The following is a 226942-nucleotide window of genomic DNA, read 5'->3' as shown; positions in this document are numbered from 1 at the left end:
AACCGGTAAGCAATGTTTGTTGACATGTTTATTGATTGATGGATTGATTCCATCCATTAATTTTCTTCCGTGTATCTAATTCAGGGTCGTGGGGGGCTGGAGGTTATCCCATCTATCGTTATAGGGCGAAAGGTGGGGTACAACTTGGACAGATCGAAACAGTTCAGTTCATTTTTAAATATGAAACTCACATTTATACCCACAACCAATTTAGAATCGCCTCCTAACCTAACCCCACTAACTGCATGTCTTCAAACTGTGGCAGAGTACCCGGAAACAACACAGAAAGACACGGGGAGAACACGCAAATTCAGGACCTTTTTGCTGTGAAGCAACAGTTCTAGCCACCACGCTAATTTTATTTTATTTTATTTCAAGTGTGTATGTAATTAAAAAAACAAAAAAAACCAAAAAAAAAACTAAAACGCCGCTATCAAACTGTTGGAACTGTAGAGGTCATGTGGTATGTGTTCCCCCCCGGACAAAAATAACAGACGTGCGGTATAGTAACTTAGCGAACTCACGTGCACAACATGAAAAACTTTAAAAACAAAGGCTCCAAAAAGGCTAAGTTCAAGCCAGGATCGAAGAAGAGGGAGAACAAATGCATCGTAACGTTTGACGAGAAAAACAGACAGTGAGTTTGAAAGCGCGTCGCTGAAAACACTGTTTCAACATGTTAGCTAGCATCATAGCACTAGCGCTGATTAGCATGGACTAGTACCAGCTTTTAGTAAATGTTTTTATTTGGGAAGCTTGTTGGAAATAAATGTGTGTAATTTGTGTAAGATTTTAACCAAATAAGTGGAGGCTTTCCCATCTTCCCACTCTCCTCGTCATATTTAAAAATGCTGATGGTGTATGGTGTTCAAACTATCATATACCTGCATTTATAAATATTGTTAATTTCTAGAAATGTTATTATTTGACTAAAGTTTTTTGTTAGGTAATGTAAACCTCATAAATTAACTGTAGCCAGTCTTCCAGTTTGAGTTATAAAGGTTCTCCTTAATAAAGTACACCTTTCTAAGTCTGGCTTAATAAATCTTGGTTTTGGACTTTAATCTGCTTCTCTCTCAGGGAATATCTTACCGGCTTTCACAAGCGTAAGGTGGAGAGGAGGAAAGCGGCAGTAGAAGAAATTCGAAAGAAAATCAAGGAAGAGCAGATAAGAGTCAGAGAAGACGTGAGTCCTCATGGAAAAGAGCCCCGATTTAAAGCCTGTTTTTGCTAAACGCCTGAGCATGTTGAGAAAATAGGCAATGTATTAAATGTGTTTGTCTCCTTACAGAGACACAAGGAATACATAAAGATGCTGAAGGAGAGGACAGAAGCTCTCGGTGAGTTTACAGGAAAACTTGCGCTCTGGTTATTTTACTGATGTCTCATAATCTGTGCATGTAGCTTCATTGCCCTTTATGTGATCCTGTATTGCAGAGGAAGGCGAAGATGATCTGGAAGATGCAATAACCAGCACAACAGAGTCTATGCAGTACGATCATCCCAACCACACAGTAACCGTGACAACCATCAGTGATCTTGACCTCACAGGAGCTCGCCTTCTCAAAGCTGCAGCAAACCAGGTAAATATTAAGGTCTGTAATCATCTGAATAGGCTATATGTGTGTGTTCTTCTAAGTTTGAAGATAACACTGAAGGTAATAATACTGCATTAACACTGAGTATGCTTGTTTTGAAGGCTAATGAGGAGCGTGACGATGAGGTGGAGGGGGAGAAAGAGGAAGAGAAAATGGTTGGAATGCCAAAAAAAGCTGGGAATCCAATACTTAACAAAAAGTAAGCAGTTTGTTAATCACATCTCTAATTGAGAGCAGCTTGTGATCAGTTGTGTCCTGCTTTTAAGATTAAAACGTTGGACTTTGTGTCCAGTGTTGGACGGTTTTTCGTTTGAGCTGATTTCATTTGCTCAGCTAATGTCATGTCAGGATGATGCTGGTGGATGAGATGAGTTGTTCTGTTTGTAGTATTCTCAGAGTATAATGTATTTAATAAAACATTGATATTTGGTGTCCCTGTATCAATACAATATCTACACGTGAAATATCTTAATACTATGCTGCATTGCATTTAGGGATGGGTATTGATAAGATTTTCACGAGTCCGATTCCATTTTCGATTCTGTTTAACGATTCGATTCTTTTTTTTTTTAAAAAGGAGAACACTGAGGTCGATTTGCTTAGAACTTTGTTTTATATCTTCTCTTTGAACAAGATAGAAATTTAGGAGTAACATGGCCTTACAAACCCAACTGTGAGATCTTAAGAGATCCAGCCTACGGCTCTTCAATGGGGTGTCACAGGGTCCCCAGGAAAAAAAATTGTAAATGTAAAATAATAAAATAAATATTCATCTGTAGCAATAACAAAGTATAACATAAATTATTCAGTAGCAATTACACAAGAATATCCAGTAATGTCCCTGCCTACAATTAAACACATTCACTTACTGAAAATCGGGGGCATCTGCTGTGGCAAATGGGTTCAAGCCTTTGACCACAAACTCAGTCACTGCTCAGTGACATTCGTCTATTCTGGCCTGAAAGGAGACGCTACCAGTAGACTGCAGCGAGAACTGCCAGCATCTGAGCCAGCCAGACTCTGTCTCTCTCATCATGGTCACCTAAATGCACAGTAATGGCAGGTTTTGTAATAAGGCAGATCGCGCTAACATAATATGCACTGTTAGTTGACTATTTACCTGCCGCATTAACGGGAGAGGACGCGCAAACGTCACCGCTGCTGCTGGGTTGAGATTCACGAGTCCGGAGCGGAATTAAAAACACGACATTCATTTAAGGTCATCGCGTGTTTTGTGAGCAAATGCTTTTGCATATTCGTAGTGTTTCCTCCCTTAAATGAAATATCTACTTTGCAAGTATTGCAAGTTGCCCTGTTGTCATCTGTTCTCGTAAAGTATAATCAAACTTTTGAGCGTTTGAGCCGCTAAGGCGCCGTGTTTCCTGCCAGGTAAATGACGCTCCGCAACGTGGTGACGTCATTCGGGGCGACTGGAATCAATAAGGGAATCGTTTGCAAAAATGGCAAACAATTCCAAGGAATTGAAACAGTGGGAACCGGTTCTCAACAAGAACCGGTTTTCGATACCCATCCCTAATTGCATTCCTCTACCTCCAGAGTACACACAGCTACCTTACCTGGCCCCTCTAACTCCAGCTGATTGGTTTATTTATTTTTCTCTCTCGCTCTTTCATCACTCCAGGATCCGCTCCCTTACAACGCAGCTCAGCACTTACACCAGCAAGCGGAAGAGGAAAGGGAAGCAGGAAGGCCGAGGCGGACGGGGGCGTCTGACAGAGAAGAGACCTGGTGTCACAGAGGGTAGAAACAAAGGCGGCAGGACCAGCAAGCGTCAGAGACGTAGACAGACCGGGAAGAAAGTGCATCATCAGGACTGAAGGAGTGCATAAAGGGAGGAAGAAACTCCTGACAATGGACTTCTGCTCTTGTTAGGCCAGCTCAACAAACTGGACTTGGTTGTGTTTATGCTCACGTGTCGAACAGAATACGTGTATGCATAAAGATGATGTTGGAGTTACCTGCCCTGTGAAATCTTGTGCTCAGTTTTGTACATTTTCCAACTTTTTTTGTTTCTTCCCATTATTTGTTAATTGTGTACTGAGTGTGCTGTATTTACCTCAAATTTGATTAAAGTAAATTTGAATAATTTCTGATGATCTCATGTTGCGGTCATATGTCACATTATGTCAGCGTGCCCTGTGAGGAATTTTGTCCCACTGTGCTCTATTGTTTAATAGGAAACCTGATGCTGTTGTCAACATCCTCTGGAGAACATCAGGAAACCAACCCTTAGCTCTGTATTTCCTCCTAGCTGAGTATCACCTGTGTTTGTGTGATCTAAAGGAGAACCAAGCAGTTTCATGTAGAACGATAAACAGCCAGCGGCTTTAATATATGTTAAACACCCCCACCTCGCCGGTGTTTATTTATTTACGTTAACCTGAGCCAGCGTGTGCCAGCTGTCGCTAGCATGAGCGTTTCATTTCGCTTTCTAAAGCCCATGATATTTAATACAGCTGCTCAATAGGAGAACCAATAAGCCACTGGCTCCATCTTGGTCCTGGGGTTTGTGTGCGCTTCAGGGTCTCAGCCGTGTCGGCTAAGAGCCGCCATGGATGGCACAGATGCTGCAGTTTCACTCATTGTCAGAGCAGCCAATCAGATTGATTCAAGTGTCTGGCAGGCCGGGAGGACAGAGAGCATGGGGAAGAGGAGGCATGTGCCTGATGGGGGTCTGATGGGCAGTTCATCCTTAATGATGACACGCTGAAGGCTGGAGTCCCTCTTGTCAGGTAATTTTAAATCTTTTTCATAACAAAACCATTTTTATATATTTCTACCATCCTCAGTTTTACACTATTAAAGGCTTAATTGACATGTTGACTATTACCAGAGGCGCTGGTGCTTGTAGAAGTTGCTTGGTTACAGTGCATGTGTCTTGTGGTGTGTAGTACTGTGGAACTGCTCTGACTGGACTGTATTTCATCAGCTGCGAGTGCGGTTAGTTATCAGTGATCTTAACAGTTCTCACGTCCTGAAACAAAAACCCCTTTTTTAGTTTGCAGCTGCTCTGCTTACACCACCTTACAGTAATGTGTCACAATCACGCATTAGTGGCTCATGCTTGCTCTGTACATTACCAAATTAGATTAAATGTGCAGAAACACTTCTGTAATTTGACAGTCTTTTTTTAATGTCTTCCTCAAGTGTTAGATAAATATTTCTGCATATTTCCTGCTGTGGTTTCCCAGTTTTCTCTGTTGGAGGCAATGAACATCCAGGTTCTCCCTCTGCGTTCACCATGGCCCTCTCCGGCGATGAGCCCATCTGCCCCAAGTTCCAGCCCAATATCTTCGACCCCTCCCGCTGCCACGACTGCCTGCGCCAGAGGCACCTGCACGCCGGTGCAGGGGAGAGCACTGAGGTCACGCAGCAACAGATATCTGCTGCCGAGTCCGGAGCCGGGGCTAAAACCGGGATTGGGTCAAGAAAGGGAGAAGCGTTAACACCGATTTCTTCCCAAGCGGAGGAAAGAGACACCAGCAGCAAGGTGAGACAAGCAGGACGGTGATGTGCACAGCAACAGCAGCAAGGTAACCAGGAAGAGATAATGAGAACTCAATGTGCGCTGAGTGATGGGATTAGCTGGATGTGAAGAGCAGCAGGAAGATGCATTAGAGGTCACAGGTCTAAGCAGTAAGGCAGCGCAGCACTGAGATCAGATGTTCTGGTGCAGGAATCAATAAGGCACTGCTGTACTGCTTTAACTTTAATTTAATAATCTACTGATTACTCTTAAACTTAAGTACACCTGACTTAACCCTAGAGTTCGATTCTCTGGTTAAAGAAAGGACCAATTAAGAATTTCCCATTCAACTTTACATGTAAACAAAGTAAATGCCATCATGTCTGAAACTTTACTACTTGTGAGGAAATGAAAGAGAGATCAGAGACGGAGAATAAGAGCCAATGGTGTGGAGCAGGGTAGCAGTAGTGGCTTCTATTAAAAATGAATGAAGCTGGATCATTTACTGCCCTCTTGGGAATGACTTGTAATATTAGACGGGGGTTCAGAGAGGATGGGCATGTTTCTGGACAGTTTCGAAACGGCAGAAACCTGTGCCCCAGCTTCTGTTTGATATGCCTCTATGAAACGTTTGCAATAATCTGTTTATGTGCATATTTTACACCTGATTGTGCTTCTTTTAGATCCCGTAGTATATTACCTGTAGATTCCTAGGAGGTGTTGGGGATTGTCATTCTCTGGCATTTGCAGACAGTTTTCAATCATTCCTTGAGACGGCAAAGTTTATGCAGAGGACGAGTTAAAAAAAAAGTGATGAAATATTAATGAGGAAAGCCACGAGACAGGTCAGGTTACAGAGGTGTAACCCTAATCGAACAGCAGCACATGTGAGCGTCTGTCAGGGAGGACAGAGGGGACAGACGCTATTATCAAAACTGCTGTTCCAGGAGCCGGAGCCAGACGAAGAGGGTTTGTCATGTATGCACTCTGATGTGTACTTTCAGTGAACCTTCACGTGCCGGTGGAGGCGCATCACTTCCTCTCCTCTTTTTGTGACTTGGAGAGATAGAGGGATGGAGTTTGCCGCAAAATTGTGATTTGTCCATGTCTTTCCCTCTCATCCTATCAGGAGGATTCTGATGGTCTGTCAGTGGTGAGCAGCTACTGCGATGTCAATGGAGTTCATCTGGGTTATGGGGAGCCCTCTTTGTGCATCCTGAGCCCCGACTGCGAGCTTTATATCTGCGAGGCTGACGACGACAGCACAGACAGGTAAGAAAGAAGGCATCGTGATGATAAAAGGAGCTGCAATGGCAATTCAATGACTCTAAAGTGTAGTGTGAGAGTTTGTGGAGTTAGATTTAAAACGTACTGTAGTTTATATTGATCTTCCTGCATTCACCATGCTCTCTGACCTGAAAAATGGCTTAAGTTTTATGACGTGTCTATTAAACTGATCAAATTTTCTCCTTTTCTCTGACTTCTTCTCTTGCTTTTCACTCCCCACTCCCGATCTCTCACCTCGTTCATCTCTGCTCTCGTCATTCTTCTTCCATCTCCTCTTCCACGTAGCTGCCGTGAGCAGAGCGACTACCAGGAGTTCAGTGGCTCAGCCAGTGCAGAGGACGAATACCCACCGATCCGTCGCCACCTGGTCAAACTCGATATGACCCGGCTTGACCCGCCACCCCACCGGCCCAACCCAAGGGCTTGGATGGATGACTCTCGGAGCAGAGACAGCTTCAGTAGACATTCGGGTACTTGTAGGCTGACATTGTGTGTTGCTGAATCAATTTCTTAGAACATTAGACTCATAAACCAAAGAAAAATTATAAGAAAGAGAGAAACAGAGGTAGCAGAATCGCCAAAGATATTTACAAATACTCCGTACAGCGGTCGACTGAGTCTTTAGTAAACTTGTGACTTGCTGCAATTGACCAATCTATATCCAGTTACAGCCAGAGGTGTTATTTACTTGGCAATACTATTTGCTGTCATCAGGTGAAGTGTCCAAGAGCAATTATCAGTAATACAATATAGCTCGGTTTGTGTCAGGAAACCTCTGGTAGTTGCTCAGAGGTTGAACTTTGACCTTTGCTTCTCCTATTTCTGTTACCATTGCGTCTTTCTATTTCATCCTATTTAAAAAATATTTTCTTCTCTTCCAGGGTTGAAAGAAGAGCGAGAGAAGCGCGAAAGTGGCTATTTCTCGCTGGGGAGGGCAGCAGGTGCCCGTTCGCTCCATGACAGCCCGTTCCGCCACTTCGAGCGAGGCCATCCCATCTTCAGCAACAGGAACGTCGAGCCAAAAGACATCGTTCCCTTCAGAAATCCTAATCTTGGTGTGGCTTCTCAAAGGCCGATACCAGAGGCTGTGGATGAGGACGTGGATGTGGAAATCCCTCCTCCTGACCCATATGAAATTGCAGTTGAAGTCGAGGCACAAGTTGGCCCTCGCTCTCCGAGCCCTACTCCCTTTAAAATAGCGGAGTCGCTGGCCTCTAGCAGACGAAAGGGTTTCGGCAGTTCATACGGCCGTGTAAGCCCTTCTTCTCCCGTCTCTTCCTATCAGCAGTCGGGGTCGTACAACTCCCCGAGGCAAAGCTCGGCTCTGCAGTCTCGCTCGTCTTCTCCCTCACGTGGAAACCCGACATTCCGACGCAGCGAATCCTTCGCTTCCCTCAGCAGGACTAACTTTGACGGTGGGGGGAGGTCTTCAGGGAGGGAGCCGGGGTCTAGAAGCTCCTTGCAAGGCACACATGGGCGACGTATTGAGTCGGGAACCCTGCCAAGAAACTTCAAATCGTTTGCCAGTTCAGTCAAATCCCAATCCAGCATGATTTCTGATTTTAGGAGTACCTTGCGAAAGACGGAAGCAAATGGGTCTTTAAGTGGTCGGGGTGGCGACTCCAGGAGCTCATCTCCGCAGAGGAAGGACTTTAACAGTTCAAGCCAAATGCCTCTTCACAAAACTGAAACCAGCACTAGTTTATCACATGGACGTGTGTATAACAGAAGGACTTCATCTCCATCAAGAAGGACTTCTGACAGTCGCAGCTCCTCACCGCCAAGGAGGACCTACAGTTCATCTAGCCAATCACTACTTCATAAATCTGAGTCCGTTATGTCTCTAAATGGACGCAGTCACCACGCACGCTGTGGGTCCCCGATAAGAGAAGGTTATGATATTGAGAGCCAGGCTCTGTTGCGTAACCCATCTGTTAGAAATGGGCAGAAAGATCAAGAACAAGAAGTCCCCATCCATCCGTCTCCATCTAAAAGAGGTCATGATACACCAAGTCATTCCATACTGCGGAAGACTGAATCAAGCCCTGCCAGGAGCAGTCGAGGTCGGGATAGCCGTTCTTCCTCTCCTGGAAGGAGGGGTTATGACACCCCCAGCAGGTATCAGCTGAAGAAAACAGACACCGGTAGCTTATTACATGGCCGTAGTCGTGAAAGTCATAAATCTCCCCCTTTGAGGAAAAGCTACGAGACTCCTACTCAGCCTTTGCTGCACAAGTCTGAATTTAACAGCTCAGTCAGAAGTCATGATAGATACAGCTCGTCATCTTTAAGGAGAACTTTTGATGCTTCTGACCAACGTTTGGCACACAAAACAGAAACTAGCAGTTCCTTCAACAGCAGGACTCAAAACAGCCGCAACTCCTCCCCCTCTAGGAAAGACAGCAGTCATCCACCGGGGTACTCAGTCCTCAGAAGTGCCATTAATGGAGACTCTGGTAATTTCTTTCAGAGAAAAAACACCCACGCTGACACAAAATCCAACTCTGATCGCTCACCACGCTCATGGCGAGATTCAACTCATTCCCTCCGCAGCTCCTCGTTATCTCGGGCTGCTTCGCCCTCTAGACATGGTGGAAGTGGCAACAGATCCACTGCTGTCACCTTGGAACGACCAAGGAGCCCAAGCAGCAACAGATCCAGTGTCGGTAGAAACATCCGCGAAGACCGCTGCCCTTCTCCTAATGACAAGAGGACCTCCCGTCATCCTGAGAGCCCTTCACTTCCCATTCAAATGCAGAGGCACACCTCCTCGCAAAGCTCCATGGAGTCCTCTGAGTCAGGCCGGCTCTCTGTGGGATCTACAGGGCGGAACAGGGAGGCGTATGCCATGATAGCTGATGTACCGAAGGTCAAAATGATCCATCACAGCGAGGCCTCGAGCCACGCGGGGAGGCTGCAGAACCAGCAGTCCGTCCGAAGACAGGAGCTCTTCAAGCCAGCCAGGTCAGACTCATGTTACACCTGCATATGTTAAACTGAGCATTTGTTGAGTGGTATGATTACTCGCCAACATTTTCTTGGAGGATCTATAATCTCTTGCCAGCTTTGCTTCTTCTACTCCATTCAACTGGATTAATTAGAGACACTAATAACCTGTCTGCTGTTTCAGCCACTCCTTGAGCAAGCTTCCCTCCAGAGAGTGGGAAGATACAGGAGACACTGAGAGAGAATGGCACAGTGGGTATCTATCTCGAGCTCACTCCTCCACCTCATTACAGGTAGGCCGGCTCAGGCCCATGCCAGTTAATTAAAGGATGTAAGAAACCCACGTTTTTTTTTTAGCTTCTTGATTTAGGTATCTGAAAGTAAGCAGTAGGGCAGACTGGGAACAGAGAGTGCAAATGGTATAGAAGGGTGTAGGAACTGATAAAACCTTGCAATGGCATTTATTGTTATATTATATTATTAATATATTATATTACCTTATATGTTAATGCCTAACTTCATCTACCACATACCACACATCAGGTTTAAAAACAAAACACCTCTATGGATGGGACATGTTTGCTCAGTCCCGTATTGATTTGGTTAATAACTACAAGCTGTTCTTTTCCAGAGATCGGGCAGTCCCACAGCGGATGAGGGCAGTTCTTGGAAAGGTTATTATCACAGATCCGAACAAATGCAGGTATGTTTACACAGCAAAAATATTTAGTCTTGCTTACTTGCACGCCTTGCATGTGCCACATGTATTTTGCGATTCACCATAATAAAACCGCTGTTTTAATTTTACTGCAGTCCCGCCTATTTAAATATCCCTTTTTGTCACATATTTACCAGTGTTTGCACAGCTCCTGTCTGTAACTGCAAAAGCTTTTTAGGTGCTTAAGGTTAAGGTTGCTGGTGTGTCTGTTCCTACACTCTTTAAATTCTCCTTTTAACAGCTGACAGTCGCGTGTCTATCTTTTTTACCTACACCCTGCAGTCATTTCACAACACTGACTGAACTCTGTCAATTGTGGTCTGCTGGGGCATGTGTTGAAATTCCTGAACTGAAACCAATAGCTACAAGAGAGGCTTTTGGTAGAGGGTGGGGGTGCCACTTTATGTGCAAGAGATTTTCAGACGGGAAAATGTGGCAAGTCTTTTTTGAGAGTTTAGAAGAGAAAGCTTGTCTAAGCCAGGGAATGTCAGGATTTTGTATTTGCAGACTAGGACTTTAGATTGACAGACTTTTTTTCCCCCTCCATATCTTATCTTGTTGGGAATACCTGTGTGGCTTCAGTCAATAAGGAGGGTAAAATTTTCCATGGGAGATTCCAGGGAGACTCAGATTGATCCCCACTTTCTCCCCCGCAGGAGCTCCCCGGACCCCTTTTCATAGCCAGGCAGTTTTTTGGGGGTGGTGGGGGCGACGGAGTAGGTGGTAGGCTTGTTTTCTGAACAGATCTTCGCGGACCCGCCCAGGAAGTGACAGACAGACAGAGAGCGAGAGCAGCGAGCAAACAGGCAGCAGGGCTGAAGCGCTACATTAGCTCCGCTCCACTTGTCACAAAGTTGAAAAATTGTTTTTGCTGTTGTTTTTAAAACGCGAAAAACTCGTCCGCGTGCAGCGACATGGACGCACTCTCCCCTTAACGAGGCGGGGTACGTGCTCGGGACGCTGGCGGTTCGCTTGATTGGGTTAACATGGGTATGAATGGCGGGGTTTCATCTTAACTTTTCCTGCGATAAAGTAAGGTGATTTTTTTTAAAAATAGCTAATTAAGCTTGTGCGGTAACAGTACTTTTGTCTTTATCTCACCCTCCCCGGATCCTGTTATCATGACGGTAAGCGGCACCCTCCTTCACTGTACGGCTGTACTTTGAAAACACTTTGTTTTTCCTGCTTGTCACGTCTTCCTGAACCTCTACATTTCAAACGAAGCCTCTCGGCTAGCCGTTCACTCGGCTCGGTTGGGTTAAAGTGTTTAGCTAGTTTATCATAGATGTTAACGTATATTAGCTTTACAAAGCTAGCTAGTTTTAATGTGGCGAGCGTTTGTTTGACTTCGAGGGGTGTGTACATGAAGTTACCGCTAGCTTAGAAGTGACTTTTATTCGTTTAGTTTTATTTGTGGTTCGTATGGAGAAAAACAAGTAAAGTAACTGCTGTCGAAACGAAATACTTGACACTGGTTTCAAAGCGTGGTGTAGTTTCCTCCCCTTTTACCCTACTGCTACTGTTTACAGTAACTGGCACTAGCTTGTAGCTTGAACTGTGTGTGCCTTTTTTTTATAGCCAGCTGTGACACATGTCCTCTGGTTGCAAACAGGCAGACACTGCCAGGCAAAGCTGGCAGGTGTTTTTTAATAACCTAGAAGTACTGGCTGTCCAAACAATAGTAATTTAGGAGTTGGCCTTAGAATGAGTGTACTGTATACCGGGACACTCTCATTAACAATAAGAAAAAAAGGTGAAACCTGTTTAACCTTAAGGACAAAGCTCACCAGACAATACGTCTTTATAGTGACAGGAAACGGGAGATGAAAAGAAGTGATGTTGTCTGTTCATTTGACTGTTTTCCCTTCTTCAGTTTATGACCTTTTCAAGCAAGGTCACGGTTCTGATAGTATAAGGGTTTACTGCTTAACAGGTGTCCGTTTTTCTACGTCAACCATCTGCTTCCTGTTTCTGCTCATGGGCATGTTTTGACATGATGTGAATAATTTGTAATAAGGTTTGACAGATAACTTTCTGTTGTATTTTAGACTTGTCTTTTTTGTTTTTTCAAGGCATACAATCAGTGTTCATTATGGATTTAAAGCCATGTTTAGTTCGATTGTTTTTCTTAAACAAAACCTATAACAACAGAGCTTAAATACAGTAGCTCAATAAAATAAACAGAGAAAATAGCACAGTAAGGTGCAATTACACCTAAATGAGGAACAGAATTTAAAAAAACAAAATGCTCTCTGTGGGGAAAAAATAAGTCTGGGGGAAAAAAAGTAAAATACATTAAAAGAGCTCAGTGAACAAAGGTCTAAATATGATGCTCGACTGTGTGTGTGTCTACACCCAACAATGCTTCTCAGTTAAAGAGCTCAACTTAATTAAATTAAGAATAAAAGGAAACCTGGGGTTTCTCCCTACATTATTCCTGTTATACTCTGTTGTTGGGAGTCATCAGACTGTATCATTGTTAGATTAAAGGAGATCAGTGGCATATATTAACTGGCTCAAACAGAGAGAAAGTGGGCGGTACCATGGCTTGCAAGAATGCAAGTACATAATGGAACATAAATACAGAAAAGGGGTAGTTAAAGATGACAGGACAGACGAGAGAAATTATATTAAGCGTACAGACTTGCAAACAGATGGGAGAAGAACAAAGTAAAAAAAGAGTGGAAAGTCGTGGGGAGCGAGATGCCAGTTGGAGATGAGCTGACAAATGCAGACAGATTTAAAAAGCGAGGAATGTACTTGTTGATGAGTGAGAGATAAGCCAAGTGAGGAGTGTATTGCTTGGAAAAAGGAAGAAAAAAGAAGCTGCTGGCTAATCTTCTAATCTGGGATCACCTCATCTTGAGGTACCTAGCACATGTTTTCCTCTTCCTGTCATCGTGTTTGAAGCTAAAGCAGACCTGCTGCAGTGCAATAGAGCAGCACCCTGTTACGTAAACACAGTGCTGTTGATGTATATAGATTGTTGAGTGAGCTCAATACTGTCTGCTTTACCATCTTGTTAAATGTAAAGCAGTAGAGGATGTAATATAATATAAACTGCTTTAACTGATTTGGCCTATCACTTCTTCACACTGGAAACCAAATTATGGCCTCTGTGGCAAAATAAGGCAGGAGTCTCTGGTCTTTATGTACAATGATAACATAAACCTGTAGTGATGTAGCTGCTGCTCATAACATAAATGTTGTTGTAATTATACTACGCTACCCGCTCTTTAATATGGGGTTGTGTGGTTTGTCCACCCTAGTTCGTTCTTTCTGTTTCTGTTCACTTTCACTTTTTCTTCCTTCGTTAAAAAGCGTTGAACTTTTGTTGCATTTTCTTTGGCGACTTTGACTTTGTTCTGCTTCACAGCCCGACCTCCTGAACTTCAAAAAGGGATGGATGTCAAAACTGGACGAGAGGGGGGAGGTAAAGTGCAGCCAAGTCATATCCTCCTGTCACTCCTTCTCCTTTCCTAGCCTCTTCCCAGCATCACTCGTTCCTAATGAGAGAGGCTGTTTGTAAGGCGATAGCAGCAGATTATCTTTGTTATCATGTTAATAGCTTGGTGGCTTGAGGCATAACAGGTGTGTCCTCTGTTTGAATGAAACGCTTGGGTGGGTGAGAGAGCTTCTCGCTTCACACATGCAGGCTTCCTGTTCCGCTCGTGTTTGTCTCAGCTTTTACAGACCAGGCTCGCGCAAAAAAAAATAGAACATAATAATAATTCTGATACAGTCTTAGATGGCGTGTTATGTTGTTGTGTTTTCAAACCATGTGAAAAAGACTTTTCAAAGGAATATGCAGTCATGTGAAAAACTAAGTACACCCTGATTGCTTCCATTCAAATGTTTGCCTTGATTTATTGATCATCAGCAAGTGTGAGCGTATCTAAAAAATAGAAGTTTTGGTAATTTTCTGCTCTAGACGTAGGTTTACAAAGTTGGATCTGAACAAACTACAAGACGTCTGGAGCAATGTCCTTTGGACAGTCGAGACCAAAGTGGAGATGTTTAGGCCTAATATACACCGACATGTTTGAAGAAAACCAAACTCAGCGCATCAGCGCAAACACCTCAGACCAACTGTTAAGCACGATGGTGGAGGTGTGATGATTTGGTCATATTTTACAGCCACAGGACCTGGCCACCTGCGTCAGTCATGAATTCTTATGCATACCAAAGTATTCTACAGTCACTTATGAGACCACCTGTCTGACAGCTAAAGCTTGGATGTAATTGGGTCGTGCAACAGTGCAACGATCCCAAGCACAGCAGCAAATGTACTACAGAGTGGCTGAAAAAGAAGGAATCAAGGTGCTGATATTGCCCAGTCAAGGTTCAGAGCTAAGCCAGGACCTTCAGAAAGTTATGCATAAAAAAATGTGCACAAACCTTAGTGCACGGAAGCAATGTTGTAAAGAAGAGTGGGCCAAATTCCTCCACAAAGACGTAAGAGACTGATAAAGTGAAACAAAAAATTATTCGAATTGTTCCTGCTAAAGGTGGTTCTACAAGCTATCGAATAGGAAGTACTTAATTTTCAACTGGACTGCATAGAGGACTGAAAATCTTCTTTTTTACTTGTCTACATATTTGGCCTTTTAGAGTTGCTGCTTCCAGTAATTCAGTCTTTGTTTCTTTAGTGGAAGAAGCATTGGTTTGTTCTGACTGATGCAGGACTCAAGTATTACAGGGACTCCACTGCAGAGGAGGTATGTATTGAAGCAAACTTGCATTATTTATGCAGACTGTATAAAAGATGGACAAAGCTTAGTCAGAAAAGAAGAGCTAATGTTAGAATTGCTTTAATCTTGCATTCTGCAGCAGTTGGGCGATCATATGGCTGGAAATAGAAGTCTATAGAAATGACACTACTGCTCACTTGATTTATGACCTCATTAAATGTTTTTCTAAAGGGTTAATGGTCCTGCTCACTTGTTTTAAGTGTCATTAAATACAGTATAATGTCCTCTTTCTAAAATATGGTTCCATTAGACTCAAAAAGTGATGCATGGTGGTCAACATGTCACTGCCATATGGGTGGGCTGTGGTTTTTCAGTCAGGTTCACCCCTGTAAGGTTGTGAAAATGCTCAGCTTGAGGCCTAAAAGTGGACTTGGTCAACCAGTGCATGACATTATAGTGATTATGTCCATCTTTTATATGCAGTCTAGTTTTTGTTTTTTGTTTTTTTATAATGAGAATATGAAATTGTAAGAGAAGTATGCAAACCATGTTCCTGTGGTTTATGTACAGAAAGATGACTTGGATGGAGAGATTGACCTAAAATCCTGTGTCAATGTGTCAGAGTTTGATGTGGAGAAGAACTATGGGTTTCAGATACAGGTGACTGTTTTTGGCACCTTTTGTAGACTGTGACTGTTTTTCATCTTTATATCCACCCATTCTCATCTTCCTTATCAGTTCCATACCCGCTCAACAGTTCCTGCTGTGTTTTCTTACTAATCACGTCTTACATCTCTGTCAGTATCTCTTCCACCTCTCTCTCTGTATATCTCTTTCAGTTTTTCCTCATCCCAACCCTATTACATAATTTTTCTTTTTCTTTTTTGTTTCCATAACCTATATTTCTTTTGTGTTTCAGACACGGGAGGCTGCATTCATGCTGTCTGCCATGACAGCTGGGATCAGGCGGAACTGGATAGAGGTTTTAAAGAAGTGTATTCGGCCCAGCAGCTCTCCTGACATCACACAGTAATTATGAGCAGACATGTTAACATTAACATTAAAATAAAAAGAGTGTTTATTATCAGGTAAAAACATGCCATACAGTCTGGACAATAATGTTTTGAACTATAAGTTTGTGTGTAATTATGGCAAAATGTAGTTATGATTAGACACACAGGGGTGGCTCCTAGAATCAGAATAGTTAGATAGTTTCAAAAAAGAGAATCTCTTTCTTCCACTCGTTTTTACAGAGGTGGTATTCTGGGGAATACATATGGCCAAACCACAGGAATGCATATATCTTGTAACTTGTCACTGTTCTGCCTGATCACAGGCAGATAGACTTACAAAGAAACTCCATAAAGACCCAAAATGTCTCCCACACACTGTCCAACATGAAGTATTTTGACATTTCAAAAAGTACTTTGTTCTTGAGCAACTTGTGGGAGGTGTTTGTCATAGTAACCATATAAAAATGGATTTATTTAAAAGCTAAACATCTAATAAACTCTTAGTGTTGCTTACAACCTCTTGCCTTGAAGGGCAACATCTAAGAAGGCTGGGCTGAAGTGCTAGCTTACACTAAATTCAAGAGTTGCTTGCATCACATTCTTGGACATTTTCTGTTGACCACACAAGAGTCTGTACATGTACCAGCAACCTGACAAGTCACTTTCTGCTGTGATGGTTCAAAATGAGTCAAAGCGTAATTATTTGGATTATTAATGTTCTGCTTGTGTAATGACTCACCAGCAGCTGTGTTCATGTGAGTGTTCATGCTGTAGAGCAATGTTCAGTCCTGATTAATCTCTGCTGATTTAAATTTGATTTATTGATTTTCTTTTTCCATTATGTATAATTTTTTTTTTTTAATTTTCTTTTAAACTTCTCTAGATTACCCGACAGCGACAAGGAAAACTCCCACGATCGCGTTTTGCTGTCCTCTCGTCGACCGACATCACGCCATGGTGAAGCTCAGTCAGAAGTCCCGGCCTCCACCCCATCTTCTCATCGTAGGTTTGACTACGTTGAGCTATCCCCTGTTCCCGCCTCTTCTAGCCTTCGTCTTGCCAGTCAGAGAGAAGCAGGAGAGGGGCAGGGGAGAGAGCACAGCCAAAGGCAGGAGGAGAAGAACACAAGCAGCCAGTGGGATGCCGTGCTGTCCAGGAAGGGCACCGGATCAAACCAAAAGCTACGCATGGAGGAGGAAATCGAGAAGAAGTGGACAGAGTTTGAACAGATGCCCTTAAAGGAGATGAGCTCCTTACCATCAGTGGGATCACGTGCTTCCGGCCAGACAGCCAATGAGGCGCTGCAGAGGGAGGTAGTGCGTGGAGATGATTTTCCAATTTGCACATGACATAAAATGCAAATTAACTCTTCATCGCTATGGATGAAGTAAACACTTCTTATCGTTTTCCACTGCTTTCGGATGCTTTTCAGCAGTGTTTTCCATCTTAAATAAGATGAAGCACATGATTCAAACGGACGGTGTGGGATTGAGAAGGACCCAGATAGTAAACTGGAAAAATACTGCTGAAACTCATGCCTGCTTTTGGTCTGTGTGTGATGTGGACTTTGTTTTGAATCGTTTGCATTTCCAAATCCTAAGGCTGTCTATACCTGACACACCTTACTATGATTTATAAGCACAGAGAATCCCAGCATATTTAATCTTGAATTACAGTTTTGTTTATATATAAAGAGAGTTGAATGGTTTTTCTTAAACTTAAACCCTGTTAGACCAACTTCATAAATTCAGCAGTGAATAGGGTTAAAGGTCAAGCCCAAGGTAGCTCTGGAGTAAGTGTTGGTGTCATTGGACTGCCTGTAGGAAAGAAATGACTCAAATGTGTGTTGCAGTAAAATGGCACATTGATCAGCTTTCTCCACCAGCTTTCAGTAGGCTTTACCTCCGCCTTTTTCTTCTCTCAGGTGGCGTCACTGAGGCAGCAGGTCGAGCAACTACAGCGGAAGGGAGGGGAAGGCGGCGGAGGTGGTGTGCGGGGTGGCTGTGGCCCTGAGGCACCCTGCAGCCGCAGCCTGTTGGCCATGGAGCGTGCTCATCGGCAGGCCCTGGAAGAGCTGCAGAAGCAACACGACCGCCAAGTCAAGGAGCTGGAGGCCCAGAAGGACAGGCTGCTGCTGCAGGAGGCCCAGGACACAGCGCGAGGTCAGTCAAAAAGCACATCAGCCACATATTAACTGCTAAATTCTGAAGCAATAGCCGCTGTTAAACTAAACTTTTACAGGTTTAATTTAAACTTTTACTGACATTACTATAAATGACCATGATTTTTTGTAGTAAAAGACATAATGTGCAGTGCCTGCCTGTGAATGTTCTTAGTAGAATTGATTTCTACTGTATTATGCCACGTCTACCTGTATACATCCTTCTGTTTTAATGCAGTTGAAGGCTGTGAAACATGTTTTCACCGTGCTTTCAACATGCTTTCAGTCTTTCTTGATAACTTTCCCCTTCTCAGTAAAGTTATGGTGTGATAATGTCACTTACAACAGAAAACATTGTGTAACACTCGAGTTTGTGTTTCAGTGATGGAGGCTTTGAAGAAGAAACACAAAGAGGAGCTGGAAAGAGAAGTTGAGAAAGTGAAGAGGCTGAGCAGCGGCGCGGTGGACTCACAGACTCTGCGAGCTCTGCATCAGTACGTAACTTTAGATCAGATTTTGCCAGTGACTTAAAGATGTACTGGGGTCACACTGATACTTATGGAGACAATGATGATGTGACGGATGATTACATAACCTGTTTACTTGTTAAACGATCAGAAAGCGGCTTAAACTTCCACTGCACCCTTCCTTTTAGCTCGGCCTTCATTGGTAATTTATGTGAACATGTCCTTTTGCTTTTGAGTGGGAGCTACGTGGCCATAAAAGGGTATTCTGTTAAATAAAAGTTTGAATTTGCAGACTCGTTGAAGTAAGGCCATTACCACAGCCGCCTCTTGGTCCTGTCAGGCGCTTAAGGAATGCGGAAGAATTTGGTCATGGATTAGTTTTCTTTTGTAAGCGTCGCAGGCCTTTGACACAGACTGTCTCAGTGGCTGCAGCTGGAACCTGCATTTTAGGGCTTAACTATGTTGCCTACACTGCATTTTTTACCTCTGCATGCTCTTCCTTATTTTTGTGGTCATTGGTTATAAGTAGCAAAGAGGTTTTAAAACCACAGGAGGAAATACTCAAGTCATGAAGAAAAAAAGAGCACCACGAAGGAATCCTACTATACTCTAGTTATATTTTCATAATGTGAAAAAAGGGGTTGTCCAACTCTTTTTTTTTTTTTAATTTTTTTTATATGAAATATATATTGTTTTGTGTAACTGCTGCTGATGTGTAATAGAGTAAAGAGAAACTTGATGTGAAACGGCAGCATTGAAGTTGTTGTATCAGTGGTTTGGTTCACCGAAGCCCCGACGTGAACACAGTTTTCTTTGTGTTGCTGCAGGGCAGAAGCTCAGGCCTCGCAGAGAGAGCTGGCCGGACTGTCTGAGCGCTACTCTCAGAAGTGTCTGGAGCTAAACAGAGCTGAACAGAACAACGCAGAGAGGGAACGGGAAATCAGCCGCAAGGAGAGAGACATGGAGCAACTGAGGAAAGAGAACCAGGTGGGTCAGCTGCAGTAGACTCAGCTGGGAAGAATGATGCATTCACTTTACAGCCCCCAACTAAATATGTGTATGCAGATTTCTACAAACAAACGGCCATTACTTGAAATCACACAGGCCAAATTTTTTCCTTTAGGACTTAAAGGCCCGTTTGACAGAGGAGATGAAACGAATACAATCTGCCATCAGAGATCACGGCTCAGAGGACAAAAACAGGATGCCCTGCGAGCTAGAGGTAACAACTCTTTAATGTATACCTGAAACTGAAAGCATACCAGGCACTTCTGTATCTGCTAGGACTTTTTTTTTTTTTTTTAAGCAATACCAGCGTGAAACGGTTGTGAAAATCTGCAAGTTGCACCGAGAGCTGCAGCATTAGTTTAGAAGAACAACAATAACTGACAGCAAGCCTAAGAAATGGCCTGCTTTATGGGTGTGTTGTGCTCAGCTACATAAAGATACCTGTTTGTAGTCAATCTGATGCCATAGATGAGGCATTCAAATGAGTACCTGTTATACTTATTATTTTCTCTCATATCTATACTGTTGAAATTGTGGATGCTTACAATGAACATTGCCAAAGATTAGACTTTGCAAAAACTACTTTAGTAAAGTCCAGCGAGCTGTAAATTCCACTACAATCTATTTCTCTGTCGTCAGTACATTCGGCCTTGGGTGAAAAATAAATCTCTGCGAATATAGTTCACTGTAACAGCTGCAGATTATCTAGCATGATTTATGCATTTGGGTCACAGCAAACATGTCAGCAGTACAAACCTCTCCAAATTCAACTGGAGAATGCAGAGTTTGAGTTGGACTCTACGGTAATCTGTCAATGTTTGCAGAAATATTCAAGAATATGCTTCAGCCTGACCGTTTTGGCCTCTCAAGTAAATGACAGTGGTGTTCCGGCCCTTATCTACAACTACATAAATTACAGTGCAGGCTGTTTTGTCATTTAAAGGAAACGCCCACAATATGTGTTTTTTATTTTTTTGTTTTTTTCCCAGGTTCTACTCAGGATGAAAGACAACGAGATACAGTACTTGCAGAAAGAGATCAGCTGTCTAAGAAATGAGCTGCAGTTCCTTAACATGGTAGAGTGTGTGTGTGTGTGTGTGTGTGTGTGTGTGTGTTTGAGGGGTGGATTTTTTTTTCATGAATTTACCAATAGGCTGTAAATAAAAGATGCAAGTAGTTATTGTGACCTCCCATTGTGTTGGATTTTCGCTGTTGCCTTTTTGGTGTTTTGAAACAAGGTGTGTTCAGATGAGACGGTAGAGCTTTTAATCAAATGCTAGCTGGGTTAGCAGGGCGCATCTCCGCCCTGCTGCTCCGTGACTTGTCTACAAATACAAGTTAGTTTTTGGCTTGTCATTTTTGGCAACTGCGGCAGTCTGCTGTCATTCAGAACAATCTCAGTGAGGTTTTTGGCAGCACCCTCTTTGTGACCAGTTTCACCTAGCAACAGCTACCAACCACTTTGGTTGGTTTTCTGGGGAGTACAAATCTTTCCCCCTCATCGAGAGGTTTCCAACCATTAGTACCTACTCAGATCGACTTGTACCAAGGTGGTTTTTTTTTTTTTTTCTTTACTCAAATGAGGACCAAAATTTACTAAATGAATCGCCATGCTCTGTAGAAGACATATTGACTTTTTAGGTCTGAAGAGCACTGTCATCTTTGATGTACAGTCTATAGGTGAATGCCAACATTGTCATAGAAAATGCAGATCATGAGTAATTTAGCTAGTTTAAAACATGCATGCAAGATGTTTTTTTGTTTTTTTCCCTTCACAGTGGATGTGATGTCACTGAGATAGCCTGAGAGATTTTCTGTCACTCTGCTCCACAGGAAAAACAGCTGGCCTGTAAGCGATATGGAGAGTTGCAAGAGGAACTGAGTGGGATGAAGGGCCGAAATGAGCGAGAGATTCAGAGTCTAAAGGAGCACTTGAAGCTGGCTATGGCTGCTCTGCAGGAGGGGCAAAAGCTGGGGAACAGCCTGGACCACTGAGAGAATACTTCTGGTACTAAAGCTCTGTCAGACATGGTGACCAGTGCGGACTGATATGGAACAGATGTTTTCTCGTTTGTTTGTTGTTTAGGAGAACGAAAGGATGGTTACTGTTTTTGCTGGACAGTCCCTGCTGTGTGGAGACTTTGATAATGCCTTAAATTTTAATCACTCTGCCAATAAGAGCACAGGAGAGAAGTTTGCCTTCGTTGCTTTCTATTGTGTGGTTATAGTTGTGAAAGAGCGTATTTAAACCTGAAGTATGACCTTTTTCCAAGTAGTTTTGTTCCTTGATATAACCAAGTACTTTCAATGCATAAAACTGTGACTCAAATCTGAAAACAATATTTAAAAACTAAACAAAATCTGCAGTAAAATCACATCTGGCTTTGAAGCCCAGTCTCCTGGGGAAAAACAGTGTTTCATCTATCAGTTTAGTACAACCTGCTACCTCTTTGGACGTTGTTACTGCTTAAACCATGTCACCAGGCTTCATAAAGGTCAGAAAGCTTTGAAGGCAACCTTCTCTCTCTAGCTTAATGAGCAGCATAGAGTAGCCATTAGCTGGTTACGTTACACTGGGCCATATATAATGTACAAAATTGCACTTTTAATTTTTTTTTTTTTTTAAGTTTGGCTTTTGTTGGTTTTGAGTGGAAGCGGTGTGTATGAGTGCACACTTGGTCTGAAAACTGGAAAGCTTTATTGAGTATCTTTTTTGTTGTTGTTTTTAAATGTGGTATTGTAGATAAAGACTTCATACTGTATCAGCTTTTTCTTTTTTAATTTTTGGATGAATAAACTTCTCATTGGCCCTATGTGCTGCCTGAGACGGCAAAGGTCGGAAGAGCTGCTGTCATCTCAGTTTTCTGTATTACAGCTTTTGAGGCATGTTTACTTTGTGAAAATGGCACACAGTACTTAAGAAACGTATTTGCTGTATTTTTTTTTTCTTTTGAACTGGGAAACTTGCTGATGTTCTGTCGGGTTTGAGAATATAAAATTCAAAAATCTCTATTGGGATGAAAACAGGACAAAACAGCAAAAAATGTTTAATTCCTTGGCGGTTTAAGGGGGTGGGGCTGGATTGGAAGTTGATCTGTGATCGTACAGAAGCAGATTCAGCTCAGCTTTCTTTGGTTGCTTTTAAAGGCTGTTGAATGAATGTTGTCCCGTATCACAGATGTCCTCAGTTTTAAGCCATGGCTGAGAACTCTCAAGCCTCCAGTCTCTCCTGATCATTATTGGCATACTGTGTGCCACCATCACAGCAAATGACAGGTGTTGCATCAATGAGCCAGTTTTTTTGTATTGACGGTATGTATTGCGATAAAAAGAATTATCTAACTTTTAAAAATGTGTTCATATTTAATGTACAGTAGAGCCTTTGTCATCTTTGTAAATAAACATTTTTGCAATCAATAAAAGACGTTCAACAGCACATAATGTACGTTTCATTTCTGCAAGATTGTATCCGCCCAAAACCTGCAGACGTTTGTGTTTTTCAGTTCTGTGCTTAATCTAATGTAAGGATACGTTTCATAAAGAAAAAAAAAAACCCTGCATGGTGTTGGAGATGTGAGTACAGGTCCCACTAAAGGCTGTCAGGCCTTCATGCCACCCTCACAGAATCTATTTCTCACAATTTGGTCAGAAATATGGACACAAGTTGTCAGCTGTAGGTCACTTTATAGAGCAGTGGTAGTCGTCCTGATGCTGGTGTGATGCCCTTCTTTGAGCATCACACCAGTAGCAGGCCTGGTCCTGGTTCTTGGGCCTAATATCTCGCATGAGAACTGAACAAGCTTCTCGGATGAGAGGTGAAATGTCTTCAAGCAACTTAAAGAAGTCCAGACGCTTTTCTTTCCAAGCTCCTTAGACTAACTAATATCTCCTTCATGTCCCATCCTGAATGAAATGGACTCTCTGGACTGCAGGTCTCATATCATAATGCTAGCATGAGAAAAATCAGTTGGGTTTTTTTTTTTCTGGGGGGGGCACACAGCAAGAGTCTCTGGGAATGACCTGTAAAACCATCTTTTAGGAGGTTGTCCAGTTTGACCTGTTGTTACTTTTCTTTCCACCAGAGCAAGTGAAACGGATCCACAGTGGTTTCTGCTTCTTAACTGGACAGGTTGATATCCCTGAAGTTTAACAAATTTTGTGTTATTCTGTAATGAAGCGTTCCCTTCATTTTGTGAGCGGTGTCTTGAACCAGCCGTACCTCTAGGTGGCAGCAGAGCGCTTTCAGCACTAATTTAATGAAACCGGAAAATAGCAACAGTAGCAGTTATGGCGTCCACAGCGGCGACCCGGACGGCAGCTGGTGCTGCTAAAGTCGTTAAACCGATTTTTAGCCGTGATTTGGACGAGGCTAAGCGCCGAGTCCGGGAGTTATACCGAGCATGGTACCGGGAGGTCCCCAACACAGGTACGTGTGCTCCCTTTAGCGGGTAAACTGTGTGGAAGAAGCGAGGCGAGCGTCAAGGTCGCGTCTATGGAGCGGTGCAGAATAATTAACATTAGCTGCTAGCACAGAGGATCCTGAATATGACAATGTTTTAAAGACTCTCTCCTCTCTTGTGTCAGATAGAGATGGTGATGTTTCCGTTTAATCTAAACTGTAAAGGGAAGTTCATGACTTCAAAGCAACCTTTAGATACTGACTCTAGCTAGCGTTCATTTTGGCTCCAGGCAGATGAGGCTGCATCGAGGATTATGTACTCTGTACTTTATGTCCACACATTTTAACTTAAAATCATACAAACAAATACAGAATCGATTAAAAAAGAAAAGAGGTGCATATATTACGTTACGTTGTTGTGTGGGTTCATGCTTACAGAAGACCTGTTACTTTATTGAATATAATATGTAAAGCAGCTTCGTAACACCCGTAGTTAGCAAGAATTCCATGTTCAGCATTCACTTTGTTTTGGCTCCTAGCAGGTGGTTACTTACACGGTTACCCATCAGATCCTTTAAGAGGTTTATTTAAGGTGTACATCTAAGGGGTACATTAAATCTTCGGATTTTTAAAAGAACAATTTTCCTATATCCATATGCGGTGTAAAAATGTGGAACAGTACAAGTTTGGAATTAAATATATATATTGTTTTATGTGCAGACTAGTACATAGTTAATTATGTATATTGTCTGATTACATGTTATATCGAGGAACACTGATGAGTAAATTATTAAATAGCATTAAGGGAGTAGGATTAAATAAATGTGTACTTTAGACCTTTTCGAACATGTAAATTGTTCGCTGTATAGATTTATTCCTTGCAACGTGATTTTTTTTCTATTTTGCTTTCTGTTCAGTGCATTTTGTTATTACGATATTATTACTATTTACCTCTTCAAAATCAATCAATTACAAACAGAGTGATTTCCTTATGTTTAACACCCAAATGCTGATGATCATCTGATCTGATGTAGCAAAACAAATATGGCATAATGATGATGATGAGTGGCAACTTTGCAAAAACAAAGACAGTAGGACAATTTTATTTCAAATAGCCGCTGTAGATTGATTTAATTCATGCAGCTGTAATAGTAACATTTAGGAATGATGTCCTAGATAAAGTGTGTGTAGCAGAACCAAAATGGCTCTCCGTTTGTGTCTGTTCCTCTGCAGTCGCAATGTTTCAGCTGGACATCACAACACGCCAAGGAAGAGACAAAGTTAGGGAGATGTTTGACAAGAACAAGCACATCACCGACCCCCGTGTGATCGACATGTTGGTCATTAAGGTAAAAGCAGCACCTGTGACAAGAAACAGTAAATATGATTTTTCTCAAGGCGGTGTCTCTTAGGGCTCTGATTGCTGGTTAAATCTAACTTAGAGCCACACTGAGTTGTTTACTTCACGGTGTGTTGTGGTGTTCTCCGTTTTTTGTGTGTGTGTGCTATTTAAAGGGGAAAATGGAACTTCAGGAAACGATCCACGTCTGGAAGCAGAAGACCCACATAATGCGCTATTTCTACGAGTCTGAAGAACCTCGCCCCACCGACTTCCTGTCCAAATTCTACCGGGGACACGACCAATGAACTGTACAGCTCTCGGCCTGCCCTGTGACCTGTTTTTTGGTTGTGTCCAATTTGACAGCTGTTTCTCTTTATTGTAAATATACACTTAACAATCACCTATCTATAGTTCAGTCTCTTTTTATTATTGATATTGTCAGTTGGATCAATTAAAGCCATCAGCACACCATGACTGAACGTGCAGATGCTGTTGTGAGCGGGTTGTTTCAAACAACATAAAGCTTTTTCACTGCAGACAGTAGGAAAAGCATGTGAGAGCTGAATCTTCATTATTATTATTGATTTCATCAGTTTTATTATTATTTTTTTCCTGCTGCTATGAAAAGCTTTAATCTTGTATTTGGAAAATTGACATTTCCAGACCAAAACTGAGCCGAAAGCTCTAACAGTAAGAGGGACAAATAACATTTTACAGTCTGGATTTTGTCCTCCTTAAGAAGGTATAATCCATAAAACTGGACATGAAACAGCTCCTGGGAATAACTTAACAGCTTTGTTCCAAACAAGTTTCATATTTCATGCAATGAAGTGTTTTAAACAGTTGATAGAAAATTTAATTTTATTGAAATCATTGTGTTCTGGTATCGATGTGTAAGATGTGAGTAGTGAATGACAAATACAGTACAATACGATCAGCCCGGGGCAGCAAAAACCCTGAATCTAGTGCACAAAGACGCAACTCCGGCAAGGTGTTAATCTGCTGAGATGCTCACTGACGCTGGGCGGTGGTCATCGTCACACAATACACAATCTGTGAGGGGCAGAAAAAGTGTGTTGATTTATTTTTACACTATAAAGGCCTGTAAACGGTTACATCTTAATATGAGATGTTTAAGAACTGCTGCAAAAGCCTGAAGAAAAATAAAGCAGACAGAAGCATTCAAGCTGCTAATGTGAGCGTAATGTTTTTATTACAGAGCTGACGCTCTGAGCAGCAATCTTAAAGCCTGGTCGGCAACAGCAAAGGGGACCTATTGTACTGATTGGTGACCCCTCACAAAGATTGTAAAATGACTATGTATTGATTTTCCTTCTTTTTGACTCGCATGGATTACTCAGTGTTTTTCATAAAAGCATCCATCACTATTATAGTACACATATATATGATAGAAAACAAAGAATCTTAATAGGTACCTTTTAATGAAGCATGTTATTTTTTTTTAATTGCAATGGTAACTCCCACATTTCAGTCTGTACTGAACAACACTGTACAACACAGACGGAGCAGGGAGCGTGCACTCTGCCACACCCACAGCGACAGCCAGCGATACCTGCTAACCTGAAGCTTTCCAGACCCCCTCAATCATCATCGTCGTCGTCCTCGGGGACGAAGATGTCGTGCTCCTCCAGGAGGGCGGCAAAGTTCTTGCTGATCTGCGTCCCCACATACAAGAAGGGTACCACTATCAGGGCGATCCGGATAAGGCCGAAGGGGGTCTGCTCCCCGGTGTCACACACCCCACCACAGAAACAACAACGTTATTTAACGGCGCTCGTGAGACTACACCTTCCGAGGATCTGATTTCGTAACACTTTGTGCAAATGAGACTCACCTTTCTGGGTTTGGGGAGCATAGCACCGGACGACGAGCACACGGCCGTCCGGCACGCTGTCACGGTGTTCCCCGGTACACTGGAGGGGGTCAGCGGGGATCTGCGGGGGGCTCTGAGGATAGACAGCCTGACGAGGCGACTGAGGGCCGACGCCATGTTTACAGCGTTTGACGATGCAGCGGCAATGCGGAAAACGAACCGGAGATGAATTGTGATGTGCAAGAAGAGGGCGGAAACAGCGCCCCCCTGTGGTGACTCAACAGCACCGCGTTTTTGTTTTTATTTTCCCGACTGCATTTCCCAAAGTTGAAATAAAACACGGAGGCTATACATTGCGCTTTACTTTGTCTTGCAGCTTACATTTAAATATCATAATCCTTAGCAAACAGCGGTTCATTCATCTTAAAAAGTTCAGACGGCAAAAAGGCAAATCAATAAATTACTGTACAGCATTAAATATTTACAGAATTCTTATACTAACTAAAACATCAAGGAGCAGAAGAACAGTAATCATGACAAAATGCATTGAAATAGTGGACCGTACCACACAGTAGATACTGGAATTACGAGAGATGCATGCTAGACATGCACTGTTCAAGTGTTAAGTTACTCCGCTGTTGTCAAGTGAAGAAACAACCAGGTAAAGATCAGACTTCCTAAATGTGACTTAAATTATTTAAAGAAAGTTTCAATTTAAAAAAACAAAACAAAAACAGATGTCTTTCTCAAGTACCAGAAATGAAATTTGACTTTTGTTTGAATCAAACGTGATGTAAACAGCTTCGTGGATGAACTGCCATCATCGCCCCGGTGCAGAGTCATCCGCAGCTTTTCGTCCCTTTCATCCTTACTCAAGTCCTTGTGGCTGTACCGCGTACTTGTGAGGCAGGGTCGTGGTAGCAGAGCTGGCTCCTCGCTACAGAGTTGAGAGAGATTCACTCATCAAAATTAGCGACACTCCAGATCTGACTGTCCGCACCCTGCGATTCCCTTTCTCACCTGATGTCTGAAGGTCAGATGTCTGAAGAACTTGCTGACCTCACCGGGTTTAAGGGCTCCCGCGGTCTTGCTGCCATCTCCTATCCACACAGTTTGCCCTTTGGTGATAGCAGCTCTGAGGCTCACACACTTGACTATGTAAGTGCTGGGGACAGAGTTGGGCATGGTACTGGAGGACACTGTGATGTAGGATGCGTCTTTCTGATGGTTTTGGTAGCGCACTATCAGTGAGGAAGAGTGGTCATTCATTAAAAAAAGTACAGAGTACAGTACAGAGAGAGGCTCTGTTCTATGTTTCTTTTTAAAGGCACGGTGGCGATTACCTGCAGATGTGACTGCTGTGTCTGTGGTACTGGCGAGCTCCAGCAGAACTGTGGGATATGTAGGATGGAGCAGGTAGAGCTTTCGAATGAGAGGCTCTGCCACGGCAACACCCGGCGACACCTATAAACAGCCGGAGAGCACATTTAGCACAAAAGACTCCTTAACAGAGTCGAGCACAATGGAGTAAAATGATCACAGAGGGCTCCTCTTCCTGGGTTCTCATTAACCTAGCAATTCTATCTGAGGAAGACTTACGGTTGTCTTGGTAACATTCTTCTGTGCTTTGATTGGATCGCTGGCCCAGAACAGGAAAGCGGATTGGCCCGTGGACGTGGAGATTGCAGAAGTTTCTATACGAAGATGGGGACACACGAACTCGGCGGCCCACAAACGGGTCCCATTCGCCCCATCGATGATTAATGTCTGAAAGACAAAGAAGAGGAGGAAAAACCACCAGTAAGATCGGAGCAGATGTTACATGTCAGCAAAGTAATTTCAGCCCTGAGGGGGAAAAAAGCATGAAAGAACCTTTGGTTTGTTTGTTTTACCTTCATGACTCCGTTTGATGAATGCTGAATGAAAAGATCGAGGATTCCATCGCTATTGAAGTGTCCTGCCACTGGTTGACTGTGACATACAAATAAGTATTTTAGGAACGCATATTTTTCTAGTTTTCCAAAGGATGGGACAGATGTTTTGGTGGAATGTGATTTTTTTTAAAAAACAACAACAAAGATCGGGGCATGCAGCTAAAATGAAGTCAGGGAAACCATATCTGACTGAGTGCTCTTCTCTCTAATGATTTTGCATTAATCACACGATTACCACACAGAAAGTTGCTAAAACAACAGTTACATGAACTATTGAAAACTTCAGACCACCTCATGGCAATAGTAAGGCGCCCCTCGCCAAAATATAATTTTCAAGCACATCAGTTTGTTCAAACCTCACCACCCTCAAGTGGTTGCTGCAGGGGGGAAAAAATAAACAGGACTGTACCTTTGACTGGAAGCTGTTTTGTAGGTCCATTTCTTTCGCAAATTCTTCTGCCGGAGCAGTAACTGTACGCTGCCTCCATACACCAGCACCCAGTCACTTCTGGTGGAGTTCAGGTTCGAAGCGGTGTCCAGGTTGTTGTGGTTTCTGCCAAAACCAGCCACAAGAGGGAGCAGGAACCTGGCCTGGTCATGGTCACGTGGGCTAGAAAGGACACAACAAAGATCTGATTATGACTTATTTTAGACAAAAACATATATCTAGTAATCTGCTTTCTACTTTAGTGCCAGCTGGTTAAATGTATTTGGTATTTAACAAACAAAGAAGAGTTTGCACATTGAAAACAGATCTATGCATCAATAGCAGACACCCACCTGTAAATTTGTATGATGGAAGAGAAATTGTCCTTCTTCATGCCCTCCCACCCTGAATCCTTCTTTCGAAGCGCCTGAGTTTCGGGCAGTTTTCCAGTAGCCTGAAAGTAGATGTCTCGCAGGGAGACGGCCTTCACATTACCTAAGGGAACACACGATGACACAAAGTCCTGTGAAACCACCATTAAAATAACTTCAAGGGTCACTTCAATAGTTCTTAAATGAGCTCCTCAGAATCAGTTGTTGTTGTTCAATAACTTTAGTATATTTAATGAAAATATGCTTAATTTTATCTGATTATTTTCCCAGTTAGAAAGCTGTGAATGTCCTTCAAGAAGCCCGGAGAACTATTCCTGACGACTACTTAATGAAATCATAAGAAATCTGCCTAAGACAGATCAGGCTGTGTTGTAGAATAAAGGTGGTCATACCAAATTTTGACTTTCAAGCTGGTTAGAAAACTGTGTTTGCCTAATACAGGATTTCTGTGTGTTTGCACCTGTTTCCCATTTTGCTAGAAAAATATTATAATATGTGTCGTTATAATCAAAACTCTTGCAATATGAGCACACAGAAAAGCTCATGGGGTGATTCTTTTTGGAGCAATCTTTAAGTATTTAAGCAGTTAACCTCATGGTAGTGAATCTAAAAGAAGGAATGAAAGAATAGGAAAGAAAAATATTCCGCTCTTCTCCCCTCTGCTCTTCTTCCCTTTTCTGGGAGGCAGTGGAGAGGTAGAGCGTACAGCTTGATCCGGCGGAGAGGTGTTGGAAGCCAGATCGGGTCCCCCCTTCATTGCAAGGGGGGACCCGATCTGCCTTTCGTTGAGGCACACAACAATGTGTGCCGCTAGTAAAGTTTCTGAGCTGCTTTTCCTCATAACAGCCACCCCCCAAGCTTTTCTCCATTTAAAGCAGCATTGTCAGGGATTGTAACATCTAGTCCTTTTACTGAAACGTCACCTAGACCAAACAGGATGTAGTATACTCCTTGTTGTGTCTCATATAGCCAGGGACCAATCAGCGTCCCTTGGGCTGTGACATTGAAAGGCACAGCACGTCCGAGTAACGCTCCCGTCTCTCCAGAGATCAAAGTCAGAGAGAGATCGAATTTCTGAAAATACACAAAGCAGCAAAAAATAAATAAAAATACAAGCAAACTGTAAATTCTTCAGCTCGTAATGATTGTTAAATGAATTAGAATGAATGAATTGTGCTTACGTGAACACTACAAAAAAAAATAATGCTCTGCAAACTGTAACATGCATCAATATAGCACATGAAGAAATAAGGGAGGCTGGCATACATCATCCGCTGGCAGGGTGGCTACAAGCAGATCTGGGTGTGAGTCGCCCTGGAGGTCTGGAAGTAACACTGCCTGAGATTCAATGCTCTTAATTGATGATGACCACAGCTTATTTCCTGTGGAGGGAAAGGAAATATCTTTGAATGCTTAGAAATGAATACTTGCAGTTGATTAATTTTATTTACTTCTGCACAGCTGGGACAGCACTGAGTCCGACCTGTGGTGCCGTTGACAGCCATGATGTAGGATTTGCAGATGAGGAGGCACACGGGCGACGGCACGGTGCTGTACTGCAGACCACACTGGATGTACATCACAGCCTCTGACATGACTTTTTTCCACAGCACCTTGCCGCTGACGGCAGACAGGGCCACTGCACTGTAAACTGGGATGAAGCGCATACACCATGTGTAAATATCAAAGAGGTTACAGAGAGAGAAAGCACACAGAGTCATCTTCAATGACTTTTTGCTGCCAGTGGTAGTGGATCACTGCACAAATTGTATGGAATAATGAAGGACTACATCCAAATTCTTCAACATCACCTCAAATCAACAGCTAGACGGCTGAAACTCAAATGCAGTTCAGTGTTCCAAGAGGTCAATGATCCCAAACACACATCAAAACCAGTTTTGAAATGGATAAAACAGGTTAACATTAGGCTTCTGAACCTCAAATCTACTATCGACTACACTTAAAAACCCGGGTCCATGGTTGGAAACCAACCAATTTAAAGGAACTCCACCAGTTCTGCAGAAGCCAATCAGAATGAAGCCAGAAGCAAAATAAATATACACTTGTGCACACGGTTCTTTTTTTTTTTTAAAGTAATTAAAGATGTGTGCTGTACAATTATTCCAGCCTGGAAAAAGAAGAGTTCAAAGAAACCACTGAAAGCCCAAAATTACCATGACACAAATGCTCATGATGAGTAAGTAAACTTCTGATCACAGCTGTGGATGGGTACCGGCATGAGGCTGCAAAGATATTTACATATCGCACATACTTTGTGTGGTGTGGGTCTCATTGGTCGATTCGGTAACACCCAAGAACACATCCTCCACTGAATCACCATCAACATCCCACAGTGCCAGCGCGGGTGGCGTGACACCTAAAAAGAAAAAAACATGAACACCACCCACTAACAGAAGCAATGTTTCATGTGTAAACAGAGCATGTGATGGGTAGAAAGATGTTTCACAAGCCTGTGTAATGACAGGTGGAAAATTACAGGGTTAGGCACTTTGTCTAGCCTCGACGACTCCTGAGTAAGCCTTATTATCGTGGCACCACTCACTTTAGATATCAGCAGAGGAGAGCGAGTTCTTATCAAGCACTGGCTGTTTATTTTTCCTAGTTTACTCTGGAGCTAACTACAGGCCTACTAATCTGTATGCTATGTTACATGATGGGCATTAATAAAAGAGTCCCTAAATGTGCATTAATGTTCTTACCTCCTGTCCCTCCCAGTGCTTTCTCCCACTGCAGCCTCTTTTCCAGGTCTCCCTTCTGGCATGGAATCAGGAACGCACAGAGCAACACAACCACTGTGGCACACACCAGAGGCACCAGAAAAAACGCACTTCGGATAGCGTTCTTCACCCTCAGCCTTTTTTGTTCATCAGAACTGTGAAGCCCTAGCCCAGCACCCCCCATTGCTCCAGGGCCCCCTCTGTCCTCCCTCTTCCTCTCTCCGTCCGAGTCCCTGTGGCTCCAGTACTGCACTCCCTTCATGTCATTCCTGTCCTGCCTGGATTTGCTGGGGAGTCGCTCCCTCCACTCGTCCTCCTCTTCGTCCTCGTCCTCGTCTTGCACCCCGTCTTCCGCGCCGACAAGTCTTCCAGATCGGCCGCCGCGCAGCTTGGAAGACCCCGTGCCCAGGCAGCTATCCCTGCCGAGACCATTTCGGGGGTAGTTGAGCACAAGGTCATCCTCTTCGCTCTCGTCATCACTATCTGCTTGGGTGAGAGGGTCATACTCCCCGAGCTCCGAGCCCTTCTTCCCTGCAAAGACACACAGAAACTGCTCATTAGGAGTACACTGGTTTGAACATGACAGACAGATTCAGACAAATGCTACAAAACTGAACAGACAGCTCTTCACAGTACAAAAGAATAATGACCCAAAGCAAACTGCGAAAGCAACCCGAGTTTCTCAACACAAACAAATTAGATATTATTCAATAGCGGAGTCAGTCACCTGATCTAAACACAATGAAGCACCTATAGAGGAGCTAACAAAACTGAAATCAGAGACCCACAAAACAAGCAGCGACCAAACGTGGCTGCAGTAAAGGCACGACAGAGCATCTCAAGGGAGAAAACACAGCATTTTGTGACGTCAGTGGGTTTTAGACCTCAGGCAAATAGTGACTACAAAGGATTTTCATGCAAGTATTAAAAACTATACTTATATTTAAACGTTAATTTAATATATAATATACAATAATTTTGAGCCTCTGATGTTTGATTACACCACTTTACTACCATACTGTAGAGGTGGGCAGAGGCAAAACTAGAAAAATAGTGGATCTAACGCATCCACTTAACACACTGGTTACTGCTACAACTACACGTTTCTTTTCCAGCTATTTATTTATGAGTGACTTATGTATATATATATATATGTATATATTGTACTATTCTTAGTTAGCGTATTGTCTGTCTTGTCTTAATGTTGGTTTATAATGGAGCACTGTAACAAAAAACAATTTCCCCCAGGGATCAATAAAGTATTCTGATTCCTGTATTTTGAGGCATTTTTTTGATTGTAGCCCCCCTATTGCACAATAACACACTTAAAACAACAATAAAAAATAAAAATAGTAATAACACGATGACGTTAGCTTGGTTATTTTATTTCATCAATGCTTGTCAGCATTTTTTTTTCACATTACAGATTTCTTTAATTAAATAGAAATACCATTAGAAGAAAGAATGGAAAGAAGAACAGAATAGAATAGAAATAGTATTACCGTAATACAGGCAATGATGGGCATCACTGTTTCCAGTAGGATATTGTCGCCAGGTCTGAGCTTGTATTATGTATTTGTCATGATTTTTTTTTAATGGTGAACTGTCTAACAGCAGGTTGTTAACATTAGCGAGCAGCGCCGTCAACGTGCCGCTCTGACGCTGCACTACACAAACAGAAAAACTGCGGCCATCTGATTTGACTAGGATTAAAAAAATGGCACGAGAAATTGGCAGAGATAAAACGGAAAACCTGACAACTGCGTATGACAAGCCAGTAAAATCAAATGACTTCGCTACATTGAGAAGGCTGAGAAGCGAAATGGGAGAGCACAGACTATCAATGAAGCTAAGCTCCGTTACGTCTGCACATTGGTCTGATAAATAATACAAATCAGTGCGGCATCTTACCGGGCAGTTTGAGGGCACGGGACAGCGCTGCAGCCATTTCTCCTCTAACAGAGCCGACGTGAGGTAGCAGTGATGTACGAACCCACAGACCCACCGAACCAACAGTTTGGCTTTGCGCCAGACCATTTGCATCATGGGACTTGTAGTTTATGAGGAACTCTTGTTTTGCGACGTCTGTAACCGTACATATATATTTATAAACAGTGTAAAAACATCATGGACATTGACTACATGCTAAATTTGAAATCATCACATCATTTTTGAACGATATAATTACCCTATAGATGATACATGAAGTAAATATTTATGCGGCATATTTATTTGCTATATTTCGCAATATCGTTGTGTTCTTTTGCACTTTGGAACTTGGGGCATGCTCCCCCACGATGTAATTACCATACCTAACACTCCAATTACAAGTTTATTACCTTCGGTAATATATGTATGTTAGTGGAGGACAGCAGCTTTTTATTTTGACAGTGTTTGGGACTCGGGGAAGGTCCTTGTCCCACGAGGCATCTCGCAAAGTAGGCGAGTCACCTCAGCAGGCAGACCTGTGCCCTTTCAAAAATTAATCTCGTTAATTGTACGAGGACACGGGCGTCACCCCGCGTCGTTATTTTCCTTACTCATCAGTTTAAGGCATGACCCAACTACGGTGGAGGACGGGCATAGACCACGTACACAGGCACTCTCTATTATGGTTTCAAATATAAGTTTCCTCCATTGCGTTTTTTTAGTTTCTGTCGAATTGTCTTATTTCCGTGAGTAAAGAAACGATCGATTAGCCAGATTCTGACCCTTTTAATAGTTATATGCAATGTTTATGTCGTAAAATCGCTGCGCTATGTGACACAAAGGATCATGGGTATGCAGGTATGCGCGCTATTCGTATTTCGTCAAGACTAATCGATCACAGATTTATTACGGTAGCAACACGGTCGTGTTTTAATTGTCTTTGTGTGTATTTCGAAGACGACAACGTTAGCTATTTCGAATCTTCTATAAAATATCATAATTCTTCAAATAGCCATTTTGGATTTTGGCCCAAATCAGTTCCCGTAGTCATAGCCCCCAAGAAATCTCAGGCGCGCACGCGCTTTTGGAAAGTGTGTGAGAAAATGGCAGACGTCTCTCTGGATGAAGTTATACGACAGCGCCGTATTAACGTCAAAGCTGCAGCGAAAAGGTATTTTTTGAGTGTGGGGAGACTGGTGCATGTGTGTTTATTAAGGATTTCGAAACTTGTAGTAACATTTCTAAGCGCATATCGAAAACTTAGTGCTGCTTGTAGCTACTCGACAGTCGTAAGCTAACGTTAGCATGTTACAGCTAGCAGCGATTACGGGCTGAAAGCTAGTCTAATAGTGGCTTCAACAAACTGTAGGCCTTCACATTTGAAGCCATTCATATTGGAGACAAAGAAAACGCAGTTTAATCTCGGAACCACTCTCCGCTTAACTAAACAGATTTCTTTGTTTAAGTCTTTAAATTGCTCGTCTCTTTCAGCATTTTGTTTGTAGCTTCACTCGTCAGGCTTGGCTAACTAGCACGCTAGTGCTTTTGTTGGCAACAAATCGTAGTTTTGTCCTCACGTAATGAACAAATGTGGTAGCTGGAATGGGTAAAATTTTCCATAATTTTCAATAATCCATAAGTTTCCATAATCATCTGAGAAAAAAAATCATATTCAATGTGTTTCTAGAAGTGATTGTAACGTGGAAGGTATCGCCCTAATGCATGTTGTTGTGTTTGTGTTGTTGTTGAACCTAATGAAACCTTGTTTTTCTCAGGCCAGCGTTTGGACGAGGTTCAGGAGGAGATGGGAAAAGTTTTGATGCCAGACAGAAGATTGGAGTTAATGATGTGAGACAGAGGCTTGGAGGAGGCACAGGTAAAGTCCAGCAGATCAGTGGGTGTAAATGTTACTTTGTAATGAGCAAAGTCATTGTCTTAAAACTCTCAATTTCTCCCCTTAGGTTTTCAAGTAAAAGATGCCAGAGAGAAGCTGGGGCAGAAAGATGCTCGTTTCAAAATCCGTGGCAGGGGAGGAGCAGGAGTGGTGCAAGATGCACGTCAGATGATCAACTCACGCAAGCAGGGACAGAGTCAGTTCACCGTCTCTGCACCGACCACACTAAAGACAGCAGTAACACAACATTTACAGAGCCAGACGCTTGTGCCGCAGATACAGATACACACCAACAACAATCTTGCTGGTGTGAATACAAGGCAGTTTGGTTCTAATGCACAAGGACCGAGTCTGAAGGCCAGTGCAGTACCACAGCTGAGCAATAATGCAAGAATGATGGATGCTCGTGATAGGCTGAGCCTCAAGAGGAGCATTGGAGGGACACAGACACAAGCAGCAGTTGCACCACCTTTAAAGATAACTAAGACCATCCAGGTGAGAATAAATAAATCAGGCTTGTATGCTTGTAGAAATATACAGTCAGAACTTCCTTAAGTAATGTATTATGTTTCTTTTTCCAGCAACGTCCAGTAGGGATGTTAGGAGGAATACGTGCCGCTACACAGGTAGATTAGTTTCTCTTGACATATTTAAATGTAACAGGACATTTATGAGCCCATTTCTAAAGGTTTAAGATATCATACTAAAAGGATTACTTTGTTTTTCTACAGCCTACTCTAAATGAGCATGATGACGCCCCGAATAAACAGTTAAAGATCACAACTGCAAACAATTTGTTACAATCTCGGGTAAGATGTTTCTCTGTGACAAGGCTACATGTGGGCCTTTATACAGAAACTTCAGCGTGTCTGCTGTGCGTACCTACATGAACTAGAGTGTTATCTATCTTGTCTCTTTTTTTCACACAGCCTGGTACAGCAGGCTCAGCTTTCTCCATGTCAGCCCCCATCACCAAGGTGGTTAAGAATGATGCTTACACGGCCCCACGGCCCGCTGTTCCTGTGGCTTCTCCTCGGCCCACTACCAGCCTGGCTGCCACTCGGTCTTCAGCTGCAGCCTTACAGCCAGTCTCTAGGACTCTTCAGCAAAGCACAGCAGAAACCAGTGCAACAGCTCCTCCTCCTCCTCCTCAGGTAAATCCATTCATTTTTATCTGCAGCTCAGTGTGTGTTCTTTCAAATTGTGCTCATATAACTTGTGTTATTATGGTTTTTATTATTATAATTGGTCTTTTGGCTTGATGCAGCAAGTCAGACAAGTTTCTAATATAACAACTGCATCATGCCCCAGACAAAGGAAAATAATTGATTTCCTTTAATTGCTTTATATATAGCTGGGATGTGTGACATATAGTATTGTCACAACACTAGAATTTGAAACTCGATACTGATACCTCCCATTTTCAATACAACATCAAATATTTTGGCCATTTGCCCATAGTGCTACAACAGCAGTCCTGGCAATAAGGTCTTTTTTTTTTTTTTTTTGCAAAGTTAACGTCTTACCAGCCGGCTCACAGCTGGCTACAAAAAAAATAACAAACACATTTTAATAAATTATTGTAAAAGTAGAAAAGCTATTTTATCATATTGTCCACATCTGCCATTTCTTCCCTGTTCACACTGCTCTGCCTCAGTCTGCAGCCCTTCTTCTCCTCAGCTCTGCTCTTCAGGCCCGTCTGATTCTGCTGCTCTGAATTTTACTCTTTATTTTACTCAGATTAGTTCTCCACACTCTGGACTGACATCAAATTCGGAAATGCGAGCTTTACTGATCTCTGAAATTCCTCTTGAAGTGTTATTCAGTGTTAACTACTTCAGCTGTTAGTGAAGGGAGTAGCTGTGTGTCTGTCTGCACCTGTGCTGTGGGATCTTAAATCTTAATTTGATATTTTTAATATCGATTAATACCCAAGTATTGATTTTTATTTGACAATATTAAAAATAACTAGCGTAATTTTAAGATAAAAAATTTAAATCTTCAAGATAACAAATAACTAATGTTGTAACAAAAATGTAGTGGAATATAGACTATGGCCACTTTTAGAAACAGTCCCGCATCCTGCAGAAATTATGCCGACAGTCAAAGGCAACAGCTGCTGTCAGTCTGCAGCTACATTTCTGCCACATTTCAAGATCTGCCAGCAGCCTGTCTTCATACAGACCCTTTAATTTTTACTTGCTCTTAATTCAATAAACAGCTGTCACTTTGTAAAACATTGTGGAGGTAAATCTTTTCTGTTTGTTTCATGCTTAAACTTAAACCACCGTTTAATATGTTTAAAGAACTTTGATTGGCTTTTAACTGTTATGCTCATACTATCCTTGCCTTTTTTGCCATCCATGCCACACCACAATGAACTCTTCTTACATCCGTAGATTTGCACATTTAAAGGGAAACGTGTAACGTGCAAAAGGCTAACAGGTGAAAATACTGAATGCAAGATGGAATGAAAAAAAGAAATTTTTTTTTTCTTTGGTTGTTTTTGTTTTTTAAACCTGGCTGCAGACTCTTTATCAAATAGACCCCTGCAGTGATTCTGTTACATGTATCAGTTCGATTGATATTTAATGTGTTCACACAATCTTTACATTTACTTGACTGTTTGGTTTTGTCATTTTTCATTTCAGCCTACTTTTAGTCCTTTGGAGGGGACAAAAATAACAGTGAACAACCTGCATCCCCGAGTCACTGAGGAGGACATAGTGGTGAGGAAATTGCTCTGTTTGCCTTTAACCTTTTCTTGTTTGAGATTAAAATGATGTGCAGAGTGCTGTGAGTACCGTGATGAGTCATTCAGTGTGTATTTGTAATGCCTGTCAATATTTGTCCACAGGAACTGTTCTGTGTGTGCGGTGCCTTGAAGCGAGCACGGCTGGTGAAGGTGGGCGTAGCTGAAGTGGTGTTTGTCCGTAAAGAGGACGCTGTGAGCGCATACAGGAAGTACAACAATCGCTGCTTGGACGGTGAGTGCCAAGAGCAAGGACGCACACATGAAAGTCTTCTGTTTAACATGCAGTTTAATGGCTGCTGTAGCAGCGAGATGTTTTGCGAGCATGTTATACATCATATATATAGTGTTGTGAAAACGTGTTAGACTCCTTTCTGATACCGTAGTACAGTTTTCTGGTTCGTGTCAGACTTTTCATAACGAAACCATGTCCATGGTACAGACGTAGCCCCTCGTTTAGAAATAAGGACCTCGATTTGTTTTGATTAGTCTTTCTGTTTGGATCTACCTGGTTCTGCCTCATCTTCACTGGCCGTGCTGGTATTCTCTGTGCCTGCATCCACGTGGTGACTGTAAGCGCCATTTATAGTTACTACATGTTTTTGAAGTCATTTGTTTGATGCAGATTCTGAAATTTGATGTCTGAGAATAATGTATTTCGTCGTCATCTCAGTTTATTTAGAAGGCAAAACCTCAACAGGATCTTCAGCTTTATTGTGAAAGGTTTATGTGGAAAATAAACAAGCCGACGGCGGAGCCACACGTTGGGTTTACCGTCGTTGTTGCTAACGACAACGCGTAAAAACAGTCGCTTATCTGTCTGTAATGTGGTTATTTTAAATATAGGAGAAAGAGAGAACTTTAAGAAATGAATTTAGCCATTACAGTGACCATGAAAACACTGAAAAAATACTGCAGTAAACAGTAGGGATGGGTATCGTTTAGGTTTTATCCGATACCGGTGCCAAACCGGTACTTTTGAAACGGTGCCGGTGCTTAAACGGTGCTCAAACCGGTGCTTAAAGAATGGAGAACACAAACTTTGTCCAAAAACCTCTCATGTTTAACTGTTTTCCACTTTTTCTTTGGTCATTTTAGCCTTTTTGGCCAGGGTGAAGGGAGTATCTGCCATCAAACAAGAAGACAGCTGCATGTAACTACGACGGTGTTTGCTAGTTCACCTTACATGCATTAATGTAATAACGTGGTTAGCCTACTCAACGTAAATTACACACGGACAACATTAAGCTACTCACGCAGAGAAGAACGGCTGCTGCTGCATCATCATCCGTCATCATTTCTGCTACACTGGCAGGGCTAGGGGCCAGGACTCTCCTCTTCGGGTTTTTGGGGGATGTTGCTAACTCCGGGTCCGATAACAGGCAACCCACCCGCAGTAGATGTGCTCGGTGTGAGGTCTCGCAGCAAGCTATCAAATACGGCGCATTTTTCGGCTTTTAAAAAAAACGCTATGCGTCGCCAGGTGTTTCATCGGATTTGAGGTGTTACCTCCTTTGCACAGTATCAGCTTAAAGCACTTGTTGCAGGCTGCTGAGTTTGCATCTTTTGCTGTGAAGTACAGCTAGACTTTTGACCGCTTCGCCTTGGGCATTTTTAATCTGTAGCTCTGCTCTAAAAGAACGTACGTACCTGGACCCGCCTACTATCCTCGGAAACGTAAAATGATTGGCTAGAATTCAAAGTGTATGACATCTCAGGAAAAAAAAGCACCGAAATGTGCGCTGCTTTTCGGTCTGGTTACTACCGTTTATGTCATGGCACCGGATACCGGTACCCATCCCTAGTAAACAGTTTATTTTGTGACACCAAGAAACAAATGATAGCGTAAAATGAAACGTTAGACATTTTCATATCGTCATCCGATATATATCGTTATTTCGAACAGCCCTAGGTGTTAGTGTGATGCCAAACTTCCTTCACAGTGATGTGATAGACTCATTGCCAGTTATTCCAAGTGCTTGATTGTAGTTCTTAATGCCAAGAGTGGCACAACCTGCTATTAGGTTTGCAGGGCAATAACATTTTCATATCAGGCCCCTTAGGATTGGGTAGCTTCTACGTTAGTGAACAAAGTCCTTATTTGAAAACTGCATTTTGTATTTACTCAGGTTTTCTTTGTGTGATATTCAAATTTGTTTGATCTGAAACATTCAAGTGTGGCAAACATGCAAAAACCTAAGATATCAGGAAAGGGGCAAATAGTTTTTCACAGATCTGTATGTGGTCAGGATCGTTGTGATTGGTTCATTTATGTCATCTGTTTTTTCCTTTTCTTGTCCACCCCCAGGCCAACCCATGAAGTGTAACCTTCATATTCAGGGAAATGTCATCACTTCTGATCAACCCATTCTATTGTGAGTGAGCCCTCGAGGCTTCTTTAGTTAATTTCAAATGAATCTCTACTCAATTGTGTTTGCGTGTGAGACCAGGGTTGGCTCAGACAGAGAGAGGGGACAGTATGTATAAGCGGTCCATGAAAAGGCAGTGAGTCACTGTATCCTCGTTATATGTGACCTTTTGTATAGACAAGGTATGTAGTGTGTTGGGTAAGTGAAAATCCAAATAACAGAACTGGTTAAAATGCATTACAGTGCTGATCAGCATCCTTCTACCCTTCACAGACTTCCTCTGTATAGGAAGAATCCTAAATTAAAGAAATCATTGTTTTGCATATTTTCATTGTGCCATAATCTGGCTTTTATCTACATACTAAAACCTATTAGCTATCCATTCACTGCATTCCTAAAGTAAAAAGTATTTTATTGTGGTCCTCTTGTGGTGCTGTCTAAAGTGAGCGACTCTGACTCCCGTCCCCCTTAAGGAAACTTTCTTCTGATTGGCTACCCATCATTAACAGAAGGGGTGAACATTGTGTGTGTGCGGGGCTTTTGTGCTCACAGCCAGAGCTGTGAGACTTAAATGACCGTGTTGTCCTCTTGTCCCCTTTCACTGACTTCACACAGATTCAGGAATAGAAAGAATAGTTTGAAAACAAACATTTAAAACAGTCTTTTAGCTTTGGTGACCTTAGTGGGCATATTTAATATGAACTGAGGCAAACTGTATATAAGGGAAAGCACCATAAGTCCATTTTGAGCTGGTTAGTAGCATTATTACATTGCTTTTGAAAAACAAGCTATTTGTATTTAAAGAAATGGATGTTATCAAGTTTAACTTCACACTGAAATGTAAATACCAGGTGCTGTTGCTGTGTTCTCCACTAGAGGTCAGGCATGTAACCCTTTTGGCCTAACAGCTGTCTCTTTAACTGAACTCAGTGGGAGGGGACCCCTCTGTGTTGTTTGAACCATTAAAGGACTTAAAAAATAGTAACAACTGTTTGACTTGCCCACAGGCGACTCAGCGATACTCCGGGTACAGGCAGCAGCACAAAGAAAGAAGGTCTGCCCGCCTCCTTATCACGGCCCGCCGGTCAGCGTTCCTCCTCTCAGCCCACTCCAGAGGTGGACCCCCAGACCATCCTCAAAGCTCTCTTCAAGTCCACTACACAGTCGACCTCCACCACTGAGCCTCCCAGCTCACAGGCCACTGCCTTTCGCATCAAGATATAGCCCACGTCTAAAGTGAAAACTCTGTCTGTTCATGTTAGTGCATTCTCAGTGTTCTCATTTCAAACTGTGGTGTTCACATTGACAGCAGCCAGCACACATTCTCATGAAACTAATTTTTACACATTTGATATACATGACTCCTGTGAACGTGAAATTCATCATTCATGCATCCTTGTTTGGGTTTTATCAAAAGTCACCTGTTGGTTTTGGAAACGGAGCGGGGGGAAGTTTCATATGATCTTTTAATCCGATGTAGAGGTGGAGGAGGGGTAGTACCAAATTTAATTGCAACGGGTGTTTGGGTTTTTTTTTTTGTATATTAAGTGACAGTTTGATTTAGTTTAATATATATCCCGTCATCCCGTCATTGCCGCTTGCCTCCAACTTCCAAAAGAGTAGGAGTTTAAAAAAAAAAAAACCCAGCCCAAACCCTTTGACTAATTGAGGACTGTGTGGTAGTGTTATTCTTGAGAGTTATGTAATATTTAAGGCTGAATATTCATGCAGGTGTGTTCATTTATCTTACCTGTGCTTCCCTTTGGGTTTAATGAGTGTGTATAATGCATTGGGGGAAAAATATATACAGACAAATCAAAAAACCAAACGTCTGTCATGTCTGTTTTATTAGGAAGGACAGTTTGGTTAAAATGTGGGAAGATGATTTAAATTGAGCCCAAAGTGATGCCAAAATAACTGAAAATACCTGCAAATCGGGGACTGGCGTAAGCTACATAATACCATAATAACTTCAGTAAGCTAGCTCTGAAACTGACATGTCAGTTTATTTAGTTTTAACATTCTTGTGGCATCCAGACTCGTATGCTCCGTGACTGGTTTTTGCTTGATGGTCAACATGTTTAATTCTTTCTATTATTACTCCTGATTTGTGTTGAAAGACTGTAATTTACGTTCTACTGCATTCTTGGTATGTAATGCAAGACGAGACAAAGTGGTAGGATGTATCTGAAATGTCACCATTAAATATTTAGCTTTGTAGATGATGTCTGAGACTCTTTGCTTTTCATATCATGATCTCTTTGTTGATTTATGTATCTGTGCTGTTAGGCTTTCTAAAAACAGTTCTGGACTTGTGAATGATTTACAAGTCTGGTGCTGAACCTTTAGCCGTCTTTGTTTCAGTTTTACTTCATAAATACACACCTACAAGTAAAACCAACAACCAAACTATTAAAAAGGAGAGATTCACTCCAGTTGTTGAAATTGGTTTGAGGGAAGCAAAACCATGGAGGCTTGTTTCTTTAATCATTAAATCAAGCTCAAATTTTCAACATACCAACTCAAACTTCTGAGAAAATAACTTAAGTAATTAGTTATTTTGAAATTTTGATATAAAAATTCATCTTCCATTTAAAAAACATCTAAATTTAAAACCCTGGAACAGGCTGGTGAAAAAAGTTATATGACAACATAAACGATAAATGATCCTCAGAGCATTTAGCCTCAAGGTCGAGGCTAAATTTGACCATTGAATTCATTTTTTAAGGTAGGCTGTAATACAAACTAAAAACTAAATGTGTGGGTTTAAAGCAAACACAGAACCTGCTTAGCAGAAAATCTGGGGAGGGGAACGGTACCAAACGGGAATTCAGTTGTACTTCCGGCGTGAAAGGTCACACCAAAATGGCGCCGTCCAAGAAGAAACACGCCAAGAATCAGGCTTCTGTTATTCCTGGAGGATTTACGGGTATTTCTAATTATTACGCCGTTTTTTCTGTACCGCTTTGTCCTCGTAGATAAATGTTTGTGTTACGTAACCCGGCTGGTGTGTGTATGAGTTTGTGCTGATCTGTAGTCTGCCATGTCGACAGGGTGATAGCAGACGCTGATGTGTTGTTTTTTCCCGTCTCTCCTCGCAGTGTTGTCCTTACAGTTCAGCTCCGATAGCGCCGCCAGGCACTCGCTGTACGTGAAGGAGCACCGGGTGCGAGCCGAGAAGAGTTCCCACAGACCGCTGGACCGGACTTTATTCGTGCTAAACATCCCTCCATACTGCTCAGAGGTAGCGCGCCTGCCTGGCTGCTCTGTGTGGTTTGTTTGTCCTTCATATAAACAGTAACTACTGCACACTGCCTTTCCTCTCACTGTTTGTGTATGTGTGTGTTACAGGATGTTGTCAAAGATTTATTCTCGCAGTTTGGCAGCATTCAGTCAGTTGAGCTGAAAGACCACCCGGGGTCCTCCCAGGAGGCTGGACCCAAACTGTCCAAGTTCTTCAAACCAGCTGAAAAACAGGTTGACCTGTGTTCCTGCGCAGTTGCTCGTTTGTTTATGTATGTTTTGTAGATTTCAGTTTCACGTTATGTGTCTCTGTCTGTTTCAGGGCTTCAAAGTTGGCTATGTTGTATTTCAAAACGCCTCCAGTTTACCAGCAGTTAAATCACACCCACATGATGTGCCTTTGGTGGTCTGCACAGAGCAGCGCCCAGTCAAAACAGGACTGCAGAGTAAGTAGGCTGTTGCTAAAGTGACACAGTTTAATGTATGAGGCTTAAATAAAACCAAACGAGACATAAAACCGCCCCAAACACAGTGGATGGCTACAAAAAATGCGAAATATAACCAAAGAAGCAAAAGTATCTGCAAAAGATGTGTTCAAAAGTGTCATAAAATACTCAGAGATTTAGCTACAGAGAGTCACTAATAATAAAATGTGACACAAATGACCAAAAATAAGTGTGAATAAGCTTATGAGTGAAAAATCTGTTATAAAGACGCCAAAAGTCAAGCTTAACGTAAATACAGTGGCTACAAATCGATGCCAAATGGGACATAAAGTGACCTAAGAATGAGAAGAAATGATGCAGAACATCTGGAATCATCTGTAACAAATGAGGTGTATGACACGTGTGTTGTATTTTCTTTATGGCAGAGTGGATCCAGCAGTACACAGACTCCTTTATCCAACCGGAGCAGCTGCAACAAAAAGTCGACTCTTTTATGGAAGACTACGATAAGCATAAAGAAGAGGTGAGAACTCTGTCGCTGTTCCTTCAGCACCGCTGACACGTCCGCTCCGCGTAGCTTCAACGTGGGTTTGATGTTTTGTCCACAGGAAGCGGAGCGGCAGAAGAAGGAGGCCGAGGAGGAGCAAGAAGATGAAGAGGGCTGGGTGAAAGTCACGAGAGGGCACAAGGGTGCCAAGGCGCGTCCTCACAGCGAAGCAGCCAATCAGAGGACTCTACAGAGGGAGATAACGAAGAAGAAGAGGAAGGAGCTCTTGAACTTCTACACCTGGCAGCACAGAAACACGCAGAAAGAACGTAAGTCTCTGATATGTTAATGACATTGTTTACATTTGAGGTTGTGAAAGCATTTTATTTAAATAAGTTTCCTTTTCTTTCTTTCTTTTCCAGATATCGCTGAACTAAGGAAAAAGTTTGAGGAGGATAAACAGAGAATAGCTCTGCTGAGGGCACAGAGGAAGTTCAGACCTTACTGAGTCAGCTGCCCGTTTTTTCTTCTCATTTCACTGCTTTTGTGTATTTCAGTTGCATTATAAAGGTTTTATGTTAATAAACTGGTATTCTGACTTTATTTTACGATGATTAAATTTCTCGCTCCTCACATTAATGATAGTAAATCTAGTGAAGCACAGTAAAGCTACAACATGAAGTACGGAAATTTTATAAAACAGCAGTTTAAGACTAATCTCTTTCGCCTGAATTTTAAGATCACAATTTTATGATTTTTGTTCAACTATTTTTATTGTGAAGCACAAGTAGACAATTTTATGACTTCATCAAATTATCAGAGCAGGCGCCAGCAACTTTCTGTGATGACATCATAGGTTGATCTTGGTGTATTTCTGCGTGTGTACAGTGTACCCATCTTCAGCCAAATGTCAGAGCTCATCTCAACATCTCAATCCTATAGAGCACCTTTGAGTTGTGCATGAAACAGATCTGCATTGTGGTCGAACATGTCAGTATAGATCAAAATGTCTGAAGCACAGTCATGTCATGCCTTATTTCTTGATATTTTTCAAGAAAAATGGGTTCAGTAATTTATCGAAGTGCAAACACATACAGTACATGAGGCAATAACAGAGTTTGTTCACTTCTAACAAGCTTAAATCAGTATTTGGTGCGACTACCTTTATTCTCCAACACACTCAGAACTCTCTCGGGCAGCTTTCTTGTTCATTTTTTAAGTAGACTTCAGAAATAGTTCTCCAGACTTCTTGAAAGACATTCAAAGCTCTTCGTTGGAAGTTTGCTGCCTTTATTTCTGTTCTCTATCAGGAGGATCCTACACTGCTTTAATAATGTTGAGGCCCAGGCTCTGGGGAGGCCAATCCATGGCTGGTGGTTTCACTCTGTGTTTTTCTATCCAGCTACACTTTTACGGCATTGGCAGTGTGTTCGGGCTCATTGTCATGCTGTTAATAATTAGTTGGTTTCACATGGAATTGCATTGTGGATCAAAATGTGATGGCCTCACACCATGACAAAGCCTGCTCTGTGTTTTACAGATTGCTATAGACACTTGCATCCCATCAGATCTGCTGTTACTGATTTCCAGTCCAGTTTTTCCTGCCATTTGGCTCTCAGCCTTAAGCTCAAAAAACCAAAACAAATGCACATATGGACAAATTGACATTTATTGAGATGCATCTTGTTCGTCATGTGCTCGTTGCATTCTCCTGATGCTTGAACACACAATGAACAGCAGGACCACAAGAAGGCCAGCACCAACACCAGACAGGATGTATACGATCACCTGAAACACTAAGGAAGAGAGGGTGCGAGATTCTATTTAAAGAGTGTCATTCATACTCTTTCATGTAATGATTCTAGTTTGGTGTATTGCTGGATTTACTTTTTTCCCGTTTCATGCAGGGGTCTTTCTCGGCTTCAGTGTTATTCTGGACCAGCTGCATTGGCCCCAAAGAGACCAGTTGAAGCTGGTGGGGTTGAGATGCGGCCTCTCTTCTCGGCCTCTCCCCCTCAGATGCTTGTGGGAGGACACAGGACAGATTTTTAAAAAATTCCAAAAATAAACAGCACATTAAGTGTACTGTGGTATACTCACAAATGAAGGTACAACGCTGCGCACAGTCAACGTCATTCGTGCAGATTTCCACCCAACAATAGAAGTACATCTGAGTGAGAGAAAACACATAGCCAGGTCTGTGGGGGAAAAAACAAAACGCTGCGTTGCTGAAATATTATAATCTGATGAAACATACTTCCTCTGGACTTGGATGGCCTGTGCTGGGGTCCAAGAAGGCAAAGGTCTTGACATCAAACCTCCTGATTTGTGAGTGAGATGTGGTCTTCCCCTGTTTGTCCACAGGGACAGAGCTTCTCATATTATCCTGAGGATTTGGACATCTGTACAAAAGGGACAAAACTGTGCTGTTATATTTTTAATTTTTGTTTTTTTATTGAGGGGTGGGGGTTAATAACGTACCCATCATAGAGAAGTGTCCACACAGAGTGTCTTGACCCAGGATAAGCAAAGCAGTCTCGCACTCGCAGGGAAAGTGTGGGATCTGGAGATGGCTGCACGATGGAAATCTCCACATTCACAGCTTCACGAAGGGGCAAAGTCAGTGGAAGCTGTTCCTCGGGAATAAAGGATGTAAAGGATGCATCTGCAGCAACAAACATATACACATCACCAGCTGTCATTTGCATACAAAGTGCCTTTTCATTCCATTTTAGTACCTGTGGCTATTCTCATTTGCACTCCGATGGACCCCAGTGCAATGACAGGTGGTGGATTAGTCACCGCATACAAAGACCGCAGTTCTGCTGCACGCTTCAGATCAGAGGAGTCGTATTCACACTGGACCTGAAGACTAAAAACCCCAAAACATTCATCACCACCAGTACCGTCTTCTAGAAGAAGATGTATCCATCTCCATACCTAAATTGAGAATTTTTCCCATCATTTCCTGTATGTAGCTCCACCACTTCCACCTCGTAGATCACCACATCTCCATTTGCCTAAAAGCCGGAGAGATTTAAAAAAAAAAGGTTTAAGAAAAGAAGATGATGTGAAAATTCATGGTGGACCACAGACACATCTAAATGAAAGCTTGTGCTCAATGCTGTGACTGGCTTTGTGTAACTGTGCAAAAATATTAGGATGATACCCCAATCTAAATATTAGATATAATATTTACCTTCCTCTTTGCACCGCAGTCTGAGACTCCTATCTTGAAGACAGCAGTATCTGGGGTTGTGACAACAGGGTGACAGTGCGGCTGATCCTTTACAATGAGGCTGCTGGGATCAATGGGCGTGTGTGCATCTGCAGCGTTTACTGAGAACACAAAGTGTCCGTCCAGAGAGCAGGCTGGATGGAGTCAAACAGGATAATGTTGCATAGTTGTTTTTTGAGTAAAACACAAATTAAAAAACCCAAAAACAAAACCCTGTTTTGTCCTCATCTCTGCATAATTGTCTTTATAACTACATAATGTTGAATACTGCATTAGCATGTATTGAAAGCTCTGCTGCCAACTATAGATGACATTTTACTGCTCATCAGTGCCAAACATTATTGGTACTGCTTGGTACCTGGTACTCTGTAGTACCAAACATATTTACAGTGGTAACAAGACTGCATTTTGTAATGAAGGCCACGCATATACTGGCAGGAGGTCTGTCCACAGTCAAAATACATAAACCTCTGATTAGGTATCCATTTCTGATATTTCTGATTTCCCTTAAGCCCCCCACACGACTGGTTATTAAGGGGTTAAGAGTCCTAGAAGCAGCCCTGCTTGTTTAGACGAAAGGTTGGAGGGGAAAATACAGATCTTACCATTGAGTGTGTAGTAGCAGGCTGAATCACGAGCATCATAGCAGCAGCCCAGTTTGTAGCAGACATCACTGGAAACCCTTTGGTGGCCACAGTCCACTCGAAGAGCTCTTTCAATGTCACAGTTTCCAGGGAATGCTGGAGAAGAGTTCTGTTTTTAAATGTCTTAGATCGTCACTCTGAACTGTGCAGACTCCTACCCAGTATTGGTAATTACAAGAACAACAAGACAACACTCTAAACTTGGCTCCATAGGGAAATTGTGCCAGGGTGACTTTTGACTGATGAAAAGGGAGAGCGGATTTTAGGTATACAGGACACAACTGGGTCAGTGAGTTTGTCAAGCTCAATCAGCTGTCTCCACTCACGTGTTGGGCGAGGCTGGGTCCTCTCACTTCTTGCCTTTATCAGGGGACAGCTGATGTTGACCCTGATCCATCGATCCTCTCCTGCCAGCTGGACCTGCAGCGGGATGACGACTTTGCTGCCCTGAGGATGAAAGGTTATTGCAGCATGGCTGTCAAGAAGTGACATACATGCAGATTGTAAACTCATTTTTACCTCCATTGGTTTCAATCATTAAAACTTAATAGTAAATATACTATAGTTGCATTATTTTTGGCGCTACTTGGCAATCCCATACATTTCCTTCATGTAAACTCTGCAGCAGGATTCACACCTCAACACGGACAAAGCAGCTGTCATATCTGCTGAAAAACGAGAGGCTCTGGTTCTTCACTCTAGCCACTTGCACTCCACAGGTCTTCTCATACTGAGGCACTGGGACTGTGGCCCCTGTCACGTCTAAGGAAACAAAGCACACACACACATGGTCTGAGATCAATGCAAAAGATGAGGGTCAACTAAATGAACCAAGCATCTTCCTCACATCCCGCTGCCCTATACCTCACCTCTGGCGTACACATTGTTTTTCACCATTGGACCAAACACAGCTCTGATGCCTCGGAGAGAGCAGGTGACTCGCGGCATGGCGAGCTGTTTCCTCTGCTCGAGTGTTTTCTTCCTGTGATCGGGGGAAAGGCAGACGCAGCGCCGAGCCATGACGGTGAAAAGTAAAAGAGTCGCGCAAATCTTTATAAAACGATAATTCATCTCGCTATAGTTTGCAAACTTAACAGCAGAAACATCCAGCCCTATCTAAGGCGCTGGAGACGGTCACGTGACAGCTGTTAATTAGTGTTAATTAATTTAAAGCTATGGCGTTCCTCGGGCTCGGGGACCAGTGCAGTGCAGAGAGTTAAAGGGTGTCGCAGACCTGCTCAGCGTCACCCGCCTGCGCGCACCGAGAGCTACAGAAGCTGACGTGCACGCGGCCACAGAATAAAGCCGGTAATTAATAAAAAAAGGTCAACGTTTAAATATTAAATATCACACTGAGCGCATGCACGGCCAACTCTATCCTAAGGGGGCCATTAAATGAAAGCATTGCATAACTCGCTGGCCTCACCCCCCTCTCGCTCTCCCCATGGCAAAGCTTGTACCCACCCCAGTTATTATATAAGCAGTCTTAAACCTTTACTCACTGCCATCAGAACACCCACTCATCCTGTCAGAATTGCAAGGAAATGCCCATTTTGTTGCTCTATTCCAGCTGTGTTTGCTTTGAAAACATTTTGCTTTGCAATAAATGACCTGATTTTCTGTGCAGGCTTAAATGAAGTTAGTTATCTTAATCCAGACCTAGCTGGACTCCAGCACAGTGCAGCTTTCAAGCTAATTTTAATTTAGCTAAACCTTAATTATCCCATTCAAAGGCTACAGTATAGAAAGTGTAGTACATAGAATCAGGGAGAGATCTCGGCAGTTGCTATAATGATGTTGCCTGCGTGGATATGGTTGTCGTTTTTTCTATTTCCCTTATTGTCAACAAGTTTATATACACCGGGAGAAACAGATATATAGCCAATACAAAAGGGGGCAAATAGAACAACAGCAAAAGAGAAACTGGGAAATAATCGGTTACACTCTATGCATAGTTTTGTATAAATAACCTAATTTTTGTAAATTATTTTTTAATAATTTGCAGGATAAATGTTGTAACTGTAACATTTACTATATTAAAGTAAAAATGTAAAATACCTGGTTAAAAAAACAGTACTTCTGATTGCATTGCACGTCTACTTCATTGTATTTTGGATGGAAATATAACAGAACATAAAAGCTTGAATTACTTACGCACATTTTGATGTTAAACTGCGTATTAATACAGAGGATTATGCCTTAAATAGCGGCAGTACTTCATGTTGTAATACATCTATATGAGGGAGCAGGGCAGCTCACGAGTTTCTCCATCTGTGCTTTACCTTGTATAATATCCCGGAAACACCCATCATAATATGTAACTATATTATTTCAAATTATCAATAAAATGATGAACAGTTGGCTTGATTCACTTGTTTGTATATGTAACATTCAAACAATAGCTAATTATTAACTCTGTAATATTATTCTATTTTATCTACAGAATTCCTACATTAAATTACACTAAAAAGTAAAAGGAGTGGAAAAATAGGTGAATTAAAAACTACACGTTAGCAAAAAAATAACAACCAAAGCACCCCCCCCTCCCCGATGAGCTAGCAAAGAATTAGTAAATGATAACGGATAGGAACAACAACAAAAACCAAACCAACAAAACAAAACAAGACAAATAAAAAAACAAACAAACAAAAAACCCAGTGGATTTTCAGAGATAAAACTAAATGAATACGAACAAATCCAGTCTGGAAATTAACTGAAACTAAGTAAGAAAATAAATAATTAAATAAATAAATAAAGGAATTTCTTAGTAAAGGAATTAATAAATAAAATAAGATAAAATATATTAAAACTTGACGGAAAAAGACTGTGATAACTTGGAATCAAATTATTCATTTCATCGTCAAATTTATTTGATTATTTATAATTTACATTATTAGAAAAAAAATGTTACACCTATCCAAAACGGATGGGTGGCGGGGAAAATACGTTGGGAATAACAATCCAGCGTAAACACACTTTTATTCAGAAACCATTCTGAATATTTCTAACTTTTACTGGGATCGTGTGAGACACTTCTTCTGTTTGATCGTGTGGATATTGTTTACAGTCCCACGGCAGGTCACGAGTTGTCAGACGGCGTGGTGACGTAAGGCTCGTGACGTTTCTGGGTGATTCCCGTCAGGCTGATAGACTGGCTTTAGCATTAAGCATAGGCAACAGGAGAGCGTAGGACGGCTCGTAAACATGGCTTTGAATCGAAATCATACGCATAACGGCAACGTGTTGATAAACAACGGAGAGAGGTGAGGGTATTACCTAGTGTCAGGGTGTTTAATTGTATTAACTAGCCAACTGTCGCCTCTGTTTTCGGCTTGTTTACCTTTTACTTTCCAATGCGTAGTCAACTCAATGCTATCCAACTGCTAGCCTCCAGCTAGCTGGCCTAGGTAATGTTAGCATTAGCTGTTTTATTGTTTACTGTATATTTCAGGGCGTTGTGTATTTTGTGTGCTCTTTTAACGGCGAGACATTTAATGGCCTTACTTTAAAATCGTTGCATAATGTGGTTTAAGCAAGATGCGTTAGCAGACTATCCAAACAGGAAGTTTTGGCAGCATTTTTTGTCAGGATGTTGAAATCTTGTAAAACACAAATGTCTTCCCATTGCATGTTTCGTAAAGCAATTTTTTTTCTAGCTGCTGCGAAATACAATTTGTACATGTTAGCGTACTTTTTAGCTCCTTTATAGTTACTGTAAGCAGTGACCTAATTTTCATTTGCCTCATCTTTATCCAGTGTTTTAAGGGAGTGCAAGAATGTGGAGCTGTCATTCAGTGATGTCACCTGCAAGACAGATCTGCTGAAGGGGACCAAGAAGGGCACGGTGTACCTCACACCATACAGGGTACTACCCAAATTATCAATAAACAAAAGATTCCTGTGATGTTTACGGCTGCTTTTCATGTGCTCATGTATCCTTATGTAACTCATCTTTTTGCCTCATCTCTTGTTCACCGGCTCAGTTGGTGTTTGTATCCAGTAACACCAAGGACTGCCTGGGTTCAGCCATGTTCCCCTATTACCTGATGAAGGGCTGCAGCATTGAGCAGCCAGTCTTTGCAGCCAACTACATTAAAGGGACAGTGTCTGCTGAGCCCGGTGGTAGGAAGCCTTTTGCTTTTACACTTAGTCACTATCATTTGATTGTCTGTCTCTAAAACAATCTCATATGAACCCATATTAGTGAAAACTGTGGCGTATTAGTTTCAGAACTTTACTTTGCTTAAAAAAGGCAGCTTTCTGTATTTACTCTAAAGGGAATTGACTTTTTAATCAGGTGGCTGGGAGGGTCAGGCACATTTCAAGATGTCATTCCCCAGTGGAGGAGCCATAGAGTTGGGACAGCACCTCTTCAAACTGGCCACAAATGGTTCGTATGCCATTTTAATTCAGTACCTTTTCTTTATAACCAGGAAACACGTGTTAAGGTAGCTAAACCCTTTACCAAAGTAGCAGTCCTACTATATTAAAAACATGGTACAGTTGCAGTAAAAAAAAAAAAAAACTTTAAAGATTAAACGCTTTATAGAAATAAAGGACATTACGATACAGATAACTCTGTGTCTTCTGGAGTCTTTGGAAAGTCACTTTTATTCTTTCTGTGCTCCAGCTTCTCGTGGCGCTCCGGTGCAGAATGGAGCTGCTGCCTACGGTTACCCTTCACCTGGTATGATGAATGGCTATGGCCAACCTCCACCTGCTCCTCAGGGCTATCCCTACCCACCACCTCCCCAGCAGAATGGCTTCTACCAGGGGCCTCCCCCTGCTGCTGGGAACATGCCCTACTCTTATCCACCACCTGCTGCTGCAGGTACACAGTCTCTCTGTCTGTAGGTCTATTTTTAAACGTCTGATTCAACTGAAGACCGGCGGCAACATAAGTAGTGATTTTTAAAATCTAGCTTATAGTCAGCGCAGTTGTAACTCCAGGTTCTGCATTTTATTTTGTAGATTTCTTTCACTTTCTTTTTTCCTTTCTTCCTCATAATCAATAAAAGTGCTTATAGTTTGTAGCCTTGTTTTCTTGCATTTGTATGTAAGCGCACTTTTTTTTTTTGTCTCTTTGCACATAAGTTAAAAATGTGCACCCTCGAGGCGCAAATCATGCTGTCCCTCTCTCTCTGTCAGTGTCCTGTTTTTTTTCTTTATCTTTTTTATTGTGTAAATAATTGTACAAACAGGCTGCAACCCCCTGTGACCTTCAAACTGCATCTTTAAAAAAATAATAAAAATTCTGTTGGCCATCTGTGTTCCAGGAATGTACCCATCTGGTTTTGACTACATGGCCCCTCCTCCCCCGTACCCTGGGCCACCACAAAACTGGGCTGCACCCTCTCAGAACTGGACAGCACCACCACCACAACCACCTCCAGGTCTGTTTCTCTCACTCCCTATTTTTTTTTTTTTTTTTCTTCCTCTGTGCCACTGCACTTGTCAGATCGGATCTGTCTGCCTCAACATGAATCACTTCAAAGCACACCATTAAAAAAGAAAAAAGGGGGGTGCTGATGTCTCCTTCTCTACAGATAAAAATGTCAAGGAATAAAACAGTCTTCTCGCCCTCATGTTGTTGTTTTTCTAGCAACTTTGGGGATTTTCGGTTAAAAACAGCGTCACCTTCTGTGCATCAGTCTGTGCTTCATCACCTTGTGCCAATAGATTTTTCTAAGTTTGAGGATCTTAGAAGTTTTCAGTTGCGCTTCATGTGACTACTAAAGCATTCTTCTGTGCATCTTTTCTCATTACAGTGTTAGGAACTGTTCTAGAGTATGTTCTGCGGTCATTACTCAGTCTTCATCTCCCTGTTTTTTGCCATTTTATGCACAGGTAACGCCAAGGCGGCTGAAGCAGCAGGCAGCGCATATTACAATCCCAGCAATCCACACAATGTCTACATGCCCATGGTAAGCTGCTTTGGATGTCTTTACCTCAGCAACATGTGACCTCTTCTTTAATGGCATTTTAATCATATTAAACCATCTTCTGGGTTTGCGTGCAGGAGCGACCTCCACCATACGCACCTTCTTCAAACTTCCCTGAAAAGAAAAACAACTGAAACGTGGGCAACGTCACTTCCAAGACACTCCTCTCTCGTATCCTCTGTATCCTAAATAAATTCTAAAGTGAGGTTTTTCTTTTTTCTTTTTGTAGACTGCAATAAGGTAATGCAATTAATATAGCGGTTAAAAAGATGTCAATTAAAATTTCCCAATGAGAGATTGTTTTTTTTTTATTTTTTTGGGAAGGACTATAAATGGAACAGCTAATGACGTTTTAGTGTTTTCCATATTACATCAAGTCATTTAAATGGTGGACAACTTGTAAAGCAACAGTTGGGATTCATTTTTTTCTGTCTGATTCTTCAGCACCTACGCAGGGACTCGTGCAGTGTCCCAGCTGGAAAGGGGGGGGGGGAGGATTTGGAGAATGTATTTTTAAAGACAGATTTGTTACCAAAACATTTTGTAGCCGTTTATTGATTGCAGTTCATGTAATTATTAATAATATCAGCTTCTACTAAGAACAGTTATGTATGATTGCAAGTGCATTGTGTTTCCCCATTATAGCTTTGTAGTCATTTTCCACATAAAAAAACCAGAACTGTGTTCATTTATGTTCAGCGACACAATAACTGACTGATTCTCATACTATGGCTCGCACAGACACGCAGACTGGTGACCAGTATGATCCTGTACTCAATCTAAGTAACTTCATTCATGGTATGACCTTAAACTCCCAGTTCTAATTGAGTATCTTTACAGGGTGGTTATCAAAAAGAGTTGCGTAATGTTCAGAAAGATTTCTTATGAAACGAGTCTGTGTATGTGCAATATTTCAGCCTTGCATAACGGCGTTACAGGTCACCTGCGGGGTTATCTGAATGACCTTGTGCTGTACTCTGAGCTTCTGTTGTGTTGCTGTATGCAGAGCCAAGCTGAAACCAGAGCTCTTCTCCTTCAGTAATTAACCTAGTGTGAGGTTACAGGTTACACTGATTTATTAAGGCTCACCAGTATTTTGCCTGCAGGTGAAGCTTCTGAGTGCAGACTGTTATCCCTGATTCTGCTCAGTGTGCATCATTTAGCACCCGTTTGAAGGTCTTTTTGCGCATAGTTGTGGTGGTTAGAGGTTTTTGTTTTTTTTAGGTAGATTTAATCAAATGCCTGTATATTAACATCTCTTTTCTTATTCTTTTTGCTGAATTTGTCAAAAATCTAATAAATGTCAATTATTAAATTTCCCCCATTTTTGTCTTCAGTCATTTATAAACTGTCAGTTATTTATGCCATGTTTATGTCATAGATCTTAAATCAAATAGAGCCTCAGACAAACAAAAATAAATTTTACAGAGTATCATTTTTTACAGGGAGTGCAGAATTATTAGGCAAATGAATATTTTGTCCACATCATCCTCTTCATGCATGTTGTCTTACTCCAAGCTGTATAGGCTCGAAAGCCTACTACCAATTAAGCATATTAGGTGATGTGCACCTCTGTAATGAGAAGGGGTGTGGTCTAATGACATCAACACCCTGTATCAGGTGTGCATAATTATTAGGCAACGTCCTTTCCTTTGGCAAAATGGGTCAAAAGAAGGACTTGACAGCCTCAGAAAAGTCAAAAATAGTGAGATATCTTGCAGAGGGATGCAGCAGTCTCAAAATTGCAAAGCTTCTGAAGCGTGATCATCGAACAATCAAGCGTTTCATTCAAAATAGTCAACAGGGTCGCAAGAAGCGTGTGGAAAAACCAAGGTGCAAAATAACTGCCCATGAACTGAGAAAAGTCAAGCGTGCAGCTGCCAAGATGCCACTTGCCACCAGTTTGGCCATATTTCAGAGCTGCAACATCACTGGAGTGCCCAAAAGCACAAGGTGTGCAATACTCAGAGACATGGCCAAGGTAAGAAAGGCTGAAAGACGACCACCACTGAACAAGACACACAAGCTGAAACGTCAAGACTGGGCCAAGAAATATCTCAAGACTGGTTTTTCTAAGGTTTTATGGACTGATGAAATGAGAGTGAGTCTTGATGGGCCAGATGGATGGGCCCGTGGCTGGATTGGTAAAGGGCAGAGAGCTCCAGTCCGACTCAGACGCCAGCAAGGTGGAGGTGGAGTACTGGTTTGGGCTGGTATCATCAAAGATGAGCTTGTGGGGCCTTTTCGGGTTGAGGATGGAGTCAAGCTCAACTCCCAGTCCTACTGCCAGTTTCTGGAAGACACCTTCTTCAAGCAGTGGTACAGGAAGAAGTCTGCATCCTTCAAGAAAAACATGATTTTCATGCAGGACAATGCTCCATCACACGCGTCCAAGTACTCCACAGCGTGGCTGGCAAGAAAGGGTATAAAAGAAGAAAAACTAATGACATGGCCACCTTGTTCACCTGATCTGAACCCCATTGAGAACCTGTGGTCCATCATCAAATGTGAGATTTACAAGGAGGGAAAACAGTACACCTCTCTGAACAGTGTCTGGGAGGCTGTGGTTGCTGCTGCACGCAATGTTGATGGTGAACAGATCAAAACACTGACAGAATCCATGGATGGCAGGCTTTTGAGTGTCCTTGCAAAGAAAGGTGGCTATATTGGTCGCCGATTTGTTTTTGTATGGCAGAAATGCATATTTGTGAATGTGGAGATGTTATATTGGTTTCACTGGTAAAAATAAATAATTGAAATGGGTATATATTTGTTTTTTGTTAAGTTGCCTAATAATTATGCACAGTAATAGTCACCTGCACACACAGATATCCCCCTAAAATAGCTAAAACTAAAAACTACTTCCAAAAAGATTCAGCTTTGATATTAATGAGTTTTTTGGGTTCATTGAGAACATGGTTGTTCAATAATAAAATTATTCCTCAAAAATACAACTTGCCTAATAATTCTGCACTCCCTGTATTTAACATACAGTTAAGCCAGAATGCAGAAGCAGTATGTAAAAACCTGCGTGTGAACACACCTTACTGCTTCCATTTAATAGTTATAGTGCCGCTAATCAACTGGATTTGATTAACTTATAATCAGCAAGTTTGTGTTTGATAAAAAACCAAACGCAGCATATTAGCAAAAACACTTCATACCAACCGTCAAACGTGGTGGTGGAGGTGCCATGGTTTGGGCTTGTTTTACGGCCACCGACCTGGGCACCTTACAGTCACTGAGTCGACCACCAACTCTAGTCTAAGGAGCTTGGAAAGCAAAGCGTGTGGACTTCTTTGAGTTGCTTGAAGACGTTTCACCTCTCATCCGAGAAGCTTCTTCAGGTCCTTTGTCCCTCTTTGGGGGGGAAACTCCCACTGGGTTTAAATCTGGGACTCTCCACCATTGACCCTTAGAACTGAAGAAGCTTCTCGGATGAGAGGTGAAACTTCTTCAAGCAACTCAAAGAAGTCCACATGCTTTGCTTTCCAAGCTCCTTAGACTACGATGACCTGGATGACTGAGAACCTTCACAGACACACCAACTCTGTAAAGTATCCTAAAGTCAATTGTGACTCCGTCTGTCCGACAGCTAAAGCTTGGCCCAAACCAGGTCATTCAACAGAGTGATGATCCCAAGCACATCAGCAAATCTACAACAGAAAGGCTGAAAAAGAAAAGCAGTGGCCAAGTCAAGGCGAGCCTTTATTGAAAAGCTGTGTTGGGACCTCAGTTGTGCATAAAGAAATGCCCACCAAGCAACATAGTGATGTGAGACTGATGAAGTCACACAGCGTTGCTGGTCTTCTTAGGAAGTTGTTCACATACCCTTTGACTCTTACAAATGATGGAATGATGGACAATAAGAATAATCCACACTCTAATTAAATAATATATTTATTAGATTATTAAACACTGTCAAATCTGAACAATATGGTCAGTTTTATCACAGAATCACACTGTACACATAACACAGTTTAAATATCTTAATAAGTAATGATTGCATTATCATGCACTGCAATAAAACAACATATTTACTACACACAAATGCTTTCAGGACCAATGCATAATCACAGAGTTTAGATCGACACCAGTGGCTATGTATCTAGGTTTCACTCACAGAGACTGAACATTAATTCTACTTTATGGCTCAACTCCTGTTTTTTCCAGTTCCTTACTCAGGAAAAGGATGTGTGGTTTTTACTACCATGTACGTTAAATAATGCTATACATTTCTTTGTAGTCATCGCTAAGTTGTAAACTAGCATGAACATGTGGAGCATGTGTACTCATGGAGACGGGAGCGCTACTGAGACTTTATATACCTTCAAGGACAAACACAGAAATCCAAAAGGAAACGACGAGACTGATTTGTTTGGATTTAGATTTGATCATCCAGTCTTATGCCTATAAAAAAAAAAAAATCCCAGTAACTTTCCAATTTATTTAACAGTAATTTCTTTTAGATCTACACTCACTGCTACGCCCGACTACCAGCTTAGATTTCCTTTTGCACTCAATTGATTAAACGAGGCGCTGGAAACGTTCCTCTGAGATTTTGGTCCATAATGACACGACAGCATCACACAGCATCACACAGCTGCTGCAGATTTGCTGGCCTGACATCCATGATGTGAATCTTTTGTTCTACCTCATCCCAAAGACTGTTGGATTGACATCTGATGATGGTGGAGGCCAATGGGGATGCACAATTCTACTAAGGTTGCTCCCATGTGATTGGCTGATTAGATATTTGCACCAGCAATCTGTTGAACAGATCTGATAAAGTGGACAGTGAGTGTACCCTCCCCATCTTGGAGAAAATGTTTGGTGATCATTAGGAAATTTTTGTAAAGAAAAACACTTCGGTTTTATGTTTTCTGTCTATTTTCAATGTGCTTAATGATTTTTAATGCAATATCTGTGTAGAGACACAGAGGCCCATTTTCAGCAGCCATCATCATCATCAGAACTCCTCTTTGATTAGAGAATCGATGAAGATCAATAAAGTTGTTTTGGATTCATCTGTTTAAAAAAAAAAAAAAAAAAAAAAAAAAAATCACTTAATGAAACGGTCCAGCTGAGGACTTTGGAGGCATCTGTTTGTCAGACTGCAGGCACCGCGGGCCTCTTTCTCAGCTGTTTACCAGAGCCTTCCACTTCTCTTACTGCTCCAGTTAAAACCACATTGCTCTGTTCTGTTAAGGAAGTAGCACACACCTTTTTATGCAATCTTTGGTTTTGTTGGTTTCCTGCTTGAAGAACCTTTTTTTTTTAAAAGAAACGAGCACTCAAATGCTGTTGATTCTTGAATCAGCACTTGCAATTGAACTGTGAAACAAAACGAGTTTTTCCTGATTATCACTTAAAGAACAAAATGTGCTAATGGATGGTTGCAGAACACTGACCACCATAGGTCTAGATAGATGTTCCACTGAAAGTCATAAATAATGCACGATTTCATTAATCATTAATTGTCATATAGGACATTTTTGTTTGCTTGCATGGCGCCTTAGATGAATCCAAATCAACCCCAAACATCTGAGCAGCAGTGTGGATGCTGTTTGAACTCATGGAATTTATTTTATATTAAATTGCTGAACATACTTTGCAGAACTCCAAATAGTTGTTCTGAAGCGTTCGGTCACTTTAGGCCAGTTTCATGACTTTAAATTAGAGAAAATGTCATGAAATGAGAAAAAATTACTACTCCACTGAATCCCAAGTTGTCCCTTTTTGTAAACACCCAAACTCAGTTTTAGGGTTACATGACTGTAAGTGAGGAAAATGAATAAAGAATTTAGCACGAGATCTGACCGTCTATGGCTCCTCCTGTAGGAACCAAACCTCATTTCTGCGTCCGTAAGGCCTGAGCGGGTCATAGCTACAGCAGAAGTACTGCTTGCGCTGAAAGGGGGCCGTCTCGCCCAGGGTACGTGTCAAACGCAGGGCCTCTGCTCTGTACTCGCTCTCCCCTGCGAAGCCTCCAAACTGCCTGCAAATTGAAAAAGATTTCAAAGCACTTGCTGTATACACATCAAATAGTAATAGTAATAATAGTAATAGAACCACTTTAAATGACACATACAGAGCGTAGACGGTCATGCCGGGCCTCTCTTCAATCCTGATGGCACTGTCGGTGGGAGTCGGGGGTTCTTGCTGGTAGCTGGTGGGAATGCGGATGGCCACCACCAAGCGGCGAGAGAAAACCCCATCGTTTCGCGGGTACACTGTCATTATGATGGGAGCTGCTGTACCCATGGCCTCACCTTATGATTTAAAGTGTGAGACGGAAAGGGAATTTCAAAAATAGGAGGAACATGGAAGAGACAGCAGAGAAACTCTCTCCCTGCAGCGGCATTACCCAAATCTAAAGGGCAGGAACTGTGCACTTTTTTTGTGGACTATGTAACAAAATTATGCAAATGCAACACTGATAGCAATAACAGAGACGCTGCAAAGCAGCACATGTAAATCATACCTCCAACAGTGAAATAAATGCCTATTTCACACTGCACTTCTATTTACCTTAACTACAGCAGGGAACCAGAGAACATCTGTATCTGTGAGTCACCTAAAGTCAACCCAGTTAAATTCTATGTAAAAATATTCTGTTTATTTAAGATAAGTTTGGCCCTGAAGTTTGAGCCATGTGTTGATTCCATTATGCTCATTTGTATTGCTTTAGGGTGCTTCAAAGTGCCAACTTTCTTTTGCTGGATGCATCCAAAGAATCCCGAATTGAAATCAACAACAGCAATGAAAACAAACATATTTTGAGGCAAAGCTGGCACACTTTTTAGCTTTTACTTGTAATTCTATTCATGGATTTTTCTTTAAATATCTCAGTGATCATTAAAATTAAAGTTACTGTTGATAATGTTTGAAAGTAACTGCCAAAACAACTGCCTTTTTGATAAAGGTTATAGTTGGAGGTGGATCGGGTGGTCCTGAACCATGAGTTATTCTACTATAGGCTAAGGCTGCTGGAGAACTTCCCATGATGCACTGAGATCTTCTTTTCACTTCTAATGCTTTTACCACCACTACTGCATGTCATTAACTTCTTGTCTCTTCAAGCCCTCCTTTGATCTCTGCTCTTTCCTCTCACCCCCAGCTGCTTCCCTTCCCTCACTCTGGTTCTGTTGGTGTTCTCTTCCTGTTAAATCAGGGTTTTTCCTTCCCACTGTTGCCAAATGCTTGTGTCTGATTTCTGTTGTTTTCTCAACTCTTTTTCAACTCTTTCATGGCATGCATTTTTAATTTCTCTTTGCTATTTGGGCTGATTGGGACCTAATCAATGTAAAAACAAAGAATTACCTGATTTATTTTTTACTTGATTTTTGTTTCTGAGAAAAATGAGATCCACATATGAGGACGTCCGTAATATGATGCCCTCGTAAGTGGATATCAGGCTCTCGTAGAGCAAAATTTAGTATTTTGGTCTAGACAACCCAAAAAGTGATGTCCACATATGTGGACGCCAGGTCCTAGGAGGTTAACATTGTAAGGGTTTTACCTTGCAATGTTAGGCCCATTGAGGGGAGCTGAATTATACTATATAAATAAAATTTAGTTGGCTCAAACTTGCTTCTGGAGATCTTAAAACAGAAAAAAGTATGATTAATCATATTTTTAGACAACTGAAAAAAAAAAGCAGCTTTTTAAAATATTTTTATTCTTTCATAAATTCCAGGATTGACCACCAACTCAACAAAAAATCATCATGGTCTGTCGCTTATGAAAACTACAACTTGGCAGCAGTGATTAGTCCAGTGAATTTGTGCTTCATGGCTGTTATTTATTGGCACTAAATGTGTTTTGGAAGGTGACAGCAAAGCTGAAAGAAAGTATCTGTAGGTCTTCTTGGCTCAAACTTAATTTGGTATTCTCAGTGAACGTGGCACATGATCCACTTGAAGGATTTATTCTCCACTTGGTTTACCTTGTTCATTGCTTCCGCCAATATACATGAGCAGCTTCCTCATTAGCTCTCCTGTTACTTGGTCGAAGGTTCGCCCCTCAGAGGAAACAGCAGCAAACTTAGCAGCATCATACCGTCGCACCTCAAAGCTGACTCCATCCTAGGGAAGAAAAAGGAAATTGGAGGACGTCTTAAGGCATCGGCAGGCCAGTCACTGCTGCACGAATGCAGACCTCCTGTTCTGTACACACACACGCAAACACCACTGTTCTCATCCTGGGGATGGGAGCAGCAGAGGTCAAGCCCAGATATGATTCACCTCTGACACACTGATGCTGACAATCTGCTTCTAAGGACAGAAGCCCTGAACTAGCGAGATTTACACACAGAGAGTTCAGTGTCTGTGTGTGTGAGACCAAAGTGGGCACATACAGATGAAACATATTTATACTGATTTGATTTAATTTCTTCTTCTGCTCTGCAGGGCTCCGTCGGCTTACATAGAATAATGGGGAAGAGACACACAGTCTTACATAACAGAGCACATGCAAAAAGAAAACACACACACACTGCGCGCTCTCTTTCACAGCGTTAATATGATGCAACAGTTTTACATTAAATATGATTAAGTGGGGTTAACGTGGAGCACGGTCACTCAGCCATGCTGCGGAGCAGGAATTTGGATGGGTTTTGATGGAGTGATGCAGGTTTCAAAAGCAGCTTTTCACTCACTGACACGGTCACACTGTGCACATGCTTCTGCGTTTGTAAGATTAGGTTCGTGCACTGAAATTTAACTGCATTATATCGTTGTCATCCACTTCTTTTGAATAATATGCAGTGACTTCAACCTGCTGGCCTCTGTGAAATATGTCGTTTATTTTGCAGATAAGGTGTTTATCTCAACGTGATAACAGCGACAAAGAAAAGCAACAATGGAAACAGGCTCGGGGCACAGTTTCCACTGCACAGTCTCAGTCCTATGTGGGCTTCTTGAGCATGTTTTCACTACCCTGGAGGGACATTCAAATCTAAAAATATCATGCAAATATCTTCATCTTTCAAATTGAATTAGTGATTCTTTGTCTACTATCAAATCCCCAGATGCTAAAAAACATTTCCTTTTGCTTTACCTTTGTAACCAACACCTTTTCATCCTCATAATCTTATTTAAAACCCACAGAGGACCTGAAATCCTCTGGAGTGGCCTTATGAGGACCCTATAGCCATATTTATTCCTCTACACATGCAAGATAACGCTGAGTTACTGTGAAACTTTAACTTGTGACGAGTACCCGGGCTCCTGCATAGTAATTACAGGGTTTTTGCCCTGTATAGCTTGTCAGTGGGACCGCCATTAATGTTGCATATGGGTGACACACAAAGAAAGCAGAGCCTGACTTCAGTTAAGTAGTGCAATTAATTTGTCTGTCATGCATCTCTTTTTGTGTGCATGTGTGTGTTTACCGGCTGTCTGATGCCAGCTTATACAGTGATAATTATTCAGCGCCTGAACCGAGCACACTGAAGTTATTATCAGCACTGACTGCTAAAGTGCCCGTCAGTTCATCTTATTTTGAAACAATACTCTATGTTCTGCTGTGTGTGTGTGCGCTTGTCTGTATTCTGTGTCAGAATTAATTAAGCGTGTTGGGTGTCTGAGTCACACAGGTGCTCCACAGATCATGTGACGAGCTCTGATTTCAGCACCTGCTTTTTAAACATCAATCAAGTACAGAGATTTAATGAGCCTCCAGATTGTTTTCTAAGTGTAGTGATACACTGAACATTGGACAGTTAATACAAATGATCACTCACTAGCAAGAATCCTGTATTTCTGACAGGTCTCCATTAAAATAAGGTTGTAATTCAAGATTAAATGTTAGTGGAAGTGCTTCCAATCTAAAAAAAACAAACAAACTGTTATGTGTGCACATACTGCTGGCTTCAACTGTCTGTTTTTGAGTTTCTGATTCTGACAACAGATGTAAAGTATGCTGTCAGAACAGATCTGACTCTGCTTGTGTCCGTTTGGGTCATTTAATTCCCTGCCTGTCTGGTCAGTTGGGCTGGAAATCCTGTTTGTCCGCCTGCCTTTGTCTTTCTCCCAAAAGTTAGCTGCTATTTAGGAGATGAACACACAAAGATACTTTTAAAACATGCGCGTCAAGACCAATAGTAGATGACTGCATGCACATTTATAGCGGTGGGCACACAGAGCCTGAGAGAATAACCTTGAAACAGCCGCGAGGCCTTAGTTATTAACACATCAGTGAGTTTGCGGTTATTTTTCCACGGTGTGGTTACAGTAAACATAAAAACAAACACATTATGCATGGTGGAGCTGAGTCTTTGTTACTCTCCTCAGCAGGGATGGCTGGTGTATCAGAGAACCTACAATCCGTATCAGAGTTCATACAGGTCTGATCAGCATCCTCTTCCACCCCAGCGACAGTTACTGTGTCTTTATATACACACACACACACACACACACACACACACACACGCATCCAGAGTGCCATATTGGAAAGAAACAGTGAGCCACACCGAACATGAACCCTCAGTCTTTCCGATTTTAGTCCCCTGTGAATGTTCTTGTTTTAAGATTATGCGTCACCATCTTCAATTATTTCTGCCTTGTTGGTTGGAGGAGAACCTGGGGCTGGTTTACACTTTACCCCCCACGCTGTGGATCAGCATGCATCCTCATAGGTCACTGTCAGGCTGTTTGGCCTGCAGCAGCAGGCTAATCACCGTGTTAATTTTAAACGAAAGTCTAATAACACGACCTGCACAGAATTAAGTAAAAGGTGAAATATTCATGGAACCAGAGGAGGGAAACTCGCACATTTATAATCTGACAGAATCGCTGTGCGTAATCGTAACTGTACACGCGCGTAAAGCCAAGGATAAAGACTCAGAAGAAGGAAATCGCAGGAGCAAAGCATGTGAGAACGAGAAAGCTTTGTCTGAGCACACACGCTGCTTACCTTCGTCTCGCTGCTGAGCAGCTTATATTCCGTCTCCTCGGTGTTTCCGAAGAGTGAATTCTTAAACATGCCAAACATGTCGCTTCGGCCAAGTCACCTCTCCTCTCTCCGCTCCTTTAGTTCTGTTTCTCCTCCCTCTCGCCTTTCTGTTTGTTGCAAACAGCTTGCTCTCTAGTATGGCAGTTTTTTTTTAAATGTCGTCCCCCAACTCCTGGAAAAATCTTGAACTGCAAGAGGTAACTCACAGCAATATCCAGATGCTCCTCTCCTCCAGCGAAGAGCGCGCACTACGCTCCAGCGAGCACAGACTCACAAATGACTCTTTCTTTCTTTCTTCGGAGGCAGAAGTTGGAGATGCTTCCTCCTTTTCCAAACCAAGGAATGATTAAAAAAAAAAAAAATCATCCTCCGCTCTGAGTAGTTGACTGTCCCCGCCCTCTTCTCTCTCTCTCTCACAGGTTTTCCTCGTACAAGCTTGACGCTCACTTGTATCACCGCCAGTTTTCATTTACCATCGTTAACTTCATTTAATTGGAGAATCAATTTATCAACATGTCACCAATTTTCTACCACTTATTACTCCACGAACTACCAGGTTGCCCCCGCATACATACAATTATGCATTTAATTGCATAACCGTGAGATGCTGCATTATTATTAACGCCATCTCCTCAAACTCTCACCACGGAAAAGCAGAATGACCTGCAGTGCCAGGGTCTCCCTCATTCTGTCTGTTCCAGGAAGCCTGAAACTGTGGGGGGCTTTCTGTGCAGTATAATTTTTTGACACAAGCCTTTGGTTTGTCAGTACGCATTGGACCTTGATTGCTGGGCTGTGCGCGTGGGTTAGTTCGGGGCAGCACACGAGTGCACGTCTTACTCCGTGTGTCAACTGTGAGTTTGAGCTTTGCTTTAGGGTTTGTCTATTTAAATTCAGACTGAAGGCAATGTTAGTCACGACTGCAGAGTAAGGGAAACAGGAAGGATAGGATTTATGAAAAAGTGGAATGGATAAAACTAGCCAGAAAAACGATGTACTGTATGAGGGAACTGTTGACAGAGGGGCAAAGATCCGATGTCGCCCGGTTTGTGGACCTAAATTAATGGGAGAGTCCATGGGATGTCTTGTGTAGGCCTATTTAACTCATTATTCTCTTGCTGACAGTTTCAAAGAGCTCCTAATTTAACTTGAAGGTCAACCTGCTTATTTTCAGCTCCACGTTTTTATTCTGGGACTCCAAACAGTAGCTTAGTATGATGCACAGTTCATATCATTATCTTATACTAGGCCTCGGTCAATGCCCTCAGTAAAAAACATTTGGCTCATAGATATTACTGACTTTAATATTTGAACATCGAGTACCTTGCAGAGCCAAATTTCAGTTTAGTTTTTGCGTAATTTGGCAAAAGTCAGCTTTGTCATTCAGTAAGCCTGGAGAACTATTTCTGAGAACTACTTAAAAAATGACAAGAAAACTGCAAGAGTGTTCATGCTGTCTTGAAGAATAAAGGTCATACAAGATATTTCTGTTGTATATACTGTATTTCTATGTGTTTGCACTTGCTTCAATAAATTACTACTCCCATTTCCCTAGAAAAATAAAGGGTGACTAAAGACTTTTGCACTGTTGCATGCACTCCCACCACCTTTTATTGAAATGAGGGCTCAGCCATCTTCACCATGCCTACATGCACTGATATGCTGCCATGTGACAGCCTGATTAGATATTTGCATTAACATCCAGTTCAACAAGTGTACCTAATGAAGTGTCCATTAGTGCCCATATGAGAAAAAATAAGGAAAAGTGTTATAGGGGCACTTTCATTGGCTATAAGGCAGTGATTAGGAGTTTTGAGTCTCTTAAAGATTTTTTTTTAAATCTGCAACATTCAGGATTCACTGCATACCTCGAAACCACATAAGGCTGAGCCATTGTTTCAAAAAGAGGGGGGAGGTTAGTTACTGGTTTAAAAAAAAGTACACAATATGCACTCAGATTAAAACTAAAAAAACTACACATTTATGTTACTTGTAAAATAACACACAGTGAGTAAAATAAGTTTTAGCAAAGTCTGTCCACTGTAAGCTTCATCAGCGTGCCATATTTTACATTGTGTGCTAAATATCCTAGCTGATCAGCTTCTGATGAAGTGTATTTACCGGCTCCTTAAGTACATGAAATCAAAATAAAGGACTTATTTAATTAACAGTTTAAATAACACAACGTGTTTGATGATGTATTTATATTGTATAAACATCCTTCCAGAAAAAGTGTCAAAATGATTCCTGTTTTAATAGAAATAACTCAAAAATAAAAATGTACTTACATTTATTTTTAATCATTGCATTTAAACACACACAGAGCTGTGGATTAGTAGTGGGGGCGATATATTAAATCAGATTTTAACCGCAGCTTACATTTTCACAGTACACTGATTTTTTCTACCTTTTGAACACAGGTAAAATAATCTCTCAGAAAGCTCACATAACATAACATAACTCCCAACCTGTCAAAGAGTTTGATTTACATGAGCTCGACTGTCCAGATGAGTCAAACACACACGACTCTTAAGATTTTAAAGACTGTTTGTCCAGTGTCCTCACTTCTCCCAGCCTTTGCCTCCTGGCTGGGTGGGCAACCTGAGCCCCACGAGACCAGCCACCTCTTCTGGGCTGCGCTCTCCCTTGCCATGGTAAAGATTGTGCAGGACCAGGTGGTTTCTAGTGGAAGCTAGTAAACACAGGTATGTGTGTGAGGCATGGTGCGCTTCCTGCTTGGCACGGCAGTACCTTTCTCCAGTCACCTGTGAAAGGTTGAATATAAAAGAAACAAATGGATGATAAACAATAACATAATAAGAGAAACTGTTCGTCTAGTGTTGTTTACAAAAAAAAAGTTACCATAAAGAAAATACAGATGAATAAAGTAGAAGGTACCCTGGAATCAGCATAGAAAATTGCCGCTTTATGATAAACAGGTATGCTTTCATCAGTCTGTGTGTGTGTCCCACCCCCTTTCAGGATTTCTAACAGCTGCATGGACAATATGCCTTTAGTTTAGTCCCCACAGACCAGCAGCTATACATTATAAAGCCTTGGGATGCCTTTAAAGGACGATAAATGCGAAACGACATACAAGCGTTCCTCCCAGCTGTTTTGCTTCAGTGACTGCAGATTCAAGCCCCATGTTAAGCCACACTCTCCCAACCATTAATAATACACAGTGCATGTCTGTACGGCTAAATATAGATAGAGAATCGCTTAGATGGAGATAACGTCGTCTGGACTGACTGCTTTAATGAAGCGAGTAGTTTCAGCAGCTTTGGTTCCAATTAACTTAAATGCAAAAGTATATGAATATCAGTAGATATACATTTGGTTTAAAAAAATCCCCACAAATATATTTAACTTGGAGTTTTCCATGGAGTGAAAAACACTAACAATTTGAATCAACGACGATTTTGATGATTTTAAACGCGACACCTTAGGCTAATTAGCTGCTAGCTAACGTTTGCGTGCCCTTCTGCTTCAGTCACCTTGCTTACAGCTTTTAAGCACGTGTCAAGTAGACAACAACCACTTTTCAGCATCATGTTAGGCAACAGGTCTGTTAGCACTGCTGTAAACTGCTTAAATATGTCCTCTTAACGCCAATAAAACGAAACGGAACGTTTTCATTCAATAGTTATCAGGCTAGCCAACGACTGCCATGCGAGCCCAGTGCAGCAGTAGTTAGCAACTGAGCTAACATCAGGCTTTGCGCATTTACTGGTATGCTTACCTTATTCTTGCGAAACTGGTCCATAACATAGTTGTAAGCTAGTGACTTTTTGTAACTCGGTCCCTGAATTGCACGCAATTCTTTCAGGATTCCACGACACACTCGCAGGGGCGATGACAGCGCTGCCATCTTTGACCTGTGTTGTGATTGTAGCGGAGTGGAGCCAGGCATGCTAAATCACACACCGCACAGTCGATCTGTTACATATCGACCACAAGGCGGCGATATAGTTACACCTAAGTCCTCCTAAGTTGACTGCGTGGTCGTTTCCTCCTTGCCACTGGTTGTTACCCTGCAACAACTTAAGGTAACTTGGACTGAATTTAAAACACGCACGTTGGTAATGTCGCCTTGCTATGAGAAAATACATATGTAGGTATGGAGAGACGAGCTTATGTCCGGCACTGCTCGGTGTTTTCTTTATGAACCTTGGAGGATAAACACAACTTTAGCTCTTTATTGTCACACTGTGTACAATAGTATAACGAAATTGTCCCACATCGGTGCTTAAAGAAAAAGCAAGCATTAATCATAATAAATAACAGAAATGAGATATACAGCATATGCACAGATAAAAAAAGAGACCAGGTCAGGTATCTGCATTGGTTAGGGCTATTGCTCTGTTGTATATAGTGAAAACACAGAGTTCACTGTGTTTTATTGTATTTCCACAGATACCTGAAACTCTGTAAATGGTCATCACAGATCTGATCTTGACATGTCCATCTAAGTCTGGCCTATTGACAGAAAAACCTCTGCCACATTTTGAACCTTATTCACCTATAATTTGGTAATATGGACCAGAAGGCTTTTGATGTTTTTGTCCACCATCGGTTTATAACGGTGCTTCATCACGCAGGAATCCTTTCAGAGAAAAGCAAATTTGATCTGTAAGACTGAGCACTGAACTGTTCTGTAAGTGGATTACAGTAATGCCATGCCGTTGGGAGGCACGCTGCAAAACTGAGGCAGAGAACGTGTCCTCACAGGTTCTGACATCAAAGGTTTGGATGACCTGAAGTCAGGTCACGGGTGCTGCACGTTCCCATGGCGCTCCCAGTGCTTCCAGTTTACTTGCTCGTGTATTGATGATTGACTCTAGGGGGAGCCAGTCTCTTATCAGTTTCACACACCAGTTTGGTTCCTCGACATTTGTTGGAAGGCACCCCCTCTCCTCCTCCTCCACCTCCTCATGTCTCTCTCCCCCCTCTCTCTCTCTCACTCTCACACTCTTTCAATGAATACTAATGCAGTGAGTGGGCCCACCTCCCATCCTCCCATCTTTTTCGCAGGAATGGGCGGGAGAGGGGAGACAGAGCAATTCCAGCTCAGTATTCTTCCTCATGAGGTAGGCAGTGCTTGACTAGCAGCAACCCCAATGCCTTTTTTTCCTCCCGCTGAGCAATATTGGTGATACTGTGCGTTGCCACTGCAACAATGTCTAACCTGTGTGAGTGGCGTGTGATTTCTGACCAGAGTTGAGAGAAAGAAGGACGTCTGTGCCTGCTGCTTTTTTTCTTTTTCTATTACCCCCTCCTTTTTTTTTGTCATCTGGATGGGAAGTCTTTTTTGGGAGGAGAGAAAGAAGAAAGCAGAAGGCAGCCGGGGAAGGGGAACAACTGGCAACAGCCAATCCCCCCTTCCACACACAGACTGGAGACAACGGAGGCCACTGGAGTATTTGCTTTTATCTTTCGTTTTTTGTTCTTTTTTTTCCTCATCGCGCTGCTGGGAGGTGCTTTGCCTTTCCATTTGCTCGCTCTCTCGGTCCTCTGTCTTCTTATCTATTTCGCCATTTACCTGGTCAACAATTTCTTCTGTTTATGAGCGAGACAAGGAGGGAGAGAGAGGCAGAGGGACAGAGAAAAAGAGGACGGGGATTTTTTTTTTTTGGCCCCTTTTATCCTCTTTTTTTTCCCCCTCCTCCCCTTCATTCATTCTTTCCTGCTTTCCTCTCCATTCGTATCACTTCCAGCCTTTCTATCCCTGTGCAGCCCACGCTCTCTCCTGCCTCAACCTCCCCCCTTTTTCCTCCTCCCCCCAACCCCACCACTCCAGTCACTGTCCACCCGTAACTTTGGCTACTTTTTGACTCCACCTGTTCTTTTTTTAAAAATTTTTTATTTCTTCGCTTTAAACAGCTCCAGTAGAGTCATTTTAATTGGCTTGCTTGTATTTTCTATTTATGCCTTTTTCACTTTTGTACCTTTTTCCTATTTTCCCCCCTTCTCTTTTTTCCTCCCACCATCCTATGCATCTTTTTTGGCCGATTCTTAATTCTAACCATAGGTAGGTCTACTTAGTGTTTAGTGTCTGTCTCAAAGTCTTTTGTTCCCTTTTTCCTTCCGTGTGTGCGAGGTGTTTTGTGTATGGGTGCACACCTGACATGCACACACATGCACGCACGTACACACACACGCTCGCTGGCCTCCGATCTAGCTTGGGCACGGCTCCCCTCCCATCCAGCTCTCAGCTGATTCTTGCCTCATGCCATGTCCTCTCTACGTCACCCCTCCACCCTACCCACCCACCCCCACCTCACTTCCATCTGTGTTTTCAGACCTGTTTTTTTTTTTTGTGTGTGCGAGTGTGTTCTTCTCAATCAGGACCACAGTGACTCATCAAGCAAGCACCTTCTCCGGTCGTCATCACGGACACGCGTCTTGATCGTCTTGTCATTTTCATGTTGTTGCACAAAAAGTCTGTTCTTCCATTAAAACATCTGAAGTGCCCCCCCCCCCCCTTCCCTTTTTAATCCACACACACGTACACAACGTCCTTCCTCACACCCTCACGTGATTATTCATTTATTAATTTTTTTAGCAGTCGTGCACATTGACAGACACCCAAACTCCACATCTGTTCATTAGAGGAAATGCCCGCTGGCAAACCAAGTTTTTGCTGGCTTCATGTGTATCAGGTGAAGGTCAAACTGAGCAAAAGGTCCGATTCAAGAGCGGCAGACGCACTGTTTGTGTCAAAGTACAATTCAAAGTCCATTCTGTCGGGGTGTCATCTGTGCTTATCCGGTGCTCTGCCTCCTTTTTTTTTTGCTGCCCTCTTTTCCTCTCTCTCCTCCCTCTCTCTCTCTCTGTCTCATATCTTTCTGAACTGACTCTCATTTCTGCAGACAGACACACACAAGCACTCAAAGAGAATGGACTAAAAAATCAAAAAGCCTGGCTTTATCATCCAGAGGACTTTTTTCCCTTTTTTTTCTTCGCCATAATTTTCACTTTTTTCCACTCACCTGGCTTCATTCACCTCTCCGTACATCCTTTTTCCCCCCCTCTCCATCACCCCCACCCTCTCTGACTCCATCCACTTATTTATTCGTACGTTGTTCTGTTGTTGCTGTTTTTTCATTTGCCGTGTAAAGAAAAATAAGATGTATATACATATATATATGTATTCATGTCCTGCCACTCACACCTCATTGCTTGCATCAGACTTGCTAGATATTTTGCATTGGGACTGTTTTGACTGTTCACATTTACTGAAATAGAAAAGGCAGATTTTCCAGAAGTGATTTCCCCCCAAAAAATAATAACAGAAGATACAAGGCTTTATTGCACTACGCTACGAATAATTTGCGTGTGTGCCTGTGTGTGCTGTGCAAGCTACAGAGAGAGAGGCACAGAAATAGACAGATGCATAGCAAAGTAAAGAAAATCACATAACTCATTTCTTTGTCCATCTTCTTCTTCCTTTTTTTGTTTGGTATTTCCATTTTTTGTGCTGAAGGAGATTTAATGGCGCTCCTCTTCATTACACGAAGATGATGGGAAGTAGGACTTTCGAGCAACCACGATAAAGGCGTTCTGGATATAGATGTTTTCCTGTGGAATTACCCTTTAAATCCTGGATTAGATTCCAAACGACTAAAACAAAATAATTAACAATTATCCAAAAAAAAAAAAACCCCCAATACAAACAAAAAAACTGGTCTAAATTCTGGACTTTTTTTGACCTTTTTCTCTCTTTTTTTTAAATGGACTGAAGCTGATTTCAATATTTCTTTTTCAACTATTGAATCCTAATGGGATTTCACTATCGCGGATTAAAGACTCAAGCGACGTCTTTGTCAATTAGCTGATGTAATAGCCTTGATTCTCACAATTTCTCCATCCTTCCAAATCGCATTTAACATTTCTCAGTGTTAAGGGTTAAATAGGTGAGTACGGACCCTTGAATCCACCCATGCTCTTGCCTTTGCATGTCTTGGATGATTATGAATGGATGTAGATTTTCATATATATATATATATATATATATATTTATATTTATTTATTTTTTTTGTGAGTGACCCACTGTTTTGTGTGTGTGTGTGTGTGTGTGTGTGTGTGTGTGTGAGGGTGTGCAGACTCGTCCGGGATGTGTATGTACAGTAATAAGGGTGAGGTAGAATTTAAAAGGATACAGGCGGATTACCAGAGCTCAGTCATTTTCCTCACACTTCACCACCGTTTATCCTTTGTAGTATTTTCCCCTTTTCCAGTTAAAGTCTGGTTAAAAAAAAAAAAATTCTCATGTAAAATATAAATCCCCTTGATGCAGAGTGTGGGATGATGTAAAAACAACAAAAAGAAAAACTTTACATGCTGAAATAACATCCCATCTTTCACCTTGGGTTTTGCACCTCCACTCTTCTTTCTGCTCTACCAAATCTGTTCAGTGCTGCTCCACGCTCTTCTTTAAAACAGCGTGCGTTAGTGTGAGAGGAATATATACGTAGATCAATAAAGTAATCTACCTGAAGAGATGGACTGCGCTGTGCTTTTCTTGGTGAATTTTTTTAAAATTTTATCTTCTGTTACTCCAATAAAATGCTTTGTGGTGGGAGAATGACTAAATCTTATCTTGCGGTTGACAGTGGCCGGAATAAAATTTGACTGTATGTCTGCAGCAAAATGCACTTTCACATCGACTCTCTCCCTCACACAATCACACACACACACACACACACACACACACACACACACACACACACACACACACACACACACACACACACACACACACATGCAGACACCTGGGATCTGCTCTCACAACCCAGGACGATTACCTATTCTGCTTGGTGCTGAAACACATGTGACCTCAGTAGCCGAGCTACAGATGGGCACTTAAGCTCAGGTAGTCTGTCAAAGCTGTCACAGCCACCACGCTGCAAAATGGACGTCTCTGGCGCGAGCTCTGCCTCTGACAAGTGGCTCGCTGCTGTCGTTGCTTTTGCTGTAATGTACCCCGAAACAGTGTTTAGAAACAGGTAGAAGCACACTTTCAGACGCACTGGTGTTGACCCGGCAGTGTGTGGTTCAGGAAGGCAGTGATGTGAATGTTGTGTACGGTGGTCAAAAACAGCTGATTTGAGCTGTGATTTTGAGAGGGAATGCAGACGTCTACGAGCACAGCTGGATGGTGGATTGAGCAATTGCTTGGAGCACGTTTACAGCTGAGCATCCTTTCTATTTAAATATGGAGAACTGCTCTTTTTTTCTCCGGATCATTTTCTTACTTTTACGATAGACGTATGCTGTTCCTTCAGATTGTTAGATTATGGTTTAAACCTTATTTCTCTTCTGCTCTGCAGTGTATTTTATCCATCTAGATTGTTTTAGGGGGCATTGGAGGAGGAGGCTTTCTTCTGTGTAGTGATAATGCTTGATGGATGTTGACAGCGGAAAGAAAATAGGTCCTACATGAAAGTAACTGAAACCTGCTTTGTTTCCTTCGAGTAGCCAGGTCATGATTAATGTTTAGTCTTTTTAATGTAATTTTTGCAAACTAGCCTCATTATGTTCAAGAGATGGAAAAAAATCTTACACCAAAACAATGGAGATGAATAAGTAGCATTAAAGGGCAGATGAAAAAGGCATGCATTAGATTTCGAGGTGACTTGTCCCTTTTAAGGTTCTCTCCTCGTTCATTGTCACCTATTTCACTCGTTACCTGAACAGGTGTGTCTTAATGGTTGGTGGCTCTAGGACATTTTTCATGCATCCTGTCAAATTTTTGGTGTCTGAAACTGTGCGATGCCACAGGATCTATGTGGGGAAAAAAAGTCTGCAGAACATCTTGAATCAGAGCTTAAGAGATTTCACAGGCAGCGTGTTTGCAGTCATCATTTATAAACAGGCCAGGAGAGGAGACAGCAGGGGCTAAGGAGATTCATAATCCTATCCCCTCTTCCCACTGATTCTCTCTCTCTCTCTCTCTCTCTCCCCCATGTGCTTGCTTAATGAGACAACAATGCAACTCCTGCGTCTGGCTCCGAGCGCCGCATCTGCCTCAACGAAGCCAGCAATAACAGTGTTTAGATACGTTACAATCCAGCTAACTTCCGCATGCATGCCATCTAGGGATTTACAGCATCACGGGGCACCGCTTGCATGTTACCCTGTGCTTCAGAAGTCAGAACCTAAAAATATGCAGAGATGATTTTTGAGTTACAAGCTAAAAAATAATAATAAAAATCTTGGATTCACACGAGTGTGATTCTGCAATACGGCACCTCACCTCATCCATCTTCTGGGTATAAATGAGGGAATCAGTCTGCGGAGCTCCATCTAAAGCTCGTAACACTCTGCGGCGCGTGCGTCTGAATCCCGAGAGCGAGCGGGAAGACTATGTGGGACGACTTAAAAAGCACATCTCAATTTTATTGGCAGTATATTCACTTCAAGGGAGCGGAATATGGGTCATGATCTGATATAAAAAGGCTACTCAATAATTCATCCTCTGATTAAGAGGACTTGTATCGACACAGACGCCGTCCAACGAGAAGGAGAGTGTGTACACAAAGTACACGGAAGAGCATTTAGGCGACTTTGTAGGATTAGTATAAGCTCAGAAACAAGCTATAGTAGAATAAAAAAAAGCCAGAGAGGTTCATGTGTACACCTTCTTTGATGTCTTAATCTGCTATACGTTCTTGCCTTCTGTGGCACGCAGGTGCGCATGCGATGAGTGTGCTTTAACGGCGAGCGTACATGGTGTCAGAGTTTGTGCGAGGCCCATCAATCTATTAAATATGAAAAGTACAATCTGTTACCCCGCAGAGACTGGTTCATTATTCATCAACATATTTCAATTAATCATTTATTTACCTAAAGTATGGTTCGCCCCCCCAACACACACACATATGCAATTTGGACACTCATATGGACTCCTGATGTATGAGTTATGTATAAGAGGATTAACAGAAGCTGTTTCTTATTCCTGCGATGCTGCACATACTGTAGTTTGAGGGTGTTGTTAGGGATGTAGGAGAAGACATTTTTTTGTACTGCAGTGCATTTGGAGGAAATGTGTTATTTAAAATATTAGGCTTGGCTTCCTCTCGGATCAGAGAGCAAACACGCACACGCTTTGCTGAAGATGAGCTGTGAGATGCATTCAAACAGGTTTTCATTCAAAGCTGAGAGTTATGTCCAGATGTGCACATGAGCACGGCAGCTCTTGCATTTTAAGTTCCCATCATTTAATCGGGTTTATTGATTCTAAGGGGAGCGGGTCAGAGGTCGACCAGGCGTAGCAAGGCTTTATTAGAGTCTAACTGACTGTGACCTGCTTCTAACCCGCTGTCCTCTCTTTTCCCCTCTGCAATAACAGACTGGCGGTTGTCGGGAAGACGAGCGACTCCAAACGTCTTTCCAGAGGAACAGAAGTGAAGCTGCTCCTGTGGAGTACAATTACCTCGAAATTGCTGCTTTACCCCCTTGACCCAACGAGGATTTTACCTAAAACCGCTGTGAGTTCCCGGTGCCAGCTCCTTGTCACACAGTCACCGCTGAAGGGATTAGGATGCGGAGGGGGGGCGGAGATAAATGCTCAGCATCGGCGCCTTGATTTTTAATCTTACCCTTCCATTCACGAACATCTGTATTTACTTCGGCAAACCCCACACACCTAATGAGGTGTCCTGGTAGAGAGTAAAACACATTTGTTTGATTAAGTGCAATTGGTTTAGCCAAAGACAAACCTGCTGGTAGAATGACACCTGAAAATAATGAAGGGCTACTTTATTGTCCGGTTGTGAGTTAATTAAACTCGTCTTTCTGTTAACCGGCTAATGACTTTGTCATGTGGTATCAATCCAGGTGATTAGTTATGCCAATCACAGGGAGAAATTCTTTTCCTTTAACGTGGAGCGCTGTTTATCCGTCTAGATTGTTGTCCTTTTCTGGAATTAAATGGCACTCACCTCATGTTTGCCACGCAAATAAAAACTTTATGCAGCTTTTTCAGAAATCACAAAATCCACAAACCTGGACGTGAGCGGTTTCATGTGGGGACTATATTCTTTCCAGCCAGCACACCTGCCAAACATCACTGTGCAGGAGGAAGTGCGCTTCTACCTGTGAGTAGAAGCTCCTGCTTGTGACAGCAGGACAGGATGTAAACATTAATAGCGTCCCCCCCCTCAGCTGAGCCGTGATGTCAGCTAGCTGCACTCCTCCGTCGGTTGGCAGATGTAGATGCGGACACTAGAATGCAAAGAAAGTTCCTACGTGAAACTGTTCACAACAAGATCTGGGGATTTCTGTTTTTCTGGACAGAGGACAGTACGCTCAGGAGAAGGCAAACATGGTATCTACAGAACAGAGCAGCTCACACCAAAACCATCTAGATGGATAAATGATATTGTAGCACTACTGTAAAAATATGTAAACTTGATTTTGGGGTGAAAGTTGTTTTTAATGCTGTGTTTATTTGTCCACAAGAAAAGCTTTCGGTGCTCCTCAGATCTGATTCAGTTTAATGTAATTGTGTAATTTTTCCACAGGGATAACATTTGTAATCATTTCCTGTCACTTCCCGCTCTATTCCAATTTTTCGACCGCTCTGCATCATCACGGCCTGTTATGAGAGGCAAAATCACGGGAAACCCTTGAGGGGGAGACTGTCATCACCCTCAGGGACAAGTTGTGATAACCCAGAATGCAGCACTGTTTATGTACAGTCAGGAAAAAGAGCTCAAAATTAGTTTTTTAACAGCAGCCACTCACATTCAATAATCATATTGTCTTTTCTCTCATGTTGACTTTAGTTCGGCCTCCCTCAGTCTGAGGCTATGAGAGGGAGAGAGGAGTCCCAGGCCGCACCATCATGCTACTTCTGAGACGCTGGGATGAGACTTTGGCTGGCAAAACACAAAGTAAGACAATATTGATGCATGGAGCTCTTCTTAGTTTTCTCGTGTTGTCCCCGTAGAGAACCGCTGAAACAAACCATCTTATCTCGGCTGTGTGTGCCTCTCCTAACGCTCAATGATGGATGTTCTTAAACTTCTGTAGTGTGTGTTTTTTTATTGCTTCGTATCTTATGCCAGGTTTGCTTGCGGGTCAGGATAATGGTTCAAGGTGGAGCTTGCAGATGAATGGTTTAATCCTTGGTTTTTAGCACAGTGTGCACTTTGATCAATGGCACGCGTCAGCACGTGGTCGTTCAACCCGACCCCGCCCACCTCGATCGACTATCGGCCACGTTTACACTCCACAGGCATTGATCAGGCAATTAAAGGTTTTGTTAAATTCGTTTTTTTGGTTTTTGTCGTTTGTGTGTGTGTCAGCTGTTCTCATGTTTTCACGCGCTGCATGTTTGTGGACGACAGAGAGAAAGATGAAAGAAGACGTCGTTCCCACTCTCACCCAGGACCAGATTACACAGAGCAAATGTTTTTACCACCAGGGGCAATGGGAGGTCATCATCATATCAGTAGATTTCAACATTTTCTCATCCATTACTCCTCAGTAACTTTTTTCTTCTCTATTTCTTTTTCGTCTCTCTCATCTCATGCACTGTTAATCAGCGGTGACGTTAGGAGACTGAGCCTTGGTGCAAATTTAGTCTCCTCGTTTTGTGGTGGGATGGAGTGTGTGGACTGTGTGAGCACACTACAAACAGCACCATTACACAGGCACTCCTCTACACCTTTAACCTGCTGCCTTTTAGCCAGCAGCAGAGCAACGGCGTGGCTTTGTAACAAAGAGCTTTAGCTTTAGCCTCGGCCCTTCAAGCATCAAGTCGCTTATCTGCTTCGGCTAATGCCACACAGATATATTAACAGCGATGATGCATCTAATTAACAACAACGCGCCGCTGTTTCTGATTAAAAAAAAAATATAGCATTCACACGTACACTGGCAGATTATTAGTCTGCTGGGCTTATTATTCGAGCGTGCTTCCTGCTCTTACATAAACTGTTTAGAAAAAAAGGCTCTGGCTGGAATAATGGCCTAAATGAGGACATATTAGAATAATAATGTCTCATGAGTTTTTTAAAAGCTTTATCTCCAACCTTTGTGTACCTAACCTAAATGGGATTCTGGCCCCTCGTTATATCGGCGCCGTTCAGCGCCGCTAATTAAGTGCTGCATAGCTTTTCAATCATTTTTTCAGTCAAATCCATTTAACAAGAGACTTTTTATTTAGACTCAAAGAGCCCACGTCACCAGTCTTAAATGAAAGCCGCAGTCTTTGACGTGTTAAATGCAATTTGAACATTTTTAGGGTCAGCCTTCTTCTCTCTCTGCTAATGTACGGAGTGCAGTTAAAGGTAGATTTCGGCGTTGAGGTGTAACAGTAAGATAAACGTTGTCTTTCTCCTGTAATCCTGGTATTACAGTCTTTTGCTGAACAGGCCATTATTGCGATCACCTTATTTTTACTGATATAATTTTTTTTCAACCTCTCTCTGTGTCTTTTCTAAATTGGAAGAAATTCAAGAGTCAGGAAGCTTCTGATAAAGAGAAGCTCTCATAATAAGAGACAATAGGAGGAAGAGAAGAGGGGAAGTGTTTTGGTAGTTGTTTCTGGGGATGTGGAGTAGAAGGTAGAAAAGAGCGCAGCTTTTTAAAATTTTTTTGCGCCTGTGCCGCTGTCTATTTTGTTTTTTCACCTCGTGTGAAATTACACAGCAGTGCGTGTGGGCATCTCATTGCATCAACAGCTCGCACTGGCACGTTTCCCTTTGTAATGAATGCCGGTCACATTGTTAGTTTAAAGCGTCACTGATGCTCAGTCCGCTTGCAGTCGAGTAAACTTGGAAGCTACAGAAACTCAGTCATGCAGGATAAATGTCTCAGGTGTTTAGCTGTCTCAGAGTAATGCGATGCTACATATATTAGCATTAATTAAAATTTGACCGCAAGATCACATACATGCTTGACCTTAAAACACGGCAAAGATCCATGCGGTGGAATCGATTGCTTTGAGAACCAGCAGATCAATGCGGCTTCACTCATCCTTGTCTCCAGCGGTGGAGCGGTAGCATAAGTCACCTGGAAAACGGCCTGCGGATCCAGTCATTAGCTGCTGCACATCCAACATTTGCTTTGGTGGCATCTGTTATTTTCTGGCACGTCCTCAGATGCTGCTGTGGGGAGGCTTCAGGTGCTGTCAGTGTTTGTGCTCCAATTTTTTGGACTGAACAAGTGCTGAAACTGTTAGTTGATGTTCAAGATTTGAATCTGTGACAAATGATTAATTGTTTACATGGTTTTCAGTGTCAACATATAGCACAGCTGCTTTTTCTGTTTTAAATGCCTGCAAATTAAGTAATTCAGGCTGCTAAGTGTGAAAAGCTAACAATCTGATGATGTCGTCCTGTGATTTGTGTAGGCATGGGCAGATTCCTGATTTTTATAGACTAAAATAAAAGTCTATCTTACTTGAAATGGCTCAGGTGATTTGGCTATGACTCCCAGCTAATTCAGGCCAAATCAGTAGGATTGACATTGTTTTCATGCTCCTTCATTTATTTTCTTTAATGTCATCCAGTGTGTTAATTCATTATTTTGTACTTGTTAGAGTTTGTTTCCTTTAAAGAAAGCAGGGAACATAAAAGACTGTACATAGAAGATGAATGGAAATGTGACCAGAACCTTACAATCCGGTTGTTCAGTGATGACGCGACGAATCCTACTTCCGGGTCTAAAGTAGTCTGCGTTTAATATGGCTTTTGTGTTGTTAACATGTTTAATGTTATGTATTTTCTTCTATTTGATCTCAAAAAGCTCCTAAAACAGTCGGTGATCCCTGTTGACCTCCCTCGGCTTTTATTACCACTAATCATTTATTTAAGCTCAGTTTTTAAAACCTTAGGATGTAACTACAGCCCAGCCCATGCAGCAGTATATGAATGACTAACCTCGTATTGTGGATGGATTATCTCAGTTGTTCTCCTGGCTGAAGTTTGGTCCTTTTACAGCATCCTGCCATGCGATTACATTTGTTCCTGACCACCGACAACACTCACGGTAACTTTTATCGAGTGGAAAAAAAGTTAGCTTGTTTATATTATGCTAACATAGCTGTGTCGCTAGCGGTCACGTAGCACATCATTATATACCAGCTAGCCAAACTTCAGTAACCCTGCAAACGTCACTGCTGTTTAGTTTTCTGTCTTGGAAGTGATAACAGAGCTGTACGTTTTAATTTGTTTCCAAAACCCCGCAGTCAGGACATGATTTATTGTATTTAGATAGAAGCTAGCGAGCTAACTTCCTGCTAACTTCTAACTCCGTTAAATGTCATAAATTCCATTTTCATGGATGCCTGGATGTTAAACTCAATTTTTACACCTGGTAGAGCAGAACGCTGATCATTTTATTAAAGATGAAAGACTTTAGACAGTTTTTCAACTCTCAGTAATGCCATAGTGATCGTTTGATATATGGACCTGCAGCGGAGTTTAGACCCAGACACGGCTAGTGACGTCAGACTGAACAACCGGATAGCTTTTGATACCAAAATTCTGAAAATGTGACAATGTTTTTTTTTTTTTTTTTTTTTTTAATTGTAGTTTTGTAAGTAGCATCTTGCTTACCTGAAATGTAAATTAGCTTTTTTTTAGCTAGCTAAAATTGCTTTGGCTAAAATGTTTGCAATGGTTAGCACTTTATACATGCTTAAGCTAATTTAAATTAAGGCTACTTGGAAATATCCTAACATTTCAGTCTGTGTCCTGTTAACAGAATAAAATGTTGACATTTCAAAGAATGGTCTTCCATTACCATGTCAGTGATTTAAAATGACTTTTCTGGTTTCTTTGGCAAAGCAAACCTGTTTAGCACAACAGTACAAGCCAAAAGCTACATGCTAAAGAAGCAGAAAATACTTTTTAGCACAAAAGTTTATGCCTAAGCACATAGGATACAAATTGTGTAATTCTCCTGGTGTTAATACTGACTAGGCTACTAAATTTCTGGTCCATTCGTTTGTTGACTACCGTTTTAAAGGTCCAAGTAATGCTAATGCTAGCTAGCTAGTATGGTTAGCAAGGTCATTCCTACATAATTTGGCTAGTAAAAAAAAAAAGAGGCTTAAAACAAAAGTGACACCTTAGTGTGTTTTAAGTATAAATAGTGAACAAGACAGTGAGGGCCACATTTACTAAATGCTGAAAAATAGTGTGTCAGCACAATCCCCAAATAGCGCTCATAGGTGTGGTTAGTGTTATGAGTGGTTTACAAAAGTGTGTTGTTTTGTAAACACAGGTGCAGGCAGATCATTTTGATATCAAACAATTCACTGTCTTTTTCCCTAAATTTTACAATTGTCTGTGAATATTTGTATTAATATTAATATTATGCTGTAATCCTGTCTTTCCTGCTGCCCACATGTGCAAATGTGTCCACGTTTCCTCAAGTTTTAACTGTAAGCTTGAACAGGTATGTGACCAGCGCTCTATAAGAGCAGCTGTGCGCTCCGTTTTCAGCTGACTTGTTGTTTCACCTAGAGGTTGTGTTGTAGGAGCGTGTGACTTATTTGTTTCGGCGTGTGAATGCCACAGGTCAGCATCTTTATGCAGCCACGATAGACAGGAAGCGCTTGTGCTCGTGCTTTGAGGAGTGACATGTGGGTGTTGCAGCTGAAAGATGAAACGCACAATCATTTGTATGCTGCAGATTGACAGACCAGTGAGACAGGGAAATTCATATATTTCCGGGGTTTAAAATGAAAGGGGAAAAAAACCTGTTTGCTCTTAGAACATGTAATGACTGAATCTGGGTTTTACATGACTTTATCCAACTTGGTGTCATCCCTGATTTAAAGGCAGCCACTAGGATCCTGCTTTAATTTGGAATAATAACACCTATGTCCTAGTGTGTGATTAATCCGATACTAAGAGATCTGATTAATGTGCTGTTGTGCAGGAGCTGCAACTAAGTAACGCTATTTAAACTTCTTTTTCTTTCTCCCAGCTCCACTAAGCACTGTTTTTATTTCCCATTATCAAAGCTGTGCCAGACAATAAATCAGTGTATACCAGAAAAGAGATTACTTCCCCCAATGCAAGAGAAAGTAGTGCCCCCCTGCCATGAGACTGGATGGAGGTGCATCATCATCATCGTCTAAGCTGTGCACAAACACATACACACACACACACATACACACAAAAACCTCTAAAAGCCTGTTTGTGATGTTGCAAAGATGAAATGGTCAAGCACGGGCAGTGACCCTCAACCATACCTGAATGCACTCGCTTCTGCAAGTTGAACCCGAATGCACGGCGCTGTCTCGCAGCCCCGCTGCTGTTGAAATGTCATCGGTAATGCTCACCGCGCTTCAGTGGGCTCACTAAAGCAAAGCAAACTCCACAGCATTTTCTACTCTGCCTCTTGCCTCCGAGGCTCTCAGCCTCAGCCACAAAGCCACCTGCAGCTTTTTTCGCCCTGACTGTGTTTGCCAGAAGGTAATATTAAAAGTTATTGATTGGGTTGTGTTTAAAGAAAAATACCCAGTAGGAGTTTAGCAAAAAAAGACCCGATAGGGAGCTAATGCCTCCCTCAGGGACATCATCCACATACTGTCAAAACCCATGATGTGTGGCAACCAGGATGCAGAGCAAGGGAGGGGGAAGTGTGGAGAGGGGCAATCTGTGTCATATAGAACAACCAGATGCTGTAGTGCTTCCAACCAGGCGCACAGACAAAAGGAAGCGTGTGAGAGAGGCGATTGCGATGTGCGCTATTTTACAGAATACAAAGATAATAGATTTGTCAAAGTCTGGCTGATTAAACTGAATGGACCTGAAGACGGTGCAGCTCTCATGCAGCCATTTAACTCCTTCTGTGTGTTTAGTCGATTGTTCCTGTTTGCATCTCACATCGATTTGTGAAAGCCGGGACCAGAGTTTCAGAGCTACTGATAACGATGTAAGTGTCCATGTAGGATTGTTGAGTTGTAAAAAACGTGGCCAGTATTTCTTTGCACAAGAGAGCCGATTGATTAATTGCCGATCATGCCACAGAGAAGGCAGTGCAAAAAAAAAATACAAGTTGATCTATAGAAATTTTTCAGTTGCACTCTCATTTGATCTAAATATCCATTTAAACATGTTGCATGTTCAATATTGCTAAAAGGCACTGTCACACAGCTTGGTGTTTAATTGGATTGAACTGTTTGTCATCTAATCACTGCATTTGGAGGTTGTTAGGCTTTTTTAATTTGTAGCAATAAATAAAACACAAATACAGCACAAAATTATTTTGTTTCCAGGTTTGTGACAAAAGGTCTATAGTTAAAGTGTTTGCAAACCGTAACAAACTGTTGGATTTGGCTGATTGAAAGCTGTTACTTGAAACGATACAGACTTCTTTCAAGAAGGAAATCCAACATAAAGTTTGGCTGTTCTCAGCTGGGTCTTAAACAAGTAGAAACAAAGGGGGTTAAAAGGAAAGTTGTAAAGGGTAGTTGGAAGATGTCAGAGCACCAGTGTAAATGAACTGTCGAAAATACACAAAAAACAAATGTGCAGCACAGGAGCCAGTTTTTGTGACAGAACTGCAAGAAATGGACTTAATGAAGAGGGATTTACATAAAGACAAGCCAAACAAAAACCAGCACTCACACCTACACAAGAGAACACAGTGGGATAAAGAGACGCGTTACTGCGCTGTGGATGACTGGATAAAAGTGATGTTTAGTAATAAATCACAGGTCTGAGCTGGCACTGGAGTTATGGTCCAATGCTGGGGTTGAATGTCAGGGAAAGGACCAGGAGAGATTTCAGTCATTATCTCACCAGTAAATGCAAAGGTGTACAAACAAATTTTGGACATTTTGACCCCCTGAATTATTTTATCTATGGAGACCAATACTGTTTTTTAGTATTTGTGATTTGAAGTTGGGGCCTTTAAAGGTAACGTGTGTAAAATCTCAAAACTAGATATCAGTTTTTTGCAAACTGCAGTCATATGAATTCTGTTTCCTTATCTCTCTCAATTCAAATGTGCAATTGTAGCTACGGTAAGGCAAACAAATCGGACTGCCTTCCATCTGTAGTGAGTAAATGGTAAAGTGTAGCCTGTCAGTCTGCTGTTTACCTCACCTGTAATATGTTTGTGTCTATTTACTCTGGATAGGGATAGAGAACTTTGTGAAAGGAGTCCGATAAAAGTTGATAAATCAGTGACGCTCACATCTGTCAGATGACAGAAGCTGAGGTGAGTTGTTGAGAAAATCCTGAAGTTTTCTGTCGGTAAGCGCTGCTGTTTTTGCTGCTGTTAGCCTCTGTTAGCTGCTCTTAGCCAGTGTTCTTTAAAGTGGATCTAATATTGTTGGAGTGAATAAACTACGTGCCATAACCTCAAAGCGTGGTTACCTCTGGGTTTAAAATAAGAGTGTGAAACCATTAAAGATGATCAGAGAGGCTGACTGCTGTTATAAATTCTCTGTAGCTGTGCTATATACACAAGAGCATGGCCATCAAATCAAATCAAAGTTTATTTCTGTAGCACATTTTAAAAGACTAGTGTACATCAAAGTGCTTCACAATAATACTGCAAAGCGGGCAGAACAAGAAACAAATAGTACAATTGCAATTAAAAATTACAATTACATGGTGTAGTGCAGGCCGAGTGAAAGTCAAACTAATTTGCTTCAAAAGCTAAGTTTTTGAGCTAAGTTTAAGTACGATTTGAATGATTGAATAGATTCCAAGAAATTATTCCAGAGTCTATAAGTGGCAATAGCAAAGGAACGGTCACCTCTGGCTTTTAAACGAGATATCGGTTGCATTAGGAGCAGTTGCCTGGAGGATCTTAGTGCTCTTTTTGGGTTATATAGGTCAAGGAGATCAGTTAAGTAGCTAAGGGCCAAGTTATTTAAAATTTTAGAAGTGAGCAAAAGGATTTTAAAATCAATGCGATATTTGACGGGAAGCCAGTGTAAGTTAGCAAGGACAGGGGTGATGTGATCATGCCTTCTAGTGCTGGTTAGGAGGCGTGCTGCAGCATTTTGGACTAATTGCAAGCGCTGAAGGAGGGAGAGTTGGAGGCCCAGGTAAAGAGAATTGCAATAGTCCAATCTAAGTGATGAAGACATGAATAGGGCCATGTGGGGCTTTAGATGTTATTAATAAAATGAATTCTGAATTTCACCCGAAGCCAGTGATGGGAAGCAAGAATAGAGATGATGTCTGATAGCCGACTAGTTTTTGTTAGCAGGCTAGCTGCTCCGGGCTCATTAAAGGATGGATGTATGAACGGATGGACGTCCATGCTGAAGATCTGTAGGTGGTGAGTTAGCACCATTAAGTGTTATGCACAAGAGAGTGACACTTGAGCATAGTGCTAGAAGTCAGTAGACTGTCAAAATTAATTTTAAGGCAAATCCAGATGTTGTTTTAAGGACAGATGTTTTGAAATAAATAAAATCATATTGTGGTTGATCTTGTTCTATTCATGTTCACAGGCAGAATGACAAGTGTGTGTGTGTCTTTTATTTCTAATGCTGTTAGTAATGCATGACAACAGACTGCCAATTAACTTACCATTAGCAGAGATGGGCTGTTGTTGGGTGATGGGACATTAAGGGAAAGATGAGGGGGCACAGAAAGATCGAAATGACAGCGACTGGTAGAGATGGGTGATGGGGAGGGGACAGGAATATGTTTAGAGGTGTAAGTGGAGGGTGTAAGTGCGTTTGCATGTGTGCGCAGTGTTGATGGGACAGGGTGTAAATAACAGCAGCATTAGAGGTGGATTGGGTGTGAAATTAAACCTCGGCCCAAAAATGTGCCACTTCGAAAGATGAGACAATTAGAACACGCTAGCACAGCCAGACCTTGATGGTACCTCCATTAAAATGTGTACGTGTGAAAGAATACCTGTGAGTAGGTTTAAGTTCTTCTACCTAAGATTTTAAAACATGTTCTCTTTCATTACAGATCTCTTAAAAACCATAAAAAAAATAGTAGCTGACCAGCAGAAACTTATGTTCCAGATGTATTACATACACATATATATTTAATAGTACTATAAAAATCAGTAGAGGGCAGAGACTCTTTAAAGTGTCTCAGGCCAGGAGATCCATAGAATACATATTAATACTCAAACGACGAACTCAATGCAACATTCAGGCTTCTTTTTTCTTATAGGGCTCTCATACAATGTAACCATGTTTGGGTCTGATATCGGTTACAGATATAGAGGTGGCTTGATGACTGACAGGTTCCCTCCCACATGGGCAAGCACTCTATGTAATTCTACATATTAATGATATGTTTGCTATACCACAAGAAAGTAGCACTTTCTTGCTGCTAAGTGGTGAGTTTGAGTGTGACAGAAGTCTGCTGGAGCTCTAATATCTGTCACGACAGAATTGCTGTCTGACATTATCTGTAACTGCTGCTCAAGTGTCTGACATCTATTATGAAGAAAGGAAACCCTCGGGGTGACCTAAAATAGTTCAGAAACAATCGAGATTTACAGTTCTGCGCATGTGTGCAGAGAGAAGTGAAACGTCTGAAAGGGCAGTCAGTCATTTTGATGGGATTTTATATAGAAAAAAAGATTATTGTTTTCATTATATAGATTAGTGTGTAGCTGTGTATTCCAACAAATTAATGGGTTCTCGTAATCTTAAAATATTTCCGATAAAAACACATGCGAGTGGTCACCATTTTGTGGAGGAAAGGGACAACGCCACTGGTGTTTTAATAAAACATCATCCTTTTCCTCCTCACTTCAAGCCTCATCTCCAAGAGATCGTGCATAAACATGCGTATTTATTATTGCATATATTATTGCAATGACTGTCAATAGAGATGTGGCCCTGTCTCTGGACAGCTGACAGCTATTCTGACTAAATTAGAACAAGCTAGTTACTATACCAGCTAATGTTAGGTTTGTCTCCTAAAAATCATACTTTCCCTCTGATAAACATCTTGAGTACATTAACACGCGTGAGAGTTTATTTGCTAAGTGTCCAACAATCAACTTTTTTACATCAGCTTCAAACACAGTGTCAATCATGCTAGCTAGCAGCAGCTAAGAGAAGTTAACAGTGGCTAAGTGATGCTAACACCGGCAAAAACAATAGTCTTAGTGACATAAAAGTTCAGGATGGCCTCAACAACTCACTACAGTATTGCTATCATTGGTTGGAAGTGAACTTTTTTGACTCTTTGTGTGTCGGAGTCCTTTCAGAAAGTTTTACAGCCTCTTAAAGAAGTAAATGCTTCTCACCCGCCATTGACTGCTGAGGTAAACAGTGGATTGACAGCCTTCCACAAATAGGGAAAAATTCTTGGGGGGATCCAGTCCAAACAGTAGAAACACATTGCCCAGCTGCAGCTGTTATGGGTTTAAGTCTAAATGTAATGTTTTTGAGCTCTCTTGGGTGACTAAAACATGTTTCCTACAACAGCCACGATAGCTAGGATTGCCAGGGGTGAGAAAGCAGAACTCGGCTGGCTGCAAACTACAACTTAACTGACATCTAGCGGCTAAATTTTTAAGCGCTCTAACTTTAAGAAGTGACTTTTTGCCGAGCCCTCACGATTCACAATGTTTTTCTTTCACTTAAAAGCGTGCGTCATGTATTAACTCGTATAATGACAAGAGTGAGATGCTTTTATAATTGCTAGTTATAATCAAACAAATAACAGGTCTGTATTTTAACAGAATTGGCATCTACTTGTCTTTTTCTTTCTTTCTTGTATTTTTTTTTTTGCTGAAAAAGGTCAGTTGTGTAATTTAAGAGGGAGTAGGCCTGTGTGCACGCTCGAACAGTCTCATTTGAGTGGCAACATTTTTATGTTCATTACTTAACAGAGAGCCTGCATATAAATGGATTATTTCAAAGTATGCATATGCATCGTTTAAAGTGATGCAGCCATCTTGGGTGTGCTTGCGTTTACCTGTGTGAGTTGGGTCAATGCTCATGATAGTGCTTTTTTTTGTATGTGTGTGTGTGTGTGTGTGTGCGTGTGTGTGTGTGTGCACTTTCACTGTGGTGTTTGGATGTGAGCCAGAACTTTAAAACAGTCAATCAGCAAGAGTGACAAAAGAACAGAGAGGCACAGAAGGAAGCAACAACACATGCATACGGTGAAGCCCTAGAACATTTAGGCACTGGGACAGAAAAAAATATAAAATGCAGGAATAACTAATGTAGAGACACACTGTGCTTTTCTGTTTTCACTTCACTGCAGAATGAGCTCTTACTTTCCACTTATCTCACTCATGTAATCGCTTTCTTTCCCCTTTTCTGTCACTCACTGTTCTATCTCACTTCAGAACTCCTCTGTTCTCTCCGCATCATTTTTCTCATCTAATGCTCCATCTCTCTCTCTCTCTCTTTTCTGTCATGCTGTCTCTGCATTTATCTCTCCTTTCTCTCTCTCTCTTTTTTTTTTTTTAATTAAAATCTGTCTGTATCGAGGGATTCTGTTATGTGGTGATTTAAATGGAGGGCCTGACATAAACGTAACATTACTGTCAGACCAAAGCAAATTCCATCAGCCCTGCTTAAATTTGCAGTGCTGGCTGTTTTCCAAAAGGCTTTTTTGTTCTGCAGCCAATATCTATACCATCTCCTATCTATCTTCTGATACTCATTTATGCTATTCTTTTTTTTTCTTAAAGTTTTCTGTGTCAGGTCAAAGGCATGAATCATGAAGGGTAACTGTTAACGTACGAGCTGGACTCGGACTGACGCTGCAGTCTTTAAGTCCGATGCTGATGCTAATATTTGAAAGCAGGAACGTTATGGTGAAATGAAAGGTTTAACTGTGATAGAAGCATGCGAGTGTTTCTGCTTTGGCTGTTTTTTGTACATAAAATGAGAACCTTTTAATCCCCTTTCTGCCCCAAACAATGCACGTAGTTCATTATGTTTCTGATGTTCACTTAAAGTTCAGAAGCTTAAAAGCGCACAGTGCTTTTTCATTGGTATATGAAGTGGTTTTCTGGCTAATCAGGGTTTTTCCATCTCTTGTATTCTCTTCTCCTGAACCCACTCCTAAATGTTAGTAAAAATAAGCTCCATTTGATTAGCTGTTTAGTTTCCAAACTTTTTGTAGCTAGAGATCACTTATAGTAAAGTAAGTTTTCTAAGTTTCCCCCCTCATAATCCTGACAGAGTTGATCAAGCATAGGCTTTTTACCATTTGCACTCTAAAGGGGGTTAGACACACAGGAAGAGATTAACAGCGAAGTGACAACAAGAGATGAGGGATTGCCAGTGAAATTCTTTGACTTACAGCAATCACTGCTACATAGGCATTAGTGATGTGAAGTCGGTGGATACCTTTAGTCTACCTCTCTTATGCCCTAAGACTGCTGGGATAGGCTGTACATCCTCTGCAACGCTGAACTGGGTAAGTGGAAGATGGATGGATTGATGAATTTATCCATGCAGTGGATTCCTGGGATGTCCGCTGGTCCAAAATGTTGGGAAATGAGTGAATCCCTTGAACATGGTTATAGAACCATTATATTTTTCATTTGTTGCAAATTACAACCTTTTCCACAACCAAATACTTCGGATGTGGTACAATCATATCAGAGTTTCTGTTGTCCCAAAGATAATGGGGGCGGTGGCGAGGGACTCAGGAGTTCTTGTTTTGTTTATCTGCACCAACATATTCCAGCACAATTTTATAATTTATAATAGTAAATAATTCAATTATATACTTAAATTATAAATTATTTTGCAGAACCCTTGGCTATGGATTACAGACACCTACAGGCCCCAAAACCCCACTCAAGAGATCCAGCCGTCCACAGCGGTTTATTTCCGCAGCCTGTTTCATGGGCGTTGGTTGTATCATGCACCAAATGTGACGTCACCATTCAAGAAGTTTAAACAAGAAGGAAGGGGAAGTTTAAGGAGTTTTTAGGAAAATTCCTGTCAGAAAAGTTGTTGCAGCATCGCCCTATGCGTCTAAACTCTGAGCTCCTAAAGACCGACATGGCCGTGCACTTGTGAAAAGTCTGAGTCAGCATAAACTACATGTAACTGTTTCTTTGACAGTCAAAACAAAAAGGATGTGATGCTGTCATGGAATTGCAAATCTGGCGCTAATATTAGCTGTATCAATATATCGATGAGCCTCGCATGCGCAGAGACAGACCTGTATAGCTTGTCATGCACCTGCACTCTGTCACACTTGTACTGAGTTATGTGCCCACAGTGCCATCCACCTTGCTGTGAGAAATGAGACACTTCACCTCCTCATGAGTGTTAGCACTCCCTCCTCTCCTCTCCTCTTCCCACCCGTCTTCCTCTTGAACTCGCTCTCCCCTGGTGGATGGGAGCCTGTGGTCGGGTCTCCATAAATCAAAATGTTACCACCGGCACTATAAGGCTACTTTTTAATTAAAACTGTGAATCAGTCGGCCCTGATTATGAATTGTACTCTGCTGCCACTGAATAAAATATACAGGGCTCATTTGCTCTCCCCCTCTGACTCCTCTCCGTCTCTTTGTCTCATTCGGTCTGCTTCTCGCTCTCACTTTGCCTCTTGTTGGATGCGACTCAATTTTCCACCAGAAATTGAGAGTGTCCACACAGCAAAAGCCACGGCCACGCGCAGCCACTGAAGACTGTGACAGCATTGTGAAATAGTTGAGGAGCTTACTGGTTGCATAAACATAAAAACTCAATATGGAGGCTCCGGCGCCGCTGGGGTCAACGCTATTATATCACAGAAACAGCCAGGAGGACTACTAGGCCAGTGGGCCTTGTTTATTGTATGATGCCACTCTTTTAGCTGTGCCGCATCAAGTGAGGTTAGTAGCTGTTGAGTTGGATGCTTCCATTAAAGAGAAGCGAGAGCATTCAGCCCAGGTCACGCAATTCAAATCAGCTCTGCAGGGAAAGTAGCTCCTGGTTTTTAGCTGGAAGATGTACAAAGAATAGCGGCAAAGACTGGGGACAATGGCCGTGCTTTACTGTCAGAAACAGAGCAAACCCAACTCTATGAATACATTTATATGCAGAAGAGTGAGTCTTAAAAGCTTCTCTTTGGAGTACCATCAGGTTGAAGCTGAACAGTATCTCTCATTCAAAGGGACTTTATTGCTAATTTATGACCTTTGCGTGTCTTGCAAGTACAACTGACATCGTCTTAGGGAGATATGGGCATGAGCCAGGCCTCGGCGGAGTGGAAATTAGCTCAGTGGAACGCGGCGCAGGGGGGTGCCGCTGTGGCGCTGCCACCTCTGCTACCCTTAACTTTATATCAGCAGGCGAGTGCAGGGAGGAAGGACTAACTGGAATTCCATCTTACAGCTTTGCACAAACAAACTCATGAATGATAATGGGTTGCTAATTGAAGGTACTGGAGCGATTGACTACGCCACTGCAAATGGAGTCCTCCTGGTAGCCATGGCGACAGGCGAAGAGAGGCTCAGGAGGTCTCCTGACCTGAGCTAGAGTCAGATCATCTCTTACACCCGCTCCCCGTAGTCTACCCACCATGTGGATATATTTGCATCAATGAATATTCATAAGTAAGCTGTTGGTGCATCAGAGAGCTTTTTGAAAAGTTGGTTCAAGTGTTGGGTTTGTATCATACGACGGCATTTCAGATGCAAATGTTCTGACGATTTTTTTTGTTTTTTACCCTCTGTGTAATTGCAAGCAGTTAAGGTGTTAAACAAACAGAACAATTACACTTTACTTGTTGTATCCCTATTAAAAAAGATAAAACACCTTCTAATTACAGTAATTAGGAAACAGATTGTTGCCGCCTGTTTTTTATGCCTGTATCAAAGATCTCTAATGATGTGCACTGGATTTCACTGCTGATGAGCAATTTAAGGAGAGCAGAAGGTTTGCACAGTAGGAACTGTGATGACTGTCTGACCTGCAGAGGTGTCCTTGAGCAAGATGCCGAATCTCTGCTAGCTGGAAGGCTTTTTTGTGAGTGAAGATGGGACGGGAGCGAGCGGAGAAGAATTTCTCTACTAGTAACAGGTTCTTTTAAAAGCTGATTTTACACACTGGATAGCTTTGCATCACCTGAAAGGAGTTTCACCAAGGCAGTTTCACACCGATCAGCTACATTAAAACTGATGAAGGAATAAGATCAATAATCTATTTGTCTTAAATGGCACTCCCCAATGGCAGCAACCTCCTAGCAGGATAGTACACCCTACCACACTGCTAAACCTTTCAGGAACATCTCCAGAGAGCTCAAGATGTTGAGCTACATGTATATGCATGTCTCGGTGAATCAGAGCTGCTTCGGCGGCACAGGGCAGATAAATGCAATATTAGGCAGGTGGTTGTAATGTTGTGGCTGATCGCTGCATCAGTAGACATCTTGTCATACTCTTCTTTGGATTAGAAAAGCTGTCTTAGCTTTGCAGAGAGCAGTTTCACTGTGGTGCCACCCACTATGCTTAGGTGTTCACCTGTGGCAGTGTGTTTGTTCCTGTCTGCTTCCATTCCTGCTGGATGTCTGCCGATGAGCTGGCCGGTCTGACCGACTCTACGTCTTTGTGCATCTCAGCGGCTGCTGCCTGTCGAACTGGCAAAGCTGCCTGTCTCTGCGTGTCTGTAATGTTTTTGCTGCTGTCTCTTGGGTGCATGTCTCTCCCGGGCTGAGCTTTGGGTGCGATTAAATCCAGGGGACATCCATTGGAGAGGCGCTCTTAGATGTCATTATCCCTGTGGGGAGTCTCATCATCATCCTGCAGCAGAGAGAGAGAGGCGCTCGGCACAAGCAGCCTGGGAAGGCTGCAAGAGAGACAGCCATGACAGCCTTAGGCCTGCAAGTAAATTGTGATGATCATGCGAAAAAACATCACCCCCACCTAAAAAAAAATGCCAGAGATGAGATCTGTATGTATGTGCATTTGTGCATTTGGAGCTCTTGCTGGAAAAACAGCAGAAAGCTGTCACAGTCTGGCGAGGGCAGACTGTAGGTGTTGGCAAAAAGGACCCAAACGCAACTCCATAAACTGAACGTGGCGTAGATTTAACAGAAAATAAGCCGTTTATTGAGGCCAACAAAAAAGGAGTACAAACAGCAGGACACAGGTGAACACTAAACCATAACCTAAACTGGGTGAACTAAAGCTAAACACGAAAAACCTTAAACGTGGTGAACTGACATAGAATGCTGAAGTGAGGGTATGGATAAGCAGACGACCTGACAAATGACATGCAAAAACAGAGGACTTAAATACACACATGAGGTGATCAGGGGAAGTGGAGACACATGAGGAAACAGCTGACTAACATGAACCTAATGACAGGAGCAGTGAAGCTAAATACAAAGAACCAAGAACACATGACTCCTTCCAAAATAAAACAGGAAGCATAATGAAACGCAGACATGACAACCAGAACTTGACAACGTAAGACACAGACATGAAACACATGAAGAGCAGGGGAGACTTAACATGGGTTGGAAACATGAGGGGGAATTAATAAGAACTAAAATCACCTAGACATGGTAACAAATGAACTTAGAAAACCTGAAGGGCTTAACATAAACTATAAACATCAAAATGAACTCAAACTCAAAACACTGGGTCATAAGACCCAGGACCGTGACAAAAGCCCCGAGATAGAGAAAACCTAATCCTCGTGGAGCTTCTAATCATAGCAACTCCTGCACAAGAACACCTGGAATTAATTGAAATGTGTAAAATTAGCAGCATGAATTGATAGCCGAAAATGAAAGTCATCAGTCAATATTCAGCCTGAGGGGAGAGCAGGGAAATATAGCTCTCCTAGAGTGTGTTAGCCTAGGTGGTATGAATTAGACAGGTCTATAAAGGATTATACGTGGATGATTTTTTTTACATAACCTCTTTGCTATTCTTTGTTTTTTTGTGAGGTCAGCTGACCAATTATCAGGTTTCCTTTTGTAAACAACTAAAATAAAAGTGTGCTAAAGTTCCTCAACGCAACATTTTACCTCTATGCACACTATTTATTGCACTCTACTTTTTGCAGTGTTAGTATTGTGTCTTGTATCGGCAGACTCGTTAGACATAGTACAGTAGTGGATTAGGCTATGTTCTTGCATAAGCATATTTCAGGGCTTGGCTTTTTGTCTATCCAACTGTTCCCATGAGATTTTTATTTCCAGTTGAGAAGGCAGATTCAGAGCGTGCAGACACATTATGTCCCATTAAAAAAAAGAAAAGAAAAGAAAAGAAATGGTTCCAGCAAAACATCCACCTGAGGTTATTTATCCCCACAATATAGGGGAGCATGTAGATATCATTCTGTACAATATTGTTATTCCTCACTACACATAAGGACTCTCATAGAAGAAGAAAAAAAAAAACTTGCACTCCTACTAATCCAAAAAGGCAGAATCCCAGTGCCAAAAATAACAGCTTGGAATGAGATGGACGGAGGAGGACAGATTATTGGTGGTTCTAATCTGTGAAAAGCTGACAATAAAACACATTTAAAGTGATTACAGTGCTGTTATTGGCACGGGGAGGTCAATGCATCGCGCTCTTCCTATCCTTAGCATTGCGTTTCCACAACAATGCAGTCTGCTGCGTAACTGCACCCATATGAATGCTGCTGTAAAGGTCTTTCACAATGACACATGGGCTGAAGCGCTAATGCTGATGTACGGCGTCAGAGGGGAGAGAAGGCGAATAGATGAAAGGAAGCAGAGGGGAAGTAAGAGACAAGTAAGGAAGGAAGAGGAAAAAGAACAAGTGGAGAAAAGGGATTTTGGAGATGAAGCCACAAATCACGGGGAAGATTAAGCGTCTCTTGTGCGCGGTAGAGGAGGTGTAAATAGAAACATGTCCCAGGGAGAGATCCCGGAGACCAAGCGCTTATCTCCCTGAGTGTTGTCAAAACACATTTGTCAGTCTGACGTATTTAAGTGTCTCAATGTCTATAAGAGACTTGATATGCAAAAATAAACAGCTGATAGTAGTTGGAAGATGTTTAGCTGCAAACATGAAACATGCCTACAATGACACACTCTGCACAAGCATGCATACACACACCACCCGAGACTATAGGCAAAACTGCTTTCACTCCAGTGTGACCCTTGGCTTGATGGGAGATGTGTGGATGAGCAAGCTGATCATGCATTATCCTTGCATCTGACTCCCTCAGCTGAAGTACCAGCACATCATCAAACAGCTGCTGGCGCTTGTACCCGTTCAACAGCTGCCACATTTCACAAAACGATGAGGAAATGCTTCACATTGTGACTGTCTCTGCCCAGTAAATTAGCCAAGGGAGTACGGGGCCCTGGTGTTGCAATACTCTTTCCCCCACTGGACTGCCTCCTGTGGGAGCTTCCTTGAATGGTTTGTGGACTCACTCTGCAACCCTGTGGCCTGCAAACTGCCAGAAGCAGCTGCTGAGAAAATAGAAAGCACATCTGCACTGTGGTTACTTCGTTATAGGCAATATTTGGTATCAGTTGCATCATTTCTATCCTGAAGTGGCAAAGTTTTGCTCCTGCACTTACAGTCATATGAAAAAATAAGCACATCCTGTGGAAACAGGGTTCTTAGTAATGGTGAAATATTCAATCAAAGTGCACATCTTAAAGCTGCACAAATTTGAAAACAAATGACAGGAATGTTCATCTCTCCGAATTAGCAGCCCAGCTGATCAATGCAAAGTGAAGTCTCCAAGAATCCCCCAAAAGATCTGTGGGTAACTCTTGCAGTTGTTCGTTTTCAAGTTACAGTCAGTCAGAGATTTCACTTGCATTAGGAGAACAAAACACACGTTAGCAAAATAAGGTAAATCTAAAGTTTAGTACAGACTATGCGTTTTAGAATAAAGCACTTTTGGGGTTTAAATCAGTGAAGAACAGTTCTGTTGAGATATTTAAAGGCAGCAATTTCAAGTGGTGGCGCTTGTGTTATCACAACTGTAATTGTATCATTAACTTTTCTATTCAGCCAAACAAGCTTCATAACTAAAAAAATAATAATTTTGGACTACACCTCATGTAAACTATATGCCTGTTTTGGCTATATCATAGTCCCTCTACTGTATATTAGTCCAGAACTAGAATTCTGACTATAGTGCACAATATTTAAGTATTTTCAAGGGTCAATAAAGCCACATTTAATTTGAGAGGGTACCGATCCTGACGGTACAACTTTAATGAGAACTTGGTTTGGATGCAATCCCAGTGGTGGTGGTCTCGTCGACAAAGGTTAGCCTTTGAGTTTGTCAACGATTTTGTTCATAATTGTTTTCCAGCACCCCACCAAGCTGTGCAGGTTGTTGGGTCTGATGGTGTCAGGATCTTGTCTCTGCTTTTTGCAGATGATATGGTTCTGTTGGCTTCAATGAGGAACAACCAGGCTGAAGTGGGGCAGTTTGTAGCTGCTGACATGAGAATTACCACCTAGAAGGTTCTGGCTATCCATGGTTCTCAATCAGTAAAGGGTATAATGCGCACCCGAAGTTAGGAATGAGCTGCTGTCCCAAGTATCTCAGTGTCTTGTTCACTATTGATGAAAGGACAAAGCGGGAGACTGACAGACCAGCCTGCTGTGGTGAAGAGAAAGCTGAATGCGAAAGTGAAGTTGTCAATTTACCGGATGATCTGCTTTCCCACCCTCACCTGTTTCCACGAGCTGTGGGTAATGAGCGAAAGAATGAGGTCGTAGCGAAAATGAGCTTCTTCTGAATGCTGTCTGGGCTCAGCCAAAGAGATGGAGTGAGGACCTCAGTTGTTTGAGAGGGGCTCAGAGTAGGGCCACTATTCTTTTTTACGCCAAACGGTAAATGTTTAGGATGCTTCCTGGACTTGTGTCTCCACAAACCGTCTTTGTCTTCAAACCCGGACAAGCAGCGGTGGATAGATGTATGGATAGTGTGCAACAGTCACCTGATTGACTGATTCAGCAGGGCACCTTTATAAAGCTAGAATGAACAATGCATAAATGAAGAGCATGTGTCTAATATTATCAAGCCAGATAAATAAAGTAAAAAGTTCCTTGTATTTTGGATACAAAGCATAATCCAGTGGAGAACAGAAGCACAGAAGCTCGGAGTGGATTCTAAATTCATAATACTTAATCCACAGACAGGATAATTAACTAGGTGACACGCTTCTGTGCTTTGAAGTTTGGAATTATGATGGATAGTTGTATATATCCAGTGTTAACTTGGGCTTTTAAACAGTTCTTTGGTTCAGTATTTACACGGTTTTCTTCTGCTTTTTGTGACCAGTCACACATAACTTTGGGTGGCTGGAATTTATATCCTCAAACTATTATCAATTCATTAAGGACAGTTAATTCAAGCAGTCTTGTAACTGGAGGAAAAACTGCATGATTTGCTAAAGGGCTAACTTTGCATTGCATTCAGTGCAGTACCTATGATCACTTAACCGGAACAGCTATAGTTCCATTTTAACTCGTCATATTGGATCCATTCTTAAGCAATTTACTGCAATTTTTTAAACTCATAATGCATTTAATAATGCTTTATTAGGATCTTCCTATAGCTTATACTGTAGCCTGTTATTCAATAATATGTTTATATCTATCTATCTATCTATCTATCTATCTATCTATCTATCTATCTATCTATCTATCTATCTATCTGTACATATAGATATAGCTGAAGCACGATTGATATAGGATTTTAAAAACTGATGCAATACAGATATTTGGTAATTTAAAAAAAAAACATTTCTTTCAGACGCATGAAAAATAAACACATTTCTGTAACATTTGTTAAGTGTAGTTGTCCTTACTAAGTTAATATGACAATCAATCTTAAAAATAATATTGCTTTATTGTCACAACAAGTGGTGGATTGCTCGTTTAGGCTTTGCCTAACTCTGCTCTGATCAGCTGTATGTTTGTAGTGCTCTAAACACCTGTTGTCAGCAGGAAAGTTGCAGAGAGCCCCCTGGTGGACAAACTATGCAAGCGCAACACCGAAAAGCGGTTTGAAGGGTGTTTCTCTCTTCTCTTCTGTACTTAACAATGACTGATATGTTAAAACTCATCATATCACTCCTGCTCTAATTATAACAACTGTTCTAACTGAACATAAACACACTGCCAACATATCTGTATAAATAAATGAAGGAATAACAACAATTTATTATTAGTAGTTTGCACCAGAGGCTACCTGAACCTCATTACTCTGAAAATGGAGTATTAACCTTGAGCAGGACCTTCTCACCAGTTCTGCAGCAGCTGCAAAGAAAGTCAGACAGAGAGATTCACTTTTAATGTCAAACCACATCTTGTCCAGACAAAAATGGAGTAAAATAACACAGTGCGGCTCTCTAAGTGGGATTTCTGCAGAGGGGATGTCAGTTAGGTTGCCCAGTACTCTACCTGCCTACCTACCTTCACAGCAAAAGCATTGACAACAGCAGAAGCCGTACAGAACTACACTTACATACACATACACTCCAATTATAAATACAGTATAAAATGCATGCAGAGGCGTAATCATAGACTACTTTCCTCAACAACACCTAATCTCAAACCTGTAAAAATAGAAATAAACTTATAAACTATTTTTAAATAAAGACTTGAAGGTAACAAGGATTTCAGCTTAAGGCCTGAGTAGTCTGCTCCGTTCCTCCCACCCACCACAGTGTCACCAGTTGTGTGTGTGTGATCAACCGCCCCCGTGTCTCGCTGCTGTGTGGTCAAAGAGGTTGTCCAGGTAACGTTTTCTTTCATCACCTGTCAGCAAGGTGCTGCCTGAGGGTTTAGCCTTGGATCACAAAGAACGCGCAATGTGATGCCAAACAACTCAACAGCCTTTGATTACAGCTGTTAAAAATAGTCTTTTCCCCTTGCAGAACATTTGTTTGCTGTAATGAAATCACAAGCTCGGACTGACAAACAAATTACACTCGTTAGTAGCCTCCAGTGTGCAAAAGCGGGCTATTTCTCAAACTCCCGGTGCTTATCCTCAGCGCTGCAGCTCCTGACGTACGAGCCTCTCCTCATGACATTCTTATTTCAATTAAAAGGAGAAATGAGGCCGTCGCAGCGCGCCTGACTTGGCGGTTAAGATAATGTACATGCGCCATAGACATTTGAATGCCATCGTCTGCATGTCTTTCCAAATATCAAAACTGGGCAATAATTGTGAAAAATGACCGAGCGCCTTTGTCCTCCAGTTTTCATGCAAATAACGCCATCGACAAACCTGACACTTACCACATAATGAGAAGAGCATGATGAGAGAGTGCGAGCACAAGAGAGAGATAAGTGGGAGAACTGAGAGGAAGCATTGTTCAGAGACAAAACTATAAAGCGAGAGAACGAAAGGGTTACACCGAGTTAAAATGGAAGAAAGATAAGGAGGGAATTGGGGAGGAAGGGCACGATGGGTGCTTCAGTGTCCCCTTTTTCTGGAAATAGAGACCATTATGTCAGTAGATTGGTCCTGAATCCTAGTGAACATGTGACTGCAAAGCCTGGCCGGTCTGCTTTGCTGAGGGGGCTGGTGAGTGGCTGCATCAGAACATCATGTTCAGACACAGGCCCAAACACACACACACACACACACACACACACACACACACACACACACACACACACACACACACACACACACACACACACACACACACAGCACCTTCCACCTCCACAGTGGGCTGCACAGACAGTCTGCATGAATATTTATCAGAGCAGGTTTATAATGAGTTCACACATTAGACAAGCATTTCTATCACATGCTCACGTATTGTAGGTTTGGCAGCGATGCTGGCGTCCAGCTGATTTCTCCTCTCATCAGTATGCTGCGCGGTGACCCGCTATGTGGCCCGGTCACATCCACCGGGGCGGCAGGGGCTCACCTCCTCAAAACGCTGCCAACAATCGGAAGATGTTCCTAATATTGTCAGGTGCCGGCGGATCAAGTTCAAATCAAAAGGTGTCTCTTCAGTAAAGCTTAGCGGCGAGGAGACATTCTTCCTGCTGGCTTTCATTTGGACAAAAGACATAAATGTCAGTTCTAAAAACGCATTAGGGAGAGAGCAGGCCACTGCGAGTGCTGTTCGCAACCTTTCAAACTAAATTCATCAGCTATACACACAATTATACTACCCGCAAGCACACAAACCGTTTCTTGGCAGCAGTGTTTCTCGTCCTGTGTGGATTTATTGCTGCAAAAGGAGAATATCTTGTGATTGGAACAGATTGCTGTTCAGTCAGATATATTAAATAGAAACTGTCTTTTCTGATTGACATGAAAGACAATTTTCCTGATTGCATATTTTGTGTGTGTTTGGGGTTTTTTTTTCATAGTGGACAGCTTCATGACCTTCCCTGTAACATTTACCCTGTGGACTCTTTGTTAGTTAGAAGCATGTGATTTATAGGTAGCAAAGCCCCCAAAATAACAGCAAAAAGATGAACAGGGAAGCCAATTACGGCACTACAATATCTGCGTCCCTTCCTCTTTCAAATTCCTGCAGCAGTACGAGCCGTATGTCTTTGGCGCAGCGTTTTGAGTTATGGGCTTTATTTTCTGCTTGATTTTTATTTCCTGGGTGATTTGATCTAGTTTTACATTCTCAGGTTTTCCTAGTTTTGCAGTCTTGTTGTTCCTGTATTCAGTTTATCCTTCCTCCCCTGTGCTCCCCGTGTCTTCTTGTTAAGTCACTGTCTCTTTTTTAGGTGTTTTCATACTTTATGTTGATAGTCATTTTGTCCCTTGTGCCTTGTTTTTAGTTTTACTCCCCCCCCCCCGACTCATTTTGTGATTCAGTTTAGCTGTCTTGTTTTCCCCAGCTATGTCCAGCTCCCCTCGTTGCCCTTTTTTGTATATATAGTGGTCTTCTCCTTAGTCTTTCTCAGTGTCTGTTTTCATGTCCTGTGTGGTTTCTTGATCAGTGTTCCTGTGCTTATACTTTGTGGTTCCTTTTTGAACTTTATGTTACAGACTGTGCTTCTCCTCTGGGGCTTTGTGTTTTTGCCTTGTGTACTTTCTGTTATGTCCTGCCTGCTTTCTGTGTCTGCGTTTTGGGTCCTCATCATCACACTCTGTGCAGTCTGCATAACCTGCAGACTGCACAGAGTGTTGGCCTACTCTTCCTGGTTTATTGGCCATTTGGGCACACTTAGTAACAGCAGGCTTTTTTGGTTGGGATGCATAACTACTGGAAACAGTGTCCTCCTGCCTAATTGAGTGAGGCCCCAGTCACACATTCCTAGAGACCGGTCAGTGGCGCCCTGGCAACACCAAATCACTTGGGGAAAAATGTGTATTCCCTAACTGGTTGATTTTATTTGATTGTTTTTTTATTTTTTATTTTTAACAGGGACAGTGCACATTAACCCATCATCATCCAAGGATCAAACAGGCTGCCTGGACCTATATTATAATTTCAGGAGCCTTTTGAATTTTCTCTCTATCCCAAAATGTTTGAGGAATGATGGTAATGTGAAGCACACATGGTGAAATCTATTTTTCTGTTTGTGTTCAGGCTAATTCTTTCAGACAGTGGGAGTGTCTTATGCTGCTGTGATACATCCCTGTAAAGCTTGTCTTCCCTTCTTTCCGAAACCATTTGGATTTTGTCTCTAGCACAAACTGTAACAGAGTTACAGTCATCTAAAGAGTGCTTGTAAAATGGGCCTCCTGACATACCAGTGGTAAAAAAGAGTTAATAAATATTGCTGTGCGTGTGCCTGAGTTAGCAACAGGCTAACATTCATCCATAGTTCCAAACCAGATCTGAAAAACAGCAGCCTCTTTGTGAGGGCAGCCAGCAAACTCCAGGAACCGATCAGTGATTGAACATTTACCGTAAGAACTGTTATAACTGTTCTCTAGGCCCCTAATGTCTTGTGGCATTACAGCAATGGAGATTGAGGCAATAGTGACTATAAGAAATGTCCTGTCCTTGATCCTGTGCATTTTACCGTAAACATAGATTCATACTCTATAAGAATATGTTGTGCAAATTACACCAGCATTGCAACTCCAGTCATTAGGATAGTGGATGGTTTGCTTTTATATAGTCCCTAAGAGGCAAATTTGCTGGACCTTATTTTAAGCTTTGGCTATTTTAAAATTTCCATAACAGTTTAATTTAGTATCATAAAAGAGGCTGATATATTTCCTGTTAATTAACCCATTAATCGGTTAATGGGCTCCAGCATACTCAGAAGATATTTGGCTCCTCAGCATCTTGACCTGCACACACACAAAATAAAGTATATGTGTGTTTATGCTGCTGTATGATGAACGGCATAAGTGCCCACCATAAATGTATATATAAGATGATGAACATGGTGTAAAGCCCAAACAGGAGCTCCTTAAGTCTGCATTCTTTGTAATGATCAGCCGGTAATGATTGCAAAAAGACCAATTACATAAAAGTCTGTGAGAAAATGATCCTTTAGCTTCCTTGATCTACAACCTCATCTCACTATTTGAAATGGGTTTATGGTCTCTAATGCTAGTTTCACATCTTATTGAATAAAACATGATGTCCATTTTGTAAATTAAGTTCTCATTAGAGCCAAAGAAGGAGGGCACACTTAAACACTTAAAGTTACTCCTGTATAAACGTGTGGTGTCCCTGAAGTTTTGGTCCAACACTCACATATAGGAGATAGGACAGATAGGTATTCATTTGCAAAGAAAGATGAGTGTTTATAGGTGGTTCCCCTCTAAAACTGTTCTTCCCTTTGTGTGTGTGTGTGTGGTTGGGGTCGGAGTGGGGTGGAACCTATATGGCCTTGAGCTGGTGGAGGCTATCCACGATCCATCCGTGTGTAACTGATATGGCAGCGATGTGCACTCGTGTGGCTAATGGAGCAAATGATGGGTGAGATGTGAGGGCCGGGCGACGGCGAATTGGGGTCATTTGGTGGCGGAGCCTCGTCCGTGTAATCTACAGTTTCATTTTGTGTTTCTTTGTGAGCTTGGGCTCGCTGTGGCACTTTTTAATGGCCTCATCTTTCTGAGTGATCGTTGGAGTTACACGGCGCGTTGGCTAATATAATCTGTACCCCAGGGGTGTGTGTGTGTGTGTGTGTGTGTGTGTGTGTGTGGCTGCAGGGTAATATATATGTGATGCGGAGAGAAAGGGAGAGGAACATTATAAAAAAAAGTAATTGTATGTGTGTGTGTGTGTGTTTGTTCACATGCCGGCTGTATCAAAGGTCTCCATGTTAATGGTAATAAGTTGGTGTGTGAACTACACCCACTTTAAGGACGCGCAGCAGTGCTCTGGACTTCTGCTGCACTTATATGATCAATGCTTATTACAAAATGTGTGAGTGTGCGTGTGCGTATCTCTGTGTCCATCAACTGTGTCTGTGCGCATGAAGGCTTATTTTAATTGTTGCCATGGAAACAGTGCTGCCAGAGAAGTCCAGATTCAAAGAGGGCATCTCTCTCTCTTGCTCCCTCTCTGCTTGTCTTTTTCCTCTTGTTTCTCCTCTTCTCCTCCATCCCGCTCTCTAATCTCTCCCCCTCTCTCCTGCTCCTCTTTTTTTTCTCCTTTTTTAAAAAAATCTTTTATGCCTCTCACTGAGGTCCTCCTCAGTTTGCCTCTCTTTTCGTTTCCTTTGCCCGCCCTCCTCCTCTCCTTTTTTCTTTCCTCATGCCTCTTATCAGCCCTCCCTCGATCCATCCCTCCCGCTTCTCGGGTCCTTCCTGGAGAGTGGTGTGCAGTTGACTATTAACACAGGGACCTGTAATTAGCGCTGACGAACCTCCAGCAATTAGTCTCGGCTAAAGAAGTTGTTCTGTCATCTCTGCGCCCGTCCCTTTATCCCTCTTTCAATCTCGTCCTTCCTCTCTGTCATTTCCTGTCTTACTAGCTGTCAGCGTCGCTTTGTTTTAGCGTTTTTTGTTCTTCTTTGTACCTTCCATCTGCCTCGTTAGCGGCAGTCATGTACAAGAGACGCGCACAATACACCGCTCAGAAGCAAGTTTATGAGAAGCTACACCCCCATCGCCCTGGGTATGTCTGCCCACGAAACCAAAGTGAACATCTATTCCCTCCGACTGTTACACCTACACCAGCTATATGCTGATAAGCTCAAGAGGACGCATGCCCTCCCACTCACTCAGATGTAAACACGTAGAGAACACAGACATCTTCTTTTTCATGTCCGGCGTCATCGCTCCAGCTGTCTTTTTCACCTCTCCTCGAATCATTTCTGGATCTCGCTGATTTCTCTCTTTTCCTTTCCTTCGGTCGCTCACCTGGCCCCTCTGCATCTTCGTTAATGAAAAGCTCTATAAATAATGCGCAGGGAAGAGGGAATCAGACAGCAGGCAAGAGAGAGAGAGATACGGTCAAGTAGAACGTGGGAGGGAGGTGAAAGGATGGAGGGACGGACAGCAGACGAGTGAAAGTGCTTAAACTAGGCCAATAGGGGTTGAGTGAGGTGGGCGGGTATCATATCAAAGCCTCGCGAGCTGCTCCGAGCACCTTTGCCGTCAATCCCTTAATCAATTCCGGCGTTAGTCGGTTTGTCCTCGTCTCAGGTCGGCGTGTCAGTCATCTCGCTCCAGACAGTTAGTCAGTCAGCTGAAGTTGGCGAGGAGCCGTCTCTCCCTCCATCTGCCCTTTATGGTTTTTGAGTTCGCTCGCTCTGTTCGTCCCTCCTTCCTCTGCTGCACTCTCAGCCGTCTCATCTGGAGGGAGAGTTTATATCATCCTTATACTATAGTGCTGCTTCAGGAGTCCACATGAATAATTGATGCTTGTAAGATTATACTTGAAAACTCTGAACTGTGCTCCATTATGTCGCGTGTGTCTCTGTTAGTGTTGATACTGGAATATTAATCAATATCATCTATTTTTTTTTAGCTAGATATTCATTAAAAGACAAATATAACAAAGCTATATCATGACGACAGCAACCAGCGCTGTGGGTGTGTGAGAGGAGGCGCAGCTAAAGCAATGCTTTATGTTTAAGATGAAATATAAAATGACCAACAGTTTGGATCTTCGCTGATATTACGCAGCGTTGTAAAACAAAATTATTACATCCAAGAATATATTTACTGATTTTATTAGTAAAACAATACATGAAAAACACCTCGAATCAAAAACTGTATTTGGCTTATTCGCCTTTTTTCATTTGCACTCCTTTCGCTCCAACTCAGGTTTTTGCTTTGCTCCCATTTACTGCTGCAGCGGTTCCTCTTTTCTCTGCAATCAGCGTTTGTTTACTTCCGCATACACAAAATAGATCCGACTACTCACAGGTGAAGTGAAGGAAGCAATGATTTAGTTCCTTGTCTTGAGCCATCCCTTATTTCTTTGCATGTTGGTTCCAAGTAGCCAGGCTTTGTTATAATTTCTAAAGTGGTCATGCACAGTAGTTCTCCAGACTTTCTGAAAGTGTTTCTTTCAGTCCTTGTACTTAACCATTTTCAGAAGCATTTTGAAAACTGACCTATGAGTCATGAGAACAATCATGAGAAAGCATCTTATTGACAGCAGCTTCGTTTTCAGCATGGCAATGACCACAAACACGCTGCCAGTGTACTACAATCATACCCGGATAGAAAAGCACACAGGGGAACACTATCAGTGTTACTGAAGCAGTGTTAGCGTCCCTACTAGTCGGTGAAGTGATGATGGGTGGAGTAAACACTGCATGAACTGAAGGCAGAAATGTAGCTTTTCGAATCGCTGTCAGTCCAATTTCTGATCCAAATATCAGATCTGTGTATCCATACCAGAAATTTGACCTCATCTCTTATCTCTATTTTCCTTTTAAAGTTTGCTTTGTCTTGATATTTCTCTTCCTTCTTTGTCCCATTTCTTTGAACTGACATTAAATTATGCTTTGATTCATATGATGCATCCAGCCCTGATTGGCAGTTCATTTGTTAACCTCTGTTTCTCTTCATCTCCCGCTTCTTTTTTTCTCTTTCCTTCTTCTCTGTCATCTTGTTTTGTCAAATCTCTGCCTACCTCCTTTTCTTCTCTTTCCTATCTCCATCTTCTTCTCCTCCTTGTCTCGGCAGGTATTGCTCTCCCACTCCTACACCATGCCTGTCTGCGGATGCCGCGGCTGCTCCCCACCTTGCGGCCATGCCAGGGCTTGCTCTGGCACCCCCTCGGTTGCTCAGGAGCAAGAACGGGTCCGAACCCTACATCCACCCCCGCCGCCGTTCCGCCACCACCGCACCGGTTCGTCTCTCTGCCTGTCCCTCCTTCTCCTGCTCCTCTGCCTTCTCCACCTGCCCCCGGCCTGCCACTCACGGAGAGACAAGCCCGGCGGAGGAGGCGGTGGCAGCCACTATATTCCCATCCCTCAGCCTCCTCCCCACCACATGGCCCTGCCCAACATCTTGCACGTCTTCAGCATCGCTGTCGTTCTGGTGGGCAACTCCAGTGAAGTGGCGCTGGCCGGGGCCCGAGAGAAGGAAGACTTCATTCACATGGCGCCGAATGTTGAAGTTCTGACCATGAATGAGACTGACCCTAAGAGCATTATCAAGAGCATCTGCGACCTCATGACGGAGCACTGGCTACAGGGCGTGGTGTTTGGGGACGACACTGACCAGGAGGCCATCGCCCAGATCCTGGACTTCATTTCAGCCCAGACGCATATCCCCATTCTCGGAGTACGCGGAGGCTCCTCCATGATCATGGCTGCCAAGGTAGGTCACTTCCACACAAGAGGACAGCTTTTGTAAAAAGGAATTAGCACCATTTATGTGTAGGCTGTGTCTTAATATTAAAATACAAAATATCCAATTATGCCAAACCACATGTACACCTCCAATTCTTGTCTTGTTATTGGGTGACTGGCACAGACAACTTATCAAACTGGCACGCTGGAGGAGAAGGTAACGCTGTTTTTGCTTCTCACAAGGCCAGTCCTCACTCTAACCTTAAATCTCAGCTGCGTTTCATTTCCGATTGGCTGCTGTCAATCACGCTGTTCCCACTGCTTTCCCCCCGTGAAATCTTGTCACGGATTGATTACGTTTTCCAATCAACAAAATATGGATTTAAAGTCTCCAGACGTAGCCTAGGTGATGGAAAGCAACCCTGGCCTTAAACGTCTGCTATCAAATAGGTGAGTTTGTATTTGGCAGTAAGAGTAAAAAAACTGTGGTTCTGCACTATTCATGTGTGCAAGTATGACTTAAAAATGACACAAAGCACTTTCGTGTAATTTTATGTTATAATGAAGCCTCAATAAAACAGAGAAAGCATAGCTTGACTGTAACAGAGGGCTTCTTGACTCTTCCTCCACCATCTTCCTGTTCCTGTTTGCAGACATGCAGACAGACAGACAGACAGCAATGCTAAGCTGGGGTGTCTCACTTGAAAGACAAAGTGCCAACAGAGCTGATGCCAGTGACAGGATCAGCTGGAGATTGCACCAGAATAGAGAGCTAGATCTCTGCCTATTTACTACGCCCTGCCTAATGGGATAAAACAATCTGCTGCTGCTTTATCTGTGTCCGCCTGGGATCTGGATTTGGACTCCGCTTCTCAAAATCAGCTCATTCATTTGGTGCTGGCTGGGAAAAACACACACACACAGTTAAGGAAAAAAGTATAGATCTATGACGGAGAGTGAAACCTGGTGTCTCAGTCTTATCTCTGCCATCCACGTCTTCATGTAGTCATCCTCTAGTTTGTCCGCGTACCCTCTTGGTGGCAACAGGTCGTTGCGCCAGCAGAGATGTGAGCTGCAGTGACACGCCGAGGCCAGCGGCTACCACTGAAACTCTTCTCTCTGTTCCTTCTCATTAGAGCTCTAAGGAGCGAAGTGGCAGAGAACCGTCTGCTCCCATTTAAAACTGCTCCACTCCAATTGCAGACACTGCTGCTTGGCGGACACATCTATGCTCACAGTTCAGTCCTCGTACAGACACGCACCCCCACACCCAGACCTGCTAATCACATTTTTTTTTAAAGAAAACAAAACTGTATAAATCATTTCAAGAACTCCAATCGTCATCCAACTGTGTTAAATATTAAAATTTCTATTTGTGCTTCACCGAATGCAAAAACACAGGCTGAAGAAAATCCACGAGAAAGAAGGAATGGGCCCGTGTGAACATGTTTGTGTGTGTGTGCAGCAGCGGTGTTGTTAATTAAGTGCACGTGGCCCTAAGTGCACCACGCGGTGGAAAAAGAGCAGCGTTTTGTGGAGAAGGATTAAATGGATTTCCCCCAACTGCAAGCCAGAGACTGCCTCCCCTGAGAGCTTCCTCCTGGCTGCGCTGAGGTCTGGGGGAGTCAGGAGGGACAAGGTCGCACCAAGGCTCAGTGTCCCCGAATGGATTTGTGTCTGCCTAATGGGCTGAGACAACGGAGTGCCGAAAGTATAGCAGGGAAGGATCAGAAGGCAGGAGAGGGAGGGAACGCAAAATACATGAGTGAAAATAGAGAAATTGAGATAGCGGGGGGAGGAAATGAGACTGAGGGGACTAAATTCTACTTTGAGGGAAAGTGGGTAGGAAGGGAGAGGCGGGACGTGGATCAGGTGGGGTTCAGATGGGGGCTGCCTGTAGACGAGACGGGCAGATGTGGCCAGAGGGCACAAAAGTAGTCAGTTTAAGACCATTCAGACTTGAGGGGAAGGGGGGGATACTGTGTCTAAAAGTGAGTGGTAGGTGCTGAGAGAGATAAAGAGAGAGGGGGAAAGTTTCCTCTCTCGCGGACAGCTGCGATGGAGAAAAAGCGATAAAGTATGGAAGATAAAATGAAAGGCAGAGTTATAGAGCTTAAGAAAAATTGGCTTTTGGTATTTGTGTGTTTTTTTCTGAGAGAGCATCTCCAGGAAATGGACTGACAAAGATTGGGAAATAGGGATGGAGTACGGGGCGTTTATCTTAGGGCTCCTAATCATCACATGCTCGCGCGCACACACACACACACACACACACACACACACACACACACACACACACACACACACACACACACACACACACACACACACACACACACACACACACAAATGAGTGCATCCGCCAAGACTGAAGGCCAAATGCTGCTATTACAGTTGACAGCATAACCCCTCCTTTTTCATTACACATCCGAGGAAAGATGATAACAGGAAACGACGGAGAAGGTGGGGAATGTTGTGTTTGGGGTTTTAGTGTGTGCTGGAGAGGAGAGTTTTCAGGACTGGTACAAGATAATTCCATAAAACGGGCACTCTGCAGGAGAGTAAGTGTGAAGAGTCAAACTGGATCTTTATCAGAAAAATGCTCTTTTTCATGCATGCATGAGTGTTACTTACAAAGCAGTATCATTACCAAGGAACATGCTTTGGGGCTGAAACTGCAGTTCCCTAAATTAAAGGCTGACTCCAGAAGTGAGCGGATCCTCGTGGAATCACATGTTCAGTAGACAGTAGACAGCGGAAAACACGGACGTAGCTTTGGGGTCGGAAAAACGCCAATGCTAAAAACCTGCATTCTGTCTGAAAACCACCAGATGGCGATAGCTGTGGGTGCGCAAAGACGTCCTATAAAAGTCTATGCGATAATGGCTTTCTGTTCTGACCTCCACAATATTTTCCTGCAGAGTTCATGAGCGCACTCGTTTGGAATCATTGCAGAAATTTTTTTTAGAAATCTCGGTGATACTATGTTTCAAAATGGAGGATTATCTGTGGTGTAAAACTGCACACAGTGGTTTCAGTCAGACTCGCCATCATATCTGGCTATTTGCAGCTGAGACACCAATGGTGAGTAGCTCATCTCATTTGCCAAGATGCAAATGAAAAGCTGAGTTTACCAAAATACACGTGCACACGTGGACAACACCAAATATCTGTTTTAATGTGCAGTTAACTTTAGTAATAGCTTATCCTAAACTCCAGCTCAACTCAAGGTTTCACAAAGCAGTAGGTGACATCACAGCAGTTACATCCATCTTTGATATAGCCTACAGTCAGAGATCATTACCCAAAACACTAAGACTCGTTTGACATCCGTAACAAGCAAAAAGCTCCAAGTGAAGGAATTACCCAGGAATAAGTGGGACTCTAGCTTCCACATTTGTTGTGTATGAGCATGAAAGTGGAAGAGTTAAATAGATGAAAGGCATGGGCGGAGGAATCCAGGTGGGTCCATATTAGCACCAAATGAGGAAGAAGGCGGATGAAGAGGGGAAAGGTGAGAGATGGATCAAGGCAAAGGGTACTCACATCTCCCGGAAAGTTTCATCACTCAACCAAGTGACTCCTTCAGTCCCAGCTCATATAAACGGTACACAGTTCCATTAGGACATTAAAACTAAAAGTAAAACCTTTGCCTAACAATAAGTCACAAGCTTAGGTTCTTGATTCTCAATATACAAGGAGGCCTGCGGGAAATGAGTCTTCTACTCAAAAATTAAGGCATTTTATCCATGTCTCATTTACAGAAGCGTTTTCTTCCATGTCTAAGCGTTTTCTAAAATTGACACTCAAGGTTCAGCATGCAGACTGGAGCAGCCAGGGATCGAACCACCAACAAACCAACCACCAACCGTAACCACATTGTAGATCCCCTCCTTGGTTCAACGATGGTCATTCCCTTTTCACGTAAATGGACTCTTTGACTCCTCATTCAAACCAAGAACCAAGCCTTCTTTTTACACTTACAGGCCCATTAGGTGTAAATACAGAGCAGCGTCTTATCCTGATGAGGTTGCTCTTCTATTTTGTGCCATCCACTTTGTCAGAGGTTCCTTGGTTTCCCTGATATATAATTCCCAGGAACCACAAACACTTTATTGCCCAGTTTATGCTGTTGGACCTGATCCTTCGGGTGAACCCGTTTTTGTAGCATTTTGGGGTTTGAACAAATGCATCTCAGCTGTTCCGATACTCCTGACACATAAAGGATCACCAATGGTTTTTGCTTGGGCAGCGTTCGTTCTTCTTCTCTTCTGAATCACCCGGAGCTTTCTTTTGGCCTCTTCGCAGCTTTGTTAAACGCTCAGCTGGGATAAGCACATTTACTCAGGGCCTCTTTGATATGTTGTTCTCCTCCTTCCCTGGCTGTTGTGTCTGGCAGGAACGGTGTTCGCTCTGTGTTGTAGCCTCCTGATGACGCCCAGTTTATCCTCCAGTGGATGATGATACGAGTCAAACCTTAAATACTGCTCTGTATGTGTTGGTCCCTCCCTGGTTAACTTTATGTGTTTGTCTAGGAAGTTAACATGAACAATGAATTGTGGTACATCCCGACTGTGTCCACAACAGAATCAACTTTCTGGGATTTCCTTACCTTTACTATTAAGCCTCCATTAAGACTCTCACATCTATATCAGTGAGTAAGATCAATGAGGGAGGGAGGGAAAGAGGGAGGGCATGACGATAAATAAGAGGATGAGTGCTTTGTGTGGATGGCCACATGACTGAGAAAACAGAGGGAGAGAGGGGAGTCGGGGAGCGACACAGACCTATTTGCAGCAGTGGTGTTGCCATCTATCCAAACAAAAAGAGAATCTGCCTACGCCTGGATGGAGGAGGATGGAAGAGGAAGAAGAAGAAGACGGATCGAGCACAGCTGTCCGCACATCTGTGAAAGACTGGATAAGATAACCAAAGAGAAAACACAGGCACTCATCTAACTGTTTAAGTGCGTGCGGGTCTATAGGCATCTGTGTGTTTGTGTTTATGTAGCCAACATGACTGTAGCTGCCAGTCCTTTTGTCACTAGTGATTTCCAGCACCACCCTGTTTGTTGTAGCACTACAGTGTCTGTTGGACTGCAGTAATCAGCATGATCTAAAGCTCTGGCTAATGCTCATATTATCAAGACATGCGGCGCTATTTTCCTCAGCTTGTCTAGAAGGTACGGCTTTGTAGTGGCACAAATAGCTGTAGTTGTTGCCGATCACCCCCAGGGCCACTACGCAACAAGAATAGTGAACCAATCTGAGGGAGGAGGCAGTCGTTGTAGATTAGGAGGGAGATAGCATCTGCTTGTGCATAGGATTTAGCTATAAGATCGTCAGCAATTAACGAGAAAAAGGGGAACGCAGCCAACCCTGATTACTGGAAACTGTAATATAATATGAATAACATTTGCACACATGCAGGAGGATGCAAAATGATGGCACACATGCTTTTTTCCCTCCATAAATGTACAGTAACATGTGTCACAAGGGGGATTAATGGATGCATATTAAACAGATATTCTAAGAAAGTCTAAACTGTTTCCACGACACCATCGCATCCACACACAAAGCATCCACGGGGGGATGCTCGGGCGCTCGGGCACACAAACAAATCTGTTCCCTCGCATCCATTGTGCGACTGGCAGCTTTCTTCAGAAGCCAAACAGCAGGATGCGATCAATTAACTTTTGCCCAAATAATTCAGCTGTTTTCACCGCTCCAAACGTGGTCATTTGCACTGCGGGTGTCCCGAGCCTTTTGTGAGGGGAGAGAGAGAGAGCAATTTTGTGTACGAGCGCGAGTCGTCCCCGTCTGCGTGCCTTTGTGTTCAGAGGAGACCGGGCTGATGTTGAACCGGAGCCAGACGTAATTGCCGTGGAGTGCGCAAGTAAGCCAGTTGAACCATTTAATCACAGCGCCAAGAGGGAGTTCAGTGGTGCAATTAACGCCCGTACCTCTGAAGAAGCATGTTCCGGTCATTCTCTGTGTTTACGTTTTACCCTATAGTTAGGAGGAGCTGTTCTTTCAAATTTTGGGCCCCAAAAGAAACAGACTTGTTTAGGCGTCGTTTCTGTACGCTCACCGTGCCCTCTTGGGGTTTTTATCCGGGGCGGTTGAACATAAACGTTTCTGCATTTATATTCCCAATTAATGTCCTACAATAGCACCTATTGTTGTAGCAATCACCGAGGTCCTGTACTCTATTAATGTAATGTGCCGTTCGGCTTGGCAGGACCGCGTCCTCGCTAAAACATAGATGCAATTAGGAGCAATTTGTAAACGATAAGAGAATTAAAAAGCGAGTGTTCCTCTGCCTGACGTCGCTCTCTCTCTCTCCGAGTTTCTCTTTGTCTGTTTTTATTTCTTGCCTCCCCCCCATTCTGTTTCTGTCTGTTCCAGTCTCTCATCTGTGTCCCTCGCCTCTAATTGTTCAATTCATTTGTGGATTTTATTATTTTTTTGTGTCCAGCAAAGCATATTGAACCCCATCTAACAGCTTTCTGATCTATCCTTTCATCCCAGCTATGTTCTCTTTACTTTCTTTTCCTTATTTTTTTTGGTTTCATCCCCAGGTGCATCTCGGTCAGCTCATTTACTGTCTGTGTGCCTGTAGCAGTGTCCCAAACGGCTGCTTTCAAATGCAAAAAGATTACTGGGAGAGTTCCTTTTCTGGAACTTTGCACGTGTTTTGAGATTGTATATATACTTTTTACTGTTACACAAAAAAATGCTAATATAAACGCTCAGCTGAATCCCGAAATTTACATCGTGGTCCACATACAGCCTACTTTGATCTTAAATGGGCCAGACCATTGTAGCTCACCCTTTCTGCCAGTGTAAAGAAGTTTAATTACACTTTTAATCCCTGAGATATCATAACGTAGAAAAAAGAAGTGCAATTTCAACTGTATGCCTCATGATAAAGAAATACTGCTGTAATAAATGAAAGAAATCTGCCAGCATGACTTTTTGGGCTTAAACTATAAGAAATAAATGTGTAATGATGCATAAAAACGCATGTCATTGCCCAGACTTAAAATAAAAATAAAACAGATAGTTTTGGTCAATTCACAGAAAACATTTTTTGTTTTGTAACTCTTTGTAAGAAAATAGAAACTTCTCAGTTTGACAGTGAAAAAACAGCCATTTGGTTGTTTAACTGTTACTTAATTACCTTAATTAGTATGAAATATGGGGGAGCTGCAAAACGTCTTAAAATAAGATTAAATTTCCCAACTTTGTGCCCTCCTTTACATTTTCCAACACACTCCAATGGGCCGGGTTGGAGTCTTTGCCGGGCCTATTCTGGCCCCCGGGCCTTATATTTGACACCCCAGCTTTACAGGAAGAGGATAAATCCAAAACTATAGAAAGTTTTCTTAATTTCTGCATGGAAATGTCCCCTCAGTAGTCTGTTACCTTCTCATTGTCCTGGTTTAGAAAATGTGACAGCCCACTGTGTGTGTGTTCCCCTTTCCTTTCCTCGAGCGAGAGAGGGAGCTAGGAAGAGGTAGTGAAAAGTATCGAGAGCCCTAAATTTATGTGTCCTATTTTCTAACCCTGTTGGTCTCAATTTACTCCGACCATTTAGAATGTGGCCATTTTTAAACCTGCTCCACAACTTTTCATTCTGCACCTCTCCCTCTCTGAACCTGACTCACTTTTCACTCTGTGATTTTTAATTTATTTTAATACCTGATGATTGATTAAAGAAAAAAAAACGCTGAATGCTGATTTGTCGGTCTTTTCATTCATCAGGTTGTAACGTTCTGCTGTTTTACTCTTCCTCTCCGTCTTGATTTGTGAAATTGGATTGTTGTAGATGGTCTCCTTCGTCCCGTGGCAGCTCATGAGCCAGACGGACAGATTTACACTAGATGTATGGGTTAATCCCCCTTCCTTGCCCCCTGTTTTCCACACCTTGTCACTCACCTGCCTCTCCCTGTTCTCAGGTGCCGGCAGAACTGAGCGAAATTTGTCAGGAATGGTGCATTAAACCGGGACAGTTCATCCATCCCTTGCCTCCTTTTCTTTACCTCCCCTCAGGTTCAGGCATTGTCTCAGTCTCGCCCCTCCCCTCTCTTTTCCTCCTCACTTGGCCTCCTTTTTCTTAATTTTCACTCTCTGTCCCTCCGGTATGGGACCACACCTTTTCCTTCCACACCAGCCATCCCTTTAGACATGCCTTTACACCCTGCCTCAGCCTCTCCCCGTCCTCTTCCTCTTCTCCCTCTTACTTTATTACTACCTGCATCAGCCTCATCTTCTGTCCCTCTGTACTTTCCTTTCATGACTACTGCCTCTACACCCAAACGTCTCCTTCCTCTAGACACAAATAATCGAACACTCCCATCCTTTTCCCACTTCACCCAACCACTGCCACCATGATCTAAGCAACTCCTCCCTTCTTATCCGCCCCTTCTCCAACCTCCATCCTTCCCTCCTAGCCTCTTGTGGACCTTTACACCAGCCCTTTGCTGGGACTCTTATTAGTCTTATCTCTGCCTGCCTCCGCCCTGATTCAGGGGTGGAAAGGGAATGTACCGCTATCTGTTCATAGGCTGGGATGAGTCAGTCCTTTTCTATACAGTATATATGGAGAGGGGACAGAAGCGGTGCAAATTCTGAACTCTAGTTAATTACTGTCTAACGACACTTGGGATACTGATGAAGAGCTACACCTTCCTGCTACATCTGCAGGATCTAGGATGATCCTTTTCCCTACAAGTCTTTATATCTGTCCAGTCACAATCTCTGCTGCTCTTCCCGGTGCAAGGTTATGACATTGCCCTGTTGACATTTCCCAGCTGATCCATGATTGTTCATCTCACTGATCAGAGTCCCGGTCAAAGGTGTAGTGAGTATGATTTGAACATAGATCGGCTCTTCACTCAAGTTGCCTTATGAGTATATTTACTGGGAAGGCGCAGGAGCACTGAAAAACTTGGCAGCATCTGAATTAGACTTTAGTTTGTACTACTTGGTCAAATTTAGCCAAGTTTTGTGTCACAAAAACAAAAACATTCAGCTCATGTTTCCCAGTCTGTTAGAAAGGTACAAGATGGAAATCATCACGTGCATTTAAAGAAATAAAAAACAAAACAACAGAAATAATAGTAATTACTCTAAGAAAACATACATATTCATGAGGATAGTCATGAATATTCACCACTTTTAAACTGCGTGTCAGTCTCTGAGTGCTTTTTTCTGGCGTCGTGACGAGGCGCAAGAGCATCCAACAAGACCATTTCTAATAATAATAGATGCCACATAATAGCAAATATATTCACATTCGATTAAGTTCTATCAAGGCTTTTGGTCACGCTGCGCTGGTCATAAATTAAACAAATCTGCTGCGCGACATCAGTAAGTCGATTTTATTTTTAATTGCAGTTTGCTTGGATTCATTTATATGTACAATAGCATTTTATAGAACAGTAACAGCTTTGAGCGCAGTCAATACATGGAAATGTTATCGCCCATGTGTCATTGTGAACAGTTGTAATCCAAGTTTTCCTCCTGATGCTTTATTTAGTCAACAGGTTCTGCCTCCTTTCACCTGCCCTTACGGCGTCCACGCTCTGCTTCACCTTTGGCCTCTTCTCTTACAAGCCCTGCATCGGTTGGTGGGAGAAAAAATAGCAGAGGAGGAAGACAGGAAATAGACAAAATTAGGATGCTAGAGGGGAAGGAGAAATGCAGATGGAGGGATAAAGGAGAGGGATATGTAGTCAAGAGGCAGGGATGTGGAACAAGAAAGGCGTAAGACCACAATGTGCTCACTCAATTACTCACCAATGCTGAGCCAAGCTGGCCGTCATCAGAGCCACATGCTGTGACACACACACAGCTGCAGCTGCACGCAGCAGCCTATACATCAGACCAATATGTTCAGATGTGTTCCTGCTGACCTGCAGAGTAAAAATTATTCAACCCTGGACACCCTTGTCTTCCACGTTTATGCTGACTTAACTTCCCCCTTCCTCCATGTTCGCAGCCGTCCAAGCTCACATATACCTTAAACGTGATGGCAAACGTTTTCACACGTCCGCACAAGCCGTGCGCCTCCCGGGTGACAGTCCAATCTCTTTGGGTGTGTAAGGTTTTCTCCCCAAGATGGATTCCAGGTGGGAAAGAAGCAGGCCAGACCCCATTTGTTCCCCGCAACGTACGGGCGGATCAGGAGGGAAGAGAAACGCAGCTCTGCAGTGAATGTAATCATTACGGTAAATAAATCGAAATCCGTGCTCGGATGTGAGTTTGCAGATGGTGAAATCACAGGAGCGAGCTCATTTTTCCTCTTTTTTTGTGCAGTTTGGTTTAAAAGCTGCTCAAAGGGCACTGTGGTTTACCCGATAATTACAAATAGAAAAATGCACTGTTTGACTGGCAAGAATATCATATTTGCTCAGGTTTGAAAGCCCGGTGCCTTGTATTTATAGATGCTTCTTCACTAAAGTATTTCTGGGGTAGAATTTAAAAAAAAAAGAAAACAAACACAAAAAAGATCTTTTTGCTCAACCCCATTCTGTCTCGTCTCTCCCTCTCTATTTTTTTTTATCTCAAACCGCTCGGCGCTCTCCTTCCCCTTTCTCACTTTCTCACGTCATGTGAATTGAAGCGAGGCGAGCTCCTGTGATGAATGTAAATATTGCCCATCCCCTCCCTTGTTCTCCTAAATTACAGCAAACACTACCTCCTCTTCAGTCTTCACTCCCTCTGTCTCTCCGCATTTACCCACAACCCCGCAGTTCGTCCTAGCGCGTCGACCGGCAGGCAATCTGCCTGGCCTTCAGCTTCCATACAAACACATTTACAGATACAGTACACAGACATATGAGTCAGACGTGATAAATAGACAATACTCCGAGAGGAAAAATACACCTCCGGCATGTATATTGCTCACTTTGTGGACACTATCGGTACAGCGCGAAGGACTGGGCTGCCAGCACATCACGAATACGCTTCATCCTTGCATTGATAATCAATAGATGGTAGCCATATTTTTGTATTGTAATTACTGGAATGATTCACTATGCTCCAGCAATTTGGGGGATTGCAATTTTCTGCGAATGTTCAGACTCTGATGTGACAATGACAATGGATTTAGTAAAAATAAATAAATAATCACACTGTTAAAACTGCAAACAGGATACTTAAATATAACAGAGTCACACAATTAATAGAGTTCAATCTCTTGTGTTTCCTTCACCCTAATGATAGAAGCTGCAAGTGCTTTCAAATGGTATCGAACAGCAAAAACGAAACGCAATCACGGGGAAATCGCTGAATTTGGATGCTCCCTTTTATTTTTACCATAGCCTTTAACCATTAAACAACTTGTGGCAGAAAGCAGGATAACTTACTGGAGTTTACAAATTAAATTCAGCTCTGTAGGAAGTTATGTAGCCGCTGGTGCATGCTGCTACCCATGGTGACTATTTTTTGTTGCAATCAGTTATGCCCTTGTGATGTTCAAAAAACTCCAAATCTGCTGCCAATATGGCTGACGTGCTGCCTGAAAAACAGCTGTCACCGTATTAAAGTCAAGTCGTGCAAATGGCAAGCACTAGAGAAGAAGACACTCACCCTCGCTCGCTTTGCCAACCTGTCTGGTAGCTGATGATATGTTTTGCAGGATATATTTGACTCTTTTGCCTGTAAGTGGCATTAAATAACATCTGATTGGAAAGTCAATATTAGCCAGCAAGAGTGTTTATACCCAGTGCCATAAAAATCCACGAAGCCTTATTGAAGTGGTGGAGTAACCAACAGACTAGCGCATGCATTGCCGTTTTAGCTAAAAATGGTTGATGAAGAACTGAAGGAGGCATTAAAGAAGTAGAAAGCAGTACAGTGTAGCTGCACACAGCTACAAGCATTTGTGAGCTTTTTTTTGATCATCTCTAACACCATTTCAATGTTCAGTATCAGAAGTTATGATCGTTATCATTATCACTAAAACAACCCCCACTGGGCATTAAAGTTATTTGCATTAGTTCTCTGGCACATCAGTGTTGTGTCAAGCACTTGTTGGGTGGACCAGAGCTCCTCTCTTCTCCTCTGAAGGCTGATTTGCATTACCAAAGTCAAACAGGCTTAATAGACTTTTATTGGCATGAGGCGGCCGGGCACGGAGGGGGGGCTTTTGTACAATGCAATATGCTAATAGAAAGAACGCTCTGTACTAGGACATCAACTAGCACATCAACAACAACAACACAAAAAAAACAATCCCATACACATGCATGCGTCTCATAAACGAACCCAATGGCTTTTTTAAAGAGACGCTTTCAGATTAAACGCGTTGTAACTGTGTTTTCTCAGCAAACAATGGGCCGTAATTCGTGTTTAAAATTTATGCCTCTAACGTTGTGGTGTGCATCTCTTACACAGACAGAATCACAGCTGATACTGTACTAGCATTGTGCTCTTACTCATGCCAAGGTTACCTCGTTCGATAGGAACGTGGAAGCAATAACATCACGTCTGTGCCGTATTATCTCCTCGGTCTGGATGAGAGCCAGTCGATAGTAGCACCTACCTACAGCATGTGGGCATCGCCGTTGATTCTCCAGCACGCTGAGCCGAACTTTTATCTCGGGAAGCGAAGCCAGCGAGAAAGACAAGAGGCCAGGTTTGCGCGATTAGATCTTGCTCCTTGTACAACATGATTTATGCGACCACACGTTTTACTTGAAAATGTAAGGGTCATGTTTTCCCCCCAGAGTTTAACATGTCCTTGGATTTCTGCCGTCCAACTTCTGAGTATTTTTTTTACTTGGAAATCTATTTCTCTGTGCTTGCTGAAGTTCCAGCGATGTTCCGGTTTCTCCTGTGTTCATAGAGCACTTAGTATCAAGGCCATTATCGTCTTGAAACATGCTTCCACCTCGAGGTACAAAACAGCGGTCGTACAGACATATGTCTTGGCTGTTATGTAACAGCGGATGATTCCCTCAAGATGGTTGCTTGTGTATTATAGATCTTTAACACTATTTTTAGGCCTCCGGGTATAAACACAGAGCTTAGTATCCTACTGTTCTTGGAGAATAACATCAATATTCAACACCTGTATGTGCTAACAGTGGACAGAGGGTTTGTTGGGGTTGGGGTTGTGCGTGTAGAGTTTACAAAGTTCTTTTTTGCTGTTACAGCAACTTGAAGTAAACATGATGTGTCTCTCTTTCTATAGCTGACCATCTCTTCTTAGTGCAAATTCTGGAAGATCCAAAATGTCTGCGGTCAGTGGAGCCAACAGCCACATCCTCTTATAGTCTGTTAATTAACCTCAATTTGAGAAAGTGACTTGTGGTATTAATTTCTTAATTTGTCGAGCTTTGCCTGTGTTCCTGGTGTCAGGTGGACTTTGAGGCTATTTTTGAGTGTGATTTTCTTTCTTTTCCCCCTTTATCTATAGTTAGTTCAATCTTGTGTCTTTCAGGCATCCATATTAATATGTGTGGACTGTCAGATGCCTTTTAAAACTGACTGAGCTAATTAAAATGGCCCTTTCTTTTGTTCAGGTGTTTTTGCTGTTGGTGATCGAGTTCTTTTTTTACAGTGATATTTCTGCGCTCACCTCTTGCCTATCCCTTTTTTGTTTGTACCTAAAGTGGTAATGAGCTTTTCTGGCTCACTAGCGTGTTAAAAATCATAATCGTTACATGGATATCTCATTAGTGGTGTGATTTTTCCTTTGACTCTAAAAAGCAAGGAGTTAAACAGAAAAGAGAGTATTTTGTCAGCGTTTGATCCAAGGTCAGCGGGGGGGGGACGCACAAGGCTCCAGGGGTGGCCGACTTTAACCACTCAGCTATCTCTGGGCACAAGCGCAGCTTTTTTTGCACCCTGCAGGAGTTTCTGTTATCAAGAAGCCTCTTCGTGCTTCTGTTTAAGTGCTGTTCTTTTTTTGTTTTTTCCAACAAAATTTGTCCCGCGCCTCTTCTTGCTGACTTAGCCAGTAGCATCGACTGCGTCGACAGAAGTGTTTGTGCCGCCGATGGATGTAACCATGAAACAGGCGGCTCACACAACCGCGCCACAAACCTTCACTTTGCACGCGCAGCTCATGCACCAACCCTGGCTTTAGCAACGGCAGCATCTCTTCTTATGCCGGCCTTTGTGTACACAGTACATGTGGTACGCTGGCATGAACTGCGGTGGTTGTAATCTATGATCAGATCTGTGTTGGAGTCCCAAGTACTGACAAAGGCGCTGTGCGCTTAAGCGACGAAAGCACAATGCACACACATAGTGGTTGTGGAAAAAGTAAGTGGACTCTTGGGTTTAATAAAAAGGCGAGCCTCCTTGGCAGCAACAACTAAAAGCATTTTAGCAAGAATTTCTCCTTTAAAGAAACTGCTTCAGCTCAGACAGGATATCTGCTGTGAACGACTTCTTGAGATAATTCCACAGCATCTCTGGACTCTCTGGTGGAGCCACTCCAAATGATGGATTTTCTTTGGTCAAAGTGATCCCACAGAAGATTTACTTCTTTGGGTTATTGTCCTGGTGTATCGGCCAACTCCTACAGAGCTTTCGGTGGCAGACAGCCACCCTGACATAATCCTGCAAAGCTGAACCCTGTGCACGGTCAGGAGAATCAGCCGGGGTCACTGTCCAAAGTTGTCCTTTCTTACAGGCAGCACACAGCAGGAGGCGGTCTGCTGTTTGGTTTGGGTGAGAGAGCTGCCTGGGTGGCCACTAGCTGTGAAATCACTGGGCTATTAAGCGCTCTGTGCTCAGATCCTTGTGGAAGTTCTGCAGTGCATGTGTGAAAAAAGCCTAACCCTGTAACCTTGAGTGTATTATATTTGATTTATGAGTAAACCATAACCCCCCCATATGTGCGTTTGTTTATTGTGAGCAATAATTTGCACTCATATATGCAAACTGATATTCTAAAAATGTGAATTTTCTGGCCTTTTTTTCATCGCTCAGACTTCACAGGGTTAATATGCTTTGATAAAACTGATGGCGAGCTGTGTAGAGGCATCAAACCGCCTCCAAATCATGACACTCTCTTCACTGTATGGAGGAAGATTTCGTGTTGGCACTGTATGAAGCCCTTTTTATGCCGTACACACTCCTCAACCTCAGTTTCATCAGTAAATCTTGTGGACCTTCAAGGACAACACCCATCTGTGACCGGAACAGTAATAAAGGCAGATTTTTACCCAGCCCCGGTCTGTTAATCTGTGCTTTTTTAAAAACAAAATTAACTGACTGAGCAGTTTTGTGCTGTGCTTTTGGATTCTTTTCATTTTGGAGCCCATAAAACTTAATCATCTCTTTTACAGACAGTTTGTGCACCTGTGGGCTGATCAGTATCTAAAATCTCTGAGATGCGTTTTTCTGACTTCCTCCAGCTTTATGCAGTTCAACAATTGTTAATGATACGTCTCTTGATGTCTCTTTTTTGCATTGCACGGCAGATTCTTCTTTTAAATTGCGAGCTCCAAACGTCTGCTTTCATTATAAGCGAACGCAGCTTTAGCCAACAGCTCAAATTTCGCTGGTTTTGTATGTCTGAACTGCATGTTTGCTAACTCTTTACTGCATTTATCTTCTGTTGGTGTTGGTTGCCAAGCTACACCGTTTTTATGCAGTATAATGGATTCATTGTTGACCACAACAATACTGTGATTTCACAGCGGAAACTTCCAAAGTGTCCTTTTATTTCTCTCCTCATCACTGTACATAGATTTGCACCTGACCTACATGGATCTAAACAGTGTTGTAGCTCTGCGGCTATATATGGGAGCAGTGCATGCTTGTATGGAGACAAACAACATCTCCCTTGGCCCAAAGCAGTGCTTAGGTTTGAGAACGAGCTGCTTCCTATACCGATATCAGCATCTTGACTCTCAGTAACAGTCGTCCGATTACAGTGCAGATACCCATGCAGTATCGGCCTACTATTTGTTCTGACCACTTCAAGCAACATTTTCACAAGTAATCTGACCCGTAGCCAGCGAATCTTCAATCACTTTTCCATCACAAGATTGCAGGGTGCATGATTAAATGTAAATGTAATAGCATAGCCAGATTTACAGTGCAGGGATTTCATTTCAGAGTGCTCTAGTAACTGATAGTAACCCCTGTCATGTTTTATTTTCATGCCATTACTTTAAAAGCGCTTGCCAGTTGTTTTTTTTCCAGTTTCATTTTGGAATGAGACCGTTTTCAACATTTGTCTGTTTGATCTCCTTTGGCAATAAGGAACAAAACAAATCACAGTGTATTTTGAGATGGAATTTCACTGACATGCAGCAGATTACGAACAAGTTCTGTTTGGCTATTCGGCCCTTGCAGTGGAAACTGGGTTATTGTCTCTGATGCCCTGGAGCAGAGCAGAGAGTGAGCAACATGCCTGCTGCCTACAGTAATATCAACATGCTGTCTTGTATCCAGGCTTAGAGAGGGTAATTTTGCACAGTGCACATTTTAGCATCATCACACAACATACTGTTTTGTTTTTTTTACTTTAGCATCACTTTTATTAGTTTTTTTTTTCTAAATCAGAGCCGACACCCAACAAGAGACTCAGCGACTTGGCTGATTTTATAAATCAACATTACAAAAGGTGAAAAGCTTTGCTTGTATTGCATCCTCCTCTCGGCCTCTTTGTGCTGTCAGTCATTTCGAGATGCTGTTGAGCATCACTGAGTGGCGATGCAAAGGGTCAGCAGCATGCCTTCTGTATAACAAACTATCCACTTCTCTTCTGAATACTAAAGAAAACCATTTTCTGTCAGAGTCCTGTTTAGTCAGCTTCTCTATTAGGCATGAATATTCTAGGTAGGAACACGTTTCTCCTGCAGTCTTAGCGCCGCTGCTTTGACCTTCACACTCCTTACTGGTGTCTGTCTGCTCGGTACGCCAGTGATTTACAAATGTAAAAGCTTTCTTGTGTGTTTCTTTTGATAAGCGAGCCAGCTGAAGGCTTAAATGTGTGCTTAAGGTCAGCAATGTGCACAACATGTGTATCAGACATTCCTTTAGCATCTTTCTTTCTAAAAAACACAGAATATAGAGGCCCCCGCAGCACAGCGGCTCAAAGTGTGGAAAGACTTTTATATAGGAGGCACAGCAGGACACGTTGCAGGTGTGAGATAGATTAATATATGTCTGTATTCACTCCTGTGTGGGCAGTGGGGAAGTGGCAGCAGGATGTGTGTTGTGAGTTGAATGGAGGGGGGGGGATGCAACGCTGTGTGGGTGGGTGCGTGTGTGTGTGAGACTTTTGAGTGCTTCTGAATGTTTTATTTGTGTAGCTTAAAGAAAAAAATGCATGCAGGAGACAATTGTGTTTTCTGTGTATTGTTGTGCTCCCTGAGTGTATGTGTGTGTGTGCGACACGTGTGTGAGACACACACACGCTTGACATACAAGTGGTGAGCGGCATTCTTTTTGTTCCCGACTAATGGCATCCTTAGCAGGGCTGTTACGATGGAAACCACGTTGCCACGGAAACGCAGCCCGTCTCTGTGAATTAGAAGCGTTTCGCTCCCTCTCTCAACCTTCTCTCACTTTGTCACCCTCTCTCTCGCTCTCTCTCGCTCTCTCTCTCAGTCTTTATGAGCCTCCCTCGCCCGCTCCGTCCTCTCTCCGCTTCTCCTCTCCACCTGTCTCCCCCTAAATCTGACAGGACAGCAGCTGACGCCTGAAGAGAGGTTTGCATGTACACGAAAGAGCGAGGGGACAGACTGACAAGGGAAATGCAGGACGTGAGAGATAGGGAGAGATAGAGTGTGAGAGTGAGAAGAGTGGTGAGAGTGGAATTTTTTTGGTGAGGTAAAAACTCTCAGAGCGTGAAGGAAGGTGTGTGTGTCAGTGTGTGTGGGGGGGGGGGGGGATTGAAATATAGAAACAAGGATGCTGCAATAAGTAAAAAATAAAAAGACTAAAAGGCCACAAGTACAACGATGGCTGAATGTGAGTATGTCACGTCAAATCATTTAATGTGTGGGTAGTGAGGGCATTGTTTTTTTTTAAGACACAGCCACAGATGCCTGTCTACTCCACTACTTCTTCTCCATTCCTGTTCAGACTGTTTGAATTGATTTTAAACTACCTGAAGTACTGGTACAGTTTCATCTGAAGCCAACATAACCAGTGCATTCAACTAAAAAATGTAACTATTTTTCCATCGCTTGTCTAAATTAATTAGTTGAACCTTCGCAATCAATTCCATATTAAAAGTAAAAAAAAATATTGCTTTTAATGTTACAGGGAATCTAGTATCTCTATCTGATATTTTACGACGTAAGCTACATATACGCTTGAGTTAAAGATTTATGTACGTTCTTTAAGTTTCACCTGTTGATTTTAACTGTTGATTCATGACTTTTCCAGATTCAGGATCCCAGATTTTGTTTTTATAGCCCAACTTTCCGAGTCTACCCTGTGAAATGTTTTGGACTCTGCAGGATTTGGTTAACTTAATCCACAGAATTATTAGTGAACTTCAGCTCATGTTCTCGGTCATTCCAAAGGAGAAATGACAAAGTGGTTCAGGACAGGAAACAGTGAGTGACGGTGATTTCGTTGTGCTTCATACATGCTTTGTAGATGGAGGAACCGCTGTGAAAAAAACTTTTTTGAGTTTCCCACCAGCACGCATCGCATGTCCTTCACATAGACTGTATATAAAAGATGTTCCGCCACGATGTCCCCCACTGATTTCTAAACTCCTGTAATGAAGCCCTAATGTTTGGTATTTTGGCCGTGACAAGTGAGACACTGCCTACATCCTTAAGCATTCGCTGCTTTAACTTTATTTAACAGTAATTTCCAAAGCAAGGATCAGCCTACACTACTGCTGAAGACCATAAACTCATCCGGGAAGTGTCTACTGAGGCTGTAAATCATGCGTCACCCACCTGCACATGCGCCCAGTATCATCCCTGCTTATGATGATATAAACAGACATCTAAGCGCTCCCTTTAATTCCCAAATTTTCTTAATTGCAACAAGGGTCAAGCCAGGCCGTGTTGTATGTGATATCATGCTGCCATTAACTGGAGAATTACACTGAGACAGCAGGTGTAAAGTAAGGAAAAGGGGTATATTAGAAGGGAGTGTTGAGATAGTGCTGAGAATTAGAGGAGACAGGCAGTTTGAGTCCTGTTCCACATATGGAGGGAATACAAAATAGGGTGTGAAAACAAAGAGAAGGAGGGCAGGAACTGAGCGCGAGAGAGTGAGATTGATTATGTTCCCCTAAGTGCTTTCGGCATTATTGGAACTGTAATGTCCTCCCTAACCAGGCAATTTGAATTAACATTGAAGGGAGAGTGATTGAGGGTGTAAAAAAACAAAACAACAACAACAGAGAAGCAGGACAAGGGAGAGACAGTGGGAATGAGTGAGAAAAAGAGAAGTAAGGAGGGCGAGGGGATGAAGGGCGGGTTGGCAGGGAGACAGAGAGGAAGAGTGAAGGTCTGGAGGGAGGACAGAGAGATAGATAGAATAACTGGGTTCAAAAGTAGGACAAAAGAGAGAGATGGCAAGGGACAAAGGGAAAAAGCGTGAGAGAGGAAAGAGCATCCAGGGCTCCGAAGAATCGCAAGACAAGCCAAATTGAAAAAATCAACACGCTAAACTGTAATTTATACATTCCAGCTGGGTGCTGTGCATAATAATCCATTTGGAGGATAATAACGTTAGAAACTCCAGTTTAAATATTCATTCAAAACGCTGAATCGTCCGAACAAAAAAGCCCATTTAGAGGATAATAATAATCCAATCAGAACAGGAGGGAGGGAGAGAAAAGTAGGAGAGGTGTAACTTAAGAATGGACGGATGGGTTTGGATCGGGTTCGGATATAAAGCGGAATGGTGTTCAGTGTGCTTCCAGGAGAAATGGAGGGTAAGGACAAATGAGGGCATACAAGTAGAGATGTTTCAACGTGGGAAATGATGAAGAGTGTGTGTGTGTGCTGGAGATAAAACATGCAAACAAGATAGAGACTGATAGAAATGGAGGAATGGGAGTGACGCATGTGCAGGACAAGCACAGATGGGAGGAAGGGAGAGGGATGTGAAGCGACAAAGCTGGAGGAACAAAGAGAGTGACGAGTGTTGGGGGAAAAAAAACGTCATGTAAAGTTAAACAAGATTTAGAGCATTTGTCTGTTTTCTCTGCTGCCTTCACTCCCCGCTCCCTCTGGCATCTGACCTTTTCTTTCCTGGGTTGCTTCGTTCCTCTTGCTTCCTCACCCTTCTTCACCCCTCTCCACCTCCTGCTTTTGTACCTGCTTTCTGATTGAAGAGGAGCGACCCCGAGCCCAGGAAAACACGCCACACATTAACAGGGGATTTTTGCTCCGTGTTAAATCTATGATGTAGTTATGTAGTAATGGTAAACCCCTCTGAAACCCTACACTGTACCCTGCACTGTGCTATGATGTAACCTATGCCGTATCCTGTGAGGTACTGTGCAGTGTACACTATGCAATACCTCTAGCCATATCCTACTCCATACCTCACATCACATTATAGTGTAAGCTATGCGGTACTTTATGCTGTGCATGTCGACATGCACCTCTACGCAATGTTACTGCACCTTGCTTGAACCCAGCTTTTGTGATTGGCCTGTTCACTGCTCTCAATTCATCCTCTGTGTTTTTGGCTGCACAGTTTTTTAATTTGTCTGTCAGAAAATATAATACAAGGGATATATTATAATATATAGACTTAAAGATCACAGCAAATTCCATGGTGAATTTGCCAAAACTATCCAAGTGGACGTGAAAAAATGTACAAAATGGAAAAACTTTAGGGACAAATATATTTGCCTCAGGAAAAAAAAGACCACAGCAGAAAGTGGGGACCCAGAAGGGAGAAGCTCACAGTATTTTATGTGTTTGTATTGTGGCTGGCACGGCATATGAAACACTACTTATGTACAGTAGGTTATGTCTAAGACAGCCTACTGTACCTCAGAAGTCTAAATCATCCATAAGTCACGCTTTAGCTGCACGAGCAGCGCATTACTCTGAGGAGGATGAGGTGGTGGCCTGATGGAAATGAAAATGCCAAATGATGGAGCACCTGCCTCTTTAGTCTAATGAGAAACATTGTCAGGTGGTTATTTAATATCACAGAGAAGGAAGGGACAGGAGAGGAGCCAGGATGCTCTACATCCGGCCAAGGGTTTTCAGGTTATTTCGGATTATAGTTCTCTTCCAGGAAGAAGAATTCAACAGATTTTTAGATGATCACAGTTTACCCTCAAATCTTACTTATGTAAAGCTACAGGTCAGCTAAATGTACTCAATTTCATGTAGAAGCACTTGTTATGCTGTGAAATGACATTTTATATTATATAATGTCATTTGATTGATGCAAGCAGTGTTTAGCTCTTTTAACTGTTTTGTTTGTAGTTTGACTTTTTAGATTCAGGCTCCTCCTAAGAGCTTCATACGGGCATAAAATAACAAGATGGTGCCAAAATGTTAGAATACACCAAAAAACAGGATGCTATTACCGGGTAAAGTTTTCAGGTGAACATTTTCCTTTAAATTGCAGCTAATTTTAAAAGTGTATCTATTAAGGCACTTTCCACAGCTGTTGAAGGCAAATTGAAGTTTGCATGCCAAGTACGTCGTTTAGCATTTGTCACTCGTCCTGTGTTGACAAACTGTATACGTCCATCATGTCCCAGCTGGTTAGCGTCAGCCTTGTAAGAATCTATTTTTAGACATGCAGTTTTTTCGTGTCCTGTGCACCTGCAGTTTATGCACGCGTTTTGGCCTCTTTGAAGCTCGCTCGTCTCATGATGCATTCAAACAGATCGTTTTGCAGCCAGCAAACGCTGCTCATTTGAGCTGATCCCTGTGTGACCTGACTTTGTAGCCGTGAGCGTTGCCGAGATCATCGTTTACTTTTTGGAGATTGTTTTTAACTTGATTTTTAATTCTGTTCATAATTTCCTCATTTCTCTGCCACTTTGCCGTGTGAGTTTGCGTAATTAGCCTGCATTTATTATCTGAGGAAAAGCGTGTATGACATAGAGTTATAATAGAATTCATCAAAAAATGCCTATAGCATATTAGAAGGTTGTGTTTAATAAAGCATTGTATATGCTGTGACTGTATGCCGCTCAAGTGTTTGTGTTTGTGAGATCTAATTAAGTCTTTAATTGAATATATGCTGAATGTGTATATGAGCATGTACATGAATGCATTATTGTCACTCTGCTAGCTTTTTTACTGGACTGAAGCCCAGCTTGCCTGCTCGGTAAATACTGTTACCCTTACTTACCCTCAGCTGGTAATTGTGCAATACATTATGTCTGCTTTTAGAGTTCATACCCTGAAAGTACTCTGAGGTGAGGTAACTCATCACCCAAACTCACAATAATGCAAAGCACACCGCCTTACGGTGCAGGACTGTACCTCCATTACCTGCTGTGGGATTTGTCTGGTGAATGCCAGCCGGCCTTTTTCAGGTTGATTCATGTCATGCATTGCTTTTACTCTTTAGATGATAAGCAAAGTTTAATATACTTACAGTATAGTTGTATTCCTGTATAATTTTCATATATATATATATATGTGTGTGTGTGTGTTTGAAAGCTTTACTCTTATGGTGCATGGATATAAAACTGTGCTCAAACTCCACAGTGATATCATGCTCCTGATATTTTTAGGATCTTTTTTTTAATTGATACATTTTAATGAAGAATTCAGATTGTCTGGATGAAGAAGGCAAAGATAAAGCAGAGATGTGATGAAGCAAACAGATGAATGAAAAACAGCAGGAGAGTAATATTAGCAAGGTGATTAAAGCCAGGCAACGCACGCACGGCACTAAACTGTAGTGTAGTAGCTGGGAAAAAAGCCGGTGTTGAAATCCATTCAGACAAAGAAGCTGTAATTTTTTTTTCACATTCTGACATGAAAACTGGAAGATATTGCACTGCCAGTATGTCAAATACTTGTTTCTATAGACATGCACAGCAGTGAGGCATTTGCCACTGGCATTTAATCGGCTCTTTAAGCGTGCACGTGAATGAGCGAGAGAGTCACCAGCGCGGGCTCCAGAGGCAGCTTCAGTTGTGTGACACAGCATTTAGGCAGGCAAGAAGACAGCGAATTCGAAAGCCAAAAGCTGGCTCTAGTGTCCCAGCTGGTGTGCCTGTGAAATTATACATAGGTGCACCTTATGCATATGCACGCTTAATTTCAAATGTGCCTGCTCGCGCGTCCTGCAGCACACAAGTCGTGTGTCGGCGTTCATCCGCGTGTGCGCGCGGAGCCTCAGCGAGGGAGAGGAAGAATAGTTTGCACCTCCGCTGTGAGCATTCGCTGGCTGCTGTTGCAACCAACTGTAAAGAGTGGAGGAAGAGGATGGGGAGAGGGAGGGAGGAATGTGAGCGGAATGACTTTGTGTGAAATCATAACCAGTCCTTATGAATGTAGAAAACCATACATCAGAGGTGTTTATGCGTGCGAAATCACAGCCAAGGGCTTAATCGGTCAGTAAAGGGTTTGTGGGCATTCACTGTTTGCTATAAACCGAGCTGTAAATCAGAGGCTGGGAGGAGGTGCTCTCATTGAGTATTTCTAACCAGCATTATTCAGGAAGATTGAGCCCTTCTTCTTAAAATGTTTGATGCGATGCCCAAAACCTTTGGTTAATGCTCCCATCCCCGCTGCTTTATGTGCCACTGAGTTTTAAGTCTGCCGGATGTTTCAAGATCTTTAGTAAACACTGACATTCTGAGTAAATAGATTTAAAATAGGTAGGTTCACATGGATCAGGAAGACCCAAATCAGGTCAAGCTGACTATTTTTACTTTCTTTATGGAGCTCAGCTTGGCTCAAATAAACAAGATGTGATTTTTTTTATGTTGAGGTTTTAAATCTGTTAAAATGTAATAATCCACTATATATGACCAGACCAGCTGGATGCTTCTTTGTCAGTAACTCTGTAAATAATTTTTTAGAAATCTAATTATATGGAATAACAACAAAGTGATTAATTGTTCCACTTAAAGTAAGTCATTCCAATTATTTTCTAGCATAACCTAAAGAGGTTTTACAAGTGCTTCGGGGAATTTTAGCTGTGTTTATTACAGGCAGTAGTGAGAGAACAGGAAATGAGCGAGATGGAGCAAAAGTCTGCCTTTCATTATCAAAATATTCTTTACTCTCTGTGAGTTGGCATTAAAATGTAAGGTTTTTTTCGTTTTTGACATCTTTTATGGTTGTTTTACAAGAAAAAAAAAGCAAAATGCATATTTATTTAAAAAGAAAAACCCAGCTGAATCTCATCTGGCCTTTACTCCCTCCTCTTTTTTCACGCTTAGTTCAAATGCTCAAGGATGAGCTTTATTAGCGTGACCGACGGGTGCTGTGGCCGAAGCTGTTGGATCAAAAGTGCACGACCAAAGGAAAATCTCTCTTTTATTCCTAAACATGTATCGGTCGCCTCAAATTCACGTTCTATAGCTTGACGTGCTTACGTGGCCGTTGCATCCGACTGACAAAGCTCACGACAGCGGCACGCTGAACCTTTTCTCCCTGTTCTCCTCATTATTTTGGCCCGCTCCTTCTTTTCATCTCATCTGATTCTCTGTAAATACCGTGTCCAGCAGTATGAAATCTGTTAATCGATTGTAACGCTGATTGCGGGGCTCTCTAGTACGGGGACTTTGGCGACAGAGAGAGAGAGAGAGGCTAAAACACTGGGGGGATAGAGAAAGAGAGTTGATTGGTGTGAGGTATAGTGAATATGATTGAGTGTGCACGTGCAGCTGGCAGGGTGAGAGGATGGGTGAGACAGAGGAGAGGAAAAGATGAAAGAGAGAGGGAGCATGTGCAAGAGAGACAGGAAGGGAATAATGGATGGGTGGAAGGTGTGTGTGTGTGTGTGTGTGTGTGTGTGTGTGTGTGTGTGTGTGTGTGTGCGCAGGGGAGCGAGGTTGAGTGAAATATTCCTAATTGCCAAGCCCAAGGTTGCCGGTTGCTGGTTTAACGGCTTGATGACTCTAATGGGGCTTTGTGTGCCATTTCGATATTGTTGTGGTTAAAAAGCTTTGGCAGCTACAGAGGACGCCTGTCACGGCGGCACGCAGAGGGAGAGGAAAGACGGGCTACGTGTTTGCATGCAGGTGATGGGGGTGTATGTGTGCAGAGAGAGAGGCAGAGATGGAGCACGGAGTGCAGAGTTGTGAATGCGAGAAGTAGAAAATGCAGTTATTCCCTCTTTTTTTTTAACAAACAGCACAGCAAAATGTAAGTGGAGTGGGGCAAAAGCAGAGACACAGACAGGTGTCTCGCTCTCTCAATCTATATATAAAGCACTGGAGGTTTTCTTGGTTTGTAGAGCTGTGACCATAACAGTTTGACCGAAACAATGTACAGATGTGGTAAAAAGAAAGTACAACGCCTTTAAATTCTAAAGTTTTCCATGTCAGGACATAATAAAAATAATCTGTTCCTTAACAGGTCTTTAAATGTGGTAAATACAACATCAGATGTACAACAACACATGAATCAAATGTAGTTGATTAACTGATGATCAGAACGTGTGAGCAAGTGGAAAACATTCCAGTCAGCAACCAGTCTTTCCAGAATGGACCAGTGGAATCCCTCGGAGGTCAGAGGATTAGAGTGATTAGAGGAACTGCTAAAAACCCAAGAGCAACATCTCAGACTCTACAGGCCTCAGTTAGCATGTTAGCTTTAGACTGATAGCAGCACAGGGGTAATGTTATGTAACATGACCTCCAAAAGGGGAAAATGAAGCAAAGCAATTTTAGCCGGCTCTTCTATGAGGCTGAAACTCTCTAACAATACGTGACCTTAGCACAGTGTGGAGCAACCAAGTTACATTATAGCCAGACAAAAAGAACTACATCAAAGTCAACCGCTCTCAAACAGGAAGTCAAAGCAAAAACATTACCAGTGTGGACACTGTGAGTGACCGCAAACTGGCTTTTCTAACTGGTGGAGAAAGCTGAATCTTCCAGCCCAGAGAGAAGTTCAGCTCTTCCATAATAAACCCTGCAGCACGAATAAAGACAAGGGAAACAAACTAATATTGCAAGAATATGGCAACCAAAAAAAGAGAAAACCTGACATCGCCGAAGAAGAAGCAAAACGTGTCAGAGTCTCTTACAGCCGGAGGGGAAAAACCAACCAGCAGAACAACATATGAAACTGCGCTGATTCTTCTTTTAAAATGATTTATTTATCCTCTTTTATTGCTCTCACTGTTGTCATTTAGCTGTAAAACTATATCTCATCTCATCTTCTCACACACGCACATGTATATATGTGTATATACAGACAAGATGAACAAGGTCTCTGCAAACGCGATCCCATTGCGCTCTGATTTTACTTTCAATCCATCAGAAATCCTCGTTTTCTTCATTTGATGATGATGATGATGATGATAGATCAGTGTAGCTGCTTCACGCGCATTAACTTTAAAGCACGCAGAAGTCTGGTCACGAACTCATGTATGCGCCCGTGCACTCGCAGACACGTCTGTGATTCAAGTGTTGGTCACATGTGGAGGTGCGTCTCGAAACTGTGGCCTGGCAGATTTAATTTATTATGAATCTCTGCGTAATGACAGCTTTAATTTAATGCATCTGTGGGGAAATTAGATAGAAATTGCCTTGATTGGCGAGCCATCGTCATTAACTTTGACCAGCTCTCTGACATCATCGTCCATAAACACAACCCTAGTGTGAAGTGTGGAAAGAAAGCGATACGTTTGCTTCTCACTGGTCGGTATCATTGCATTAACTAATGCGAATTAAACATTTCAATGAGTTTGCAAGCATGACCTTGGCTTTGACCCAGTGGGGGATTATTGTGCACAAGTTTCACTAATATCTGACCAACACTCTAGCAGGAGCGCGGTCCTTGTGGATTGCGGATGCCTCATCATGGCAACTCATCAGTCTTTGGCAAGATTACCTAAAAACTACTTTGGTTGCCGTTGTTTGTGTATATTCTTTTCTCAGCTATTGCTAGACTGGGCTTCAACAACAAAAGATGACCGGGTACAGTCGTATGGCGTATTCTCTGTCTTGTCTGTTGGTCTCAAAAGGGCCATATTTTATTATTCTTCAACTATGAAAATGTTGCGTAGCCTGAACCCGACATCAGGCATGCAGCTGAGCCTCGTTCCCACCGCTACATTTTTCTGTCAAGTGCCCTTTGAGCTGGTTTTTACCAACTTTGCTGTCAGCTTTAATACATTATTAAAGCGCATAAGAGAAAGATCTTGTATGTGTCATTATTAGAATAGGGATTTGCGCCGATATGTGGGTGCATGTAAGATTTAGCAATATGTTGTTAATGGAAGTTACGTGACAAGGCATCTCAGGCAGTATCGCCAAGTGACGCAAAAGTAGTACGAGAACAGAGTAAACAAGTAAGGTAATGGATTAACTGAATAAAAACAATGAGTAATCTGTGAAAAACTGCAAAGGGATGACTAACAACCCCAACACTGCTCAAGCAGGAGAAGGCAGTTTGAATTTTATGTTTTTATGTCTGCTTCTTACAAGTAACGACTACTCTGAGTGTAAATACATTTAATGACCACACTTGGCAAACATGCTTTCAAAAATAGGCTACGTTTGAAAGATTTCGACTTTAGTATGAGTGAGGTAGGGGAAGAGGAGCGTGCAGATTGGCTTATTGTCTTAGCCGTAGTCTTGTTACATGTTTGTGTTGTGGAGACAACTCCCTGCCACTGTCACGCCAGCAAAGCAGATTTGAATTTTAATTGTCATCACAGTGAATGAAAGGAGTCTTCACTGGGGGGAGCCTCACTTGTGTAGCAGAGACAGAGAGGGTGGTCTGTGTGAGTCAGAGATGAAAACATCAACCTCTTTATTTTTTATTTTTTTTTATTTTTAACACGTGTTCTCAGTAATTTCTTCCACTCATAATTTCAGCGTTCGAGAATATTTGTTAGGTTCGGTGTCAGAGAATGAGACTCATTCTGTAGTTGTGCCCGTTAAGTCACTGTGGATGAGAGCAGCAGCTAAATGCCCCAAATGTAAAGGCAAAAACACAGGGGATGGGAAAAGAGCAGTGGAGATAAAAGACGAGGGAGATAGAGAGGGTAGTCTTTTGCTTTGGAAAGGATGGGGCGAGGAGGTGGAGAAGGAGGAGGAGGAAGAGGGCGAGCGGAGATAGAGAGGGTGGTCTCGCTACAGACAGTGACTGAGAGCGAGCCTTTATCGTGTTGCCAGGAAAAGAACACAGAAGCACATATCAATAGTGCTGTTATTTTTCTCGTTGCTCTTCATCCCCGTCCTCCACACCCCTCCATCGTTCTCTTCCTTGTGAAGATTCGGCGTTTTGCGCATTTCGCCGGTTTCTACGATTCTTAAGGATAAACGGTGACCCGGGCCTTTGTTTTCTCACTGCACCACATACTGACGTATTGTAGATAAACTGTGAATCTGTGGGTGAGGTGAAGAAAGCCCGATAGTGGGGAGATGGGAATCTGTTTGAGCGTGCGCATGTATGTGTGTGTGTTTGAGCATTCGGTTTTTGTAGTGTGAAGTGGTGAGAAACAACCCCAGCATGACGATGGCTCGGGGCCTTCGGCTGACAGCGCGGACCAGGTGCACCCTGGGATGCATGATAGATGGAGAGAGGGAGGAAGAAAGGGATTGAGCCAGAGAGGAACAGAAAGAAAGCAGACAGGGACTTTAGCAGGGGAGGCCGAAGACGAGAAGGAAGGAAGTTAGCGGTTGTACAATACAGGGGGAAGAGGAAAGGTTAGAAGGATAAAAGAGGAGACCAAAAGAGGGAGAGTGGGGAAAGCTGAGGGCAAGCCAAAGCTGGAGATCGAAATCGGTAGATATGCCTGGAATGGTGGAGATAGCAGCAGAAGAATGCAATGAATGGATTAATAACATCCCTCATATGGATCTCACTGACCTGTGCCTTCCTCTACCTACTCCTCCTCTCTGCGTCTCTTCCCTTTGCTAAAGCTAGCATCACCTTTCCCCTCTTCCCTTTTGCTTGAACAAGGGACAAAACAAATATGTCTGACTAAAGAAGCATGCTCACCCCTCTGACTCTCTAAACCACTTTACAGCCACTTTGGGACACTCTGTGGTGAACCTCAGAGTCTCCTCTGTCCCCGCTTCCACTCATGAATCTGTGACTTACTCCCACTTTTTTATGATGGTTGTGTAGTTGCAAATGAGAGAAACGAAAACAAAGAATCATTGATCTTTTCCCCATACCGCTTCTTTAACTTTCACCATGGTGGCTTTGGGTAAATCGTTTGAGTATCTATAGGCACAATGCTTCAGTCATCGTGATCTGATATGATGGACAGATTAGCTTGAGGTGATTTAATTTTGTATTTGCACTGGATGTTTCCTACTTGTTTCATTTACTGTCGCTTCATTTTTGTTTTGTTTGTACTTTTAATGGTACTTGTATCCATTTTGAGCAAGTCGCATTGCTTTGGACCTTAAATTCAAATTAAATAGTTAATAGTCTTTTACATGTAACTTGTATTGCCTGTGTGAGGTCTCTATTTTGGCTGTGCAACATACTACAAACCTCAAGTAATTAACAGTATCAGACAGTACGAGCAAGAAAAAATTGCCAGAGCAGCCTGTTCTTTCATTCACACAGGACATATTTTCCAAATCAAAACAACATAAATAGCTTTTAGGGCGAGGAGTAGCCAAGTGTTTGGTACATTTTATCCTGTCCTTGTTATCTGTTGTGTTTTTTGTTAACTTAGCCTTTCCCACAAAAAATTATCAGCTAATGAAACTCTGCTCTGTTCTTACACTTGCTAACTTCTTTAACAAGTAAGCTAGCTATCGATTGCTAGCTAAATTGCTAGCATGTCCCAAAGCTGTGTGTTGCTATTTTAAAGGAGTCTTTAATCTGAGTTAAATATCTACAACTTGTTAAGGTTCTACACATGAAACCTCAACGCAAGAGAGCTTCTCATTTAAAGTAAGGCCTCAGTCACACAGGTGTAAAGATGAATCAGCAACTGCAGATCTGATCCGATGGGCCGTTTGACTAATGTCAATGACTAATGACTAATATGATATGTCTGTGATCTCGTGCAAAAATCAGTCTTGCCAAAATTATACCTCCATCTTCTCATTTATCCACTCAGCCTCTCCCAGCGGCTCATTCACAGAGACACAGATATAAAAACCAGAGTACACCAATTTAATTTGTAGGCTCACCTTTCCCTCTAGCCACCCTGTTCAGTCTTCTTAGCTTAACTCTATGAGACACACAGACAGACACGCACAAAGAAAGACCTATTACCGTTCTACAAGGACCAGGGGACAAACAAGAGCAGCAGCAGGAAGGGCATCAGACTGCAGAGGCCCCTCTGTGGGTCGTCTGCTAAACTTAGAGCAGAAATGGGCCAGAGAGAAACAATCTGTGCATTTGTGTGTCTGTGCCTTAGTTTGTGGCGAGTCTGAGTGTTAAGTGCTATTACCTTTCACTCAGACGCTGTCTGATTGTGTTAAGACGTGGACCAAAACACCCGTTTGTTAAATTTGTTCTTTTCATCCTTTAAATACCTGGAAGGGGACGTAGCTGTCACGTTGCAACCCAATTATGTTAAAGAAAAATCTGTCAAAAATTATAAGTGCGACCTGGGCTCTTTTTTTTCCTTTTTTTAATTAACTTGAAAAGTACTTAGAATAAGGTCAGTGTTAATTAGATGATGGTCTGACAAATGTGTGAGCTAATTAAGCTTGTATGTGTTTGATTAAAGATAAGTAGACTTCCATGATAAGAAAAGGGATGATGAAGCATGAGAAGAGTGAAGTACGGGAGGGGAAACGAGACACCGCGAGTGAGGCGAGGTTTAATTGAGGTAGAGATAATAATTGTGGGTGAAGTGAGAGAGGGCGAGAGAGAGTGCACGAGGGACGGGGAGGTGGAGGAGGGGGGGGAGAGGGGAGGATTCGTCATCAATACGTAGTGCATGTGGTGATGGTGGCTTATGCTCACAGGCCTTATCGGAAACGAACACTTGTGTGTTTGTGTGTGCGTTGCCTCGCCCTGCTTCTAGCTCCACTGCGTGCCTGTGTGTGTGTGGAGGCCTGTGGCTGTGGCGAGTTTATATCTCCTGCCCACTGTCTTTTAAATTCACTATATTCAAGCGAAGGCCAGCTGTTCCCTCTTTCCTCCCGCCTCACCTCCCACTCCAGCTCTCTGTTTTTCATCCCTCCATCCTCTTTTTCTCTGTCTCAGTCGCTCGCTCACTCTCTCTCTGGCTGGCTTCTCGTTCCATCAGGCAGTGCAGCAGCAGTCAATAGCACAACCCCCCAACCCCCTCGCTCAAGTTCAAAAGATCCTTTATAGGCAGGATAGAAATATGCATTGCCAAAAACCTCCCAGCAACAGACACCATCATCTCACTCTCCCTGGCTTTCTCTACCTCAGTCTTTGTCTCTCTCTCTTTCACACACACTCCTCTTTTTTTCCCGAATGCTACTTCCTCACTAAAAACAGATGCCTCAATGACACATAATGCTCATAAAGTTATATAAAAATAGCAGTTCTTATGAGTTAATTGGGATCTAAGCCTTGCCCCACATTCTCACATGCTGTTAAGGGGTTTTCTTGCTTTTTTATGCTTGTGAATTTAGGATAAATATTCATTCTTAATATGAAGTCTGTTTCATTGTGAGCCGTGGAATAGACACGGCATAGTTAAAGATATGTAAAGTAAATACGAACCTACAGGCACAAATTACAGTGCTGCACAGTAGTCTTAAGCCACCCTTTATTTCTGAAGGTCTGCTTTTTTACTCATTTTCAGTCCAGCATTTACACCTGACCATTTTTAGGGAAATGTTTGTTTATTTGTTAAGCTACCAATGAATCATTCAAGCATAAAAAAAGACCTTACCCGAGTGATAAAGGAGTGTTGTGTCTACACATAACAGCAAGCTTAGCAAATAACCTATTTTAAATGTTATCTTTAGGTGAATTGTTACTTGCAGCCTGTCACTACGACACATTCTTTACTTGAATCTGTGAAAAATGCCAAAGATAACACAGACAGGCATAAACTAGTATTTTTGCACCAACAAGCTGATTCTCAAAGAGCTATTAGCTGAAAACCTGGCATATCTCGACATGGTGTACAGTGTGTCCTTAAACATTTTTAACCTGGACAAAAGGACAAAAGAAGAAGTGGTGGGACTAAAAAGTATCTCCAGCAGATAAACAGTATCTGCATCTGTCATGTCCTTAAGAAACAGGAAAAACAGACCAGCAAAGACTTGACACAGGACCTGCGAGATGCATCTGACCCTTCAGTCGATCCATCTACTGTTGACTGAAGCCTCATTAGAAAGAAGTCTCAATGGAAGGGAGGCTGTCAAGAAGCCATTATTAAGGAAGGGAAACAGGGAAAAGCCTGTGTCATGCTAGATTACACAAGAACTGGGCTGAAAATCAGTGGGAACAACTTTATGGAGTGATGAATCCAGATTTGATATTTTTGGTTCAAATCATCATCAATTTGTTCAGAAGAGGTCAAGACTGAGCTAAAAAATTGACTCCCCTTCATTTTTAGCACACTGCCTTGTCGGAAAAATATACCTGGATAGAAAAACACACATGGATTGGCCCAGACATCAACATTATTGAAGCAGTGGGGGACCATCCTGACAGAGAACAGAATAAAAGGCAGTAACATCCAAAGAAGAGCTTTAAATGTCCTTCAGAAAGCCTGGAGAAGACATTTTTTGGAATGGAAAGGCTTACCTTTGTCCTTAGACTCGGGCTCGAGAAATTTAAGAAGCTCTGGGAAAAATGGGTTGTGTACTCCCCTTTGCACTGAATAAATGAATATTACCATGATGTAAGTAGATGCTATTACTGGAACTGTGAATGTCTCCCATGCTGACCTTAAGTTTTGTATTCCCATACTGTAAAATGATAAATAAAAAGTTATAAAAAAAAAAAAAAGAAAGCCTGGAGAACTATTCCTGAAGACTACTTAAAGACATAACAAGAAGCTGCCTAAGAGAGATCAGACTACTGAAGAATAAAGTTCATCATACAAAATATTAACTCTCGATCTTGTTAAAGTTAAACAAAGTTAAACTATGTCTTTTTTATTGCTGATATTTCAATACTAACTTGGCTAGTATTGAAATATCTGCTTGGCTAAGCTAAGCTAAGCTAGCTACTATGGCTAGCTTAGCTTATCTTAGCCAAAAGGAAGGAAGGTTTGTTTTCTTTGCCAGGAAATACTAACTGCTTCCAGGATGGTATGCTGTGATGTGATAATTATGAGGATACAGTTACCCAGAAAGCTTGCAGTTACAAAACAAGTTAAGCTTTCCTTTTTAAATGGTGAATCATGCATTTACAGGGCCGTGCCGGGATAACATAGCAAAGCAAGAAGATTTATTTCCAATATATTCCAAGCCTGCTTGAAATGATAAACAAATAGTTCGTTAATTACAATTGAATTACACAAAAACATCTTCAGAGCCACATTACATCAGCACAAACTAAACCAAAAATAAATAAAATGTTCACAGTAGATCAGGTGACGAATGGACTGGCACACCTTACCTTGGAACTATATTAGTTCACTCCATTAGTCCAAATTGCTTCCCACTAAAACCTCAGCTGACACGTATCCTCCGACAGCCATGATTTATTTTTACGCAAATGGCGCTATGTTGGTTTTCAGTTGCAGTAAAACATAAAGGAGCGTGAGCATTACATCTGTAGCTGCACGTAAACATGTAGCTACAGAAAGCAAAATGCAGCTAATGTAAGCCAAAAATGCCTGCTCTTGACCCCTGTGTTCCCATTTAGTATGTGCTTTATGTGATCACGCTGTGATGCACTTTCCTGTTTAACGGTGCGCCTCATGTTGTTTTACTATGTCATTATTTGTGTGGAGTGTGCGTGAGTGCCTGTGTGTGTCTAAAGCAGCACCCTGGTATTATTCTATGATTGCGGTGTTGATTTGTCTTTTTGTGTTGGAATCCTCACTTGGAGGATGGGTTTCGATTGCCGCTGCTGCTGCTGTGTATGTGTGTATGCTAACAAGAGATTTTGTGCCTGCCTAAATGTGTTTATATGTGTGTTTAAAGCGAATTATGTGTGTGTATTTTTGTATGTGTGTGTGCATATTCCAGAGCAAGATTGGAAGTGGGTCTATTTCTTTTGCAGTCACTGATGTGCCCCTGTGTGTGTAATTGAAATACCTGAGTTATTGACTCTCCCTCCTCTCCAAGTCAAATAACTGCTCCAGGAGTGTGTGAGTGCACTCATTTGGAGGCTCTGGGGCAGAGCAGGCAACTCTGGCAGACCAAGACCTATCAACCACAGAATACACACACACGTGCATACCTAGTACAGAGCCTTTATGAGGCTAAATCTACTCAACTGCAGACACGCAGGCACACTGAGGCAACGTTAGAGGCAGAAAATCACACACATATGTATTAATAGAGGTGCTCACACGCACAGTCGTATGCCCAGAATACATTAGATTAACTTCAGTGGATCATATAGGAATGGAGATTTGCAGATGACATGCGGCAGCCAGTGCATTGCCTTTAGTTTCCTTATTAGTCTGCCCAGTTGATGGATGAGGTAGGGGGGAGTCTAAACCTAAGCTTATGCCAGCCTTTGGATACAAATTAGAGTTTTTTCATGGGACTTGCTTTTTGTCCTCATTAGATTAGAGTTTTTTCATGGGACTTGCTTTTTGTCCTCATTAGAGGGATGCCTCCCATAATGTGACAGCATCCCTACAACCTGAGTAATACCTGACTTCTCTCCCATCGACACACACACAAACATATGCTCGCGTACATACATCTCTATTTTGCACAAACACACACGTTTCACACAGAGGAAGGCACACGTGTCTCTCCTCTCTCTTCCTCTTTCTGACAGCAGAAGTCCTGTCTCTGTGGTTGAACAACTCAGGCTTAGCCTCCTCTGTAAATGGGTGGCTGACTGCCTGACACACACACATACACACACATTCACATACGCGCTCACACACCTCCGTTTGCCTGCTCCTTCACTGACTGCTGGCTTCCTGCCCCTCACTCGCTCCATGCAGGATCACAGCCGTCTGCCAGCCTGCCCTGTTCTTCTCCATTCATCCCATTGTCACCACATTGTCCTCTGCCTCTGTCCCTCTGGAGGCTTCAAATCTCAGCTACATCCCCACTGCTTTTTTTAAAAACATTTTTTGTACATCTCTATCTTTTTTTCCCTAGCTTGCTTAATTCCTTTTCCCTCCCTTTGGTTTCTCTCTGCTCTTTTCTCTTATCAGCTCTCTCTTCTGTGGTTTTATCTGCTCTTTCTCTGCCTCTCCTTGTATCTCTCCATCTCTCTCTCTCCCCTGTCTCCACCGGCCATTCATCCCAGCGTATTGTGTTGTATAGTGTATTGTTGCCTTAGTACAGTAGCCAGCACTGACGTCAGCTGTGGATCCACAGAGAGGACAGCGAGCGGCTGTGAGGTGTTTTCAAAGCCTTGCTGGCCGGCTTCTTGTGCCTGGCTGACTGACTTGCTGGCCCTCGAATGCCCCTGTAGGAATTTTAATGCTCGCTAATCGATCACCTCATGCCAGCAGAGGTGATAATGTGGCCAGTCCCTAATTATTGTTGCTGTAAATGAAGAGTGGTGTTTGCAGCACTTCATTTTAGTCACGCTACCAGCGTCTTTTCTTTTTTTTTTTTTTCTTTCTCCAGTATCTCCAAACCCCACCTCCCGATTTTGCATTCGCCTTGCTCTTCTTTGAGCGTGTACTTTTCTCAAAGGCTAATGAAAATTCTGCAGACCTCTGGCACTCTGAATGAGTGTGCTGGACAGCACATTAATACTGCTCTTTAAGAAAAGAGAGATAGAAGGAGAAGGCCAGAGGAAATGGTGGTGGGGAGGCAGGGCGGCAGGGGTGCTCTATAGAGGATAAAGTGTGTGGGGGGGGGGGGGGGGGGGGGGGAGTGCACAAGTCTGGAAATTCAATTATAACCGTGCCCTGGCAGTAATTCCAGTGGTATTAATGGGACGGCAGAGCGAGAGACGAGATGGATAGAGATGAGAGATGAAGAATGAGAGAAGAAGGGGCGGAGAAGAGACAGAAAGTTGAGCAACAAATGGATTCGAGTTAGCAGCGAAACACGGCACGACGTCAGAGCTCGCATCATTTTTTCATGATCTCGAGACACAGCTCCTGCATATTTCAAGCAGCACGGGGATAATGACATGTTTTCACTCTCATGGATGCAACGCGTTACCCTCATTACTTGCGAGAGTTCTCATCTTACATGCTCGCCGTACACCTCGACATGCTGCCTCAATCGCGCAGCCCTGATCTCGGTAATGCAGCAACAAGGTAACAGATCAACCCACGTGAATCCCCTGGGAGGGCCAGGTTAGCGTTTGATGATGAATGAAGTGCATAAAGAGTCCTAAGACACCGGCACCAGTTCTGCCTGTTTGCCTGGTCTTACTGTCAGCTTCAAATTGCTCACATGCAATTAAAAAAAAAAAAAAAACAGCCTCATTCTCATTCATATCATTTGCCACATTAGAAGCATGAATGCTGTGACCATAAACACACTACTGTACATTGTGTACACGCAAGTTGGACACTCGCAGAATGACTCACAGACACAAACACACATGCAAAATAACCTGCTCATGTTGCAGAACTGCAGAGTCCTGTCTAGACGAGTATTTCTCACCTCCTCCTCTTCTTCTGTCCACCTCGGTATTCTGTTTCAACACTCACGGCAAGACGCAGGCTCGGATATCAGTATGTAAGCAGTGTTTATTGGAGTGTCTGTAATGCTGTTTGGTTTGGTGTACATTTAATGTCTGTAGACTGAGTTTCTCCCAGCAGACAGACTCAGTCAGGGGTTACTGTGTGCCATTTCTTGTTTGTTATTTAAATCTAGTACTGTGCGGGCTAAAAAATGGCCTTGTTGGCTTTAATAAAACAAAAATGATGAACACGACGTGTGAGATTAAGGACAGCTTGAAGCCCTCAGAATTTGCTCCAGCCACCCCCGTGTACAAACTCATTAACAGAGTCATAAAGGCAACTAATGAAAATCATGACCGGTATCATTACAAGACCACTGGTGTCCTCTCGCCTTTTCCCTCTGCGAGCGAGAGAATAAAGGCAACTAAATTAATGTTCACACCAATAATGTTACAAAAACACCGCCGTCCTTTAAGTAGCAGCTATTCTCCTCTGCGTGTGCGCAGCCACCTAAATTAAAGTTCAGACCAGTGTTGTTGCATAACCGTTTACACTCCACATCTTTGTCCTTCTGTGTGTTTTTCTGTCACTTTCAGGATGACAACTCCATGTTCTTTCAGTTCGGCCCCTCCATCGAGCAGCAGGCGTCAGTCATTTTGAACATCATGGAGGAATACGACTGGTACATCTTCTCCATTGTCACAACGTACTACCCGGGTTATCAGGACTTTGTCACCAAGGTAACCGTGCAGCTGATACAACGCATACAATCAATCAGGATGAAAGAGATGCAGAACTTATGATGTGGATGTGTTCCCAAAAGCCTAGGCATTTTTAAAAATCTAATATCTAAGTTAGATATTAGTCAGAATATTCACTTATACTCCCAAATCTTTGCAATCAGGGATAATAACAATTAAATAATAAAAATAATAATTCAAAAAAAGTCCAAAAATAAATGTAGTTACAAGTAAGATTAAAACATAAATGTACTAACAAACAGACAAAATATATATAATATAATTTTGAATTTGATTTAGACGCTTGATTTTAACACATAAAGCACTACAGTTTTACTCACTAAAACCACAAGTGTGTTAGCCCTGCGACAGACTGGCGACCTGTTCAGGGTGTACCCCGCCTCTCGCCCTATAACAGCTGGGATAGGCTCCAGCACCCCCGCGACCCTGAAAAGGATAAGTGGAAGCTCCAAAAGGCACGGACACGACAAACGCACTTCAGTGTTCAGTGACTCCAATTAGCCTAGCAGTCAGCTATCAGCTACAGAGGCCTGACTTTAAGCCTTAAAAGTTGTTTAAAAAAAAATCACCCTCTGTATAGTTGTCATGAGTAGAAAGATAAATTAAAAGCATTTTGTGTACCAGACTGTAAACACGTGTATTTCAGCTGCAAAGTTTTAACTAGGGATGGCACGATACCACTTCTTTATGTCCGATACCGATATCATAAATTTGGATATCTGCCGATACCGATATGAATCCAATATAGTGTTTTTTAATCAACAAAACTGTTTTTTAAATATCTTGCTGCATTTTGTATAAGTTCATACTCAAGTTTAAAACAACAACTACACTAAAGCTATTCTGTTATACCTGTATGCAAAAAAAATGTTTCATAGTTCAGCAATACTGATCAATCTAATAAACTTAAACCTACACCATCCTCCCTATTCTGGTATTTTAAAGAGTACTTAGCATAAATATTAAGCAACCTAACTAATAGGGTTCCAACTCCCAGCAACAACAAAAATAAATAAATAAAAAATAGGGAACCACCCCTCACACTCCACCTCATGATGCTTAATCGACGTAATCAACCTTAATTTGATGCAGTGTGAAAAAAATGCACAGAAATCAATTATTTTTCAAGAAATATTAAATAGATTCAACATCTTTCTTCAACAAAATTGCAGACTGCACAGATGGTACCTTCCCAAAGGAAAAAGTACTATAGCTTACTAGGGTATATATATTAGACTTAATAGTCACTATATACAGTAATTGACTTCTATTCATTTTGCATCAAATTAAAACTTTGGGTGTCAGATAATTATTTATTAAAAGCTAGACATTTTAAATGAGAATAAGAAAGAAAAGTATGTCTTTGTGCCCCCTTTTCCCTGTTAATGCCCTATCGGCCCCCCTGGCTAAACTTTGCTAGATCCGCCCCTGCACAGTTACCAGCGTCAGCTACGTAGAAAAAGATCCTGGTGTAGAAAGTAATATTAAATCCATTCTAACAATAGCTGATCAAGCTTAAACGTGCTGCTGTTGTTCAGCCGCTGGTTTCCTCTTTCTGGTGCAAAGTGGGCCAAAAGCAAACTAGAGACACGGACTCGCGACAGAAAAGCCGATCAGCTGATCGTTAAGCAGTTTCATGATTGAAGTAGCAGCAAGAAGAGGCAGTCGCTCCATATATCGTTTGTTAAGCTTAACGCAGGAATGCTTTACAAACATTCAGAGATGGACTTACACACTTGCTTTACTTCTCTCGGGGATAACTTTGTCGGAGATGAAATGCCGGGTTGCTAGCGAAGCTCCAAATGCTATCCAGAGCACCGACAGGTCCCGCATGCCACAGCCGCTCTATCACGTGATGCATACTGCTCAGACGTGCTAACGTTCTGAGGTGAGTTATGGCGTGTTGCAAGTTTTGTGAGGTGCTTTCGTGATATTTAATGGATCGGATTACATTTTTTATTTTTCTCCGATATCCGATCCAGTAATTTAGGTCAGTATCGGACCGATACCGATACGTAATATCGGATCGGTCCATCTCTAGTTTTAACATGGGAGTCTTTGGAGACTGACTTTCTTTTGAAAGCGCTTGAATAACTGCATGACTGTATTTTTCAGTCCCAGGGGTTTTCAGGTGCTTTGTAACACAAACTGTATGATGCTGATTAGAGATGTGTTTTATAAACATTTAGTAATTTGTATAAACCCAAATGCCTGATCTGTGAAGTGCTAAGTAAAAGAAATTCCAATTCAATCTAGTGATGTATCCACTTTGTTTTTAATAAACTGCTTCATCTTGGAACAATAAACTAAAATGCAAGTCAAACACACATTGAAACACACTGTTGACAAAAATAATAGGGTTTGAATTTTTTTTTGTCTTGTTAAAGACTAAAGCAAAGTACATTGTGGTAATCAGCCCCTTCTACCTACTGCAGATTCGTAGTACCATCGAGAACAGCTTTGTGGGCTGGGAATTAGAGGAAGTTCTACTACTTGACATGTCTGTGGACGACGGCGATTCGAAGATTCAGAACCAGCTGAAGAAACTCCAGAGCCCTGTTATTCTTCTCTATTGCACAAAAGAAGAGGCCAACACTATCTTTGAGGTGGCCCACTCTGTTGGAATCACGGGCTATGGCTACACATGGATCGTGCCCTCGCTGGTTGCTGGAGATACTGATGTAGTGCCGGCCGAGTTCCCCACAGGTAGGAAATCTGAAACTGAACCAGAGTTCGGACTTAAAATTGGATCACAATGAAATCATAATAAATGATCTTTTATTGCTTTCAACTTAAATCCTACACATGTGGAGTTTAACATTTACATAACATTCAGTGATTAGGTGAGAATTTGGAGTGTTACAAATACATCCATTTTCAGTACAGAAGATTGTAAATGAACCACGGCAGACCCGATAAGATTTTTATGCTTTTCAGCATACTTTGTTATTACTATTGCTGTTCACAATCACACGGCTGCAGCTTTGCAGCTTGCAGTCATACACCTACCAACAACAACAACAAGGCGTGATTGCGGATGCTGCTCAGGTGTGTCCGCCTCCCCTGCAGCGGCCCTGCAAACCACGCCCGCCACAAAGATGTTGCCCTAAAATGCTTGTTTTAAATCATAATTGTACGTACCAAAGTTACCAAAACATGTAAATGGCCCAGCTTTTATTGCTAGTTGTGTCAGCTTTAGCATCAAAGCTGCAACAGACACCTCCGATAATCAAAGATCGGCCTCTGCATGGCTGCTGTGGAAATTTTTGCAGAACTGCGTAGTGGATGCACACTGGATCTGTTGTTTTCTCAGTTCACGCTGCAGCATGTCAGTAGGGTTCAAGTCTTGACTTTGACTTCACCATAAGTTTAGTTTATTGCTTTTAAGCCGTTCACAGGGGGGGTAATTCTTGTGTTCAGGATCACTGCACCACTGCATACCCCAGAGTGACAGACTGATGACCTGCCATTGTCCCCACTGTCACTGTCAGAGACTTTCTTTAAGGGAGCAGAATTCATGTTTTCTGCAATAATCACAAGTCGGCCTGTAGCAACATAGCATCTCCACTTTATACAGCTTCCCTCAGCTTTGACCGTTGGTAGAATGATTTGTTTGTCTTTGTTTGGTTTATGCAAACTGTGATGAGACTCTTGGCCTCGAACAAATCCATAGAGTATTCTTCCAAAAGGTTTTGTTGATGCAAAATTAATAAAAGCCTTAATGTACTGTTGGGATAGCACTGATTTTCACTTTACCAATTCTTGTTGCCATTTTAGCCCAGAGCCTTCAGGTTAGCAGAGTAATAAACTGACCTTTGTTGAGTTTAGACGTGACTTTCTTTGGATGTTTTTGTTGGGTTGTTTGAGACTTTCCAGAAGTTGTCACTGTATTAGAGGAATTCTGGAAGGTCAAGCACCTCTTTGAAAGTTCAATCTTGTTTCAAAATCTTCTTTTATAGATAAATCCTTTGTGGACGTGCCTTAGAAATAGTCTCATAAACCTTTCCAGAAAGATACTTCAATCACATTTTTTTCCTTGTCTCATGTCTTTTGGCACACTGTGCTAATGTTGAGACTTGAATCGGGACTGGCAATGTATATTGTGCAGACTATATATGAAAGTTAAAGATGGCCACTCAAATGAGGCAAAGAGTTTCCCCGCCCATTGACGTCCTTACAAGTTGACAGCCTGAGGACTCGCCCCCTGCTGGCACTTAGAAAGAACACAAGTTTTAATTTCTTCATTTGCTTCATTTTTCATAAGAAGAAGAAGCTGCAGCCGAGCTGTGGTATATGTCACGGCTGCCGAGGCGAGCCGTGTGGAATTGGAAGAAGGACCCAAGATGCAGGCAGTGGATGAGATACCGGTGGTTTTATTTACAGAGGTGTAGTGGCAAACAAACAGTGGGGCATAACAAATAACTAAAGACACCTAAACTGGGAGGACTAAAAATAACAGACCTGGGAGCATACGACAACGGGATGAGAAGCAGAGAGACGCAGACAGGGAACAGGACACCGTGGAAGACAGGGTAACAGACTGACACGGAGTTACACAGAACTTAAACAATCATCATCTAGAAAATGATAACAAACTAAAAGCGCTGGGTCACCGACCCAGGACCATGACAGTATATACTGCACCACATTACAGAAAAGCGTTTTGTTTCATTTCCAAAACAGTGATAATGATATAGTAAACTTCTTTTAGATCGGTCCTAAAAGCGACTCTCTGTATTTGAAAATCATAATGATCCGAGTAGAAACAAAACCAAAGACGGACAAAGACGGACGGCAGAACCACTGAAAAGCTATTCCTTACATTTTCTTTCCAGTTCACTGTTGGATTGTTTTGTAAGACAAACTGACCTTTTCTAACAAGAAATGAGGAAGCCTCTTTTCTCCACAGCACCACCGGAGGTAACCTTTTCAGGTCAAATGTGAAACCAAAGTGATGTCTAAGTTGGGGCACATTAAAACACTCAACCTGCTCACGCAATTTGTCAGGCAAACCTGTCAGGCTGACTCATCGAAAACGACACTCAGCGCTTGGGGGTGGACAGACACTTTTTAGAAAGGCCATCTCTCAGTGGGAATCAAACCTTTAACTGTTAGTGATGTCCCCACCGTGCTAACTAATGGAACTTTCCTCAACTTTTGGCTCTCTGTGGGAGAGAAAACTGTAGAGGAGGTAGTATATCTAAGCTAGACGTATGAGCGCTGTAATTTGTTGGTGTTTGGCTGGTTGATTTACAACGGAGGGGCGAAATTACACTGCCGCCTGTTCTCAGCAGTTTCTGGGAAATGGTTTTCCAGGCGGAACCTGAGACCGTTGTCCCGTTCAGGCACCGTAACTCAAACCTTTTACCTCTGTTCCCCTATTGGCACCCACAGATGATTTACTCTTGAGTGGGAGCTAGGAGTGTGTTTGCAGGCCGGTCTGTATGTGTGTGTGTGTGTGCTTTTGTTTTTGTTTCAGTGTGTGATGTCTATGTGCATTTGTCTGTGAAAGTTACGATTGGTTCAGGGTTTAATTTGCATGAGAAAATAATGAGCGAATGTAATCAAATGGGTTGTGTGTTTGCGCACTGCCGTGTACTTCATATGGTGAAGGACGACCGGTGTTTACTCGTTGGACAGGGTGAACCGAATTCTGTGCGCGTTTGTGTCACTCTGTCTGTTACAAATTAGGGTTCCACTCTATAAAGTTTGATATATCACCGTATCAGTTATGTAAATCACACAACAACGTCCCTCTTGATTTATGTTGCCGCTGAGATAATCGCGTCTCGCTCATGTACCGCCTGGATGATTGCAAAGTAGAGCTGCGTCGATGGACACACACAAAACTCTTTCAGTTAACACTCAATTATCATGACATGACTCACATGGGACAAAATGACACATTTCAGGCTAAATGTCGTCCTCCTGTTTCGTGCGTGATGAACAGGATACAGAATGTGCCAAAATAACCGCACAGAATTCTCAAAGTAAGACGACTTTTTATGATGTTGCTTGTGTCAAAAACATGATTATTTAGATCATACCTTTACTTAAAATGTCATTAATACAGTGTTTTAAGACAGCGTGCAAAGAAACCATGAGTATCCAGATGGCCAAGCTTTGATTCACAGCTCTTCTCCTGTAGGATCTGTGCTTGTTCGTGCTGCTCCTGCCAGAAATATGAAAGTGATGGTTGGCTGACGAGTTTCCTTTAAACAGCTTCAGCAGTGACAGTCTGTAAAACCTGTACTGAGAACAGCCTCACCTTTCTAATCACTAAAATGCTAAAGCTTTCCAAATGCCTCTGCTTTGTGGTTTTGTCTTGAAGTGCAAAAACGTAGAAGAATAGCATCAAAATCCTAGCAGCCTAAGAAAGTTAGCAACTGTTAACTCTATATTGCCCTGACAGATATTTATCAGCTTGATGACATATTGGCCTATAACAAACACGAGTCTACATATGACAACATATGAGTTGTCCAGAAAGACGCCAATTTAAAAACGTTATTTTTTTCTGGAGTGAAGCAGCGTCTTTGTTGCCGGTTCCTTTTTAAAAAAAAAGATTATTCTTATTTCTTTTTTTGCCTTTCAGCCTTTATTGGGTAGAAACAGTGGAGCTAGTCAGGGAAGAGGGGAGAGAAGGGAAGACATGCAGCAGAGGACTGCAGGTCAGACTCGAACCCGGGCCTACTGCTCTCTGGTCAATACTTCCAGGCATGTAGACACGAGTAAGAAGACCCGCTGAAGTTCTGAATATCTGAATGGGGATTAAAAAGGTCATTTCAGTGACCGAACGTGGTGTAGTTGTTGTTGTCAGAAATTGCTGATCCACTGGGATTTTCCCACACAACCATCTCTAGGGTTTACAGAGAATGGCCTAAAAAGTGATCAAGTAAACAGGTTTTCTGAAGGTGAAAATGAAAATAACCCCTCATTACAGCCGAGGTATTCATATAAACACAAAACACATTAAATCTTGAAGCAGATGGGCTTCAACAGCAGCTAAGAGCAGGAAACTGAGGTTATTGTTTTCACAGACTCACCAAAATTGCACAATAGGAGTTTGGAAAAACACCGTCTGGTCTGATGAGTCTTGATCTTTCTTAAGGTATTCCATGTGAGAGTCAGCTTTCATACCGTTTAGGTATGAAAACATGGATCCACCCACGTTGTATCAGTGGTTCAGGCTCGTGGTGTTGGTGGAAATGGTGTTGGGGACGTCTTAGTTCCAATTAAGCATTACTTCAATGTCACAGCCTGCCTAATTATTGTTGCTGACCATGTCCATGGATGCTTTCAGCAGGATAATACACCATGTGACAAAGCTGAAACCATATCAGTCTGGTTTCTGAGTTTACTCAGTGCCTTGAATCTATGAGGAATTAAGCAGCTCTGAACACAAAAGATGATCCAACGTGGGACTAGCAAGGTGTACCTAATAATGCAGCTAGTGTGTGTATGTAGGACATGCTTGCATGTTTGTTTGTGGCATCAGTTGGGATAGTTCTGGAAAAACCAACATGCCTTGTGTAAGCATCGAGATCAGAAAAGCCAAATTAAGCCTGCAGCAAGTGGCAGTCAAGCGCACCAACTTCTGAATCAGCACAGAGTGAAATGACACCGCGACACCGCATGTGACTGTTGGTTTCGCTGGTTGTGTCCTCTGTGGACTCTGGCGGTTCAGGGTTCACCAGGAGGTGCATGCTAGCTGTGGGCCTAATTTACTTACAAGGCACACTTAATAATTTGCACCGTGTGTGATGAAGAGCCTCCAAATCTCACGGGTAATTCCGCTGATCCCTTCCTTAAGTAGCGCTTTGGGAAACCATCTCTTCACCCACTCCTTCTTCCTTCTTGCTTCTCTATATTTTGCTGCTGTTCCCTCACTTTTCTGTTTTTTTCTTCTGTGTTACTATTTCAGCCTCCTCTGACTTGCTCCCAAGTCTCAGCTCCCTTCATCTTCCTGTGTTTCTTGAGTCTGTATCTTTGTGTCTCTGCTGCTGCCTGACTTTCTCTCTCTTCTGCTCATTCTGTCACTCTTTCCCCTCCTCTTCCCTCTCAGCTCTTTCTCTCCTACTAACAGCCTTTCTGTCTCTTTTTTCCCTTGATCAAAGTTGCACACTACTGCCACACACACTGTGTTAATGTAACCACCCAGTCTGACATCACTGGCATTAATAAACTGTTTCCAGAAATATCTGCTGTTATGCTTTCCGATCAGTTTGCTTATTGTGGATGCGTTATGTCTGCAGTGTGATTTAGGTTGTATGTGTGAGAGGGAGATGTCCTGCCACATTGTAATACCTTGTTACACGCCCAAAAGAGAGCTGCGACAATAAGACATCAAACCGTCCGCCCGCGTGCTCCCGACACACACGTCTCGCCTATGTCTTCCTGGGAAGAAAGTCGCGCCCTTAAAGCAATAAAAAGTCAAGCATGTAAAAAGGAACGGGGAACGGAGCGAGTGGTGAGAAAGTGTCGACAATGTGTGACATGAGATGTGGTCCTGAAGGGCCCGAGCTGTCAGTGCAGAGGCCCCGTGAGGAAGGCAGGTTGCCAGGCTGCCTGTCTATTTCTGCACGCTGACATGGTAGCGGGCTGGCTGACATGTGGTCATACATTGTCAGATAGATGCAGACCTGCTGATGGACAGAAAGATGGACAGATTAAATAGAAGAGAGTCAGATAAATTACAAGCTTACAAACCCTGAGAGCTTGAACCCAGGGGGCCTCTAATGGCTCCTAAACAATCAGCTGTTGGCTGTTTTCAGAAGTCATAAAGGCATTTTTGTAGCCAATTTTAAATGCGGAGGTAGTTAAGACTTTTGACTTGAAAGGTTTGAGCGTTAAATTGTTTGTTCGGCAATGCCTACCACTGCTTCAGCCACTGCTGTCACACCTTCTCTAACATGACCACCGAACACAGAAACGCTTGCTTTTTTCTTAAAAGAAAAAAAAAAAGATTTCCATGTTTGCTGATTGGATCCTTTTAGTAATAATTGGGTGGTGAACATTTTAACTTTACACCACCCAATTAATATTAAACTTACACCTGCTCCAACTTTGAACTGTAACCTAAGCCAAGAAGGCATGAAATTGTTACCAAATGATGCTCCAAAATGAATCCTTGTGTACCGTGCTTAAGGACAATCCCCTTGTTGGGGCGACCGTGGCTCAGGGGGTTGGGAATCGTATCTGTAACCGAAAGGTCGCCGGTTCGATCCCTGGGCTCTCTGTCCTGGTCGTTGTGTCCTTGGGCAAGACACTTTACCCTATTTGCCTACTGGTGTTGGCCAGAGGGGCCGATGGCGCGAAATGGCAGCCTCGCTTCTGTCAGTCTGCCCCAGGGCAGCTGTGGCTACAACCGTAGCTTGCCTCCACCAGTGTATGAATGCGAGAGTGAATGAATAGTGGCATTGTAAAGCGCTTTGGGTGCCTTGAAAAGCGCTATATAAATCCAATCCATTATTATTATTATTGTTAAATCCAGCATGATGAAGTCCTGAACCGCTGAACACGGGAACTTAATGACTGGTCATTAAAAAGAGATAAAGATTTATTGCTGGGAAACATGCACCATGAGTAATCAATTAATGATGACTATTAGTCATGGGTTTATTGTAATTAAAATTGAATATTGTAATGGATTTTATTGCCAATAACAGCTGTTTAATATCAGTGAAACTCATTTTCATAGCATCTGTGTTTAATACATCCCAAAGAGCCTAACAGTAAGTTAATGCCTTTTTTTAAACAAAAAATGTAACATTAAGAAAATATTTTCACATTCATGCAAGTTATTGTCGGGTTTTTAGGATACCTACAGGAAATTTTGTGTTTGCGATTCGCTGCCTGCCACCAGGCTGTCCTCAGCCTCGAGAATGCTTCGAATACCTACAGAGAAGGACGTGGTGGAGGAACGACAGGTATCCTGGCAAACAGCTGAATGGGCTGATGGGCACTTGGAAGGGCATCGGGAGAGATGGGCATGGAGGCACACAGACAGAGAGAGACCTGCAAATAAACATTCCTAAACATTTGACAGATTGTCAAATGCGAACAGGAGTCGGGCAGACAGAAGGACAGATAAGCAGGCGTGCGGAGAGTGCAAAGGCCGACAAACAGACCGTACAGAACGTACTTTAGACAGACAGATGGACAAACACAGCAAGATGATAGACTCTTAGTCAGTCAGAATGGGAGTGCTATTCATCTGCTCCCTGAGTCACTACGTAGTGTATGCTCTGTCTCTTGGAGTGTGTTCAAAGCATGTACACTATATATCCTAGCACACTGATCCCCCTGTCTCCCCGGTTTAGTTTCCTCCATCTGTCCGTCTCGCTGTGTCTTCACTTTCCTCCGTAGAATCACTCCTTCCCTTCTCACCTCCCTTTAAAACAAAAAACCCCTCATCTACCTTCTTTCTGCATTTCCTCTAAACGATCTCTCTCCTCTTCTTGCTTCCAGGCCTGCTCTCTGTCTCCTATGATGAATGGGACTACGGCTTAGAGGCGCGGGTTCGCGATGGTGTGGCGATCATCACTATGGCGACTTCTACCATGATGATGGACCGCGGGCCTCACACCCTCTTGAAGTCTCAGTGCCACGGAGCTCCTGACAGAAAGACCCCCATCTCAGGCAACCCCAACGAAGTGCTCAGGTGAGTGAAGGTGGAGAGGGCGTAGCATGTCAGAGCAGCATGATCACACTTAATGGACCCAGTCTCAGTTAGTTTATCTGGTTTCGTCGGCACTTATAGTATTGCACGCAAAGCAACACTGTGACATTTAGATGTACGATTCGAGGGTCTTTGTTGTCATTATGCAAGGATAACGAAATTATAGTTTTATTTTCATTTTTCTACATTTGTGACACAACTTCCAGTGACGCTGGAAATAATTAGAGTCCGTCTGCTATCAGTTTACAATGAATGAGTCGAGTTGGCAATGGCATGCAGTCTGTTGCGGTGATTAACACAGTGAATTAAATCAGTGAAAATCACAAGTCTGTTGCTGTCTGCATATACAGAAATTTGCATTAATCACAAATTCACATTAGCCACTTATACTCAGAGTCCAGCCAGAAACAGAATTTCATGCCCCTTTACTGTTACCTGGACAAATACCTGTTAGTTAACAGAAGTCTGAGATTGAACTATGATCTGGCACATCTTCATCCAGTTCTGAAACCGCAAAAAAACTTTTAAGCAGGGAAAACAAAAAGATTAAGTAGCATTAAGTGACATCTTGGATCTTACTTTTATTAATCACAGAGCTTCTGGTGGTGTGGTTTGCGTTCTTTATCAGTAAGCCTGCTTTCCCATAAAACGTTCAGCTCTCTGCTGGATGTTGCCACTTGCGCGCTGCTTGAATATGTCATTCTGCAGTAGTCTCGGTGTTCTCTAGGAACCACGATCCTTTTCCTTTGCTTTCTGCCCTGCAGCAAGCCGGCACATATCTCACGAAAACCAGCTCTGTGGTGCAAACCATACACTTCTGTACAATATAGAAGAAATGCCACAAAGCACTGGTCGTGTTTGTTTAAAGCTGTTTATTCACGCTAATGTGTCTGAGTTGATGTGGGAGTCATTTGTGGATGTTGCTTTAAAATTGCAACGTTCTGGTGGTCTAACATCCCCACGATCACCATGGCACCGTCATCATTGGTGCAGCAGATGTTGCAGCACGTGCGTGTTAGCATCTCCATCCCCTGCACGCTGTGATCATCCTCCCCCCACGTAATAATACCCTATGCACAAACACCCCTTCACATGCTGCCATCTTCAGGAAAACCGACCCCACCCCTTCAGCTGTCCGTCCCAGCAGCAGGCCTTTTGAACTGGATGTGAAGCCTAGCGTTGGGCTGCGCTTTGCTCTGCGCGCCGCCTAATTGGTCCCAATGGCGTTTCAGTCGGCGAACACTATCCCCTGTCGTGCTGCGCTCCAGAGCTCAGCGCAGCATTATATTCAGTGGCGGTTTCACCCCTCCGCGACTCTGCGCATCTGCTGGAGATAGATGTGCGTGGGTATGTGTGTTTTTATTGCCCTAAAGAGAGACCAACTGTCAAGGAAAGCCACGTGTGCATGTGTGCACAGGTGTCGTACAGGGCAGCATATGTGTGTATGCTTGCTAAAGAGACTGTCAGTATCGCTTCAGGACACCGGTGGCAGATCACAGACACTTGCACAGAAAACGAAATGCACTGACCCCTTTTGGCTGATTCAGACAGATGTATAGATGCACAAATAGTCTTTTTCTGCCTTCTCCTGCAATTTTTCTGTTGAATGCAAGCACGCATACATCCCGAAATACTCTTCTCACGCTCATAAGACGCCAGAGAAACGTGGAGCCTACTGTGGAAACTCGGGCTCTTCTTTTGGGATGTGTGTAATTTTTTTGCTCATGGTCAAGCTTAACTGCATCCTGCTCAAAGGCAACAAAACTTTGTTGTCCAGTCAACTCTTTGGATGTCATTTCAGCCCCTGCCTGTTGTTCTCTCCTTTTTGAACCTTTTGCATTTGTTTCACCACTGCTTACTGCTTTGAGATAACAGTGGTGTTTATGGCAGCTGCTCTTGCCCCAGAATACAACCCCCTCCTCTCTCTTCTGTTCATGTGTTTGCCTTGCTGTGGTCTGCTGCGCACTGCTTTGTTCTTCTCAACTCTGCTGTGGTCTCTCTGCCGCGTTCTCTCTGCTCTGCTCGGCTGTCCTCTCGCGCCCCGTAGTCTTCTGTTTTTGTTCTGCCCTGCTCTGCTTTTTTCCCCCTACATCTGCTCTGCTTTGTTCTACTTTTATTCTGTTCTGTGGAGGGCTGCTCTACCGTTTTATCTTCTCACACCTCCTCGCCTCTCCTCTTGTCTCCTCTCCTCTCTTCTCTAGTGATTTTTCCTCTCATCTCTACCGTTCTGCTCCTCCCTAGTTGGTGCCTGCGCTGCAGACCTGCAGTTTTATAATCAACTTAGCTGTGTTGTTGATTAGATCAGTTGCAAACACTGCTAAGATCCTTTGCCCCTTTTCTGCTTTAACTAAATTTGTTTGGTGATAACCTTTGTCTTCAAGTGTTCAATCAAGAGATTAGCATTTGGCCTAGAGTCTATATATTAGAAAGTGAACGAACGCCTAGTTGCCCGGCTTGCGTGGCTGCTTGGCTGCATGGACCGATGCCCACCCGCTCGATTCGTTCACTACTAAGTGAGTCAACGAATGAAAGATGGATGGACGGCAGCTCAATCAAAAAGCTCTTTCCTGCGCCTGGGAAGCTTTACATTCTGTGTTCTCTCCAGTGAATACAAACTCCATTTGTAAAAATTTCAAGCAGACCTTTAAAGTAAATCATTAATAAACCAAGCAGGGGCACAATTAATTCTAAGCTGTCGAAAATGGCATTTAGCAGCTAAACCTGAAAATGAAGCTTTCATCTCAACATATTAAGCTGGAAAAACATCCATGGAAAATGGACCAATCAGAAACTGATTCACTGATCAATATAGGTCCCGAGCTTGCCCCACTGCTAAGTCACAATCCACATGTGCCAATCTGAAACATTTAGGTAAATAAACTAACTATTAGTGCTATAAAATTGGGTGCTTTAATGTTTACACACACACGCTACAGATTTTACTTGTAAACCCATATTTTTACTGCGATCTACGGTGGCCCTGAGAGGTCAAACATACTTAAGAAAACAGCAGCAAATAGAAAAGTGCAGCAAAACACACGAACCACAACGGAAATAGAAAAATACACAGCAAACGCTGACAAAAACAAAACACAACAGAAGTGTTTTTAGGGACACAAGAATGTGTCGGACCAGCTGCAGAAGTGAAGCTAACAGTAAGCAAACATGCTAACAGCAAACATGTATCTACAGCAGGGGTGGGCAATCTCAGTCCATGAGGGCCGGTGTCCCTGCAGGTTTTAGATCTCACCTTGGGTCAACACATCTGAATCACATGATTAGTTCGTTACCAGGCCTCTGGAGAACTTCAGGACATGTTGAAGAGCTAATTTAGCCATTTAAATCAGCTGTGTTGGTTCGAGGACACATCTAAGACCTGCAGGGACACCAGCCCTCGTGGACTGAGATTGCTCACCCCTGATCTACAGTATTATATGACAACATAGATGAATCCTCAGCTTCTTTTCTCCATGTGATCCTTTGCATTTCTTAGTTTCTGGTACATTATAAACCACGGCCGCTGCAGATAGCCTACAGGGTAGAAGTTCTCCAGTTGGGGATCTCAGGTTTAAAGAGTGGTAGCAAGTAGCGAGAAGTACCTGTACCTTGTTCTTGCTTTAGATATATTCCACAACATTTTTTTAGGATGTCTTTGAAGTGCGTGATTAAGAATCTGAAGCAGATGGTGAAGAAATCAAGGAAGGACGGTGGCAGTTATCCATTTTTAAACCTTCTTAAAAGCCGATGATTATATGGAAATACATATGTCCCAAAGTACGAGTGAAAAATTTGTATTGTAGCTCCAACACAAGTTGGTCCAGCTTGTGGATTATACACGAGCTAGGTCAGTAAGAGATGCATGGGAATATGTAAATTGAATCTAGTTTACATTTCAATCTGCTGGTGAACGAGGAAGACTGGCTCTAAGGTCACGGTCATCTACTCGAATTTATAAGCCATACATTAGCATTTTCTTGTTCGGCCCTCAGTGCCTCATAGAATACCACAAGAGAAGGACGCGTCACTCCACTAAGTAAATTAAGTCCATTGTAGCCAGCGCTGTGACATTCCAGCTAATTCTACAGCATGAGCCTGACAAATGAAGATAGCAGGAAGGGGAAGAAGAAGAGTGCAAAGCACAGAGGAGAGGGAGGGACAGAGCGAGGGAGAGGTGGCAGTAGAGGCCAGCAGCGAGCAATACACAACAGTGTGAGAATCATGAGTTTGACAACACTGGCCCTGACCTTGCCAGGCGTGGACAGGTTCCAGATGAGGTTGGTCTTGGAAAGGTGTCAAGTGCTTTTAAGCTCCGTGGGCATTTTTGAACTTCTGTGGCCTCAGTAAGGCTTTCAATATGGGGTATATATCTATATATATTTAAGCACATACACGTGTGTGCGTCAGTGTGTTGGTGTGTGCTTGCACGCATGCTCTGGATACAGAACAATCTGCAGTTGCATTTTGACCCTGTTGCGCTGAGAAATGCCAACTCAATGGGACCGTGTCCGACTCGGTGTTTGCGCGTGTCTTTGTGTGCATGTGCGTGTGAGTCTGTGGAGCCCAGCTGGATGTGTGTGTTTATGGGGCAGGCAGTGGGAGGTGGCAGATAGGTACCTGTTTTTGATGGGGCTTGATTGGAAGTAGGTCAGGAATCCTCTCTCCTCTTTCTTCCATCTCCCGTCTCTCCATCTTTATTGCCTTGCTCCTCCTAAATCTTTTCATCTGTCCTGTCACTAAATCTCTTTTTGTCTGCCAGGTTTATCCAGTCCTCTGCTTTTCTGTGTTTCTTATTTTATCTCACATAATCTTTTCCTTTCCCCAGTATTTTTTATTACATCCTTCTCGCTCTTTTCCCCTCCCCTCTGCTGCATCCCATCTTCACCTACCTCCTTTTTGCTGCAGGCTATTATAATTTTCAATTTGTATAGCAGTACAGTACATAGGTTTGTCTTTTAAGGTTTTTGAAGTTTTATTCCAAAATGCTCTGAAATTAGAAAATCAAGAGGAGAATATTGCCTCAGGTATCCATTATATCTGCAATGTAGACAATGCAGTCTGTTCGAGGGCTAGTGCTTTAAAGAAATGTCACTGTAATTAGTTTTAATTAAGTGCTGTCGATCATGTGTCAAAGCCACATATTGATGTCCACGCTTCTTCCCTCCTATTAGCGCAGCTTTGTTTACACATTCACTCGTTGTATATGGATGCCGCTGAATGTATATAGTCACACCTCCCCTCGCATTCACACATTATACCCCAAGTGTGCACGCAACAAAGCCTCAGTATGTTTTTCTACCTCAGCCGCACGGAGCCCTACATGGCTTGTTATCACTCTCAGTATAGATCCCTCCTCTTCAGATCCAGTGATTACACTGTACCACAGTAATTGCTAAGGAGTGTAATTCATAATTAATTCATGTCAGGGTTAATTTATTAAAACTGACTTATCAATATTTTACACAACTCCTCCATTATTCACACCAGAACATGCGCTCAAACCTATCTTTGTCAGGCCATGGAGTTAGCATGGGAAGTGTGCTGCTGCGTGCCGTGTTGTTGTGGCACAGCGTTGTTCTGGTTTGTCTTTAGATAAACCTATGCATGCAAATGGATTCGCTGCATTGTGGTTCATGCTGCAAAAAATATGAGGCGTTTCCTGAATGTAGAAATCGTTTTCTGTAGATTTGATTGGAGTAGTACATGTCGGACTCCGGTCAGTGTTACTAGCTTTTGTTCGCCAGGTGACGACAGCTGCTGCTGTTTGAATTTTAATTCACCTCGTGTACAGCACAGCTGAGATACTCTCCTCCAGCTCATGCAGGAAACTGACAGGTTCAACAGGATATCAAAACATGCAATTTAGCGGGGAAGGTGGATGCGATTCTGTCTTATTATGCTAGTCACACCTGCGTATTCAGATTCCTACCATCCACATAACTTTATACCATCTCATGACACCTACAGTAACTTATGGAAAAGCAGGGATCGGTTTGTGTTCACATTACAGGAAGGCAGCGATGGTGACATGCAATCATCCTGTCACTCAGCTTTGGAATAACAGTCACCGCATTCTTGCAGCTCTAGTCTTTATATGCCTCTGTGAGGTTTGCTACATGGTAAACTGCATGGACTGTAAATAAAAGATGGAGATAGCCACCGTGAGTTATTCACTGTCTTTTAGAGATCTGTTTTTCAAGCCTACATTTGAGCCATTTTGGGCTTTTTCATCTTGGTTCTTTAGAGACAGAAGTGACCATTTTTGGAGGAGAGGGCAAATACCTTAGTAGTCACAGCCGGTTCTCACTCCCGAGGCCTAACATCCTGACGATTTGTCACGTCCCGCAGCGTTCCTGAGGAACGCGAAAGGTGACCTTCCACAATCTTATGCTAAGCGCCGGGTTATGGGTGAAATCCAGTAGAATGACGGTCCCGCGGTAATCCACGTTCCAGCCATGTATTCCAGCCCTAACCCTAACCATAACCTTATCCCAAACCTTAACAGCACTTTAATGACATCAAATAGTGTTTTCCAAAGCAATTTAAGTAAAATGACGAACATGTGTAGATTGAGTCCAAACGGTTCTCATGTTTCCAATCTCCTCATTTAGGGACGTGTTTGGTGCCCGGAAGCGTAATATGTTGACGATTTGTCACCTAGCATAAAATATTACGGTTTGGGAGTGAGAATGTGTTGGTAGTTAGCTAATGCTAACAAGCTGCATCTGTGGACTTTACACCAATCAGGCCTCTGACAGGTGAAGCGAATAACACTGATTATCTCTTCACCATTGGATGGGATATATTAGGGAGCATGTGAGCATTTTGTCCTCAAAGTTGATGTGTTAGGCGCAGGAAAATTGGGCCTTTTTTCCCATCATGTAGATGCGTGTGTGCGTTGCTTACCTGGAGAACACCTGGCACCAGGATGCACTAAGGGAAGAAATACAACTGACAGAGGCAGTCTGTTGCTTTGGACAATGTTCTGCTGGGAAACCTTGGGTCCTACCATCCATGTGGATGTTACTTTGACAAGTAACAACTACCTAAACATTGTTGCAGACCACGTACGCTCTTTCATGGAAATTGTATTCCCTGATGGCTGTAACCTCTGTCAGCAGGATAATGAACCCTGCCACGAAACAAAAATAGTTCAGGAATGGTTTGGCAGCACAACAATGAGTTTGAGATGTTGAGTTGACCCCCAAATTCTCCAGATTTCATTCCAATTCCAACACAACATTAGCAAGGTGTTCATAATGTTATACCTGATTAATATATAGGTACAACACACAGACGCAGACAACTGTTAATTTAGTGCTAAGTTACATACAATTAAAATACTACACATTTATTTGGCAAAGCTACACCATACAAACACCTGAAAAGAAAGCCATTTTAAATGTCATAGTTGCATTAAAAGGCTCCAGAGGGCACCAAAAACATGACCCAAAGCTCAGTTCAGTGACCAGAATGTGCTGAGGTGACGTCTACTACACCACTTGTGGCTAGTCACCTTTGTAGGTATACAGTCAAAGCAGCCACGCCCCTAATTTTGAGCCTTCAAAACCTGAAAAGGCTGAGTAATAGGAAAAAAATTGTCTGGTACAGTTGTTATAAATGGACCAAGCAAGAAACATACTTTTTTTGAACTTTTAACAAGGGACCCTATGGGGATTGACTCTCTTTCTTAAGTCTCAAGTGGTCTTTGAAGGAGCTGCTGTTCTGCTTTGGTTTCATTTGTCACTCCCAGAGACTGCTGCTTACTAAGCTGTTATCACTGTGTCTGGAGATGCGTGTAGGTCCAGTTTTATTATATTTACAGGAAGTTCAGAGAATGCGCTTGAATGAAGAGTGAACACAGATTGCTTTCCTGTAAACACAGAAGTTGCAGGATGATGAAGGGAAGAGAGACGTGTTGGAATCTGCCTGTACTATGACCCATCCCCTCCCTCTTCTTCTTTGAATCCCACCCCTCTCACTCTCTCTGTGTCTCTTTCCCACCCTCTGCGAGATTACCGTTACCATAGTAACAGTGGTTGTGGCTGCTATGGCAACACACATATGCTTGTGTTTCCTTGCTGTCAGTGTGTAGGATGCTCACGTGCACACTCATAGACACACACACACACACACACACACACACACACACACAAGGCTCTGAATTGCAGCATGTAACAATAGCTTGCTCAGTAAAGATTAAAGGGACCGCAGCGTCGAGTCATTTTGTAAATGGCTTATGATTTATGCAGCAGATTCTATGCACTTTGTATCACTGCCAAGGCTCTACAGGAGCGGCTGTAAGCCGGACACATGGGGCTGCATGAGACGGTGTGATGGTGGATGAGTGTGATCATCACAGCCCATTGAAAATATCAATTTTTGATAGAGAGGAAAGAATAAGAAAGCTGGCATTAGAGTAATTGCTGGATTACATAAGTCATTTCATCACAGATAGATAGATAGATAGATAGATAGATAGATCCCATCAACATACAATCCTCTACATGCACACACTTCCAGATGCAGTATCTTTTGCCATGTATTTATTCATCTCTCTCCATATATATATATATAGCATGCATGCTTTTGAGGTAGAGAGTTTCCATGGAAACAGTCACAGAGCGGGAAGGCTAGGGGTGAGGGAGTGAAATAGTTAAGAGAGAGAGTGTGTGTCTGTGTGTGTGTGGGATGACAGTGAAGTGAATTCAAGTTCATCTGACATAAACATTGCTGTCCTCATGTACATGCACTTACACACTCCCACGCACAATAACCATACCCTCTGCATGAGGGTATGGCACTGCTGAGTGCTGTGTGTGTGTGTGTTGTTTTAGTTGCAGGGAAGTGAAATTATTCCACCTGACACACACTTCTGACACCCGATAGAAACTGCATTGCTCATGTGCGTGTCCCTTCAGCTCCAGGAAAAATTAACTTCAAATCGCTCATAGATTTTAAATTATGTCCGAGCAGTTATTTCAAATTGTATATTTAGTGAATATTTAAGCTGTTTGGTTGTAGATTTTTTTTCATCTCTTTGTAATTATCTTATGATGAGGACAATGGATAAGCTGGATTTTAATAATGTTTTTTAATCACAGTTCTCATGGCTGTGTTTGGCAGCCGTTCATGCAGAAATCAACCCCCAGACAGGACGACAGAGAACATAATTTAGCTTAAAGTCTTAAAACAGAGTGAAGCAACTACCCCGACTGTGTGAATAAAGGTAAAAAAAATCCACCTGCCAGAACCTCTAAAGCTCGCTAATGAGCTCCTTTTTTGAAGCATACGTTTTCAGAGTGTGGTCTGACTGCTGTTTCTTGGTCAGAAACAGTAACTTCATGGAATCTCTGCTGGTTGCATGGCAAAAGATTTCAGCCCAGAATGACTGCTATTTTCAAATCACTTGTTCATGCGCTTGTTGTTCATATGTAATGTGCACTGGATTTGGTCCTCGACTGTGTTAGACAGCAACCCTTCGACTTGATTACGATTTGGGTCTGTGACAAAAAGGACAGAGAAGCAACATTAACCACAGAAGAAAAATCCTGCCAATGGTGTGTGCTGCCCCTCGGCGACAGTCACAACAGTTTCTTTTCTTCTCAAGGTTGTCTCTTGTGCTACAGTCACCATAGGAAGAACAGTAGATAGAGACTGTAGCAGAACCGCAGTTAAGGCCGTAAACAAAGAACTTGTAATCACTCGCAGTTGTCGTCTCCAAAGCGACTTTGGCACATTAAGATGATGATAAAATGGCAATAAGACGAAGTCAGTCTGCTATCAGTTTGATTGATCGTGGTCGAATTGGCAGTTACATGCAGTCTTATGCAGTGTGATAAATTAGCTTACAGAATTTCGCATTAATTAGAAATTCACAGAAACTAATTACATTCAGAGTCCAGACAAAATATGAGATTTGAGACATTCCTTCACAAATAGAGACATCGTTGTGGCAGGATTGTGATTTAACTGTAAAATGATTAAGGAGCTTGGCAGCCTTTCTTTTTAATTTAAGAATGAAACCAGGACACAACTAGCTGAGTCTCCAATTGAAACGAGACTGGTTGCAGAATTACTCAGATTGATCGCAATGTGTTGGGAATCTCTCTGCAAACTTAAGCCACTCTGATCATTTTCGTTGCACTCACTCTGCTTTGACAGTCTGATCCTGTGAGATGAATTCACAGTGTGTGCACTGGTAAATGTCACAAAACAAGCATATTCCTTGTCCACGCTGACCTTAACCGTCACCTTCAGGCACTGCAGATTCATCCATGTAAAAACTCATGTTTGCTTCTAATATTGTAGTTGCAGAACCAGCTGTCATTACCAGCGATGATCAGAGGCATGGTAGCTGACTCAGTTGGACACAGATGTTCTTAAATGACGTATAAGACTCAAATGGAGAGACTGGTCTGAAAAGAAAATAGCAGCTACTATCAAAACAATCTGTAGATGGGTACATGTATAAGACTGAATGATAAGGGTCAGCCTTCAAAGTCTGATTGATATGGTTGTTAATTGTTTTTAATGCTGGAGATGTCGAATTTTTTTCTCACACCTTGTACAACGTGTGAATTTCTGTGTTTGTTACGTTTGAAGGATGAAGTACTGAGTGACCAATGTTTCCCTGTGTATCCAGTCTTTGTGCTAAGCTACCTACCTGCTGACTGTAGCTTTTATTTAACAGATAGAGGTTTGATATGAACTTTTTCATCCAGCTCGTGATGGGGAAATATCAGAGGGCAAATACACAAAATTTCACACTGAATGTCACAACAGAAAAGGTGAACTCATTGGCAGCAATTGAAATGTAATATTTGACATTTAGGGATGACATAATTTGCTGAAATTCATTTTCTTTAGTCCCGTCTTAAAGACATCATCTGCCGTTCTGTTGATGACTAATGTATATCTATTTATGGAAGAGCTGGTTCGACATTAGTTGATAGCTGTTTCTTGGCAGATGACGAATTTATGCAATATCACTGGGTTTGTCAGAAAAGATGCTTAAAAAAATAAGTCTATGTGCAATAAAACTTTAATGATTGGAGAACTGAGTAATGGAACCTGAATGGATGTAGATATATAGAACAAATAAGACATTTGTGAAATGCCAGTGACAAGGATATATTCCAGCAAGTGATATATGCGTCAGTCTGTTTCTTTCCTCAATGTTTTCTTCTGCAGGTACCTGATGAATGTGACGTTTGAGGGACGAAATCTGTCGTTCAGTGAGGACGGATACCAGATGCATCCCAAGCTGGTCATCATTCTGCTCAACAAGGAGAGACAGTGGGACAGGGTGAGACAGAGGGAGACACTGACGGTCTTTGTGTGTGTCGGGGGGGAGGGTAAGACACTCATATGAAAAAAAAAAACAGCCGATGTGCACAAAATTATAAGTCCTGACTAACCTAATTGTCCTCTGTTGTTAACAGTAAAACATTTTGTAAACTGTTAAAATGAATAGAAGCAATGAGTTAGCTGTTCCCTATGAAGTCCACGAGTATCTGTGTGTTTTTATCTGGATCTCTTATCGTCTGATTTTCACTTTTCAAGCATTTTAAGCCTTAAGCCTTATAGACGCAACTCTGATTAGATATTATCAGCTCAGTGAAGGTGCCTTTGAGCAATGCACTGCAGCAGAGGCTCCAGAGTGGTGATGTGTTATTTGAATGCTGCTCCACAGCTGTTTTAATTTCAAAACTTGGTTAGCAGTTGCCTATTTGTTATTCGGCTTTTTTTTTGTTTGTTACAAAATCCTGGTTATGCGCTGTCTCCAAAAAAATCTGTTTGTTTCACTAAAAAGATGTCAAGACACCCTTAAGAACTAACAGGCAGCAAGTTATTGTAAAGACTGGGTGGGACAAGGAGATCAAGGTAAATATATGGAGTGAAACTGTATTCTCTGAGTAGAATATGTCATTTTTTTATACCATCCCATACATACAGATATCCATTCATACATTTACAGACATCCTGATAATAAAAAAGTATAAGGCTAGAAAGACATCAATGATCTTAGAGAAGCAATTGTTGCTCCGCATCAATCTGGCAAGGGTTATAAGGTCATTTCCAAACAATCGGAGATTGATCATTCTGTTATTTACAAGTGGAAAACTCCCAAGACCTACACCAAACTTAGTGGAGGTCCCAGTAAATTCACCCCAGGGTCAGATCGTTTAATGCTCAGAGAAATTGCTACAAACAACAGAAGTGCTATATCTCAGACTCTTCAGACCTCAGTTAGCATGTTAAATGTTAAAGTTCATGACAGTACAATTAGAAAAAGAATGAAAAAATATGGTTTTTCAAAGGGTTTTCAGGAGAAAGCCTCTTCACTAAAAACAGCAGCAGCACTGCTCAGGTTTGCAAAGGTGCATCCGAACAAACCACAAGACATCTGGAACAATGTCCTTTCGACAGATGGGACATGAGTGGAGATGTCTGGCCATAATGCCCAACCCACATTTGAAGAAATTCAAATGCAGCATATCAGCATAAACACCTCATACCAACTGTGAAGCACAGTGGTGGAGGTGGCTGTAAAGTCAATTCAGTGACCTTACAGCCATTGAGTCGGCCATGAGTCCTCTGCATACCAAAGTATTCTCGAGTCAAATACGAGTCCATGTGTCTGACAGCTAATGCTTGGCTTAAAATTGGGCCGTGGAACAGGACAACGATCCCAAGCACAGCAAATATACGAAAAAGAAAAGAAAAGTATTGCCCAGTCACATACAACCTGATAAAAATGCAGTTAGCTGCATTTAGCTTAGCTTAAGTTAGCTGTGCATGAATGAACACCTGCAAATCTCAATGAACTGAAGCAACATTGCAAAAAAGACTGGGACAAAATTGACATGAGAGAAAGTCATACAGAGAAAAATTACTACAAATTATGCTGCTAAATGTGGTTCTACAAGCTAGTGAATCATGTGGTCTACGTAGTTTCTCACCGTGCATTTTGGCTTGATTTTTGTTAAATAAATAACGAAACGGTGTAATGAATCATCTATTCTGGTTCATTCTGTTTACCTAAACCTCGTGCAGACTAGATATTTAAAACTTAGAACTGACAGAGGATGGGCAACAATAATTTGACAAATTAATGCTGTTGAAACTTTACTGGCCCTACTTTGTAAATGCCCAACAAAACGCAAGATTTACATTTGTTTAAGCTAGCTCTGTAGCTTTTTGAACAATGAACAATTTCTCGTTCTTCACCTTAAAAAAAGCAACAAAAACTAGAGAGCTGTCCTTACTTTGAAAGCTTTCATCCTGGCAGCAGTGTGAGGTGAGGGATTTTTTTAAGATTCTCACTGAGCTCTGCAGTGGCAGAATATGGAACACAAGTCACTAAAAAGGCCTTCGTTTTTCCTCCATGGATAGATAGATGCGTCCACTATTTGAGGTCATGTTGGAGTACTGTTTTGCCTGCCAGGGTGTTGAGACGGTCACATGACGATCACATGACTGAAATATGGATTCATAAAATAATGTAATTTTGGTCCTGTTGAAACAAAGAACGCCTTAAGGATGTGATCTGGACTTGCTGCCATTAGCAGCATTAACTGACACAACGTTGAGTTGAGCCGTGATTATGATGACATTATTTAAGACACTTGTGTGTAGAACAAGTTGCTCAGACACTGATAATATTCTAACTGTTACTTGCTGTGGACAAAAGTAGACTCCCAACTTCCAGTGGCTTTTTTTATTAGCATGTTCTGCTAACGCTTCCACGCTCCCACAGAACAAAGGCATGCAGGTTTGAGTAACTGTGTGGTAAAATTGCCCGTGAACACAGAGGTGAATGGCTGTCCGTTTATGTGTCAGCTCTGTGATTGACTGCCAGCCTGCCCAGTTTGTATCCTTCCTCTTGCATAATGCAAACTGGGATTGGTTTCCGCCTCCTTATAACCGTCACACATAAGCAGTTATAGCTAAAGAATGGAGAGATGAGATTGAGTCTGATGCACAGAAATGGTTCAGGCACTGCACTGTGCCACAGGCCTTTAAAGCTGAGAGGTTGAAAGTTCAGCTGCGAGAGAGTTGCTGACTCGCGTATCGAAACGTACGACTTAATGAATAACAACTAAATGTCAGTCAAACTTTAAATGTAAAACTTCCGTTCAGTGAATGAAGGTGCAGATTTTTCATTGTACAGACTGGGAAAAAAGTCTCCAAGCACAGGTGGAAAAGAAGATGGTAGTGAACATATGGCAACAATAATCCCGTGTCCACAACCTTAAATGAACCTGACGCATCACCACCTGCCAAGTCACCGGCATGCATCTGTGTTTCCTGATGCTTACCCTCTATTGTTTCTGTGTCCTGCAGTCTGACTCCTTTGACTCTCCCTATTCTTTATTCTCTGTATTTCTCTCTTTCTTCTGCCTCTCTAATCTATATTCTGTCCTCTGATCGGAGAACAAGGTGAAACTCTCCCCTCCTCTCTCTCCTTTCTATCCCGTTCTCCCCTTGCAGCCTGAACCACCCCATCCCTTTTCCTCCTCCTCCTCCTCCTATTCCCTCGCTCATGTTTAATTCTTAGCTTGACTTCCAGCTGAACCACTTTTCTTGGATCCTAATGAGTTCCAGCTACAACCATCCTTCCACTGCATCTTTGAAGTAGCAGGTATACTGTAGTACCCAGTCATGCTTTTTGCCCTGGCTGGTTGATTTTAACCCTTATCCTCCAATACACCCCACTCATTTCTTAGTCCCCCACCTCCATCTCTGTCTCTCTCCATCACTTGCTCCAGCTCACTACCCCCCCCCCCTTTTTTTTTTGTCCCAACAGGAAAAAGGCTGCATTGTGTCCCAGAGATACACAGCCTTAGTTTGTCCACTCCAGGCAGCCTTGCCAAGTTTGTGCTCCCCAGAGTCCAATGTGTTTGAGCACATTTACATATTTAATGAGAGTGCAAACCTAACTTTACATACTCACACCACAGCTCCCTGTCCTCCCCTGCCTCGCATTATACCGAGTCCAATTAGCTGATGATCCATTCCCACTTCCACCCACGTCTTTCCGCTCATAAAAATGGCCTACTTGGCACAACCGGAGGAAAGGGCACAGGCATAGTCTCCAGGTATGGTTTTATGTGAGAGCCATCCGGGGGAAATTGACTAATTGATGACGCTTATTCAGTGGAGTAGAGCCACAAGGGCTAGAGGGTCCTCCAGACCTACAGCTGGACACTCCTCTACAGAAGAGCCTGTATTTTGCATTTGAATGAGCTCCATCTCTGGCTTTCTTTCTCTGTCATCCCGACACTCACTTGGCTCTTTCTCTTACTTTAAACTCTCCCTTTCTCTCTCTTTTTTTCTTCAATTAATCTCTCCATCCACTTCTGTATTTCTCTACCCGTCCTCTACGCTCTATCTGAATTCTGCACTTTCCCTCTGTTTCAGTCTCGCCCTTCAGAATAACCTTGTTCTCATTCTCTACTCTGTGTCCCAGTCCTCTCCTCTCCTCTCCTCTCCTCTCCTCTCCTCTCCTCTCTTTTTTACACACTCTCTTGAAATATTAATTTCACTTACTGAGTTGAGAGGTGAACAAACAAAACAAAAAAGTTATGGCATCTCTCTCTGTGAGTGTTCTGTTCTCCTGTTAGACACGAGGCTAGAGTGGAAGGAGTCGTGCACGAGACTGACGAAGCGAAAGGTAGAAGCTCTGGTCAGGATGACAGAGAAGCGGAGGACAGTGAAGGTCGTGGACAGACGAGAATAAAGGCAGCTGAAGCTGAAAATCAGAGTATAACTACAGGTTGTTTGAACGCCATAAATCTTGAAAATAAAGAGTTATAAATGCTTGAGGGTGAGTCTTTGTAGCAATCCTCAGATATTGTATCACGAGACGAGCGCCAACAGTCGTACTCCTGTTACTTTTTTGATAAAACCCTTGGAAGACCATCTGTGGGAGTCAGACTATTCCCCAGACTTTTCTGTTTTAAAGATGAGGAGAGCGGTTGGTCACGAACAGCTAAGTAAACAAAAAGGGTTTTGTGTAAAGAAGATACTGACTTAACTCAGGAAGGAAAAACGGGGAACTTTAAATATCAGTGGGGGCAGGGATAGAGAAACAAAGCTTGCTCAGGGAGGGGCAAGCTCAGGTGGCTGCCCCTCCCTCAGCTTGGTTCTCCCCAAGATTTCTTCCTGTTAAAAGGGAGATTTTCCTTCCCAATGTCGCCAAGTGATTGCTCATTGTGGGTCATCAGGTTGTTGAGGTTTTCTGAGGCACGCTGAGACAACTGCTGATGGGATTTGGTGCTATATTATATAAATAAAATTGACATGAACTGAAAAATTAAATGATAAATAAAACAGTTAAATAATGGCTCAGTAGTAGTGGGCATGCTGTTACCATATTGTCACTTTAATGTGCGACTGACCCATAACAGAGAGTTCTGGCAGGATTTCTCTGACTTCTGGAGTCACTGGAGACTTGAAAACAAAAAGATGTTGCCAATCTGTCTCAATGGGGAGATCTAAGAAAAACACAGGTTAGTTTTGTTGGAATTCTTCTCACCAAAAATACAAGGTGACACAATAGCTATTGGACAAAACTGTTTTCAGGAGTTAGAAAAGGAAATCAGGTTGTTACAGGGTAGAATTATTAGTTTGATAGTGAAAACACCACTTGGGATAGCAGGAAGTGGCTTTAGGTGGGGTTCTTCTAAAAATGTAATTTAATTAAAACTCAGGAAACTGGGGTAAGATCTCTATGACTTCTGGAAAAGCTACGAGAAGAAGTCCCTATTGCCTCTCTAAAAAGCCATCCTGGTATCTTTAGAGAGAAAGTAGGGACTCACTTTCCAGACAACAGGTGGATCTTGGTGCTTGACTTTCCATCATTATTCATTTGTGCTACAGTGGGGAAGCAGGATGAAGAAGGATCGCTATTATCTTTTTTAAACCTGAACTACTTAACTGGTGTTGAAGAAAGCTTTGTACGCCGTGGCTGGCAAAGTTGTCAAAAAAGCATCACTGGCCGCTTTAGGTGGTTTGGCGTGTTGGCTTGGGGTCGTCTCCTAGGGGCAGTTGGAGATCCTTGTACAAACCTTCCATAGAGAAATGCCGTGTGGATCTCCAGTGGTGTGTTCACCAGAGAATGGTGTGGCTAGAAACAGACATGTGATCCAAGAGCAGGAAGCCACTGTTTTCTTTCTGTTAGGCTTAGAAAACTTTGAAACACCTGTGGCTTGTCTGTCCCACAAGCTTTCTGCAGTGTAGGAAGGTTTGTTTAATGAACATCTAATAGACTAATGTAAGCATGGGCTCATGAAGAGTAACCTAATGAATGGGACAGGATCTCTAAATGTTAAATTTATGAATTTTTTAGTATGAAAATCAAAGGATATGCCATCTATTTTAGCGGGTTTCTCCTGGGGTGGGTGGAGCAATTGTACATATATTAAACTTTCATTTGAATTTTCTTGTTTTAAATGAAAAGTTTAACCGATAAAGAATCTGTCAAAGGTAAAAGTCACCTCTCATCTCAAAATCACAAAAATACAGAAAGTAGAAAAAGAAGCTCTAAAATTATATTGAGATATTTTTGCTTGAACACCATGCAGGATCGCTGGTGATATATTTCAGAGCTGTTTGCAGTTGCAGAGCTGCAGTTATTTTTTTATGGTCTTGAGTTACTGCAGTGTGAAATTTAATCCAAATTCTTGTTTTTATTTTGATTTCTGCCATTTGATGTGTTTCACTGTTATTTTCGGCACTTCAAGGCTCAATCACAAAAGACGAAAATAAAAAGACTGCAAGTCTCTCCATGATTACTATTAAGCAACTATATAAATGAATAAAGTCTTACTTGGTGTGTGATTTTAAAGGCAGACTTACTCTCTTTTGTTTTCTCGATGTTTCTCCAGGTGGGTAAATGGGAGAACGGTTCCCTGTCCATGAAGTACCATGTGTGGCCTCGCTATGAACTATACGGGGGACCAGCAAACAGAGAGGATGACCACCTGTCCATCGTGACATTGGAGGAGGCTCCGTTCGTCATTGTGGAAGACGTGGATCCGCTTAGTGGGACGTGCATGAGGAACACTGTACCCTGCCGGAAACAGATCAAATCAGTGTGAGGCTCAAATTTCACGTGTAGAAAATCTGTGTCAGATTAATGCTGAAATGCCTGAAAATCAAACGTAAGAATGCGTTACAAGACAAAAACTAATTTCCACCGAGTAAAAGGTTAGATTAGTGTGAGTTTTTACACATATTTTTCCTGCCATCTGCCACAGTAGCTCACAGATCCACCTACTGCAGAACTGACCGAAGCAGAAATGAAAAGCCTGGCAACTGCCTAAAATTTACTTGTGAATGATGTTAATTTCCCACGGCAGCTTTGCGGAGCCCGAGGTGGAATCATTTCACACTTCATCGGTGTGACAGTGACAGTGCCAGAAACACCAAATCACTTTTACAATTAATGATTCATGGCCATTCACACAGATGTACATTTTTAATTAAATAATTGTCCATCTGTCCTCTTATGCAGCAATCAGACAAAAGAGTCAGGGATCTACATCAAGCGTTGCTGTAAGGGTTTCTGCATCGACATCCTGAAGAAGATTGCCAAGTCAGTCAAATTTACCTATGACCTTTACCTGGTCACCAATGGAAAACATGGCAAGAAAGTCAATGGAACTTGGAACGGCATGGTGGGAGAGGTAAGGATGTAATACGTCTGTTTGTGTCTTATTTTTTAATTTTGCACACCTTGACTCCATTACTTGCAGAAGTGACAGTTCTGCATGTAATGGAGACGATATCATCAAAAAGGATATCCACTAATAATGTTCTGGGGAAACGGAAACTTCTCATTGTCATGCATGTGCAAATTATATGACAGTTGCACTTATTTCCATCAGGACTGCTACTGTCAAAATAAAATTATGCCCATCTGCAGTCATTTCTTGCAAGACCCCCCATACAAAACAGAGCAGACATCAATGACAGCAGAGACAGCATTGATTAAATAAGGGCTTAGTCATACAGACCCGGAGGCCAACCAACTGTCAACCACCAGTTGTGACGGAAAGATAAAAATGGATGTTCCTGACCAGTTGCGAGTGATTGGTGAAGTTTGCTGTCTGATGCTAGCACCAAAAATTCCTCGTGATTTACTCTCTGAGTAAAAAGCACAATGCAAATCAGAAACTACCCTTCAACCAATTACATGCACTGGCATATTCTGCCAGGGAGGTCACGAACTACCAGAACTCAATCACAATCAGTTTAGACACATCATACATACATCATGGCCTAGCAGACCATTGTCGACATGTTGTAGTTTTTCACTGTCACCAGGGGGCAGTGTGACAAACAGTCTGTGGACTCTTGCTTGTGTTGTTATTGGTCCATTAACCAGCTATGGACAAGAACAAAGGTATATGATACATAGAGCTGAATTGAACCCGAATGTTAAAAACAATGAAAAATGTCCACTACAGCCACCAGCCAGGCTTCTCTGCTGTATTTCTCGTGCTTCACCCATTTGTGGTAATGGCCGCTGTTGCTCCCTTCCCTGTTCTGACCCACTTTTCCAGTCAGTCAGCATTGTGTTTTTGGAGGATTGGACGCAAGTATGTTTCCTTAGGTTAAAAAGCCCTCTCTGGAGGGCACAAACATAACCAAAAAAAACACAAAATAAGAAAAACAGTGTGAAAAAAGTAGCTGGGGGTGGAGGTGGGTTGCAAAGTGGCTTGGAGATGCAAGATCAACTTTAGGCAGGCTAAAGCAACTCTCTAAACCCAGCTGAATGAGTATGAAGTATATAAGCTTAGCCATCAGCTGGTGTGGACTGGCACTGAGGCTTCCTCATATCCACTGATCTGCTCAGAGAACAGCCTGAGCTTGGTTTGAAGTAACAATAAAAGGTGCCATTTCAAAACTATTGGCGCTACAAAATGAATAAATTGGACAGCAGAAATATAAAGTCAAAGCTGTGTACCCTTTGCCTCTTACTGCATCGTTATATCAGCTGCTTGTTGTTTTTACCATGCAGCCAGTGTGATTCTTTTTTCTCTTGTTCTGCTGAGATGAGCGGACCGCATTAGGATGCTTGGAGTTACTGCCAAGTTGGAGGTGAAGGTGAATAAAAGATTAAAGGGGAAACAAAGTTACTGTCTGCTTTCAATGTCCTGAGCTATTTTTAACTCACACAGGGGGTGCCTGAAGGGTTCATTTCCTCTTTGAAGCTCGTTTTCATACCTTGAATTATAAGCTTCCCTTTCCGGGTCAAGCTTCTGCCACACGGGCCTAATTCTTATGTCAGATGGGTTAAGCACCTCACCCCAGGTTCAGCTCAGTCAGCTGCAACAATTCACTGCGGGCTTGAAACATTTCCTAATCGACATTGCTCCCAAGCTAAGGTCGTTGTCAGTTCTCATACTTCAACCTATAAGAGCGAACTGCACTTGTGCTGTCTGACGTTGGCCATTTGTTAATGAAGGCAAACAGATCAATAGGACCCCAAAGGTCACGGGTTGAGAACATGTTTTGTCAGAGTTGCTACTGAAGGACTTTGGCTTTGCCCAACTTTGCGTGGATAATAAAGTTCGAGCAGCCTTCGGAAGTCACAGAAGACAGAGACGAGATGAGTTTACGTGTCTGCTTTTTCCTGCGTGGACACTTTTGCTATTCAATTTACTGACACATTTAATCTCTTACATAAAGCCATTACAGTCAACCTCTCTTTAGTGGGCACCGAGCTGTAAGTGTGGCCACCTGTAATAAACTCTATCGCCATGACTAAAAGCGTCGTAATGTACCATCTCCTTCTCACCTCCACAGATGAATGGTCATTAGGAGAATAGACGGGGGGAGGGGGGCATTTATCCACCTCTCTTGCACATGCAGACAACAGACTCTAATGTCTGAGTAAGCACAGAAAAACATGAACCAAAGCAGACACGTAGACACAAAGAAACCCTATTTGGTGAGACCGTTTCTTTATGTTGCACTTGTAAGGTCAGATTTACACTCTCACACTTCAGCAAAGCTCCGCCATAACTGCTGGATCTAACTAAATCCGACCTGCGTCCTTCTCCGCTTGGAGAACAGCCAAAACTGCAGCATATCGTTAGCTTCATAGCATAATTGCCTAAGTCATTTGACTAAGTCAATGACTTAGGCACTTATGCTATGAAGCTAACGATATCTCACATTGACGGCGGACCGAGATCTGGACCGACGGCGACGCACGCTTGCACACGAAACATGTCTGAGCGCGCTCCCGGATATCTCGCAGAGATCATCGAGGGCGTTTTCACAATTTGCCACAGCTCACAAAGACAAAAGATCAAATTTAAAAAAAGAAAAAAGAAAATCAATGAATGTGATGAGAAGTCCTACATTTTGTCCTAACTCAATTCTAGCAGTTAGTGTCACATTTCATGGGCTGCACTGACTTGCGCTGCCCCCAGTGCACCTAATCTAAAATATTAGAGGCAATACGCTTGATTACATGAATTTTAGCCTCGCTAGCAGAGACGCATAAAGACTGGCACGCGCGCACACACACGCACGCACGCACCAGCCAAGACACATAAACAATCGCAAACGCAGAACCTCGCTCACTCATTCTCAATAACACCCACATGGGTCACTTTCATAACACGGAGAGAACAAGTCGTAGGAGGGAGATGGAGAGAGCGAACGGGGAGAGAGGAAGTGAGTACGCTGCTGGTTGGACTCGCTGTCTTCCCCAGGGAGATATTCGCACATTAAGACACGCACACACAAAGGCAATCACGCACATCCATACTCATATGCTGGCAGAATAAGCAAGATCGGAAAGTTACAAATGCACACATGCTGCACACATGCTGCACACACATAAACACTTGACATTGCAGATAATGTGCAGAGCAGATGTGGAATATTCTCCCTGCCTGTAAAGGTCCACTTCACAGGTTGCGAACAAAGGTTCACTCGCTTCTCTTTGTCTTTTTCCCTTTTATGACTCACTGTTGTGTGCGCGCACTCACTCTAACACTGAAGCACACAGCGGAGTTTTGACTCACACTAGTCACACACGCCTTATTAACTCAGAGAGACAGTCCTGTCCCACTTGTGCTGTAGGGCTGTAGAAATTTGGGGCTAAATATACTACCTGTGCAGAGGTATGGAAGGGGAGGAAGGCAGGTAGAGGAAGGCATTGGGGCGGCTATTTCAAGCAGCCCTGACCCACTGTGGTAACCCACTTACTCCCTCCCTCTTTGTGTCTTTCTCCCCCTCTCCGTCCCCTGGCGAGCGTCACGAGTGTCCAGTCCGAGTGCTATATGTGTGGAAAGTGTGCTGTCTCGATCTACCGCGCTCCATCTTTGTCTCCATTGCCTCCATTTTCTTAGCCTCATGTTTCTTTGCACACTTTTGTTTCCTTTCTTTCCTATCCTCATATCAAATTTAATCTCCCTCGTATGCCGGAAAACTCTTTTGGACAGCTAGCAGATAGAGAGTACCCTGTCTGCATCATGTTTTATACATGTTAATGGACAAGGAGAAGGGAACTACAAAGGAACTACAACTTTTCTCCCTTTCTCAGAAGAAAGTTTAACTTGAGGAACTGAGCTGTGGTTTTGTTCTTTGGAGAGGTTGGTGTTTCAGCCTATTTTGCTCCGCGTGGTTACTGAAGACGAGGGTAAAGTGTTGTATGTATTCTGGGACAGATGTTATTGGAAGGAAGTGAGCAGCTTGACAAGAAGACCGAAAATAAGGTCCACTCTAAAGTTTAAAGTGTTCACCAACCAGAAATCAAATCTACATGCTTTTTCCTCCAGCCTGCAGTGCCGTCTGTCATTGAGATTCTTTTAATGTGCATTTTAAAATATATCTGCTGTGGAAATGTCTGCTTTCTCTTGAATATTCTCTTGAATAAAAAATCACTTTAAAAAATCCACAATCCCTGTTGTGAGCAGTTTAATATAGGAACCAATTTCCTTCTATCAAACTACACCCAGCAATTGTATCAGTCAGCCGAAGAAAGCATCCATCCTCCCTTCAGGAGAGGCTCGTGGGTACAACAGCGAGACATTACTGCTAAATTTTTCAAATGTTTTTTTTGGAACTTTTTCCCTCATGAAAGAAAACTGCTTTCAGCTGCTCCCTTATTAAAAAAAGAGTCGCCACAGAAGGTGGTGCCACATATTTGATTTGCCAGATTTGCCCTTCCTGACACAACCGTGAAGGAGTTTGTGTCCATTCCTGGGATCAAACTGGGGATCTTTTGTTTGTTAGGTGAATGTGCCAAATCAAGTCCCATTTATATCCTTTATATTTAAGAGAAGGCCGACATCCCTTCAGCTGATATCTTTAAAACTGTGAAACTGACAAAAAACACTAGGGGATAAATACAGGACAGCGAAAAAAAAACCCTAAATTTAATTTTGGTCCCAATAATCCCTTTAATATGTCTTCCATAAACAAAGCATAGGTCTAACTCATGCTTTCTATGACCTTTAGATATCTGGAGCTAGGGAGGCAGTACATAATCAGGTCTGTTTGTTTGTTTGTCTGTTTTTTAGCAGTCTAGCATCCACAGTTTCAGAGATATCATTTTCAAATTATGTGTGATGCTAGATACCAATAACAGCTCGAGCTGATTGGTGAAAATCAGGTCAATTGCACACCAAAAGTGAAAATCAGTAAAACCTTTACTCACAATTTATTTTATGGGTCATCTTCAAAATTTACAAAATACTAGGCCTTAAGGGACACAAATACCTACAAGTTGGCTAAGCATCTGACCTCGACCTTTATTATTAGTGCCAGAGGTCAAAGTTGACCTTAAAAAAGTCACATATTGAGTAATGCATCACATAAAAGGGCATAGAGACAGCTGTACAACACACTTTTTTGCGCTGTCTGAGTGCTCTTGTTAACTAATTAACTCTGTGATTACACCGGCCTTGTTTATGATCTACATAACGACCTGTGACATAGGATGCCGCCATATGCTTATGAATTGTGACCATGTGATCATCTTAAAGTCAGTACAAAAACATGTCCTATCGTGAAACCTGCTCGTTGACATGTTAGCTAATCCAGAACTTCTCTGCTAAGAGGCTCGTTTTTCATTCATCCTGAAGCAGAGGGGAACCTGAATAGACGGTATAAACAGTATTTGTTTTCCACATTAATGATCTTAAACTATAAGGATGTCCACCTTTGTCTCTGTTACATCGCCAAACAGGATTGATTCACATTTAGAAAGACTGCACAGTCACCTTCAAATGAACCGATGGCTGTGATATGCTATTTTTATGCTGTTTTATGACCAAAAGCTATTCTTAACTATCTCCATTGAAATAGTTTTTTGGAATGTGTTTGTTGCCACAGCACACAAGACTGCATTCATTGACTTACTCTGCCTCTGTTATTGATAGCTGCCTGACGGATGTGTTGAGAAACAGATAACAGACACACTTTCTCTCTTTCTGCTTTTTTTTTTTTTGCATCTTGCCTAGGTGGTGTTAAAAAACGCTCACATGGCCGTCGGCTCCTTGACCATCAACGAGGAGAGGTCAGAGGTCATTGACTTTTCCGTCCCCTTTATTGAGACAGGCATCAGCGTCATGGTCTCTCGCAGCAATGGCACCGTTTCGCCCTCGGCTTTCTTAGGTGAGGAAGGCGAGCTGTAAAAGGTTGGGGGAGGGCGGCAGAGATGGATCAGGGGAAGAGACCAAAGGCTGTGTTTTGACCTGTGTGAGCACTGATCCAGGAGAGACCGGTCAAACTTGTAGGAATGTCTTCTTTTGTGCAGTTTATTGAAAAAAACTAAACAAAAACACAATAATGGATAAGCCACTAGGCATTTAAGCACTATTCTTAAAGGATTGATCTTCATTTGTGCTCTGATCTGGCGGGTTTTGGAAAGTTTTTTTTTTTTTTAAATCAGCATTTTGAATGTAGGATGGCCTAATGGCCAGTGCACAGGAAGTGGAGTTTAATTTAGTCATGCTTAAAATGCATTGTTCTTTATCAAATGGCAAAAAATAAGAGGAAAAAGCATGCATGTTTGTTAAGCTAGCATAGACAGGCTCCTTCATTTAACTGTATGTGGACCAATGGTGCTTTTGTCCCTAGTCAGCTCCACCAAAGCCCCTTTAAAGAGAACAAAATCCCCTCTGTAGTACAGACCCATATAGTGTATGCAGTTTGTACTGGTGGTGGAGTCCAAAATGATCCATAGAGTCCACCCTAGAGGACAAATTGCATTTTAATATCTTTATATTTACACGTACAGTAAAGCTGGATCCTTTTGAACTGTACAGACTTTTTCAGTTTCACTTAAATGGTTCGACTTAACTCCTAAGAATTCTTGAAATCTTTAAGTTTAAAAGCAATTTTTGCACAAATGTCTTTTCGTTAGCCTTCCTGACAAACGGACAGTGATGACTTTTTATTACGCTGTTTGATTTTTTTCCCCTTTAAAAGTTGAACAGAAAGAGATTTAGTGGCCACGCCAAATGATAGGAGCCAAGTTTCAGCACATTTGCACAGCGAACACTGGAGTGCATGATAATACGGCTAACTGTTTTGCTCCCTGTCTCTTTGCCCTCTTATATTTCCCACTCCCACTCCATTTCTCTGATGCTTCCTTCCTCTTCTCAATCTGGCGCACCACATTTGCATATTTCTCTTGCCCTCTCCTCTCTCTTGCTTCATTTTCTCTTTCTCTCCGCCGCCCTCGCTCTTTTTCCCTCTCCCTCGCTCTCTGCTAATGTCCCTTGTCTATTCCCCGTCTTCTGCCTCCTTACACACCCCACCGCCGCCCCACCCATTTACTTATCTCTCTCTGTCCATGCTCCCCCCCTTCTCCCTTCATCTTTCTCTCCTCTTCCCTCTCTCGCTCTCTCGCCCTCCAGAGCCCTTCAGTGCGGATGTGTGGGTGATGATGTTCGTGATGCTGTTGCTGGTGTCAGCAGTGGCTGTGTTTATATTCGAGTACTTCAGCCCTGTGGGCTACAACCGGTGTCTGGCTGACGGCAGAGGTGAGAGGCTTCAGCGCAACATGCACACACACACACACACACACACACACACACACACACACACACACACACACACACACACACACACACACTAAACCATTCAGTGATATAGATGTAAACAGTCTTATAGCTGGGTTGCCTTCTTCATCTGTTTATCTATGTTTAATATCCACCAATAAATAGACCAGCAGTATTTATATTTCTGCATTTCAGCATTTATATTGATTATAAGTGTGTCAAAGCACTTAGTTCGCAGGTGAAAATGTCACGTTTTCAGTCTTAAAATTACCACAACAAAATGACATCCTGGTTAAAAACTTTGTTTTGTGTGCTGCAGCTGCTCTCTGTGACCTAGAAGATTTTCAGAAAACACATGTACACATGTTGCCTGTGCACGTAGCCCAGGCAGCAGGTCTATTCAGATTTCTTTGATAGGTGAGATGATATTTTAGTGACCTTGGGTCCAAATATCACACGTATTGAACACACATAACTAGGTACAGGAATAGCTGATAAACACTTTGATATACGCAATACACACTTGCATGTTTACCAGCACTTACCCAGCATTTACTTGTCTGTTGTCGGCTTTATTTTCAGACACTTTTTGTTTCAGATTTTTTTTGAAAGCATCTGAACTGACAGCCAAGTTGGAAATTGTGGATATGACACTAAACACCTAATAAGATCCACAGAAATAAATAAATGTTGTGGATCAGTATCAGTTCACAGGTTACTTGTCTTAGCTGGTGAGGTTTATGAATGAGAATGGTGGCCAGTAATTTGGTTCTTCAGAGAAGGAGTGTTCAGTGAGATTTGCAGTCTGAGTAGCTATTTTCTCCAAAGAAACAAGTGCAGGTACAGATGCTTCCTTTCTGTAACAATACAAGAGTTGGCCCGTGTTGTACAAAATGTTTTTCGTTGTTCACAAAAAATGAATGAGACACAGAAACACATTGCAGGCCACCTCCACATATAGCGTAGACCAGCTGTCCTCACTGACCCATTGACTTCATTCTCCTCGTCCTCCTTCACCGGCCTCTCTTTTTATCATTTACAGTTGTGTCTGCAGTGCACAGGTTTCAGCAAATCCTCCAGCGCTGCTCACACCGGACAAGTCATTTGCATTCATTTTCATATTTCACGCGTCAACTCTGACAGCATTCGTCTTAGATCTCCTCAGCTGAAAGGATGAGAAACAAGGGAAAAAAAAATCAATGTCTCCCTCAACTCTCTATCTCTAATGTGGCTATATATAGACAATAGTTATCTTTTTTTCATTCCTCTCATCCTTCATCAGCTTCTGGAGAAGATGTACTCCTCCCTGAAGCGCTGTTTTCTTTCTATGTGCCTCCTTGTTTTATCTGCTTGTAGCGCCGTGGGAGTTTGGTATCATGAAGAGTGCAGATCGAAGTTTGGAGTCAGAAGATCTGATGTAATAACATATCAATGACTCGGCTGCAGATTTGTAAAATCTCTGCCCCAATTCATTGAAGTAACTTTCTTGCAAACTTCACAAAGGAGATTTTTGGCACGATAAGGACAGTTTGTCCATGAACAAACGGTCCACACAACAATACACACCCACATGGTTGCACACAAACACCCTCTCATTCTCTCTCACACAATCACACATACCCACACAAATTATGAACCAACTGCTAATCACAGCATAATGGCTGTAATGCACCAGTCTGTCAACTCATAGATGAATGGAACCAACAGCGCTCTAACAAATTACATAAAACAAAGAAAATCTACTTACTGCAGTCACATATAAGATTATATAGGTGACATGAAACAGCAGGTCTTCCTTGTCATCATGTAAATCTGTATTATATTATAAAAATATTAAAAAACAAACCAAGAGCTACATCTCAGACTCTGCAGACCTCATTTAGCAAATATTAATGCGAAAGTTGATGACTGTAAAATTAGAAAAAGACTGAACAAGTGTCACTTGTTTTTGAGGGGTTTGCATGAGAGAATCTCTTCTCTCCAAAAAGGTTTGTTAAGTTGCCTCTGAATAAACCACAAAACATCTGGAACAGTTCCGTTTGGACAGGTTTGTCCATAATCCACAGTGACAGTCAAACATAGCATAACAGGACAAACACCTCATACCAACTGTCAAGCATGGCGGTGGAGGGTGATTATTTGGGCTTGGTTTGCCGCCACAGGACTTGGCCACCTTGCAGTTGTTGAGTCTACCATGAACTCTGTTGTATACAAAATACTATCCAACAGCAACAAATCTAATCAAACGAGCAAGTGAAACAAATCTAAACAGAATGTATGACAAAGAAAAGAATCAAGTTGGTCCAACAGCCTAAGTTTAGACCTCAACCTGTATCAAATGCTGTGATAGGACCTTAACAGAGCTGTGCATACACAAATGGCTGCAAACTTAAATGGACAGAATAAACTATGCAAAGAAGAGCAGGCCAAAATTCCTCCATAGCGTTGTAAGATAACATCATAAAGAAAACCATTACTTCATGTTACTGATGCTAAAGGAGATTCTACAAACTAGTAAATTATAGAGCATGCTAAGTTTTCATAGAGTCCTGTGAAAACCTTATTTTTCACATGATTGTATAATACGGTGGCTGGTTTGTGAAGGACACGTTTCAGGTATTTGGACAAGAAGGTGGAGTGTCATGCTATCAGCTAAATCCAGCTTCTTGGTTAATACAGTGAGTTCGTATACTGTATGGCTGCGAAGCACTGACACAGTGCTCAGTAAGATACAAATAACATATTGTAAAGTTACAGTTTAAAGCTGAGTGTGTTACAAACTCTATTTTGAAGCCAGATCCAAGTGGCTACTCAGGTCTAGCATGTTAGCGAGCAAGCGCTTGCTAATTAGCACTAAACCAAAGCTAGTTGTTTGTCATGAAGCAAAGTCCTGGATAAATTTCTTTATCAGAAACATAGAAGGGGAAAAAATGAAACTCCTTGATCATACTGAAATCCTAAAATGAATATATGTAGCAAATTAATTCTAATTTTTGGTTTTGTTCTTCTAAATAGATCACTGATGTCCTGGAGAATTGTTCAACTGCTCCAGAAGTGATCTATTGTCTTTAACCAATAACTCTATTTAATTTAGAGCCCCATGGTCCATCCTTTACCATCGGCAAGGCCATCTGGCTGCTGTGGGGTCTGGTCTTCAACAACTCTGTGCCAGTGCAGAATCCCAAAGGCACCACCAGTAAGATCATGGTATCAGTGTGGGCCTTCTTTGCTGTCATCTTTCTGGCCTCCTACACTGCCAACCTGGCTGCTTTCATGATCCAGGAGGAGTACGTGGACCAGGTATCCGGTCTGTCAGACAAAAAGGTAAGGTGAAAGGTTTCTGTTTGATGCTGTGCCACTCGCTCGTCCTTACCCAATGTTGTGTGAAGACTTATCAGAGTTTTACACGCCTCTCCGTTCTCTGTTTTTTATGTTCAGTTCCAGAGTCCCAACGACTTCTCGCCTCCGTTTCGTTTTGGCACTGTCCCCAATGGAAGTACAGAGAGAAACATTAGAAACAACTACCCAGAAATGCACTCCTACATGACAAAGTTTCATCAGAGAAATGTCAATGAAGCTCTGCAGAGTCTCAAGTCTGGGTAAGCATGTTCGCAACAAAGTGGTTAAAAAAGAAAAATGTCAAAATGAAAATGACCACATTTATGTTTAAACTTCACAAATCTATTACTGGCAAATTGTGTTAGAATATATTACTTGAGATACTGAAAAGAGTATTTCGGTCAGTGTCACCCCTAACTGGTCGTACAGATGACTGCCCTTCCCTGAGCTTGGTTCTGCTGGAAGTTCTTCCTATTAAAAGGGAGTTTTTCTTCCCACTGTTGCAAAGTTCTAGGGCTTAGTGGGCTGTCCGATTGTTGGGGTTTTCTCTGTCTTATTGTATGGTCTACCTTACAATATAAAGCACTTTGAGGCAACTGTTTTTGTGATTTGGCATTATATGAAAAAACTGAATTAAACTGAGTGTGCATTTCTTTGTTTTGGGCACAGTATTATTTATTATGGTGCAATCTGCTTTTTGTTCATTTCAATTGATTGAATGCTTTTTGGAATGGTGCTAATCATGTTTTAAAGTACCCAGAAGCACTATTGGACTCACTACGATGATCAGAATGTCTGTTTCAATAGAAGTGTAAAATTCAGGCTACGATGACTTAAAAAGTAATCACTGCGAAATTCTCTTGTTTTTCTTGCTTCATGTAAATATATCTCAGCTGAATACGTCCAATAATACTATCACTCCCCCTCTTCAGTTTCATCAAGTGCGCCTTTTCGCCAGTTTGTGTGCCAGCCCCAGCCTTTGGCAAACCAAGTGGAAGTCTATTAGACTTATCAGCAGCTTAGAGCTATTTAGCAGGTTAATTGGAATGTTGTAGCTGTGATGTCTGACTCCCAAGTGCTAATTAATTGTAACCTATTGCTCCTCCTCTTTGTCCCTCGCTCTCTTCTTCTCCAGCAAACTAGACGCTTTCATTTACGATGCGGCCGTGCTGAACTACATGGCTGGCAGGGACGAGGGCTGCAAGCTGGTGACCATTGGCAGCGGCTACATCTTTGCCACCACGGGGTACGGCATCGCCATCCAGAAGGAGTCGCTCTGGAAGAGACATGTGGACCTGGCCATCCTGCAGCTCTTTGGAGACGGTGAGCGAGCGAGCTGACACTCCACCGTTTAATGATGTCACGCGCGCAGCTGTGCTGATGCGATGAGTTGTATAATTACACATAAACGGATCGGATAGACGCAGAGATAAGACCAGCTTAACACAGACGTTAACAGATCAAAAACTTCTCCGTGACCTTGAGGCAAATATTAAAGGATAGGTGTGCCCAACTTATTCTGTTGACTTATTCTTTTGGGATAACATTGTGTTCACCAAACTGTTTAAACTGTGTTATGACAGCAGGACAAGCTGAAAAACAATTATCAGATGAACTAACCCAGGTTACTATCAGGCAAATTTGAAATTCAATGCACCTGAAAAACCTTACAATCCCTTGTTAGACACGAAAACCATTTGTGTGTACGGCTGTGCAGTACTGAGGGCATCTCACATGTAAGGGGTAGGGAACTCCAGGCCTCGAGAGCCGGCGTCCTGCAGGTTTTAGATGTGTCCTTGTTCCAGCACAGCTGATTTAAATGGCTAAATTACCTCTTCAACATGTCTTGAAGTTCTCCAGAAGCCTGGTAATGAACTGATCATTTGATTCAGGTGTGTTGACCCAGGGTGAGATCTAAAACCTACAGGACATCGGCTCTCGAGGCCTGGAGTTCCCCACCCCTGTCACATATGAACGAGCAGATAAAATCCCAGACAAGCAGCTGAGAGTTCGGATCTGACAAACGTGGCTGACCTGTGAGTTTATTTGAATGACTGAGTGCCTCATGTGTTTTTGCACCATTTTACTTTTCTAATCTTAGCTAATGACTTCATGTCTACAGTTTTCATACATTATTGCCAGCAGGAAAAAGAACTAACGTATGAAAATGCGATTTAAGTAAGAGCTATAATGGGGGGAAGAAAACTAAAGCTCCATCAATATGAACAGCTTGAGGCTTTGCTGTAGGCTCGTTCTTATGAATATTGTCCAGTGTAGACTTTCTTATTCTTCAGGTTCTGCATTTTTGATTTAAAAAAAAAAAAAAGAAGCTGGACGAGCAATGATTCTCTGTTTATACTTACTGACCACCAATTGGAGATCTCAGACAAAAGCAGGTAAATTCAGCAGCTTTCTAAAGTCCTCTCAGACTTAATTCCTCCCCCGCTTTTTTGTTGGCATGTGAAACAGAGCTCGCTTTAAGTGAGATCATGTGACTGAAGCAGGAAGTTTAGGATGCTCCTCTGCCTGAAAAGCCTTTAGATTACTTAGGACAGGGGTCGGCAACCCTGGGCACAGCTGGCACGCGAAGGGTTAACTGATGGCACGACACGCAGTGAGTAAATCTGAGAAGGTGCATTAAAAAAATAAATGGCCGTGCCACCGGTGCACATCGCAAATTAGCTCACATAGAGACATTAGTTGTGCCGCTTCTTAATAACGGTATCTTAGCTAAGAACCCCAACTACCAGATTCAACTTATAATTAGTTAAAAATCACTTAGCCTACCGGTGAGAGGGACGTTGCTAGCTGGCAGTTTTTTCAAGCGATGTTGAAATTTCCACATTCTGCTACTTCAAATGCTTCAGGAGCTGTCTGCTCAGCGCAGCATCAGCACCACGGAAATACACACAAATACAATACTGCACTATGCCAACATCTGCAAACAAATATAGTTCTATAAAGTTGTTCTATACAGTGTGTAACTGTTCATATAGAGCGTTATTAAATGTATTGCTAATGCGATGGTTGATATGGCACATTAACTTCTGAGGAAATGTTAGATGGTACTCATCATCAGAAAGGTGTCCGACCCCTGACTTAGACGTATGTTTAAGGCTGTCTTGTCCAAAAAACTACAAAGTTTCTTCTGGTGAATTTTGCTGAATCCGATCGTGCAAACTGCTGTTTGATTGACTGTTTCCTTGGCAGCCGTGCACCCTTAAACAGAATCTCCACCAACATTTGACAGAGGAGGAGGGTCAGGGTCACTGGCTATACCTTTTTAACACCGTACGTTTGTCACTGGCTAATTTTAAGGGTCATTTCACAATTTTTTACAAACTGCCTTTTTTCCTCTCTTGATTTTTCTCTCATGAGTTTGGCGGCGGTGAATCCACTGAGGTTAAACTAATAGACTTTCAATCCTCAACAGCATTCTTGACTTGCTGTGCTGTTATACTGAGATTTTTCTTGCCATGTGCTCCTTTCCGTCTACCAGGCGTTCTTTTTTGTTTGCTTTTGCTTTTGACTATGAACCCAACTGTTGATTTTGGCAAACCAACTAGCTTTGATACGGCTCTAATAATTTCTTATCTTCTTCACTTGCTCGGCTGACTCTTTGCTCTGCATATTGCCAGGGTGCTCCCACTCAAACTAAATGGTAACTGAATTAGCTACGAGCCTCATGTGAACTCTTCCACACCCCCAAAAAAAGAAAAGCCAATTTCGTTTTAAAACTGCTACAATTCTGGCACTGTGTGATAGAAGAGCTATATCTCACACACAGTTCTTTCTGTATCACTAGTGAGGCACAGAGCCTGAAGACTAAGAAATGTGTAACTGTCTATATACTTACAGTCTGGACTGTATTAGCGTGAAATACAGTATTTTCATGAATGTTTGAAATCCCTTCCCTTCACTCATGCAAGAAAAAAAAATCTCTCTCAGACTGTAAAATTGTTGATCTCACCCACTCCCATCTGTTCAGGAAAGGATTTTGGAGAGAGCTAGGATAAAAATCATACTTTTTCTTGTGCGTCTGCTTTGCTCTGCGAGTCAAATGTACTGTAAGTCCACTCCCACATATTGTATCTCAAATGCAGAGTGAAAAAGTAAAACGTTAGGAATACAAGTTGAAATTTAGCTCCCACTGTGGGAAGCTGGTGGTTTATGATCATGTTTGCCGTTTATGGGAGACTGTGCAAAGCTCTCCGGGGTTTGTTCTTTAGAGACACACTTTGTCCCAGCTGTAGCTTCAGCATTAATGAGTCTGTGAATGAGCAGGAAATAAAATGCGTTCCAAATGTTCATTTTTGAGCTCTTCGTCACGCACAAATTAAAACGTCACCAACAATGGCTAGTTGTGAAGTTTAACCACTTTAACAGCCTGGTTTTGATATACAGTTAATTCAGTATGGGAAGTGTAATGGAAGTTTTGTGTGTGTCTGTGTGTGTGTAGGTTCAAGTGCGTGTGGTGTAGCTAGTTTATTTGGGCACGGTCCAGAGTGTTGTGAGCATCCTGAGCCAAGGGCCCTCAGGGGCCTGCTATAGTGTGTCCCAGTTAGAGGTGCCAACATAGCTCCTGGTGTATTTCTAAACCGTGTGTGCATTAGTGTGCGGGTTTGTGTGTGTGTGTGTTTGCGTGCACATGTAAATATGGGTCAGCCCTCCAAAAATGAGTGCCTGTGTGTGTGTGTGTGTGTGTGTGTGTGTGTGTGTGTGTGTGTGTGTGTGTGTGTGTGTGTGCGCGCAATGGGCTACAAAGTAAAAGCAGTGTAGAGATTCTGATTATTTATGACACAGGTTTATTTTTATCAACCTACATGCGATTCAGGAAGAGTCTTTTGTGTGCTTGTTGCTTATTGATGATCAGTTAGGTTAGTCGTAGAATTAACTTAATAACCCGTCGAACTTAGTTGAGAGTAATTTATGTGTGTGCTTGCAAATGTGAATGTGGGTCGGCTCGCTGTAACATCCCCGTGTGCCACTGCAAAAGCATTAATACAGAAACTGAGCGGCCCTGTCTGGCCCCTCTCAGGATTTCAATGTCACTTTACCACGCCTCGCCATCCACTCCCCTCCTGGTGGCCTAGAAAGTGATCAGACTCAAGCGGCGAGCGCAGTGGCCTGATATGCAGGCTGGAAGAGAGTCGGGGTAGTTTGACGCAGGCCTGAGCAAAAAATATATCACAGCTGTCCTGAAAGTTAAACTGCAAAATTTCCTGTTTCACTTTTAAACGGAATCATTCGTTTGCTTCTGATGAACTTTTTGCCCTTGAAATCAGTGAAAGACCTGTTGCATCATTACAGAGATACCGGGCATCGGTGATGTAATAGTTACTTCTTATTCCGTCATAAAATATACTTCTTTAAGATTTTATATGACATTTTGTAACAAGGTTATTAGATTTTAGACAGTGACTAAAATTAAGAATAGGAAAGATGTCTGTATTTTGTTTATCACATAGCAAAGCTCCATAGAAGTTAAAGATGTAGTTTCTGGCTTAGATGAGACGATAGAGCCAACTCAGATATTTAGTCTGCATTTTAATCATTTACAGTATTGGCTCATTACGTGGCATAAAATTGCAATTTAATGTTTTCTGGAGATTAAACAAACAGATTATGCTAAGCTACTAACTAAGCTACTAGCTAAACTATTAGCTTATCTTATATCATACAAAAATCAAAGAAACGACTGACTTTGACGTGTAACTCTCTGCTCCCACAAAAAGAAACCATGTTTCAAAAAATGTTGTAATGCTGCTTTAAAGTGTAGAAGTCTAGCATTCCCTCAGAGTTACAGCAGATTGGTTATGCTACGGTCACACTAGGGAAAGCAGTTGTTGGGAGACCGCGGCATGACCGAAGTTATTAGAACATGTGCAATTAACTGTGATCTCATTGCTTTTTGAAATTTTCTTTTTGCTTTCGAAAATGGGGACCTGGTTTGCAACCACTCGCAGTCAGTTGCCAACTTCTATGTAACTTTGCTGCTTCGAGACATAAATAAGACCTAGTTGGTCTCTTAGTTGCATGCAATCTGTTTATGGCAATATGGCAATAAACTGTAATAAATCAGTAAAAATCACAAATCGTTGCCATATACATAGATATAAATTCTGAAATAAAAGTTCAGATTAACTACCTAAGTCTAGCAAGAACCTCGTAACCTCAAATTTTGAGATAGTTGCTGGAGGTTGATGATTTAATTCGATTATGTAGCGGCAACCTTGCTTTTTTTATTTATTTATAATACTATAACCAAAATATAGCAACCAGCTGAGTTAAGGAGTTGAGTCCCCCATTGGAAAGAGACCTCTGGTTCCCCAGAGGTTGAGTGTGCAACATCATCAACCAGTAGGAAATAGTTTGCTGCTGCAACATCTTCAATTGCCAAATGCAAAATGCAAATAAATAAATAAAGCATTTCCGTCACCAGGCAACCACCAATTTTTTTTCCTAGTTGTAAGGCGTTTGTTGGCCAATTTTTATTTTAGTGTGACTGAGTCATTAAATAACTAAACCAAACAGTGAAAATCCACTTGAATAGACCTAGACAACTGAAATTCCACTCACTTGATTTTGCAGTCTCATGTCATGGACTTGATCATTAAGCAGAGATAGCTATCATTTTCATCTGAGTCAGGAGCAGGTGACATGAGTCATGAGATTCATGTACAGGCTAGAGGTGGGCTGATCGATCCAAATTTTGATAGTATCAATACCAACACTGGTATCGGTATTAGATCGATACTAATGCAATTGGATCGATACTTTGTTTCTATCCTCATAGTTCAGTATAAATTGTGTTGAATAGATTTTTATTAGCATTTTTTATAATAAAAAAATATACCCCAAACATGCACTATGAAAAATGTCTGAACTTTTTTCTGTTCACTGTTACGTCAATTCTTTTTAGCCTATAGCACATTTAAACAACTGAAGCTGACACAAAGGCCTTTAAAGACAGGCACATTTACATTCCAGCTCTCTTAAAAAAAACCAGTACCAATATATAAGAACAAAATCACAACACTGTCATTTGATGTTCATTAAAATCTCTTCAGAATTTGGCAAATCAACGACGATTCAGCTCATAAATCATGACACTCTTTTATAGGTTAAAAGTATCGGTATTGACATCGGCAATACTGCCCTTAATTCACTTGATATTGGATCGATACCAAAATTTGCAGTATCGCTCAGCAGTGCTAAAGGCTCCTAGAGATGTTAATGAATCTTGAGTTGAATGTTTAGAGGGATTTGTAGGGAGGGGTTTGGAGGACTGGAGGAAAGTTGAAGTCAAAAAGCTGTCAGTTACATTAACCTTTATTAACACTCCTTACAAGTCCTGAACAAACACTTAGGCTCAGGTTCCTTTATTGATACCCATAGGTAAATTTGTTTTGCAGTTCAAAGTGCAGGCAACCCTTCTACCAGACATCAAACGCCAATACTGGACAATTGTAACATAGACACAATAAGAAAAATAAAAGGGAAAAAAGTGAGAGTGTTCCAGTAAAAATAGTAAAAAAAAAAGGCATATAAGCAAATTTGCTATCGTTTAATAAAGAATATCAACTAAGACAAAGTCGTTTCTCTAATGCTTTCTCCTGCATTTAAGGACTACAAACCTCTGTCCAAAGGGAAGAAGCTGAATATCCCAACAAAAGGGGTGGGAGTCATTATTTAAGATGGAGCTGGTCCTTCTCTGCAGCTGTCTGGTATACAGAGACTCTAAGTTGAGCTGTGATGTACCTCGCAGCTTCCCTAACCAGTTCACAATTTGCATCACTTTGTTTCTGTCCTTCAGAGATAGGTTACCGTACCATGATACCAAGGAAAAGATAAAACAGACTCAGTAAAAGATCTATTAAATAGTGTCTTAGTCTCAGTCTTATCCGTGTGAAAGGAGGACAGTTTCTGTATGAGAGTGTGAAACACTGTAACCGTGTCCTGGATTTTAAGCCAGTCAACTACAGTTGTTGTCTCCTCTCACTCTGTATTCTCTGATGTCCATTGAACAACAAAAAGATGAGCAGGTTTTCCCACTAAAATCAGCACTAAATGAAAACTAGTGACAAAGTGGCATACTGACTCCCAGGAGACAGCCCTAACTAGAGATGCCACTGTCAGAATAGCTGCACAAGGGTTCCAGTTACTGTTTATCAGTAGATCTAAGTAGAGGCAGCTGGGTGATGTATCTGTATTTATGCCTTTGTGTGCAGTGCCTCTTTTTTTTACGTTTACATGCTGCGGAGACGCTTGTTGATGCTCAGAGGCCAGGCTGGGCTGTGTGTTGGTGGAGTTGCGCTGACGTGGAGCGACAGCGGCTGAATGTATGATTAATTAACCGACGCCTGTCCTGCCACAGTCAGCTTTGATAGAGAACAGCTCGTGATGAAACAGAAGGTGACCCACAAAAACAAGCACAAGCTCGGGGACTAGCGTCAGATGCATACCAGATACCTATATATGCAATTATTTGGAGAAAACAATGCAAATAAGACTAATGTGATTAACATGTGACTGGTGGCATGTGTGTTTTACTCTTCCTCTGTCTGCTGTGAAGCTGCTGCAGAATTTAAGATCTGTATTTCACTTCTAACCACCCTGACCCCCCTTTTCTCTTCTGCCCGCCATCTTCCGTCTTCTCTTCTTCTGTTGCATCATTTTCTCCATCCCTCATGTCCTCCAATACCCATCTTGTTATTACATCATGTCCCTCTTCTCTACTTTATATAATACTTCCATTCCCTCTTTTTCACACTCCTTTCTTTACTTCAATTCCACATCTCAAACATAAAAACACTTCCCCCACACATCCTCACTGTGCCCTCCTTCTTCTTCTCTTGTCCGTCCACGTACACCCCTCCTGTCTCACCTCCATCCAATCCCCTCCTTGTTGGCCTGCTCCTCGTCCATCTCTTCTCACCATCTGTTTCTTCCTTCGTCCTGTCACTTTCTCCCTCCCTTCGTCTTCTTCCCAAAACCTCATGCCAATACCTCTGTCCAGGTGAGATGGAGGAGCTGGAGTCCCTCTGGCTGACAGGGATCTGCCACCATGAGAAGAATGAGGTGATGTCCAGCCAGCTGGATGTGGACAACATGGCTGGCGTTTTCTACATGCTAGGTGCTGCCATGGCTCTTTCACTCATTACCTTCATCTGTGAACACTGGTTCTACTGGCAGCTGCGCTTCTGCTTCATGGGCGTCTGCTCCGGCCAGCCCGGCTTCGTCTTCTCAATCAGCAGGGTGAGAAAGGGTGGGGAAAAGTGGGATATTATAGCAAGAAAAGGCTCTTTGTTAATACTTTGACCCTAGCTATCCAAATAAGATAATAGCTGCATGTTGGAGTACCATCAAATACACAATTTTTCAATTCAGATACTTCAGTATGTGTATTTCATGTTGTACCCTTCGTATCATTGCTACATATTTACTTATGTAGTAAACATTGTGAGTTGGGGTGCTGGTTTAGCTCACTGTAATGAGCAGGCAACCATATGCCGCATAGCAAAGGGCTGCGGCCGCATGTCTTCCGCTTTCTTATCAGTCTTCACTGTTTATATCAAAAAGAAAGCCATAAAAGGGCCCCAAAAAATATTAAAAATAAATCAAATATTCTGAGTTAGGGCTAGTTACACAGGCCTAGAGACCTGTTGGCAACCTTGACTGGTTGCAAGTGGTAGATGGTAGTTGCTGTAAAATCTGTTGCTAAAGCTAAGTCATCTAAAGCAGTGGTCCCTGACCTCTTTTGCGCCACGGACCGGTTTAATGTCAGGCAATATTTTCACAGAACGGCCTTTAAGGTGTCGGAGGATAAATACAACAAAGTAAAATGATATAACCAAGACAAAAACTGTGATATGTTGTAAATATAATAATAAACGTGAATTCACTGTGTAATTGTGTAACTTTATTAGCAGCGTCCTCCTGAAATGCACCAGCAACATTGAGAGTAACGTCCTCCTCTCTCAGGTAAACCAAGTTAACGATAAAAACCCTGAAAACCATAAATTTCACTCCTGAGCCTCAAATCTCGCGGCCCAGTACCAAACGGCTCACAGACCGGTACGGGTCCGTTGCCCGGGGTTTGGGGAATGCTGACCTAAAGCCCCTGGTAACCACTGGTCACTAGGAAAAAATGTGTATTCCCTAACCGACTGGCCAGCAGTTGTGGGATGTTGCTTTCTGTCGCTTGGTAGAATTAGTTACAGTATACAGTGTTGCATCAAAAACCCATTTACAATTGCTTTGGTCACCCATAGTGGAAAGTTTTAAGCCTAATTTTAAAAGCAGAGAGGGTGTCTCTTTCCCAAATCCAAACTCGGAGCTGGTTCCACAGAAGATATTGAGAAAAGCCAAGAAAGACTATTATAATAAACTTTTTCAGGAAAACAAGAATAATATTAAGGGCATTTGGAATATTTTTAAAGAAGTATTGGGTAACAAGAACACACCCTCAGATCGGCCTATTTATTTCATTAAGAATAATCAAGTTGTTGATGACAAGACTGAAGTAGCAAACGAATTAAATTCCTTTTTTGTAAATGTTGGACCCACTTTAGCAAATTTAATTAGAAAAAATGACGACCCAGAATATGAGAAAGTCTAGAAAGGAGAAAGTAGAGTGCTTAATTCTATATTCTTAGCTGATATTACCATAAAAGAAATAGTAGCAATTGTAGAAAACTTTAAAAATAAAAAACCTACTGACTGTGATGGTATAGACATGGTTATAATTAAAAAGACTTTAGGCTGTATAAGTATTCCTCTTTGCTATATTTTTAATCTCTCGTTACAATCAGGAATATTTCCTGATCGAATGAAAGTGGCAAAAGTGATACCCTTATATAAATCAGGAGATAAGCATAGTTTTAACAACTATAGGCCAGTGTCTCTTTGTCACAGTTTTCAAAAGTGCTTGAAAAACCTTTTGCGCAAAGACTTGATAGTTTTATTGAAAAAAATCAACTAATAAATGAAAATCAATTTGGATTTTGTAAAAATAGATCAACGGCATTAACATTGTTGACTTTCATTGACGATATTTCATCTGCAACCCATAATAATAAATACACAGTTGGGGTATTCGTTGATTTAAAAAAAGCTTTTGACACGTTACAACATTCTATTTTGATTTCTAAATTGTATAATTATGGTATGAGAGGAGTGGCATTGAATTGGTTAAGGAGTTATTTAGAAAATAGGTCGCAATATGCACATTATCTCGGCAATACTTCTGAAAGATTGAAGATTGTATGTGGCGTTCCTCAAGGTTCTACTTTGGGACCTAAACTTTTTAATTTATATATTAATGATATCTGTGACGTATCAAAAAAGTTAAGTTTTATTTTATTTGCAGATGACACAAATTTTTATTGCTCAGGAGTGAATTTGAAAGATTTGGTTGAAATTATGATTTCTTAGATGTTAAGATTAAAAAAATGGTTTGATGTAAATAAATTATATTTGAATCTGACAAAAACGAAATTCATGATATTTGGCAATCGTGTAAAGGAGGAAGAAGTCATTATGTCCATTAATGGAGAATTGATTGAAAGAGTTACTGAATTTCGCTTTTTGGGTGTAATAGTAGATGAAAATTTGACGTGGAAATCACATATTGAGTATATTAGAAAGAAGATGGTTAAAGACATTTATAGTTTGGGAAATGTAAGAGATTTATTAGATTACAAAACAATGCACATTTTATATTTTTCATTGTTTTTCTCATACTTTAGTTACTGTGTCGAAGTTTGGGGGAATACATATGAGGATATAATATAAAACCTCTAAACTTATTACAGAAGAAAGTGATACGAATGATTCATAACGTTAAATATAGAGAACATACAAATAAATTATTTATAAAATCCAAATTATTAAAATTAGGAGATTTAGTGAAACTACGGACACTATTAATTATGTTTAAGGCTAAAAATAATATTTTGCCTTTTAAGTTACAAAGAGTCTTTTTAACGTGTTCGGGGGGAGAAGACAGCAGAAGGAAATTTTATTTTAAGCATCAGCTAGCTAGGACTACACAAAGATTAATGAGTCCAACGGTTAGGGGTATACGACTGTGGAACTCTCTTCATTATAATTTAAAGAATTGTATAAATTTACATTGTTTTAAAAAGTGTTACATGTCTAAAACGATAACTCAATATGAAGAATGTGAATAAAATTGGTGTTAATAGAAAAAAGATCCATTATTTTTTTGCCTCATTTATTTTATTTACTTATCTTTTCTCCTTGTTACTATGTGGAGTGGTATATTCTGATTGTAAATTTGTTGTTTGGTTTGAGTTAGGACTTGAAATAAGTGTTAATGTTAGTTTGTTCCTTGATTTTTGGTGCCGACTTACAATATAAGTTGGATTGTAGATAGGGGGCAGGGTTTAATAAGAATATTTTCTTCCTACTGCTCCTTTTCACACATGGTTGCAGTGCTTTACTGATAGAAAATGTGGTTGGTTTGTCTGAAAGAACTAGCTGTGGAAACTGTTGTACAAAGTGTGAAATAAATAAATAAATAAATAAATAAATAAATAAAAACGGAACCCTCTGCCTCCCATTCTACTTTTAAATACTTTAGAAACCACAAGTAAGCCTGGGAAGAGGGAAGTGCTTTATTGGGGTGACAAGATACTTTGACGCCCTTAAGATAAGATAGAGTCTGATAAAAACTTTTTAAGTGAGGAGAAGGATTTTAAACTAATTCTAGATTTAAAAGGAAGCCAGTGAAGAGAAGCCAGTGTGGGAGAAACATGCTGTCTTTCTAGTTCCTGTCAGTACTCAAGGTGCAGCGTTTGGATCAACTGACAGCTTTTCAGGGAGTTTTTAGGATTTCCCTATAATAATAAATCGCAACATTCACCCTAGAAGTAATAAATATATGAACTAGCTTCTGAGCATCAATATGAGACAGGATATTTCTAATTTTAGAGAAACTGCACAAATGGATATTCGTTCGCTATATAAGAACACAGAGGGACATATTCTGGTCAAAAATAACTCAAAAATTCCTCACAGTTTGGTGTAGCGCCCTTTTTGCCACTTATTTCACCCAACAACAGCCAGCAAGCAATTGCCTAAAAGTTGGGAAATATACATTTTTTCCCTGTGGTTGCTAGATGGTTGCCAACCAGTCTCTAGGCCCATGTAACTGAGCCCTTAGCTTGTATTGGCAACAAGGCAATAATACAACAATATGCTTAACTTACAATATAAGGCCTCAATTAACAGAGTTTTAAGTTTTTTACAACGATGTCGGGGGTGCAGCTCCATCTAGTGGCAGATGGCTGCATAATATATTGGACACAACAATTTACTGGTATTGTGCATCAATTAAAATGTAAACAATTAGATTAAATGACTAGTACCTCTTGAAGGCTTAGCGACTAGTGATAACAGTTTCCACAATTTTCTTCATTGTAATAATTATTATTGTCAGCTCACAGGTATGAATGACAGCAGCCAAAACAGTACAGTTATTTGGTCGTGGAAAGGCTGCTCTAAAGTAGGTGGTACAAGACATCCAGCTGGCTATAATTCAAATTAACCTCTGCGTAACTGAATCGTCCTCGTCTGTGAAGTCACCATCATTACTCATTACTTCATTACTGTCTCTAATGGCTCACAAATGAAGGTGCTTTACTCTTTAAGGCCTAAGAGATTCTAAAAATTCAAAGATGCATTCCACTTACCCAAATCAAACTACCGCTGCCAAAGTACACACACACATATAGAGAGAGCTTTCTCCTTTACTTTTGATGCCTTGGCCTTTCTGATGCCCATGAGGTAAATATTTACAAAATGCTGAGCTGAAATCAATACTTCACTCAACAAAAAATCAGCCACGGAACCGGAGAGGGTAGATTACCGGGTCCCAGGAGACCAAAGTCACCCCCAAGGTATTTGATTTGCATTCCAATTGTTTTGACATGGCTCCGGTGTAATTCACTGTGCGCCTGTGAAGGTGAAACACTGCATGCTAAACCACGTGGCTAATTTACAGCAGAGAAGCCACACACTGCTGCTTTCTGCCTCCATTTGATATGCTGTTGTGGTGCTGGGTCGGCTTGTGCCAAGAAAACAAGGCTTTGTATTTTAAAAAAAAGTAGAAAAAACTACCCCTCCTTGCTCTCATATTCCGCTCCAGTGCTCAACTTTGATTATTTTGTGTGGTGTTAATTTTGCGCCTGTGCTGTAGCGTCGTTTACGCCTGTCCGTGTCTGTTTTTTTGTAGAACGAGCATGGCATACTTGTTGCTAAAATGTCAGCCGATTTCTCCTTTCCATAGACAGGCTGGTTGTTGTTGTTCATTATTGCATCATTACAATTTGTATGGGAACCGGATCAGAGACCAATTATGCTTTGTGTAACATTCAGCGATTGCTCTCATTTACAGAAATTACCGGCGTCTTTGCTGCGATGTGACAAAATAAATGAACGCTGTGTGTCCGCAAATACAGCCAGATGATTCAGCATGTTAAAATATTCAGGGGAAATATTCATTGGGAGCGTCGATTTGCATGTGTAGCACAGATCACGGGAATTGTGGAACAGTGGAAGCTGCTGTTTATTATCTTTTGGCCAAGACGTCGCATTGTCTCCTTCTCATTTACTTGAGTGTTTTCTCTCCAGCCGTGTGCTTTCTCTTCCCTCTTTTTCCTCTCTTACGCTGCCACTCCGATTGATTCCGCTTTTTTAATTTCACAGCATAATCCAATAAACCTTATTGTTATTGCAGCAATTAACATTTAAGCTCGGCGGTGTAAAAAATGAGACATCTGCCACGGCTGGTGTGAGTCACGTGGCTCCGGTCATGGCTTCACGGTCGGTTAGCGCTCCCCCCTCGGCAGATCTGTGAGCAGTTCTCCCCCCGGCTACCTGCTCCTCCAGGTCCCACCTGGATCACTGAAACAAATTAATTATATTGATTTAAAAGCCTCTAATGACTTAAGAACTGTAAATGTATTAGAGGTTTAATCGCTCCACTTTTCACAGGCCTCAGATCGCGTCATGGCTAAGTTCGTTTGCATTAAGGAACACATGCTTACAGCACGCTCAGGCTGTATTAAATTATACGCCGCTACCTGTTCAGACGCTGTTCTATTTGCAATCAGGAGCTCTTATAGATTTTGATGTGATACCTTGGATTCTGAGGAGTTCTCTGGCCGCCGTTATTTCTTTTACACATCCTGACCAAACAATCAGCTACTGTGGAACCAGCCCTGCCAACTGTTACTTTATGTGGGCCTGCAGAGTAGACAAAATCTGCTGATGAAGATTAAGCATGCAGTCTCGTCCTAGACTCAATGCTTCTCATTCTTTCTCTGACTGGTTGCTACTGCTTATTCATGCATAAAAGAAATGTAAAAAAAAAAGTGCAAATATTTATCTCGATCTCGCCCTGTAAATCGTTACAATGTTAATTTTACCCTCCGCTATCAGGTTAAGTGCTAATGAGGGAAGCTTGCCGGCAAATTAAGCTGAATGTCGCAGAAAAAAAATCTTCCCAAAAGTTGATTATATCATAGATGTCACGGGAGGGAGGATGTGACAGATTCGGCAGCAGGTGGGGTGTAATCAGAACAATAAAATAAGAAAAACAAAAGCGATGAAGGGACGACTAATTATACAAACAGCCAGATGGAAAAAAGGAAACACAGATGACATGGAGAAGGACCGGATAAACATTAAAAGATGGTTCTGAGTTGGGGGAAAAGAAAAGAGGAATTTCACAAAGGTGGGCGTGTGCGCTTTCCTGAATACTGTTGAGTCATTTTGTATTTATATTAACCTCTTAGTTTTAGCCACTGTCAAGCTTTGCGTACTTGGCTGTTAACCGACTGTGAAATTAAAAGAAGTAATAACATTATTTAAAAAGAAGAATGAGGGATGAAGCCTTTCTGCTGCAATGCAGCCACTGTCCATGTAACTAATTAATTACTAGAAACAAGTGGCTTGGGAAAGGAAAAGTCAGGCTCAGGTGATGATATTGTTGGGTAAAAGGAGGAGAAGAAGAAGATCTGACATCCAAGACAGACTTCGCCTTATGACGGGACCTTGACCTCTGCAATGGGATGATCTTTGATCTCTAACAGTGGTTCCCGTCGTCATCTGCAGGGAAAAAAAATGAGTAAAATCATTGTCGGGAATTGATCCGATACTTTACAGTCCCCATCTGTCAAGCCTGGTTTGCGCTCTGCTGTACATCCATTTTTATCTGAATATTGTATCGTAGATCACTGGATGCAAATGGAGCAGTTTGTCTTTCTGTCACTATGATGCTCAGCTAGTGTCTCCTTGGCTTGGCCTTTCTCTTCATCCCTAATAACTGCCGAAGGATATTGTTCAGCTGAATTCTAATCACATTGAGTAAAAGTATTGATTGGCGGGGTCCGAGGAGTTCTTCCAGCCACTTGGCCTTTATCAATCATCACCCATCAAGGTACACTATCCTCTCTGAATCTTCACACTGTTTGCGCACTCGCACTGCCCCACTTTATTTCACATCAGTGAATATGCCACATTTCTGTATATAAAGGACATCTATTTCCCTTACCGCATACAGCGAGGTGTTGACAGAATCGATACCGAAAGCCGTAGCGGTTTTTTTTATGTTTGCTTGCTTTGCCGTCTCAAAGTTTTTCATTAAACACACCGGCTCTTTTTTTCCCCTTCATCTTTTTTATGAGACGACACATCTGATGTCATTGGTTGTGTTTCTGTGCCATTAACTACCACGAAACATACATTTTGAATCATATCAGTGCATTTCCAGTTTTGTACCCACTGTGAAGAGATGACATAAAATACGACATTAAATAAGATTGACTGATTGCTGGTGGGTTTGTGTGTTTTTCAGTCGTGAGGCCTGTCCTGTCCTCTCCAGGTAGCTTCACCCCCCATCTTTAAAATAAATCATAAATCTAGTGCCCTTGGTTACCTGGTCTATGTAGACAACCTGGATTGACTGATGTAAAACTTTATCGCTTCTGTCAGATATGTGGGATGGATGGGTGGACACTGTGGCCAAAACACCTCTGTTGGCTTGTGTTACAATTCAATTCAGTTCAGTCCAGTTCAATTTTATTTACATATCACCTTTATGCTGTAAGGTAAAGATCGTACTATAATACAGAGAAAAACCAACAATCAGACGAGCAAGCACTTGGCGACAATGGGAAAGAAAAACTCCCTTTTGACAGGAAGGGGAGGGAGACAGGATAAAAAACGCACTGTTGAAAAGAGCCAAAGATTAATAATAACGAATGATTAACTGCAGACTGGCATATAAACAGTGTGAGTGAAAAGAAATGAGTGAGGAAGTGCATTATGGGAAGCCCCCTCCCCCGCAGCCTAGGCCTATTGCAGCCTAACTAAGGGAAGATGTAGGGTCACCTGATCCAGCCCTAAATATATGCTTTATCAAAAAGAAAAGTTTTAAGTCTAATCTTAAAAGTAGAGATAGTGTCTGTCTCCTGAATCCAGACTGGAAGCTGGTTGCACAGAAGACAGGCCTTAAAGCTGAAAGCTCCCATTCAACTTTTAAATACTCTGGGAACCACAAGTAAGCCTGCAGTACAAGAGCGAAGTGCTCCATTGGGGTGATACTATTAGGTCTGTAAGATAAGATAAGGCCTGATTATTTAAGACCTTATATGTGAGGAGAAGGATTTTGCAGTGTCAAATAACAAATGTTTGAAATGTGCACCCTTTAATGCCTCCTCTCACCTGTTTTTCTCCCACACAGGGCATTTACAGCTGTATTCATGGGGTGCAGATTGAGGAGAAAAGCAGCTCTGCATTGAACTCGCCATCAGCCACCATGAACAACACCCATTCGAACATCATGCGGCTCCTACGGACAGCCAAGAACATGGCGTCCCTGTCAGGGGTGAACGGCTCACCACACAGCGCTTTGGACTTCATCCGTCGTGAATCTTCTGTTTACGACATCTCCGAACATCGGCGCAGCTTGGCGGGCCACTCTGACTGCAAGCCACCCTACATGCCAGAAGACAACATGTTTAGCGACTACATCAGTGAGGTGGAGAGGACGTTTAGCAACCTGCATCTTAAGGACAGCAATTTGTATCAGGACCATTATCTACACCACCATGGTTCAACTTTAGGGCTTAGCGGACCTCCTCCCAACAGACCCCATAGTTTGGGTAGCGCTAGTTCTTTGGAGGGCGGCATGTTTGACTGTGACAGCCTGGGTGGAGGGGTGACCCCTATTTTTACCACTCAGCCCTGTTCAGCACTGACCCACAGGAACATGAGCAAGTTTGACCTGCTGTCCGGACAGACTCCTCCCTCGGGCCAGAGCTTCAAGGGAGGCCTGCCCGACCTATATGGGAAATTCTCCTTCAAAGGAGGTGCCTCGAGTTCCACTTACATCCCTGGACATAGCTATTGTCCAGGGAGAGGAGATGATGATGGGAATATACGCTCAGATGTGTCAGACATTTCCACGCACACGGTAACGTACGGAAACCTGGAGGGTAACGCCAAAAAGCGCAAACAGTACCGGGACAGCCTGAAGAAGAGGCCGGCTTCTGCCAAGTCCAGACGGGAGCTAGACGAGATTGAGCTGGGCTACAGGAGGAAACCTTACCACATCAGTCACCACCACTATCACGGGCACCGCTCTGGTTCCCCACCGCTGCTGCCCTCTGAACGCAAGAGGGGTGGCGGAGGAAGCGGGGGAGGTGGAGGAGGGAACAATGATGGGAACTCTTATCTTTTCAGAGAAAAGGAGAGCGTTAGAGATTTTTATTTGGACCAGTTTCGGCCCAAAGATGGTGTCCCTCAGTGGGAACACGTGGACTTGACTGAGGGTCCTGGGAACAGAGATGGAGGAGTAAGTACCTGCACCTCCCTGGTACCAGTGGATGACTTTCTTCAGAGCAAACCCAAGAAGTCTGATTCAAAGAGCGGGGGAGGTTCTGGATTGGCTGGGGGAGAGTGGGAGTGCAGGAACTGTCGGGCTAGTGGGGGACTGGGGAGCAAGCAGATGTCATTGCATGGAGGTGGCTATGGTGGCGGCATGAGTTGTGGGTCCTCGGGAGGGGGAGGCAGTCGTCCCAGCTCCGCAACCTGCATGCGTTGTGAAGGCTGTAAAAAGACAGGAAACCTCTACGATATCAGCGAGGACAACAACCACCTTTTGGAACAGATGGGGGGCGGGGCGGGTGGGGGAGGAGGGGGTGGCATGGGCGCAGGCCCTCAGTCTCAATCTCAGGCACAGCAGAGGCGGAAGAGCGGCGGTTTCGGTAAGCCACTTCGGCGGCAGCACTCGTATGACGCATTTGTCGACCTGCAGAAAGACGAATTGGGTGGGATGGGCAGTTTGATGGGAGGCTTAGGAGGAGGTGGGGGCATGAGCGGTGCAGGCATGGGTGGAATGCTGCCCCCACCCAGAAGTGTTAGCTTGAAGGAAAAAGAACGCTACATGGAGGGCAGCAGCCCCTTTGCGCACATGTTTGAACGCCACGGGGGCTCCGAGAGGGAAAGGGAAAGAGACAGGGACCCATTGTTTTACGGAGGTGAGAGCCGGTCGGGCCTCTTCAGAGGCGGAGAAGGTGTCCACCGCCGCTCAATAGGGGAAAGAGACATGAGAGACAGGGACAGGTCTTTGATGGAAGGAGGGGGCGGGGCAGGGTTCTCTTTATCCAAATCACTTTACCCCGACCGGGTAAACCAAAACCCCTTTATACCCACTTTTGGCGATGACCAGTGTCTGATGCACGGCGCCAAACAATATTACATGAAAAAGCAACAGCAGCAGCAACAAGTTGCCAAAAACAGCCGAAGTGACTTCAGGAGCCAGATGAGTGCAACTTCGTATCTGCCAACATCTGCCACGGCGGCCGGGGTGATGTCCAGCGCGACGCCCCGGTTCCCGAAAGAGCTCAGCCTCGGTGGAATGAACCACCACGGTTCCATGCTGGGGGTCGGACCCCCGCGTCCCTTCAACGGAAGCAATGGCCATGTGTATGAGAAACTCTCCAGCATTGAGTCTGACGTGTGAAAGACAAATATGGGAGGAGGAGCGGAGGCGAAGGAGGGGGGAGTGAGGAGAGCAATAGAGGCGCATCTAGTTCTAGGAGATCAGGGATGACTTTAAAGATGCTGTAGACACACTTTAACCCTAGCCCATATTGAGATGTTAGGATTGGGAGGAGGGGCGGTAAGGGATTAAAGGAGGAAAAGACTGAAAGGTGGAGACTGAAATATAAAATAATGCGTAGAAGTTTTGATTTTTGCAAGAAATAATGGGAAACAAATCAGGACACCCTGAGGAAGTGTGGGATATCGCCCCCTTCTCTCAGAAATGGCCAAAGCTACTCTACTTTTATGTCCAAACACGGTCAATAAACATCCTCCCCTTAACTCAAGTCTACCATTTTCCATCCACCAGTGTGGCAGAAGTCAGTGTACTCGGTCGGCGTCGCGACGAGGCCGACACCTCTTCATAGTCTGCTATGGGACGTGTCGAGCCTGCTGCGATTCCATGGCTGTCTGAAAGGCTCCCTGCTGAGCGCTCACGAGGAAGGACAGCGAGAGCAGAGACGGGATTGAACTGCCCATCTGCCCCAGTGTCACAGCAGAAAAAGTAGATAGGGTCACGTTTGCTGGAGCGGCGACACGGGACGATGACTGCTGCTTCCCCGTCTTTCTCACGCTCAGTCAGGACGGAGACAGCCCTGTCTGTCCATCTCTTTTCGCAATGCACTTCAGTTCTCAATATCTCCTCTTTCTCTCCGCCCCACACCCCCCCATGCTTTTCCTCCTCCTCCTTATCCTCGACGCCAAAAGAGCTGATCTTGTTTGCTGTGAGAAATACAATCAATGAATGATAATAAGATATTCTTATAGAAAAAAATAACAGGGTATAAGAACAACAGTAATACTGATACAGTTGTGAATAACAGAGATGTTTAGTGCTGATTATAATAACACTGCTTATAATATCACTAAGTTTTTACTTGTTTTGTGTTCTCGCCGTAAAATCTTTCACTGCTGTTTTTAGCATCTGTGGTTGCAGTCTGTCTGCCCCTAGTGGCAGGAGGAAAGTTGTTCTCAGCTCAACCAACAAGCCAGAAAAACAGATTTTTTTTTAATTTGAAAAAAGAAATATTTGTTTTTGGTTTTCTGTAGAATGCTCTTACTACACGTTCATGCATTTATTTGCTCCTTGTAGAAAAACAAGATCTTGAAGATGTATTTGGAGTCGGCAGAAACACGACACTTAACATTTAAAGGCATCACAAGTGCACAGACGCGCGCACACACGTTCGGTTTCTGTCCATCTGAACTTGTGTTCTTTTGAACGATGACGTGCCGACGGGAGCTGAGGATGCTTGGGAGGAAGGACGTGCCTTAACGGTCTCCGGTGGAAGTGTCCTCCAAGTTCACAAGCGGCCCTCGCGCAGCAGCAGCCACCACCAGGACGGACCGGCAGGCTTCATAAAGGCCACTCGGCGTTCTTGGGGTCACATTTATGAGCCAAAACTGCAGTAAAACAAAATCAAAGATTTACAGCGGGCTTTGAGGCAGTGCTGCTGCTGCTGGTGGTGGTTTAGATACAAGATACCGTTTAAGATCTTTTATAACTTTGTAAAACTGTATTTCATATGTCAAGTGTGGGCAGCGTTTTATGAGCCACCTGTATTCAGGATGTCCCATTGTCACGGATAGACCGATGAGTCTCAGTTCACAACATTGGCAGCCTTTAGAACACTTGTTTTTATTCAGGTTACACAATGACAGTCATCAGGCACTTAACTTTTTCTCGGCCTCTTCACCGGTATCCTGTCGAAGGCGTTACTTTTCGCTGAGCGGGCCGAGGGGCTCGCACAGTAAGCTTTTGTTTGGACATCACGTGTGATTAATATTTGCGCTGTCGTTTACGTAGGCGAAACGCTGCAAAAAGAAAAGAGAAATGTGTAGGAGGAGTGTTGCCGTCCCGCGACAACAATGCTGATGGAAGTTTGAGCAGAGAGGAAGATGTCTATTTGAGAGACTGGCTGATTGCTTTTTACTTTGACTGATGTACATAGTCTTTTTAGCTGAAGAGGCCTAATTTCTTGGACAGGACTTTTTACTCAGTGTAGGTTCAGGCACTCAGTAGACATGCCTTATCATCCCATTGCCCTCGCCCCCACCCTGAGCTGTCTGATGATGACTCATCGCATTACTGTACAGAACAGAGGGAGCCCTGGTAGTTCTTTAAAGGTCTGATCTTTGATTAGTTGGTGTCAAAAAGTTCAAGGGCTGCTGGAGATTGCGCGGGGAGCGCCGGTCCGAGGAGTGTGATCTTTATCATTGTCGACCACTATATCTTAAGGCACCAGTGGAACGGACTGGGGAGGATATGCACGCGCACACGCGTGGAGGGAAGCGAATCAGGATCGAGTGATAACAGCTGTTCTTTTTTTAAACACTAACTCTGTTGACAACTATTCATAAATTCAAAAACTTGTCCTCCTCCTCTTCCTCATCCCTCGCTCCACAGATCACACTGTCAAAGCGAGACTTATCGAGCTAGCCTTAAATCCGACTCATCTGCCCCCCACACACACCCTCCTAATAAACAGATTGGGATCTCTGGAATTTTTATATGCACACATTTTGAAAGTTCAGGTCAACCATTAAAAGCAAGCTGGTATAGGAAGGAGAACGGCCAACGGGGAGTTGGGGGGGGGGGATTCGACAAGGAAATAAGAAGAAGGAGACTTTGCAGTGGGTATCAATCAGCGTCAGCATTAGTATGTTAAATCTTTACCTTGTAAATAATAATATATTTAAAAATCTTTTCACTTTGTACAGTAAACAGACAGACAGGATGTAACTTTCAATATGTTTTACAGCAATTTAAGAAATAAAGAAAACAAACATAAAAACTCGTAAAAACTGAAAAAAAATCACACAAACAAAAATATGCAAAATATAGTTAAGACACAGATATTACTAATCATAAGTGATATAATTGAAGCTCTTTTTTTCTTTCGATCTCATGTTTACTTAATTATAATAGTTTACCAATCAGTATACTGATTATGTTAAGAATTATGCTTTTTTTCCCCTTTTTTTTCTCTTATTTTCACTCAAAGTGTCAGAGGATAATTTTACTGTAGGTGTAGACGTTTGGTGATTTGAAAAAAAAAGAAGAAGAAAAAACAGAAAAAAAAAACAAGGGGGAAAAGTTTAGTTTTAGGAGTCTTCGCTAAGTTTCCCTTGGATTGTGTTAGATTCTCTCTTTTTAAGGTAAGCTATTCTTCATGCTTTTCGAGCGCAATTCAATTATCTACACATTTATGTAATACAATATTACATGTATACAGAGATGATATTTGCATATAGAGGCAGTATATTGTGATCCTTCATTTTTAAGCAGCGATCCTTGTTAAAAAAAAAAAAAAAACTTAAAAAAACCTCCTAAAAAACATTTGTGGATTTTTTTTGTTTGTTTTGTTTTTGTTGCCCGTTTCTTTTTCGATGTGGGCTCTAACGGTGATTGCACACAGAATTTAGAGCCATTGTCAGTCCGGCCTATCCTGTTATATCTCTGTTTGGGATAGACATCACTGTGGTAAATAAGGAAGATACACACATGCACACACACACACACAAATGCACACTGGACTTGCCCCAGTGTTGATATTGTGATATTGCTGAGGATTTAGGCACAATCTTGTGGAGAAAACCGTGAACGAGTGCAGTTTCATCTCAGTTATGTGAAGCTGAAATGCATTTGTACAACCCCTTATTAAAAGGTGAAACATCTCTTCCGTCATGTCTCTGTGCAGCGGTTTCTTTGTTCTTTTCTCTTTGCTATGGGTGAATAAACTGCCGTTGCACCGTTTTCGCTCGCTTGTTACTCAACTGTGCTACTTGACAGCTGGAAACAACTCATATGCTTCGGATCCTGATTTGTTTTGTGTGCCACCTTGTATTTGTCTGTTTGAGAAAGGAAGTATCGTTTGTAATCTGTTGTGTACATATGCAGGGTTTTTTCTTCTTTTTTCTTGTTTTCACACAGTCAGAAGCGATTTCCTCGCTCTTATTCTGTATGGTACTGATGCCAATAAGTCTCTATAATCTTCTCATCAGCCCCGAAAGGAGAAATTCATCTCTCTTCTGTTTTGCCCCCCCTTTTTTTTTGTATCTCTAGAGGGCTTGATTGAAAAGTGAAAAAAGTATCAGTGTGCACATAGACTCTGTTAGGTTTGCAGATCTTTTTCTTATTCTCCTCATTTGCAATAAACAGCATGACCAAACAGAAAATCTTCTTACTGTACGCCACATTTTATTTTATTTCATTTCATTTTGTCAGGATTTGGAGGGTAACTAGTTTGCTACCACTGGTTAGGAGGTGTACCTGGCGCTGCGGTGAGCATGCTATCATCAGACCTTTAGCACCTCCAGCTTCAGATCGGTCAGTGCTGCAGAGTAAGCAGGGCTCATTTGGAAGCCTTTATTTCCCTTAAGGCCATATTGTTCCCAGCTTCCCTTCTCTCTGCACACATTTGTTCAGATAGTTCACATAGGGGAAAACACTGGCACTTTCCCCCTTTTTTTTCCTTTTCTTGTCTTGTCCTTTTTTTGGGGGGGGGGGGCAAATTAGCAGGCTGGAACATCCTGAGAGTGGAGGATGTAAATATCACCCCAGATGACGTGTGTGCGGGGTTTTTTTTTTTTTGTCAGTATTAATGACACATGGGACCAAATACCAGCCTGACAGTTGTCTGCAGGGAGCGATGTAATGGTTAATCTGACTTGTTGAAAATGCTTTTTTTTCCCCCTTCTTTTTTTCTATGTGTATGTTTTGGATAAAGGGTATTTGAGAAGTTTCTCATATTTCCAGCTTTCATAATTGACTCTGAACTGCTAATTTTGTAATAAATAAGTGTGATTTCACCCGGTGCAGACAGAAGGAACTATACTGTGATGTTATATAGCTGATTTATTCTGAAGGTCCGTGTGATTTGTTCATTCTTATTCATGACAGAAAATATTTTAAGCCTCTCTTAATGTGTGTTACAGATCTCGCTTTTTACTGACGCACACAAAACTTTCTACGAAACTGTGTACAGTTTGTTTTGTTTTTAATATTGCGATTTTCCACCGTCATCATTCACAGATTGAGAATCGGTCGCGCTAACTGGGTGAAAATTGCCGGTGACATAAGGGGTTGCTACCAAATGTATTTCACAAGGTTAACAGGTTTATGAAATCACAAACATAGCCTGATTGAATTAACTGTGGGTGACAAAAAAAAATGTAACATAGAAATAATATCAATTGTATACATAATATTATTCTTGGCCATTCTTTTCTCTTTTTGTGGCCCTTTACTTTGAAACAATGCCAAAATTTTTACACCGTACAAACAGAAAAACCACACAAAAACAAATAATTGTACAGGTTGTGTATATACTGAATACTGGGGAAAATATTTACCTTCATTTTCTTTTTTTTTTATGGAAACAAAGTAATCTCAATAACAAAATTAACCACATCATGACAAAGTTGCAAAAAAACATCATTAAGGTACTTCTAATAAGGATCATACTGATATCTACAATTATAAGTGCTGACATAAGACTATTCTTTCTCTTTGTACATGATGAACAAAATGAAGTGTTGAGTATTAATAATAAAAAACTATAAGTTTCACGCGTATGTGGTCTCTTCTTAAGCTTTTTGGTGTTTATCTGAATTTCAAAGAATTGGTGATAGCCTGTAGATAAATGATGGACATGGCCACTATGACATCATTGGGAAGTCTCATTCTGAGCTTTTGCCCAGTACCATCTTGGTATTTAAGCATGTGATAAAGAGAGGGCTTGACTAAGGAGGGATAGAGTGTGCCTACATGCTAGTGACTTGGCAATCATTAGGTGCAGCAAACCCTGTTTTATGGTCTTTATGGACACTAATAGGGACCATAATCATAAAGTCACCAAGAAGGTGTTTACTGAGGTCAGAACAGTGAACCACAGGGCTCTTTTCCCACAGTCTCTTCTTTGTACCCTTAACAACACCTCAGTATATATCAGGGTTGGGCAACTCGAGGGCCGGTGTGCTGCAGGTTTTAGATGCGTCCTTGATCCAACACAGCTGATTCAAATGGCTAAAATACCTCCTCAACATGTCTTGAAGTTCTCCAGAGGCCTGGTAATGAACTAATCATTTGATTCAGGTGTCTTGACCGAGGGTGAGATCAAAAACCTGCAGGACACTGGCCCTCGAGGCCTGGAGTTGCCCACCCCTGGTATATATCAATAAAAATGTGGTTTGACGACCATGAGATCATTTTCAATAGTAGCTGCATAGACAGGAATCACCCTTGCTCACTTCTGATGTCACAGCCAATCATTTTGTTCTATAAGCTGGCCTGAAATGTCATAGAAACTGTGCAGTTTAGAAAAGAGCTTCAAGAGTTACTCCTATTAGGCTTCCAAACGGTAAAGAGTTACAGCACTTGAATGTTGATTCTTTTATATACAGTCTGTGGCACTGAACCATACATGAACACACTTCTGGACCCCCTTCAACTCAATATGTATCTATGCAAGCTTGGATAAGGCTGCATTCAAAACCGACTTACTAAGAATACCGTCACTGAAGATGAATCTGTTACAGGGTTACCTAACTCATTAGAGTACATTACCATAATTAGCTTGCTCATGTTGGTTATAGTCCACAGGGTGTTTAGCCTATTGTACCTTTGAGTGTGATAACTTTACCTTTGCATAGCAAGTTGATATTTGCAGCGTGCCCTCCACTACATCACTAACCACAAGATTACCAGCTTTGGCTGAATGCCAGCCACCATGGTTTCAGAGCTGAAGGGCTGGCATCTCCTCTTCAATGTGCCTCACCACCAGGGATGTGAGATGGCACTCAGCATATACTGTAGGTGCTTTACTAAATATGAATTAGAGCCCCTTAACAGCTGACAGGTGCTTAGTTTCACCCAGTAACAGATTGTTTATTTGAGACGAACCCTTTTTTATGCTGCTACAAAGAAGTAATTTGAGTTTTTACTTTACACTCATTATTTAGTTTTATGCAAGAGAAGCATCTCTTGCGTATGGCTTTCATGTCCCCAGGCTTTCACACAGTTGGTCTTTCCACTGGGCTGGAAGCAGTCGGTTTAGTTCTATACGTTTCCTTTATCCCCCCCTTGTTTGAGCATACCAGCCTAATTTAAAACCCTTCATGTGGGTATTTCTTCTCTTCCCGCTCTCGTTCATAGACACATTCGTCATGGTGCTTGCAAATGCATCATCTCTCTGTCACACACAAGTTGGCTCTCTATCTCTCATATCTGGCAGAAATGACAGGAATTCCTGGGAGAGGGGAAGAGCGATGGAGAGGGCTGCATGAGAAACCAGGGCCATATGGTGACGGTATGGTGGAGTGCCTGGGTCTGGGTCTGCCCTCTCTACAACCCACACTGCTGCTGGCAGGCCGCACAGCCTCGTCTAATCCCGTCCAGCCCCCTCGGGGTTCTCTCAGGCTGCTCTCTCAGGCTGCTCTCTCCTCTACCCATCACTAACTCTGCTCTGATGGACCCTCACAGGACTTTGTCAAAGTGAGAGACCCCTTCCTTAAGCACAGCTGTTGCTCTCAAATATAAGAGGTCCAAACTACACTGGCGCTCATTAATTCACCTCTAATGAAGTGTTTTAACACAATGTACCCACAGTGTCTTTTAGAAGACATAAAAGGTGCCTGTTATGCTCATTTATGGCTCCATATTTTAATATGTGCACCCAGTTTTACATAATTACTTGTTCAAAATATCCTTATTTATCTAATACTGTGCCTAGATAGAGTCCTCTCGTTTTCACCTTGTAATTTATAATCATTGCCATAGATAGATAGATAGATAGATAGATAGATAGATAGATAGATAGATAGATAGATAGATAGATAGATAGATACTAATATGATCCAGGGGCAATATTAGAAATATGCATTCTTACTGATAGCTGTGTGAAAAGTACAATTATCTGCAGTCTCAAGCCTGAGCTAGTTGTTATTGCAGGTTCTTTGTAAAGTAGGACGACTGTATTATTTTTTAACTTTATGTTTAATATGAGTATCCACCACTGTAATAGTATATATAGGATAGTAGGAAAATTAGAGTGTTCCTTCGGGTCAAAATAGCAGGACAGGTTGCAAAATCTGGATGATGAAAGTAAATGAACAAAACGCTCCCCTGTCTCAACAATTGCCATCAAACTGACATTGAGAAGGGCATTTATCTTTCAGCAGTCTCCAGAAGTGTTATATTGTGCTTGTACTGAGCAGGTCCCTTGTGCAAATTTATTTAAATGTATGAATAATAAACAGGACATTCTGTACAGCCGGATACAGACAAAACCTCCCGGAGGAAATCAAAGCAGAAAAAAAGTTGCATTTAGCTAGGCTACTGATGTCTGGAGATATATAAACTCCATTTGATGCAGGATTCATGTCTTGTAGAGGATTTGCATGCAACTACAAGGTTAGTCAAATTTGAATTCATTTAGCCATTAACTGTTCTCGTCACTACACTTTTTTTTTTTACCTTTTTGTTTCAAAATCGACGTCAATCCAAAAGAAAAAAGTTTTTGTTTTTCACTCTTGTTACGAGCTGGGCTGTAAACTTCCCATTCTGGCATTTTATCAAGCGCGTCTTATCCAGAGTGACTTAAAGATGCATTAGGATTTTTACTGCTCCATAGTACAGAATGAGTGCAATATATCTGCAGAGGTTTGATAGGGTTGTTTGTCAGTAGCAGTGACTCAAAGATTGCTTCACAAGGTACAGTACTGAGACTTACAGCACACGCTTTCCCTCTCCAGTGCACACTAACTCCCGACTGCTCACATTTTCAACATCAGGTCTATATCATGTCGAGTTAACCTGTGTGTGGCCTTTCTGGTCAGACTTCTTTCTCGTTTTTAACGATTCTTTTCAAAATGAACTTCTGTCGATATCTACTCTATGTTCTGTCCATAGACTGTATATAAAAGATGGACATGGCAACGGTAGCATTACACATGAGAAGTAGTTAGTCAATAAGCATTTCTTCTTTTTTTCTTTTTTTCTTTTTTCGTTCTTTAAATGCCATTTATTTATAAAGTGAAAAAGAGGAACAACACAAACGGGAGTGTCAACACAAATCCCGCACTCCTGACCTTACCAAAACAAAGTCAAAAATAAAGACAGAGTCTGACCTCCTTAACTAATTCAAAATAGGAAAAAATGGGTGATCAAAAGAAACGGCAGCTCACGCCTACCCACTCCACTTCCACAACTTTCAAGCCACACTGGTGGGTCGTGAGGAGAAACGGGAGAACCTCTCCTGCCATGGCACTCCATCATCCTTTTAATGGGCGGGTCCTCCAGCTGGGACCAGTCACGTCAGGGCAGTGTATCCATGCACCAATCGGAGCAGGGCCCAATAAGCATTTCTTGGTTAGTCTTCGTTTATGACTCGTAGAATGACCTTATAAAACAGACTTACTACTCAGTGTGACTCCAAACATCAGAAAATGGTTGTTACTGTTTTTGGGGTGAAGGCTGTTTTCCCATGGATTCCTATAGCAACCAAAGACTTTTCCCAGCGATAGCGCTTGACCCTTGGCAATTATAAAAAAAATGTCAGTTTTAAGTACATCTGGTTTCACTTTTCAAAAACAGAAAACCCCCCAAAAGCCGATGTCCCCCTATGAGCAACCACTTGGTGACAGTGGGAAGGAAAAACTCCCTTTTAACAGGAAGAAACCTCCAGCAGAACCAGGCTCAGAGAGGGGCGGGGCCATCTGCTGCGACCATTTGGTGCGTGAAAGGAGGGAGATAGGACAAAAGACACAGTGTGGGAATTCTGACATAATGCAACCCAGTATCACAGCAAAGAATGTAAAAGACACACATGCAGAATTTTGAGTGAGCTGCTGCTTCATTTACAAGGTAACAAACGTTTAAAGACGCATTACTAACACATTTACACATAAATACTTATCAGTCATCTGGCTTAATCTTACCTGGGATAGAAGGAGCCTGTACGTCATATCTTCTTTAGTTAGTAGTGACTCTCTGCCTCCTCTTGGTGGTACTGCAACTTCTGCATACATATCAATTTACAGGCTAAGCGTGATTTCCGCATAGGCCATAATGATAATGCTACTATATAGAAAGCACTTTCCGTCACTATCTTAGCTTATTTAATTTGTCCCTAACATCAGAAGTATACATTTGTTTTGCTTTGCTTAGTTTTTTGTTTGTTTTCTTTTTTATTCATCTAATTTTATTTTATTTTATTTTTTGGTGGGGGGGTAGTAAAAAAATTAGATGAATTAAAAAAGCAATTGAATGGGATTTAAACATGATTTGCACTATTTTAAAATAAACTAAACCATTACATTACATAATATGGGAACTTAGAAACAGTGGCTCAGTTTAATCAAAGGGGATGTCCAAATTCATGGGCTGCATCCTCCTGAGGACGCATTTGTAGGCTGATTACATCACAGCAACGCGACGAAGGCTGTCCAAATTCATAGACTCCTCTGAATGCAGCCGACAAATGCGTCCTCCTTTTCCCCGAATTTGAAGGATGGGTCAGGTGTATCCTTCGTGGCCCACCATATCCCAGAATTCACAGAGTTTTTAATATTACTCTTATTACTCTTTCTGGGTCACAAAATAAACTTTTAACATATTTTCAGGCGAGTATGTGGGTGTCTAAGCTTCAAATATCTGCTCGGTTTATCAAGATATTACATATTTGCAAAAGTGCTCCGAAGTTTTCAGAGACGCCTGTTACCCACCAGCTCGACAGCTAGCCGGGAGCTCGAGGGTCACTAGAGCCGCCAAGAACGGCACAACTCCCGGCACATCATTTTCAGGTCTTTCGCTACTCAGGTTAAACGTAATATATAAGTCACTTACACAAACTAAAAATGTTATTGTTTGGCTTTTTTCAGTGTTTTATTTATTTCGTGAGTAAATTTGTTTGGCTGAGATTAAAGTTATTAGATTAGATAAAATAAAACTTTATTAAGCCCCTGGGTGGGTTCCTCCTTGGTTTTCACACAGCTGAATAGACAGAAGTGTGAGATGGTCGAGAATTTACACCAGTGTCCTGTTATATTTTAGATAGGAAGGAGCAGACGGCCGAGTTTATTAAACTCCACCGAGATTGTGGTGACGCATATCTGAAGGCTAGACTGTCCAATTTTACGGCCTACCCGACCTTCTGAGGACCCGGCCCACGTAGGCCGCAAAGGCCGGGTCCTCAGGAAGATGCAGCCCATGAATTTGGACACGACAAAAGTCGACTTCAAGGAAAAGTCACTGTGATTGGTTCTGTGGGGATGGATGTTGGTTTAAAGAAAAGGTTTGTCATAGTTTTTAAGAAATTTTAGCTTTGACCAAAGCGCCATAGCAACCATAACCAAAAAAGTACACTTAGAAAGAAGGTGGTGGAATGAACGGTTTACAGAAGAAAAGTTGTGGGTGGGGGCAGAGAGTGTAAGTCATGAAGGAAAAGTGAGATGCATGTAAGACTCGAGACCATCAATTCTACTACCTTCCAAAATAGTAAGGATGAAAACAGGAATCTGCCAAAGACAAAAGCAAACCTGCTGACAAGAGCAACCTTGGCAAACACAGCCAGGTGCTTCAAACACGCTAGTGGTGATGGTGCTTCAACTGCAATGCATGTGGCTGTGAGTCTGGGACTAACTACTCTGGCATCAACCTGAAATGCCTCCTCTCTTCTCTGTCCGTGAGCCTTTTGCATATTCCTCCACACAGCAGGCCTCCTGTCACCCGCCCTGGCTATGATGACACCCACCTCCCCATCCATCATCCCTCGAACCTCCACCCACCCAACCACCAATTCTAGCTCCCATTAATTTTTCAGTCACACTGGCAAGCAAGACTTATTTAATTATTGATGATGGGAGTAAGGTGTGAAGGGGAAGGGAAAAAAAGAGAAATATATTAGTAAGATTCACGAGTAAAAGTCATGTGAGGTAGCGCACCTTAAATATGAAATATGTCACAGTTTTGTATTTTTGCCTCGTTGAAGCTTTCACAACTCAAGAGCCACTCAGAGCCAAAACCTTGCTCTCTGCCTGCCTCTCAACATTGCTGCGCTCTGTCGCTCCTTCCTATTTATCTGCCTATCACCTAATCCATCACCCTATACTCTCTTTATCCCACTCTTACTCACTCTCTCTCCGAGACCCCCTTATATTGTGCGTCAGCCTGAATTATTAGGATGGTGAGAGAGGTGGAGGGGCCATCGTGGTAATAAAAGAAAGAGGGGCCAGTGAGTTATGGATGAGAGTTCACTGGATTATGGAGAATGAATGGGCGAGCTGGATGGTGGGAAAATAGAGGTAAAAGGGGGCAGATTAAAATAGTATAGGTGCTGCAGCACTGTAGTCCAATAAAGCAAGCCTCCATCTGAGTGATGCAAGTCACTTCATCCTTTAACCGCGCGTCCTTAGAGGAGTAATTTGCTTGCATAATGTTGCTCGGCTTTCTCTCTTACTTTCCTCTATCGCTGCCTGTCCCTTCGATTTCTACTTCTCATGAAGTGCCTGCATATTAACAATTAACAGTTACCTAGCAACAGGATATACTGTATTATGTCAAAAAGTGAGTGCAGGAGGCTATTCACAGCCAATAATGACATGCCAATAATGCATTTTTGGCCTCACTGGGCAGTAAATGTAAGACAGACAGCTGAATTGTTTAACTCAACCTAATTCCTGCTTTTGATCTAATGGAAGGCAGATGCATTGTGTTTGACACGTGCCTGTTACACAGACACACACACTGCACACTGTGAACCGCTGCGATCGCCTGTGTTACCGTGCATCGAGATCCTTTTGGAAGAACATCAGGTGCTAATTTCACGCCGCAGGTGGACAGCGCACACACCAGCATTCACGGTGCGGGCAGCGGAGCAAGACGATGTGGCAAAGACTGCGGCTTAATGAATGACGGCATATTTCATGATCCTGTGATTTGCAGACCTGAATAATAAATACTCCAAGTCAGCAGCAGTCAGTGTGGTCGCTGGCATGGTGTTTTTATGACTTCTAAATGTCCAGCTTTCCATTTGGCAGACGTTCATCACAGCAAATAGAGGAGCGAGTTTTTATTTTACTTGCAAATGTCAGTTTGATTTGATTTGGCCTGAAGTTCTTGCAATTCAAAATTAGATCAAAATACAGTCAAGATAAAGGAATGATAGAAAATTTTAAAAACAGAAGAAGGAAATCTAGCCAGGCTCAGATTATTTAACATGTTCAAAAAGTTTGAACATGTCAGATCTGTAGATCAGGTCTGTTCACTGGCTTGGATTGGTTGGCAGATAACTAAAAGGTCCTAAAGGTGGAAAATGGTACGATCCTAGCCAGTGTGATGTTGCCCATTGGTTTGAAGGGACTCATTCTGAAACCTTGAGATCAGAAATTTAGCGATCGTCTTATTTTTTTTAATTGTTTTTTCGTTTCGCCATTTAAATTAATGAAGACGAAAAAGGGAAGATCCAATTGTGACATATTTGTGACATTGTGACATGTCAGTCCAGATAGCAGAGGCCTTAAGCCTGCAGTGCTTTAGCCTCCCTTTTGACTTTGATAGAGTCTTAAATTGATTACATATACAAAGTGTTAAAGAAGACCTTAACACAAGTGTTTACTGAGGACATAAATGAGGCAAAAAGAAGGGTCAAATAAATGTAATCCCAAACCATTCCTGTCATAACATATTTGAATGTCGGGTGTTTTCTTAGTAGTCCCTTCACTGTAAGACTTACATGTAATATCACAGTCTAAGTAACGTGGTACTCACAACAAGGTGGCGCACTTCTAATATTTTGCCATATCACTGAGATTTAATGTGTACACTAATTCACATACTTCAAGATCTGCACTTTTTACTGTTTCAGGCTAGACAGTCACCTTCTCACGTGCCAGCAGTGGCTTTCTTGCACTGCGTGTTGAAGTTTTCAAGTGATCACTGAAACCTGACTTGAAATATTTAGTTCCTGATACGGCACGAAATGACTCACAGTCATCAAAGCACATGTGTGCAGACATGACAGGTGGGCCAACATGACGAGGATGAATAATCAAGATGAAGAGGATACAGAGTAGCTCACGGTTCAGGATTTTGCATTACAGGGAGAAGTAGACCTGCGAGTAGAGAGAGAGCTGGAGAGTAGAGAGATGCCTATAGAGACACAGAGAGGGACAGATGGGGTGATAGAACATCAACAAGTGAGAGATCACTATGATACAAAGACAGAAGGTGAAAAGGAAGTGCTGTGGAGAAAGGGTTAAAGAAGAGAGGGGAGAGAGATGGTTGCCTCGGCAACAGCAGCCAGCGTTTTCGCTTTTCATCAATGTCTCACACGCATATGCAGACACGATACACGCGTACAGATACATACACATGTTCTCTCTTTTTCGCCTTTATCTCCTCTGTAGCGTGGAGTTTTTCAGGCACACAGTATATCTTCCTGGATTTCTCCAGAGGGTGGGCTGTTTTTCTGATGTTGTGGCAATGCTGGGAAGTACAGGATACACTTTTAATTCAGTGGTTCTGTTGAATTTTTTGATTTGATTTGGTTACATTTTATCTATATAGCACCAATCGACAACAACCTGAAGTTGCCTCGGGGCACTTTATATTACAATATTAGAAAGATTCCTGAAAACTACATGACCCCCTGTGAGCAAGCAGTTGGCAACAGTGGGAAGGAAAAACTCCCTTTAAACAGGAAGAAACCTATAGCATGGAGAGGCAACCATCTACCATGACTGGCTGGGAGTAATAAGCAAGAGAATGAGGAGGAGTTTAATAATTACTAATGAGGGTAACAGTTGTAGTTTTGTATCCTTGCATCACATTGTTTCAGTTTGTTTGGCTCATCTCATGCTTCATGGCGTTGCATTGTTTTGGCTTACATTGTATCAATTCGCATTACATTGTTTCATCTCATGCCATATTGCATGGTATTGTATTGTATTGTATTTTAACACACTGTATCATACTATATTGTGTCGTATTGCACCATATTGTATGTTGCATCATATTTTGTATCACATCATATCCCACTGTGTGTACTGTATACAAAGATATCATGTACACTCAAAAAACTGTCTATGACTGAAATGTTGACTTTAAGTAATTTGATTACATGTAATTTTCAATGTAATTTTGTTGCTTAAGTACAATGTAAAAAACAATGAACTTTACTTGATTGGTATAAATTCAATAGCAAGCATATTTCCCCTAATAGATAATTATTTGAATAAATAAACCTTTAATTTGGTATATTTCAGTTGCATTTTAGTCAAAGGTACTGCTTCATGTTTATTAAGGGCCAGTATATTGTATATTTTAAAATCTCCTATTATATCACATCACATTAGTTTGCATATCAAAGATGAGCTATATTGTATATTATCATATCTCATAATGCATCACACTACAACAGAGGCTGACTGGTATATGTACAGGTATGGTTTGAAAAAGCTATATGTAAGTTAAGTTTTCTTGATATTGTTCTTTAGCTCTGCATATCCATAAAGTAAACCTGTTCTCTGTACTCTCTGAATGCTTTGTGAAGCCATGTGTCCACATATTTGATCCACATAACTCAACTAAGCTATCATAAATAGAAAAAACAGTTGCTGTAGTCAGACAACGTTAATAATATTACTAATAGTTCAAAGATTATGATCATTATTCTCATATCTTCATGGGAATTATTTCTCCATATATATTATTGCTGACCCGATGCTGTCCTGTTGAGAATGAATTACAGGGTAGGTACAGTAAATAATACAGCAACCATAATAATCGTATAGGTTGAACTGTATTAGCAACGTTTATCTGCAGTGCCACAACACCCCCTCTCAACACCCCCACTCATCTGTATTTCTTTAATATAACATTCATAATTTTCTCTGTGTATTCTCCATTTCCTGCAGGCAAAATGTTGCACCTTCTCTTCAAGCATCGTATTTGTTTGCATTTGCTGCAAGCCGCACACAACCTGTCAGCCTTCACCCGGGTGACTCCTGTTGTGCATCAACCTGACACGGATCATGGCTCCGTCTTCCTGACTAAACTCTGTCATGCGTGTATCAGTGTGCCACATCCCCACATGACAGCTGCCACAGGGGTTGGGAAGGGGGAGGGCAGTGTCTAAGGTCACTGTAGCCTCGCACAAGGAGCGTGTGAAAGCTTGTGTTTTGTTACTGTGAGTGACGAGTACTGTGTGTGGGCCTGCGTGCGAGGTGTTCGGCGTGGATGACATATCCGCAGAATGATGCTACGTGACGTGGCGGTGCGGACAGCTGCACGTGTACACGCGACATGTGCGTGATGTCGTGCGGGACTGCATGTTATCCATATATGTGCACATTTTTTTATCTCGGTGCACACGCGCGCGGTCACCGAGAAACATAGATTACGCAGACAGATAGGGCACGGACCCCCCAAGGAAGAAGAGCCATAGAGTCATAAAGCACAGGGGCCAGCCGTGACTCACAAGGACAGAACACAGATGATGATGGCACCATCAAATTTAATGGGCTACAGGAGAAGGTCGGGAGGAGTCGGGAGGAGATGCTGAAAGAGGAGGGACTGTGAGGTGTGCCGACTAAGCAAAGAGGACCCTCAAGACAAACTGGCTTAATTGAGGCAATCACTCTCCTCCACTTCACAATCTGTAATATGGCTGATTTGAATTATGATCTCAATCTGTCCCTGAGAACCTCGGCTTCATGATTTACCTTTCCTTGCTCATCTCCCCCCTACTGACACACACACACACCCTACCCCACCCACTCTAGAAAACCATTGCTTCAACTTGCTACCTCAAGCTCTGCACACTTTCAGTTTTGCTAGCTTGGATGTTGATGCCAGGCCAGACTCACCACCTCTTCTTCCTCTCCTCCCTCTTCCTCACTATCCCACCCTCCCTCCTTCCCTCTCGGTATCCGTAGTGATTGGAGGCAGGGTTCGGAGGTTGCTAGGAGACGGGGAGAGTGTGGCAGCAGGCCTCAGTGTGAGAGCGAGTCGTGCTAGAGCGCCGAGGGATGTTAGGAGAGAGCGCTCCCTGCTGTCCACTGCTTACCACTGCTCACCACTGACAGTGCTGTGGATCCGTTCAGTGCCTTAAACTACCTCTCATTTTGGTGAACAAGCAAAAGGATGAAACAGGTGAGTGCAGACATATCTCTTTGTTTGCGCGAGAACGAGCAAATTTAGAGTGTGTGCTTTTACACTGCTTGTGCTGAAAATCACTGGTTCGATGGGGGGAAATCACCTTAATGTTGGTGGACAAAGGGAGTACTGAGCATGTCCCTTTCAGGGGAATTCTTCTTTGCATCATCAGACCAGACTGTTAAGGTCACAGATTCAGAGAATTGCTGCTGCATTTCAACTGGGCTGCATCATACTCTTTGATCTGAAGGAGTTTCACTGAGATTGTGAGAGGGTCACCACACCTAGGAGCAATCAAGATCTCATTTCTCTCTGTCCTCAGAAATATGTTCTCAGCCATACATTATCAAAGCAGCCCCACTGTACTGATATAACACTTAATGTCCGTGGGACACTAATTGTGATATTGTAAGACACTTGGGACGGAGAAGGATCAAAGACTGTGAAATTGTACTAGAGCATAACTTTAGAAGCATGCACTTCAAAGGGATAGATGGACACTGATTTATATATATATATATATATATATATATATATATATATATATATATATATATATATATATGTAGCCTGCTGAAATGCAAGGCCAGCTCTTGAGCATTAGAGAACAGCTGAATGTTTGTTGTATGACTCTGACTCCATGTGGTCATCAAGGAAACTGCAAATTATTGCTACCTTGGGGCAGATCACTAGATGCTGATGTGTGAACCACATGGATGCTAATGTAGCCTGGGACTGTGCCATGGTTTTAGTAAACCTTCACGTATGAGGTGCCAAATATTTTCGATTTTCAAAACCAATTGTTATTCACGGTTTTGCAAGATTAAAGCCAATTACTTTTACTAACAGAACCTTCAATTAAGAGTGATTTATTTTTAATGTACAATCCTCAATGCAAACAAATAAATATTAGCTTACATATTTCAAGCAATAGTAACCAAATGTACACAGTACATTTGTCCTCTCAGAATTGGCTGCTCTGTTCTGGGAACCACTGACTCTAAGAAATGTTATAAAATAGTCAGTAGGCAATAGGAACTTTCTAATGAGTCTCGTGCTTCTAGATAAAGGTGACACTTGAGAATGGATTGTATTCAGAGCGAGCGGTGAGAGCACAGTGCAACCATCTATTCTCTGCATGTGCCATTGTTATAAAGCTAAGTTCCAGCTGAGCTTTAATTATCCATTTGCTTGCCGTAATGGCATTATCTTGTCCACATATCTGAGCTGTAGACCTTCTGTATGCTTTGATGTACTTAGTTTTGACGGAAATGCCTTTAGTGGAAATACTGGCTCAAATTTCTGTAGATAGTGTCAAAACGTGCCTGTTTTGCTTCTGTCAGGCTGCAGTGATGTAGTCGGCTTATGGCTCAGTTCTCAGATTCATTCCGGGATCTGTAAAATCTCAATCTGGAAGAAAAAGAAGTGGCAGGCCAAAGAAAAGTAGCTGAACAGTATGTGAAATTCATATCTATAAGAAATACAGGAAAAATCCTGCAGACTTGAAACAAGATGTGAGAGGTGCATCTGGGCCTTCAACTAATCCGTCTACTGTTCACTGAACCCTTATCATAAATGGTCTCAGTTAAAAAGACAGTGTTTAGAAACAGGAGGAAAAGGCTGAGGTATGCAAAATCGCTCAAGAACTGGATTGAAAATCAGCATTAACAATTCTGATGGAGTGATTAATCCAAATTTGATATTTTTGGTTCAAATTGTCATCGATCTATACTGAGGAGTTCAGTAGAGAGGGACAACACTGAGTGTCTACAGCCATGGTGGAGGCTCTGTTATGCTTTGGCTCTGCATTTCAGCCAGCAACGATGGGGATCTTGTCAGAACTGAAAGAATTACAAACATGGAAAAGTACCATCAGATTTTGATCCACCATAGAGTACCATCTGGAAATTGTCTGACTGGCCACTGCTTCATTTTCCAGCATGACAATGATCCCAAACACACAGCCAGTGCAGTGAAAGCATACCTGGATAGCAAAATAAAAACACACAATGGAGCATCGTCACTGATGGACTGGCCTCAACATTACTGAAGCAGTGTGGGGTCATCTTGACAGAGGACAGAACAAAAGGCAGCCAACATCCAAAGAAGTGCTTTGAATGTCCTTGAAGAAGCCTGGAGAACTATTCCTGAAGACTTCTTAACGAAGAGAGATCAGACTGTGTTACAGAAAAGCTTGTGGTCATACCAAATATTAACTTTCAAAGTCTGCTAGAATTGTAGAGATTTTTCCTTATATACAGGGTTTTCATTTATGTGTGCAAGATCCAATAAGTCACTGCACCTGTTTCCCATTGTCCAAGCAAAAATTAAATAAACGAGCGGCTCAGCGAGGGAATGGGTGGTTCAAGACTTTTGCACACTACTGTAGTCTAGATGCACTGTTCATGAGTTAAAAGCGCTGGTTGTCATAAAGAAAGATGTAATAAATGTCACAGTTCTAAGAATTAATCATCATATAATGAAGCAATCTGTGACAATGTAGCTATGATTGGATAACATGTCTCCTCACAGGTTATACAGGTTGATTATCCCAATTACATGTAATCAGAATACCCCCCAGCCCCATACATATCATATGTTTAAGTATAATTATCATTATTAAATATACGATGATTTAAATTGGATATCTAAAGAAAGTTTCATAAGTTAATACAGGTTATGTGGGTATAACATTTTAATGCTAGGGGGTTTGGCTTATTCATATAAGTGTATTCAGTACCGGTTGCTTTCTTTACAGCTGTGCCTTTGACACTCGTCTGTACAAGATTTAGTGACCTTGTACATGATGGAAAGAGTCTGTGTGCATCCCAGCAGGCGCTCGTGTTGATTGGATAGGCCTGGCTAGGCTGACTTGCCAGCCCAGAGTATGAGCCCTTTATGTCGCCTCTCAGCTCTTTCAGTTTGACTTGGTGGCGATACAAGTACACAACTGCTCGCGAGCGATTCGTGCTTGAACGTTTTTCTTTTACCAGCAAACAACAGTGTCTGCATGAAATCGTTCATAGAAGGGAAAACACACACACACACACACACACAGAAATGTAGATACGTAGCCTTAAAAATTATCCACAGTTAAGGCTCTGTGATGCAGTTGCTATGGCAACTATGATAGAAATAGACGTGTATCTGCAAGGGAATGAAATGTATTGAACTACTGGTTAGAAAAAGAGAGG

General features: G+C 42.2%; 12 protein-coding genes and 1 non-coding gene across 18 annotated transcripts; 7 read left to right on the top strand and 6 right to left on the bottom strand.

Moving 5' to 3' along the window:
• The first annotated feature begins 321 nt into the window (after positions 1-321).
• Positions 322-3707, top strand: nol12 (nucleolar protein 12). The gene is made up of 6 exons (XM_086290563.1): positions 322-637; positions 1081-1186; positions 1292-1340; positions 1438-1583; positions 1700-1797; positions 3241-3707. The coding sequence occupies exons 1-6, from the start codon at positions 534-536 to the stop codon at positions 3434-3436; spliced, it is 699 nt and encodes a 232-aa protein (XP_086146689.1). The 5' UTR covers positions 322-533; the 3' UTR covers positions 3437-3707.
• A 1153-nt stretch (positions 3708-4860) lies between these two features.
• Positions 4861-22811, top strand: LOC147332111 (TRIO and F-actin-binding protein-like). Of its 2 annotated transcripts, XM_086288510.1 has the most exons (17): positions 4861-5109; positions 6215-6357; positions 6658-6842; positions 7254-9336; positions 9503-9611; positions 9950-10021; positions 13413-13469; positions 14686-14754; positions 15298-15387; positions 15647-15756; positions 16624-17053; positions 17665-17902; positions 18284-18395; positions 19196-19355; positions 19492-19590; positions 20366-20452; positions 21210-22811. In XM_086288510.1, the coding sequence occupies exons 1-17, from the start codon at positions 4861-4863 to the stop codon at positions 21369-21371; spliced, it is 4455 nt and encodes a 1484-aa protein (XP_086144636.1). In that variant the 3' UTR covers positions 21372-22811. The 2 variants fall into 2 exon arrangements, with proteins under 2 accessions (XP_086144636.1, XP_086144637.1); XM_086288511.1 differs by lacking the exons at positions 4861-5109; positions 6215-6357; positions 6658-6842; ... (1 more) ...; positions 9503-9611; positions 9950-10021 and adding an exon at positions 10475-11163.
• An 826-nt stretch (positions 22812-23637) lies between these two features.
• On the top strand, positions 23638-26303 carry ndufa6 (NADH:ubiquinone oxidoreductase subunit A6). The gene is made up of 3 exons (XM_086288513.1): positions 23638-23802; positions 25009-25124; positions 25291-26303. Exons 1-3 carry the CDS (start codon positions 23664-23666, stop codon positions 25420-25422), a joined length of 387 nt encoding a protein of 128 aa, XP_086144639.1. The 5' UTR covers positions 23638-23663; the 3' UTR covers positions 25423-26303.
• On the bottom strand, positions 25722-27171 carry smdt1a (single-pass membrane protein with aspartate-rich tail 1a). 2 transcript variants are annotated; one of them, XM_086288515.1, is made up of 3 exons: positions 26973-27171; positions 26691-26856; positions 25722-26170 (listed from the first exon to the last, which is right to left on the bottom strand). In XM_086288515.1, the coding sequence occupies exons 1-2, from the start codon at positions 27126-27128 to the stop codon at positions 26719-26721; spliced, it is 294 nt and encodes a 97-aa protein (XP_086144641.1). In that variant the 5' UTR covers positions 27129-27171; the 3' UTR covers positions 25722-26170; positions 26691-26718. The 2 variants fall into 2 exon arrangements, with proteins under 2 accessions (XP_086144641.1, XP_086144640.1); XM_086288514.1 differs by having other exon boundaries at positions 26699-26856; positions 26973-27169.
• Positions 27172-27298: 127 nt separating this feature from the next.
• On the bottom strand, positions 27299-34464 carry fam234b (family with sequence similarity 234 member B). The gene is made up of 13 exons (XM_086288512.1): positions 34354-34464; positions 32425-32973; positions 31977-32081; positions 31188-31355; positions 30971-31086; positions 30628-30778; positions 29666-29807; positions 29295-29495; positions 28844-28922; positions 28551-28718; positions 28295-28415; positions 27972-28192; positions 27299-27888 (listed from the first exon to the last, which is right to left on the bottom strand). The coding sequence occupies exons 1-13, from the start codon at positions 34388-34390 to the stop codon at positions 27820-27822; spliced, it is 2127 nt and encodes a 708-aa protein (XP_086144638.1). The 5' UTR covers positions 34391-34464; the 3' UTR covers positions 27299-27819.
• A 381-nt stretch (positions 34465-34845) lies between these two features.
• LOC147332107 (U12 minor spliceosomal RNA) lies at positions 34846-34999 on the bottom strand. Its single transcript, XR_015128957.1, has one exon. It is a non-coding gene; the product is annotated as a U12 minor spliceosomal RNA (small nuclear RNA).
• A 290-nt stretch (positions 35000-35289) lies between these two features.
• poldip3 (polymerase (DNA-directed), delta interacting protein 3) lies at positions 35290-43606 on the top strand. Of its 2 annotated transcripts, none has more exons than XM_086288509.1 (10): positions 35290-35542; positions 36147-36247; positions 36333-36760; positions 36847-36891; positions 36997-37074; positions 37195-37414; positions 38915-38994; positions 39123-39252; positions 41326-41392; positions 42394-43606. In XM_086288509.1, exons 1-10 carry the CDS (start codon positions 35475-35477, stop codon positions 42608-42610), a joined length of 1434 nt encoding a protein of 477 aa, XP_086144635.1. In that variant the 5' UTR covers positions 35290-35474; the 3' UTR covers positions 42611-43606. The 2 variants fall into 2 exon arrangements, with proteins under 2 accessions (XP_086144635.1, XP_086144634.1); XM_086288508.1 differs by having other exon boundaries at positions 35291-35542; positions 37195-37419; positions 38917-38994.
• A 568-nt stretch (positions 43607-44174) lies between these two features.
• rrp7a (ribosomal RNA processing 7 homolog A) lies at positions 44175-46237 on the top strand. Its single transcript, XM_086288506.1, has 7 exons — positions 44175-44315; positions 44488-44630; positions 44738-44863; positions 44952-45075; positions 45501-45598; positions 45684-45891; positions 45985-46237. The coding sequence occupies exons 1-7, from the start codon at positions 44252-44254 to the stop codon at positions 46068-46070; spliced, it is 849 nt and encodes a 282-aa protein (XP_086144632.1). The 5' UTR covers positions 44175-44251; the 3' UTR covers positions 46071-46237.
• Positions 45089-50952, bottom strand: LOC147332104 (zona pellucida sperm-binding protein 4-like). Of its 2 annotated transcripts, XM_086288505.1 has the most exons (12): positions 50314-50913; positions 50082-50206; positions 49771-49891; positions 49406-49540; positions 48762-48934; positions 48503-48582; positions 48301-48434; positions 48044-48227; positions 47820-47964; positions 47663-47732; positions 47450-47584; positions 45089-47358 (listed from the first exon to the last, which is right to left on the bottom strand). In XM_086288505.1, the coding sequence occupies exons 1-12, from the start codon at positions 50513-50515 to the stop codon at positions 47231-47233; spliced, it is 1632 nt and encodes a 543-aa protein (XP_086144631.1). In that variant the 5' UTR covers positions 50516-50913; the 3' UTR covers positions 45089-47230. The 2 variants fall into 2 exon arrangements, with proteins under 2 accessions (XP_086144631.1, XP_086144630.1); XM_086288504.1 differs by having other exon boundaries at positions 47450-47732; positions 50314-50952.
• Positions 50953-52545: 1593 nt separating this feature from the next.
• On the top strand, positions 52546-56705 carry wbp2nl (WBP2 N-terminal like). Its single transcript, XM_086288503.1, has 8 exons — positions 52546-52707; positions 53201-53309; positions 53428-53566; positions 53742-53834; positions 54075-54275; positions 54721-54837; positions 55292-55368; positions 55464-56705. Exons 1-8 carry the CDS (start codon positions 52649-52651, stop codon positions 55518-55520), a joined length of 852 nt encoding a protein of 283 aa, XP_086144629.1. The 5' UTR covers positions 52546-52648; the 3' UTR covers positions 55521-56705.
• A 2570-nt stretch (positions 56706-59275) lies between these two features.
• Positions 59276-66875, bottom strand: LOC147332102 (heme-binding protein 1-like). Its single transcript, XM_086288502.1, has 4 exons — positions 66304-66875; positions 63335-63473; positions 61478-61658; positions 59276-61384 (listed from the first exon to the last, which is right to left on the bottom strand). The coding sequence occupies exons 1-4, from the start codon at positions 66379-66381 to the stop codon at positions 61210-61212; spliced, it is 573 nt and encodes a 190-aa protein (XP_086144628.1). The 5' UTR covers positions 66382-66875; the 3' UTR covers positions 59276-61209.
• A 909-nt stretch (positions 66876-67784) lies between these two features.
• Positions 67785-70366, bottom strand: fmc1 (formation of mitochondrial complex V assembly factor 1). The gene is made up of 2 exons (XM_086288501.1): positions 70085-70366; positions 67785-69107 (listed from the first exon to the last, which is right to left on the bottom strand). The coding sequence occupies exons 1-2, from the start codon at positions 70253-70255 to the stop codon at positions 68904-68906; spliced, it is 375 nt and encodes a 124-aa protein (XP_086144627.1). The 5' UTR covers positions 70256-70366; the 3' UTR covers positions 67785-68903.
• A 1045-nt stretch (positions 70367-71411) lies between these two features.
• Positions 71412-212164, top strand: grin2ba (glutamate receptor, ionotropic, N-methyl D-aspartate 2B, genome duplicate a). 2 transcript variants are annotated; one of them, XM_086288498.1, is made up of 17 exons: positions 71412-72373; positions 77696-77834; positions 79134-79241; positions 108269-108907; positions 146237-146380; positions 148837-149107; positions 156872-157064; positions 168273-168387; positions 174974-175182; positions 175603-175774; positions 181574-181727; positions 182975-183100; positions 186213-186442; positions 186557-186717; positions 187593-187780; positions 195477-195715; positions 204231-212164. In XM_086288498.1, the coding sequence occupies exons 3-17, from the start codon at positions 79215-79217 to the stop codon at positions 206511-206513; spliced, it is 5151 nt and encodes a 1716-aa protein (XP_086144624.1). In that variant the 5' UTR covers positions 71412-72373; positions 77696-77834; positions 79134-79214; the 3' UTR covers positions 206514-212164. The 2 variants fall into 2 exon arrangements, with proteins under 2 accessions (XP_086144624.1, XP_086144626.1); XM_086288500.1 differs by lacking the exon at positions 71412-72373 and adding an exon at positions 72659-74258.
• Positions 212165-226942: the final 14778 nt, after the last annotated feature.

This window comes from Aulonocara sp. 'chitande type north' Nkhata Bay, linkage group LG4 (assembly GCF_057382095.1).
Source record: "Aulonocara sp. 'chitande type north' Nkhata Bay isolate Kocher_YH1m ecotype deep benthic linkage group LG4, A_spYH_male_GT1.1, whole genome shotgun sequence".
NCBI classification, from domain to species: Eukaryota; Metazoa; Chordata; class Actinopteri; order Cichliformes; family Cichlidae; genus Aulonocara; species Aulonocara sp. 'chitande type north' Nkhata Bay.
Note: the sequence above shows the minus strand (reverse complement) of the source record. Positions and strands in the feature narration are given on the sequence as shown.

What these genes read in the sequence shown, in the direction of transcription:
- nol12 (XM_086290563.1), top strand. Translation starts at nt 534, where the DNA reads ATGAAAAACTTTAAAAACAAAGGCTCCAAAAAGGCTAAGTTCAAGCCA. An exon ending in TTTGACGAGAAAAACAGACA is followed by an intron (nt 638 to 1,080) that starts GTGAGTTTGAAA and finishes CTTCTCTCTCAG; the next exon opens with GGAATATCTTACCGGCTTTC. An exon ending in AGATAAGAGTCAGAGAAGAC is followed by an intron (nt 1,187 to 1,291) that starts GTGAGTCCTCAT and finishes GTCTCCTTACAG; the next exon opens with AGACACAAGGAATACATAAA.
- LOC147332111 (XM_086288510.1), top strand. Translation starts at nt 4,861, where the DNA reads ATGGCCCTCTCCGGCGATGAGCCCATCTGCCCCAAGTTCCAGCCCAAT. An exon ending in GACGACGACAGCACAGACAG is followed by an intron (nt 6,358 to 6,657) that starts GTAAGAAAGAAG and finishes TCTTCCACGTAG; the next exon opens with CTGCCGTGAGCAGAGCGACT. An exon ending in GGGACTCCACTGCAGAGGAG is followed by an intron (nt 14,755 to 15,297) that starts GTATGTATTGAA and finishes GTTTATGTACAG; the next exon opens with AAAGATGACTTGGATGGAGA.
- ndufa6 (XM_086288513.1), top strand. Translation starts at nt 23,664, where the DNA reads ATGGCGTCCACAGCGGCGACCCGGACGGCAGCTGGTGCTGCTAAAGTC. An exon ending in CCGGGAGGTCCCCAACACAG is followed by an intron (nt 23,803 to 25,008) that starts GTACGTGTGCTC and finishes GTTCCTCTGCAG; the next exon opens with TCGCAATGTTTCAGCTGGAC. An exon ending in TCGACATGTTGGTCATTAAG is followed by an intron (nt 25,125 to 25,290) that starts GTAAAAGCAGCA and finishes TGCTATTTAAAG; the next exon opens with GGGAAAATGGAACTTCAGGA.
- smdt1a (XM_086288515.1), bottom strand. Translation starts at nt 27,128, where the DNA reads ATGGCGTCGGCCCTCAGTCGCCTCGTCAGGCTGTCTATCCTCAGAGCC. An exon ending in TGCTCCCCAAACCCAGAAAG is followed by an intron (nt 26,857 to 26,972) that starts GTGAGTCTCATT and finishes ACCGGGGAGCAG; the next exon opens with ACCCCCTTCGGCCTTATCCG.
- fam234b (XM_086288512.1), bottom strand. Translation starts at nt 34,390, where the DNA reads ATGGCTGCAGCGCTGTCCCGTGCCCTCAAACTGCCCG. An exon ending in TGAGACCCACACCACACAAA is followed by an intron (nt 31,356 to 31,976) that starts GTATGTGCGATA and finishes GCTTCATCCCAG; the next exon opens with TTTACAGTGCAGTGGCCCTG. An exon ending in AGAATGTTACCAAGACAACC is followed by an intron (nt 28,416 to 28,550) that starts GTAAGTCTTCCT and finishes GGCTGTTTATAG; the next exon opens with GTGTCGCCGGGTGTTGCCGT.
- poldip3 (XM_086288508.1), top strand. Translation starts at nt 35,475, where the DNA reads ATGGCAGACGTCTCTCTGGATGAAGTTATACGACAGCGCCGTATTAAC. An exon ending in GAGGCTTGGAGGAGGCACAG is followed by an intron (nt 36,248 to 36,332) that starts GTAAAGTCCAGC and finishes TTCTCCCCTTAG; the next exon opens with GTTTTCAAGTAAAAGATGCC. An exon ending in GAATACGTGCCGCTACACAG is followed by an intron (nt 36,892 to 36,996) that starts GTAGATTAGTTT and finishes GTTTTTCTACAG; the next exon opens with CCTACTCTAAATGAGCATGA.
- rrp7a (XM_086288506.1), top strand. Translation starts at nt 44,252, where the DNA reads ATGGCGCCGTCCAAGAAGAAACACGCCAAGAATCAGGCTTCTGTTATT. An exon ending in AGTCAAAACAGGACTGCAGA is followed by an intron (nt 45,076 to 45,500) that starts GTAAGTAGGCTG and finishes TCTTTATGGCAG; the next exon opens with AGTGGATCCAGCAGTACACA. An exon ending in CAGAAACACGCAGAAAGAAC is followed by an intron (nt 45,892 to 45,984) that starts GTAAGTCTCTGA and finishes TTTCTTTTCCAG; the next exon opens with ATATCGCTGAACTAAGGAAA.
- LOC147332104 (XM_086288504.1), bottom strand. Translation starts at nt 50,515, where the DNA reads ATGAATTATCGTTTTATAAAGATTTGCGCGACTCTTTTACTTTTCACC. An exon ending in CTGCTACTACACACTCAATG is followed by an intron (nt 48,935 to 49,405) that starts GTAAGATCTGTA and finishes GACTCCATCCAG; the next exon opens with CCTGCTCTCTGGACGGACAC. An exon ending in GCAAATGAGAATAGCCACAG is followed by an intron (nt 48,228 to 48,300) that starts GTACTAAAATGG and finishes TTGTTGCTGCAG; the next exon opens with ATGCATCCTTTACATCCTTT.
- wbp2nl (XM_086288503.1), top strand. Translation starts at nt 52,649, where the DNA reads ATGGCTTTGAATCGAAATCATACGCATAACGGCAACGTGTTGATAAAC. An exon ending in CTTCAAACTGGCCACAAATG is followed by an intron (nt 53,835 to 54,074) that starts GTTCGTATGCCA and finishes TCTGTGCTCCAG; the next exon opens with CTTCTCGTGGCGCTCCGGTG. An exon ending in ACAATGTCTACATGCCCATG is followed by an intron (nt 55,369 to 55,463) that starts GTAAGCTGCTTT and finishes GTTTGCGTGCAG; the next exon opens with GAGCGACCTCCACCATACGC.
- LOC147332102 (XM_086288502.1), bottom strand. Translation starts at nt 66,381, where the DNA reads ATGTTTGGCATGTTTAAGAATTCACTCTTCGGAAACACCGAGGAGACG. An exon ending in TGGCGGAAGCAATGAACAAG is followed by an intron (nt 61,659 to 63,334) that starts GTAAACCAAGTG and finishes TTAAATCATAAG; the next exon opens with GTGAGGCCATGGGTACAGCA. An exon ending in GGCATGACCGTCTACGCTCT is followed by an intron (nt 61,385 to 61,477) that starts GTATGTGTCATT and finishes TTCAATTTGCAG; the next exon opens with GCAGTTTGGAGGCTTCGCAG.
- fmc1 (XM_086288501.1), bottom strand. Translation starts at nt 70,255, where the DNA reads ATGCCTGGCTCCACTCCGCTACAATCACAACACAGGTCAAAGATGGCA. An exon ending in ACCAGTTTCGCAAGAATAAG is followed by an intron (nt 69,108 to 70,084) that starts GTAAGCATACCA and finishes AACCTTTCACAG; the next exon opens with GTGACTGGAGAAAGGTACTG.
- grin2ba (XM_086288498.1), top strand. Translation starts at nt 79,215, where the DNA reads ATGAGACTTTGGCTGGCAAAACACAAA. An exon ending in CCTGCAGCTCTTTGGAGACG is followed by an intron (nt 187,781 to 195,476) that starts GTGAGCGAGCGA and finishes ACCTCTGTCCAG; the next exon opens with GTGAGATGGAGGAGCTGGAG. An exon ending in TCGTCTTCTCAATCAGCAGG is followed by an intron (nt 195,716 to 204,230) that starts GTGAGAAAGGGT and finishes TCTCCCACACAG; the next exon opens with GGCATTTACAGCTGTATTCA.